This window comes from Candoia aspera, chromosome 1 (assembly GCF_035149785.1).
Source record: "Candoia aspera isolate rCanAsp1 chromosome 1, rCanAsp1.hap2, whole genome shotgun sequence".
NCBI lineage: Eukaryota > Metazoa > Chordata > Lepidosauria > Squamata > Boidae > Candoia > Candoia aspera.
Genome location: NC_086153.1, coordinates 86,324,194 through 86,612,551, shown reverse-complemented (window position 1 = coordinate 86,612,551; position 288,358 = coordinate 86,324,194). Strand labels below are relative to the sequence as shown.

Here is a 288,358-nt window from a genome sequence, read left to right as displayed (position 1 = left end):
GTATCATAATTTCTCCTTAGTGAAGGAAGTGAAGGGCTTTGGGAACAAATAATGCCGTGAGAGCGGTAGTGCCAGTCTACGTACGGCAGTGGAGATATTTTTAAACTGCAATCTTATGTAGACTTCCTTTGGATAAGCCCCATTTAAGTCCTTGTGAGAATCTTTTGCACAGCATCTGAACATAATTATTTTTCATTTACTTAGGCTGCAGTCATATCTCCTGGAATAATACCCCAGGGGAGCATTGTATTCATTGACTCAGGGAAAAATCCAATCCAGAAGAAAACAACTCTAATCTCCACTTCTGTTGACCAATTCTGGTAGTTTCCCTCCATCAGAAAAGCTGGTGTCAAAAAAGCCTGAAAGGATGCCTGATGAAGGCTGGGTAGGGACAATATATTATGTACTGAGAATCTGAAGGATCTGCAATGTCCTGAAAATACAATGAAAACTCTATTTTTCCATCTACCAAAAAGTACTATTTAGAAGTGTCTGATCTACCTAGCTGAATGCTAAGGGGTTCATCCTGATATTTTAGAGCTGTATACTGTTTAACCTCTACCCAATCTTTAAAAGATTATTTATTTATTTTTCAAATTTCTGTCACCACCCATCTCCCCCCAAAGGGGAACTCTGGGCAGTTTACAACAAAAATAAACAAATTGAAACCATAAAATATAGTTTACAATACAGACTATCATTATCAATAGATAAATATAAGATCCATTGTGGCGAAAAGCGCTCATTCAATAGCAAGAGCACTATGGTGCCAACCACCCCCAGGAAGAGCTGTTGCCCTTCCCATCCCAAGCAAGGCGGCAGAACCAGATTAGGTCCCTGCCTCACCTCTGGGGGCAGAATATTCCAAAGGGTGGGGGCCACTGCAGAGAAGGCTTGCCTCCTGGACCCCGCTAGATGGAATTCCCTCGCTGATTGGGTCCATAGCATGCCCTCTCTGTGTGACCAAGTGGGACGGGACAATGTAATGGGGATGAGATGGTCCCTCAGGTAGCCTGGCCCCATGCCATGTAGGGCTTTAAAGATGATAACCAATGTTAATGGTTTTCCTACTAACAGATTAAGGTGCTATTGTATCTAATCATTTTGGCCGGGTGCAGAGGTTGAATTCAACTGCCCCCTTTTCGAATGTTAATTATTGCACCTGGGGGAAGGAACCTGCCCGGACTTGTTTCAGTTCCTCTTTCTCTTTTGTGCCGGCATGTAGTCAGCCAGGCTTGCTCTCAATGAGAGCCAAGTCCTTTAAATATGTTTTGCTTTCGTTTTGCTTTCTGTAAATAAATTATTTTTATAGAAATGCCTGGTGTGTGACTTTTCTGATCTCTCCTGGGCCAAAGGCTTTCCCAGCAATCTGCCAACAACCAATACCTTGAATTGGACCTGGAAGCAGACCAGACCAGCACCCAATGCAGCTTGCGCAGGAGTGGTGTCACATGTGCCGATCTAGGGGCCTCAATAACTACCCATGTGGCCGCATTCTGGACCAGTTGAAGCTTCTGGATACTCTTCAAGGGTAGCCCCATGTAGAGCGCATTGTAATAGTCTATATGGGAGATGACCAGGGCATGAGTGACTGTTTGGAGGGCCTTTTGCTCCAGGAAAGGGTGTAGTTGGTGCACAACACAAAGTTGTGCAAAGGCCCTTCTGGCCATGACTGCCACCTGCTCTTTGAGCAGGAGTTGCGAGTCCAGGAGGACCCCCAGGTTCCACACCAGGTCTAAATGGGGCAGTGCAACCCCATCCACAACTAAAGATGACAATTTCCTGGATGTAGAGGAGCTGTCGACCCACAGCCACTCCGTCCTACCAGGGTTCAGCTGAAGCCTGTTGTTCCCCATCCAGGCCCCCACAGCCCCCAGGACTGAGACAGGGCAGACACTACATCGCTTACCTCACCCAGGATGGAGATATATAATTGAGTATCATCAGCATACTGATGATACCTCATCCCATGGTGACGGATGATCTCACCCAGCGGTTTCATGTAGATGTTAAATATAAGAGGAGAGAGAACCGAACCCTGCAACACCCCACACAAGTGGGGTCAAGGGTCAGATCTCTCATTCCCTATCACCACCAATTGGGACTGGCCCTGGAGGAAGGAGGTGAACCAGCGCAGAACCATGCTGCCCACCCCCAACTCCCTGAGCCATCCCCAAAGGATACCATGGTCAATGGTATCGAAAGCCACTGAGAGGTCAAGAAAAGCCAGGATGGATATACTCCCCCCATCCTGCTCCTGCCAGAGATCATCCATAAGCATGACCAATGCAGTCTCTGTCCTGTATCCTGGCCTGAAACCTGACTGGAAGGGGGTCTAGATAATCCATTTCATCCAGAATCCTCTGGAGTTGTAACACTACCACTTTCTTAACCACCTTCCCCAAAAAGGGGAAGACAGGACAAAAATTGTCCAACACAGTAGGGTCCAGTGATGGTTTCTTGAGGGGGTGTATGGGCGCTTCCTTAAAGGCAGTTGGAAACACCCCCTCCCTCAAGGATGTATTGACCATCACCTGGACCCAACCACATGTCACCTCCCAGGCTGCTTTTACCAGCCAGGAAGGGCACGGGTCTAGATGACATGTGGCATTCACAGTCCAGGGGTCCTGTCCACTTCCTTGGGCCCAACAGGATCAAACTGGTCCCAGATAATGTGGTAAGTACGCTCCCTCGGCATCTCCTCAGACTGTGCCTCATGCATAGAGTCCAACTTGGAGCAGATCTGAGCGATTTTATCCTGCAGGTGCCCAGAAAACTCCTCTGCACAGCCCTGTAGGTGGGTAACTAAATCCACCTTACCCAAAAGGAAATGAGTGATCTTAAACAGGGCCGCTGGGCAATCTGCGGAACCAATAAGAGCAGAGAAATATGGACGTTTCGCCACTCTTATCGCCACAAGGTAGGCCTTAATAGCGGCTCTAGCTTGTGTTTGGTCAGATTTGGTCTTCGTCTTCCTCCAGTGGTGCTCTAGACGTCTCTTAACCCTCTGCAGAACCCTCAACCCAGGGCCGCAACTAGGGTCTGTGTCACCCGGGGCAAACATGGATTTCGCACCCATTTTGGTGCCCCCCCCCAGCACTCATTTTGGCACCTCCCCAGCACTCATTTTGGCGCCCACCAGCGCGGCGCCCGGGACACATGCCCCAGTTGCCCTCCCCTAGTTGCGGCCCTGCCTCAACCCCTCTGTGGACCACAGGGAGTGTCAGGCTGAAATGGGGCAAGAGAGGCTGCACAGGCGCAATCCTGTCCAAGGCTCTGGCCACCTCCCTATTCCAGGCTGCGGCTAGGACCTCTGCTGGACCATGCAGTAGATCCTCAGATATAACCCCCAGCTCCCTCTGAAACCCTGCCGGGTCCATCAATCTCTGGGGGCGGACCAATCGAATGGGTCCTGCCACCCTGTGGAGTGGGGCAGCACAAGAGAATCTCAGGGCCACCAAGGTGTGGTCTGACCATGACAATGGGGACAGATCTAGCTCTCCCCTCAGATCACATTGCCACTGCTCTGAGAAGAAAACCAAGTCCGGAGTGAGGCCACTGTCTCGAGTTGGGTCTCGAATAATCTGGGACAGGCCCATGGCTGCCATGGTAGCCATGAACTCCTGAGCCACCTCCGAGGCATGCCCTAGGGATGGCAGGTTTAAGTCCCCCAGAACCATAAGCCTGGGGAACTCCACTGCCAACCCCGAGACGGCCTCCAGCAGCCCAGGCAGGGAGGTTGCTACGCAGCAGGGAGGAAGGTACAGCAGCAACACTCCTAACTCTTCTCGGGAACCCAACTTGAAGAACAGGGTCTCACAACCAGCCACTTGTGGATCAGGGCCCCTGAAAGCCACTCTTGGATGACAACTGCCACCCCCACCTCCCCTGCCCTGGTGTCTTGACTGGTGCCACACCTGAAACCTGGCTGAGTGCCACATTTCTGAGAGGGTTCCCCTTGGGGGCCCAGCCAGGTCTTGGTGATACACTCCAGGTCTGCCCCTTCCTCTGTGATCCAATCACATATGAGGGGGGCCTTGTTATTGACTGACCTGGTGTTAAGCAGCAGCAGCCAGAGACCAGGGCCCTCAAGGAACTGCTGTCCAGGGCCTGGGGCTGAATCTGGAGGGCTGGAACACTCCACCAGTAACAAACACCAGGGGCGTCTTCCCCGAAGATGGGCCAACCTCCAGATCCCGTCATACCATCCCCAGCCCATCACCACCTCAATAGGGTAACCCACCCTACAGTCCCCAGAGTTTCCCAGCCCAGTTGCCTCCATTCCCGGACTTCCGGAAACCCTGGATTGAAATAAGGGTATATTAATCCTTTTAAGATTAATCTCTCACTTCTGAGCTGCTTCTGGCATTAACTTTCCCTAAAGGAATGAGTACCTTCTGTGCCTATGAATCTTACTTAGACTTAAATCTGCTTGTGCTGTATGGCATATCAAGCAATGATTGGCCTCCAGCAATTTCAATCAGATCTTGTTGAATTGCATCCATTGTTTCAGTAGCAGTGACTTTTTTTTTACGAAGTTGTGTTGCTAGCCTGCCACCCAACCTTCCTCTTTTCTCATCCAGGCTTAGGACCAGCAATGTCTATTTGTGAGTGGCTTCTGTTTATTTTAGGCTGGTATGTTAGTTTCCAATCTAGCTGAACAGTTGCATTAAACAAGTGATAGATTTCTGTTTGGATTACTGTAATGAACTGTGCAGAAGAAAATACTGGGGCTGAACAATTTGAGTGGACTGTGATTGATTGATTGATTGATTGAGCCTTTGAGTCAGTGTTGCCTCCTGGCGACTACCTGGATGAGTCCCTGCAGTTTTCTTGGCAAGGTTTCAGAAGCGGTTTGCCATTGCCTCCTTCCTAGGGCTGAGAGAGAGGGACTGGCCCAAGGTCACCCTGCTGGCTTTGTGCCTAAGGCAGGACTAGAACTCACTGTCTCCTGGTTACTAGCCTGGTGCCTTAACCAGTACACCAAACTGGCTCAGTTTTTTATTACCATTTTAAAAAATTATCCTAATAGTTTCTGGTCCATTCATGGGTACAGTTATATTGGTGAAGTTGTATTGATATGAACTGCATATTTCAATATTATTTCTTAACTTGTTTAACATATCAGTCTCATTTGTTTTGTTCCAGTCACTGGTTTCATGTTCACTTTTACTCCAATGTATTCGGATTCTTACAGTTCACACTCTCACATTACAATAAGAGGAAAACCTTATTATATCAATGTAATCAGTGAAGAGATTAATTCCATATGGATAATTTATAACATCATAAAGTACAGTACATTTTAGCAACTACCAATCTAAGAATGGAACTGAATTTGTAGTCTTTATCTGAATTCAATTACATGTCAGTAAATATAGAGCGAGAGCCAGTTTGGTGTAATATTTAAGGTACCAGGCTAGAAACCAGAAGACCACGAGTTCTAGTCCTGCCTTAGTCATGAAGCCAAATGGGTGACCTTGGGCCAGTCACTTTCTCACAGCCCTAGGAAGAAGGCAACAGCAAAGTACTTCTTTAAAAAGTTGCCAAGAAAACTGCAGGGACTTGTCTAGGCAGTTGCCAGGAGTCAAGACTGACTTGCCCATCAAAATGGGCACTAAACAAAAGGCATTTTTTTCTGAAATAATATGTTCACACTGGAAATTGAGAGCTTATATTCTATAACTACAAAGTCCTCATGTTGAATAGTTTGTGTGATTAAACTAAAGGAATATTTCCAATTTTCTAGTATGACACTAAAATTTAAATATTATACAGTGTGGAAGATCAGTAAGGGAAAGAACTCATTACTGTTTCCCTCTAGCAAATTTTCCCCCAACAAAATACCCTCCAGATGTTTTTTCTCCTTCATCTTGAAGGTTGTGGTTATGAATGGAGTACAGACAGCAGCAGAGTACAAGATTAAATAACTGCTCAAGATTGCTAAGTCTCAAGAGTATTTTTTAGGTAAACCATATTGCAGAAATCTTCAAGATAGTTCGGCCACTTTGCAACCATAAATTTTAATTCAAAAGCCAGTGTGTTCTAGCAAATGGATTCTCGTGGACCTCACAAATTGGATTTTAATGTTGAGTGCCTGCACTATGGCAATAAAATTGCTTCCTAGTTTGCTTCAGAGCAGATAAATAAGTAGTAGATAGAAAGGTCACATATACTCACTGGGACATCAGAATAGATCAGGGAATGGCATCAATGCACCTAAGACAAACAACCAGAAGAGCAGAAGAGGAACAGGATGCCAAAAGTGGAGGGGGAGGGGATCAAAAGGTACAGAGAAGGTGTTGGAGGTCCCAGCAAATCAGCATGCCTCATTAGCATGTGGATGAGTTCACTCTAGGATGCAGATTCTCTATGTGCTTCTGGACAAAGCTGTTTGTTGTCCCTCCCACATTCCTAATTCACTTCCTTCTTCCACCATCTAGGAAGGAAGGAACCATGCGGTCTGCTCCTTCCATCATGGGCCATGCTTTGGCCTAGAGCCATGAGCTTGCCCCTTTCTGCATGCAGCTCTTAGCAGCAATGAGGGCTAAGAGTTAATTCAGTTTAGGGAAAGAAAGAAGAACAAGGATCATTTTTCTGAATGGATGTAACTGGACCAAATAAATGAGTAAGACTTTTCTTCGCTTACTTTTGAACCTACTTTGTCTAAGTGTGTAATTCTTTATGCTTGGGTGGGCTAAGTGTGTAAGATCAACAACCTATAATTCTCTAATGTGCTAATTAATGCTATTTTAGATAATATTCTTTTTCTGTGCATGCTTTTTCGCTGTATTAAGCTCTGCTCCATTCAGTGATCCTAGCTGTCCATTTATGGCTTCAGAAGGAACTGTGAAATGGCTCATTTTAGAAATACTCTAAGAAAAGTAAGATAGTAAATTAAGTACTAAGTTAGATTGTTTAGGACTATGAAACTGTTTGATTCAATGCACACCAAAGTCTCTTAAAACTAATTTTTAATGTCTGATTTTTAGCTAGTACTGTTATTTCAGTCTGATGTTCTGAGATCCCATCTTACTTTTCAGTTCCAGAGCACCATCTGGGAATGTTTTCTGTACACATGAATATGAGTTTTTAAAGTTTGCCAGTGCATGCGAAATAAATATCAGATTTACCATATGCACAAGGTACTGAAATTATGATTAATTCATTTCCCAAGATTATCACTGTATGGTAAAAATTACCTTGAGGCTTTTCTTTTAGTGTGAAAAATTAAAGATTCAGCAGTTCATATTATTCATATTGCAAATCCTATGAGTTTGAAAGAGGCTTTCATGTGTTACAGAATCTCTAAAGTTGGCAGGTTAAACATTTATTAGAACTTCCATCAATAAGAAAATTTCAGAATGCAAAGGAACTAATTTTTGCTAAATGCTGATAAGAATTATTTTTTATCAGTTAATCAATATATAAAACAAAAGTAGGTAGTATAAATTGATAGTGTGATGGTCTTTTTAAAATTCATACCATTTTCTAAATTATTTTGATACTGATTACTGAAAGATTTTGCAAGAAAGATTTAAAGGGGACAGTGGCTAACAACCTGTCCCCCAAAAGCATGGACACATGTAGGTTTCAAATGGAATCGATTTTTGCAAGATACACAGTGTCAAGTCAATGAGGCTTTTATGCAGAGGAAGACAGAGACCAAACCTTTAATACCTTTAAATAATCTGCATTAGCAACAGGAAGATCTCTTAGTAGGTAGCTGTATCCAACTAAATATTTGTATAGGCTGACTTGGGGTATATCTACCCTTACCACTTAAGCTCCTTCTGTCCTGGGCTCATGCCAACTGGACTTTAAGCTGGCATAGGAAAATCCTGCCTGGACAGAGACATTTTGGCAAGAACTTGCAAGGTATTCACTGTGCTTTTAGACTACCATATTGGATAATACTCCTTTGCTATATGCTTTCCAACCTTTCTTTTCCAGGAAATCAAGGGCCAAGAAAAGTCTGCAGAAAGGAAATTTAACTTAACACAAAACTAAATTAAATGTATATATAGAAGTTTAAAGCATCAAAATGCAGATACACAAAGAGATAACAAGCAGCTTTAAATAAAACAAAACAAAAACTGTCTCCTTTCCAGCATGCACACTAATGTTTCACCTCCAGACCCCAAATAACCCAAACAAACCCTTCTACCTCAGCTGATCAGAACAGTGATAACAGGGTAAGCCCTTGGGTTTAACCTTTTAAAAAAGCTGAGTGTGAACACTTCCTACTGAAGAAAATAAGAATTGTAATTACAGAAGAAGAAGAAGAAAACCCTTCCAACTTTCAAATTGGGAACCTTCTCTCTCCTAGCCAAAGATTTTAGACACAATGCTATTTCAGCAACACATGCAAAGAGAGGAATAGAAACATTAGAGTGCATCATTGGCTCAGTCGAAGGAGCGTTCTTTCCTCTACAAAGGAGCCCATGAACTGCTAAGGTTGGTCTGCAAAAAACGGATGTGTTTTCTCCCAAAAAAATCAATCACTTGAGGTGACATAACAGGGAAAAGTGTACTTTGGAGGTAGGACAGAAAAACGCATCCTGAGTTCACTTTGAAGTTGATTAATAGAGGTCCATTTCTGCCCTCTAGAAATGGTTGCCTGCCTGTTCTGCCAATGGGGCGGCTGGGCGGTGCAGATAAGCCTGTTATCTGTAGCAGGGGTATATTGTTAGAGGTTCTTCATCTGATTTTGCCACTGAATTTTTGAGAGTGGGAGAGTCATCTGAAGATACCTCAGATGGACTCATTCTCTGAGACTTAATTCAGCCTGGAATGCACTGTCATCACAATATCACAACAACTCTTCGTTGACTTAGTCCATTTGAGTTTAGTTGGGAGCTCATAATTCAGAAAAATCACGCAATACTTTACAAAACCTGCCAAGGGCTCAACAAGCAGTCTAACTACAGGACTGGGAGCAAAGCCATGTTTTTAAAGACTTGCAAAACCCTTGTAGGTGGGAACCATTCAAATATCTCTGGGGGTGCTAGTCCACAGGGCAGGCGCTGTGATGAGATGGCTGGCTTTTAAGTCCCACCAGGTGACATTGCTAAATTGAGGGAACTCAAAGCTCCTCTACTCTGTTTGATTATACTGAACAAGCAGAAACCACTGGAGTCAAGCAGTCCCCTGGATAACCAGTCCCTCTGCCAGGAAGATCTGTGATAATGCCCATTACTGCCTGCGCTGTTGCATTTTGGACCAGCTGTAACTTCCAGATGGTCTTGAAGGATAATCCAATGTAGAACTCATTGCAGCAGTCCAATCATGTGGTAACCAGGGCATGAGCAACCATCTGAAGTGTCTCCCATTCCAGGAATAGACGCAACTGGTACACAAGAGGAACCTATGCAAAGACCCATTTGACTCAGTGATGCCCAAATAACACCTTCCACTAAGTAAATTTTAAAATCTATTGTACTATTTATGCAGCTTCTGCTTTCTTCTGTCCACTTCTTCTGGTGGTCCCTAAAACAGCCCACTTCACCATTTTGCAGGACAGGACTGACTGCACTGAACCATTTCTAAAGTAAACACATCTCTGCAAACCTTTGCAAATACATAGCTCAGTACAGTGAAATCTCAATTTAACACAGCAGATTTTGGATGCGATGGACCAAATTTACATCAGAAGGTTCTTTTGAAATAATAGACTAATCCACTGCATATTTTGGAGGTGGAGTTAAATTTACATTAATTTTAGTCATTCTCAGTGGTTTCTGTCATTTGTCATGGTAAGCAGCCATAAAGAAAAACAGCAGTACCCCATGAATGACAAACCTTTATATTTAAGAGACATTTATCTGGTCTGTTAAATTTCACGGTATTTCACTCATTGCTGGTGAGACAGCATTGCTGTAGCATAGAAGGCCAAGGTTAAAAGACTTGGGTGTGGTACTCACCCAGTTTTTGTAATCTTTAATATAACTAAAGATGGGAAATATTAAATGAGAGACCAGAGTGATTGCATTATCTATACATAATTTAATAAATGTAAATAAAACACAGTGATTTGAAATGTAGTTTTTCTCCCGTCCCCTGTTATTTTTCAAAGTGCTACCCCTGACATATCTTTGAAAGGGCAAGTTCTGCCCTCAGGCTGGAAGACGTTTCCAGGGGTTGCCTATCTCTGCCTCTTTTTAAAAGTCAGCTGTGATATTCCACCCAGCCAGGAAACAGCTGACAAATACGTAAAATGTTATAGTAACAGGTTCACCAAACTGAAGAATGGGGAATAAGTTCTCTAATGCTTCATGGTACAGTATGCAGCCTGTGGCCACTGATAAATTAAAATTACTTATTCATGAAATGCTGTGGGCAACCCGAAATGTTTCTTGGTTCAGTCTTCAGAACATCACAGGAAATATCTACAGTCTCATTCCACGCATTCTGGCTTTTCATGTGGTGACAGCAGGGCCTATAGTTCACTTGGTAAAACAGGTGTTTAATCTCTGGCTTGTGCTTTACTGTGTGTTTTATCTTGGCATCTCCAGTTCATCATCCTCTGACTAGTCTGTTAAAGGAGTATCTGAATTCGCCTTAAATTATCTAATGCTGTGACTTCCCAGTGTTTCTATGCAGCCTAGGCTTCTCTGTCTGATCTGTTGCATGCCCTGTCTTGTTAACATTCCTCCTTATATTAGCTTTTAGATGTTTGGGATGTCACAGTTCATCCATGTAGATAAGGTTGAGCTGTATCATTAGCAAAATGAACAGATTATTTCTAATATTACAAGGGATCAAAATTAAGCCAACAGCAAGGGTGGATGGAGGCTGCATAATCTTTTCTAGTTATTATTTATTGTATTTCAGTACTAATCTTCAGTGTTATGAGGTGATTGCACTACCCCTCCCCATAAAGAACAATTGGAATATTTTTGTCAAGATACAAAATCAAATAAACAATCTTTTATAACTGAGTAACAAACCACCCTCAATTCCTTTAGGATCTTTTAGAACCATTCATAAAGTTCTCTCACTCCTGTTTTTCTATTAATTGCTTTTATAAAGGACAGTTTGAAATTACTCCTGTGTTGCCATTTATGCTTAAATTTACTTTGTGGAAATAACATTTCATTACAGGATGTACGACTGATAGCTCAAAAAAGATGGTTTGTACTGCCATTGGTCTGCATCTATTACTATTTCCTTCTATTTAAATCTTTTTTTTTCTTGCGATAGTCCTTTTTAATTCTCTAAAGTCTGTTGAAAGATGTCTGCCTTCTTTCTAGAATCATAAATCTAGTATGCTATCTACCCAGAAGAATGCAAGTATATTTTATCTTAATCCTTGAGTCTTGAAATTACTATTGCAAAACAAAAATCTATCTAATGCTAAAAATAGATGGCCATGTGTTTATGTCATCTATGATTAATTTAAACTCTTAATTATTTCATTACGGTTTTTGGATGGTGACGAATGGTGACTTTGCAATTAGGGAGATCAGGTTTGTTGTCTTGGGCAAACACACTTTCCATAAATGCAAGCTGCCTTTTGATGCACCTCCTTATTATTAAAAAATTAGTAAATTCAATGTAAATATATAGCCATACAAAATAAAAGGAGTTGATATCTTGTATTTTAATTGTTTGTATACATCTGAAAGTGAGTGACTATAATCCTTGGACACATGACTAGGACAGTTTCCTTACTGATTTTTAGAACTTAAGGCTGTGACATACAGTTTCTCCATCACTGATAGAATGCTATAGGCAAGATTTATAATTAAGACATATTGGCTAAGATGTTGCATATGGTGTTTTGCTGATCTTTTTCCTCACTCCACCCATAGTCATCTTTTCCTAACCATGATGATGCCAAAATGATGATGTGTATGTTGCTGCATCACAATGCAAGCTCTGCCCTTTTGTACTTGCGTTGTGTCATTGCACACAAATACATAAAAGTCAGGGTATGCACCAAGAAATCATGATGCATATTTCTTCATTGATCCCCTCCCTATGGATGCCCATGCCTTCACCTTATCCCACCTTATCTTCCATTCTTTGTGGGTTAAGGGAAGTGGATTAAGGAAGGGTCAATGGATCCTTTCCCCACATGTAAACAGACCTGACTATTGGGAGGAGGGTTACAATAACATCAATGTTTGTTTGTTTGTTTATATTATTTGTATGCTGCCCACTCCCCAAAGTTCTGGATTGTATTCCTGTAGGTAGTGTTGGTATCTGAAGCTACAACTTCAACAGATACTTATATTTTATATAGCCTTTCACTATGACATTCTTCTTGAGATCAAGGTCTTTTCATAGTCCATCTCATATGTTGTAGTGGTTGTCTGAGTGAGCCTGTGTAATTGTAGGGCCACCACCACGTCATTTTCTATGTCCACCTATTGTCTTTTATTGCATTTTCAAGTGGGGTAGCATCTATTTTCATCATATTTTTTGTAAAGTGACATCAAGCAAGAGTGTTAAGATTAAGTGTTGATCAGATTGATCTGTAGTGTCAGCTCTTCCAGGGAAACCAGACAGGAAACACAACTAGATGAACTAATTCTACTTTACTGTAAGTCTACATTAACAGAATCTTGCAGGTCTGAAAGAACAAATCTCCCACCTTCCCTGCTTATCACTTGAACAGTCGGGGTGGGTCTTTCCTAAGTTTCTTTTTTAGACCGTTTCCCTCTCTCAGACTCCCTTTCCGTTTATCTGGTAGTTCCCTAGGCAGCATCTCTTCCCTCTGTTCCCCAAGGTCACCCTCACATTCCATCACAGTAGTCACTGTCAGCATTGAGCCAGTGTAATGCTTCAACATTTGTAACAAATTTTGTGTCATTGCATAATGTATAATTGATCTCTGTCTTGGATGCCCAGTTAGGGGAATGTCAAATCCAGCACTTCCTTGTGCCATCTTGAAATAGGTGTTCATCACATACAATTTCTGTGATTCAGCAAAAATTACAAGGGGTTTGCCATTTTCATTGTGGCCATCATCTGAGAATTTGTCCACAAAGTTCTCTCCTGCTTGTTTGGACCTATTCAATCATTTAGGTCACCACCAAAAGTCTTTTTGTAGGCTGGTTGGTTTAACTAGTATTCAAGTTCATGATGGAAATGTTCAGTTTCCTCATCAACATAGCCACATTGGTGATAGAATGATTACATGCATAAAATTTAGTTTTATAGAAGTGAGCAGACTTCAAAATGGAACTTGAACATAGTTTCTTAAGTAAAATCAATATTAACTACAGGTGGTCCTCGTTTAGTGACTGCCTCATACAGCAACTGTTTGCAGTTACGACAGTGATGAAAAAGTAACTTTGTGACCAATCCTCACATTTACGACCTTCACAGGTGTGTAAAGGTACAGAAAGCTGAAGTAGGATCATAAGCACAGCCACGGTTTCACTTAGTGATTCATTTCACTTAACAACCAAGTTGCCGGTCCCAATTGTGGTTGCTAAATGAGGACTACCTGTATACAATTTTTGTTTTTACTGTTTTTGTTTCTATGATGTTTTGCTTAGTTATGTTTTACATAGAAGATTCTGCTTATTGGATTGGTTGCAAATTTTGTTACATGCTGAGTTTTTTTGTGTGTGTGTTGGTCTATGACCATTGCCTGCCTGCCTATCTATTAGCATTTAATGTGAACTAATGGATAATAAGGATAACAACAATGGCTAATAAGGAAAAATTAAACTTAGCTTGTAGACATTAAACAGAAAGTGCTTGTTTCAATGGTCATTTTCATACAAGAAGATTTACAGTAATTTCTTCACTGACAATAGAATCCCTCACGTAAACTAAACCGAATTCACTGAAAATTGAATGCCTTCAGTGGCAGGCCTGGGGGCCTTGGGTGCTGTCCCAGACCACAGGAGAGGTGGAAAACAATGCTCTAGCCTCAGAGGGAGAGAGCCAATCTCAGAGTCATCCCTCCCTCCCTCCCTTCAGAATGTGTCATACCCATCATCTTTCCAATTTCAGCACAGTAGCATTGGGCAAGATAAAAATGGTGAGTGACTGCAGCCAAATTCTTTATCTGTAAATGTGCCAGCCCAGAAAAAAAAAATACAAAATACAAAAATATGCAAAGGCAAACTGAGGATTGATACAGTGTATCAGTATATGGAATTCCCTGGTGGATTCCCACACATACACATACACATACACACACTCCTATGTGTTGGAACAATCTATATTCACTTTATATAATTCCTGAAATAATACAGTAAAAATTGTATTAGTACTGAACTGTTAGTGTGATGTAAACATTAATTCTCTTCTGTTCAATGTATGAGAGATAAAGAGACAGAGATTCCTAATCAGATTGTAAGCACTGCAGATTCAATCTTCGACAGGTGCTTTGCAAACATAGCACCTGTCTGCAATGATACCTCAGAACAAATACACCATTTCCCGGGATTGCGTGTGGCTACTTTAAAGTGCTGCAGACAGGTGCTGTGTCTATGCCTGGTATGCTCTGAAGCACCTTTTTGATATCTAACCTGATGTACTGTATAGTCCCAATGGACTGAAAAATCTGATCAGGCTCATATTTGGGGGGATATAACAAAAATGCTCTTGATAAGGGATCTTTCAGATAATGTGTTCCATGGACCCTATATGTGCTTCTGTAAAGGATTTGGTTTCAAATATTCAGTGTCTGTTTGACCTGATTTTCTTGGGTTATTTTGAATATACATAAAAGAAAATAGCTACATAATAATTGTCTATTATTCTGCTGCATAGCTCTCATTTCCATCAGTAAATGGAAAAACCTTCACAATAATGATTCATCTCCTGGACCCATTCATGTTCTGAATAGATGTGCTTTTCTTGGACTGTTTCAGACAGTTACATCTACTGCCACTGAAATCTCTCATTTCCAGTTTATTAGAGAGCTTCTCCATAAAAAACATGTGGCATGTCAGATATATGCCTTCCTTGTGTCTAAAATTCCATATCCCCGTTTCTCCTCAAGCCATAGGCACATGGGGATTTGGTGACTGTATGAGTATATCTTAGGATGGATAGAGACATACCTGCCATGCCACAGGGAATTTGTTCTTGGGTATTCATATTAATGGACATCTAAAGACTGGTCCTCCAACTTACAATAAATAGCTTCTCATCAATATGTAGAAGGGCTGCACAGTATAATGTTTCATTCCCTTAAGCTTTGGTAAATAAATCTGTTCTCCAAGTAGACAACAGCCCTATTAATTTTGCTATATGTAAAAGGGGAATTTTTTAAAACTATGCTGGAAATAGCATTTATTCAGCATTCAGAAAATGTTCTCAGGATTCACACTGAGGAAAGTTTTATTTAAGTAATTTCAGATTCTGGCAGAATTACTGCTTTAAAAACTGACTTGCTAAATTAATCTCAACTTGCTGAATGTCCCTTATAGACTAGTCTTCACGGTTAGGTTTGGACTGCAGTATTATCCTTGATCTAATTCTCACACTACCCAATGTGCTTCCTCTTCAGGCTTGTGATCTCCCCATAAGCACCAGGCCATTGGTGAGAACTGAACGATCTGTTTAGAACAACTGTTTGATTTGATTCAGTGAAATTGCTTTTACGTTCTTAAACCAAGCCAAATAGAGTAATCTTATACACGTCTGATCAGAAGTTGTCCCACTGAGTTTAGTAAGGCTCACTCCCAGGTGTTTCAATATTGAATTTTATTTATCCCCTACTTTTCTGTTACTTGCAGTCAAGGTAGCTAAAATCAGTTAAAATGCACACAATAAAAAATAAAAATTCAAGGATATCGTTAAACCAGTGCAAAGATTATTAACATTCACAAGACTAGTGAAAAAAATTGGCTGCTTTTCTAAGGGAGGATTGAACATAGCTCCTGAGAGAGTGCATGACACAGCATGGAAACGCTGCAGGAGAAAGCCCTCTCTCACATGTCAGTTAAACAAGCTTCTGACAGCCGGGGGCATTTTCAGGAAGGCTTCACCTGCAGAACTTAGAAGTATAAGCAGGTTCACCTAAGGCTGCAAACTTGTGCGTATTTGCCTGGGACTCACTTCTGAACAGGTCCTTTCATTCTTAAAGGCATGCCTAAAATAAGTGGACATTTTCAAAGCACTTAGTAAAGCAGAATATTCTTCATCTCAGAGTCATGTATCTACATACTTAATTTTTGTACCTTTATATTCCACAGTGAGAGAGACATCCAGTAATTGTTCTAAAACTAAGTTGATATATTTACCATCTGGTATTAGACATGTTTACTCAAATGGGGATTTATTCCCTGATGAATATGCTTATGAGGTAATGAAAGTTAAAAACAAAGTTAGGAAAATATAAACATGCACAGAAATCTCAAATATAAAAAACTACATTGCAATGCCACTCTCCATTCAGATACTTCGAAATTAGTTTCACTGACATTTATTACATTACAAAAGGATGAAAAGCCATGTTTTGAGTTTTTCTAGAAGAACAGAAGTAGCACTGAGTTTAATGTTCTGGAACTAGTATAAAAAGATTGCAAAGCAAAGTTTAAGGAAAATGTTAATTATCTTAAACTTAATTACAGCCAAATGAATGATATAAAAAGCTTGAAATGCAAACAAAGTACTTCTCAAGTGTATTACAATAATGAAATGTACAAAAAGAATTGAACAATGTCTGCGATTCCACACACCAGTGTTTTTCTATGATAAAGTGTTCCATTTATTTATTTATTGCTATGAATCTATGTAAGACTGAAATACTAAATTCACTTTCTTAGGGGGAAAAAACCCTACTGAACATATTGAAAATTACTATTGAGTAAACATTTATCGTATTACGCAGTGAAAAAATTGAAGACTTTTAGCTTTCCAGAAATCCAGAACTCCCATTCCTAGCACCTCCAGCACTTAGCAACTTCAACTCCCAGCAGTGTGACTAAGGAGGGTGGGCACTGTAGTTGAACATCTGAGGGCTACATGTTTTTATTCTGTATTATCAGCTGAGGGTCACTGTGATGAAATCCAATGAAAACTCAGCCTGGTTGCTTTGACATTTCATTTATTTATTTAATCATTCATTCAACTTATGAGGCCACCCAATCAACTAGCACTTCAACTGCCAAAATGTTGAACTACAATTCTCTTCCTTCTTTGGCCCTATTTGGAAGGCATCAGGTTGGGAAAAGCTGATGCAGCTTAAATATAAATTGGCCTGTTATATGCAGGTTGTCACTGAACCTTCCCATGGGGTTAATCTCAGTATTGGCAAGATAGCTCCTTGTTGCAGAAAGATTGACACTTATAGGAAGAATATGAAACATCAGTGATATCCACCTGCCCTCTGCATAATTAAAAGGAATGGGCTTGTCATTTTAGAAATGCAGGGAGCAGCTTTGTTCAATGTGAATTGAAGCAGAAAAAGGTAATGAGAGTTTTTGTAGCTTCCCACCCTCAAAAAATATTCTGTCAAGAAAACATGAAGAAAAAAAACCTGAACCATTTTCATTCAGAGAGATTGCATTGCCTTATAAATGCACAACCTCATTGCACTTCTTTGCTTCAAGTGTCTTTAAAATGCTATTCTTACTTCTTATATGGGAAAGAGGATTCCCAAGACTAATCCATTAATAATAAAAAAAAAATCTGTCAATTTTTTTCCAGCATCGCAATAGCAAATTGTGAAAAGAAGTATTGATGAGTAAAAGCCTACCTAGACAACGTGTTGTATCTGAATTGTTCAGATTTATTCTGAATGATGACTCTCTCATAGGGTTACAGAATTTCATGGAAAGAAACTGTTAGCCATTAAATAAAAATTGAACATATTGTAATGCCTTATTGAGTGATATGTGTGCTCTAGTTTTATGTGGTGAAGAAAAGGCATGAACCTGCCTGAGTCCAGCTCAGCTCCTGGTGACTACATAGACATAGCCATTTATTTATTGGCAGCAAAATGTAGTGTATTATTGCCTTCTTTTAGGATGTTTTTTTTTCAAATTTCCAGTTATGCCCTACAGTTCTGGAATTTCCTGGTGGTCTCCCATCCAGGTACAACAGCAGTTCTGACCCTACTCAACTTTTTGTTGATCAGCCAAGACTGAATAAATTCTGCTCCCCTAAGTGGCTAGCAAGGAAGAGAGCACTGCTATCTGGAGTGCATCTTCCGGTTTTGCTCACCATTAACCAGGCTGGCTGAAGATAGGTCACACATCCTGAGAAATAGTGAGACAGTAATATAATTAACTTTCTGAATCGTTCTTTCTATGTGGATTTATTAAGGAACTATTGATTTCTTCTTGGTGAAAAATGGTATTTTAACAGACAGAAACAAAGTGAATATTCTGAAGATTCAGGAAATTCTGTGGGTTGTGGATCCATCATAGAGAAGTTGGGCGAAGATTACTTTTCCAATCTCTCCTGTCCCTAGCAGTTTCTCATTCTTCTCTCCCAAAATCAACTCTATGGCTTTCTCTTTCTTCCCAGTACATAAAGAATACAGCAATCTTTCTGCAGGTGTCATGGCAGGAAGCCCCCACTGCCACTGCTTTAATTAGAGTATAGAACTGCTTATAGTTGCAAATCATTAAGCCATCCTTGTGTAGTTTCCATTGATCTTAAATAAACTTCAGTATAACTATGCATGGAATGGAAGCCTACGGTCTTAATTGATTCCTGAGGTCATGTCCAGAATTTAACTGTTGCTTATTAACACCAGCAGAATAAAACGACTTTGCAGTATGAAATTCAGCAGGCCCCAATGAAAGCAATTCTAATTCTCTTTACATTGTGAAGAATGCTTTTAAATTTAGCCTAGTACAAAAATGGGAACAAGGGGAACTCAGATGGCATAACCAGGTTACCAACAGAAGTCCAAATGTTCCACTGGGCCTTTACCCATTGTTTTAATTGATTCATTATATTTTAGCCAATGCAGAAAACACTGCAGCTGTGCAACATATGGTCCTGTGTTGGCTGGGCATGAGACAATAGAGATAATAGAGCTGCAGCCAGCAGATTCAAATGGGCTGAACACATGGCACAAAAAGGAAGTGGAACATGTAGAACAGAATGGAAAGGTTACAGTAGAAAAGGAGACATTTAGCACATCTAGCCCTAGGTGTGACTCAACTGCTGATTATGCTACTTTGGGGATATGTATAGATGAGGACAGCACCTAAAACGTAAGATGTCGGAACTAGTGAAATTATAAATATATTAAATTTATCTGTGTTCCCAAGAGAGTCCGTTTTAGAAATATGCACTAAACCAGTTAGAGGAACAACGTGAGTTGCAGTGTAAGCATGACCATAGGCAGTGATGACGTACCACAGTTGAAATGATACGGCTTTCTGTAGTATGGAATTTTTTTAGTAAAGTGTTCCATTTTCTATAGCATTTTGTAGGAATCATATTTATTTGCTCCTACTTTTCATAAGGATATGAAGTTATACAAATAGAACACTCTCTCCTCTCATTTCCTTAGGAGCTGTACATTCCTGAAAATGCAAATATTATACATTGTATTGTAGTTTTGCTACATCTCATTAAATTTCTGACTCAATGGTGTCTGCAGGTTATGGTCAAAAAATTCAAGATGATGGCCACAGTGGTATGATCAGAGCTCTGCCCCTTTTTAATGAGATGCACATAAAAACCAAATTAACCACATTTCTGATGTCTCAAATGTCTGATTGGCCACAATGATCTATTTCAATAGTTATGAACGGGGGGGGGGGGGTTGCGAAGGAGCCAGGAGGAAGTAAATGACAAAAGCAGCATCATATCAACCTAATGCAAACTCTGCACCTTTTGTATATGCATTGTGACACTGCTCCACTGTACGAAAGGGTGGAGCTTACAGTGAAACTCAGCTTTTGCCACTTTGATGAAAGTGCTAGATCCTGCATACACCTCTCGTTAAGAGTTTTAAATCCTACATAGTGTAACCAAATTCACAGATGTATACAAATCCTCAAGTGATCGTTCTGAAAAATGATAACTTCTCAGCCTGTGCAACCTGAGGAAGTAAATAAGGTCCTTGGAAGGGCTTCCACATGAGGATACTGAGCCAGTTTAAAAGCAGTTCAGGATCTTGGATCCCATGATATTGGCTATGCTCAAGGTAATTTATTTCTCATTTGGCTGCAGTGTATTGGAAATCCAAGTAAATCTATTCTTTACAAAGCACCACTGCTGCTTAGTATTGCTTGTGAATTTGTCAGAACTCTTACCTCTCCCTATTTTGAGGCTCTTGGCCTTAGCAACTCTTCCAAGACCCAATCCAATAGGAATTGCTGGAGTGCTTTTGCATACAACCCAACACAACATAAACTAAGGGTATGAAAATATGTGTGTGAGCAATTTATTCAATTTTCCTTTTGCATGGAGTGGGAGATATTTTTTATTGGTCCATGACCTGCAGCACCTTAAGGGACATAATTTTTGTTCCTTATTCTCATAAATTCAAGTTTGAAGTTGATCATGGGTCTTTATACTGCTTTTGAGAGATAAAGAAGTGGAAGTGATGGCAGTGTGGAAGTGATCTACAGCTAAATAAAGCAGCTAGTGTGAGTTTGGTCATGTTAATTGCATCGTTTTGTTGTTCAAGGACAGAGTCCAGAGTAAGAAGTAACAAGAAAGAATGGGTGTGAATAATTAAAGGAATATAAAACCTGCAAATAGCTGAATCTCCCTGTAGGAGCCTGGGAATACCACTGGAAAAGAGATGCCTAGACATAAAGGGATAAATAGAGCAAAGCAATGGAAGGCTTTAAGGATCCCAAGCTCTAGATGACAAGATCAGATTGGAAACCAATACATATTGTAGGTTTAAGCAAGACATTTAAGTTCTGAACTATGAAACCAGTGGATGATTTTGCTTGGGGAACTGATTGTGAACCTGCTCACCATTAGTCATATATTAGTCACCTCGTCTTTGGACTACTGCAGTGTGCCCTATGTGTGGCTGCCCTTGAAGACCAGTTGGAAGCTTCAGCTGGTCTAGAATGCAGCAGCTTGTGTAGTGAAAAGAACTTAGAGTACATGTTTTCCCATGTAACAACTCTACTGTCAGAGCTTCAGTGGTTACCAGTTTTCTTCTGGGTGCAATTCAAGGTGTTGGTTGTCACTTTTAATGACCTACATAGCTTAAGACCTGGATATCTGAGGAATCACCTGCTCCTAGTGGGCTCTTCTCACCCAGTCAGATCAGAAAGAGTGGGCTCTCTCTTCTGTTAAGGAATGTCACCTTCAGAGACCACAGGGACAAGTCTTCTTGGCTACTTCCACCCCCCCCCCCTCCAGAACAGCATTCTTCACAGAACCAATAGATAGGTTCTTACCCTATTGGTTTTTCAGGAGGGCATTAAAACGTGGCCTTTCTGGAGAACCTTGGGAATAAATTGATTATAAAATAGACCCTCCTACTATAGGTTTATATGTTGTGTTACTTGGAGCACAGTTGTTTCATTTCTGTTCCATTCATGGTGGTTTTTATTTTAATGCTTCACCACCACCACCACCCCACAACCCTCGTTACAGTCCTTTGAGCCTTATTGGATTGAGTGGCATATAAAAGTAGTCAAGTAAAATATAAAATAAATGAAATATAATTAAAATAAAATAGAAGACCAGAGAAGAACAGCCTTCTAATATTCAAGCCAACATCTGACTGTGTAATTACATTTTAGAAATACTATAATGTCATCAGTTGCCAGCATAACATGATTCTTGATAGCTTAATATTTTTAACTAATGTTTGTATTACCAGTTTTATATATTTCAAAGGAAAATCAACTGACTGGCTTTTCCAGAAAAAGAAAGTAAAAACACATTTCCAGAGTTCTTGACTTGGATAAGTCTTCCTGTACTGTAAAGTAGTTCTAGCAGTAAGCTGAAAATAAGGTGTGAAATTTTCATTCCATGTGTGACAATTAAAGTAAAACTGGAAAGAGCCCATCTGCTCAGTGACTGATATCAACTGTTGGAAAGGTGTAAATCGACATCTGAGTCTCAAACCATGGAATAATATTCTATTGTATCTAGTGAAATATAATTCTGAAATCTTGGGTGTTTAATACAGTCTGCTTTACCTGCTGCCATACTATTTTTTTAATATATTTTCATTCCTTTAATTATTGGCTTGTGCTCTTGAATTTTTTATTATGGAATTACAAACTGATAATTAGTCAGTTCAGGCTGCAATCCAATCCACATTTAATTAGAAATAAGTCTTTAATTGGGCTTACTTTTAAGGAGACGTGCGTAAGACTGTGCTGCTATTCTTTTAAATTAATAGATATAATTTTATACCACAGTTCTACTAAAGAATAGATACCCTTTAGTCAGATCATAGATTCAGAGAGTAGGCATTTCACATATTCATCTATATGTGTGTATGTGTCTATTTGTGTAGCATATATGCTGTTTTATCAGATTAATTGGTTGTTTATAAATACATGGAGACTCTCAGATAACATGAACCAATATTGTTAAAAACAATGCAAATATATAAGCTGTTTACAAATCCACAGTCTCCCTTTCCTAGCTGAAATTCAGACTGTGCAGAGCTTCTGGTTAGGTTGGGAAGAAGTGCGTTGGAGAGTATGGGAGTGCGAATGCTAGAGCTACCTAATGATTTATTAAATGAGCTGCGACTTTTTCCAGAATTGTGTAGCTGCTGCAACTTTCCACAACTCTAACAAAAAAAACCTCCATAGTAGAAAAATTTGAGAGCCAGTTTGGTGTAGTGGTTAAGGCATTGGGCTAGAAACCAGGAGACCATGAGTTCAGAGTCTTAGGCACGAAGGCAGCTGGGTGACCTTGGGCCAGTCCCTCTCTCTCAGCCCTAGGAAGAAGGCAGTGCAAACCACTTCTGAAAACGTTGCCAAGAGATTAACTTTTAGGTACTTTTATACCTGTGCTGGAAAAGATCAGAAGCCACTGGTCTGATACGCTTCTTTGCTTTATTCCTGTACCGTTTTAGCTTTTCCTGTTTCTTTTTTTAGACTTGTATTCTATCGGTCATGTTCTGCAGGATGTGCCTTAATTATATCTTGAATAATTAATTTTTTAAAAAAAGAAAAAAGAGAAGAAAAAGAAAACTGCAGGGATTTGTCCAGGCAGTTGCCAGGAATCAGCACTGACTCGAAGGCATGCACACACACACACACACATGCACATGCACATGCACACACACAGACAGACACAAGAAATCTCACTGTCCAGCTAATTCCTGCTTTTGCATTTTTAAGGGTTTTTCCTGCCAAATAAGGTATTGGTCCCTCCATGTCCTAGGCACTGATTAGGAACACATTTCACTTCCAACGTGCAGCTGTGAGAGAAAGAATGTGTGTCCTCTTATGAAACCTTCAGACTTAGGCTTCTGCCATCCTATTAAAAAGATCCCATGGCAGAAGTAGAACATTACAGATATTATGAAACTGCTGGCTTCGCAGCAGTATAGATAAGAGATAATTATCCACATATCCAATGTAGCATTTGCAAAATAAGTGTCATTTCTTTCTACCTGAGACTTGCTGGAGAGGAACATTCACTGATTTTGGATTTAACTTAGAGGCCACAGCATGTCATCTACCTGTCAATTAGACTTAGCTTGAAGTCTCTTGGCTTTTTAAAAAGTAGAGACATCAGCATTTGCATTTTAAGGAAAAAAGTTTGCTCAATTATAGATGGCCCTTGGTTATGGCTTAGGGATAAGCGATCAATTTAAGATAAACTGGTATGTCTTATTTAGACATATAGTTTGTATGTATTGTCTAATCCTTTCTTATCAGTGTGTCCAGTACAATTTGCCTCCTCCAACTGCTTTCTTTCGGTTAGAGTGGGAAAAAAAAACCCTGTATGCTATCTCTCAGATTGAGAAAACTTGGTAAAGTGACAAACACACCATAGTTATCAATTTTCTGGCAGATTTACGCTCTGCAACCAGTTTTATCCTAGTAGCAAATTCTTGGGAAGGATTCATAGCTCGGTTAGTATGTGAATATTTATTTACAGTATTCTGTTTATGTCCTGCCTTTCCATTCAATTCAGCACTCATAGCTCCAACATTTTTAAAGTATTAAGAAACACCACTTCCTGACCCTGTAGAGATCTACTGCTTAACAGTTAGAATACATAAAAGTATTCTTATAAAGAAGCCAATGTGCTGATTTACTGTGGAACTCCACTTGATAGTACACTTCAAGCTGATCTGAAGCCATTTATGAGTACTCTCTGGGTGTGGTCATTCAAGCCAACTATGAATCCAACTGTTGTATCATTTAGCCCATATTTTATCATTTGATTGATAAGGATATAATTTATTATTTGTTTGAGTTATTAACTGTCTTGATCCCAAAGGACTCTGAGAAAATTTATCAAAAGCTTTGCTGATTCTACTAATCAAAGGATGCAGCAACATGTGTTACTATGACAGAGATTTTGTGATGCTTGGCTAAGAATAAAGGAGAGAGAATCTAAAGTGATTTCATTGTAGAGTTTATTAAACCCAACTTGGATAGGCAGAAGATATAGATGAAGCCTTTCTGTATAAGATGACCAAGCTTTCAAAGAGGCCAGCAAGAATGATGGTGAGATATTTCAACTACCATGTTGTAGTATGTACATGTTGTACCATGGTGACAGCTACCATGTTATCTTGTATTGTTCATATTATAGTAGTGAATTCATTAGTAAACCAGTGATGGTTGATAAGTATAAAATATAAGGTGGATTTTTTTCTTTGTTTTCTTTTCTTTCTTAGTTTGTATTTTTAGTTTTCCAGTTTTATTTTTTTTTTCTTTTTAAGATTACAATATTTTTTTTAAAAAATCAAAAGCTTTGCTGAGGTCAAGATATACTATGTCCTTGGCATTTCCCTGATCTATCAAGCTAGTAATTTGGTAAAAAAAAGAAAAAGAAAAAAAAAGAAAAGAGTTACAAGTAGTCTTCACTTAACAACCATTTGTTCAGCAACCGTTTGAAACTATGACAGTGCTTAAAAAATGGCTTTATGACCTGTGCCCAAAATTACAACTGTTGCAGCACCCCGCAGTCATGTGATCAAAATTTGGGTGCTTGGCAGCCCACCTGCATTTGCGAGGTGGGGGTGCTTCGACTCCCCCCCCACCTATCTCCCCCCCAACCTCTGCCCTTTTGGAAGCCCTGCACCCTGCCTTGCGGGGTGGCAAGGTGCAAAGGCTCTGAGAAGATAGCGTAAGCTTCCAAAGACAGTGTTCTGAAGGGAGCCATGTGGAGGGAATATTCGCTGGAGAAGCTGGGTCTGAAAAGGCAGCCAAGTGCTTCTGCTTCGCCCACAGTGGCTGGGCAAAACAGGCAAAAGGAGAGGAGGAACTGGGAGAGGAGGCAGCTGGGTGAAGGAATGCAGGCTGGGGAGGCTGGAGCTTGCTATGGTCACTTAATGATGGCAAGGGGAATTGCTAGGATTGCTGTTGCTAAGCGATGCCATCTCACTTTACAACCGCATGGCTTAGCAACAGAAATTCTGGGCTCAATTACCAATGTTAAGTGAAGACTACCTGTATGACTTGTTTCTTGTTGCATACCTATCTAAATACTCATAAATATATCTGCTCAAAGATAGGATAGGCAAATTTCCCAAGTCGTCTTCCTTTCCTTTTTTGAAGATAGGGACAACATTTGCTCTCTTCCAGCCAGTTCTCCAGGAATTCTCAAAGGTTACATTTAGAGGTTCTACGATCATTTTCACTGGGCCTTACAGCAGCCCAGGATGTAATTCATCTGGCCCTGGATGTACTTTTCCTTCTCCTTCTCCATCTTCAGCTGCAGCTTGTTTTTTTCCCTAATAGCACAATGGCCAGCTAGGTTTCATGTCTCTTCTGAGAAGACAAATGACAAACAGAAAGTCCCCCTTTGCTCTTGTGCTTCTCCATTGTGTCCTGCATTGTTGGCCCCAGTCCTTAGCGGATATATTCAGTTCTGGGTTTCTGGCACCCTCCCCTTTTGCTCTAATTTACTCGTTACCTGGAGCAGAATTAATTGCTCAGGTCTAAGGAGAATCTTACTTCCACAGCCCTTGGATTTCCATACATTAGCCGATACGTGTGTAATAAGAGGGAATAAATGCAGAGCAAGTCAGAGTATAATGTAATCAAGCTATAGAAGTAATTCCTTTGTCTGTGCCATTCTCTTCACCATGAGCCCTGAGATAAAGAGTTGTAACACACACACACACACACACACCTGCCAGAAAGAAGAGCATGAGATAGTAGTACTCAGCTCTGATAAAGTCTCCCACTCATTTTCCTCCCTAATTGTAATAATAGATTTGAACTTGATGTTCTATGCAGATGCAGTCAGTGACTGAATTTGACCTTCAAAAGAATTATAGTTCTATGTATTCCTTTTCCCACCCACACATCATTTCTTTTCCCTAGACAGGGATGTATAGCAGCTTTCCATTGAGAAACAGGTATATAACTGTGGCTGCTACGCCAGATGTATAATTGATTGAGGAGAGCAATGCCTATAATTTCAGTTTCTTTTGTTGCTTTCATTGCCATGTTGTAGAAATGAATAGGAAAATTACTACTACTACACATTTTACCTGTAATAAAAATATTTAGAAAGGCTGTACTTCAATCAGCAGTTGTATCGCTGAAACGCATTACTATTATTTTTTAATTTTAAGAAATACATTTTGTGGCGAGGTTTTTGCAAACAAAACACAAAAAAATTAATTTCAGCAAAATGCTACTTATTAAATAGGTTCAATAAGTTTTCCCAGAAGTACTCTGATTCTTAATTGAATAAAGGCCTGCTTGCCTGAGTTGAGGGAAATATGCTTTTCTAGAAAAGAAGATATAAGTCATGACTGCAGGGATTCAACTCACTGTCATCCTATGCAAGTGCCTGTCACCCTGAACAGAATTTTTAAATTAGCATTGAAATGTCAGTGGGCTAAAGCAATAATTCCTTTGGAATAATCAGTGCTGGATGCAACTGGCGTAACACAACTGCTTTCTAAAATGAGCACATCATTTTTAGAAAATACAGGCAGCTCTTTATGTGTCATGTGAGAGGAAATGAATCAGTTTTCCTACACATGAGAATTTCCAAGGATTTCTAAATACACCACCCATTCCTTGTCTCCTATGGCTTCTGCCATGTTTCTCTTTACGGATTCCTGTAGAGATAGAAAACTGTCCATGTGAACAAATGCATTTATACACACACAAACATGCAAAACAAATGTTCACATATGCACAAGCAACAAAAAAAATGCAAATTGTCCATGGCATCTGAAGGCAAAAGTCATAAAAAGAAAAATGTGTATGAGATGAAGGTTGGGTAGATCTATTCTTTGTTATAACAGGTCATAGTGCAGGTAGTCCTCACTTAACAACCACAATTGGGACCAGAATTTCTGTTGCTAAGCAAAGTGGTCATTAAGCAAATCCAAAACAATTTTACAGCCTTTTTTGTGGCAGTCGTTAAGCAAATCACTGCAGGTGTTTGGCAAACCTCTTGGTTGTTAAATGAATCACACAGTTCCCCATTGATTTTGCTTGCCAGAAGCTGGCCGGGAAGGTCGGAAGTGGTGATCACGTGACCATGGGATACTGCAACAGTCATAAATGCGAACCAGATGCCAAGTGCCCAAATTGTGATCATGTGACTGCGGGGACGCTGTGACAGTCGTAAGTGTGAGGACTGGTTGCAAGTTGGTTTTTCCAGCACCATTGTAAGTCCAAACTGTCACTAAATAAATGGTTGTTAAGTGAGGACTATATGTAATGATTCTACATTGTTTTCTAATTAAAAAAAAAGGTTCCTACAAAGGACCTTTGAAGAAAAGTAAGCTTCTATCAACTTAAATCATCTTATACAATTGCCTATAATACAATCTTCTTCACCTGATTACCCCCAGCTTAATGGGATTTGAAGGGCTGGAGTTGATACATATAATAGTGAAACAATCTCCATGCTCAGACAGTTTAGTACTTTGTTATTTTGTTTGATCTATTCATAGTCTAAAACTCCCAGGCAGCATAGAATTTCAGTAGGAAATAGGATAATACTCAGTATAAAGTACAGATGGAGAACTAGACTTGGCCCAAAGACTGAATTCAGCTTTGACCACTCCCTGTCTGTCTGACCAGTGTTGGGCACTGATCACCATGATAGAAACACTCTTGAAGCTGTGCTGCAGCTGATCAGTCCAAAATGCTGGTCCAGCTGATTCTGCCCAGTTGTTTTAAGGAGAGGTATGCAATACTTTCAAAGTTCGGAATGGTTATCTTGAGTTTGAAATGGCTCTGATTATTCCTGGAAATATTCTGAGGTTGAAATGGCCTCAAAAAAAATATTCTGAGGTTGAAATGACTTCAAACTCACAATACTTCAGGAATCATCTAACGTTTAACATTCAGTGCTTAATCATTTCCGGTTCCTTGAGCTTATGGTCTTTGCCTCCTTGGAGAAGAGATGAAGGAGCCAGTTGCAAACCTTCTAGCCATGGGAGAATATCCTGCCTTTTCCTGTCCCACCATGACGGCTACTGTTCTTTAAACCAGGCTGCGATTAGCTATTGAACATATCAAACACTTGTATAATTTACTTATATATGAGTTTATGAAGAGGTATGCTAGTGCGTTTGCATTGTTTCATTATAGCATCAACTGAGACATGCTGATTTTGTTCTATTTGAATTTGGTTGATATGTTTTGAAATTTGTTTATTTTAAAGGATGCTATATTTTGATATTAGGTTTTATTGTCCATTGTGGGAAGAGATAGATAGATAGATAGAATCTCAAACTAAAACTGAAGTTACTTAGAATGGATGGCACAGTAGTTCATTTTTCTTACAGTAATCCTTTCTCTTAATACACTTTAGGCCTAGTCATTTCAAACCTTATGTTTACATTTGTTTACATTAAAATTAAATATACAACTCTGTTCAAATAAAACTAAGTTAAATGATTTATAGCATAAGATTCAGTAAAAACTAATAAGTATAAAACAAATCTGTGGTTCAAATGACCAAGTTCTTTCTTCCAATCATTGTACCAGTTTAAAATAAATAAATTTTCTAAAGCTAAATTTTAAAGGCAAGGACAATTTTACATGATCATGAAGTGCCAGAAATATGTCATGGCATCATTAATATTACTGATTTCTGCAATACAGTTACTGTATATGGCAAAGCTGCATAAAAAACACTGCACCGCACAATGTTTTTTATGCTGATCATACCTTGTGTACAGCAATATAATTATTTGTTGAAGTGGATAGGCAAAATGCACTTACATTAAACATTCCGTTTTAAAATTTCAGTCTGAAATGTGTTCCCCCTTAATCTTTATTTTTAAATGTGTGTTTATGTGTTTCATTTATACTGTGCCTTTCTACTCTGATGGCCTCTCAAGGCAGCTAACAATTTTATTTTTTTTAAAAAGTGCAGAAAGTTTTAAGAGGCAGTCTGACATCCTAATAAAATAAATTCTATACTCCTCTAATAAGCAAAAGCCTGGCGAAAAAGATGAATCATTATAGATTTTCTAGTCATTTGAGAGAGTAGAGACCAATGGAATTCCCAGGAACATATTCTGTAGCCTGGGAGAAATGCAGGAAAATGTGCTGGTCGTCTGGCAGTGGGGACCTCTTCAAAGGGGATCACCTGCAGATGTTAACAACTGAACAGGTTCGTAATAGGAAAGGTGGTCCCTTAAATAGTCAATCCATAAGGCTTCTATGGCTTTACAATGGGTAAATTGGGCCTGGTAAGTAATTGGCAATTAGTACAAATCTTTCAGTGCAGATACCTTTGGATCCCCCTGTACCTTGCCAATCTCACCTGTTGTCATGCTCCTCGATCAAATGTTCCCAGAGCATCTTATCGTGCTCGCATCCATTTTGGTGCAACTCGTGTCCAGCAGGGAGGGGGAACATGCTTGGAGTGTGAATCATCCTGTTTGGACTACCACCGTCCAGCGCCAAGGTCATCCACAGAAAGCCGTTACAGACAACTGCTGGCACGAGAAGGAGGGGAGCATATCTAAGGGGGCAGTGGGGGGGAATTTGAACTCACTGAGATTTTTAATTGAGGAAATGTGTGGGAAATTTCATTCGCAACTTTTCCCCTGTACTGGAAGCTTCGCATCATTAAAATAGATTTTTAAGCCAAAGCTTACGAGTCGTAATTGAATGAGTGCATGAGCATTCCAGTCATTACAAGGAGGAGGAGGAAAGATAATTTCTAAGATCTCGAATAAGAAACATTGTAATGCGTGCAACTGAGGACATACTAAGAGTGAATCCAAAGTGAATCCAAAAAGCTATAGGAGATGGATCAGAAAACTAGTTCTTTAAGAAGTAGCTGTAATTGCTGTTTAGGAAATTATGTTTAGAATGTTTGAAATATGTACCTAGATGAGCATCTAGCTGAGTATGGCTTTCTCATTGTTAATATTCTAAAGAAAAGCTGAAAGCCTCCTCTGTTTTGCTGGGTTGAAATCATGATGCTCTGACTGAAGGAGGCCAGAAGAAGCAATAGGTTGAGAATCTGTCACTCTCCAGGAAAGACTGAATGAGATGAAGCCTGTTCTCAAGAACCTTCAGTTGAAGTTGGGTAAATTGCGTGCCAAGAAAAGTCAACCAGGGAAAGACACCTCAGGGTCTACTGCCTCTTTGCAGAACACAGGTCAAAATCCTTCACTGCAGTCACTGTAAAGTTCTGGCTTGCAACCTTAGCTAATTTCAGTCATGTTCCAGAAATTTCATTCACTACTTTTTCTCTGTACTGGATGCTTTGCACCATTAGATAGATTTCTAAGCAAAAGCTTATGAGTCGTAATTGAATGTGCGCATGAGCATTCCAGTCAACACACCTGTGTACTGCCGTACACTAAGAATGATCTGCTTACTGACATTTGTGTATTACGTTGTGTTACACGTAATCCCAGTGGTTTTAGTCACCTACAGTTAGATTGGGATTTTGTAGTCCACTGCAAAATTGTCATGCTGCTTTGAATTTTTAAAGTATAAACTGCTTTCCTAATATTTACAGGTAGTCCTCGCTTAATGACAACAACTGGGACCAGAATTTTGGTTGCTAAATGAAGCGGTCATTAAGCAAACCCAACCTGATTTTATGACCTTTTTGCAGTGGTCATTAAGTGATTCACTGTGATCATTAAGTGAACCACATGGTCATTAAGCAAATCATGTGGTTCCCCATTGATTTTGGTTGCCAGAAGCTAGCCAAGAAGGTTGAAAATGGTAATCACGTGACCACAGGACACCGCGATGGTCATAAATGCAAACTGGTTGCCAAGCACCCAAATTGTGATCATGTGATTGCAGGGATTGTAAGTGCAAGGATCAGTCATAAGTTTTTTTTTTTTTCAGCACCATCATACATCTGAACCATCACTAAATGAATGGTCATTAAGCGAGGAGTACCGGTATCACTGAATTATAGCACCAGTTTCCTTAGCTTAATCTGCTGTTTAGATTCTTACTTTTCTTGGTGGATCTTAAACATTCTGCATCCTCAGATATCTATATTTTTATCCATAAATATAAGGGGAAAGCAAAATCTGTAGAAGAACAGAGAAGAGTTTTAATTGATCTCTAGAGACCCAGAGTGTCCCTTCATTGTTCTTGTTTGATTTTTCACAAATAGCTATTAGTTCAAGGCAAACACAGCATCTCATCTTTGTACAAATAATACAAATATATGCCTCCTGGACTAAAAGTTATAGTAAGGAACTATGTGAAACTATTCAGAGTAATACTCTTCCTAATTTTGCATTTTTGTCTATAGAATTAATCACTTTCAATACACTTGTAGACATCTGTTAATATTAGCAATGAAAGCAAAACTGTTCAGTTCAGATATCTGTGCACTTCCTGGAATTATAGGTTGAAATAATTACTAGACAATCAGTATGTGCCATTGAGGTCATATATATTAATTTTCCGCTAGGGTGAAAGTGTTCCAAAAGGTACCTATTATGTCTTAAGCAAACATGACTTGCCCAATCTGTCATACAATTTACAGAGGTAGTTAAATTCTGCAATTAATAAGCAGATAGGTGTTTTCTGCCTGGTTCAGTAAGGAGCTCTGATACTAATTCTTTTGCCAGGTTCAAAATGCTGGAAGCTGCTTCACTTTTTGGCAGATTGAGATGAAAATACCAAGGATGGTAGACCCTTAAAAGAATAGTAACCTGCCAGCTTTGAACTAGATGCTAGTAAGGGTTATACTGCAATATTTTTTTTAAAAAAATATGTTACTAGTGGACCTATTTTAAGGTATATATAGCTAGGCTAAGGAAAAACAACCCAACCACCTCCAAATTAATGCATGACTAACAGCCTACAAAGAAGTTGGTTCAACCAATGCAATGTCCTAATCCAATGTTAAAAATCTAATGTTTCAGAAATCATTTAAATAAAATAAGCCTTTACCATTTCTTCTGACTTTCTAGGATGCCACAGGCTTGTGCTTTGCTGCTTTGGATTCTTAGGTTTTCTAGGTTGTCAGGAAAGGTTGGCATAGCTGACTGGCAAGCATGGTCCATCCTGGAAGGATCCCTTGAGGACTGGCCTCAGTGGATTGCCAGACGGGGAAGGAAACTTTGGCCTCCTCTGAAAAGGACTCAGAAGAATAGCCAGTGACTGCCCTTGTAGAGTAGTATACTTTGCTGCTTCTGATGGCTGGGTTTCCTATGGTGCCAGGAAGGCTGGCATAATTGGTTGGCAAGTTTGGCACCCCTCAGGAAGGGCCCCCTCAATACCATCAGGAATCAGTTTTATCAGAGTTGTAGCTTGCTGACAATCCTCAGTTAATTCACAAAGGCAGCAGAAGCAAACTGGCCAGAGTGATAAGCAGACTCAGGACCCTCTCTGTATACATGCATGCACTAGGGGATATCAGAGTGACACACGTAGCACTGCAGTGTCATGCCACAAGCTATGAGTATTGTGACATTGCATGAACGTGTCAAGGAGACTGAGCTTATGGCAATGGCTGCTTTTGTCATTTTGATGAAAGCAATGAAGCCTGTGGATGCTACTGGGCAGACCAAGGAGAAAGAGAACGACACAGAAGGAGTGGCAGAGACTTGCCCCCTGCTTCTTAAAAGCAGTAAATGACCAGCACCTATCAGTATCAATTTGGGATATAGTCACTAATTGTAATGAGGAAAAACTTCAGCTTGCCTTATCATGGAGAATATAAAAGTAAAGTTTGACCCAAGAGTTCATACTATTGGACTGGTTAGCCCTAAGTCCATATTGAGAAGTGAGTTAACTCCTACTTGTTTCAGCAGACCCAACAGAGAAGCCTACCATTCCATTAACACAAGAGAACACCAAGTTAAAATTTGTGTTTGGCCACATCAAAGAACTTATTTAAGAGCTAAGAAAGTGAATGAAACCCAAAGAATTTCTACCCTTCCTGCCATCCCACTTGCAGCCTTGCTTAGCAATTCACACTTGGACAGACAACAAAAATCCTGGCCAAGGATCAATAAAATCATTAACAAGTATCATTTGCAAACACACTCAGCAATTTCCTCAGTTGGCGATAATGCACACATTCACAGCCCTAACCCCAGTAAACACTGTTCGGACTGTGTGCCTGCCCAGTCAGTTCTTGTTGATTTGAGATTTCAAGCAGCTGTAAGCCAATATGCATGACAAATCCTAGGTTGGCACCCCAGATCAGTGGCTTGTGTAGAGAGGCAGACAGCTTTGCATGGCTCCCTAGGAAGATGCAGCTGTCAGGCATGTAAATGAGAGTGCCTTTAAATCCAGAAGCTGCAATTGGTAAAAATGGAACAGCTTGCCTTTTAGCAGACAAAAGCTGTTATAATCATGTAAAACCAGTGTTGCAGATTCCGCACTGGTTACCAGTAGGCTTCTGAGTACAATTCAAATCCTGATTTTAACCTACAAAGCCCTACATTGCTCAACTCCCTGGTGTCTCCAGGATTTTCTCCCTCCTTCTTTCAGCAACCACATTTCTGGATTTCCATTTCTTGGAATTTACACATTCCAAGTAGGAATGTTGAGGGTGCTGTCTCTCCACATATATGAAGTTGGATAACTATGCTGACTGGGATGGAAACCACAAGTTCACAAACAAGTGGCTAGGTTCACTCCACATGCTAATCATTGTGTTTGTCTATTTCCTGCTTAGTTTAGCTGAAATGTAGTTCAGTTTAGCAATCTACTGTTGAGGAAAATGCCTCAGAGAAAACACAACATTAGGTTGTGTTGCATTAGAAGTAGTTCTATGTAATTAAGTTTTAGAACTGATTTCATTAACTAATAATTTTTATGAGATATTCTATCTGAGCTAAATAGCCATCTTCATTTTTACATTAATAAACATTCTGAAATAAATCTCTTCCTTTATACATGCCTTTAATAGTCCATGCACAGATTACGATTTCAATTATGGGAATAGGGACTATCTGTAAACAGTAATAATTATTTAAAGCATCACCGTCATAAAGGGCATATTTGCATTTTATGTTGGTTAGATTATCTGAACAAACAAGTGCTACAGGAACAATAGAGAGAAGGACAGGCATTACAGCATGACTGACTCTTGCCCTGCCATTCATAAACAAACGAGAAGCTATTTATTTGAAGTGACACTTCATCAGAAAAAGAGGAGGAGGACACAGAACAAATGGCATTGCCTCTACACATACAATGCTTAAACAGAAAAAACAGAGATTGAAATTTGCAAATTTAGAATTGTTTTCAGGATTTTTTAAGTAACCGCTAACTTGCTTCCATGCCTTGTCTGGGAAAAAAGAAAAACAAACAGGATACGCCTAAGCACCTCGATGCTATAGCTGTGCAAATCTTTGTTTATCCTGATATTCAAGTCAAGTGTCCCTTTGAAGCAATGTCACAAAGAAATCCCCAAAGATAGACATGTAGGTAGGGAGATATGTAAGTAAGTAGGAGGGTGAGTAGATGGATAAGTAGGAGGTTGCGGGTGATGGTGAGTGGATGGAAAGTAGGAAGGTGAGTGGATGAATAAGTAGGTAGACAGTAAGTAGGTGAATGGATAGATGGGGGGGAGGGTGACTGCAAGATTAACTTTCAGTCCTAGTCCTAGTCACACCTACTTGAGAATTACTTCTCAGGGCTTCTCAGAGCTTCAAGTGTGTCAGTAAACATGTGAGTAAGGCTAATTCAGAAACATTTATTGGTTTGTTTATTTTTATTATTTTATTTGTATCCCACCCAAAGAGGGAAAAGCCTTAACATGGTTTGTGTGATTTGGGCTTAATGTGTTTGAATCCACCCACTGTGTTTTTAAACAATATAGCTTGTCAAATAAACCATTATTCAAAATATCATGAAATAATAGAGCAAATTTTATTATGGATCACTAATGGGTTAAAGAACATGAAGAGAACTCCTCACCAACAGCTTCCCAGAAGGATTTTATTGGTGCCAGTATTTGTCTACAGCTCTGTAAATGTTTCAGAATGGGGGTGAGCAGTGAAGTTACCTTGTTTACAGATGAAACTTGTTTATTAAAATCATAAAACCAAAATTGATCCATACAAGGATTTGTATAAGAATTTTTCCCAACAATAGTCATAAGGCAAAGATACAGGTAGTCCTTGTTTAGTGACCACAATTGGGACCAGCAAGTCAATCATTAAGAGAAGTGGTTGCTAAGTGAAACTGCGACTATGCTTATGAACTTACTTCAGCTTTCCTTTGCTTTACAACCTGTGAAGGTTGTAAATATGCAGATTGGTCATAAAGTTACTTTTTCATCACCATCGTAACTGCAAACGGTCGCTAAACAAGGCAGTTGCTAAACGTGGACTACATATATGCTTGAAAAAGAAGCTAGAGAGGAGGGGCCAAATGCAACTGCCAAAGGTTTCATAGCCTGGATACAGAGCAAGAGAACCTTATCTCCTGCATGCCAGAAAGGGCTCTGTCAGTGGAACACGTTGAGTAGGATCTCTCTCTTGTGGATGTTAAAAATGAATACCTGGTTCTTCCTAATGGGAGTGGCAATCTGACCTGTAGTCAAGTCCTCAGCTGCTTAAGGCTTTAGAGGTCAGTAGTATTCCTTGACTGTCATCTTAAATAAAAAGAAAGGAAACTGGAAGTGAAAATGAAGAGGACCTAATTTTCCTGGTAATTTAAGGGCTACTGAAAACTACATCTTTACAGACTTGGGTATATATATTCCTCCATTGGGAAAGGTACTAGGAGGCCAAAAGATCATTTTGGCAGGTTAATCAGAACTGCCCAATAAAAAAGGGGTTCTTTCAACAAATGAAGAAACATATTTAAAAAATTAAAGGATTAACAAGGAGGATAAAGAAATTGCATGGAATGAACAGCTGGGAAAAGAGCACAGGCATATGTAAGGGAACCGTTTTAGGGAGAGAGTTTGAAGAGCTGAAATAAAGAGGGATTGCAGAAGACTCTAGACTTTGAGCGCACTCTGGGCAGAAAAATAGTATATTAAAATAAAATATACTAGATCCCTCAGAGTCCCTCCTTGTGGGGGGAGATGGGCAGTGTGACCCTCTTCAAGCTGTCTTAGCTATAGAAGAAGAGGGGGGAGGGCATTTTATAAATGATTCTATCTGGAGGTTAATCATTAAGAAAATGATTCTTAAATCTGGAAAGATTTAAGGGGGGGGTTATGTTATAATAGCAATGATGATAATAATGTATTAAACTGTGTAATTTAAAGTATATCATTTAAAATATATTGTGTATAATTATATACAATTATAAAAATAAAACAAATTAAATGGTATAATTTTAAAAACTTGTATATTTTTAAAAAGTGTGTGTGCGTGCATACATGCTTATTTAAAGGTAAGACAGTTGAAATCTATACTAACCAAGGCAAATCTGGCTTTATTCAAATGTTAACTGTGTTGTCCAATGCTCTGAATCAAGAACAAAGCATATCTAGTAACAGTTCTGTGAAGTAAAAGGTATTTGCCAGTTCTCTTGTTCACTTTTGGTTGGGTGTTAGAGCCAATTTTATTCCATGAGTCAGTAGCTCAAATGTAGTTTTTGAATGAATCCTTAAAATGTAAACATGATTATGTTAATTATAATAGTATTTCATATGAATAGTAACAAAGATAATAATGATAATACTAAATGCAGTGAAAATAATAATTTGATGGATCCCTTTTTGCCCTAACCTGCTTTTGTCCAGGCCATCTTCACTTTTAGAAGGGTGGGCCTTCTAAATGAATGTTGAATGCAGCAGTGACCTGAAAAAAGATGCCTGCCCACCAACACTTAAAATGAGATTACAGTGTAAGGGAAGTTAAATAAAGAGAAAGAAGTTACATGTAAATGTACATGTATATTAAATGTATATTATGATTCAATTCCACATTTTGCTTTTGTAAGTAATCATTGAGAAGCTAAGTTATTTTCACCATTAACTGAATGGTAGAACCAAATTCAGCTAACAAAGGGTATGAATTCAAAAGATTAGAATTGTATTTGCCTTTTCACCCCCAAATCCAGACAAGAAGTAGCAGAAACACAAGTTCCAAAGCAATAAACAATCTTTATAGTTTGGGACTGCATTGTGAGTGGGATGCACAGTGATTCTCAAGCATCATGCATGTTTGTTAATTCTTAATTTATATCCTTGGGTGTCTGCAGGGAGAGGACTTGCAGGGCAGGGGTGGGGAGAGGGAGTGATGAAACATCATGACACACACAAAAATTACTTAATATGTTTGCATCATAAGTTGGGATGCAAGTATGTAAGGGTGGAATCTGCATCATGCTGCCAGCTCGCAATTTGATGTCATCTCAATATGCTGTAGAGGCTTATGTATACATCTACAGTCAGCAGCACCCACAGGAGGGGTCAAGATGGCATTTGCAGTCGAAGCCCTGAGTCAACACATATGCAAAAGTGGCAATGCTGTGACCACCGTGTTGCTTATTCTAAACCCCCTGCAAATACTGCTGTTAAAGTTGAAAAAATGTCAGATTCTCTTGAGAGTAAGCACGATCTAGATTGTAAGCTCTTAAACAAGTACAGCTTGAATTAACTCTGTATTTCAACTCAGGAACAATAGGAGACAATTGAGCAATCTCTGAGCAGGCAGGAGAAATGTTACAAAATGTATACCCTTTGGGAAAGACTTTGGAAGACAGGCGAAGAGATGCTGCCTAGACTGCTGCATCAGATAAGAGACAGTGTAGCCTGCAGGTAGATAGTGGAGGAGGGGGCAAGAAGCTCAGAAAGGACCCTCCCTACAACCCTCTTGGGCTGTAAAGGAGATGGTGGTAGATTTGTACTTTAAGACTTGCAAGATTCTGTTAATGTAGCTTTACAATAAAGTAGAATTAGCTTATCTGGTCATGTTTCCTGTCTGGTCTACCTGGTAAGGCTGACACATATACACTTAAATGTGTTATGCTGTTTTTGCAGCATTATCTTCTATTGAGTGAGATGCGGGAGGGGGTTCCTCACCCACCTTGTCCCATCAGTGGAAAGCAGTTTCATGTTTACAGTCTTTGCAGTCTTGCTGTTCTCTCTGGAAAATTCCCACAAGTTAAGCTGAGATCTTTGTATCATTAATGGAGCCCTGATGTCTTTTGTGCAAATGCTCTTAACAGGCATCTTTGAAGCAATGTCACCAAATGGGGCCTTCTTTGTGGTTGCTCCTTCCTGCTGGAATGAGCTCGCATGAGGTTCAGATACCCCCAAGCCTATTGGCCCTCCATAGAGCCATAAACCACAGCTTTTCCCTGTGCATTAGACCATGGTAGATGAGCCCATTTTGTGATGAGAGTGAAGGTTATCATTACCAGCCTCACTTAAGTTGATTATATTGTTAAGGACAAATCTGAACTGACCAGATGACCAGGCCCCTTGCTTTCCTGACCTCAGAGGTTTTATTTATTTGTTGTTTTTGCCTGCTGATTCTGGTTTTGTGTCATATGTATTTCCTTTTCTTTATTTTGATATTCTTTTCTTTTTTTTATTGTTACCTGCCACTAGAGTCACAGACTGTGAGAGGGGTGGCTTTACAAATCTTGTAAATAAAAAAATAAAAAATCTTTGTGGAAAGGTTTGCCCTTAGGAAACGAAGTGTTTTGCAAACAGCACAATCATATTTTCCTAGTTTATTCTTTTTATTTTCAGCTTTTTCCTTTTTTGCATTCTTTTCAAGTACTTAAATCCTGATATTGTTAAATCCTAACAATGACGTTTATGTCAAAAACATTCATATACAGGTTCATTTTACATGTATGTAGTACATATAAATAGGTGTATATCTTATACCTTCCTCTGTTATGGCGGTGGTGTCTTTAGCTCCAATAATCCACATAATGCTGAGCTAAAAAAGAGAGAAAGTAAGTGAACAAGCACAGGTATTGGCTGTTCTTTGCTGCATGTGCAATACCTTTTAAAAAAAGTCAAATGAAAACATCTGAACATACTTTTGAAAGCCCTTGTCTACATCAGTCTGTGACCTCACACTTTCTCTTTATTCTCCAACCCATTTTTCCTGTTATCTTCTGTACAGTTTCAGCTAGCCTTGATTCTTTTCAAGTCAACCAGAAGACAAATCTTAATCAAATAAAAACTTTCTGAAAGTTCTATTTTGATATATGTAGATTTTCAAGCATTGCTTTGAATAAAGTTTCTGATCACATAATGGTTTGTCAGCCACAAAGTGTAGAGGAATTGTTAACATCCAGATGGTTTATAATGCTGATATTTTATCCAGCCAAAACTAAACTATTAAGGACTTCTACTTCATATTTATCATGTATACTAACTAGTAGCAAGGAGGCAGGCCCACCACTCTAGGAGCTAGTCTAATAGCAGGTATGTATATGTTTATGTCTATGTGTATAATAATACGGTTGTTTTCAATGTTTTAAAATTATTTATTAACATTACGGTATATATTCAATTTAATACAAATAGTATTGTATGTATTATCAAGCCACTTCTATAGCCTTAATTTAGAATCATCAGGCATATCAAACAGACCTTTAGTTGCAAGAGTTAAAAACAGAAGGAATGTTATTCCTTGCATTCACATGTTAATGGAAGAAAAATAAAAACAAATAAAATACAAAATATTACAAAATAAATGGATTCATTTGCATATTGCTATCTCTATTGCCATCAATATAAATAAAGACCCTTGAGGCATTTTGAACAGTAATACCCGTATTTTTAATTTATTTTATTCATGAACTATGTTGGAACATTGTATTTAAATTCTCCAAATCGAACTTGACTTGCAATTTCCATGCAGAGGTTTTAGCAATAATGCAGAAGTACTTTGTCTAGGACACTTGAACGTTGGGGAAGTTTCAGTGTGGAGTAGTGGTTAAGGTATTGCACTAGGACCAGGAAGATCCCAGTTCAAGTCCACCCTTAGCCATGGAAGATCACTGGTGACTGTGGGCAGTCATTCCTTCAGACCAGCCTATTTCACAGGGTTGCTGATGTTGGAATAAAATGAATCTACAGTAGATCTCAGTGTAAGCATCTCAAGCTCTAGGAGGAAACTTGGCATATAAATCTAATACATAATAAAGATTTTAATTTAGTGTGAGATGTGTAGATCAAATCATTTCATGCTAGACTTTGGGAAAAAAATCATTAAAATCTATTTTGTTAAAGGGCTAAATGCACCTTTGCAAGCGACATATAGTTTGTAATCAATATCTGAGTATTAAGAATATCAATCTGCTGCAAAAAATATTGGATGACTGGCAGGAGTTTTCTGTATCTCACTGCTGCCATCTGGTGGTCATCTGGATCTTTGCAGAGAAGATCAGATAGCCCAATCATGTACAGGAGGGGCACACAAAGACTCTTTTAGTTATCTCTAGTTGACTAGATGGTGGGCCTGGGATATCCCTTTCTTCTACTTGAGTAGATAATTCCTGCCTAGATGGAGCGGTAATCCATTCATTGCAGAATAGATTAAAGTACCCACACCATTGGATGTGACTTAGAATCCTAATAAGGTAGCAATTTTGTTGACAGTACAATAATGCCCACTCCCCCCATCTCATCCTCAAGTGAAAGAGATAAAAGCACATTAATGGGAGAGAAAGAACCAGAAAAAGTGAAAACTGACAGCAGAATCAGTTTCATTATGCAGAGGAGTGAAGGTGAAGGTGTGATGGCTATTTGAAGGACCAATTTTGCTTGTAGACGCTTGTATTCTGTATACAATTCTTACATTCGAAGCTAATGCCTGTACATCATGAAGCAATATTCACACTTGTACATAATGTAAGTGTAACAGTCTTCCAAACTGAAGCTGAAATATTTACGGTTTCATAGCAACATACTATGTAAACATAATTTGATAATCCATTAACCTTTAAAAATTGTGAAGAACAAATTTGTACTTTTTTTTTTTGCTTTGTTTATGAGCATTATATTTTCATTAAAACTTAATAAAGATTTACTGCCATCTAGTGGAACATGATAAATTCTCTGTTACCTCTGCGAAGGAAGCTGTTTGCACTCTGGTCATTTTCTCTATAACTATCTAAATGAGATGTTCATTGATGAGGCCATGTCCTAGCAAGATGAGACAACTCACATCTATAGAGTTGCTTTAATTTAGTGTTTATCCTTCTAGAATGTGAGTGGATGTAGAAAGATTGGTAAAAAATAGTATTTTTGTTCTTCTCTTTTAGAAGTAAATGTGGTTGCAGTTGGTGTTGAAAGCCACAGCCTAACCACTAATGAGTCAGAAGTGTGAAATAAATAAATAAATAAATAATTTTATATTTGTGTGTGCGGCTGTGCACATGTGCACCTCATTTCTTTGAAGTAATGCCTAACTCCCAGGAGGTAGTTTCTGAGCTAGTCTTATTCTTTGAGACCTCAGTTGTTTAAGCCCTGAATCTATAAAAGTCTGCCATCACCCTGCCCTATCTTCCAAATTACATGTAATCTCTATCCCATCATCCCCCTCAGCCAAGATTCATACCAAGAGTTCCCATCTGTTGATTCCATCTCTTGAGATAAGCTACTGAAGGCTGTGATGCTCAAAGCATAAAAGTGTGGATATATCGCATGGTACTCCATTAGTTTCTCTTCACAACCTGGCAATTGGTAGGTTGTCAATGTTTACCTACAAGAAAGATGATCCTGGATTTAATAAGAACCCTCCCCCTTTAAAAAAGAAAGGAGTAATCTTTCTAAATTGCTATGACAAATCCAAATATTTGCAGTTGAGTTTATCAATAAATTCATAATATTTGTACCCTAGTTTTATTGACCTAAAGAGGTGCATTCAGTCATTCAAAGTAATATGGATAATATGATATTATATGATAGAGAACTGAAACAGTTCTATATACAGTTCTGCTTGTCCATTAAAATCTATCATATTCGATTAATTTCCTGTCCTCACTGGCCCGGTGTATTTCAATAGTATCTTTTAAAAACACACATGTAACTGCTGCTTAACTGAACCACTCTTGATTCTGACTTCCATCTCTTAAAAGACCTAATTGGGATGAATTAAACATTCCTTAAAAACATTTTTAAACGAGTGGCAATTGCTGGTTTGCATTTCTATTTGCTATAATGCTGATGTGTTGGATCCATTGCTAACATTGCCATAATCCCAGATTTTTTCTGCCATTGGACACATGTATATCACACAGACAATATTGTTATTATACAGCTGATATATTTTTGCTACAGTGTTTATACTAATTTTGCATTTGGGAACACTATAGAATAATGTATTTTTCTTCCAGGTTTAGCTTTAACTGTAGAAGTCATGCAGAATGCAAAAAAAATCAGATTCAATAATGAGGAGATCCATAGTCAGTTTGTACCCAAATAACAAACTTCTGCTCTATGTAATGAAATACTTCCCCAGTTTTACCAAAAAGTATATGCTCTCTAAACATGACAGACATGCCAATTAACTTCATGTTTATTACAATCTGCACCCAATTTGCTAGAATGAACAAAAATGAATCTGTCAGTATCACAAATACTGATATATCTCCTTTATGTTATACAATGTGCAAAGTTATAAACAATATATGTACGTTTGCTATTGCTTTGCGGAAACATGTCCTAATTTAGGAAAAGTATTTTTTTTTCCAGCTTCAGCCTTTGGAAATCCTTCAGTAAAATATTATTGGAAGCTGGTAGCAACAATGAAAGCTTGCTACAATTTGATGGAAATTTTACGTTAGTGGCATAAATTCTTTGATCTGGATAATTGACAGTTATCAAGGTTCACATACCAGCTTCTGGGAACCCGGATGTCTTGCAAATACATAGATTTAAATTCCTAGAATTCTTAGTACTGGCTATGCTGGTTGGAAGATTTTGGGAGTTAAAATCCACACACCTGGAAGAACGTTGAAGTTGAGGAAAGCTTCCATAAATCAAGATTAGCATGCCACAATACAAATCACAAAGTACACAAAACCAGAATCAATCTGGATTATGGCTTAGTGTACAAACCCACCTTGGAGTAGTTTGGTCCACTATATAGGTTCTCGCATTCTGAGGAAGATGTTCTTTCTCAGATGAGATCAGGCAAATACTCTATGCTTTTTAAAGTATTGAATACCCTTTTTATGGAGTTACCTCAACATTTAACCACAGGTTAATATGGTTCTACTGTGTATTCAACTGCATGGAAGAGAGAAAGAAATGATGCCTCTTTAGCCCTAACTAACCTCTGCTTATGGCTTCTGTATATACAAGCTGTACATATACAGGTTCGGCATATGCTTCTTACTCGAACATGGGTCAATTCAGTCAACTGCAGGAGTCAAGATACACCAGCAGATAGGATCCCATTTTCTACTTATTAGTTCACACATTAGTTACAAAGGTAATTGTGTGAATACCTTGTAAGATTTTGTGTTTATATATCTGACACAGCTGTACTTTGACAAGGCTCTCCCATCATGCTGCTGCCCATTTTGATTTTGCAGCATAAATATCCGTTGTTCTTGATGTCCATGTTAATGCAATCTCAGTTGGTTTCTGCTGTCTTAGGCTGATAAAACAGTGCTTTAAAATATGACCTAGCAGATTAGAGATGGGCAGAGGAAAATGGCTCTTTTTTTTAAAGGTTTTTTAAAGTCATTGAAACCTATTTATACCTCCTGTCAAACAGCTTGTCTTGACTGTAAACTGCTTTCCCTTCTAGAATCGATCAAGGGCACATCTGGGCATAATTGTAATAATAAGCAGCAATAGGCAGTGAACAACTATGAAAGGAACCAGTTGAGTGGGGAATTTGAGAACAGTAGGTTGCCTAGAGATTCTGGAACATAATTTCCACCCAAATATCAATCCATGTAGTATCTATTCACAGCTGCTTGCAAGTTGAAGTCTTCCACATCTGAGAACTCTCTAGATACCTTGAGTCTCCAAGAACAGGAATTCCTGGCCAGCATGACTTCTACTGGAAATCCACTGCAAGTTCTTGTAAATTATTTTCTTTGCAAAGATGGATTATCTTATTTCCAGAGTAGTGAAACAGGCTCTAAGTATTTTTGAAAATATAACCAGAAATTAGAAAATATGCAATTCTAATCAATTGTAAAATAGGCATGAAAGCCGGCTGGGTGACCTTGGGCCAGTCTCTCTCTCTCTCAGCCAACTCACCTCACAGGGTTGCTGTTGTGGGGAAAAGAGGAGGAGGAAGGAGTGTTAGGTATGTTAGTTGCCTTGAGTTATTTATAAAAATAATAAAGGCAGGATAAAAATTAAATAAATAAAATAAATACATATTTGTGCAGCAGGTGGTGGCACTTAATTGAATTTGGCTGATTTAAAAAAAAAGCTAAAGTGAGTTGAACCTGATTAGTAATTGAATAGAAGACTATCAGGAAGTCTCAGGGCTAAAAAATCTTTAAAAATCCTTAAAAAAGGCAATTGCAAGCTCTTTTTATTGTTGTCAATCTAACTACATGGACATGTCACAAGGATTAGGTTTGACTGCCTTATCAAACCGGATCCCATTTGCAGGCATTTGTCCTCAACATGTAAGTGTGTACAATCCTCCCCAACCCCAAAGAATATCTTGGAAGATTTATCCTTTTTCAAAAGGAGTTAGATAATGATTGGTCATTCTTGGTTTTTTAAAAAAATCCAGAATTATGTGAATTAGCTTTTAACTTTCATTAACAGGAAGGTTTCCCTCTTAAAGATGGGGAGTTATTTGTATAAACAGCTAGATCCTAGAAGCTTAAAGAATCTCAGTTGGATAAGATCAAACATGCTGTCAAGTTGGCATGCCAAGTGTTCAAGGTACTTTTTGTGAGTAGATCAATAAAAAGTACTGAAGAAATGGTATATAAATATGATTTATTCCTTTGCTGTTGTTAGCTTTTTGCAAAGGCTGCAATTGAACTTCAAACTTTTCACTTACCTCACCTCATTCTCAGTAAGCATAAAAAGACTTTAGATGGATGGTCATTGTGATCTTGAAGAAACAGCCCATTTTTCTCATAAGAGAAGCTGAAGTTTAAAGGAATAATCAGGGGACATTGAGGATATTGCATCAGTAAGGATATTGTGTTTCGTTTGCATTAATAATGGCATCAGCTGCCACAGTAGTTAGTCGGCATCCCATAAAGCTTATTCTTATATAAGTGCTCACAGGTTTGTAACTTTACATGATTTTGTTTTATTTCTGTTAACAAAGGTAACAATTTCCACTGCAGAAGCAGATAACTTACAGCGAAGCAATAAAGCTTTTTATTTCTTTCAATAAATGAAGTGTTCCTGTTTAAGAGACCAATCTGAATGGTTTATTTATCTCAGCATTGCTGATGCTATGCAAAAAGCCAACACATCTTGGTTATAGAACAGAAGACAAAATATAAAATACAAACTATTGTCTGGTTGATATAAGAAAAGGAAAATACAAATTATTGGGGATTTTGCTAAATAATTGAGTTAAAGGAGATATTTGAAACTCTTTGGCCTATGTTCATCCAGTTCCGAACAATAAATAAAGCACTGGAGACATCCTGACTGCAATTGGCAAGGCCAGCGGGTTCACAATTCCTTGCAAGAAGACAATGTTGTCTGTGTTTTACAAAATGTAAAACTAAATAAAAAAGATTCAGTAGCTTGGCTGCAGAGTTCACAGAGAGAGAGAGAGAAATAAGAAAGATACATTTCCCGATGGGCTGAAATTTGGCATTTTTTTAAGCCACAGATATTAATCTAACCCTGCTTTCTAACAAACATCTGACTGTTCACAATGAATAGTTAGGCAATTAACAGCCTGATTATACACCCCTTAGTGGGCTTCAACACAAATAAAGACAAGTGTAAATTCTAGTATAATCCAGTTCCAGGAAAGTGGTCCAAAGTTCTTCAGCAATTATCTTTTTGTCTTGAAAAAAAAACCACTTAAATAGCAGCACGAAGTCTGACTAGCACTAAGGGGCTTGGAACGATGCTGCTAACAGCCTTACTTTACACCTCATCTTCTTGTCCATAATGACATTTGCTTCCTGGAAGGGAGAAAAAGTACCATCTCCCTGGATTGGTCCAAGAGGAAAATGATTCCTTTCTGTTTAGTATTTGGAGCCTGCAATTAATTCTGCCTCAGAAAGGGTGTTTAAGATCAGAACAATGCTTAAGTCAGTCACACTGATTTTAGTAATAACTCTTTCCACTGTAGGCCACATATTTTGTCTTTGTAGTGTAGAGCCTACAATTAATATATACAAAAAGTAACACTTAACTTTTTTGAAAGAGGTCTGCTTGTGTATTTTCTCTTCAAAGATTTCATTGAAATTCAAAAATGTGTCATATTCCTAATGTACACCTCCAGGCTCTGGAAATTGTTAGATGGACAATTAAAACGGATAATGAGAGCTTTCTTGATCGCAAAAGTATCAGTATTACAGGATTGCAAAGATAAAACCAAACTGTCAGTTACTCAGTTGCTCATAAGCTGTCTTTGAAAAGAATATTATGCCCGTGAAGTGCACTAAGCCCAAAATATACTTGTGTCCTCTGAGAATAACTATCAATTACATGGATTTCCAGGAATTTCTCTCTCTGAGATCTGAATCGTATATAACCACATTTTTCTTACTTTCTAAGTAGAAGGTGGTCTGGGGAGACTTCAAGCAGCAAACAAAACCAAGTTATGTGTTTTCATTTTATATTAATAGCTCGGAGTCTAGCATGTGATTATGATGGTGTACAAGATGAGAGAGAGAGAGAGAATGTGATCCGGTCTCTCTTTGCATGCTGGCTAGCTGTAAAAGAAGAACAATCAATGCAAGGGGAAGGTTTGTTTCTGATCCTGTGTAACTAAATAAAGTTACGATTAAGGAGAAAAACATGTTTTCCAGCAAGTCATGGCATGGTGTAAGGTTGGACTGAGCATATACACTAGGGAGTTTACAGGAAATAAAGAAAGAGGTATAAGTTATTCCAATACTTGCTGTAATGTATGGTGGAAATGTTCCTTAATTGTGCATGCCAGATTCAAAAGTGTGTTTGTGTGTGCATAGCATGAAAAGTTTAAATGTATGTAGTCTTGTTCATAGGGAACATTTTCATGTAAGAAATCTCTAATTGCAAAATTTGGTCTGAAGCAGTTTCCTTTCTCAAAGACACTCACTGGGAGGTTGGACTTGGCACTTATATTTATATGGAGAGGCAGAGAGTCAAAGAAAAAGGAGGGGCAGAATGACACAAGATAACTTGCACTGAGTGTTTTCAAATAGGAGTAATGCTAGGGGGATGTGTATCATTTTAATTTTTCCTTTGTGTTTTGTAAGCTTTCAATCAAATACGACATAGTTAACATTTGAATCACCAAATACAGTGCTATTACCGGGATCATTCTAAGCTCATTTGCCACTGAGCCTCTCTGTGCCAGGAAGTGCTTAGAAGGTTCTGTACATAATTTCCTTCTAGCACTAAAATGTTTCCTTTCTAAGAAGGAAAGGATAAATTGCATTCTGTCTTCATTATGGATCATTGTTCAGGGGAGGCTGTGTTTGGGAAGGAAACGGTAAGTAAAGTACATGTTGAATGAAAATGTTTTCCTTTTCCTTTACATCTAAAATTTGTGAAGCTTTAAACTTTTCAAATGAAACCCGCTATCATTTAAAACTCAAGTCTTTCTTTAAAGAACTACGTCTCTATCTTCCTGAGTATTTATGTATTTGTGTTAGAAAAAAAGTCCTCCTAGTTTCACCCAGCAAGACTGTAACCAAATTTTCCATTGGATTTGAAACATTTTTGGGGGGAAGCATGGTTACTTTAACAAAGGGTTATAACAATTCAAGAAATTGGGTTTGCACTGAAATTCAATGTGTCTCTGCATAGTAACCTGACATTTTTTACTATAAAGAAAACTTAATGAAATTGAGAAATGAAATCATTACAGAAGTTTGTTCTTGAGGAATATATTTGTTTTTCTGTATACTTGCTTCACTTTAAATGTTTGTTAAGAACCCAGTCCCGTTCCCAGAAAATGTAATTCACCATTTCTAAATGTTTCAAGCATTGTAAAAAAGAAATGTGCCCATTGTTAGTGCCACATATTGAATCCAAAGGAATATGCTTATTTTCTAAAGCGTTTCACAAAAGTTACGATTTTTACATAAATTAATATCAGAGTATATCTGACCAAAGAAAGATGCAAGCTTCAGTATTAGATATATTTTGACTTTATTCTCTGTAAAACTGAAGGAAGGAAACAGTTCATAAAATGTACTGGGGCTGGGGTGTTATAGGATGAGCAATATCCTTTCTTACTAAAACTGACTGAGCACCTTGTTGGATTTCTGTTTTAACATCAGTGTTGTTCAGGTGCTGCAACTTGCAAGATGGAGCTGCATTTTAGCAGAAAAAAAGAGATATGGGTAGGCTGTTAAGAAAAACAAACTGGATTGTCTGCAGTCATGGCTTTGACTTACAAGAGAACACTTCAACCCACAAATTATTAGGAGAAAGTGAAGCATGGGAAATCAATGCAATTTAAAGGTGTCTAATCTTGGCTAAGGATGTCTGAAATTTAATGTCATTTATTTTTTTAAATGCTATGACTAAATAAAATGGGGATAAGCTCTCAGGATGATAGGCTGTTCTAATTTCCACTGAGAAGCTACAGAGTCACTGATCACAGAAACAAATACTCAGTATCCTGGTATCTTAAAGAGTAACCATTTCATTTATCTAGTAACCATGTGTTAGCATAAAGTTATTGTTGAGGGGAGAGAAGGGGAAAGGGGATGAATAGTGGAGAGAAATAGAATTGTTTTGAAAGCTGCAGGTTGCAAGATGCACTTGCAGTAAGAATATTGAAAAAAACTTGTTTTTGAACAATTGTCCTTGTTAGAACTGTTCTGAAAAAAAGTAATTTCTTCTTTAAAGGCCAGTAAGTAGATTATCCTATGAGTTTGACTGCCTTAAAAAGATATGTTTGCACAGAGGTTTGGGAAAATGAAAAAGAGTGGCAAATGACTGCATTTTAAAATCGCTGTTAAATATGTCATAGATATTATTGCATTGCATGACTAGTTTAAATGATAATTTGGGAGAAAGCCTCTTATCTATATTCTGTCAACCTGAAATGCTTTTCAATCTTTCTAATGAATTCTAGCTCTTTGGTTTCAAATTCAGCTGGTCCTTTTCTGGAGAACTTAAATGTCCCATCGCTGGTTTGGGGACATTGTGGTTTCTGTCCTTTTAAGTAACCATTTCCAAAGTTTATGGCTAATGTTTTACTAAGATTTTTCATGTGGTCATATAAGTATCAGTTGCAGTTAGTATTGTCCCAAATCAAGTATTGTTACAACAAAACAAAAAGGGAAATGTTAGGTATGTGTGAGTCTATATTTTTTTCTGATGCAATTTCCCTCAAATAGTTTAAGAAGTGCATTATACTTGGAAAATAGGGGAGGGGGGTTAAAGCTGGACCCCTCAAAGTGCTTGAAAGAGCCCAATTCTTTCTGCTGCCTGCTATGTATTCTCCTGGGGTCAGAAAGGTAAAGAGTTTGAAAACTTAAAGATAACTACCAGTTCAGGAATGTAAGAGAACCTTGGCCTACCTCTTCCATTTACAAGGTGAAGTCTTTGCTGCTTATGTGATAGAAAAGCTGTTTTTTCAGTGGGCAGGGCCTGCCTTGACCTCATCATCCCTGATCACAAAACTGTTGTTATCAGCATCTTACTTCATGCCCTTCTAAAATAATTATTTTAATGGCAAATGGCGTAGCTCCTCTTGTCTTCCCCATTTTTTTCAACTCTGTTGATTCTGTCTCTGTGTGGTCTTTTGGATCTCTGCTTCAAAAACAGATTTCTCTTTTGTTTGGGCCTCAGGAGACAGCCAAATGAATGTTCCACTCAGTGGCCAGTTCTGAAGTTCATGTCCAGTCATAACAGAAGGCTTTATGTTATGTGCTTGCCACTTCTGGGCAGATTCTGAGTTTGGGCTAAGGTATGACATTCCTCACAGCTTGGTCAGTGAGATGATGGATTTGGGAGTGCACAATGGTATGCATTATTATCAAGGGCAAATGAATCCATTAAGCAAACCTAATCTCTTTCAAATGTGCTGGACTAGAACTCCCATAAACCAGGATATTTATGTGGATTCTTATAGGTGCCATATCAAAAATTGTTTTTAAGATTGGATTAGCTATCTGACTGTATGACTGTTGTCCCAAACAGTTTTCATTCTGCATATTTTGCAGAATCTTTGTATGCTCATATGAAGGAGAGGTCATGCTTTGGTATACGCTCCTCACAGTGGTAATTTTATACTGTGGTTCAGAAAAACATCTAATGAAACTGCATTGCAGGTAAGCATTTAGCCAAGAGAGCCAGTCTGACAGTGCTTAAAATAGTTCAAAGGGCTCTCCCCCTTTCCCTTCAATTAGCTTCAATACTAAATTATAGGCAATCATATTTTATGCATCCCTTAAGTATGTATTACAGAATTAATTTTCTACCAAGATATCTCTTGGCATTTAAGAAGAAAGATGACAGAAGAAAGAGAAAAAGCAGAAATGGTATGTTCTTCCACATTTGCTCTGTTGTTCACTCTTGATAGATACTGCAAATGTTGTGCTATAAAATATGTGATGATTTTCTTTTGGAAAAGCCAGACTACAGATGTTTCTTGAAGGCTCCTGCTCTGATAGTCAACACTTGGCACTCAGGAACTGAAGGCAGGATCTGATATCCATAGAGGAGATTGAAATTTAGGGTGGTTTGCTAAAATAGTTTAATCAAGAACATGCACTTAAAATAATTCTTTCTTGTAAAATTGCATATTTGTTTTGCTCTTCATGCATAAAGATAACCTTTTTTTCTTTTGGTAATGTTGATGTTGGCAGACAGTGCTCTGTGAATATATGGGTAGAACCCTGAAGAAAAAGAGCAAGGGAGCTTAATGGCTCCCCCACCCTCATGTCTCCCTAATGCTAGAGCTAGCCCAGTTCAATCCCACACCTGACTAATTATATAATTGGCCTAATAAAGTTCCCAGGCACAGTCCCACAAGCTTAGGCTACAAATTTTGCATCGTATATTATGCAATCAGCAATTAATCTGCAAGATGGTGCAGTAGGTGCAGAGCTTTCAGTAAGAAAGGTCCTGGAGAAAAACTTTATAAACTCCTAACCTTTGCTATCAAAAGAGGGTTCATTCAGTTTTGCTGTTTAAATATCTTCTGTTCTCTTTTGGAAACCTATTCTGTTCTCAGCCCAAACTGACTTCACAAAAATTTACTGAAAATGTTACTGCCTAGTTTAAAGACCAACACAAAGAGGCAGATGCCACTGTGTCAGCCTTACCAGGTAGACCAGACAGGAAACACGATCAGATAAGCTGATTCTACTTTACTGTAAAGCTTCATTAACAGAATCTTGCAAGTCTGAAAGTAAAATTCTCCCACTGTCTCCTTTACAGCCCAAGAAACTAGGGATGGTCTCTTCTGCGCCTCTTGCCCTGCCCACTATCCAGCTGCAGTCTATTCTGTCTCTTATCCGACTGTTCCCTAGGCAGCATCTCTTTGCCCTGCCTCCCAAGGTCTTTCGCCCATACCATTACATGCTGCCTTTTCTGCACTCTGATTATGTGATATTGTCTGAAGGTAAGCATGAACATTTACAGCACTGATACACAGTTGTAGCCATTGGCCTATGAATATTCAGTGTAAATACATGCATACTAGTCCCATGACAGGGGACTTAGCCCTCCTTTCATCATCCTGACCCATGCTCAGCTTCTCACACTTCATACCTTAAGGATAACCTCTATATATGCTGCTGTAAACAGGGCCGCAACTAGGGTCTGTGTCACCTGGGGCAAACATGGATACTGCACCCATTTTGGCGCCCCCCCAGCACTCATTTTGGCGCCCCCCCAGAGCTCATTTTGGCACCCCACCAGCGTGGCGCCCGGGGCACATGCCCCGGTTGCCCCCACTAGTTGCGGCCCTGGTTGTAAAGGCTTGATTAATGAGGACGCAAGGAAGGACCTCCTCTATGATTGTACCCTGAGGAACTCTTTGCCCTATGAGGCTTGATTCACTCCTTTTATTATGTTTCGCCAGATGTGAGAAGTAAACTTTTCTGAATTTGGCAGGATTATTTTACTCGATAGATAAATGGAAGCTTCTGTCTAATGCTTCTCCTTTATTGTTGCTTAATGGAAAGCTGCTGTATTTAATAGTTGGTTTTAATTATTGTTAACTAGGCTGAGTGGAGCATTAGCACTAAAAGAGAAAGGTATAAATCATTATGTAAAATAAATGCATCTAACCTAGGCTCTCAATATAATCCTGCACCTAGGATCCCTGGCACAGTCTTTTAATCTGGTTCCTGTTTCCCTGTTTCGTGGCTGATGTTACTTCATGATGAATTCTTACTCCAATGATGCTAAACTCTGTTTAGAATGTTTCAAGAACCTCTCTAAACCCCAGGCCTCTAATTTTAGAAGTTAATTCTTTTAGATACCTAAATACATTCCTTTCAGACAATTGGTTCACTGGGAAGCAGGCAATATTTTAAAAATTAGGTTGAAGACTGCATACTTCCCCAGAGAGAAGTCAATACAGTGATCTGTTTATCCTCTGCAATAATAATATTTGTCCATGTGAGAATATATATGGGGGCTTCTTGCCATACCATATGGTTTATTACTATTCTCAGATCCAAATAGTAACAGCTGCTGCAGTTATGTGAAATGAGTTTTCTCAAATTGGAGATATGTAAGATGGTGAATGATGGACTTGTTGTCTCTAGATTTATTCCAAGCAGCATAATTGTCAGCTGACATTTTGTCCATCATTTTTCTCTCAATTTTATAATCCATCTTCTTTGGGGCATATCTGTGTGTTAGGTTCTTGTCTGTTGGAATAAATCCTGAAAGTTGAAGGAAATAGAATTTATTTAATAATTTTGGGGAAAAAAACAACCAGAAAAAAAAGATAAGTAACTTAAGGGTTTGCATATTGGTATGTTAGAGATTTGTTCTTTTTCTCTGGACTTTTGTACAATACAGTTCCCTTTCAAGATCTAGCTTGTTTGTGTTCTAGTTGTATCCAAACTAGACTACTGCGATGTAATTTATGTCAGGCTCCCTTTGAAGACAGCTGCAAATGTGGGAGGGCCAGTGCTAGGACCACACCACATGTAATCTATGCCAAATGCACTGCCTGATGCCTGTCTGCTTTTAAACTCAGTTGAAAAGTACCAGCATTGGCCTCCAAAATTGTAAATCATCTGCGGCCAAACTATTAAAAGAATTGCCGCCAAAGCTCTGCTTGTTTTACCTACCTACCAGGAGCAGCAATGAGACAGACAGGCATGAGAGAGAATATAGTTCCCCACCATAATAAAATTTACACTTCCAGTGTAATATTATTATTTGGTATACAGTAGTTAGTGGCTAGACTGTCAGATAGGACCTGGGTAATATTTCTGCTACCATGAAGCTTATTAGGAGATTTTGGGCCCATCATATAACTTATTTCAAGGAGTTATTGGGATTATAAAATTGAGCGAAAAATCTTGTACATATTTGCATTCTGTCTGTAGGTTGAGTCATGGCAACTGGATTTCTTTCTTTTTGGTTGAAACATTTTGCTGCTTCTCCAAGCAGCTTCTTCAGTCTGGGCAAAGGTTGGTAAGGGGACCCCATATATGTCTTCCACGGTGGCTGCATTGTCCCTACACCTGAATGGCTTGTTAATTGGGCAATGGAGGTGGGGATTGTCTTTGGGATGTCTTACTCCTAAATCCCTTGCTCATCCCCAAGTGGATTGTTAAATGTGGCCTTCTTGGTGAACTTGTGAAGTGGTCTTAATCTTCCTGAGGACTAATGAAAGAGCAGTATGAAAAATGGGGGACAAGTTGTGTCTGAGGCCTCCGCCTCTATTGAGGGAAGGATTTCCCTCAACCAAAAAGAAAGAAATCCAGTTGCTAAGACTCAACCTACAGACAATTCCACCTGGGTGACTGAGAATCTTCATTGACATATTTGCATTCTGGTATCACATTTCAGTAGGGTGATTTATCATTGACACTTAGTTCCTTGAGTGTCAAAATGGTACTGGTGGGGTATTAAAGAACCTTTTTACATTCTGGGCCTTAATATCCAACTCTCTTACTGATAGTAAGCCTCTTGTCATTTCAAGTCCTCAAAGGATCTCTCCAGTGCCATTCTTCTCTAATATTTTCCATTCACACGTCTGCAGTTTCTCAGTGGATCAGATAATTGAAAGGCTATATTCCTTAGGACTTATCTCATTAAGCATTCAAAGGAAGGTGGCATTGTTGTAAGGAATATTCTCTGGAAAGAAGGGGTCATAAAAAATGCAGGTTTGTAGGCTGCGTCCTCCTCCTTTTCAACACAACTGCCTTTTGGTTCAAGTTTGGCAAAAAGTTCCTGTTGCTAATGTGAAGGAGCACCTTTTCCCCTTAAATGATCACACATGCTGGGGCAACATTGGATTTGGCTGAATCCTAATGGGGCTATTTAGGATTGAATTTAACACCCAGTACAGCAAAGCAGGATGGCTCTACCTAGAGTCAGAATGCAACAAGGACAGTTTCCCCTTTGAGCAAGGCAAGCTGAGAAATACTGAGTATGTTTGGTACTTTATTGTGCTCTGTTAAAATCAATATTACATACAGTATGTATATAACATTCTTACAATCCACTAAGAAGTTACCTGAAAAAAAGAAAAAGAAAAGAACAAAACTTGTTCTTGGCAGTTCCATGCTGACTTTTACTATTTACCACATTGTTTTCACTTTTACTATTTAGCACATTGTTTTCAGGATCCTTACAGACTGATCACTTTATGATTTCTTCTAGAATCTTTCCAGATATTGATGTCAGATTTACTGATCTGCAATTTTATGGAATACTTCTTCTATCCCTTTTTGAAGAAAGGATTTTTCCAATTAGGTGGTACACCTGTTCAACAGGATTCCTCAAAATAATACATTAAGGTTCAGCTAGTTCATCAGCTAGTTTCTTTGATACCCTAGGATGCAGTTCAGCTGTCAGTTCCTCTAACTGGTCAAAATAAAAAGAAAGTGTTTTTCCCGCAGTCTCAAGCTTCAGTCCTGTCCTTTCTCCTGTCCTTCACAATTGCTTGCCCATATCTTTTTATTGAAGATGACTGAATCAAAATATGGGTGGAGTAGTTCTGCCTTTTCTTTATCACCTGCTAGTATTTTGCAGTCTGTTGAGCAGTTGGAATGCTGATTCTTTACCTTCTGAGTTTTAACTTTCCTACACCATCTCTGGGATTCTAGATAACCTTGCTGAGCTGGCCTACTTTTTATATGTATCCTTTTTTAGTTTTCATATCTTTGTCAAATAATTTGTTCTGCCCCCTTAATTTCTTCTATTGGCCTCCACTTTTTCCCTCATTGATATTGTTTGCAGTTGTCTTTTTAATTTTTTTAAGGAACTCCTGCCCATCTTGAATGCCGTAAGTTTGTCCTGCCATAGAATCTCTGCTTATCATTTCTCTGTGTTTATTAACATCTGCTCTTTTGAAATCCAAGGTACACATTCAATTTTACTCACCTTGAAATGTTCAGTGTTCTATGGTTATTGACAGTCAGGCAGCATACAAGTTTAATTATTATTGCTGTTGTTGTTTTCACCCAGTGTTTAACTATTTATGCATCCCTAAGTCTGTAAACTAGGGACGCGGTGGCGCTGCAGGTTAAACTGCTGAGCTGCTGAGCTTGCCAATCGGAAGGTCGGTGGTTCGAATCTGCGTGATGGGGTGAGCTCCCATTGCTAGTCCCAGCTCCTGCCAACCTAGCAGTTCGAAAACATGCAAATGTGAGTAGATTAATAGGTACCGCTTCAGCGGGCAGGTAACGGCGTTCCTTCTAGTCATGCCGGCCACATGACCACAGAAGTGTCTACGGACAAACACCGGCTCTTCGGCTTTGAAACGGGGATGAGCACCGCCCCCTAGAGTCGGACATGATTGGACTTAATATCAAGGGAAACCTTTACCTTTACCTAAGTCTGTAAAAGATAACTGATCCTGTTGTGCTTTTCTCCATCTTCTGAAGATTCCTGCTCATCAATGATATTCCTAATCAATACTCCAAAGGAAACATAAGTGGTATCATGATAAAAAGATTGCTGCAGTGGTCATTCAGTGGTAACATTTGTGGCTACAAGAGCAATTCTGAGAAAAGGCATCTAGTCATTCAAGTTTTGGTCCAATACTTGGATTTGCAGTGTTTAAACTATCACTAAGATTTAGGAAAAGGCGAAGGGAAAGTCATAATAAGTTTTTCTTCAGTGGGAATGGAGAGCAACTGCCCCAGCTGAAATATAACAAAAATACAGTGTTTGCACACTTCCAGCTGAACGTAAAATTTCAACTTAAACTATTGCTAAGACTCGAAACCATAGCATATCCTGCAGCTTCAGCAGAAAACTGCACTCTGAAAAGTCTCAAATAATCTTGCTTTATCTCCTTCCCTTTTCAAATAAGTGATTTTGATGGTGTACTGTGGTGTCAGCCCTTCAGCATTTATAAAGATGTAAAAGATCTTTTCATTTAAAAATCTGTTTTACATGTGAGTTAAAGTTTCCTCAGTGGTTATATCAAAACAAAACTTGGCTTTTGGTTATAATGTTTTTGGGTTTTGAGCATATTGTGATAAATTGCTGTCAGGAAGAAAAGAGACTGAAGATAATGAATAAAAATATGTTCAAAAATAATTTAACTTTCATAAAATTGAGAAACTGATAACTGTATTATTTAAAGACAATTTACCCTTAAAAATGTAGACAGAGGATGCATTGAACTCTGGTATTCCCCAGTGCCATGATTACGGATGGCTTGGGGGTATACTGCAGCTGTCAAGCCCAACAGAATGGGGTTCCATCAAGCATACATAATTGCTGTCTAGAGCTTGTGTGATGATTTCTCAAGAGCCTTAGTGGACTGTTTGTTTCCTTTTCCGTAGCATCTAGCCCTCCAAGAAACTTCTGAACTCCCACAATTTAATGAAAGAAGCTTTGGCATATTCAACATGATTACAGTTGGCTTGTGTCCTATGATGTGGCTTCTGACACTAAACCTTTAGCAGGAGCAAGCTCAGCAATGATCTAGTGAGATTATGTGAGCCTTAGTTTCATTCCTCCTGCCTTTCTCTATTGTGTTTAGCTTATAATTGGCTTAAAAGAGAGTATGATGCTAGCAGACTTAAATTGACAAGTGCATTAAATAAGCTCTGTTATGAATCTCCCATTTGGCACTGAAAGAAGCTAGTCTATTAGCTCTTTATTCTACTACAACAACTGTCATTTCTAAATTATGACAGATTAAGATCTCACACCTCAAAGTATTTGTAATTTCACTCTACCTACCTACCTACTAGAAGATTAAACATGACTGGGACCTGTGGTGTTTTAAGGCAACGCCTGAAAGCTGTGCAAAATACTCCTAAGAGAAGATGGTACAGATTATCTCTCAATGCACGTTAAGTACCAATGAAAAGCAAAAATAGCAAATCTTTTCCACTTGGTGATGCTGCTTTCACTAGGGATTCACTATCTGGCAAACACAGAAATGGAACTCTTGATACAGGTATACTTCCAGACTATAGAATTCCTTCTCAGTGTAGTTACAGCTGGCACCAAAAGATTTCCAGGTTTGGTGCCAACTCCTCGCCCTGGCTTTGACTGACTTGCATGGCAAAGGTTTGCTTTTGCTTCTGTCATCTTTTTGCTGCTATTCTTCTTTTCAGTCTCAAGGATTTAGTTAAGAGCAGAGACATCGCCCTGACAACAAAGGCCCACATAGTTAAAGCAATGGTGTTCCCCGTAGTAACATGTGGCTGCGAGAGCTGGACCATAAGGAAGGCTGAGTGAAGGAAGATCGATGCTTTTGAACTGTGGTGTTGGAGGAAAATCCTGAGAGTGCCTTGGACTGCAAGAAGATCCAACCAGTCCATCCTCCAGGAAATAAAGCCAGACTGCTCACTTGAGGGAATGATATTAAAGGCAAAACTGAAATACTTTGGCCACATAATGAGAAGACAGAAGGTGCTGATGCTAGGGAGAGTGGAAGGCAAAAGGAAGAGGGGCCAACCAAGGGCAAGATGGATGGATGATATTCTAGAGGTGATGGACCCGTCCCTGGGGGATCTGGGGGTGTTGACGACCAACAGGAAGCTCTGGCGTGGGCTGGTCCATGAAGTCACAAAGAGTCGGAAGCGACTGAACGAATAAACAACAACAAATTTTTAGATGGCTTTGTATTTTCACCCTATTTGTACGCTGTTTGATAAAGAAAAGCAAGAAACACTTTTTTAAAAATGAATTCCAAAGTATGGATTTATTTTTTAAATACCCAATTATGGCAATATTGTAATCCTGAACAACCTGAAACGTTAAAATTTCTACCTAATATCCCAGTAGGCTTGCATACAAAGTCTTCAGGGGCAGTATTTTTAAGGAAGCAATTGCTCAAGCTTCCACTCAGTTCAGAAATCTCACTGAATTAGGAATGGAAAAGAAAAGAGGTTTTGTTTATGTCAGTGGAAATAACTTCAATCTGAACTTACAAAACTAACTCACAAAATAGAACTCAATTGTACTCCAGTTTTCACACTTTTCTTGATTTTGTAATGCAGTTCCCCAATTTAAAATTGCCTATGTAATGTATCTTTTAGGAGAAATTGCATAGGAAAGAGCATAGATACACTAAAGAGTTCCATCTGACAGGACCCAGAAGACGTGTCTTTTTGGTGGTGGCTCCTGCCCTCTGGAACATCATTCCCCCGGAGGTGAGGTTAGCCCCATCCCTGCTAACGTTCCAGAAAGTTCTTAAAACAGGCTTTTTCCAGCAAACTTGGGGATCCCATGGGATCTGTGAGATGGTTGTATTGTACCTAGATGGTTGTTATTCTCCTGCAATCTCGCTTTTTATTTATGTTTATTTGTTTTAATTGTCTTATCAATGGTTGTGATATTGTTTTAATTGTTGCTAGTTGTACATGGCCCAGAGTCATGTTCAGTGAGATGGGCGGCCATGTAAATGTGCTAAATAAATAATAGATATAAGTGAAATTGCATAGAAAGCTAGGTATAATTTTTGTGTACAGAATAACGCATGTGATTTCATGTATGAACTTCTAAAAATACATGTCAGACAAAAGCAGAAACAGGACAGAATGAACTTGTGCTTGAAAATTATTACTGTTAGAGAAAACAAAGCATGTAGATTAATCCATCCATATTCTGAATTGGCAAGGGTGGTAACTTTGAGCTATATTTCCCAAAGTGCAAGAAGGAAGAATCTTCTATATATTATATATGTCAACCTCCAGGCCATTTAGATTTGTATATGCTTCAGCCTTAAGACATAGGAGATGATGGAGAGGAAAAAAACACTTTCAAGAATACATTGCAGTTCTAAGTATTATGAGCCATTGCTATTATTGGACTGGCCTATGAGTTTTTTATGCAAAATAAAATGTTCTGAGTCAGTTCCACTAAATATGTTTAGATCAATTGCCAGTCTAAACTTCATGGAAAAAAAGCAAATGTTTTTGGTTAATCCTGCCTTTTTCAGTCACATTCTCTGTGTACTTAAGGAACACTTCTTCCTGTTAGTCATCAAAATTATATCTTAGTAATGTAATCAGGATGCAGTTATAACAACAGGTGTGGTCATTAGTTGACTGAACTTGAAGGAAAAGGCTACCGCCCATATGAGCAAGACGTCTCTCTTGAAAGTATGTGTGCACATGACTGGACCTGCAAAATAGTATTAAAAGCAGAGCATAACTCTGATTTAAGGAAAGTTTGGCAACATTCCTAAACTGTCACATTTTGCCATGATTTATACTTAGAACATTTTTCTTAGTCTGTTGACCTTTCTCTTGAGTGTATCCTGCTCCCGCTCCCCATGTGGTTTTAATAGTTTAATTGTTTTTATTGATTTTTGTGCTTATGTTTTGGTTGGTTTTGTATTGGTTTTTGGATTTTTAACTTTGTAAGCCACCCAGAGTCATGGCAATGAGATGGGCAGCTATATAAATTCAATAAATAAATAAATAAATAAACTTCTTTAAGCATTTATGCTTCATGCAGGAGTTTTCAAACTGTGGGTCATGACCCATTGGATGGTCATAGGCAAATTAGGGGGGCGAGGGAGTATTTTTAGGTGGTCTGATAGAACTCCAGCTATGCTTGATCTGCCTACCCCACACTATCTCAAACACCAGTGCGCACTCATTTGCAACCTTTTCCTCCTAAATCCTGGAGACTTTCTGTGGGAGAGAGATCATGCCAGCAGGCATTGGCCCCCATTCTTTTTCCTGGGTCTACCTTCTGCCAGCCCAGCTGAGACAAATCCCTGAGGCAGGGCAGTCATAAAAGGCATCTTGAAGACAAGGAAGGCTGCCCAACATCACTGACCATTGGCTCTGCTTATGTGCCCAGCTTCCAGGCCAGAGAAGTTCTGGCTGGGGTAGAGAAGAGAAAAAGAGAACATTTTCTGGGTTGCCATTGTACTCCTCCTACTGTTGCCAGCAACCTGGCTGAGTGGAAGAGGCAGAAGCAATGGTGGCAGTTTTCCTCTCACCACAGGAGGAGAACCAAGGTGAAGTCATTATAGGGCCCCCAGGGGTCGAGCATTACTCAAGTAGTGGGTTAGCAGCAGAGCACCCCATATAGGGCTGATACAAGTTGTCTAGATCACAAACCTCTCATTGGGTTTTCCTCTACTTCCTCTTTTGCAAAAAAAAGAGCCAGGAAGAGGAACAAAGACACCATAGAGAGAGAAAATGATGTTGTCAGAGGAAAGAGAGCAAAACAGAAAATGGAGAGTGATGTTGATGGAAAGAAAAATTTGGAAGTGGGTAAAGACAACTAAAGAGGAAATCTCCAGAACAGTGAATGGAATTAAAAATGGAAGAAATGAAATTGTTTTGGGGGTGGAACTGGGAAGTGAGGGGATGCTGAAAAAGGTATTTTAGAAATGTGTAGGGAAATAATAATAAGTCACAGAATAGAATTGAAATTAATGCTGTAAGTGTTTCAAGGAAAATAAGGAAAAGGAATCATAAATGTTGTGAGGTAAGGCTGCAGTTGTACGTAGCATAATTGGAGAAATGTTAAATATGAATGGTGTTTGCTATGAAGTGATTGTGACTTAATGTTTGTGTAAAGTCTACAGCTTGAAAATTGGAAGAATGATATTATTGTTCCCCCGTATGAAGGGAAAGATAGCAAGAGTAAATGTAAAATCCATAGGAGATTTAGTTTGTTAATAGTACATGAGAAGATGTTTGGCAGGCAGAAGTCTGATTTTGTCAACCTTTCGAGGTAGTCCAGACAAGAAACCAAAACCATGAGTTTAGTACTACCATTATTGTAAGGTTATGGTAACAGAAACTTGCAAGTCTGAAAGCTCTTCTCCCCTCCCTTGCCTTTACTCTCCAGGGAACTAGGGAGGGCCCCTTCTGAGACACTTCCCATGCCCCCATTCCTTCTGAGGGCTGAGATGTCTCTTGTCTGCCCTTTGACTTGGCTACGGCTCTTCCTCCTCCTGTCTCTCAAGGATATTCCTGCGGACCATTACAGATTTAAAGAGTACAAGAAATGACAACAAGCAAAATTTAGGAAGTGAAGTTTGGCAGGGAATGCACAGACCAGAGTTTTGCTCTTCAGTCGGTCATTAAGAAATGTATGAATATGACAAAGAAAATTTAAATTACCGTTTTATGCAAATATGGTCTTGAAGGATATCTGTATATGATGGAAATAAAGCATGCATGGGAATACATGCAATGTTTAGTGAATGGTTCAACACTGAACAGAAAGACATGGATGTTCCCTTTGGTTGGTTAACATATTTATGGATATATTTATAAGGAATGCCCTGACATTAAAGGTGGTGACATAAATGTGTGTGTATTTCTTGGATGACTGAACTGAATAATAGATATATTGAATAATACAATAAATACAGATATGAAAATTAATGTATCAAAGATCAAGGTGGTTGTGTTTGACAAGGAAAATGGACTGAATAATTGCAAGTTATGCATAAATAGTGAAAAACTAGACCAGGAAGTTGAATTTCTGTTCCTTTGACCGTTTAATAAAGATGGGAAAATTTTATGATGTGCAAATTCTGGTAGAAAGATAGTGGGTAGTTTGTGGTCTGTTACAAAAAATGAATGATTGTGGAACGATGATAAAATGGCTAAATATAAGAGCATGATTTTGTCCTCTTAATTATATGGAAGTGTTGTATATGTCAGGAAAAATAAGTTGAATGCAGTGTGATGGGTTACTTAAGGTTCCAGTGTAGTAACACAAGAGAAAAGGAGGTCAAATTCATGGGGAATGAATGAATGCAGATTAAACATATCTTTTTTATTCTTTATTTCTTAACAATTTTTACAGAAAGGAATAGAGAATTTACAGAATACAAAAAGAAAGAAATATATCAAAAGCTAAAAAACAAAACCAAAGAAAGAACAGAAAAAGAAAAAAAACAGAAAAAAGAAAACAGAAAAAAACTATTGATATATGTCTCATATTAATCAAATATCAAACGAATTTCTAAATCCATTGTAGGCCCAGACATGTCTACCTGCTCATAAACCCAGGAACAAAATACTCTATCTACTATGTATCAGTCCTAGCAATTACCACGACCTTTATGGAAATACACAAAAACTTTCCAACAGAGCCCACAAAAGTTGATGTTCTACCAGATATTCATTCAACATAGACGTAGTTGATGAAACATAAGCCCAATAGTGTGTTTGAAAATTTGGTAAATTAAAAGCTTCATCCTGAATAGGTAATCTAATTTTAGCTAATGAAATCCAAGGTGGTATGTTTTCTCATATAAATTTTCTCGATAATTCATCCAAAAAAATTATTTATTTGGGATTAACAATGGACTAACTCTTAATACATAGGTTAATCTTACAGCAATATTCATTTTAATAACATTAATTTTATCCCATCAAGTTGATGGAATTTGATCCATCTATTAATATCTAAGGCAACATTGTCTAAAACTTTTAACACATTTAATTCCACATATTTAGACATATTTTTAGGGGGACGCGGTGGCGCTGCGGGTTAAACCGCTGAGCTGTCGATCGGAAGGTTGGCGGTTCGAAACCGCGCGGCGGGGTGAGCTCTCGTTGCTAGTCCCAGCTCCTGCTCACCTAGCAGTTCGAAAACATGCAAATGTGAGTAGATCAATAGGTACCGCTTCGGCGGGAAGGTAACGGCGTTCCGAGTCGTCATGCTGGCCACATGACCCAGAAGTGTCTATGACAACGCCGGCTCCAAGGCTTAGAAACGGAGATGAGCACCGCCCCCTAGAGTCGGATTCGACTGGACTTTACATCAAGGGAAACCTTTACCTTTACCTTAGACATATTTTTAGGAATATAAAACCAAATACTTAACATGATCTGTGGCATTTACAAAACTTAAATCTTTACATTGTACTATTGAAACTTCAGAGCCTAAAGGAAGTAAAAAAGACTTATTCCAAATAATTTTATATCCTAAATACTTACCAAAATGTGGAATCACCCGTATAAAATTTGGCAGTGAATACAAAATTGAGTGACCAGTATGGAAGAAGTATATTGATGTGGTTTGATCATATAGAAGTAGTCCTTGGGTTACAACCTAATTGGGATTGGAATTTCCAACAGTAAGCAAAGCAGCTGTTAAGCAGAACATCACTTGACTGTGCCACTTAGCGAAGGCAGTCCAGATTGCAATGTTAAGCCAGGACCACGTCGTCTTTAGGCCAGGACCTCACACTTCTCCTTCCCAATGCAAACTACCTCTGCTTCGACTCCCCCCACCCACCTATTTCCCCCATCTCCTCCCTTTTGGCTGTTGCATTCCACCACCCCCAGCACCCCCAGCTGACCTTCCTCATCTTCTTCACTCCCCTTCCCTTCCCTCCCCGCCCAGCTTGGTCTGGGAGACGTGGTCTCTCCTACAGCCAAGGCCCTGCAAAGCCTCTCCTGCCCAAGTCCCAGCCAGCTCAGCTGAACTTTGCCATGGGGACCATGAACAGCATCAGCAGCGCCTTCCCCTGGGAAGACCTGGACTACTCATGCCTTTGCAAGCAGGAACATCCCAAGCAGAGTGTGCGCCAGGCCCTGGGACCAGAGCAGGAAGTGGCGGATTGCAGAGGCGAACCTGCAGTCATGGCTGCTCCAAAAGTCTCTGTATAAGCCCCAGGGCTGCCCGATTACTACTCACTTTTGCCTTGCCGCCAGGGCACAAAGGCCGGAAAGCCACCCCGAAAGCAGCAGCAAGCTCCGGCAGAGGGACTCTCATGTTGACGGCGGCTCTTTGCAGGGAGAAGCTGAACCAGAAGGGGAAGCAGAAGCTGCTGCAGGAGGTGGGTTGCACCGGGACTTTTGTACCCAGGTACTGGGCCAGGCCAGGTTGGGCTAGTGCAAACCCCTCCCCGCGGGCTAGGTGCATCAGCATGACCCCTGGCCAATAGTGGGCTGAGACTATTGAAGTAGGGCAGGCCCGCCAGGAGCCCAGCAGCTGGGAAGGCAGTGGTGGAGGCAAGCCCAGTGGAGGGGAGGCAACCAATGACAACAATGAAGGTCAGCCGGGGGCGGCAGCAGGGGGTGGCAGTGGAATACAGCAGCCTCTTTATTTCAGCCATGCTATACAGGGCAGCCAAAAGGGCAGAGATGGGGGGAGATAGGCAGGTAGGGGGAGTTGAAATGGAGGCAGTTTATGCAGGGCAGGAGAACATGAGCGTGGGATGCTATGACGGTCGTAAGTGTGGGCCAGTTGCCAAGCACCCAATTTTGATCATGTGACTGCAGGGACACTGTGACAGCTACAACTTTGAGGACTCGTCATAAGTCCATTTGTTCAGCGCCATCTTAACTTTGAATGGTTGCTGAACGAGTGGATATAACCCGAGGACTACCTGTACAGAGAATGACTAAGGACTGAATTGCAAAACAAATATATGACAGAAGGTGAATGGATCATAATGAAGGGGAAGTCCAAGATAATAATGGTTTAATAGAGCTGATCATATCCTTAAAAAGAGAGAAATGAGCAATTTAAACAACAATAGATAATATTTGAAGCAAGGTATACACATGGTGGAATCAAGGATTCATTCATTCATTTGTTTGTTTATATAAGGTTTATAGGCCACTCCAATCTGTTATGACTCTAGGTAGCTTATAGAACAAAACCATAAAATAAAACAATGAATTGTATCATCAGAAAGAGAATGTCTGGGGGGAAAAATCAATAATTTTAAAAGCCAAAACAGGTACATCACCCACTCTGACCCAGATCCAGGTCAAGGAGTCAGGGGGCCGTACAAATTTGGGGAGGGTGGGAGGATGGTGTTCTAAGATGATTACTAGCAACAGAAGTTAGGGAGAATACAGTTTTTGTAGTATTAGTGTAAACCGATTTAGCTTTACCTCTCTTTTTTCCTTATCTCCTATATTTAATGTTGTTTGTTTACTTTTTCCATATTCCTTTTCTTTATTTCTAAACTAATGAAATGTTGGAAAAAGAGGGGCTCAGGACTTTCTGTCATTCAGCATGGGACCAAATCTGGTGCAGGGGCAGAAAGTAGCAAAAGAATTATTAAAATTGAAAATGGACTAGATCAGGCCAAAGGCTGCAGAGAAAAACCAACCAACCCAAATTCTCTGAATGTATCCCTCAACTGGACAATGGCTTGGAATGTTGGTGACTGCCCCATTCTAAACCCTCCATCCCCTGTTCCCGATCAGAACCATTATGAAGGTGTTGGAAAGAATTCCAGAAGCTACTGTATGTGGTGCATGCTTTCTCTGTCTCATTTGCCCCTTGAATAACGTTCCTTGCACTGGAAGGAAATAGTCTGGTGTAAGGCTGGTTGTGTATTTTACTGGAGAAAGCATTTGACGTTTGTTCATTGCTAAATTAAGATTTTTTTAAAGTATGCCTGATTCATAATAAAAAGAGTACCATGAATGCAATTTTCAGCATTAGAAACCCTATGAAATTAACCTGTTTTAGAAAAACACAACCTGTTACAACAGAGGTATAAGACAGAAAATTGCCAGCAATCCTATTTTTGGCCTGTAGAGCTTCCCCACCCCTGTCCTGTGGGTGGGGAATAGAAATTCTGAGGGGGTTCCTTTTTGCATTTTGAGGAGTTGTTGATTTTAAAGGGCAGACTTAACCTCCCAAAACAAGATTTGGCCAATTTTTTAGTGTGTGGCTATCATTGTGCCTTACAAAGCTTTGCAAAGCCCTTGAGCCAGTAAAAATACACATCCCTGTTTACAAAATATCCTAAAAGGATTAAATGACATAGAAAGTATCAGATCTCAGGTATTTTTTTCCAATCCTATCAGACAATGTTAGAGATTAAGCTTTGGGCTCTCTGCCTGCAAAGTATGTTCTTTATCACAGAGCTACAGTTCTTCATTTAAATTGTCAAGGATTGAAACTTCTGGATCCAAGATCTTGCCTGTACCAATTTCTATCTCCTAGTAGCTATCACCACCCCAAGACCATGCTTTTTCCTAGACTAGATATAACTTTTGAAAGGGAATGAGGTTATTTGCAACAGTGTCTCAGGCAGTCTTTACAGTCTCCACTGACCAGATTATTTCTTTATCTAAAATCTAATAATGTGAAAATGTCCAGAGAAATTAAATTCACCAGAGTATGTTTCCAATTAATTCCTTTATTTAGTGCACAGATGTATTCAGGAGATTCATTTGCCAGATTATAAGTGGGTGCCCTGTGTAGAAATTCCTTTTGAGAAAACTAAGCAGCATTTTTACTCTCTTCTTGAAAGAGCATAAATTATGCCTTCTGGAGGACTCTCTTGAGGAACAAATGGGCCATTGATCCTTTGGATCATCTTTCATATTTTTAAATTATAAAATGGAAGGAAATGAGGAGATGAATTTCTACTGCAGACGTGAAGCAAAAAAGAACTCTTTCAAAGCATTATAGCATAGTAATCTTATTTTTTCTTAAATTAATAGTGCTTTTTTCTCTGAATTGGAATATCTTTTTTCATCTGATTTAATATTTAAGCATGCAAATAAGGATATATTTAATTTGCAAAATATTTTATATGTAGCCTTTTTTCCAGTTTAGTCACACATGTACTTTTGCCAACAGAGAAGAGAAATCACAATTATTTTTTTCTAGATGATCTTCTTTTCTAGATGAGAAGCAAGAACAATATGTATACAACGTGACAAGTGTGGGCAACCTGGTGCTATCCAGATATTACCAGATTATTGTGGGTTGTATATTTTGACATCATGAAAATGTGCTGAAATCCTAAACTCAATATAAGATGTTTGTTTTTTACTGCACTGTTTGAAATAATGCACCATGATTGTGTGCTTATTCCAACAGTGTAACTTTCAAGTATCTTTATAAAATATTCTGGCAGGGAGGCACACTAGATGTAATAGATCTAATCCAAAACTAAGAATAATGAGATAAATACTAAACAGATAGGAAAGTAGACAGTTGTTTATGTGGGTGTCCTACAATCTTCTGCCCAGCAACATTCAACCTACCACTGGATGGGGGGGGGGTGCATTACTGTTATTGGCATTATTATTAACCTCTGTGAGCTTATTTTCTACCAAGTAGCACATGCTAAATTGATTACGTACTGTATAATTTGAAAAGAATGCATTCACGATTGGATTTGCAGTCAGTCTAAGAACCAACTCGGCAGCTTCCATAATATATAGCAGGTTAATCCCCCATCCTTTCCCCCCGCAACTCATATTTTAATGACTCAACTGCAGCTCCACAGAACTACTAATTTCAACCTACTCGTCCAGGGGAAGGGCAAAAACATGCAATTTTACAGTAATTATAATCAGAGAAGAATGTTTAGTGGTAATGGTAGGCAGAAAAATTGACAGTTAAGAATTTAAATCAGCATTTACTACTACTTCCGTTTCATTTTCAACTAAAAATGGTTTTATGTTCTCTGTTAAATTAAGCCATTGGTAATTCAAGGTAATTCAAGATTGTTGAACAGCCTGGCTCTTAACACAGTAGATTCTATATGTATGTCTGTGGGGTGGAGTATACAGGAATATCTGTGATTGTTCATGTGCACAAACACATCATCTCCTAAATGTATTTTATATTTGTATATTGTTCTTTTAAAAATGATGGATTTAAACATCAATTGTACTTTTAATTCTACTTTAATGAACTTTTTGTATGTTTTCAGTACTTTTCATAAATAAATAATTCTGTGTATATTCTGTATGCATACACACACACACAGCTTGGTAATATGAATACCTATTGTTTTTGTTTTTTTAGTAGTTGAAATCTCACAAGGTTCTGGCATTCACACTCAAAATTTCATGTGATTTCAGCAAAAACAACATCTTGTAAAATTTGGTGAGTTTATAAGATTTTGGCCACTATTAAAAAAAAAGACATAATTTTATATTTGATAGCAAGTTCTCATGGATCCCATGTGGGAATGTTACATGCCATGGTATCCAATTTCTGGAAGATACAACTCTGGCTGCCAAGAAAATTCTCCTCCTTTCATACTAAAATATTTAAAATAGGGGAAGAGAAAGTCCCTCAAGCTTGCACTGTAATCCCTGTGATTTTCACATTTGCAGACTTTAGATTTCATCCTGGATTATCACATTTCACCACCACTATTTAAAACATGTTAAAAGAGAAAAGTTTTTCTACCAAGGATACTAAAGTACTGATTAGCTTCTGATATGAGAATCTCACAAGATACATTAAGGGTAAGAAAGTAGAGAAGAAAATGTGTGTTGATCCCATGATACTTTTCCCAAAACTACATTCTATTTTCAGTTGTAGATTCAGCTCTTAGAGTTGGTCTAGCTCTTAAGAACACAACAGTCTTAAAATTGCACCTGGAAAACTGCACCTACAACTCTTGGTTGTAAAGAACCGAGAATGGACTGTTTTTTAACAGACCTTTAATTTAATGAGAATGCTGTGTTAATGAAATGGAGGCTATAATCGCCATCTACAAAAGTGTTAACACTGCTTTTTCAAACTCTACTCCAAGTATCTTATTTGAGCTTTGGGGTTAAAGTCAAAATAAGTGCAAATCCATAAATACCATTTTCATGGCATAATTACTGATTAGCATAATTATGTTCTAAGGTAATTTCTGTAATTTATATCTTGACAGATTGGCAGAAAGTTACTTTCTTTTTGAGCTGTTTAGAATCTGCTTATTAGATGAGATTGTTGATCTACAATTAAGTCATTTTTCCCTTGTAGCATTAATATTAGGCCCATCGCTCCTAGCCTTCCGGAGGAAGTTGAAGACCTGGCTCTGCCACCGGGCTTGGGGCAGGGAGGAGAATAGTCATACTTGGGGCTGGCTAGTACCTTGAAGTGCCCCTCCTATACAATGACTAAATGAGACCATAGCCATCTGGATTTTATTATATTTGGTAGCTTTGTGAAATTGTTTTATAATGCGTTTTATATTGGAATTTTATTATATATTTATTGTTTTATATTGTAAACCACCCAGAGTTCCTCCACTAGGAGGAGATGGGCGGTGATAAATTTGATAAATAAATAAATATAAATGAAGCCGTTCATCATGGAAAGACCATCTTATTTATCTGGACTGACTTCTGGTGAGGACATGGTAAGCTAGATGTCCTGAAGGAGTGGGGATGGCATTATGGTGAAGATTGGCAGCCAGGGACGGATCCTGGCTGGTGAAATCTCTCTGGAGCAAGGAGAGACCATGGGATTGCCCACATGTACTCCAGACAGCTGCTCCTTGCGAGTAGACTGCAGGAACCAAGGTTTTTGCAGTCGGCTGGTGGTTGGAGCTGCTGGGAGTTGAGGGATTTCATCTACACCCAGAACCATAATGTAGCCTAAATGGAAACAAAGCCTGGCTGAGCCTCATTTCTTAATCACTTTTGGAATTACTTTTTTACTACTTTTCAAATATTAGGAACCTTTGGAACAGCAGGTTTGATGGCATTCACTGGGTGAGTTTCCTTCAATCCTTAACGAAAGAAATTTTAAGTGCAACTTTAAGGACTTAGCAATTTTTAGGAATAAACAGCAAAAGGGTGATGAGAGTGTTGTTTTTGAAAAGTTATAAATGGACTAACAGTCTAGATGGAATTGAAAAGGGATTTTGAATTAATTGAATGAATCCTTCCCATAGGAAAATGGCTTGTGTTTTGAATTCTGAAAACAAACATGATGGGATGGGACTTTGAAGGGTGGACACCAGAGGGAGCTAAAAGGAAGTAAAGGTTACAATTAGAGGAGAAGAAAACCTATTTGACTTGTTAATGTGGAATGGAGCAAAATACCTTTACAGTGAATGTACTGAAGGAACAATGGACTCAGAAGTTAATTTTAAGAATGTCATCATAGATAGTGTTATGGAAGAGAAACAAGTTTTACTGGATAAGACTGAAATAGAGTTGAACGTGGATTTTAAAATGACAGGCTGTTATCTGGAAAAAGATGAACTACTGGATATACAAATGAATATGGCTGGTGTTTTAATAATTAAAAAGGACATACAACCAACCTACCAGGAGAGTGACTTGGATAATTTCCCTATATTGGATTTACAAAGGAGAACTATGAAAGTTTTGGAAGACTTGGTGAGAAGGGACAAAGAAAAAAAAGAAAAGAAATCAAGTTCTAGGGCATTATTTGAAGGGATTAAAGATAGAGTGTTAAAAATAAAGGGAAAGAATACAAAGTTGGTCCATTTGATCAAGGTTAAAATAGATGTTATTTCTGGTAACTCTTAATGGATTTTTGCTCACCAGGACTGAATGACAAGGTTTTAAGAATTTGCCTACAGATAAGAGATGAGATATGGGATTAAGAGATTGTTTGTTGTATTTTAAGAGAAAGTGATAAGCTGTTAAAATTGCTTATACTTTTTGTACACAAAGGGGGAAGTTACTTCTTTATATCTTTTTTCTTTTTTGTTATATTCTTTTTTCTTTATTTTTTCTTTTCTGCACTTTTTAGTTTTTCTTTCTATTCCTTTATTATTTTTTTTGTAGCTTTGATCTGTACAGCTGTAATACTTAATAAAATTATTTGAAAAAAAAATTATTTATTTGGTAGAAGAAGGGGAGGAAGTCCAGTGGGTATTAGCTTCTCTTGCTGTTACTGTAAGAATTAGACCACTGCTTTTTTAGTTAGTGAACTAAAGTTAGCGAATCTTTAGTGAACTAAATATTTTTTAAATGTACAAGATTGGATACTGAAGGCTACCTCCCATCCCAGCCTATTTACCTCAGAACACATTTTTACCAGAATAGAGTCATAGGCACAGTGACTGCTGCCATGAAGGCTGTAGGGATATCTTTCTGACACTATTCTATAGAACCCAGTACAACTCACTGGTGTACCTACAAGATACACCAAGATAGTGTTATAGTGCTTGCATATATTGCATTTTTATTTCTGTCCAGAAACTCATCTAAAGCTAAACAGTAGGATAGATAGCATAGGACTGCCTTGTGCAAAAGAAAATGCTGTAGCCAATGCACAAGGAACTTAGTTGTTCTTACTAATCATGTGGTGCCAATACAGCAGCAGTGAATATATGGCTGGCCATTTGGAAAACATTTTTATATGTTTCAGGAAACAGACACCTATAGTGTCAAATTACACTACGTCTTTTATACTAATAACCATTTCTCATTAACTTACTCTTTTTTTATATTCTGTGAGAAAAACAGTTATTTGTTGAACATCAAATATGGAAACCAAATCCAATGAGAAACAGTTGATAAGAGTTAGGTATTAGGCTGAACAAGAACAGAAGATCAAGGGAAGACATGAGAGCTGAGCTCTCTTCAAATATCTGAACGACTTTTGTGCACAAAAATGGAACAGAATAGTTCTCCATGATAAGACTAGAATCAATAGTTGGATCATGCAGAGTTCCATTGATCATCCTCTAATATTAAGACATTTGACAGAGGTCAGAATACCTCGGGAGGTCCAGAGGGTTTCTCATTAAGGATGCTGGCATCCTTTACTGCCAGTCATCCATTAAGTCAAGGAGTGAAGAAGAAGATTTTTAAGGTACCTTCCTACTCTGTGATTCTGCCTTCGAGTTGGTGAAAGGACTAGGCATGATCATATATTGCTCTGGAAAAGAAGAAATGGAGGTATCAGATAGGCAGTGATTCACAGTCTCAGAGGGGACCTAGGGATATTTCTTTCACATTTTTTCATCCTGCATGGATCTGAATTATCCTCTGGGAATCATCTCAAGAGAAACAGCTGCCTAATATCACAGAAGAGAAATATTGGAAAATATTTTGAATGGATTTAGAATCTTTGTGATCTATGATTACTTCATTTCACCTTCACAGAGCTAAGCCTATTAACACTATCTTCTCAAAGCTATAACTTCATATCACACATTACAAACAAAATCCTCCCAATAATGTGTAGAAAAGCATTGCAAATGTGTAGAAAAGCATTCCAGATAACAACATGAGATTTAGGAACCTGCCAAAACCAGGTACTTTGTCTTTTCTGTCCCCTACGGTCACCATCTCTGAAAATAAATCAGTAGCCTTCATCCACAGTATTTTTTATGATATACTAGTCTTATCTTGAGATACTTTTATGATGGCATTTAAAATTTAATATAGATTAGCTGCACAAAGAATAATGTGAAAAAATCTTCCTATTTAATCGTATAATCTTTTGTACTGTTTAGTATGTTGATAGGTGCAAGTTGGCTAATCCATTTTAAATGCTAAAACATATATGCATTATACTGGTATCTAATTAGTAGTAATATTTTTATGTGACTTCTACAGCAGCAATTAATGTGAAACATGGCAGATGGGCTTTTTTATTATTCCATTTTACATCCTTGGGTCTTAGCCTTAATCTCATTCTTGGCACTTAATCTCATTCTTGGCACTAACATTTTAAGGAAGTTTAGGTATGCCAGGTATGCTACATCCAAGCTCATAATTTTATCCAGAACAAAAAAATAATAAGGTTAGTCTAGAGGAAGGTATGTACAGTAAATCTCTTAATACTGAACACTGATTATTAGGTTTAGAGGCATATCTTCACAGTGGGCTTTGCAACAAAGCATTTTGCTCTTTACAAGCAAAAGAGCTAATTTGCTGTATCAGTTAGGCTGCTAGACTAGAGAGTTGGGAGCATTATCCTTCTGTTGTGCACAGAAGCTGACTGGGTCACTTTGGGCCAGCCATTCTCTCTTGGGCCAACTTACCACACAGAATTGTTGTGGAGAAAATAGGACAGAGCATTATGGACACTGCCTTGTCTTGTACAAAATGAAGGCAGGATGTAAAATAAATAAATAAACAGAATATCCGTACATGTACCAGTTCTATGGAAATGATGCAAGGGAGCTTAATGGGGTACTCTATACATATTTACTCAGCTGTTAAGTCTCACTCAAAAGTAAGTCTTGCTTAGTTTAGTGGTACTTGCTGCTAGGTAATTGCATTTGCAATTGCAATCTTATGGCTCATCCTTACATCCTCCTAAGTACAGCATAAACATGCCCCAGTAACCATTTTTTATGCTATCTCCTCATGATGTTACCTTCATCTCCTCCAGTCCACAGCAGTTTAAAGTAAACTTTAAGCTGCTCCACTTAAAAAAAAAAAAAGTATTCTCCTTTTTCTCTCAACACAATTTTGGGAGATATGATGGGAATCTGAGGGTGGGCCGTTCTAGGGTCCAGTGACTAATTTCTGTCCCATCAGCCAGTCCTCAGAATTCAGCTCCAGTACTGGGCTCCAGCAGCTGCTTTCAAATGCCAGTTTGGTGTGAAATAAAACCATCCTCATCTGTGATTTGATAATGAATAAAGCAACCAACCTGGCATGTATAATCAAGACTTGGTTGGCTCTGAAGAGGATGTTCCTCTCTCAGAGATGTATCTTCCTACTTTTCAGGTTTGGCATCAGCTGCGGCCGAAGGGCTGAAGGAGTAGGGTGGCAGTGGTCATCTGGGAAGCCTTGAAGGCTTTCAGGCTGCTGTGCCAGAAAAGAAAATGGATAAGAGACTTTATGGCTGAACTTGAGCCCTAGGGAATGGCTGGGTTTGTTGCTGTGGTACCAGCTCCTTGCTGTGCAGTGACGACCCTGTCAGAACTGCCTTTTGCTGAGTTGGTGATGAAATGATAGTGCTTGAGAATTTTAATCTCCCTTAGGGTGGTGTGGTTGAAACGGTTCAGGAGTTCATGGCAATCGTGGACCTGACCCAAATAATTGAAAGTCTGATGTCTGATGTATCCTGGTGATCATACATTTCATCTGGTTTTGGTTTTGGTTTTGGTTTTGGTTTTGGTTTTGTCTTGGGTCAGCTGAAACATGATGAAAGTAGAGGATATTAACATTTGTCCTTTATTATGGTCAGATCACTCCCTGATTGTTTTTGGCTAGCTGGTGCTCCTCTCCCTTGCAGGGACATAAGACCTGACCTATTAAATTTGTGATGAACTCATACAGCTTTCAGAGAATGCTTGGGGTTTTCCCCAAAGACCTGGTGGGCAATTCATCTGAAGCCTTAGTTGCTGCCTTAAATGGGCAGGTGACAAGGACCTTGGATCAAATTGCTTCTATGTTGCCTCTCACTTCTAATAGATTCTGGGGTGCTTCCTGCTTTACTGAGGAGCTCCAAGAGATGAAGTGTCAGAAGGGATGCCTAGACCATTACTGGACAAAGATGAAGATTAAATCTGACCAGGCTCATGTAAAAGCCCATATTAGGGATTACATGGTAGTGAAAGTTAGGTACTTCTTCGCTGTTATTGCATCTACTGATAGTTGGTCGGTGGACCTATTTTGGTGTCTTATTCCTTGCTGGGAAGGAAGGAGCCCCAGGACTATCTGTTGAGCAGCTGTGAGGTATATTCTAGGCATTTGATGAAAAAAATATTTCAGATTTCTTCAGATTTGGGCTCTGACTGGGCTGGTCTAAATACAGTCTTAACTACCTGTGAAGAGTTTGAACCTGTGACTCCTGAGAAAGTAGACTGCATCCTCTGTACTATCAGTGCAGCCACCTATATCCCTGTCCCTCCTAGTTGGTTAAGGTGACAGGCAGCTTGGTCCATGTGGTGCTAGTAGCCTGTTTGAGAGAGGAGGTGATCCCACAATCCTGAAGGAGGCAATGGTGCACCCTCTTTTCAAGGGGCCTTCCCTGGACCTAATTGTGCTAGAGGACTCTCTCCTTGTCTCCGACCATCCCCTTTTGGTGGTTGAGAAGGTAGCTGAGTTACAATTATAGAGGCCACTGGAGGAAATAGATTATCTGGACCCTTTTCAGTTGAGTTTCAGACTGGGGCATAGAATGGGGGAAAACTAGATCATTGTTTTGGATGACCTGTGGCAGAGCCAGAATGAGAGAGGTGCAACCATCCTGTTTCTTCTTGATCACTCAGTGGCTTTTGATACCATTATCATGGTTTTGCCTTGAGAGTCAGAACATGCCTGATGGTTATCTTGTCCCCTGTACACAATGGTGAGACTCAAAGAGACCAGAATGCATGGTATGTGTTCTACCTTTCATCAGCCCTACAGTTTTCCTTCTATGTTATCTGAAGAAATGATTGGTGAAAGGAAACAGATTGGTGATCTTTGGATAGAGAGGATTTTGATGGATCATGCTAAAAAGCCAATGTTGATGGGGTGCAGCTGTGTGTTCTCTTTACAGGTGGGAAATGGGTGAGCAGGGGTGACCCCAGTACACCCCAGGTGTGGTAGGATTTTAAATGTTGTTTATGCTTATGGCTCCCCTGGGATGAGCAGGGAGGATGGTGTGGTGTGAATATGTATGGCAGGGGGCATATTGGCTCTCTAGGACTAAGGACACTGAATGCTGGGCAGAAACATCCTGATGAACCAGAGTAGTCCTCTGGTTAGGTAGCTGTTCTAGCAGAGTTTGAGATGGGGCCCATTGACTTGGAGAAGCATTAGCAAGATCCAGGAAGGGGGCTGGTGTGTCAGGCAATAACATGATGGTGGTGATCAGAATAACTAAGAGACAGGGGATAGGCCATTCTTGGAGAAATTGGACTTAGTGCTTTATTCCAATTCCACATTGATATAAAACACTATAAAATACCAAGCTGCCATGCCTCAGCTGCCCCTGAGCTCTACTCTAGTGCCCATCATCAGTCCCTTTGTGGCCTGAGTTTTTGACTGCTACTACTACTGAATGCTAAGTCAGCCTCTAATAACTCCTCTCTTATGCAAGACATAATAACAGATGAGAGGGCCAATCTGAGACTTGATTGGACACAGAGAGGAGTTCCTCTCATAAATATGCCAACTTATGTTTACATGTGGCACCATCTGTAATTCCAGGACAGGGTCAGTGGAATTCCTGTATTTATTTCAGAGGCTGGTAGCTTTCAGAGGTGTTGGCTGCAGATAACCAGATGTTAGACCCTGTTTGTGAAGTTGGACTATAGGATCAGATTGCTGCTACTGTATCAGCCTTCCTCCATAGCAGCTTTCCCACCTGAGTTGCTCAAAGCTGTGGTTGGGCTTGCACTAGAGTTCCCCAGATTTATATTACTGGGGCCTTTATTCTACCTTCCCTGGGTGCAGAGTTGGAGGCAGCTCAGGTGTTCATGGCCACCAGAACAATCATGACCTCACCCAGATCACTGAGGACCCAAAGCATATAAGACATATAGATTAGATCTGGGTTTTGTCTTGGGGTATTGACAATGTGATCTTGAGTTGGGGGATGGTACCATCAGTCCCTGGTCATGATCAGATCACTTTCTGTTAGCCTTGAATTTGCTGCATCTGTTCATCACCACAGGGAAGAAAGACCTCCTCAGGAAACCAGCTGGATCCAACAGTGCTGGATAATCTTCACCCCATCTCCAACCTACCTTTTTTAAGGAAGGTTCTGAGAAGGGGTTGGGTTACAGCTTCAGAGGGCCCTGGAAGAAGTGGATTGTATTTTCAGTTGAGTTTCGGACATGGATAAAGTACTGAGATGGCATTGATTGCCCTTGTTGATGATCTGTCATGGGACCAGGATGGGAGTGGTATATCTATCTCTTTAATCTCTCAGCAGCTTCCAATACCATTGATCATAGTATCCTTCTGGACTAGCTTTGGAAGTTGGGACTGGTGGATATGGTGTTGTTGTGGTTGTCCTTCTTCCAGGGATGGTTCCAGTCAGTCTGTGTGGGGAAGAGGTCGAGCCCTAGACTCCTGATTTATGCAGTACCTTCAAGCTTTAATCTCTCTCCACTCCTATTTAGCATCTACATGAAACCAGTGGGTGAGGTTATCTGTCAGCATGGGATTAAGTACCATCAGTATACTGGCATAAATCTCTGTCCCAGTCTGATCAAATGATGCTGTCAAAGTTAATTCATGTGCCTGGAGGCTGTGGGGATGAACAGGCTTCAGCTTAACTCTAGCAAGACTGAGTAGCTGTGAGTTTTAGGGTTTCCTGGATCTGGGGACCTTCCATCTTTAGTTCTAGATGGGATAGCACTCCCAACCCAGGGTTCTTTAGACCCTCAGCTCCCACTCAAACAGCAGGGGGCATCCGTCTTTTGCACAAAACTGTCTTGTATGCCAACTGTGCCTGTTCCTGGATTGGAAAGTCCTGCTCACAATCACTCATGCCTTGACCATCTCCCATTTGGACTTTTGCAGTGTGCTTTACGTGGGCTGCCCTTAAAAACCATTTACCCATTACAGATGATCCTAAATGCAGCATTTGTGGATGGTTATGGGTGCACCACAGTGTACCCATGTAACGCCACTACTAAGTGACATGTTCTGGCTCCCAGGATGCTTCCAGGTGCAATTCAAGAAAATGATTACCACCTAAAAAGTCTTTCATGGCATATCCTGAGTTATGTATGGGGCCACCTATGTCTGGTCATTTCTACCTATCCCACAAGATCCAACAGGGTGAGCATGCTTGGGTTCCCTCTGTGAAGCAATGCTATCTGATGGGACTCAAGAAGTGTGCCTGCTTGTCATGGTGCCTGTCCTATGGAACATCACCCCTCCACCCCAAGAATTGGATGGCCCTGACTCGTGGGCTTTCCATAAGGCTTTGAAAACCTGGCTCTTCCCCCAGGCATTGGGCCGAGGTATTAGATGTGTGCATTCATAAGGGGTATAATACTTATTGTGGTTGGCCTTGGAGAGAGAGAGAGAGAGAGAGAGGGAGAGGGAGAGAGAGAGAGAGAGAGAGAGAGGGAGAGAGGGAGAGGGAGAGAGGGAGAGGGAGAGGGAGAGGGAGAGGGAGAGAGGGAGAGAGAGAGAGAGAGAGAGAGAGAGAGAGAGAGATTGTTTTGATTACTTCTTGTTCAATAGTTTTTAACCTGTTGTAAACTGCCAGAGTCACAATTTGTGAGTTAGACTGCCATATAAATTGACTAAATAAATAAATATCTGGGCTGCAACAATACACATGAGCATTAGTTTTCTGTTGCTGCCATCTACTGGTCCTCCAGATTTTTGCAGCCAGATGTGACAGCCCTAATTGTGCCTGTGTGAGGATTAATATTAATAAATGTTTAATTTTTTACACATTAATATGTCCCACTTTCAACACTTGGAAATATTGTCACTCTAATTTATGCAAAAAGGTTAATTGATAGTGATAAGAATTTTAAAAGGAAAAGAGACATACTAATTATTTGAAATGCAACAGCTTTTGCTAGAAAGGAGTGATCAATGTATCTCAAAATTTCATGTATGCTAACTGTGGCTGGATAATTTTTTAGTAACTTGGCACCACATGCTTTGTTTTGACAGATGAGCATGTATTTAACTATTGGCCTCATAGATTATTCATGTATATCCCAAAGGTCTGGTGTGTGTGTGTGTGTGCGCGCGCGCACCCGCGCATGTGCACATCTATATCTTGTGTTACTTCATTTCTCTGCCTGAGAATGAAATACAGATGGTTCCGCCACCAAACTGAAAAATGCAAAAATGTTTTCAAAGGAGACCAATTCTCTTTACAAGGTGTAATTGGATCAGTTCTTGTAACTTTTTGTCTGACCCAAAAGGCAAACAAAAAGTAGTAGATGCTTTAAGATTTTTTTTAAAAAAATTATACATGTATTCTAACTGGCAGGCTGATGGTGTTCTTTTATGTAAAACATCTGAAGTTTCTGTTTTTAAAAAAAAAAAAAGGAGTGTAAAACTTAGGAATCTCAAAGAAAATAAAATTTCTCAATTCCATATTCAAAGTTTTTCAACAACTGGAGTTTTAAGGACCATGTGCCATTTTCTTTTATTATTATTATTTACAGGGTCTTTTCATTGTTCTTTAGCCCCCCCCCCAATTGTTTTTTTCATTGCTCTTTAGCTCCCATTGCAGCTTACAAATATTATGAATAAAACAGTCAGTATCTTCAGGCTTCCAGTATAAAATACATGACATCGAAGGAAGAGACTAGGGAGGAGGGAGAAAGAAAGGAGGTTCAACATCAATTCATATTGCAGTTCTCATCGTGACAACCTAGAATAAAGATATTTTCAGATATTCCCAGTATTTTTGATATCAATGTTTTGGAGTCAGTCATGTTCAGTGACTGATATCTGACATTTGATATTTGATTATATTTACCCATTGATTTGCAACAGGTTGCAGCTGAGCGTGTTGTAAACCTTGTGTTGCCCAAGACAAGCCCTTTGCCTGCATATGGTCACATGTTGCAGAGATGAATAATGATTAACAGGGGTGTCTGCAGGGTGTGGTAAAAAAAGTCAAGATGGCAGGCATGATGGTGCTATCAAAGCTCCAACCAGTTTTTGTGTGTATTGCATGTTGCCTCTTTAAAACTTCCAGTCATTGCAGTATTATCAAAAGATGCCAGATATGCTTTTCTGTAACTCTGTAATAGTAAACCTGAGGCCGATATTGCTTCAAATTTTGCCATTTAAAAAAAAGAGCTAGTAAAATTCAAAGGCTTGCAGGATTTCAAATATTTCTGCTATTGTAATTATGACTGGAATATATGTGGATGAGGCCCAGAACTTATTCACGAGTGTGTACTTAAAAGCAAGAATGATTGAAATGAGAAAAATAGCTTTCCTGTGTGAGCATCACTTTATAGATGAAGAATAAAGATAACAGAGGGGACTTTAGGCTGGCCAGGTTTCTCTGCAGATCTCACAAAACAAGATATAGATTAGAAAAAAACACCCTAGCTTAGTCCATAGAGCCTCGTGTGACGCAGAGTGGTAGGTGGCAGTATTGCAACCGAAATTCTCCCCACAACCCAAGTTCGATCCCAGCAGAAGCTGGATTCTCGGGTAGCCAGCTCAGGACAACTCAGCCTTCCATCCTTCCGAGGTCAGTAAAATGAGTACCCAGCTTGCTGAGGAAGGTGACAACTGAGGAAGGCAATGGCAAACCACCCTGCTATACTCTGCCAAGAGAACGTCACGAAAGCGGCATCCCCCCAAAGGGTCAGACATGACTCAGCAGGGGACCTTTCACTTATCACAGCTTAGTCCATATTGTTTTACTTAGCTTTGTGAGACAGCCACCTTCCTTTTGTTTCTTTCTCCTAGCTGACTATATTACTCATAGCAAGCAGGAGGCTGTGCTTAAGTTCAGTGAGCTGGAACTGCATATCAATACGCAGACTAGGGCCATGCTCAAAGAGTGGTGCACTTGGCAATAAGCAGCACCTTGGGTTCAGACAGAATGCACATCTGTGCCTTGTTCATAATGTAATACCTTTCATTATGGTTTTGGCTGAGAACACCTGTGCACTTCCCTAAGAAGTGACCCAGGGCAGCCATTTTGATTGAGGCGATCTTAACAGCTTTCATTAAAGCTGATGGCTGTAGTGGTGCTCCTTCCGTAGATGGCATCTGCTGTGTGGATATTCCTGCTATCAACCTCACTTTTTCAGAGTTCATAACCTAGCAATAAAAAGTTTGTTAAATTCTGAGGTCAAGGTGCAGTACACATACATATACTTATAAAGGCAAGAGTTGCTGCTTTTAATTGCTCTGCCTTTCATTTACTTTTTATTCTGAAACCATCACAAACTGGTAACGTCAGAGGCAAACTATGGAAAAAAATACAGCAAATCTAATGATATTGAACAAATATAATATTCTGGTGATGTATGAGTATGCAAACATTTAGCAAGTATATTATTTTCAGGCTACAATTTAATTGGCTATAGGCCTGAGGCTGGCAATTGGGTTTTCCTGTTCTTTACTTCTAGAGATGAGGTAACTAGTCTGTTACAAATCGTAGGGCTGAGTTCACTATTTAGGCATATGCATTCAGGAAGTGGATATTTTAAAACAGTTGAAGAAGCCAGGTCAAGTATATATGGCCAAGAAAGTCCACTAGCTAATTGGTCTGAAGCTAACTTGACATACAGCTTTTAACAAATTATAACAGCTCTTCTGGTCTTTGCAATAAAAGGAAGAATTAAGGAAGTTCTACCAGCTGGTTTTACCTTCTGATAAAAGGTAAGCAAATGATGCACTTCGTTTCAGAATTCTTTATAGTAAGACTACTACAAAATTCTGAGATCAAGGCCTATGATCTTTTGAGCCTCACAAATTAGAAATATTCACATTGAGGAAAGAATTGTAGAGTTGGGTCTGAATTATGACAAGGAGAATAAGGTCCATTATTAATTAGTCATTTTCAATAAACAGACATGTGAAAATGAAATATAGCCTCTGAAGGACACATAGTAATATGAATTGCATTGTTATACATATTCTTTTAAAGGCAGTCAGAGTTGTTGAGTGTCAGGAGGCACAAGTTTTTTTTTTTAATTATTATTATTATTATTATTATTATTATTATTTTAGTTATATGTAGGCTGCAGAATGCCTTCAGTGTATATGTATATGTATGTGTGTATGTATATTTTAGAAAACAGTAAGATGGATTTTTATGAAAAATTAGAAGAAAAGTCAGGAAAGGAGTTGTCCTCTTAGCCAAGAACTGTTAATTCTTCTACAGTTAATGTTTTTTCTTTAGTGTTTTTAAGTGCCTACTCTTTAGGAACTTTTCAGTGGAAATTTATTAAACTATTGGCTTTCTAAAAACAAAGCTACTGTATTTGTTTTCTTCAATGTAAATCAAATTAGCATTTTGTTTTCCTATTATGACCAACTGTCCTCTAGGAGGCAGTATAAATCTTGAATTTCCAAAATGCAGAACCTAATGTCCAGAAACACTGACCTAAAACATGCTTTTAAACATTTATTAATGACGTTTGCAGTTTTGAGGCCTATTCACGACAAAGAGAAAGAAGACAGATATGTAAGACCTCAGGGCAACTGTCATTAAATACATATTTATTTCAGATTCATATTATCATGGAAGGAACTGATTATTGTATATATTGCAGATAATTTGAAATTCCTGTTTTGTTAGCAGTTATTTGAGAATTCAGCCATTAGTTCTCTTAGCAAAGAGTATGCTGTAGTGAGTACTTTATGCATCTTCTGACTAAAGCATCAACTAGAGAGAAAGAAAAGCTTAGTATGTGTTGAAGTGGACTGCACTTAATACGTGCTGAAGGGTACTGCACTTCGATTGTAATTTCATTATATCTTAAGAAGACTGCAGTCCATGAAAGCTTATGTCATAATAACATTCTATGTCTTTAAGGTGCCACAAGGGTCTCTGTTTTTGTTGCAAAAGACTAACACTCCTTTGAAAACTATGTCATGTTTACGTATATCCGAAAGCATATTTGTCTGAAACAAAGTCCTGCTGGAATTAATGACCCTTCCTTTCATAAAAGTATTCTTATGAAATGCAGGCTTCCTGTTGAGATGGTATGAATGAGGGGTCTGCAAAAAAATATACAAACTGATTTCTTTTGTTAGTCTGGAATGTCCAGCTCTATGTTTAGAGGATAGAAATGACTTCTGTTAAACCAGTTCCGCGTAAACCTAGCCAGTGACCTCACCTCATTGGAGAAGGCCTATTGTCTGGCATGATAGTTTGATTGATTGATTAATATGGATTCTTTGGGCTAGCATCTGGAAGGCTCTGGGGGTGATATTTTGTGTGTCCACTGAACTCAGTATAAGTCATGTTAGAAGGCCACCTTTCAGAAGAATTTGTGAGGAAGTCAATAGGATTATTTGCCCAGTTATTCACATTTGTGAATGGCTGACCTCTTAACGTCTTCTGCCTTTAGACTTTTGCAATTTTATTCAACAGTGATTGATTTATGCTAATAACATTAAAAAGCAGGAATGTTTTTGAAACTGTTCACACTACAGGAGGCATCTTTTAGGGGGGGTTTTAGTTCAAATTACCATAGTGTATTGTGTGTAACTATTTGCAGTATGTTTTTGTTTCTATTGATCTCATTGTGCAGCCCAGCATTGGTCTTCTATAGTTTGAGTTCAACAGAAATAGGCTCTAAATTTCCAAAGATACGTATACAGAAAGTGCACAAAACGGGAGGGTGGTGGGGAGGGTTGATCAACATAAAAATGAAGGTTACTAATAGCTCTTTCACTGGCATGTCAAAAAACCATCATATTTATTAGATGTGAACCTAACATGCTGAAATCTAAAAATGATGTATACTATGCCTTACTGCTTTTAATAATTTGAACATCCAAATGTTCAGTTTTAAAATTGGAGGCAATTCATTGCATGAGTACTTATTTTGATAATAAGAAAGCAGAAACTGGAAAAAAACGGCATTTCCCCACCAATTTAACTGCAGTGATAATGAGGAACAAAAGTTCACACCTCTATATTATACATTTAATATGAAACCTACATTTCAGTGAAGACTGAAGGTAAATCTCCCAACAGATCTTAATAACTATAGACTGTGCTTCATGATTCTGAAAACGAGGCACAAATTATTTGCTGTGATGTGAATACTTAAGGTACCCCACGCTTGCCACTCAGATTGGCTCCAATGGCTGTTGTGTGTTACTTGAAGATAAGTCTTATTTAGAAGGGCTATACATTCTAGCCAAACTAGACTTGTATTTATATTACTAGCTTTTCAATAATATTACCCAAGTGTGAGCTTTTTCAGTAATAGCCCCTGACCTATGCTGTATCGAGAAATCTTTCCACAGAAAGATTGGCTTGCTCTCTGCCCTGTTATAATAACAGGAGTAAGGAAACACTTTCCTAAGTTGCTATTCACTTTTGCTGTGGTATTTTTTTTCTTACTGCTGCTTTAACTAACTGTTCTTTTTGTTTTTGCGTGCATGATATTTTTTATTTTCTTGTATAAAGGTATACAAGCTTTTACCCCTACGCTGAAAAACATCTCAGAAATAAGTAAAAAAAAATTGGGGAAATAAAATACTTAAAAAGTAGTTTGATTTCCACCTCGTGGGAAAATTCAGTGATTTCAGTGACTTTAAGAGCTGTGCTGGATTTCCTGGTAGGGTCATCCTTTATGGTAAGGTCAAAAGTGAGAAGTGAAGCTAAGAGTTATCCACAGTGGGGGTAAGAATAGGTAGGACTCTGCAAGCATAAGGAAAACAACCTATTTAGAAGAAGGAGCTCTACCATCAAACCTAGAAGAAGACAGTGGGAATCCACTTCAATATTGTTTGAAATTAAAAAATAAGGGCGTGACTAAAGTGTTTAGATCAGTGTTTCTCAGCCTTGGCAAATTTAAGATTTGTGGGCTTCAAATCCCAGAATTCCCCAAGTATGCTGGCTGGGGAATTCTGAGACTTGAAGTCCACATATCTTAAAGTTGCCAAGGTTGAGAAACACTGGTTTAGATTGTTTGACTATCAACTGATGCAGGCCTAAGTTTGCAAGTAATCCTCTGGTTATGAGGAAGAATGTTGAATTTTCATAATTAGATCTGAAGGTGATGCCATAGCCAGAGCAAAATTGTCTAATCACTAGTGATTTTAGTATTTAAAAAGTGTTCCTCATTTTATAAGGACACCTACAGTTACAACGTGCTGTAGACTATGAGCAGCATGTATTCAGAAAAAATTGAGATTGCCAAACCAGAAATGAAGCATACAAAGTTCTAATTTAGGAATGAATGCACTGAAGTAGATTGAAATGGGTCATTTTAAATGAGATGATAACATGATATATTATTCAGGGCATGAAACCATATGGTGGAATGGAGTAGCAATGATACTCAAAAAGGATATTGCTAAGTATGCAAGAGGTGCTAAATACAACATCAAGAATGAATATAGTGCTATGTTTTGATGACTGGAATGCAAAAGTTGGAAAAATGAAGGAACATGGAATTATAGGAACATTTGGATTGGGTGAATGCAATAATGCAAGAAATAGGTTAATAGAGCTTTGTGAAGATAATTACAATGGTGCTTAAAAGTTTGGGAATCCTTTTGAATTTTCAAAATTTCTGCATAAATATGATCTAAAATGCGATATGTTCTCCACACATGTCCTAAAAGTAGATAAAGAAAACCCAATTAAACCAATGAGTAAAAAACATACTTGTTCATTTATTCATGAAATATGAAAAAGGATGCTTGGTGAAACGATAACATGAAAAGTCTGTGTAAGAAAAAAATGTATGTTTTGGGCGCTCCACATTTTGCCCATATTACACCACTGCTATGTGAGCTGCTCTGGCTTCCAGGTTTTTTCCAGGTGCAATTCAAGGTGCTGATTATCACTTTTAAAGCCCTAAATGGCAAGGAACCAGGCTACTTGCAAGACCATCTCCCCCTGAGGGTATGTGCCCATCCCACTAGATCAGATAGGGTGGGCATCCTCCAGGTTCCTTCCCTTAAGTAGTGTCATCTAGTGGGACCTAGGAAGCACACCCTCTCCATGGCTGCTCCTGCCTTGTGGAACACCCATCCCCCAGAGATCTGGCAGGCCCCCATTCACCTTGCCTTCCAGAAAGCCTTGAAGAGCTGGGCCTTCCCACAAGGATTGGGGTAGGATGGGGCTGGAGCCCAGCAAGATGGGTGTGTGGATATATGGGAGAGTGCTCCCTCAGGCTGCTGAGTTTTTATAGAGTTTTTATAGAGTTTTATTTTATGGTTTGGGAGTTTCTCATTTTACTGTTTTGTGGGCTGCACATTTTGTTACAATATAGGCAGCTATATAAGTCTTTTAAAATACATAAATAAAGACAAGGATGTGTTATGTCTCCTAATGTATTTATAAATCAGTGTATCAGAAATGTTTGTAAATTTGTGGTTTATTGAGACAGGTTAATTATTTCATGAAATTTTTATAAAATTATTCCCTGCAAATTGATGTATCTTGAAAGTTGTATCAATCACATTTCCTGAATGAAGAATTAAATAGTTGTGAGCTGAAAATCCACTCTATAAATATATGCAGCACTGTAGCCCACGATCTTACCTGCTTCCTCATAAGATAACCGGCCATTGATTGGGATGAGTATATTAGAAATAGATAAAACTTGGCTCTCAATCCAGCTACAGGTTGTACATACACTGAAGGTACTCATCTTACTGAAGAAATGACATACTCATTACTCATTTGGAATATAATTTCCAGTTCTTAAAATGTATTGGTCTGGGATATATGTTTTCAAAAACTGTATATTTTAATTATTGTTTTTAATTGTCTAAGTTAATGATTGATTTGTATTCTTATTTTGTAACTATGTCTGTTATAAGCCACCCTGGGAAAATCAACTTTTAAAGGGAGCATACCAAAATAAATGTTCATGCTTATCTCTCTTTTCCAAAATGTCACTTTGAATAATATTACTTTGAGAAACACAGTTTTAATAAGTTGGTTGAATAAATATCCATTCACACATTTAAAAATCAGAGTAGTTCCATTTGTATGCATATCAGCTTTAATAACTATTGTCTTGGACAATAGTTATTAAATTAACTATTTTAGTTAATTTTAGTTATTAATTAACTATAAAGAGGTCATCAATCTAATTTACTCTGCAACTATAACTAAAGGACTCTGATAGTAAACTTCAGGGAAGGAGAGTGCTGAATGCTGTCCTCAAATATCTACGTAAACCCAAGCACCTTGTTTCTGGGAGGTAAGAAGATGGTGAAATAATCCCAAAGTATTCAGCACTCAGTCCAGAGATCAGAAGTTTGATGTTGAAGCATCATTAACAAACAAGTAAAACCTTACTATTTCTGGATACAAGATTCCAGCACCTTTCAATAAGATTCTCTTATTGGACGGTTTGCAATAAAATTAAAACTATTATAATAACGATTAAAATCTATAAAAACAATTACAAATATAAAATGCAATATAAATAAGTATACAATCCAAGAGGTTAAAAGAGGTTACCTGATCAGGTGGGAGGAGCTCTAAAGTGCAAGCCAACCCCATGGATGGTTGCCCACCTGCCCGTCCCATGCAAGATGGCAAAACCAGGTATTCAGGGCCCTCCTGAAGGTCAGAAGTGAAGGCACCTGCCTCACCTGAGGGCAAGATGTTCCAAAGGGCAGGGGAAACTGCAGAGAAGGCCTGCTTCCTAGACCCCGCCAGATGGAATTCTCTTATCGACAGTGTCCACAACATGCCTTCTCTGCCTGACCGGGTTGGGGGGGTCGATATTATGGGGATGAGACGGTCCCTCAGGTAACCCAGATCAGCTGAAGCTTCCGGATACTCTTCAAGGGTAGCCCCATGTAGAGTGCATTGTAGTAGTCAATATGGAAGATGACAAGGGCATGAGTTCAGAGGGCCTCTCGCTCCAGGAATGGACGTAACTGGCGCACAACCCGAAGGTGAGCAAAGGCCCTCCTGGCCACGACTGCCTCCTGCTCCACCAGCAGGAGTCGTGAGTCCAGAAGAACCCCCAGATTACGTACTGGGTTTGTCTGGGGCAGTGCCACCCCATCCAGTACTAAAGATGACGATTTCCTGGAAACTGAGGAGCCATCAACCCAGAGCCACTCCATCTTACCAAGGTTCAGCTGAAGCCTGTTGTTCCCCATCCAGGCCCCCACGGCCCCCAGGCACTGAGACAGGGCAGTCACCACATCACTTACCTCACCCGGGATGGAGATATACAATTGAGTATCATCAGCATATTGATGATACCTCATCCCATGGTGACGGATGATCTCACCCAGTGGTTTCATGTAGATGTTAAATAAGAGAAGGGAGAGAACCGAACCCTGCGGCATCCCGCAGTGGAGGGGCCGAGGGTCGGATCTCTCACTCCCAATCACCACCAACTGGGAATGGCCCTGGAGGAAGGAGGTGAACCAGCGCAAAACCACGCCGCCCACCCCCAACTCCCTGAGCCGTCCCAAAAGGATGCCATAGTCAATGGTATCAAAAGCCGCTGAAAGGTCAAGAAGATCCAGGATGGAGGCACTACCTCCATCCCACTCCCACCAGAGATCATCCATAAGTGTGACCAATGCAGTTTCTGTCCCATATCCTGGCCTGAAACCTGACTGAAAGGGGTCCAGATAATCCTTTTCATCCAGAATCCTCTGGAGTTGCAACGCCACCACCTTCTCAACCACCTTCCCTAAAAAGGAGAGGTGGGAGACAGGACGAAAATTGTCCAGCACAGCTGGGTCCAGCGATGGCTTCTTGAGGAGGGGGTGCACCAGCGCCTCCTTAAAGGCTGCCGGAAACACCCCCTCTCCCAAAGATGTGTTAACCATTGCATGGACCCAACAACATGTCACCTCCCGGGCTGCCTTCACCAGCCAGGAGGAGCATGGATCTAAATGACAGGTGGTGGCATTCACAATTCGAAAGATCCTGTCCACTTCCTTGGGTCCAACAGGATCAAACTGTTCCCAGATAACTGGGCAAGAACGTTCCCTTGGTATCTCCACAGACCCTGCTTCACGCTTGGAGTCCAACTTGGAGCTAATCTGGGCGATTTTATCCTGCAGATGCTCAGAAAACTCTTCCGCACAGCCCTGTAGGTGGGCCACTGGGCCCATCTTCCCCAGAAGGGTACGTGTGATCTTAAACAGGGCCGTGGGGCGGCATTCTGCGGATGCAATAAGAGCAGAGAAATATTGGCGTTTCGCCGCTCTTACCGCCACAAGGTAGGCCTTAACGGCGGCTTTAACCTGTGTTCCGTCGGATTTGTTTTTCTTCTGATATTTATTGCGACAGATTGAATCTGTCCCACCTAAGTGCCCTCTCTAATTAAACTTTCCTTTGATTCATCATAATTGACCTTGAAGGTTTAGGTATTTTGTGAGAAGCAGAAATGAACAGAGCATATGTTGTGAAAGTGTTAGGGCTTGGTTCTCCAAGAATTAAAATTGAACCCCTTGTGTGTGGGTGTAGGTGTGTCCAGAAAGTCACTGGCTATTTATACATCCCACCAGTATTAGACAAAAGTGTGGCCCAAATTTTTCAGGTGTGCCTTCTGTCTTTGTGATAAAGTCTAAAATGTTACTCAGTTGTTTTAACGTGATAGAAAACTAATCAGGAGCGGGAAAAATACCCTGCACAATCCTATTTACTGTCTGCTATTTTGTAATACTATACATTTTCCTCTTTTCAGGCATTGATAATCTTAAATTTAAGTGGCTTATACTTTCTGTTTGTGGACTTTTGTGTATTTGGTGGGAAAAAGCAAGGCACTGTGCTAGCTTTCTTTCATATAGGAAAAGATTGCTGCAGGAGGCTCATGCCTCTTGCTGTTTTATAGATCATAAACGTTACAAACCAGTCATAGTTCTTTGATGAATATTTTGCAAGAATTTAAATATTCCTGGATTATCTTCCCCTGAACAGTTTGCAAATGTGTCAATTGATTGGATGCTTAAAATTAAATTTATCTTTTCCCCTTAGAGGCAGAAACAAAATCTGAACAAAGATCTAAAAAGAAAGGCTTCAACATATATTCAGCTTACTTGGCCCAAGATACAGTGAGCCACTGAGAATTAGTGTTTACCACTGTGTACCCTGGCATCATTCTTCTTCCTTTGCAGCTGCTATTTACCAAGCAGTATTTGTACTGAATGTTGCTGGCAGGACACGTGGTCTACTAATGCTGAGAAGGATTGAAAAATGCTCACACTCATGCTGGCTGTTTAGATGCATTCAGTCTGGGGAAAATTATACAGTGGCATTCTACTGTAAGAAGTTCAACAGGGTTTATTTCAAGTTTCATTTTTACTGTAAAATACAAATCAGGCAGAGTGTTGCGTTTATAAAGTAGCTTGTTTGTTAGGGTTCTGTTTTCATTAGGTGCCTACTCTGAAGATCAATTTGAATAGATTTTGACATACGTCTATCAGCAAGTCTAGAGGGATTCCTCAGGAGGAGGGATGCTAGTTCCTCATCCAGGGCTGCAACTAGGGTCTGTGTCACCCGGGGCAAACAGGGATTCCACGCCCATTTTGGCACATCCCCAGTGCTCATTTTGGTGCCCCCCCCAGCACAGCTCCCGGGGCACATCTAGTTGCGACTCTGTCCTCATCTGCCTCTATCAGGATTTTCACCCTTCAAGGAAGGAGTGGAGCCATGATCTGAACTGGATCTGGAGGCAAAAAAGGTTTCCATTAAGTCCTAGCAATTTCATAGAGCTTACCATGATAGAGAAGACCTGAGCAGCCTTGAGAGCACTTTCATGAAAATGCTCACTTGTTTTAACATTTGCCCCAAGGTTGCATCTCTTGTTTTCTGGAACATAACAATTATCTATATAATTAATTTAGAAAGTGCCCAAACTCCCCACTACTTTGTTTTGTGCCATGAGCACACACACCCCATTAGTATATATTAATTGACATCCTCATGTACTGGACAGTGAATACAAAAGTAGGTCTGTTGTTCATATTAGATGGGGAAAGGGGTTTGAAGTTGGTTATTATGGGTCTTAAGAAGGGATTGATCAAATAAATACTGTTTTGCTTAATGGTAGTCTCAAAATATATCATCTGTGAAAAGCAATTATTTTGATAGATAATTTTAAGTCAGACTGCAGATTTCCAGAGCTATCCTATTTATTTCAGCATCTACGTATATATTTTGAAGATGAATGTAAATCTGCTCGGTAGAGATATACAAACTTTGGAATATAAACTTAGCAGAGGAAGTTCTTTTACTATTGCTAGTGATGTCATTTTTTAAAACAGGTATCACTGGCAACTGAAGATCTATCCATCCATCCATCCATCCATTATTGAATATAAATGCTTAAGGATAATGTACTATCTTGACAAACCCCTAGTATTTATATGGCACTGCTGTGCCCCTAAGGCAACTGATAATTGTCCTAATCCAGAAGCCTAAATAAATAGAATTCAGCTTTTGTTTCCTGAAGGAGGTTTTTCCATGTAATCCCATTTACGCAAAGGCTGAACTGGTAAAGACAGACTGTGTCTTTTTAATTGCATTAGTATTCCTTAAGAATGTGTGTTTAGCTCCTTGGTAATTTCTGATTTTCAGACTAGATCCAGCACATGAGAGATGGAGTGTTGTTCTTAATTGGGCAAAGCAGTCTCCCCAAAGAGGCTGGCCTTTATTTATCCCCCACTTTCTGTGAAACTGAGACTAAGTGCTCAGAAGGAAAGAGGAAGAGGGGGAACAAGAACAAGTAGGACATCCAAGCAGGAGAGCCAGATTATCTCTCTCCAACCATCCTCTCTGCATTTAACATGTGTTAAAACCCAAGAGCTTATTTAAGGAGGTAATAAGTAGCAGGTTTACCTAGGCTGACTGCATTGATTTTGTTTAGAATTCTTTGTGATTGATGTTTTCTCTTGTTTTCCCTATATTTCCTTTTTCCCAATAAGCTTTTTATTCCTCCAGATTTGGCATCATTAGTTTTAGAAGATAATTTCTCATTAAAACCTTCCCACATGCAAGACTGCACTGGTTACCCAGCTACCCTTTGTGCTTCAGCACTGGCACCCAATGTATTAAGTTCTGTAATTCTGAGTTTGAGGAAGGAAAACTCAAAGCATCTTCTCTTCTATTTTCCTAGAGCTACTGGGCAGAAAGAGAGACAGTTTGTTGTACTGGTTAAGGCACCGAGCTAGAAACCAGGAGACTGAGAGTTCTAGTCCCACCATTGACATGAAGCCAGCTTGGGTGACCATGGGCCAGTCACTTTCTCTCAGCCTAGGAAGCAGGCAATGGCAAACCACTTCTGAAATCTTGCCAAGAAAACTGCAGGGACTTGTCCAGGCAGTCGCCAGAAGTCAACACATGCACACACACACACATGCACGCACATACGTTACATACTTAAGATTTATCTTAGTGGAGAAAAAAATAGAACTATTTTATTTTTAATTATTTCTAATTAACTGCTGCAAATAGGATCCAATATAATAATAATAATAATAATAATAATAATAATAATAATAATGGCATGGTGGGGCAGTCATCTGCTTTTGACAAAAACATGATACAAAGGTATTTTAAAAAAAGAACATACAGTATTTGTTCCATAGCCCTTTTAGTATGGAACATTTTCTTTTAAAATATTTTCCCATTCACCATGTGGGAGATTTATACTGAATACATCTGTAGAGTTAATATGGTCCTTACTGAATCCAGCTCTTCCTCTTAGACAGATAAGAGACTTGGTACAAAGAGGTGAAAATTCCACTTTAGATTTCATTATGCTTTATTTTAGGGTTCAACCGTAAACCAGTGACCCCCAGTTCCAGGTTGTTCTGCATAGTATTGTCACCTTACCATTAGTTGTACTGTCAGAGTTTATAATAATACTGAATAAGGAAAAGTAGCAGCTGAGATGAACTGAACAAGAAAAGGACGGCTAGGATGTAGAGGATTGGCTGCAAAGAGGTAGAACGATAAAGTTAATCCTAACAACAGATAGTCCAGAGGCAGAATGAGCAAGACAGCACCAGTGTGTGCTGATTATAGAATTGGCAGGACATCTCTTGTGTCAGAGGAGTGAGAGAGAGTTGGGTTGGTGGCTGGGCCAGAGAAATCTTTGTCAGGTCAGTTAATCTTAGGAAGTTCTGCCAATCTTGTGTGTGTTTGTTTATTAGCCAGCTGCATTGGAAATGGCTCTTGAAGTACACAAAGGGGCAGGGCGGTATGAGTGGAAGGAAATGCCAGAGGCTGAGCTGTCTTCCTTTGAAGTTCAACCCAGAGGGGCCAGTCAATTCTTCACTTTCCTGGAGACCTCTCAGGTGTCTTTCACGCATTTCTCTGAATGCTAATAGTTTTGTGCCCCCCACCCCCGCCCCACAACCTGGGTGATACTGTAGATGTGAGCATTTATTGATGGCATTTATCTTGCATATGGAGTTCTTAGAACCAATTACCATTGGTTTAAGGGATATGCAAATCAGATTAGCACTGATGTGGTGACATGTAAAATCCTTTCAAACTAAGGACCCCTTTGAAAGAGAACTGCTTTTATATTGCCATGCCATGATAAGTAATGAAAGTTTTTAAATCATGACAGGATTGGGGGCTGTGTACATTTGACACTAAGATTCTTGCATGGATGCATTTTCAATTATGGCTGCAAAGTCAGTTGCTGCTGAATTTAATACTGATCATATACAAGGAAAGCAATTTCCATATTTTGTTTTTATAGGCTCTTATGCAGAATTTTGAGAGAAAATATATGGGTACTTTACATCTCAGCAACAGCTGCTACTTTTCAAGGAATTTTAAATTCTAAGATACATCATTATGTGGATTAGATTCTCAAGCAAATTAATGTTAGACATAGGTGTAAATTACCTATAATTGTGACATAATTTTACTATCTATTGCCTTTTTTTACAAACACATTTTCAGGGAAAGGTACATCAGTGAGAGTACAAGATTAAAAGAAAGTGAAAAAAAATAATTGTATCAATATTTGTATGTTTTAAATACTTTTCAAATGTATTCCATATTATTTAGTATAATTCTATACTGCTTTTTATAAAAGTTTAACAACCTGGCTTATATTGGAAGTTCTAATACATGTAGTAAAATAAAAAGTTGGAAAACAGTAAAAAAAAATAAGGCAAACAACAAATGAATAATAATTAAAGCAGCTCATTAAAATTAGTAAGAGAAATCAAGGCAAGGCCTGACCAAACAAAAATATTCTTAATTTCTGGTAAAAAGAGAAAAAACCCTCCATAATACAAACCGGACTGATCTCTTTCAAAAGTTTTTTCCACTGCAGTAAATGATGAGAATCACAAAACTGTAGAACGGTCATTCAGGTATTATGCCAGCAATGTAAAGATTGGATAAACTTGTAGAGAAGCATCTAATCTTTTAGATTACCTGCAGACCCCATTTGATAGCTCTAGGTTGTAATCTTAAGAACACTTACTTGGAAGTAAACACCAGCCAACAGTACCTTTCAAATACTGACATTAAATGTTTGGGAAGTATAAATGATTGTATTTATTTATATATGATTGTATAGCCTGATCTGATTCAAAAGAGGGCAGGATTCTTCCGCTGTAGTAATTGTGCTTGCGATGGAATTTCAGTAGGTGTAGCTTGCGTGACGTGGTACTGCTACATTCCTCTTCTTCACAGTCACTAAACAGCAAAAGTGCCTAGCCACCCTGGTATATATACACATGCTAACATGCATGAGAAAGAAGAAAAAGAGAGAGTGCAAAAGTTGTTCAGACCATTTTCCAAAAAATAAAATGGCATGGAGAAATATAGGCAGAATTCATTTCAAAGAATATGGGGAAGTGCTGTTTGTTTAAAGCCTGATGTTACAATGAACTCACTAGGACAGACTTGATTAGGGTTGCACCTGACACTGAATGATATTCAAAATTCCTTTCATTTCCTGGGACTTTAAATACTTTTATCCAGGGGTTCTCTGTGGCTTGTGACCCCCTAGAGGCCATGAACAACTTAAGAGAGGGGAGTTTGCAAATTTAAAAAAAAATGCTTAAGGTATGGTAATCAAGCTCAGATATTGGAGTGCTACTAAGTTTACAAATCAGGTTTTTTGCCTACTTCTTTTTCTTAGCAGAGGTACAAGAATTCTGTGAACCACTGCTAATATTGTATTCCTTAAATTATTATTTATATTATAGAATATTTTTATTTATCTTCTCGCAGAAATATCCTTGTGTCTCCAACATCTCCACTGGTGGGGCTGGAATATAACCATGGTTTTTGGAGTGTCTGTAGAAGTTGACCGTTAATTCAATGATTTTATCCATTACTTGATGAATTAAAAAGGAACCAGTGGTTCCTTCAATATGCTAAGCCCCATATTGTAATTTTTCCTGTTCTTCCTGGACAAGCTGGCTAGCCAACAAACCTTAAGCTGTGGCTTGGTCTATGCACACAGAGCTTGATTCCTGCCAGAAATGCTCTCTGCTTTCCTTCTCATGGTGGCTGAACAAACAAGCAAAGGGAGGTTTGGTCTTAACTTCTGTAACTTGTCAAAAACTTAGCAGGCAGCTCTCATGACTTGGACCAAATGGCTTGATGATACTGTACACTGTATAGAGGAATAATAATGGAACTCTTTCAACCATTAGCTGCAGATGCAGCCTTCACAAACAAACCACATCGTTATTTTGACATTTCTCTAGTTACACCATCTACACTTGCAGTCTTACCATTTTTCAAGATTTTGAAAGGATTACCTTTTTTTCATCAATTTTTACTTGGGCGTTAGTGTTTATAGCATTTGTTTCAGTTCACCTCCTCAACACTAGAAGTCCCATTAAAATCTCTCAGCTACTCCTTCCAACTTTCCCTCACTTCAGTTTAATTAATTTAATCTACAAGAATGTATACTTTATCCTCATAATTTGAAACAAAGTGTAGCCCTGTCCCAGAAACATAATTTTTTCTTGTCTCTCTATATGTACTTACCTACATCCAGTGTAATCCAAAAATGACAGTAAACTCAAATCCTAGAATGCCATACCAATTATATCAAAATTATTTATTATCCTTTGTTCAATATCCAGAGAAGAAATGGTGTTTCAATGTTATTTATAGGTTATTGCTGTTATTTAAATTACTATATGATTATATATTAAAATATTAAGATCCAAAGACTGCAGTAGAGCAAAGCCTTTATGAGGTTTCAATTGTTTCTCATGAAGTTATGAGCAATATTTTGAGTTTCTCAAATCTCTCTCCCAGATTTGAGGTTCTCTTTACTGCTAGGGGAATATAATGAATGTAAGGAGGACTATACATCGTGTTATAGCACAATTATGGTTACAGTGCTGCTCCTTAGATTAAACATGTGGACTGTGCTTAACTTGCCCATATTTTTAAATATCTGCTAAAAGTAGAATCTCCTTCAAATCAAGCTTGATTCCTGGTGATTTCCTAGACTCATCCATGGAGTTTTCTGGGAAATAATATGAAATTGCTTTGTCATTGCCATCTTCTGGTTTTTTTTTTTCCAGTCTAGCCTACAATTCTGGTATTATTTTGAGATTTTGTAACAGAGTATTAACAGTCCTTCTGAGCTTGGGCCATATTAACCACATGAAAATGCAGCTGGGAATGGAAGTTTTAATGAATGAAAAATGATTATTGTTGTTATTATTATGGCACTTTAAAGACCAATAATTTTATTATAGCATGAGTTTTCATGGATGACATTCCACTTCCTCACAGGCATGAATAAAAATGAGCAATAATCGGAGTAACATATTTTGCACTGATTATCCAGTTATCAAATGTAGCATAAGAAAACTTGTTATTTTTAATGGTGTTAAATGAATCCTAACACTGCTGCTTCATACTGAGAAATACGTTGAAACTAAGAATGGAGGAGGAAGAAGATATTATAATCTTAAGGTTAGAGTGCCACCCTGTTTCCTTCATGGAATACTAGGGGATGTATTCCCTGAAGTCACTGAGATCACCAGTTGTACTAAATTATAGTTGGTTTTAAGCCATTGGTTTAAAACATCTAAGCCAAAATCAACCAAACGACATTATGGGTTAGGATGATGTATGAGCCTAGTTGAAATCATCCTCCAGGTAAACCTTCTGTGTTTTCCCAATTCTTCCTCCATTTAGAATAGAATAGAATAGAATAGAATAGAATAGAATAGAATAGAATAGAATAGAATAGAATAGAATAGAATAGAATACTTTATTGGCCAACTATGATTAGACATACAAGGAATTTGACTTCGGTGCAAGAGCTCTCAATATATTTACATAACATCAAAAATAAACCATAGTAAAGTAATAATGCTATTTTTTCTCTCTCATAAAAAAATCCTTTAAGGAGAGAAAGATTCATTCTAAGCAAAGTATAGTTTGGTTAGTAATGCTATGAGACACTTATTTAAAAGAGCCCTCCGTGCTAAAGTAGATAGATGGTGATATTTTGAAATGGATGCAGGACGAAACAAGCATGAATGGCTGAACAAGATCTGATCACTTGTTACCTGTAGAATGAAAGACAAAAAGAAGACAAGAATGTTATGGCAGGATAGGATTGCTCATGGGGCCAGCAAATTGTATGCCACAATAGTTTTCTGTCAGCTCAAGGACTTAATTTTGGCTGCAAAAAGAAGCCTTTTTCTGATGTATAGCAATTTCTGAGATATTTTTGTGGTAAAGGTTCACTGGATATTTTGGTACCATAAATCTTCATCAAAGAAAACATCTAATAGATTATTGCTTCCATAATATACACTCTCATTGACAGGCTTTAGCTGTGGCACTAGCAGTACGTGTTAGCACATATCATGCTATAGCTAAACACAAGCCAAAGGTAAGATCTCTTTAAAGATGTCCATGTGTCTGAGCAATTTATATACCCTCTTCTTGTATTTGTAGAATGAAGGTCAGAAGTCCTAATAGGATTGTGCTTGGGATATAGAACAGAGTGTTTATTTTTGTGAAACTTCCTCTTTTCAACCAGATTTAAAAAAAAACAAACACTGGGAGTATGACCAGCCAGCATGAATGATTGGCAGTGTTATTACAGTATATTTTAAATATACTGCTATTTTAATATTTTTAAACTGCTGCAAAAAAGTCAGCTTATTCTCTCATAAGCTATTACAAGAAATTCATTCTGGTCAATGTTTTCAGGGGGAAACTTTCATTCTGCGCTTTAATAAATAAATTGATGGGTTTGAGCATCAGTAAGCATGGAGAGTCTCAAAATGAATCACATACAAGACTTGTTGTGCATAGGTTCATAGGTTCACTCTGCTAATTGACTAGAAAAGCCAATTGTGCCAATTAAACATGACAGATGTTCACATGAGAGAATGATAGCCTTATTTTTCTTAAGAGGCATGGGAAGTAATTATTTTCCCTGTCAATTATATTTAAATTGTTCTGCCAAATAATACAAATAAGGGTTTCAGGTTATTGGATTTCCTGTATGACTTCATGCAACATTCTATAGCAAAACACTCATGTTCTGCTAATATGAGTCATCCTTTCTCATTTATTGAAAAATTTATATACTGCTTTGTACTTGTATAAATCCCAGATTAATTTAAACCAATGCACGAAAATGTACTAAGAAATAAAGGGATCTAATAACAGAGCCAAGAGTATCAGTTATTAGCTTCAGAAAGCCCACATCAAAAATTTTCTGATAGTACCTAAAATATATCAGTATTGGAGAGAAGGTCATTCCATAGGACAGGTCCCACCAGGGAAGACCTGTCTCTATATTGTTGCCAGAAAACAATCTGTAAGCCATAACCCCAACATCAGCACTTTTCTACAGACCTAGATCCAGTTAACAGTTAGCATTGGCCATGCTAGCTAGGGCTGGTATTGGATTCAACAATGAAAGCACCCTCTTTGAAACAAAGCACTCTTCGCACGTCCATCTATGAGTGTATAAAGCCATTACATGGATGTGCAGGGATGCCTCTGCCCTCTGAATGATATCCAGTGTACCCAGATTGATATGTAAATTGCTTGAGTCTAAGAAGAGAAAAATGCATCACACATAAGCTTCACAATACAGAGACCTCAGTCCTAAATGGTTCGTATTTTTGCACTGTGTTGTAGACACTGCCTACAGGGATGCGTGCTCTTTCAAACCCAAGGCAGACAAAGCCAGTTCAGGAGCGTTGGCACCATGTGGATAATCACTGAGGGGAAGCTAGCTCTGCTTACTCTTAAAGCCCTTTATGCCCAAAGAGGGTTTTGATTACTAAACCAGATTGCAATTATTATGTCAACATCACACTCTTTGCAGGGGTGGTACTCTCACCTACACATGTAAATGATTCAGAGGGTAAGTAGCACAGTTGTTGGACAGCAGGAGTGGCATAGGAGTTTACTTAGTAGCAGCCATTTGTGAATTCTGTATTGATTTCAGATATAGCTCTTCTGATTTTCCTGCCCTTTGTACCTATGCTAGCAGGCCGCTCCCAAAAGGCTACTGTATCTAGTGTTGCAATAACAGAGCACTTTGAGAGGCAGTCGCAACAACCACATTACTCCAGTTTACTATTTGTTTAAAAGGGCTCCAACATCCAATGTAAAAAAAATATGCAGCAGTGTATTTTATATCCATTTTTCTTCTACCTCCTAACCCATGTAGACATATGCCTGTGGTGCAAATAATATAAGAAAGGGTTTTATTTATTTATTTATTTATTTAATTCATTCATTCATTCATTCAATTTTTATCACCACCCATCTTCCCCCAAAGGAGGGATTTAGCATTGCATCTGAAAGGATGCTGGAATAGATTATAGAACGAAGGCATTTGATTTCTGTGAGTGACACTAACCATCATTCTATTTTTAAAAATGTACTTTAAAGTTTTAAAAAATAGAAATAAGCATATGCATTGGAAAGTTACAGAGTTTATAACTTGGAGAGAGCCAGTTTGGTGTAGTGGTTAAGGCACCAGGCTAGAAACCAGGAGACCATAAGTTTTGGTCCTGCCTTAGGCACAAAGCCAGCAGGGTGATCTTGGGCCAGTCACTGTCTCTCAGCTGTAGGAAGGAGGTAGTGGCAAACGGCTTCTGAAACCTTGCCAAGAAAACTGCAGGAACTAGTCCAGGCAGTTGCCAGGAGTCAACAGTGACTCAAAGGTGCACATGCGCACCCACCCACCTACCCACCCACCCATCTAGAGATATAAAGCTCTTGAGAGAAATAAGACTAATATACAACATATAGGTAAATCTATCTTTGTAAAGATTCTTTAAGTTTTGTAATAATTTTGAATTTTTTGTTCAAAAATTCATTGTATCCATTTAATTGATTTACCCTCCCTAGAAATGATGCCATGTTTTCAAAATACAGTATTGTCCAAGTATACAAGATAGGAATGTTGTAATTTTTCTACAAATACTATTCTTTTAACGCTTAACTGATAGTTGAAATGTGTTAGGTACATTACTATTCCCATATCTGTATCCATATAGTCTTTCTCGTTCTTTTTTATTATCACAGTTTTCTTTTTTTAATAATTTTATTAAAGCTTTTAAACAAGATTAAAAACTAACACAAACTAATAGAAAGCAGGAAAGTGAGAAGGAAAAGGGGATAAAAAAGAAATCAAAGAAAAAGCAGAAAATGCAAGAAAAGAAAAAAAGTTAAATAGAAAAGAAAAATATATAAAGAAGTGGCTTCCAATATTCTTAACAGCAGTCATAGGTACAATATATTTAACCTCTCTCTCTAATGGTACATTATATTACTCTTCTTTCTATAATCTGTCCTGTCTAATCATCAAAACCACAAATTCATTTTTTCATTTTTATGAAAAAAAGTCCATTAGGGGCTTCCAGTCACCAATAAATGTGGATAGTGTCTTTTCTCTAATCAAAGAAGTCAATATTATCACAGTTTTCTCAGATAAGTCGTTCACTATGCCTTTTCGTTGACTATGTATTGTACTGTTGTACTGTAATTTTAGTATTACAGTAAACAGCATGTGATACAAATAGGAGATTAATAATTTCTGGAAAATCTGTTGTAAAATCATAATAAAATCTGGAGTAAAGGTTGTGTAGAAACAGAAATAGAAATCCTGTGGAAGCTAAAGAAGCAGTGGAGTTAAAACGAGTTCTTCATTCTATGGGTGTTATATCTGAATCTCCCAATTGGGTATCTAGGGCAGGTTTTTGTGTCATTCAACACAACTGTTGTCAGATCCTTGTGTAGCTAAGGTATGGAAGGTAGTCATCTTTGGCATTAGCTTGGTTTATTATTTTACAATATTTAAACATTTAGGTATTGCTTCCCATTAAACATCCTGAAACAGTTTACAGTCAAATTTGTGATGCTTAGTTGTGATGTATCCTCACATCTACATTTAACATTTAATGTATTGGCATAGAAAAAGGAGTAGTTGAATATCTTAACACATTCAAAAGTGTGTTCCCTTTCATATGGGTAACTAGCATTATTTCACCATCCCACACAGAAAACAAGGGTACATCATATTTTCTTTAATTATGGCTAATCTATGTGATCACTAAGAGTTGATACTGATTTGATGGCACATAATCAAATCAATTGTTTCTAAAAATGGTTATACAGACTCTACAAATATTGCACAAATATTATTTAGTAGTTTCAGTTAAATTCTGCAGTGCTAATATTTGAGAGTGATTGCCAGTTTTTACTTTTAACAAAATTGTGAATTTTCCTACAGGATGATGTGCCAGGGAAAAGAAACTGGCAATTGATATAAACTCCCAGGAAAGAATAGGAAGACTCAGGCCTGAGATACAGTAGAAATTTTGCACTTTAGGGCCATAAGACCATGGCATTTAGGATGTGCCAATTCCCTTTACAGAATAATAATTGCCTATGTTTGACCAAGCACATAGTCATTGTTGCCTTAACTGTTCTCATACTATCAGTATGGCAAGCAGAGCTATTTTCTGGCTTGATACAGGGAGAGATTCTATCCTTATTCTATCCTCTGGAGACAGTGCCATTTTCCAGCTGAGTTGTTTCTGAGAGTTCATAGTCTAGCTTTCACATTCCTGGAATGAATCCCTTGTAAAGGTTGCCAAATTCCTTTTATTACCTTCTGGCAATTATACTCAAATTATGTTTCAGGAAACACATGAGATACTTTAGAACTTATCACAGTTCCTCAACATGAATAACAAATTGTGAAGAAATTGTCTGAGACAGCACTCTGCTGTTGACCAAGGACTGGTGTGCTTTTCCCAATTGGCCTGACCAGTTCTGAGGCCAGTATTTGGTACAAGCCCTGAGGGTGCACCCTGGATCTTAGCAGTCCATTCTTTTTTTTTGGCAAAAGCTTTATTGAATTTAGAACAAAGATAAAAACTACAAAAAAGAAAAAAAGAAAAAAGCTACAAAAAGAAAAAGAAAAAAAGGGGTGAGAAAACAGAAAATGAAAAAAAGATTTTTTAAAGAAATTACAAGATGACTTCTGACTTTCAAAATCAAGAATATACAGCAATTTCCATAATTAGTCCTGTACTCTAAATTTAACCAAGATCACATTATTTCTATAAATCATCCCATAGGCATTATAAAAATCAGTAAAAACAATTGCTTCTCCCCCTTATATATATTAGAAAAATAAGCAAATAAACCTCCAAATCAAGTCTCCCCCCCATAGAAACCCATTTATGAAATATTTTCCTCCTACCACTATTCTAAATATTTCTGGTTGCTATCTTCTTCCTATCATTTTCCCATTATCGTGGGGTCTGCTTTTCAGATCCTGAAATGCCACTTGGCCTGATGGTCCGCATCCTCAGGGTGCAACCCCCCAATTTGCATGTCCTTATTGATGGTGTCTTGCCATCTCTGTTTTGGTTGCCCACATGGCTGCCGGCCACTGATTTTAAGATGGTAAACTATTTTGGCAACAGTGGAAGGTTCCACTCTAAGGACATGTCCATACCAACGAAGCTAGCTTTCTCTCTTCTCTGTAATTAATGACACACCTAGTTGTCGGATGGCATCATCCGACAACAACCTTTCCGACAACATTTCTGGTCGCTATATTAACAATCAAATTATAAAACATTTAAAAACATTTAAATTATCTATTTTTATGCTTAGTACTACTATAACAATCTTACCCCTATTAAACCTTAAAAAAATCAAACAAACTTTGAATCATTACAGAAAAATAGAATCATACAGCCTTGAAATCAATACACATACTTATTATTAATTTCTTATTCCACCTCAAAATAAATCAGAATATTTATTTGTCTCCATATTATACACAGGACATTTTTTATAAATAAAAGAGCCCAAGTGCCCCTGTTAGAAAGCAAAAAATTTCATGCATAACAGAGCCACCTCATTCTCAAGACAAACCCTGAGACAAACAGACCAGTCTTTATCTTGCAAGTCGAATTGTAACTCCTTCATAAGCAGCATATATTCATCAGCTGGCATTTCTTCATAGTCACAGTCAGGAAAAATGCCTCCTTCTTGGTAAGTCTCTTCCTCTCCTTTCAAAAAGTGCTCAGCCAATTTATACATTTTAAAAATAATATCCCAAACATCTTGCAAAATAGCTTGAGTAGTTTCATAGAGAATTTTCTTGAAACCAGCACAAAGCTTAGCACAGAGTTCTGAAACAGTACCCATAAGGTCATCCATAATTCAGGCAGTAAAATCTAGGTCCCTATGAAAGGCTTCCAGAAGCTATTGAATGATATTGACAAAACAAAAAGTATGCAAACCAGCAGATACAGCATCCAAAGAAAGTGAACAGAAAACTCAGAACTCAAAACATCAAAATGAACGTGTAGGAAAATGTTAAATCCTACAAATTAGATACAAAAATAGTAATAGAGAGATTATTATTTATTCTCAGTTCTCCTTAAATTTTAAATGGGAAGTAAGCCAGCAGTTAAAGAAAGGTTTTAAGAGTAATCCAGAAACAACTATATTTAACTCCAAGAGATTCGTTTCTTCTTGCTGTGGAAAGCCTCTCTTGGGGTATAAAACTTAAAAATATATAAATTGGGTGATTTAGAAATGAGAAAGGCTTGACCTAATGTCCCAAAAGGGCACATGGAAAATGGTGGTATCCCTGACTCCTTTCTCCTCTTACCGGATTAGAACCAACACTGTTGATGATCCTCAGACTATAAGGCGACATTCCAAAGTACAAATGGGGTAATTCTGTGTGTTTTCTGTCCATGAAAATGCTCTGGGGCAACAGGAAAAGCCTGCCTGCACCCCCAAAAGAATCCACGCTGCCAGGGCTGCCCACTGAGCTTGCGGGTAGGCTGTTCAGTTGGCCATCTTCTCACCGGAAGCCCTTAGCAGTCCATTCTTGACAGGCCTATAGGGAAAGGACTCCCAGGTACTAGAGAGCTTGAAAGACACTGATTTGTTGGTCTTTCTAGGGCTTCTCCTGGAAACTTAAGGGTACCTGAGAAAATTAATAAGAATTACTTCACTAAGAGGCTTTGTGGCCCAGTTACTAGCCAGAACAATTAAACGTTCTTCACTTGCCATTGCTTCAGGAGCGAGTTAGCCAAGCAAGCTATAAAATCATCCAGTTCAATAGGGCTTTAGACATTATCTTTGTTAGGTTAATACGTTATTTATTTATTTATTTATTTATTTACTTACTTACTTACTTACTATTCCACCTTTATTATTTTTATAAATAACTCAAGGCGGTGAACATACCTAATACTTCTTCCTCCTCCTATTTTCCCCATGACAACAACCCTGTGAGGTGAGTTGGGCTCACCATTTCATTATAGCAATCTCATACTGACTGGCCCAAAGTCACCAAGTAAGCTTCCATGGCTGAGGAGAAACTTGGACTTGAGTATACTAATGCTCATCACCTTTTAGCTGAAGCTACTTTATAGCTCAAGGGCAATATTTGGGAAGTAAAAAATTAAATAAGAACATCATAATCAGAGATTAGTGTAGAATTTTTTTGAGCTAACAATTATGGAAGCTATGAAGGCAGAGAATATAACCTTGCAGTAATCTAGGTTTTCTTCATGATATCACCTTGAATCCCCTAACCATGTCATTTGTTATTTAAATAGCTTTTAAATCAAAATTTTCTAGGCAAGAAAATAAATTGTGGATAAATACTTCTTGTGTCACTAGTTCATTGGGTATCTTTGTGCTCTTCACTATTCCACTCAATTTCACAGAATTTTTATTATGAGTATAAAATTAGGGGCAACCATATCTATTTCTATCTCTATACCATCTATCTATCTTTATATCTATTTTATTAAAGAAGTTTTTCCACAGAGTGAAAACAGTACAAATTTTAAGTTAAAGATAAGAGAAATAGAGAAAAGTAATAGAAAAGTGAAAAATAAAGAAAAAGAGATAGAAAAGAAGGGGAAAAAAGAAAGAAAAATAAAGAAGTGGATTCCGATCTTCTTAACAGTACTTATATGTACATTTACTGTATATTTTACCCTCTCTAAGGTTACATCAAAGTTTCCTTCTTTCCATAATCTACCCTTTCTAATAATCAAATCCATCAATTATGAGTTCATCTTTCCTTTTTTCAGCAAAAAGTCCATAAGGGGTTTCCAGTTAGTAATAAATGTAGTAATTGATCTTTGTCTAACCAAACAAGTTAATTTTGCCATCTCTGTTAGGTCCATCATCTTCACCAACCAGGGTGAAGCAAGGGTGTAAGGGAGGCGCAGCAAGGGTCAAGGAGGGTGTGCAGGGGTTAGCAAGGGTGTGAGGGAAGCTCAGCGAGGGTGAGCAGGGGTGCACAAGTGGTGGGGGAGGCACAAAAAGGCTCAGGGAGGGTGCGCGAGTGGCCAGCATGGTGCAAGCACAGAGGGATGGGGGAGGGTGCACAGGTGGGGGAGACTTATCTCAGAGACTTGTGACGTTCCCTGCCAGCTTCCCCGTTGACTTTCTGGGAAAGCTGGCAGGGAAGGTCACAAATGGTGATCACATGATCATGGGGCACTGCAACTGGTCGTGTGAGCCAGTTGCCAAGTGGCCAGATCATGATCACGTGACTGTGGAGGTGTTGGGATGGCTGGAACTCTGAGGACCAGTCATAACCACCATTCGTTCAATGCTGTCATAACTTCAAACAGTCACCGAACAAATGGTCATAAATCAAGGACTACCATATAACATAATGTGAATTTCAATGCTTTCAGCCATATGCTTCCCACTGTTCCAACAATATGGTATGTCCAAAATTCTTAGCTCATTTTATCATACACTCTTTCACTTCTTCATCCGCCATTTCAAATTTCAGCAAGAGTTTATACATTTTGGCAATTACATGTTCATCATTTGTACATAATTCAGCTTCAAATTCTGTCTTTTGTTGCTCAGTTCCAAATGTCCTGTTATCTACTTGAATATTTCTCTTAGCTGTGCATACAAACAGCACTGAAAACTAAACCCCTCTGCAGCCAATTGTTCTCTTGATTTCATCTTATATTCTCCATGTTCTTGTACTAAAAACTCTTTAATAGTTTAACAATTTCTCTTTACCTGCTGTTTCTTTCCTATAAAAGGGTTCTTGTATTGACACCCATAAAGATATTTTCAGGCATAATCTGGGTTTGTATCTATTCCATATTCTCAATATGGCACTTCTGACATAGTAATTTTAAAAATCTACATTAACCTTAACTTTATTGTACCAAAGAAAACCATGCCATCCAAACCGCAGATTGTGCTCTTCTAATTCTAAAATTCATTTCTCAGCAGTACCCACTCTTTCATCTAAACCAAATAGCTGGCTGCAAAATACAGTTTTAAATCAGGCAATCTCAATCCTCCTCATTCTCCTCAATCTTCCTTGTTCCTTTTCAGGAGAACTTAATATTTAACCCTTGGCTTTTTCCCTTGCCATACAAAGGGATATATCTTTCTGCCATTGCTTAAATGGTACATCAATTGTCAAAATAGGTATTGTTTGAAACAAAAACATCATTCTAGGCAGTACATTCATTTTTATAACAGAGATTCTCCCCAGCAGTGACAATTGTAGTTTCTCCTATCTTAACATGTCCTTCTTAATTTCATTCCATGTCTTAACATAATTATTCTGAAATAACATACAATGCATATTAATTGTGGTAATACCCAAATATTTTACTTTTTCCCCCAATTTCAAAACCAGTTTTTTTCCAACAGTTGCATTTCGTTTTCTATTTTCATATTTTTTTGTTAACATTAATTTTAAAAACAGGTAACCAAATCCAAAATCCTTTAATTTTTCCATTAATATTTCTATTCCTTCCAAAGGGTCTTCCAAAATTAGGGACAACCTTCTAAAGAAATAATAGTAAATTATTTTAAATACCAATGATATAACTTAATGCTTGTTCTAATATAGATTAAGCATTATTAATATTGAAAATCCCAAGGATCTTTAATGTCAGAACTAGAGTAGTAATTATAGGAGAACTATTCTGTTTCACTTGTAAAATTAAACTTGACATAAAAATATTCCAAAACTTTCTTTAACTGCTGTTGTGCAAAGCACTCACATAATAGTTGCTTTGTATTATAGATGTATCAAAACATGTATCAAAACATTTGCTCTTTCTTCACCCCAGGCAGGTGTCATGGGGATTTAAACAGTTGCTGAGCAGATGGGATGCCATTTTGGTACATTTATTTAATAGGACTTAACACTGGGGATGTTCCATGTTTGAAATCCTATGGGCATTGGAATTAACATAACCTTTGCAATGTGTTCTCCCTGAAAGTAATATCTTGCTAATAAGCCTGCCAGAGAGTGTGTGTGTATGTTTCTATGCTGAGTATATATTTCACTTTTTTCTTTATTTTTTTCTTGAGAATACATAGCAAAATAAAAAGCAACAACCTCTTCTAACTGTATTGTAGAATACATTTCTACAAGGATATTTACCATGAAGCATGGAGTTAAACTAAACAGTATGTCCAATCAATTAGTTAGCATTATAAAAGCCACAAGAAATGCTTATTTGTATTACTGTTGTGGAAAGGGATTTATAGTCTTTTTCAACTGTCATCCTTAATTTCTGTCACAAACTTGCTACTTTACATAGCGTATACCGAAATGAAATTTAGAAATGAAATGCAACCAAATCTCAAAAATAGATTTGAAACACCCTCCATGCAAACCTCCCTGATGAGTTTCTGCAGGGTCTGGAAACATGGCTCTTTGACAGAGCATTTGAGAGATATTAACTTTGTCCCTGGCCCTGGTTCTCTCTGTTGTATTTAATGTTATGTTTTTGTTGTATACCTTTCAGAGATAGTTGGAATGGAGTGGCATAGAAGTGCTAGAAATAAGATAAAGCTGCGGTTAGACAGGGATATGAAAATATGTTAGTGTCTAATAAACTATACTATGTAAATATTCGTTTCTGTATTTGGCAATTGTCAAGTACATTTTAATGCATAAATATGTTTAAGTTACTAAACTCCTTACTATTTCTCACAAAAGGGTATTTCATATTTACTCATATTTAAAGGAAACTTTTTCTTGATCCATTGCTTTTGCTATCCCAAATAATGAGGGAAAGGGAGAAGTTAAAAAAATGAAACACCTTGCTATGCATGTATGAACATGGCAAATGGGTGATCTAATATATCTGCCAATTTGGCATAACAGTGTGTGCATCTCAATAAATGTACTAGTTTGCAAGGTTCAGGGGGCAGCCAGAAGAATGCTAGGAGACCTACTGACTGTTCTGTGTTGCTAAATGCCCATCAGTTTGGAAGTTTTAACCTGTGACTTGTCAACAACTCCAGTCACTGAGATCAGAGACTGCATGGCATGTGAGAATACGCCTTGGCATGTTCCATCATTCTTACACTCCCAGTGGGATGAAGTTATGGCGCATATGATTACATGGTGATTTTAATGCCTTTTTGTTTCTTTTGGGAAGGAATGTGAATCATTTCAGTGCTAGATTTTTAAAAAAATTATTTAAATCACTACTAAAAGCTGTCTGCACAAGACTCAAGAGAGGAAACACCTTGCATATGCTTGTTTATAATCTGATACAGGCAAACTTGTGATTTGTTTCCTTATCAGAATGGGAAAACAGCAAACCTGAAAATGTGAACTCTTTGTGACATTTTCTAAAGCATACATTATCACTTGAAAACACCTAACTACTCGGAAATTCAGATGAAGCAATATTGGTGAGAATTAAGATTTTTTAATCTGCATGGCATAAATGGCTTAACTATTTAAGACCATATTAAAGAGCAAGAACTGGGGAGATGAATGGATGGAAACAATTTGGAAGTGACACATAGTGTGAAGACACTACACTAGGGTTTATGGAACATCTTTAGTGGTTGACACAAGGTAGCATATTCATCTTGCACTAAGAGAAGCAACTCAGGGCTTTTACCCTTGTTCTAAGTCTGAAAAAGGCTTTTTGTGTTATGAAGTGATCCTCTCTATCCAAACCAAAACTTCTGAGAGATATTAGAGTTTTGTGATATGATTGACACACACAAAAATTAACAATATTCTATAGCGAATAAATCAGTTACCTGTGCATAAGATGTTTATAAAGGTAAAACCTTTATTATTTCCTACTGGATCTTTAGTTCTGTGTGTGCACATGCATGTAGGTGCGTGCACATTTTTCATTCATCTTTTACTGTAAACCGTTACTTTTTTCTCATTGTTGGTGTTGGAGATGTAAATATAAGAGCGGTTAAATTATTTATTGAAGCTCTCCAACACATCATAGGCCCAGATTCCCAAATTAACATCTGAATAACTAGTCTTTTGAAGATATCTGCGATAGCAGTATCACAATCAGGAAGTCCTGAAAAATATCTTCTTTATTCAAAAAGATACACATATCTTTTTAAAATTCATCCTTGTTAATATTCTCATTTTAATTTCATTATTCCTGATTTGTTGCACAAATGTCTTTATATATTAATGGATACAGTGGGAATGTTTGCCAATGTTTGCATAACAAACTTATTCTAAAGTTAATTTATTGGCTATAAAGAGAATTGGAAAAAATAAATAAATTATCCTTTCCAAATTTCCCTTGAAGTTGCTGGTATTAACCTTTCTCATAGATATGCTGATACATTTTGCATATGTAACATAACAAGAAAACTTGAAAAGAAAATATTTTAAGATACGCATTTTTAATAGCATGGTAGCAGAGCACATAATTAATTCTAAGCTCCTGTGGATGTGGCATTTTAACAACCCCCACTCCCCCATAGTTTAATAGCTGCATGAAGCTACTGGAACAGGTCATCCATTGGCTTGGATGTTAAATATCATCAGTATCTCTAGCCCTGGTTGAGCAGGAGATAAGGTGAAAAACCTACTATGGCACTTGGAGGTTGTGATGGACTGGATGGGCTGGCACCCCATACAGCAAGACAGTGTTACTGTTGGTACAGAAGCTGTCTGGTTCCATGGATGTTTCATTTATTGCTCCTGACAGGATTGAACTTCCTCTGAAGAAGCAGATATATAGTCTGGGCATTCTCTTGGAGTCATGGCTGTTGCTAGAGCAGCAAGTTGCTGGAGAGCTTTTATCTAGCTTTGGGTTGTTTGCCAGTTATTACCTTTCCTGGACCAGGAAGTGCTGAAGATAGTGACTCAAGTCCTTGTCATTTCCCAGTTAGATTATTGTGATTTGCTCTCCTGGACTATTGTTGAAGATAGCATAGAAGCTGCAACTGGCGCAGAATGTTTGTAACATTGTAAGCCACCTAAAATCTGGTGAGTAGGTGGCATATATGGGACGCGGTGGCGCTGCAGGTTAAACCGCTGAGCTGCCGATCGGAAGGTCGGCGGTTCGAAACCGCGCGGCGGGGTGAGCTCCCGTTGCTAGTCCCAGCTCCTGCACACCAAGCAGTTCGAAAACATGCAAATGTGAGTAGATTAATTGGTACCGCTTCGGCGGAAAGGTAACGGCGTTCCGTGCAGTCATGCTGGCCACATGACCCGGAAGTGTCCCTAGGGACAATGCCGGCTCCAAGGCTTTGAAACGGAGATGAGCACCGCCCCCTAGAGTCGGACTCGACTGGACTTTACGTCAAGGGAAACCTTTACCTTTACCTTTAGGTGGCATATAAATTATTGTAACATTACTCCTATTGAGAAGATGACATTTAAAGTATCTTTGCAAGTTCAGAATCTGAAACATGAAACAAAAAATTCTTTCACTTTATAGAGTAACTGCAGCTAGAGAATATTGATTGAGCTGGTCAAAACAGGGCCACTGAGAAACAAAAGAAACCATGCTCAGTGGTCACACAATGCTGAGTCATCCTTAGGGTGAAAATGCTGGAATGGAGATTAAATCATTATTCAAGACTGAATCATTATCATTATCAAATGGAGATTGAATCATTATCATGAATCACAGTAGCTGATTGGTTCTTGTGCTGCACTGAAGTATTCCACACTGTTATTTTATCACAGATTCTCTTGTAGCAAATACCAAGGAGAAAGGGTATGCCATAAAGTGTCAGAAAATTAATACCTGCCTCTGTTCAACCAGTTCAGAGATACTCGGGGTTATACATCTACAAATTATATATTCCTACAAAGATAATTTCCATAAGTTTGAATTTTAAAAAAAACAGAGCACTCCCATTAATAATAATAGGCAGTTCTAAATGACAGCTTATGAAATGTTTCTCTAGTTTCACATCACTTTGTTACAAAATTATCAAATATTTACAGTTATTTTAGGAACTGCTAGCTAATTCATATGCAGGCATTTCTTTTTCATTGGTTAGACCTCACAGCCAGGAGAAATTAATTCCAGGAAAACATCCAGCTTGTAACCAGAATTTAAAGAATATAGTAATTATTGGTATTTATGTTTCCCTTTTTAGTTTACAGCCGTTTACAGCAGTCTAATTCAGTCAATTTTCTTATATTTAAAGAATTTAAATCCTTTAACTTTCCTTGAGATTAAGTTAATGATGGAGCCATGATATATGTACTTATCTGTAAGATTCCTTGAACTCAGTTGGATTTAGGATTACACAGTTATTTATTCTTATTCAATTATTGTGACATACCTTCATTCCTAAGCATACTTCCTGAAAACCCTCTCTCTATATGAAATAATGTTAATTTTATTCCTGGTAGATGGAAGGTTTTAAAAGGAAAAGTGGTAATGACTGAAATGTTCTGAACAGTTTTACTATAAAATTATTGCATGATTTCAGCATAAATATGTTAAGTTTAGAATAAATAGTCCTGTTTATGTTTTAAAGACATTTATATATGGCTTGCTGCATCAAAATGTAAATGAAGTGGCACATTCAAAGGCACTCTTCCCTGAAAGCTCTAGATGCTGTGCTGACATTTGAATGCTCTCTTTCTAAAGTATATTTAGATCTGCAGCACGTTCACTGATCCAGCAGCTGAGGTAGACATGGAATGCTTTTTATGTGCGGGGATCTCAGCTGAATTGAAGGAAGGTGCCTATGTCTTCTGTAATATCTTTGTTCCAATGATATAAACATCTTTGTGTGATAAATGTTGAATGAATATAGAGTTACATTTGAATAGAATGTCATCAAATCAGTTTCCATCAAGAATATAATTGTTACAAGGAATGCAATCTGAATTAGGCAAAACATGTGATTTTTCTTGAAATATTATTGCTCTAGTTCTTTCAATAGATGCACATTTTTTGTGCTTTTGACATATTTCTTTAAAGCAACAAATCTTCATATTTTGTTCCTGTTACATTCTGAAAAAATGCATTTCAATGCAATTGTAGCCCTGAAAAGCTATTGTATCCTCACTGATGCATTTGACTGGTCTTGGAGAGAAACATTCCTCCTGCTCATCCTCCCCCCATTAATAATAATCCTTCTGTTCACTACCTGCTTAAAATATTAATTGAGAAAATAACTGAGCTGTTATTAAGTCTGTATTCACCTGTCTTTCAATCTCTTTTTCAGTATTCCTTAAATACCTTTTGAAATGTTACGCTAATAGAAATCCACAACATGTGAAATAAAGTACTTGCTTACTTTGTGTACTTTTTTATAGAAACATTTACTTTTCAACTGAGTTCTACTTACAGGAAACAGATTTTCTAAATTGTTCTTCATTCAAAATCCTTAACCTCTTTTCATGAGAACTGTGTCATCCTAATGTCACAGTGTCATCTGTGGCAAGAACAGCAATCTTCTTTCTGTTTCCTGAAGTCTGCAAGAATGAAAAATGCTTCTTGAATTTGTAATCTGTTGCTAATTTAGGTGAGTTAGAGAACAAGCATTTGGAGTAGATCCACTGAAATTAATTGGGTTTTTATTTTATTTAAACAATTATTTAAACATCCTTTTCAAATTATTAATTCTACAGGCAATATAAAAATTAAACCTGTAGTACAGTATTAATTCTTTTTATCTATTCAATCATGTCCGATTCTCGGAGACTGCCTCGACAACTCCTTTCAGTTTTCTTTGCAAGGTTTTTCAGAGGTGGTTTGCCATTGCCTCCTTCCTAGGGCTGAGAGAAAGTGACTGGCCCAAGGTCACTCAGCTGGCTTTGTGCCTAAGGCGGGACTAGAACTCAAGGTATCCTGGTTTCTAGCCTGATGCTTTAACCACTACACCAAACTGGCGCTCACAGTATAAATACTAATACCTTAACCAGCTGTCTTTCAATTGTGTGAGCTTATGATTCCCATCATTCCCAATTGTAATTCCCAATGGCCATGCTGCTGGGAATCATAGATCAACACATTTGAAGAGCTGTTAAATAAATACTACACAACATGGCTACAGATCACACCAATCCCCAAATAAATTTTAAAAAAAAACCCTCGTGGACACCTCCAGATGAATGTAACATTGAATTGGATTTCTACACTGTATATTTTTGCCAACAAGCTCAAGCCACAATAATCAATTTAAAAAATTCCCCTTGCACAGTAATCTCAACAGGCAGAACAAGATGCCATCTAAGGCCTTAAGAACACAACGACTATCATAATTAAACCAGCTAGCAAAGGAGGAACAGTTTTCTTCATGAATAAGGAGGATTATGCCTAGGAAGCAGAGAAGCAAATCTCCAACACTATGTTCTGTCCAACTTCTATCCTCAGATTTCACAGCAACATATCAGAAAAAGCTACACAATATGATGAAAGAATTTCCTAAGGACATACATGAAGTCACCCTAGAAGCCCCAACCATGTGTCTACCTATTTCCCAAAATGCACAAACTAGGCAATCCAGGCCATCCCATTGTCTCAAGTATTGGACTCATCACAGCTAGAATATCAGGTTTCATGTACTCTGCACTCAGACCTTATGCTGTCAGCACTCCCAGCTACATAACAAACACTGTGGACTGAAGATTGAAATCCATTGGCAACTTCTCCAACCACACCATTTTAACTAACATGGATGTTGAGACACAATACACCAGCATCCCCAACAAATATGGACTTCAGGATATCAGGAACATCATCATGGATGTCAACACAGCATACCCTGCCACCAGACTTTGTGACTTTGTACTCACTCATAACTATTTTATCTTTGTCAACAACATATACCTATAGATCAGTGGGCACATGAATGTCCCTGTGATATGCCAACATCTTCATGACTAACCTAGAAAAATGCTTTCTCAGCTCTTACCCCCTAGAAACCCTTTCTTTACATTTTCATCACCAATGGAAAAAAAAATCTCTGTTCAGATTCCATCAAAATCTTAACAGCTTCTACCCCACATTTAACCTTAGTTTCAATCTATCTACAGAACACATTTACTTCCTTGATGTCACAGTAAAACAACACAATAGACACATAAACACCATGTTCTACAGAAAACTGACATTGCCATGTATACCTACTTGCTTCCAGTTTCCACCCAGAACACACCACCAAATCTACACTACAACGGCTCAATTGATGGAATTAAATCAGGCATTAGGGAAACTGAACTACCTAGCTAACAAGATCAATAGACAATCAGTAGAGCTAAATCAGTTCCTGGGAAGACAGAACACCAAAATAGACCAGCAGAACACTACTGATTGTCACCTACACCTGACAGCTCAAGCTATTCAAACACATTATTAATAAGCTACAAGCCATATCAGACAATGATACTGCAGTTTCTCAGACAGAGTGGCAGGCTCAAACCTGCATATGGATAACCATCCAACTGAAGCAGATTCTCACAAGCAACAAGACACAACAGAACAATGATGCCACTGAGTCATAATGTATACTCCAGAGAGCCACTAGATCCTAGAACATATCCAGATGTATACTTTGCCCCCACATTTACACTAACAGCACCATCACAGCTCCCAATGTCACATAGAAAATTAAAGGCATCTTCAGATACTGTTTCTCTGTGATATATGACAGCAATGATGTTAGCCCCGTCGCTCCTGGCCTTCCAGAGGAATCTGAAGACCTGGCTCTGCCACCTGGCTTGGGGCAGGGAGGGGAATAGTCATTTTTGGGGATGGCTAGTGCCCTAGAGTGCTCGTTGCACACAAGGACTGAGTTAGATCATCTGCCATTTGGATTTTATTTTTATTTATATTTATTGTCTATTTGTAATTGCATTTTATATATCGTATTTTTATATATTGTAATTATATTGTATGTTTATTGTTTTATTGATTACTTTGTTGTAAACCGCCCAGAGTCCCTCTCGTGGGAGGAGATGGGCGGTGACAAATTTGATAGATAGATAGACAGATAAATAAATAAATAAATGACCATCTGCATTCTACATACAACAAATGGAACAGACTTTGCACAAAAGAATTAATGGACTCAGGTTTGACATCAGAACGCAGAACAAGGACAAAGTAATATCAGAGCATTTTAACCTCCCAGGATGCTCCATTACAGATCTCAAAGTAGCTGTTTAGGAACAGAGAAAATTTATCAGCACAACTGAGACTGCTGAACTCACATACATCAAAAGATTCCAGGCCATCTCAGAATGGTTCAACACATAGTTTTTAACACACGAAATCGTTAACTGATACGGTACGTGTAGTCTGTCTCATATGTACCCTGCATCTGCATAAGCACCCTCAGTTTTTCCTCCTCCACCTCGTTCCATGTTAAATCCTACATCAGTTTGGCCAATCCATGCATCAGGTGAAGAGAGCTGTAGCTCATGAAAGTAACTTTTTATTATTATTATTATTATTATTCTGTAAAGGTAGTACCAGACTCCTGATTTTTGGCTACCATAAAGTAACACAGCTCTCTTGCTCTCTCTCACACACACACACGTTATGTCTCATAAAGCTTAAAATACCAGGCAGAGCAAAAAATATTTTAATAATGCATCAAAACATGAAATGAAAAGGGAATGAAGAAGGAATCACTGTAACCTGCCTAAAGAGTTTTTAATCATCAGGACACTGACCTAAAGAAAGCACTGATTTACAGGACTGCTCAAGATATGACTGAGCCCATTTCAACAAAGACAGGTTTCTATAGGTGTCCTGGTGGGGGAAGGGGTGGCGAGTGACAAAAGACATATAGCAATGCAAATGTCACTCCACATGTGCTTGTGTGAGAGGTTGTGACACGATTTTTTTCATTTTTCTTATACAGTGGATTGCGAACCCTAAATGAAGTCAGACTGAAATGGCTCATATGTCTTGTATTAGCCTGCTTTTCAGTGTATCAAGATTTATAACATTATAAGAAAAGGAAAAAAAAAAGTACTATAGTTGTAGTACTATAGTTGTAGAGGTTATGAGAAGCAACTAAAAAACTTTCGCTAAATTTGCTTCATCTATCTTTTATTTCCTTTTATCAACATATAATAATATGTGCAGTAAGTAACAATAGAGAGTGGAGATCTTAATATTAAGCAATTAGTTCAAGACCAAAACTATTATTATATAACTAATACTTTGATGTGAATTGCAGTGGTTCTATTTTTTTATGTTATACTTAACTTTGGACGAAAAGTCAAATAATCTGATGTAATAGTGACGTTCTATATTAAAATTAATACTGATAGAATTTTTACTTTTCTCTTTTCATTTTCAATACTTTAAGTTTTCCAAATAATAGAATGTTCATAATTTTAAATCATATTACAAAAATATTACTGCATTGAAATCTGCATTGAAATAATACAGTGTATCAAGATTTATAACATTATAAGAAAAGGAAAAAAAAAAGTACCCAAGAAACTCATCTGGTTGACCTAGTCTGGGCTTGGTGGCCAAACCAGTTGGGCCTGGTTAGCAGTTGGATGGGAGTCCTTCAGGGGGTACCAGGATGTCAGCTTGACTGGGAAGTCAAAGGTCGTTCCAGAGGAAGGCAGTAACAAACCACTTCCATATTTTTGCCAAGAAAATTACATGGCTGATTCCGTGAAGTCACCAGGAGTCATGCTTAATTGAAGGAGATATATCCACCTTAAAAAAATAAAAGGAGTGAGTGTTATAACAAAACTTGTATTTTGCAATTCATCGGAAACACAGTCTGCTATTTTCATTGCTACAGTAAGAAAAAGAATATTAACATAGCATTCGTTTTGAAAGAAGAAAATACACATTTTTGCTGAAGATTTCTAATGAAAATGTATGTATTTGGTCAATATTTATTGTGTAGAAGAGAGAGAGATATTTCTTCAAGATAAAGGAGTCAGGAAGAGGCACAGAATATTCAAAACAAATGCTACAGACAGCAAATTAGAAATGTTGAACTACTGTCTATAGTATATTTTGGGGGAAAATATGGCATTATGTAAGCACAAACAGCTCTACATCTTTTCTGTTTTATAAAGTGCTGCAATTACTTACTGATTAATTCTTACTGTGATTTCTACTTTTGTGTCTACTCATTCCATTTTAAATTATTGTTTTTTCTCTCCATCATATTTATTTTATGATTATAGCTATTTGTAAATATCTTCCCTACCTTCAACAAAATTAGTACAGTTAGGTCCATGGGTTTGTTATGATTAATCATTTGCTGGATATTATCCTATAAATTACATGAAAATGCACTGAGAAAAATAGAAAATAGTTTTATATTTGGTTAAGAAATAGTTTGCAAGATGTTATATTATTAGGAAGGAAGGAAGGAAGAAAATAAAGATCCATAAGTGGCAAAGACGTTACTGCTGTGGTCCTCTGAGATGATATTTAATTATGGCTCTGGATACTGGGAATAAACATTTCAAATTAGGTATTTGGTTCATAAAACTGCTGAATAATAGGAAATGTTTATAAATGCTGCTGCTGCATAATTAAGGTATTCTTGGAACTACACAGGACATGATGCCATTGCTGGGAACACTTGTGTATAGCCCAAAAGGATATGATCTTTTCCCTTTCCGTTTGATTCAGAAAAAATTAGTGCGGTGCTAGGAATCTATGCATAAAAATAGAGACCCTCCTTAAGTTGAGCTTGATTCCTGGTGCCTAATCTGTGTACATTTTAGGCAATAGTACAGACTTCTTTTTTACTTCTCAGTCTGCCCTACAGCCCTGGTATTCCATGGAGAAATCCCATCCAAATATTAACTGGGCTTGACCCTGTTCAACAGCTCAGCACAGACAAGGTCAACCAGGTGCCAACAGCTGCTGAGTCAGGAATCTAGGTTTAAAATCAGCTAAATTCAGTAAAGATGACTGTATTTTTCCTCTGTGTGCTCAGATTTGGCACAGTTAATTTTTCCTCTCTGGAAGGGGAGGTGCTAGTTTTTTCATCCATGTGAAGCAAGAAAGAGTTATTTCTTTCACTACAACTATACTAATCATTCTTGATAAACCTTTCTATTCATTGATTGCTTCTTCTAGATTTTTGGTTGGTGTTGAGGGTTTACCAAAACAGGTATATGACAGAATTATAGAAGAGGTAGCCCACCTGTGCCAATAAAGTTTATACTGATGCTCTTCATTTAAAAAAAAAAAAATCCACATAGAGCAGATCCTAGTATTGAAATTAAAATAAATAAATAAATAAATAAAAACTAAAAAAGCCACATAGAGCAGATCCTAGTATCATAATTGTTTACCAGAAGATTAGTTTAATAGTGGCCACAGAATGCTGGCTAGCTGGTATTGCCTCAAGAAGTATCCAGATGAAAATGTGCTTGGTAATATAAACCTGGAACAGTCAACAGTTATATTTGTCCCTGCTTGTCTTGATATAGTGTCGAGATGTAAGTGAAATGGGAAATGACTGAATGGATTAAGCAGATACAAATTCAGTAAATAAATAAGGGCAGCAAAATACTGTAGAAAACTATGTGTCAATCTCTGAGGAGCCTTTCAAATTGGCCAGTTGTGGATAGAGGGTAGCAGCCTGGCCCCTCTTAACCCAGCTGAATGGTAGGGCTGGGCCTGAGCACCATTGATACTTTTTCTGCATAGCTTTCTACATCAGCTACAGACCTTCTGTGTTAGTAACTGTGTTAGTAACTATTACAGCCAAAACAATTAAGAGCTTTATGGCATTTAAAAATGTAATGTGTTAATAATGGTGTAAGCTTTCATGGACTACATTCCACTTCATCAGATGCATCAAGTGCTATCTTGAGGGAGCGAGGTCAAGGGAAATGAAATGCAGAAAGAGAATGACCACAAAACTGGTTGGATGGAAGTCCTGCTATACTGCCTTGATGAGCTGATTAACTCAAGTAGTATGATAAAAAACCCTTTCTATCTAATCCACAGGATATAGAATTCATCCAATTGATTAATTCTACCTCCACTATGCCTTTGTTGTTGCTGTTTTTAATGAAATCAGCCTTTGTAATTGTTTTCCTCAAGTTTGTGCACCTTAAGCTCATTCATAAGAGTTCTCTTACTTTTGGAAGGGGTGGTATGTCAGATTTGTACCCATTTACTCTTTTGCATAGAGGCTTGTCAGCTTGTCCTATGGAAAGTAAAATGGGGCATTGCTGAACAAGGAGAGGCAGCTATATGAACTCCTCTTATGTTTCAGTGTCAGTTTTTTGACTGTATAATAAAAATAATAGTGCCCCTTAATTGCTTCCGAAATGTCACTTGGCACTATGAACTTTGTAAATAAAGGTCAGAGTGATCTTCCATCCATTTTGAAACATGTTTCAAACAGAAAAAGAGCCTGTACATGGGTTGTATTTGAAGCATTCGGAAATTACAAACTTTTCATACTGTGCTGTTTTAAATATTATAAAGCTTTTAACCTGTTTGTATGTTTAATAATATTACTTTAAAACCTTCAATTATATTATTTAATCTGTGGAATAAATAAATAAATAACTACCATTGGATACCAAATTTCTGAGTTAAATGTAATTAAAGGAGGATAAATTAAAGTTTATCATATATCTATTAACAGAAAGATGTTATTTGGGTTTAAACACGATTTCTATTGGGTTGCTTGTTCCTGACAGTAAACATTTTTATAACATGCAGATGGTACTCGCTTCCTTTTTGATTTGTAAAAATCAGTGTTTGAATGCACAAAAGATAGGTCTTATTGGAGGCACTTTCTGTTATATATTTATTTAACAGTATTTGCAGGACTCACAAATTACTAGACTGGGTGGTCTGGAGTAATAAAATATGTCTTCAAAAATCCTAACTTTAAAGTTATAGCTATCATTAACCATTAACCCTGTCACTTCCTGCATAACTCGAACACATATTTTTGTGAGCCTGTGCAATTACCATGCAAGCCTGAGAAAAGTTGCTGCTTCTTTAAAGAGCAGCTGACAGGTAGAGAAAGGTGCCCATAACAGTTCCAAGGCACCCCTGCCCACCTTGGACCCAGTTATTGTACACTTCTAATAATAACCAGCACTTGGAATTATACCTTCTGGATAATCAATGTGCCTCCTGCAAGATAACCATGAGTTTACTAAACTAGGTCTGACCTGGCAGCTGTTGGGCCACTGGATTCTGAACTAGTTGGAGTTTCTGAGAAGTCTTCAAAGACAACCTCAAAACATTACAGTAATCCAGTTGTGAGATGATGTGAGCGCGAGTGATAGTTATCAGAACATCTTGTTTTGTGTACCAGCTGCAGTCCTGGCCATGGCCTCCATCCACTCTTCTAGCACGATCTAAGTGCAGGAGAACCCCCAGATCCCAGCTCCATTGGGGGAATGCAATCCCACAAGAAGTAGAGATGGAATTATACTGGATTCAGGGGACTTGAAGGATAACCAGCCTGTGTTGTCCCATCAAGATCCTAACACCTTTAGATTGGGTTTCTTCAGGATTTTCCAGTGTGGATTTTAAAAATTCAGTATGAAAGTTAAGCCAGTGTTAGTTACAGATCAATCAATAACACAGCTAGAAAGTCTGTCCTCCTCCCCCTTTTTATTTTTAAACTCACAAATCTCCATTGCAGTTGTCACTTGATGTTTTCTTTCTGTTGCCCTATTTTGATTCATTGCAACTCTTTCAACCAGGAAGCAGCAAGTTTTTTCCAATAGGTCTGGGCTAGGTAAGAAATCTGTCTTTTAATGACTGTGTTCATGATAACTTACAGTTGTAGGGGAGTGTCTTTCTCAACTGTTACCTGGCACTCTTCTGGGCACTGTGAACACTGGAGAAGTTGGGATGTTCTTCCTTCAGTGTTAGTGTGTCTTAGCTAGGGGGCATTGCAGGAGGAGGACATGATGGGGTGAAGAGTAGAAAGTAGGGTACAGTGTGGTGCTGTGTGTCATTCACATTCTTCGGTATATGGTTGTAGAGTCTTATGTGATACTTGTCATGTAAGTTTCTGAATTTGGATGATTTGTGCACTTCGTTGAACTGGCATGGAATTTGGTCATGGTCATGACCAGATGTGCTGAATTTCAACTGGAAAAAATCAAATTGGGGAAGGCTGATTAAGATAGCACTGAAAGAATGGAGACCTCATATGACCCTATACCCTTCTGACTAGTGGTAAATCATGCTGAATATTGTGTTGTGCAGCTGCATGAGTGCATCATCCCGCCTCACCAGGTCAGAGGTAGCTTGCACTGGTGCACTGCAAAATTCTGTGAGTCATACCTAATGACAGCTTTGTAAAAGCTTGCTATCTATTCTGGCTCTGATCTCTCCTTTTCCTCCCCTACAGCTCACCCTGACAAGGCTTATGTGGTAGTAAAATGATTAGACTTTAACATGCTTCTCCCCCCACCCCCCAGAGTGTTTATTGTCTCAGTAACAGATTGTGAACTATGCCATAGTTCTAGAATATGATCGCTTAGACATGGTCCTTAGATACTTATGATTGTATCTCAGAGATATGAAGGATCAGGCTTTTATGTGTCAGCAGATGGAAATCCTTAAATAGGGATGTTGTCCTTTAGATGAAGCTATGGCTAGAATTTATACTTATGCTTGCACTTACTGAATAACTATTGTCCCATGTGGCTTACTTGCCTCTTCCCTTGTGTGTATAGCATCACTTATGAATGGCACTTCCATGAACAAATAATGATTCTTGCCTGCATGATGTATGTGGATGGCTCCCTGTAACAGGCTTTCCAAAGCAGCCTTCTTCTAATAAGATGCTTTCCAGAAGTATTGTACTTCAGATTCCATAATCCTCAGTTGACATGGCCAAAAGTATATGAAGGCCAGTACCTTGATAGGGCATGAATTTGGAAGAAGCTGGTGGAAAATACTGCATAGCCCAAAGTTTTGGTCACAAGAGAGCAATACATTCAGAAATGGCAGCAATGTATTTGCTCAGGTTTATAGAGGTTTATATCATTGCTGATGTCAGATGGATCTTGGCTGAATGTAAAGAATACCAGAGAGATGTTTACCTGTTTCATTGATTACACAAAGGTGTTTGACTGCGTGGACCATAACAAGTTATGGTTAATATTACAAAGAATGGGAATTCCAGAGCACTTAATTGTACTCATGCGGAACTTGTACACAGATCAAGAGACAGTTGTTAGAAGAGAAAACGGTGATACCGAGTGGTTCAAAATTGGAAAGGTGTGCGGCAAGGTTGTATACTTTTACCCTACTTATTCAACGTGTACACTGAACAAATAATTTGAGAAGCAGGAATGTACAAAGAAGAATGGGGTATCAGAATTGGTGGAAGGCTCATTAACAACCTGCAATATGCAGATGACACAACTTTGCTTGCTGGAAGTGAAGAAGACTTGAAGTACTTGCTGATGAAGATTGAAGATTATAGTCAGCAATATGGACTACACCTTAATGAGAAGAAATGAAGATACTCACAAATGGACCAGTAAACAATGTCACAATAAATGGAGAAGAAATTGAAGTCGTCAACAATTTCAGTCTACTCAGATCAACAATCAATGCCAAGGGAAGTAGTAATCAAGAAATCAAACGATGTATCGTGCTGGGAAAAATCTGCCATCAAAGACCTATCTAAAGTTTTCAGAAGTAAAGATGTCAGTTTAAAAACAAAGGTCCATCTGACTCATGCCATGGCCTTCTCAATTGCCACATATGTCTGTGAAAGTTGGACATTAAAAAAGGAAGATAGAAGAAGAACTGATGCATTTGAATTGTGGTGTTGACGAAGATTATTGAAAATCGTAATATTAACCATAACTTGTTATGGTCCACACAGTCAAACACCTTTGTGTAATCAATGAAACAGGTAAACATCTTTCTGGTATTCTTTACATTCAGCCAAGATCCATCTGACATCAACAATGATATAAATCTCTATAAACCTGAGCAAATACATTGCTGCCATTTCTGAATGTATTGCTCTCTTGTGATCAAAACTTTGGGCTATGCAGTATTTTCCACCAGCTTCTTCCAAATTCATGCCCTATCAAAGTACTGGCCTTCATATAGTTAAGAAATTGTTTTGGTTTTAATGGGATTTTATTGGAATTTTATCATGTATTTATTTGAGTTTTTATTGTATATTTATTCTGTGTTGTAAACTGCCCAGAGTCCTTCCGGTCGGAGGAGATGGGTGGTGACAAATTTGATAAATAAATAAATAAAATAAAATACCATGGACTGCCAGAAGAACAAACAAATCAGTTTTAGAAGAAATACAACCAGAATGTTCCTTAGAGGCGAAGATAACTAGGCTTAGACTCTCATACTTTGGGCACATCGTCAGGAAAGACTGGTCGCTTGAAAAGGACATCATGTTTGGTCAAGTCGAGGGCCAGTGGAAAAGAGGAAGACCTTCAATGTGATGGATTGATACAATTACCACAACAATGGATGCAAACATTGGAACAGTCAGGCAGGGCCGCAACTAGGGTCTGTGTCACCCGGGGCAAACATGGATTCCGTGCCCATTTTGGCGCCCCCCCCAGCGCTCATTTTGGCACCCCACCAGCGTGGCTCCTGAGGCACATGCCCCGGTTGCCCCCCCCCTAGTTTCAGCCCTGCAGTCAGGCATATGGGACAAGACTGAACAGCGTTTTGTTCTGCTATACATAGAGTCGCCATGAGTTGTAAATGACTCAACAGCAACTAACAACAGCAGCAATAGTGGTTTATAGAAGTTCATTGTACTTCTGTACAGTTGACTATATACAGTATTTGAAACAGAAAGCTTTGGATAGCACAACTTCCTGATTCAAGTATGTTTGTTTCAGGTTGTTTATTGGTGGCCTTGTAATTTAAATGTAAATGGTAGTAGTTTAAATAAACACTCAGATGTTTTGAATTGTCTTAGGTGAGATTTAAGAGGGGAAGAAGGAACTGTGTTTGCACCATTACAGTTTTCTTTTCCTAAGACATTTAAGCAAATTATAACCTCTCTTTTCTAAATAGTATGAGAAATTTTATTTTGTTAAGAAAAATAGTTTTCACAAACATTTTTCCCTATTTGCACTGTTGCCTGATATTCTTCTACTATTTTTTTTTTTTAAAAGGTTGCTACAGTGACTTTAGGCTGCAATTTTATGCCTAACCCTTGGCAGTCAAATAAACACGATTAGGACTGCAATATATAACTATTTTGATTCACTTGCGCCATTTCTAAAGGATTTTGTGTGAAGAAGCTATGTTTGGCAAAAGTATTTTTCCCCTTCCTTTGAACATTGTGCTGGTGCTTTGTTTAAAACCTTTGTCTAGGAAAACAAGGCATCTTTGAATTCTTTAGGCACAATGCCCTTGCTGATTGCGTTGGGCTGCTCACAAAAGCCCTCTGTATGTTTTCCTGACCTTCTTTGAGGTTGTGACCGTCTGTCTACCAGGACTCACTTTCTACATTCTCCGCTCCCCCAGGGAAAGCCACGGGGAAATCTGAATATAAGGATGTCAAACCAGGTAGTACATGCCATACAGGACAACTAAGATAAGGAAATCTTAGGGAGAAGTGCATGAGTGCTGTGTTATGGACCGTTTCAGAAGTCACTGTTAGATTTCTTGCACAGGGAGAATGTGGCATGGCGTGGAGAGTGGAGTCTAGACCATATTGACTGAGTCATCCCCTCAGTTTACTGAATGTTGATAAACTGAATGGTTCAAATTATGTGTCCTTGGAGAACATGTGCATGGGGTTGTGTCTTCATGTGCCAACATTCACACATGTGCTCCAGCACATAAACATCAGGTGTGCTGAGTGTGGTCATCAAGTGCCACTTGTATAAAAATATTACATACCAGTTGCATTTTAAGAGTATTAAGATATTCCAGGTGGATCCCTACATCAAGTGTGAATGCAAGAAATAAGTGGGGGTGTATTCAGAAGCAGCTGAGTTTCTTTAATACTGGAGGAAACTTGAGTTTCTCTCTGCTCAGTGCGTGACTGGGTTCTTCACAAAGCGCAGAAGGCTCCACAAACGCTCTCTCCTGAGCATGGTTGTGCGCAAGGGTCTGCTGCCGGCCGTGCTCTGTTGCTGAAACGTGAAAGAGCCCAGAGGCAGCATGTGCCAGCGCTGAAGCGATGGGAACATAGACAAAAGTGTCAAGGCTTGAAGTTTCTAGAGCTTGTTTTCGTAAGGAGAAAACAACCTAGGCAGACTTAGACAAGAGGCGTCCTGGAAAGCGAAGCGAAGGTGTGCACGTCTGAAACCTATGTGGGAGGCTGGCTTGGCTTAACCATTAACTCTCCCAGCGGCGCTGGCTAAGTAAAGATCGCGGGAATGCGATTGGAACCTTGGACAATCAGAGCCTTCAGCGGCTCTGCTCTTTCACCAGAATATTTGTTCGCCTGTCTGCGGCTCATTGCCATGCAAAGAGGCTGACATCAGAGCACCTTTTGTTGCTAAAAGCTTTCTCCGAGAGGGAGCCCGAACTAGCAGTCATGTGGAGCTGGGAGAGTCCATGTTGGGAGAAGGGCAGAAAGCGAGAGGTCTCGACAAGTTGAGCCTTAACACCTAGCCGGTTCCCAGGTTGAGCTGGGAGAATCTCGCTACGCTTTTTCTGTCCAGACGCCTTTTGTGCTCGGGGGAAGAAGGAAGGGACCCCCATCTTTCCTCCTGAACACTCGAGCAGGGCTTCCTCGACCACCCCCACAGAAAGAACGTGGTTGCGCCTCGCTTGGCTCTGCCATCCTGTTGCTTTGCCGCGGCAAGTAGGCAAAGTTTGTGCGGGGCATGGAAGATCTCTGGCGCTCGAAGGAGAGCTGAGCCCGAATCCAGCGGCGTTCCCAAAGGGCCCCACAGCCTCCCACCTTCTCTTGCGGAGCGTCCCGGCGGGGAGGGAGAGCCAGGGAAGGACGAGGCGGCATGCTGGAGGCCAGAAGGACGGGCTAGGAGGGCTGGACTGGCGGCCAGACGAGAGGATTTGAGGCTGCGGGGTCGCCCTCGGCCAGCGCCGCGCTCCTGTGCGAGGCTCGCGTGTTGAGCCCCACTCGCTGACAGAAACCGGGCGATGGAGGAGGAAGAGGAGCAAGCCTCGGGCGCGGAGTCCCAGGCGGGCGCGAGCGGCGGCGGCAGCAGCAGCAGCGTGCCCGAGAGTTTCTCCAGGCTCTGGACGGATGTCATGGGGATCTTGGTGAGTGGCTGCTCCACGGAGACGGGAAAGGTGACCGGGGTGGCGCGCTGGTGGCTTTGGCATCCTCTTCGAAAGAGGGCTCTTTGGAACAAAATGTACCAAGGGCTCCCAGCGGAGAGTCCGAAGAGTCGCCTTGCTGGCGGAGGGGGCTGGTGGGATCTGGACCGGGCGGTGAGCCCTTGTGGAAAACGTTTGACTAGAAGGCGCACCTCTTGCTTTGTATGCTGATGCTTCTCCTCGGCTACCCTGACCCTGCTTCGCTTGCGCAACCCGCCCAGGAGGGTGTCGGGCGGGGTCCTGGTGTTTGTTTTGTTTTGGTCTCTGAATCCCCGTTCTTGTTTTACAGTGGCAGGGGACGGTTTTGGGGGGTTAAATTTATGGGCTGAAAGCATTAATTAATTAATTGATTGATTTAATTAATTGATTGATTTCAGCTTTGTGCCAGCATTAAAAAGAAAAGAAAAGAAAAAAGTGTTGGGGGGGTGTCATAGAGTGATTCGTCAGGTCTTCATAAAGCACTTGATTATGGAGTACGAGGGAAGCCAAACGTGTCTAATACTGCTTTCATGTTGCCGATCTCTTCCTCCCTCCCCTGAGGTTCAATAATTCAATAGCTGCGGTGGATCTAAAATGTTCAGCTACGCTATACATGCCCCGAATTTAATTAGGTTAAGCATTAGTTGCGAAGTAGGGGCAGAGCTAGCTGTTGGAATACTTAACTCTTCAACTTCTAACCACTGACTGGCAAGCTAGGATCAGATGGGAATTGCTGAAATTCGAACACAAACGATACATTTTTATTCTAAAGTACAGTCAGGTGTTCTTTTCTAAACTGTGCCCATTGTTAGGCTAGAATTTATTCTTGTGACCCCTGCCATTCTGAATGATCAGCAGTGCTCCCTAGAGATTGGAAGGAAACCCACTATTTCCAGTTTACTTCAAAACGTTTGTAACTCTGTGCAGTCACCAGGGGTCAAGCCTGACTTGCCAGCACCTGATTTTTAAGTTTTAAAATAAATTGTTCTAAGAAACAAGTCACTTATTTTTCCATCCCCTTTCATCGCTCTTTCTGAATTTCTTTAGACAAATTAAAAGGGAAAAAAACCAGTAAAGTTTTAGTATATTAAAATCTGGTAATGTGATTGTTCTTTTAAAATATAGCGCTGTTTAATATGTTTAAATATGCCTATAGCAGGGAAGACAGCAAGAGACGATAATCGCCTACAGGCTTATCCCTTAAACTGTGTGATGTTCGTCTAGAACTTTATCAATTGATTGTGCAGTTATTAGTAGCTTTAAAGGTTATTTTCAAAAAGCAGTATGTACTAATTGTGTTCATCTCTCTCCTATGCTTAGTGTCAGTTTGTTTAACAGAACTTTTGCTAAGAGGCATACTTCCTTATCATTCACTGCTAGGAAAGTGGAAAGAAAAAGAAAGAAAGAAAACTAAAAAATATGTGTAGAGGTAGAATGGATAAAGGTAAGAGAAGGTACAAATAGGAAACAAGCCAAAAAAACCACACACCCTCCTTCATTCTCTAATATTACATCCTTCATATATTAATTAGCATAATGGGCTATGTCAACTAGGTTGGAATTTGCTTGCTTCCCCCCACTCCACCCCCACCCCTTTTTAATAGAAGTAAAGTTAGCCCAGAGCCTCCCCTGAGTGCATTTTCTGACACGTTTCAATAATGTGTTGAATGGAGGGAATGTGCAGGGTGAGTTAAACTGGGTGAGACAAACTGATTTAAACTAGGTGTATGAAGAAGGTTAATGTAGCAAAGAAAAGCCTGCCAATTTTCTAGTACAGTCGCTACAGTGAAACTGCCACCTATAGCTGGGAATTCAGCTTGAAGAATCAGTGGTGTGGATGATTCTGGCGTCATAATGAGGGAATAACTGAGCAGCCAGTCTGAAGTGTTTTTAACTTGAGAAACAAGTGGATGCAGTAGTCTTTATGAGAGCTTCTAGGCTGACAAAAATAATGCAGCAGTCCATCAGTTGCTATCCCTACTGATGTTACGGAAGGTTGTCTTCAGAGAGATGGGGGGTGGCAAACAACCATGCAGGATGAGCTACTCCAAGGGATATGGGTGGACTAGCCTGTAGGTCAGGAGCGCACAACTTTTTTTCAGATTAAGGACTGTACCAGGCATTGTATGGCATGGCAAGGGCTATCCTTCAAAAGTGGTGAAACCAGCATTCAATTTAGGGAGGAGGCGCTAAGGGATTAAACCTTCAGCCTCTGCGAGGTTTAAGGCAACCATTTCACCACTTGAAGTTTCCAAAAAATCCCCGAAAAAACAAACAAAAAATACCTTGCTCAAAGGGGTGCTACAGTCAGTCCTGACATCTGAAGTCTTATTTCATGTACCGTCAATATCTAGAAGCCAAGATTTTCCTTGTTAAATGTAAACAAGTCAATCTTTGGTGGTGGTGGGCATAACTGTGGGCATTATTTGAGCAAGTCAGTGTTTCAGATATTAGAAACAACCTTTTATTCCATGTAGGGCATAATCAGACTGGATTTTGGAAAAACAAGGATACTTTTCAATAGGTTTGTATACATCCAATTATGTCTGAAAACCTTCAGAAACCCCTGAAGCCGGGATATAGTTAGCATATAAATTATTGTAATATTATTGATAGTGTCATATTCTACTTCTGGAAGTTTTGGACTGTGGAATCTTATGTGTAGATAATACATCATAATAATAATATACAGAAGGGGAATATATAACATTTGAAAATACAATGTTGTTTTTTCCAATGGCAATTTGGCCTGTTCAGCCTCCTTGCAAGACAGAGAAGAGAAAGCAAAGTGCACATTGCCATTTATATTCTGGAGTCATTTCTGTGGAATGAGGATCTTAATTGTACAGCTTTATGAGGTCTGATAATCAGATTCTTGAAGCCCTAAATTACAAAAAGTTATCTGTACAGGAAGTTTCCGCCAGTAAACAAAAATGGCATGGAAATATTTCGGAAATCAGACTTGCAGGAAAAAAATGTTATACTATTGTTTTTTTAGGAAATGACATCATGCTTTCACTCCTATCTGAATAGTGTGTTACTGCCTTGAAATATTTATTATCAGAATAATTCACTATCCATATACATTATTCACTAGTATCCCTGGGATTTCGTAAGTATAAATTTGTCTTGTGACATGTTTCACAAGCTTTTTTATTTAAATCAAGTCCTACTAAACTGGATCGTTAATAGGTCAGATTCTGCCACAACTGGTTTTTCTTCTTTCACTAATAATTCTTTTTATTGTGTAATATCGATAATAACAATTAGCCAATTATTCTATCATGTTAATGAAAGAGAACCATATCCAACTCACATCATAGTTATGATGCCCGGAAAAATTACTCTGATGCCACTCCCACAACAACTAACAAATACTGCAGGAAGTATTTGCTGAATTGTATTTGCTGAACTGGAAATGACTATCCTGTCATGTTACTTGTTCTTTCTAATTAACCTCAGGAAATATTTCTACACTATTTACTACACTATAGTCTAAGCATGTAAGAGTGGCTTTCCTAGTTCTAGTTAGGGCAACAGTAGAATTCATTGGGTTCAAAACCCCTTTTCTCACAGTTTTACGCTAATTACAATCTGGGGTTGTGTGTGTATGTGCATGTCCATACGTGTACAATGTAGGATAGGTAGGCACTTCGTTTCATAATGCTGTAACTGTTTAGTACTAATGAAGAAAAGTTTGCTTTGTCCACAATCTCAGAAATGTAAAGATTTAAGGAGCATTTAGAAGGCCAATATTGTGTTAAATGAAGTGTTTCAAATAATGATCCCGCAAGCCTGTCCATTATATGTCATACTTAACTGTACCAAAATGATTCATTCACATACTTCAGGCTAATGTTAACATTATAACGGAGAAGATTCAAATTTCTTGCACACTTGCGATTATGCATAAATGAAACAATACATTGCAAAATATAGAAAAATAATGTCTGGTTTAATTTTAAAAAATGTTAAACATTTAATTTCTCTTTTAAAAAAACCTAGTATTTTTTTGTAATCTATTATGTAGTCTGACAGAATTCAGTAAAATATGGAGGTTCATATACTATTTTGTCACTTTTTGGTTATCTGAAAGAAAGAATTCTAGTCATTTCAGGAAGGAATAATGTATTTATCTTTCCTTTTTTATTTAACATTTTCCTGGAAAAAAATAACTTTTTATTAGACATTGGAACAGGACCAAACCATACAGAAGTGCTAGACAAAAAATCCTTTAGGTGTTAAATGTTTATAAATTTGCCTCACCTTCATTATAAAAAAAATCTTTAAAATTTAAATACTTATGTTTGAATGAGCATCTGGAAGATACATCATTTTTGTATAAGCTGTAAATTCTATGTTTTTCAGAGAAGGAGGTAGTCTTCCTCCTCTGAAAAATACAGTCCTCCAGTTGGATAAACTGTTTTATGTTGTGAATATATTAAATCAATGAAAAGTACATGTAAGTACATGTTGGTAGTTGCCAACAATATTTAACCACAATAGTTCATCACTGTAAAGATGAATAACATCAGCTTATAGTCCCATTCAAAAGTTTAGCTCCTCTAGTCAAATTGTCTATTTCGACTGACAAAAGCTCTCAGTAATAGAAAGTTAAACATTACACCTTTCTCCACATATGAATGCAGATTTAGTATTTATGTGCACTTGTCTACAGAACCAGAAACAAGTGAGTATGGCAGGTGCAAACATTTGGACACTCAGTCAACACTTTGTAATACCTCCTTTGACAGAAATAACAGCTTCCACCTGGTTCCTATAGTTGGCCAAGAGTAGTTTGATTTTGGGATTTTTCACTGTCTTCCTTGCAAACCTTTTTCACCTCTGTAGGTTTGAGTTCTCTCCACCAATTTTCAATAATATTCGTGTCTGAGGACTGTGAAGGCCATTCCAAAGTCTGTGTCTTTCTTTTCTGTAAGTTCTTCATGGCTGATTTGAAAGTACATTTCAGATTGTTGTCTTGTTCAAATAGCCATCCTCTTTTCAGCTTCAGTTTCTTCCCTGCCTGTGCATACTAGCTTGTAAGTGATGCTAGTTGAATGCATTCATCCTTCCCCCTGTACAATATTTCCTGGACGACTGGCTGCTATATAGCTCTAAAGCCCATTAGAGGAAGCCCTAGGCTTCATGGTTGGCAAGGTGTTCTTTTCTCCAAAGGTATCTTATGTGATTGTGACTAAACACGTTTTTGTTTCACCATTCCAAACATTTGGTTCCACAAGTTTAAGTTTCATCGAGGTTTTCTTTTGCATATTTTAGGCAAGTATTTTTGTGACCAAAAATCTTTATGACAACTGTTCCATGCAGTTCATGGTTGTATAAGCAATGCTTATTGTCTGCCTGTGGACAACTACTCCAGTATCACCTTCTCAGCAGGTTGTTTGTAGGGAACTGTGGTTTCTTTTGTATAGATATGAATAATCCAGGGACAGTTCTAGCAGAGATTTTTCTTGTTCTTCCAGATCTTGTTTTGACTTCAACGGTTCCATGTAACATCCATTTCTTAACAGTCTTTCTCAGAGTTGAAAGTACGAGTTGGAAATTGCTAGCTGGAAGTATTTAGAGGTTTTTTTGTTTTGTTTTTGTTGTTTTAAATAAACTTCCCTGGCTTTTTAAGAGTGAATTATCTTCATTTTCTAATGTTCAGACAGCTGCTTAGAAGAGCCAGTGGCTGTTGAAGGGCGACAGAACAACAATCACAGCCTGAGAGGTTAGACGAGTCAAAGTATTTGTTCACCTGTGGAATTGTCTCCTAGTTAATTGCAGATCTAATGAGACAGTTGGGTTTTTTTAATGCATTATTAACAACTTTGCAGTTAAAAAAAGGTAACACTGAATTCATTGGAATTAATTTTATTTTGAATTAGTAAAACACCACACTTAAATAGTAACTATACATGCAACGAGAGAGCCAGTTTGGTCTCATAGAGATCCAGTTTGGTCTAGTGGTTAAGGCAACGGGCTAGAAACCAGGAGACAGAGTTCTAGTCCCATCTGAGGCATGAAAGCCAGATGGGTGACCTTTGGCCAGTCACTCTCTCTCAGCCCAACCCACCTCACAGGGTTGTCGTTGTGGGGAAAATAGGAGGAAGGAGTATGAGGTGTGTTCAGCACCTTGAGTTATTTATAAAATAATAAAGGTGGGATATAATAAATAAATACTTTGTAGAAAGATGTACTTAACTTTGTGTCATGTCAGCTTCTGTTCTTTTTTGGATTTGAACAGGAGTGTCTACATTTTTGCAAGCTACTATACAACATGTAGGAGTTGTAAACTATTCAGCATCTGGTTAATTGGAGCAGCAGAGAAAACTAAACCAATAATTTAAGAATCTGCATACTGTACATATATACTTTTGAACCTGAAATAATAATATTGGTGCAAATAAGATGGCATGTGATACAGTATATCTACTCATACTTTTTAAGAATAAGATCGATTTTTTTTAATCCCAGAGCACCCACTTTGCTTTTTTTAAATAATGGATTGATGCCAGAATCAACTTCTGTATAGGCATGTTAATATAAGATCCAGGAAAATATTTGAGTGATGAAGCAAGCTTAGTTTTATTTTTAAAAAATCAACAGCATGACAAGATCCACAGAAGAATCAACGTTAGCGTCAATTAAGCCAACATTTCTTTAACCTTGAATCCAAGACTATCTGAGTGCCTTGGAGAAAAATTAAAGTCACAAACCATACAAGTTACAGTGGTGTACCTGAACAATAAGTAGACCACCAGGAAAGTAATCTTGTTGGAAAGAAAGCTTTAAGTTTGTGAACATCAAAGCTGCCAAGGCCAGAAGCAAAGAACCTGAGGCCAGATAAGACTATTATCAAAACATGATGCAGGTGTCCTTCCCATCCAAGGCTGAGAAATATCTAGCAAGAAGTTGGTTACCACATAAAAGTGGGAGAAAGAGTCAGAGGATTCAAACTCTGGGGCTGTTATATAAAATATAACAGTTTGCTAGATTTTCCAGTTAACTGATCTTAGTCATTATTTGGGCTACTTGTATCTGTAACAAAAACAACTTCTCTATCTGAGCCTTGTCCTTGACTCATCTGCTGCTAGCTCCTGAGTACTGATTGAATTTCTAGAAAGAGGTTTATTGCCTTACTATGTTTGAATTAAGTTTTAAATACAAAATCATATTTTTTTGAAATTAGAACCTGATAAATGGCCAGTACTATTTTTATAAATTTGGGAGAGCCTGATGCTGAAATGTTTAGCGCTAAACTTAATGACTGCTGTTAAAATATAACATGGAATTTTTTTGTTAGCTGCTTTTCAACAAAAGTGTGGTCTTTAGTAGAGAAAACTAGCATAAATGTATTGGCATCCAGAGGGTTGTGCTTGGCATTCTGCCCATACGTGGCAAGATTTTGAGTTCCCTTTTCCTTTTGAGGGCCTTTTATTCCTAATAAGTCATTCCTGGAGGTCAGGGATGAGGGCTGTGGTTGGGTTTCACCTGTTTTTCCTTCACTTCATAGCTTACTGCATCTTCACTCTTGTTTCTTAATACTGTATAAAGTGTTGCATCTACTTCTGCTCAGCCAGCTTTACATTTAGATGCTTAGTTGCTCAACTGAGGTGAACCAAAGAAGCCTTGCAGGTACATACCTTTCTGTTGCTGTGTAAACTTTTTCTCTCTTAGTTCTCCAAGTTCTGAAGCTGAATCAGAGAGAGGAGGAGAGAAGTATTTGATGCAGGGAGTGTGTGACCTCCTCTGTAACCCTTATTTTCAAGGCTCTACTAATCTCTTTATAGAGCTGGGCAGCTGAATGAGATAACTTTTGGATACAGTGGTTTCCTTTAGAGTCATATTGCATAATAAAAATGCCTTCATCAAATGTCCCTCTGTCACTTAGGCTTAACAACCTCAATCTTTGATAATGGTCTGGTTTATGTTTCCTAATGCCTTTTTCTTTAAAACAAACAAACAAAAAAAGCTTACTATAGAATAGGGTATGTACTGTACTTAAGTAGTTGCTGTTTCAATAGGTTGTTAAAAAGAATCACTGTACTGAGAACATAGTTTTATGTACGGTTTAAAATATTTTTCACACATATGAAAGACGTTAGAAAAACAAACTGGTTGCTATAAATTTTATGGAAAAAATAACCCTCTTGATATTAAATGTAAGGGTTATATTATTTGATCATTCTACAGAATTGTGAAATTCCATCAGGGAAGGCCAGAAAATTAGCTTCTTTGTGCAGCAGTGCCAACAGCAAGGGAGCACACTTGCAGGGGCACAAAACTGTTCTTCCCTTACTTGTGCAGGCTGTTCTAACATTACCCAACAGCACTGCTGAAACCTTAGTAATTTCTTTCTCTTGTTTCTATGTTCATGACCTTACCTGTGTAGAAACCTGCTGCCAGAATAATTAAGCTGCATCGCTACCCACTGTTATCACAACCAGAAGTTTTCTAGTTTCCTTTGTACTGAACAGCTTGAAAGCAGAGAGTGCCACTTGAAATTTAGCTGATATCTGGTAGCAACCGATGTCTTCTAAAAAGAATTACATAAAGTCTCTCTCTCTGCTAAGCCCTTTCCACTATATCTTCTTTCAGCTGAACACATCAAGTAATTCTTGCATACTACTGTCTATAGACATGTCTTTTACCAGTAACAGATGTTTCATATTCAGTGGCATGTACCTCTGAATATTAGGAGCTTGATATTGACCTTATGCCATATGTAGGCTTCTCCAGAAGTTACTTGGTTCTTGTGAAAACTGTGAACTACAGGAAAGAGCAAACACCAGGAAGGGTGCACAACAATTAGAGTTTTTTTTAACTCTTCATCTTATGAAGAACCATTTGGGATTGCCTGTAGTAGAAGGACTACTGGCTGCTTTAGCGTCCTTCATTATGCCATCTTTCCTCACCTCTCCCTACTGCTGTTAATTCTGCTTGAATTGGCCTAGTTGTAAATGCTTCCCAGGAAGATCAGAACCTGTGATCATTCCTAGCTCTGTTGTGGTCCTCAAGTTCCTTTGCCTATTAACTTACTTGAGAAGTAGGAAGCTAAAAACACTGAAGCCATGAAGCAAAACCTTGGTGGTTTTCCATTTTATTCTAGAATCATTCTCAGAAATGTATGGGAAAAAAATAAAACCAATGCAGCACAATACAGTACTAAGAATGTTTTTAGTTCTACTGTATGCTGCAGAGATTACTGTGCCCTGTAAGGATTGGATTTCATATCACACATAAACTTATTACTGTAAGGACATGAAAAGTATCATAATATTACTGTATACTGTTTATAAAATTTTAATTATACATGTCTTAATTTAAATTAAAACTATAAATATAGAATTAATCATAGGTATCTTAGACCAGTGTTTCTCAACCTCAGCAACTTTAAGATGTGTGAATTTCAACTCCCAGAATTCCCTAGCCAGCATTCTGGGAATTGAAGTACACACTTCAATTTACACCAGTAAACTAATTTTAGGATCTGGGTCGAGAAAGTAAAAATCTCAGCATTTATTTTTTTCCTTGGAGAAACAAGTTTTGAAAAAAAAAATCCCTATAGTAAAATTGAAGTATCTGGATTCAGATCTTCAAACTGTATAATATCTCATGAGGGTTTCAGCAAATATGAGCCAATGGGCAGGGCACTTAAGAAAAAGAGCATGCTTTACCTGTAGAATAATGTTTTTTTTTTCCTGTTGGAGAGATGGGATTAAAAAACAGAGGGAAAGAGTAAAGATACAGGAAGAGGGCACAGCTGATCCCTTCATACTAAAGAAAGGACACTAAGAATTACATGTACAGTATATATTCGTATAGGGGAAGGTGAAGTATGAGCGATTGCATGTGTGTAGGGGATGATGGAAAAGTGTCTCAATACAGTTATTGATTACATTGTTGCAAATATTAGCAAGGGTGGTGTGGAAAAAAATGACTCTAGAGATGTAATGTATTTTATAGATATGTCCTAATAAACCTACAGTAACTCTCCACTAGCCCTTCAAATATAGCCATGCATTCCTGCAGACATCAGAACAAGCTCTATAGTAACATATTGTTGCTATGCTTTGCTGATAAAGCAGTCGGAAATAGAAGATTTCTTTAGATTCTCATAGGACATAGAGCTTAATGGGAGGCGAGAGGCAGCAGATATGAAGATGGCAAAAGGGGGGAAGCATAACTTGTGAATATCAGAGAGAATTCTGGTAAGAAGCTTGGTCATGGACATGATGATGCTACCTGTATAAAAGGTGTTACTGTCCTGACTTAAGCAAAAAAACCATGCTGAGACAAGGAATTAGTCTCTAGTGTTTATTAACTGCTCTAGTAGACAAAAATCCTACCAAACTGAAGGACTGTGGGAAACCCAGACAAATAAACCCCAAATCTCAAGGCGGGTCTGCTCTGAGTTTCTTTGAAGGACAGTTCAAAGCCTCTAAACTACACATGTGTTTTCCACCCTGGATAGGGGCCCCCTCCTGCTCACGATCCGTACTCATAACAGCTACAGTGGCTAGAAGGTACTTGGTTCTTGTGGCTGTTGAACATTGCTTATTGATCTTAATCCAGAGAAAGAGTGGTTTGTGATCCCAAAATAGATTGATCAGTTTTCTGTCCTGCTGAAGCCTCCTCTATTGCCGAATAGGGTGAAGTCTATGAAGTTTTTTAGGGTAGAACCAAGAGGAAGACTCACAAAAAAGGAAAGGCATTGTTGGACCTATTGTACCAATGCAGAAGGCATGGAGGTGTGGCAAAAGATTGATGAAATAAAGAAGATCAAAGCTAGAGTGATCAGCTAGATCCAGGCCAGCACACGATTTATCTGACTGAGAGAGATGGAAAGCTTGTCACTAAATTCTTTAAACCCTTTTCTTAAATCTAGATAAGAATAGTTCTAATATTTAGCAAAAAAAGGGGGGGGAAAGTTAGGTACACATATATATATTAACTTGATTGGCTATGATATGCTCACTTAAAGTTTTTCTGAGGTTACAAGTCAGAGAGCAGAAAAAAATGCTTGTTTGGTATTATTGGATCAGGCTGTGTCAGGCTATTAGGAATGGGAACTATTCACAAAAGAATGCAGAACACTTTGTAAGGCTTGAAGCTAGTAAAGTGACACTCCTTGACAGTTCTGATAAAGGTTGGCTGAAATTGCTTCTTGTTGCCTTTTAAGTGAATAAAAAGTAAGAAAAAATCTGGAGAGCTCTGTACCTGTTTCAGATCTCATGCAAGTACCTCATCGCAACCAATCACTGTTGGAAAGAAGTGGAAGATCTGATAGGAGGGTTAATGCAGGTAAAAGTGTTCCTGAGATACATGTATCTTGATTTAATGTCAGAAAACTCCAAAATTGTTTTAATACCCTAGAAACAGCTGGTCATAAGATTTTAACAAACCAGAATGACAGAAGTGTCTGATGAAAGGAAAAGAGGATATGCTTTAAAAAAATCTTTGAGACCCTCCCAATAATGAAACAATTTTAAAAATGGCAGAACTATATTAAAACATATTTCACTTTGAACAGATTGGCTTTAAAAAGCTTGTATTTTAAAGCTAAATATTTGTAATAAGGTCAGGAGCATAAACTGTATTTCCAAAATACAATGCTTGGTCCAGATGTGAGTTTATATCTATTTTGGCTTAATTTCTTGGATTTGGAGTAGCATCTTTTCTTTTGTTCTGATTAGAATCCTTTGATTTAACAACTACTAAATGAGAATATACATAATTGTATTACTGAAAGTAAATACAATACCTAATTGTATTGTTAGAAGTGGATACATTCTCAAACGATTTATTATAATTTTATTATGGTTGAGTAAACTTGGATATTTGTGGCATGCTTTTATAGATTAAGCATTACATGTTCATTACAAGCATAGAGTAGCTTTATTAATATCTCAAAAGAAATGTTAAGAGAGGGTATCATCAGAAAATAGGGTGCTTGAATTATGTATAACTACAAAACTTGAAAGATTAAGTATGCAGAAAAGTTCTGGAAGTCATATTTATATGAATATGCTCATAGTCCAGATTCCAAACTCTTCAATGTAGTTCAAAATGCTGGATCTGAAATGTTACCCCTTTGACATAAATGTAGTTGTCCATGTCTACATTCCCAAAATGAACCTATATTTGAGATCCTTGTGATAATTTGTGATAATCTTTTCCACGGATTGAAGAATTAGCTCCATAAATAAACAATACAGATGTAATAATCATAATAAAAGAATCCACAGTAGGTCCCTCAGCTGTGCTGCAAGTATCTTTTTTGCCTGCCTTTGCAGTTTGAATGACAGATGTACATACCAGAGCATTGGACCACTGGTTCAGCTGTCAGCCTGGCCTATCTATTAAGGTTCCAAGCAGGCTTCCTACCTTTTTACAAGGTTTTTTACATTGACAATAAAATGTTTAACCATATACAGCCATCTTTCAGCTTATATTGAACAAGGATTATTATGAAATTGTACAGAATTATTTTAGAAGGTGATTGAGGAAAGAATGTTATCACTTACCAGAACCAGCTAACAAAAATTGAACACAATGAAATGCTTCCAAATCAGCATTTTCTTTTAATTTATTGAAGCAACTTCTGTATTGTCCTTTAATATTCATTTTCAGACTGGTTTGTATATAAGAAATACATTAATAAATATAATCAAAATATTAAAAGTAATTACAGGCAGCATTACAAGGAAGGGACAGAGCCCTATCATCTCAGGGCTCACTGTTTTATTTGTATGCTTGTCTATCTCTTTGTTGACCACGGCAACCATTTAAAACCTTAGGTGAGTTAGGGCCATTGTGTTGCATATTTCAAAACAGCCACTGTAACATGGCTTTCTGCTGGCAAGTAGAGTGAGATATTAAATCCTATTTACTTGAAAAAGCAGGCTGTTTTGCTTCATTAAGGGGTATTTTGGCAATGATGAAGCAATATGGGCATAAACATAGCACATCCAGTTGTGGAAAGGCTTATAAACTGGCAAGAGATAAACCTTTCGTTAGCATGCTGATACCCATAATTGACAGAAACATGAAGCTCTGTGCAGTCCCCTGTACTTAGAAGATACACATCTAAATAATATTTAAATGGGTATGCACAGTTTAAAGCCCACAGGAGAGTGATTGGACTTGGTTTAATTAAATGAGCTTGAACCCCCTGGTAACTGTATTATGGTTCAAAAGAAAATAGTTATTGTGTGCAGGCCTCTTTGCGCCTGGCTGAGACAGTAAAGAGCCAATTCCCAGCGCTATGGCGCTTACATGTGAGGAGTTTCTTCGTTCATTTGTTTTGCTATGAAAGGAATGAATGAATGAAAGAAAACTAGATTACAAAAGTGTAGAAAGGCTACAGTGTTCCCAAAATAAGCATAATGCAAGATAGTACAATTCAAAGATTGGTACTAACATAAGGCCTGGGCAAAAACGTGCAGTATTGCTTCTCTCTATTCGTGCAGCTTAACCTCCTCAGTTCACCCAGCATCTACCAAAACAGTGGAATATTTGTTTGCATGGAGGCCTTGCCTTTCATTTTTGGAATCACATGTATAACCCCATGCACACCCATACACCCACTGTATAGGTGTAATTCATGACATGGCATTTCTGCAAAGGCTTAGTTTGCAGAATTTATGTAGTGTGATGTCAGATTATGAAGGTTAAGTGTGCATGTGACTGTCATCACAGGACTTATGCCTAATGTGTCCTCACAGGGCTATATACATATCTGAACAGTTGTGGATAAATGAAAGTGTGTCAGCTTTTTACTTTCCTCCTGGAAACCCAATTTGCTTTAAGCGTACACAAGTACTATCAAGTGACTTTACTCCAATTTTAAATACAAGTGAAGGATCAGTAGCAAAAATTAAGCAGGGCCGGGCTAACAGTAAGCTTCTCAAAATGAAACTTGCCCATATATGTCACTGAAGGAATGAAATACTCTAAGCTTGGGTAGAGATTAGGCACAGGGTTTCTAACCATCAGTATCCTTTGAAGGAAAAGCCCTACCCATGTGATGCTTTTGGTTAAGTGCTGGAGTATCTGTGCTTCCTAAGGATACAACAGATCTTTCTATTCAGTAAAATGTTGATTCTCTAGACTTCCAGGTGACTTTGATAAAATGGACAGGTGTTTTTTTTTTCGCTCAGATCTCACCCCCAAGTAAAGTCCATTGTTTCTGAACAGTCCATACAATTGATATAGTTGGCATCAATTTACTGCATTTAACCAAATTACGATTTAACCGACACTTCTTCATCACCAATAGACCATTAAATTGAGGTTTAACTATATTTCTAGCTTCATTCCCTAAATTTAATCTCAATTCTGGATGTTCAGGCTGAGCTTTATCCAGATCGCTGAGCCATATTGGATGAATGCTGTCATTTCAAGACTGTTTTAAAGAGAGCCAGTTTGGTCTAGTGGTTAAGGTACTGGGCTAGAAACCAGGAAATTGTGAGTTCTAATCCTGCCTTAGGCATGAAAGCTGGCTGGGTGACCTTGGACCAGCCACTCTCTCTCAGCCCAACTCACCTCACAGGGTTGTTGTTGTGGGGAAAATAGGAAGAGGAAGGGGTATTAGGTATGTTCCCTGCCTTGAGTTATTTGTAAAAATAATAAAGGCAGGATAAAAAATAAAATTAAAAACTGATTATTGGGGAAAGTATCTGATGAAAATATTCCTCTTCATTTGTAATAAGGCTGTTACGGTTTTTTGGCCCATAAATCTTACATGTCTGATTATCTTCAGAATCCCTTGGAGACCAACTGAAGGTGGGATTTAGTAGGAAAGAAAAGCTTTAATTGATAAATTTACCAATCATAACTAATTTTTTGTAAAATAATTCATGTACTTGAGATGGGCAGCCATATAAATTTAATGAATGAAGAATGAATGAATGAATGAATAAATAAATAAATAAATAAATAAATATAATACTAGTCATATTGAAGTGCTGCCTGTCTGGAAAATGGTAATATGTTTTTTGTATCATATATAATTCCCTTTCCCATAAATACACACATGCACCTATAGAACCTGACTAGTTCCATGGGATTGTAAGGTTGCCAAGATGTGATCATAGTATGATTAAATTACTTGTTGTTGCAATGGGATCAAAGAAAAAAAAATAAAAAGGAGTAATTTATTTCTATTCCTGGTCTGATAAAAGTTCTTTTAAAAATGGTCTATTTTAAAATGTTCTTAGCGTAGTCTGTGTAGAATGTAAGAAACAACAATGTCTCATTGTCTAAGCAACTGCCAATTCATTTGCTGTGTAATGAGAACATTCATGCTTCTCTAACTGCTACCATTTTGGCCTTTTTTTTTTAAAGATAGCTTTGCTGACATTATTGACTAGGGCTCTAGCACTTGAAGGTCTTTGATGCAGTACAACCTAGAATTAAAAGAAAATACTGCTTCAGTGCTTATGGACATTGTTAAAATAATAAAATAATCACAGTACACCTAAAAGCCATACTCACTGTTGCTTAATATTATAGAGACAATTTTTCCATGTAGTTGAAGGCCAGGTTATTAGCAAAACCAGTGAACCTTGAAACTAGAAAAATCAAGAAGTGCACTGAAGTCATAAAATGAGATATCCTGTAAACATATGAGCATCTTGCACTTTCTATAATTGGATTTGTATTTTATGACTTTTTTGTTACTGTTATATGGAAATTTCACCAAAGTCATATACAATAGAATGACTATGAACTAGAACTCTAGCAGTAATGGAATAGCTAGCCCAATGGCAGCTTTGTGCATGGCTGAATCCTGCAGCAAAGTAGGTAAAGCTTTTCCCCTGAGAGTGCAGGTGGACCAGTTGTGGATCCTTCTATATAATGACATCCATGTCCTGGTAATTGCCATGCTGGAACATTACAATGCATTAACCAATGTGGTGTAGTGGTTAATACATTGGGCTGATGGTGGGGAAATCAAGATTAAACCTCTACTAGCCATAATGCTCAATAGGGACTTTTTAGTCAGTCATGATTTTTCAGTGTAAGTTACCTTACAGAATTTATATACCATTTCCTAGCTGAAGCATCTCTAACTGGTTTACAATAAAGGCAACAGTGGAATACATAATAAACAATACATTAAATCAATATAAATCAATATTAAATAAACTACAGAACATTAATTAAAAAGCAGGGGGGATATTCTTCCAGCATTTATAACAGGAAGGCCTGGGTGAAGAGGTGAGTTTTCTTAAAAACTCTTAAGGCACTTAAAATATGATGGAGTTGCTCTGAGTTGTTCTGAGGATAATCCTGGAGGGCAATATCATGTACAACATTTGAACTTTCAGAGGAAGAAAGGTAGGATGTCAGTAAAAAATAAATTATATATGGATCTGCCTTTAAATATTTCACAGATCTTCCACTAATATGTAACAAAATAAGACCTGAAGACCATCACTTTCTGTTATTTTTCCTCAGTATCTGATATTCAAAACTGGGCTGCTTTTCTACACTGATGCTCTAAATAGTTACTACTAATATGCCCTGTAGCTATTTGATAAACTTAATCATGAATGTGTCTAATCATCAAATCAGTAGGATAATTGTGAAGAAGCATTTCTCTGAAATCATTTGTTTCAGTGGCAGATGGACAAATATTTCCCTCTCTACACCATTCATAATTTTTACATTATTTCCCACTGTTTGCTTGCTTTATAACATTTCTGAAATATGATCTTGATTTCAGATTTCAGAGCTACAATTTCCAGGAAGGTCATTGAGGTTGAGGAGCAGAATTTCCTACCATTTTATATATAACAGACTATATTGTATAGAATACAATTAGAAACAAGATATTGATATGGGTATACAGTATGTATATGCCTCGTGTGGCGCAGAGTGGTAGGCGGCAGTATTGCAACCGAAAACTTTCCCCACGACCCGAGTTCGATCCCAGCGGAAGCTGGATTCTTGGGTAGCCGGCTCAGGTCGACTCAGCCTTCCATCCTTCCAAGGTTGGTAAAATGAGGTCCCCGCTTGCTGGGGAAGGTGACGACTGGGGAAGGCAATGGCAAACCACCCCGCTATTGCCTGCCAAGAAAATGTTATGAAAGCGGTGTCCCCCCAAAGGGTCAGACATGATTCGGTGCTTGCACAAGGGACCTTTCACATCACATATACTATGTATATAAGCATATACAGTATGTATATAAGCAATAATAGTGATTTTAAACCAAGAATATTTAGTATTTTGTTCTAAGCCAACTGATGTAGTATATGAATTGGCAAGCATATGGAAAAGTGCCTAGAAACAAAAAATATTTAACATTTCATTGTATTTTTCCCTTAATCTTCCTAATTCTAAATAATGCAATTTCTCCCTTTCATAAACTACTTTTTCTACTTTCTTAGAACAACAGTTCTAGGCTTGACAATGGATGAAACAAGCTGGTATAACTGAGACATTCCTGTCCCATTCTCATCTCTGTTACTGTAGTAGAATAGGGGAAGACTGGTAAAAGTCCTCATTAATGGAGTATGTGGGCACACTTTTAAACTATATTGGTTGGTGGGGGGGTTGCCTTCAAGTCTGTGCTGATTCCTGGCGACTGCCTGGACAAGTCCCTGCAGTTTTCTTGGTAATATTTCAGAAGTGGTTTGCCATTGCCTCCTTCCTGGGGCTGAGAGAGAATGAATGGCCCAAGGTCACCCAGTTGGCTTTGTGCCTAAGGTGAGACTGGAACTCATGGTCTCCCAGTTTCTAGCCTGTGCCTTAACTGCTATACCAAAGTGGCTCTACATTGTGTTTTACTTATAAATACAATGTTTTACTACATTGTATTTTATTACAAACTGTTGCATTTTTATAATGCTTATAGAATATTATAAAATGTATTACAATTGATCTGTTGTAATTCTGTGTGTGTTTGAGGAATCTGTGAGTACATTATTTTAATGAACTAAGGTAAAGGTAAAGGTTTCCCTTGACGTAAAGTCCAGTCGTGTCCGACTCTAGGGGGCGGTGCTCATCTCCGTTTCAAAGCCTTGGAGCCGGCATTGTCCATAGGACACTTCCGGGTCATGTGGCCAGCATGACTCACGGAACGCCGTTACCTTCCCGCCGAAGCGGTACCAATTAATCTACTCACATTTGCATGTTTTCGAACTGCTTGGTGTGCAGAAGCTGGGACGAGCAACGGGAGCTCACCCCGCTGCGCGGTTTCGAACCGCCGACCTTCCGATCGACAGCTCAGCGGTTTAACCCGCAGCGCCACCGCGTCCCTTTTAATGAACTAAGGAAAAATAAAACTGGGCATCTGGGGTGATCCAGAGCTGTTTTCTGTATCCGGATAGCATCATTTCTGTTGGTGGCTTGGAGCTGCCAATTGGTCCTCTCCCAGCAGTCTGTTATATTTCTAACCTTCGCCACCTCTCTGCCAATGAAGATGTAATGGTTCTGGCAGCAGAGGAAAAGACCAGTCCTTCTCTCCACTGAAAGCCATCTGTGTTTCTGTGCTAGGCATGTTGTAGGTGAACCTTCTCCTCATCTAGTATAGAAGCATGGTGGGTTAATGGAGAAAGCACTGTAAGATCCATGTGTCTATTGCTGCTCCAGTGCCTTAATCATCTGCAAAAGGTTTTACTTTTTTTTGTTCACCAGGGGGAGTGGCCAAAAAAATGACAAAATTCTCCATCCTCTACCAGGATTCCTGCTTGTCCCCACTGCATTCACCCTCAATCAGGAAGTCTTTAAGGGGCCCTGTGATTGGAGGGATGGGTGGGAGAGGCTTATATGCTGAACGTCAGACTGCCTCAGAAATATGGTGGGAAGTTGGAGGATTACTTGAATCATTGCCAAGCCCAGAGAGGACAAGTGAAATATGATCACTAAAAAAGACAGATGTTTTAAATAGGTAATTCCATCCTTTGACCATCTGGCAATCTCCAATGCCAGATGAAAACTGCTTGAATTTTCAGCCAGCCAGCAATATTGGCTGAAAAACCTGGTAACAGTAATCCCAGCATGACTGATAAATGCCAAATTGGAGAAAGCTAGACCATTATGTAACTTTAAGTATATCAGGTATGTCAGACATTATGGTTCCATTAGGACCTGTGATCGACGGAAACTGTTTCTGATGCTGGAATAATCTCTACAGATCTTCAGTAACATGAAGCTTGTGGGATAATTTTGTTGAAACACTACATAGCTTGCATCAGCGATCTCCTCCGTCCCAGCCATAACATCCAAATCAAAGATGTTACATGTGCATATACTGCATAGTTCTTCATGGCTGCCTCTTCTAATTATTTTGAAGTTCTGTAGATAAATTGCTGATGCTTGCAATGGCCTTCCACACAGTAACGCTTGTGTCTCAGGTTAGCACAAATGGTGTCTGTCTTCCTCTGTTTATTTATCTGCAAATAGCCAGAGCTGAGTATGTGAAATATTTCATACATTGAACACCCTGTCTGTATTTTCCAGGTACTCTTTGAAGGTAAGGATTAGTTTTTCCAATCTACATTTTTATTTTCTTTACCTGCTGCGATTTAGGAGGTTAATGTTTTCATTCCCTTAGTCCAAGCAATGATTGAACTAGCTAAGGAAATACTTGTAGTCAAATTGCCAGCAGATCCAAGAAATAGTGTTACCTACCAGATTGTTGGTAAGTTAGAGGAACTGAATCCTGGTTGCAAAGGTTAGGTCATGACCATTCATAAGTTCTGAATACACCCTGAATTAATTCTAGGAACATCTATTAGAATAGGAAACATTAGAGAGTGTGTTCCAAATAGGCCTGGAAAAAATAAAAACAGAAATCTGTTACACAAAGAAAAGTCAAAATTTATCTTCTCCTACAACAAAGTGCAGGATACAGGTCTTAAGTTACAGAAAGACAGGTTCCAGTAGAATATTGAAAAAACTTCCAGAGAGTAAGAGCCATTGGACAATAAAACCGATTAGCAAGGAATGTTGCAAGCTCCACTTTACTAGGTGTTTTCAAGCAAAAATTGGACAGACACCTGTCAGGAATGTTTTAATTTGGATTTCCATGCTGAACAGGTGATTGGGCTTCATAACTGGAAAGTTACTTCCAGTCAGGAGAAATATTGTTGAGTTTTACCCCTAAGTTTTTTTCCTTCAGGTTTCTTGGGCACACTTCTGTGGATATCCACAGGGATATTTGTATGCATGGAAGGCTAGTATTTCTCTCTTGTTCATTTTAGTTCAGTCATCCACAGTCAGATGCCTTCCAACTCTGTTGAAAGAATTCTATTACCATTCTGTATGTGAATTCTGGGTCCGTAGTCTCAGCACATCTGAAGCACACCAGTTTCTAAAAGGCTGCCTTAGTTCAACAAAACAGTGACACCAGAACTATAAGTGTTACTTCAGGCTGATTGTTACCAACACATGTAACAGATGCAGACTTACCTTGCCTTCACAAAAGAGGCAAGCTTCCAGCAACATGTATCAAAAAAGTTTTGCTTCCCTAAATTGATTACATATAGATGTCTCATTTGAAAGAAGAGTACTTGTTGGAATTTGTGTGTGTAATCTTACCCTTCCTTCTAATAAATACTGTTAATCAGAGTTCTTAGATTCTTATTCTTTGAATTAACTGTTTTCAGTGAACACTTCAAGGAGGAAAACTAACAACATAAAGGACATGTTAGGTCTTCTATAAAAAAAACTTTCTTATTTTATAAAGTCTGTGGTCCAGCTTTATTTTCTTTGTCCCACCCCCCTCACCCCACAAAAACCACCAGCTACCTTACAATATCAACATTATTTCTGTATATGTATTACCTGCTGCTCTCATCCTGTCAAACCACCATATTTGTTCCAGTGTAGAATTACACAGCTTTTATAAAACAGTATAAAATTCAAAGGCCAGGCTAACTTTGCGTGATGACTTACAGTTTAAAAAAAAAGTTACATAAATGAACTTAAAACTAGAAAAGTATTACCAAACAACATTTTGAGCTGAATACTTTTTTCTCATGAGGTTTATTTCATTTACTTAATTCAAAGCATTTAATGAGCTGTTGCTCTGTGTTATTATTAATATCAGTTACAAATAATGCAGCATATTCATCATGCTGATGTGCAATAACCAATAAATCTAGCTTAGTAACCAGTAGATTATTATGACTTGTCTTTGTTATTCATTTCAGTCATATGGATCATGATGGATGTTTCTGATATCCACATGTTATCAGACTAATTCTGTGGGAATTTCATACCAATTCATCATATAATGTACGTGTAATTATTTCACCAAAAAATCTGAAGCATTTATATTTATAAGAAGGGAGTGTTCCAGTGCACAAGCCAATCTCAGAAGAAAATGTTGGTCAAGTATTGACCTGAAATGTTATAGATAGTTTACTTTTATTAAATGTTCCATTCTCCCCTCTTAAAATGTTATTTTTTTTCTTTATGATTTATTTCCTCTCTTGAGCCATAATAACCATGCTGTGAAAATGTATGTAGGAGTTGATAACCTAATTTTAAAGTTTCTTTTATTAGACAGTAACTTACTTGGATCAAATGAAGGATGAACTATGCTTTCTAGAAAAGGTCTTTCCCAGTGAAATAATATTAGTGGATTTGAAAGGAAGAGTCTGTTTGCAACCATTTCGAAGTTAAGAATCTGAAAAGATGAAGAATTACAGTCTGATATTCTTTTGTGAATCCTGGTGACAGTTCCTAAGTCAAACTACAATTTAAATATTGTAGAGATTTAGTTTGCAGTCTTATGTACATGTATAAGCTACATTGTTTAATATATTGCATTTAATTCCAATTTAGATTTATCACATGGCTGAATCATGTTGGCTTAATTACAAATAAAATTTGGTACATCAATAAGGAGTGGTAACTGTGGGCTTTTTGTGTATATGAGATTAATCCAAAAAGAAATCTTACTTTCAAATGGACATTATTTGGAATGTTTGGAATTGTGTAAACCAAGTGAACAAGGCAAAAGGGTACCAATTGACAGGACAGGCAATTGACTGCCCTAAAGAGCTGTGAAGGGGAATTGAGCAAGTCTGGGAGAAGACCAAGCTACTTTAAGGTGCTGTGTTCCCGCTCCTGTATGCTCTGAAGCACCTTTTGGAGACTGAAGCTAAAGCATTGCACAGCCTCATTATCTAATGTTATCTTGATAATGTATCATTTTGAAGTTTATAGGGATTTCTTGTATCCTCACTGCTTTTTTTAGCATTATTGAGGTGCCGTCTCCATTGTGTAACTACATTAATGTCTTTAAATTTACTAAGAATGGTTTAATCATTACACTCTGTTCCTTCTGTATTTTTCTGTAGGATGGGTCATTGGGCAACATTGATGATCTGGCTCAACAGTATGCAGATTACTATAATACCTGTTTTACCGATGTGTGTGAAAGGATGGAAGAGCTGCGTAAACGAAGAGTATCCCAAGACCTTGATATGGTAAGCTGATGAGGAAGACTGCTCATTTGCAAACTAAGCACACATTTTAAGAACTCAGGAATGTCCAATCTTGTGTCTTTAAATAGGTACTCTAGGTTAGTCATGCATTTCATTTTATCTAAGAACATAGCTTTAAGTAATACTTTGATAATATTTCATGTGAGTAATCTTCTAGAAACACTGGATTTCCCCCCCTTACTGTTGTTCAGCCCTGACTAAAAGTGCAAGCAAGACTGCTAGTTTGCAGGACTCAGGAAGAGTTCCTATTATGTTGCCATTCCTGCCCTCTGGAATGATCTTCCCCCAGAGATTAATGTGGCTCCCACCCTTATTTATTCAGGAAATTATTGAAGATCTGGTTGTTCTCCTAGGCCTTGAGCATAGGATGACCATGGAGCCCTTTTTCATTTTGTTTGCTTTGCTTTGCTTTATTCTATTTTATTTTGTTTTGTCTTGTTTTTGTGTCTTGCTCTTCTGGTTTATAAATGAATGAATGAATGAATGAATGCTAAAAATATATTATACAGCAGCGGCTTTTCCACTTTCTTAAAGTCAAGGAAATTTAACATGCAAATGGCATCCTTAGTTGTATCCTTTCCCTAAGCAGAGGCAACAAATGTCTTCAGTAATCTGGATCCCAGCTAGTCACAGGTATGTACAAGGATGTTAAGTTCCTCCACCTCATTAGCCTGGAATATGATAGTAAAACCATTGAGTAAAACCCAGCATCCAAAAGACCTTCTGCCAGCTATATTTACAAACTAATGTGGCTAGCTTTGCTCAGGACTTTGACAGAGGACTACTACCAAGCATCCTCTATATACAGTTTTCAGCCCATTCCTCAGTCCTAGTACTGTGGAATAAGTCTTACATCTTCACATCAAGAGATACAGTATATAAGAGGGGCCTCTCTACTAAGGCCACTAAACATCTACCAGCATTCATCATGGGATCTCCAGCTTGTATTTCATCCACACCTGGCTCCATTCATCCACACCTGGCTCCATTCAATCACCTACACATATCCTTAGAGCACCTGAGATAGAAGGTAACATTTCTGATAGCCAAGGTAGTATCATAAATAGGCATATTCTCTTCCCAGAAGGAGTTCTGCATCATCCAGCCAGCCATCATCACCCTGCAGCTACTCTCAGCCTTCATTGCTAAGGTGAATTCAGTCTTTCATTAGGGCCAGAAAGTGATTCTCCCTCCATTCTGCCCTAGCCCCAGATCTAAGTTAAAGAAGGATTGGCATAATCTGAACATTTAGCTCTACCTGACCTAAACAGAGGATTTCACAGTTTCTAGTTTCTTTTGGCAGCTCATAGTGATTGCCAGGTAGATAAAGACTTGTTTCAAACTAGCCTTTGAAACTTGAAACAAACTTATCTACAGGGGATTGAGGGTCACTCCACTAGAAATGTAGCTACCTCAGTTTCCCACAACACTAATGTTTTCCTATAGGGCTGCCATGTGGTCCTCCATGTCCTTCTTACACCTCAGTTGGAGCATCTTTTGTCAGGAGAAGAGTTTGCAACAAAGTCTAGGGCCCTCTAGGCAAGGATCCTCCCTCAGGGACAGTTCTGAATATGTCCCACTTCAAAAGGCCCTGGCTCTGTTGTAGAAAAATAGTAGATTGAAATTTACCTGAAGGTCCTTTTTCTACAGTGGAGATAGGGCATCCAGCCCACCAAGGTATTATCAGAAAAAAGGAGATAATCATTGGGCCCCCTTCAGTATTTGCAACCCACAAACATATCTCTGCTGTCCTCCCACCTTTTCAAATGTTATATATTTGAGTGTTCTTTCTGGCTTGTCATCCTCAAAAATGGGGAAGAGTACTTTTCCCTCTCATGGGAGTCATCACCAGAATCTTTTCTATCCTGGCCTCCAAAATGACCACTTCAGAATGTTCTGCCTCTGCTGTAGAAAAAGGATTTTTGATATAAGTCCAATATACTGTCCTCTAGACCTTCTGTGGCAGAAGAATTAATCACAAATTCTGAAGCATAATTTCTAGTCCACGCTAAATTAAACTCGGGTTTGATGGTACTATTTAGTTCCAGTGGTGATTGCGAGGCAGTGAAGCAAGGAGTTTAACAGCAAGCATCACTAATCAGAGCAATAGTAGATCCAAGTTTTGTGTGTGTGTTTGTGTGTGGCGGTGTGTTTTCAATTGGTCTGTCAGGTAAAGCGTGCAGTATGACTTAACTCTCCTAAATTGAACATCTTACTTATTTTGTGTCGCTCTGAAAGAGAGTGCAGCATTATTATAAATCACTGTGTGTGTGACAGGCCTTTAATTGTTGCTTGAGTCATAGTATTCTTTCTTGTTGGCTTGCTTACACAAAAATACTTTTAGAAATTGATGCTACGTAAGATGCAAGACCTGTGCAAGCCTGGCTGGCCTTAGCAATTTTTTATTTCCTGGGCAAATAACATTCTTTGTCACCTCCCACACAGCTGGGAAATAGTGCCTGTTTTTTAAGAAAATGCATAACTGATCTACACATGGGATCTACACAGTGTCAGCACAATACAGATGTGGCTCAGATTCCTAGTGATAAAAAGAATAAAAATAATATGAAGGACTAGGCCAGAACCAGCTATTAAAACAAGAACTCTGTATACTTGCACACTAGACAAATAATCTCTGTAAGAAAGTAGCCCTGTATTACTGAAAAGTCTTTGCCATATTCAATTAATCTGAATTAGTTATGCATTTTGCGGGCTGAAAATCTCTTTCAGAGAGGCAAGCTTTATAAGCTCTCAGATTCTTTCCAGTTTGGATAAGCATTCTGGAGACAAACCACTTTCCCAACTCCCCAAACTCTCTCACCAGTCCATGGCTGCAGGCTCTGACTTCTCTTTCTGGACTTCAAAGGGAAAAGAGTTGCCTACCATGCGGACCACTTCTGTGCTGCTGTGCACCATGACAGGGCAGCAGAAGGTAAGGGGTAATGCGCCCTTATTTTTGCACTCTACCATTGCTCCTGCCAGCAGTAGCTGGTACGTGTAATGGTTGCCTATTCTACAACACCATCAGACTCATGAGTAGGAATTCAAAGATATCCGATTTATTAAAGAACAGTAAGCAGGATCACAAAGAAAGCTGAGAATGATGAAAGCGCGCCAAATTCAAACTGAAAACCCTCGGTGCAAATGAAATCCCTCCCCCTGTAGAATCTTCTCAAGTTCACAATCCCAGGTGCTCCTAACGGTTTCTGATGGTCTGCGGGAAAAGGCCTTGAACAGAGAACATAACCCAAACACATTCCATTGTACTGATTTCACATACAGAGCTTGGTACAAGGTCTCATAGCAGCTCCCTCCCAAACAGAAACACGCGTCAGCACCATGGCATGTGAAACGTTACGATGTATAAACTACATTGAGTCAGTGAACATGACAGTAAGTCTCCAAGAAGAAATGAGAGAATATTTTGAAGAAGGAAAAATCAGCTAACAATTCCAAATACCGGATTTACACAGAAAATAAATTAAGCTGTTTGATATAATTCCACACCTTTCTAAGCTGGTATGAGGGGAACAGATTATTTCTGTTTATTTGTAATGTTTCAAAATCCTCAGTGGTTTGTTATAACTTCTGTTTTGGAAAGTATCATTTGAATGGTTGATGGTCTCCTTTTGGCATGGACAGCAGGAATGCCTGTGCTGGATAACGTAGACAGCCTTCCGTAGCTCCTTGGCCTGGTTTTGGTTTGGGGGGATGGTGTCTCCTGAACATATTTTTCTTTCTAAAACTTTTTTTTTTAATTTTGCAAATCTTCAAGCTGATCCTTCTCTTCCACTGATGAATATGATGCTTCGGTTGGAAAAGTTCAGAGCATGTACCTTTTTTAAAGCTTGTAACTGAAAATGAAATGGCATAAAAGGGAAAAAGGGTAAGATGGACAAACAAAAACTAGTGCGCTGAGGTAGCAATTCCTGCTGTTATAAGAATCTTAATTCTCCCATAGCCTCAAAGGCTGATGAAACTGTTTTCTCAGGAAGACTAATGAAGGCTTTGCTTTCTTTCCATCCTATGCCTCCACTTGCTGTAATGGCTACTGGCTGACAGGGAATAAGCAACTGGCTTCTTAAGATATACCTCTGCATTTTAAAGGCCATGAGTCCTTTTTATTCGATTTTTATTCACTCTATGACGTCTGCCTCCTGCAAGTCATGAGGATTATTGGATGTAATTCTAGCATTCAAGCTAGTTGTGCTATTAATTTTTAGGTTTCTTAATTCATTTTAATTTTGAACATCATAACTATATGGTAGCTTCCTTCCAAATTTTATTGATTTTCCCAACAACAGAGATTTTCAGGCAAAGGCAGTTCGGTAGCCAGATCATTCGTTTTCTCACTGTTTTATGATTTAGATGTTGCTAGCCTGAAGTTCAGAGAATACCCCAAAATAGACTTTCTGTGGGAAACAGTACTATCACCCTGTTCTTCCTTTAACAGGGAGAAAAAAGTTGAAACCTTTGTCTGTTTTTTTTTTCTTCCCTGGAAGTAATTCATTTACTTTCTCCAATGTTGGAGAAAGTTCCATGTTCCTGTATCCTTTCTTGGTAAAACCATAATTTATACCAGAGGCCTCATTTGTTGAGTTCAATAAATAAACAAAGGGCTGACTCTTTCCTTTAAAAGAATGTGATTAAAAGCCTACTCACCGGCAGGCTGTTAATATTGCCCAAATAACTAGTTATAGCACACAGGGAGGCTCTACCACTGTTACAAAATCCACTGTATACCTCACATTAGGAGCAGCTTCCCCCAAAAAATGGCTTACGCTCAAGGGTTAATTGATACTAGTGTGCCAAGCCCTAACATGGGTAACCCCCAAGTATGCTGGGCAGCACTAACCGAATTCCTAGCCAGAGCAGCCAGTTTTGGGAGCTATGGTCCAAAGTTTTGAAGGATTCTAGTTTAGGAAAAACTGATCTAGTTCAGAGATCAAGGACCTCTTTTATGTCCAAATGGAAGATACAGCAGTTCTGTCTTAAACTCATCTGGCTAAATTGAAGGGAATTCTCTATCTGTAAAACAGTAGTAGTTTCTTTGGTGTTAATTAAGCCTGTTTTATGGATAAAGAATTCCCTTCAATTTAGCCAGATGAGTTTAATTTGGCTCACATTCAGTTCAGCTGAGCAGGATGAGGTGGGAAAAGCCCTGAGTTGGATTAGTGCACATCAAAGATATATAACAAATAGATATTTAGACCTGAACAAATGCAAGCCAGAATGATATATGGATTGAGAGCTCTTCCTTGCATGAGGAAAGAGTGATTAGAAGAAAAAGACAGCAGGTGCCGGTATATCCACAGTATGTTATGTGTCAAGTATTTCAAGCAATCATTCAACCAGATTATGATCACTACTGTGCCCAGAGCAAAATTTGCAAAACTCAAAAGTACCATCCTCACTCTATTTTTGTCAGTGTTCCTGAATTTGTTTGTCTGTGTTTGCTCTTGCACCTATTTAGCCCTAGTGAAGAAACTTTTCTTCTTCATTCCATCCATACTACTTTGAAAAGCAATGCCCCTGTTCAGGATCCCAGCCTTCTCCCTTATTCTGTATGGATGGATGGGTTTAGTAAATGTGCATGCAGCCAATTCAGTTCAGCTCTGTATAACACTTTTCTTACCTGGACTATTAAATGAACATTGTACAAGAGACCTAGTGGCAGGTATAATTCTCCAGTCTGGTCTCTGTGATTTATACCTGTGGGTTCTACACCCACACAGCATCTTGTTCATAATATCCTAAAGAAGGTCTTGGGCAGTAACTCTGTCTTCCTCCACCACATGCAACGTCTAAACATAAGGCAGTTTCCATTTTTCCCACTTCTCTTCTGGCAACGGCAGAAGTAGCATTGTTAGGCTTGTTTTGGAGATTGTCTTATTATGACATCTCAGACTTTCTTTGCTTTAGAGACTCACGTGTTTGGGTGTGATCATTCTGTATCTTGGCCCGAATGCCCCCAAGGCCATATTGAAAAACGTCAGTGCTGCATGAATACACTTCTGCCATCAGACCGCAGTCTCTGTGTTTGATTTGTTTGGAAAAGGATGCAGTAAAACTCTGCCCCCAGTGCAAATGTTTATGAAGCAAGCTTATTGTAACAGATCCACCCATTTTTTTAGCACCTCTGTGAAAGCAATTTCTCAGCTGACTTGCAGCTAATTAGTACCCAAGGTTATTTTATTGTGGTTTATTTGTAAATCCCTAGATTCCAGTCATATAGAGCCCAAGGCACTCATCCATATCCCAACTTATTTGTACCAGGAACCAAGCTAACACTAACCAAGCTAGTTAATCAGTGTCAAACTTTCAAACATATATCTTTCTAAGTGTTGTACAACAGACAGTAACAAGCAGGTATAATTTTTCCCAGTTGTTTTCCTTATCCAATACTGGGCAGAAATTGGACCGTGTAAGCACAGCAGCTAAAACCTCTTCTGAGAACGAGGATGGGTATATCAGTGTGGCATGGTGTTTAAGGTGTGGACTGGTACTATGGAGACTGGTTCTAGTCCAGTTTCAGCCACTGAGAAACTTTGGGCCAGTCATTCTCTCTCAGCTCAACCTACATTTTAGTGTTGTTCTTGTGGGAAAAAATGGAGAAAGAGTTACATATACTATTCCTGAAAAAAAAATGGGATGTGAATCAAATAAACAAATAAGTAAAAAAATATGTTTGTTTATTTATTTATCTATCTATCTATCTAATTTATCCCCGCCCATCTCCTCCCGTCAGAGGCCCCTGGGCGGTTTACAACGATCGATTAAAACCATCACAATAATACAAAAAGTAAAATACAGTAAAAAAAATACTATAAATAGAAATAAAGAATAAAGAATAATTGAATGTTGCTGCTGCTGTTGCGACTTTGTTGACTTCATGAAATGTTGTGGCTGACATCTGTGAGACTGACCTGCATAACTGCCTGCAGAGTCTAGATCTGCAAGATTCAAATGGATATACATTGTTAGACAGGGGCTTCAGTGTTAAGATAATGGTTTTATCCTTGGGCACTGAGGGTTGTATGTTGGGTTGCATGTTATGGTTTTCATGCTTTTAATCCTTATACGCTGCCCAGAGTCACCTGTATAAGATGGGTGGCCATATCAATCAAATAAATCAAGCAAGCAAGTTTGGGATCATAGAGAGTTCTGCTTTATTTTTGTGGCACTTTCTAAAGTTGCTAAAAATTAAGTAAAGTTAGCAGCAATTCAACACTATCACTGTCAGTGTAAGAGGCAGATGAGGGATGGGCAGTGGGTAACAGTTTGAGGAGTTAACCATGATGGTTCATGCTTCTCGTCCTTACCTGGGAGAGCTTTGCCACTTCCCACTCTCCCCATTGGGTGATGAAGAGATATGTATGGAATATCTGTGAAACCTACTGAGGCTGTTCTTTTAACTGCTGGTGAAATGAAACATTTCAGTACAGTGTACTTAAGACAATGTGCATCAAAGAATTTGCAGCATCAAGAGTGCAGGGAGAGGCCAGGAGTTGAAACAGAATGTCAGTACAGGGAGGAAGAAGATAACCCTCATATCCCAATTTTTCACCACTTCCTCTTGACAGCATTGACTCTTCCCTTTGTAACTCATCTTCTAGGATGCTGTGCATGGGCAGGTTCATTTTCCAAAGTGAGGGTTTGCTACTTAGAGTTGCAGTCCTCTGAATATTGACCAGCCCAACTACTAAGCAAGAAAATATTACCAGGTGGGCTACCATGGGTCTAGTAAAAAGGATATTTTTGTTGAAACTTGTTACAAAGAGTTAAGTATACTCTCTTGTTTTTTTTAACTTGTGCATTTTAGTATTTTGGCACCAGAGTTTAATTCAATTTAGACAACACCTATTTCCGACTGATTCTGGGTGATTCACAAATAAGAACATGAAAACCAATACAAACAAAAAAGAAGATGGGAATCTGGGCACAATATACAAACACAAAAACTTCAGACATCCCCAACAAGGGGTTCCATCCATCTTGCCCCAAGGCCTGGGAGAAACAACCAGGTCTTCAAGGCTTTATGGAATGTCAACAGAGTGGGAACCACATGGATTTCTGGGGGGATCTCATTCCAAATGTCAGGCACTGCAACAGAGAAAGCATGCTTCCTAGGTCCTAATGGATGATACTGTTTAATCGAAAGGACCCAGAGCTCACCAACTCTGCCAGCATGTACTGGCTATGGAGAAACCATGGAGATAGGTGGACCCTCAAATAACCTGTCATTATGCCATGCAATAACCAGGACCTTGAATTGCACCTGGAAAGCAGACTGGCAACCAGTGTAGCTCGCAGAGCAGAGGTGTCACACAGATATGCTGAGGCATGTCCATCAGTGCCTGTACTGCTGTATTCTGGACCAGCTGAAGCTTCTGAGAGGTTTTCAAGGGCATCCCCATGTAGGGTGCATTGCAGTAATTGAGCCTTGAGGTGACTAGGGCATGGGTAACTGAATCAGTCGAGGAAAGGGTACAACTGGCACACCAGGTGGACCTGAGCAAAAGCCCCTTTGGCCACAGCTGCCACCTGTTCTTTAAGCAGGAGCTGTGAGTTAAGGGGACCTCAAGATTGCACACCAAGAGTAAGGATGGAAAGTCTGCAAATCCAGGGGGCCCTTATATCCACAATCACCCAGTCTTGGTAGGATTGAGTCAGAGTTTAATCTCACGAGCACCTCTTTCCATGAGTCAGGACAGAGATCTTCTTGTAATCTGAATTCAGCATGGCTGAAGCCAGTCAAAATAACTTTCTGTGGTTGGGAAATTTACTACTTCATCCTAAAGTCTCCTGGTCAGTGGTCTTTCGTTTAAAACTGGACCCTTATTCATTCATTCACTCACTCATTCATTCATTCATTCATTCATTCCAAGCCACTTTTTATTAATTTTAATATATTTTTATTTTCAATTACAGTTTTATTGCTGACCTCTTACCTTCTATCACACACACAGAATATTTTCTTATTTTATGGCTTGATTGCATTTGTATTTTCAAATGCATTTCAGTCCTCTTTGTGGGAGTCAGAATAACACAGCTAGATGACTACTAAATAATAAGATAGTAATAGAATTAACATGTTGTGGGTTCCTGCACTACTTCTGCCCTTTTACTAAGAGCAGTTGTACTTACAAATACATAGAAATTATGAATATGTCACTTGGATGTATTGTTAATAAAAGTTAATGTGTACATCTTTTTAAAGCAAATATCTATGTGTATACAACAGCTTGTTAGACATCTTCTCTGTTGTTTTCTGCCATTTGCAATTTCATCTGTGCAGTTTGACGACAAAAAAGATTTGTACTGCTACCATTGGAGAATAAACAAGTGTGACAGATTGAGTTGTGTTTTTGTGTCTTATTCATCTGTCTGTAGATGACTAGCGTTTAGTATTTTATTGTAGCAACAGATAACATAGAACTCAGATAACAAGAACTCAACAGAGTGTAAGTTACAGAATTGTTTCAGTGTAGCAATGTAGGATATGAGATCTGCTTGTATTACCTGTGGGCCCAGGCCTACAATTTACTCACTAGCAATCATTTAATGCAGACCATAATAGTTGGTACTGGAAGATAGTATCAGAGATATCATGTTACAATGCCACTATTCCAAATGTTATCTGCTGCTTTAGTAGCAGTGATTTGTCCTTACATTATAATCATATTTAGATTTTAAATGTATGCAACCTCCAAGAAAATAACCTATCCTTAAGTAAATTGGAACGGAAATGTAAATCAAGGAAGAGCAATTTGTATGCTTCAGGGTGTGTCATTGTTAAGCGTCTTTATGAGGTGTCCAGAGGTCATAGTCTAGAAATCTCACAGGCCATCGTTATTTGAGCAAGCTTAATTTTTCTCTTAAGATTGATACGCACATCCATATTTTTTAATTCATTACCATTGCAGTCCTATAAACACTTGCCAAACTAAATTTCACCCAACTCAATAGATTTTAAGTAGATATGCAGTCTTCATATGTAACTTTTTTAGTTTGGGTCAGAGGGTTGCTGGTTCATTTTTCAGTGTTGATTTATCATTTTACTGGATGAAGACTAGCAAACGATTTGTGATTTTATTGGCTGAAGAACAGTGAAATAAATAAATGTGGCTCCTTTAAGACAGAGATCTACACATAACCATTCTGTTACACACCAGCTGTACATTTGTGGGGCGGGGGGTGGTTAGGCACAATGTCCTTAGTGAGCCTATCTTCTTACTGCTCTTGTTTCTTATTATTTGTTGTCTTCTCCATCTCTTTCTAGACTACACATTGGTCATAAGAGGTAAAATTTCCTTGGTCTTGCCACTGTTCATATAGGAGAAATAGCAGGGTCAAGGACCTGTGCAGACCATCAGTATCCACAGCTGGGGTGTGCCCCTCTGGGTTGGCCCTGGTCTTGGGAAGCATTTCAGCCTCTTCAGTTTAGTTGGTATCCAGAAGCATTTACATTTGAAACAATTCATTCATTTAGTTTCAGATTGTTCTGAAATGCTGCCTAGCCTATATCCCAGTGGATAACTGAAGTTGTTGTAATTAGAATTAAAGTTGTTGATTGCAAAAAAATACGGCTTAGATTACTCAGAACCTTATTTACATGACTGCTGTCTGTTCTCATGTGCTTGCTCGTATTTTTCTTGTTTTCTTGCGGGAAATTGCAATACTCTGGATTTGTTATCTCATTCTAAACTTCTTAACAATCTACATAAATTCAAATCTTAATACTGTGCCAGGCCACAAATGCTTAAGATGTGATATATCAGCATTGCTCTAATTTATGATGCTGCTTCTTTTGAAAGTAGGCTCATATCAGCATTGCTTTAAATTTATGAAGCCATTCTTTAAAAAAAATATGTTTAACCTTGTTTATCAATAAATTATATGTACAGTACTGCTCTTTTAAATTCCACTGAAACTGTATGCTTATGACTACTGGTCTAGAAGAGCTCCATCAATTCAATAGGCCTTTTTTCAGAATAGATAAGATTGTGCTTTCAGTGTACTGAGCCTCAAATTGTCTTCTAGAGATCAAAGGTTTTGGCTTCTTTTTCAGTGTAGTTTCACATGGACGTTACCAGATGGCACTTAAACATTTTCTATATCTTAAATCTTTGTAACTCTGCAGCCAATTTATCAATTAGTTAGCTTACTTAACTTATCTTGCAATAAGTGTGCTTCTTCCAGATGAACTGCATTTAAAATTCAAGTCCCCCCCTCCCCCAGCCTTCTTTTTCTCAGATGTTCTTTGATGGAGGGAGGAAATGAACCAAAATTGTAATTAAATATATTTTTTCCAGAAGTCAGAGTTAAAATGTGGTGAATGCCATCTACAGCTCTACTTAACATGGACAGGTCATGTTTCCAAGTGTAGCTGGGAAAGCTAGTGTCTAATTACAGAGATATTTCTGAATGACATTTCCCATTCTTTTAAAATATGGACAAAACTATAGAAATTTTTAATGTGGTTTGTGCTGTACATATTGCGATATGTATTCTAAAAAAATGTGTAACTCACAATGCTACTTCTCAGCAAAAGCAAATGGATTGCTGCATAGAATTGTGTTTGTTATGTCCTTCCTAAAAACATAGAATAAAGCACCTAGATGCATTTTTATTTCAGACTGACTTGAGCTGGGAAACTCTTTTTTAAAATGAAGTGTAAGTCATAACATAGTACATTATTAAAGGTAGTTTTTGCACAACGTGCCACAAAGGTTGTAATATGTTAAGACAAAGGTGGCACTTCCACAAGAGTACATCTACAAGCCAGGAGCAACTTCCAAAAGACCATGCAAGCCTTGCAAAAGATATGGGTGCTTTAACAGTTCAAAGAGAGGGGCTCCATCTGTGTTCTTGCAAGGTGTGAAGCTCCTTTCAATGGGATTATCTGAGCCTGGGAAAGGGTATGTCTGTTTGCAAAATACTGTAGGGTAAGAACAGATGTACATTCCTGCCATATCTGGTGAGCAGGGAACAACATCTCCCCTGCATCAAGAGACAGAGGATCAGAGAGGGCCCGCCTTAACCTATTCACTGATCAGTGGGGGCAAAAGGACACATCTCCAGTTTCCAAGATTCTGTAATGGAACTCCTTTCAGTAAATCTGACCAATGTGCAATGGTGAGAATTGCTTTGATTGCAAGCGTCTCGTAGAGGCTTGGCACATCCCTTCTGAAGGCTTTGCATAGGCCTAACATTGATCATCATAATGTGCATGATTCAAAGGACTCATTCTCTGCCAAAATGTGTAAATAATGTGGTGGTTTAAACCAGCGCTTTTCAAACTTGGCAACTTTAAGATGGGTGGACTTCAGCTCCCAGCATGCTGGCTGGGGAATTCTGGTCAAATGTTGCCAAGTTTGAAAAATACTGGTTTAGACTAATGTACTTAGTGTGTTTGATTCCATTCTTCAGCCTCTCTATTGAATATGTATAGATAGGAACTAGGAGGCAGGAGGGACTGAATGGGAAAAGGCAGTAAAGTCAGTGGAAGATCTATGGAAGTTTGTTTTCTAGTATATATCTCCTCTATATGTCTGACACAGGCATCCATACCAAACCAAAGTTGCATCAGAACAGTAGCCTGCATGCCATGACATCATGATGTAAACTCTGCCTTTGCATCCTTGGATCCTGACTTCTGGCACAAGCATATACTTCTCAGGTTTTGCATCATGATGTCATGGCACATATTTCCTCGCTGCCCCGCCCCCCACTTCGCTGTCCCCCTGTAGACATTGGTTATTTATTTATTTGTCATCTTTCTTTGCCGCCCAACTCATAACAACTGTGGGTGGTTTTTGTTGTTTATTTGTTTAGTCACTTCCGACTCTTCGTGACTTCATGGACCAGCCCACGCCAGAGCTTCCTGTCGGCTGTCAACACCCCCAGCTCACCCAGGGATGAATCCATCACCTCTAGAATATCATCCATCCACCTTGCCCTTGGTCTGCCCCTCTTCCTTTTGCCTTCCACTCTCCCTAGCATCAGCACCTTCTCCAGGGTATCCTGTCTTCTCATTATGTGGCCAAAGTATTTCAGTGTTGCCTTTAATATCGTTCCCTCAAGTGAGCAGTCTGGCTTTATTTCCTGGAGTATGGACTGGTTTGATCTTCTTGCAGTCCAAGGCACTCTCAGAATTTTCCTCCAACACCACAGTTCCAAAGTATCTATCGTCCTTCTCTCAGCCTTCCCTATGGTCCAGCTCTCGCAGCCATATGTTACTACGGGGAACACCATTGCTTTTACTATGTGGACCTTTGTTGTCAGTGTGATGTCTCTGCTCTTAACTATTTTATCGAGATTTGTCATTGCTCTTCTCCCAAGGATTAAGCGTCTTCTGATTTCCTGACTGCAGTCAGCATCTGCAGTAATCTTTTGCACCTAGAAATACAAAGAAATCTTTCACTGCTTCTACATTTTCTCCCTCTATTTGCCAGTTATCAATCAAGCTGGTTGCCATAATCTTGATTTTTTTGAGGTTTAGCTGCAAGCCAGCTTTTGCACTTTCTTCTTTCACCTTCATCATAAGGCTCCTCAGTTCCTCTTCGCTTTCAGCCATTGAAGTGGTATCATCTGCATATCTGAGATTGTTAATGTTTCTTCCAGTGATTTTAACTCCAGCCTTGGATTCCTCAAGCCCGGCTTGTCGCATGATGTGTTCTGCGTACAAGCTGAATAGGTAGGGTGAGAGTATACAGAGTATACTCCTTTCCCAATCTTAAACCAGTCCGTTGTTCCGTGGTCTGTTCTTACTGTTGCTACTTGGTCATTATACAGATTCTTCAGGAGGCATACAAGATGACTTGGTATCCCCATACCACTAAGAACTTGCCACAATTTGTTATGGTCCACACAGTCAAAGGCTTTAGAATAGTCAATAAAACAGAAATAGATGCTTTTCTGAAACTCCCTGGCTTTTTCCATTATCCAGCAGATATTGGCAATTTGGTCCCTAGTTCCTCTGCCTTTTCTAAACCCAGCTTGTACATCTGGCAATTCTCGCTCCATGAATTGCTGAAGTCTACCTTGCAGGATCTTGAGCATTACCTTACCGGCATGTGAAATGAGTGCCACTGTTCGATAGTTTGAACATTCTTTAGTGTTTCCCTTTTTTGGTATGGGGATATAAGTTGATTTTTTCCAGTCTGATGGCCATTCTTGTGTTTTCCAAATTTGCTGGCATATAGCATGCATTACCTTGACAGCAGCATCTTGCAAGATTTTGAACAGTTCAGCTGGGATGCCGTCGTCTCCTGCTGCCTTGTTATTAGCAATGCTTCTTAAGGCCCATTCAACCTCACTCTTCAGGATGTCCGGCTCTAGCTCACTGACCACGCCATCAAAGCTATCCCCAATATTGTTATCCTTCCTATACAGGTCTTCTGTATATTCTTTCCACCTTTTCTTGATCTCTTCTTCTTCTGTTAGGTCCTTGCCATCTTTGTTTTTGATCATACCCATTTTGGCCTGGAATTTACCTCCGATGTTTCTAATTTTCTGGAAGAGGTCTCTTGTCCTTCCTATTCTATTGTCTTCTTCCACTTCCGCGCATTGCTTGTTTAAAAATAATTCCTTATCTCTTCTGGCTAACCTCTGGAATTTTGCATTTAATTGGGCATATCTCCCCCTATCTCTGTTGCCTTTTGCTTTCCTTCTTTCTTGGGCTACTTCTAGTGTCTCAGCAGACAGCCATTTTGCCTTCTTGGTTTTCTCTTTCTTTGGGATGTATTTTGTTGCCGCCTCCTGAACAATGTTGCGAACTTCTGTCCAGAGTTCTTCCGGGACCCTATCTACTAAATCCAGTCCCTTAAATCTATTCTTCACCTCCACTGCATATTCCTTAGGAATATTAGTGAGCTCATATCTAGCTGATCTGTGGGTCTTCCCTAATCTCTTTAGTCTGATCCTAAATTGTGCAAGAAGAAGTTCGTGATCTGAACTACAGTCAGCTCCAGGTCTTGTTTTTACCGACTGTATGGATGTCCGCCACCTTTGGCTGCAAAGGATGTAGTCAATCTGGTTTCGGTGTTGTCCATCTGGTGAAGTCCATGTATAAAGCCGTCTCTTAGGTTGTTGGAAGAGAGTGTTTGTTATGCAGAGTGAATTGTCTTGGCAAAATTCTATCAGCCTATGTCCTGCTTTGTTTTGTTCTCCCAGGCCATGCTTACCTGTAATTCCAGGTGTCATTTGACTGCCCACCTTAGCATTCCAGTCTCCCGTGATGAAAATAACATCTCTTTTAGGTGTGTTGTCCAGTAGGTGCTGCAGATCCTCATGGAACTGCTCTACTTCAGCTTCTTCAGCATCTGTGGTTGTGGCGTATATTTGGATCACTGTGATGTTAGATGGCTTGCCCTGAATTCGAATTGAGATCATTCTATCGTTTTTTGGATTATATCCAAGCACTGCTTTAGCCACTTTATTATTAACTATGAAGGCTACTCCATTTCTTCTGTGGTCCTCTTGTCCACAGTAGTAGATCTGGTGGTCATTTGATGTGAAGTGGCTCATTCCAGTCCATTTCAGTTCACTGACGCCCAAAATGTCTATCTTTAATCTTGACATCTCACCAATAACCACGTCCAATTTGCCCTGGCTCATAGATCTTACATTCCAGGTTCCAGTGGCGTGTTGATCCTTAGAACATCGGATTCGCCGTTCACCACCAGCACCGTCGGCCGCTAGCCGTCCTTTCGGCTTTGAGCTAGCTGCGTCATCACGTCTGGGGCTAGTTGAACTCATCCTCTGTTCCTCCCCAGTAGCATTTTGACCATCTTCCAACCTGCGGGTCTCATCTTCCGATGGTATACCGACATATCTCTGGTTGTACTGATCCATTTAGTTTTCACAGCAAGAATACTGGGGTGGGTTGCCATTACCTTCCCCAGGGATCGCATTTAGTCTGACCTCTCTGTCATGACCTTGTTGCAGAATGCTGGGAAAGCCTTTAGCCCAGGAGAGATCATAAAAGTCACACACCAGGCATTTCTATAAAAATAATTTATTTACAAAAAGCAAAACAAAAGCAAAGCATATTTAAAGGACTTAGCTCTCATTGAGAGCAAGCCTGGCTTGCTACATATCGGCAGAGAGAAAAAAAGAGGAAGTAAGAAACAAGTCCAGGCAGGTTCCTCCCCCCAGGCGATTTGCATCAAGCACGTGAAAGGAGACAATCAAATACAACCTCTTCACCCGGCCAAAATGGTTAGGTACAATAGCAGTCTTAATTGTTAGTAGGAAAACATCAACGGACCTTCCCTTCACGGTTTAGCTCGTGGCATCACTGAGGTGCTCAAGCTCCAGCACCACAACAAGGTAACGATCCTTTGCTGAAGGTGGGCGGTTTACAGACAATTAAAAATAGAAGAATAAAGTGTCATTAAAATAATACAATATAAATTATTTATTTATTTATTATTCAAATTTAATTACTGCCCATCTCCCCCAAAAGAGGGACTCTGGGCGGTTTATATATAAATATATGTAAACATAAAAGTGTAAAATAAATAATATAAAATTCTAGACAGCAAATAGTGATGTTATAATTGGCCCTGTCAAGGAGCCAACCACCGGCAATATTTCTAGTTTGGAGATGGGAAGCTATGGGATACTTGCAGTTATGTCGTGTATCTCTTAGTACTATGTTGGAATATAATACCAACAAAATAGCTGTTAGGAGCTATTTTATTTTCATTCTTCACTGAAGAAAATTAGAAAGATACTTTGTTTAATTATAATTTATCTATAGGCACAAGCCAGAAAACACTACTTGTCCTTAGATAATACTAATACCAGTGCATCTTGCCTTGAAATACTATCCTATTTTGTTCCATCATTATTTAATTTCTCTATTTTTAATTTTTTGTCCTTATGTGTAAACCATTTCATTAGGAAATGAATGAATACAGATGCTTTACTTTTTAAACTTATGATAGAAGAAAATGGCTTAAGCTCATTTTTTAAAAATTCCAAATTTATTAGAAACATATTTTGCTTCTTAGAGAGTTGTTTTGACCTTTTATTTTACCGTGGTTCAGAGGGCAAAGCTGTCAAATAATCTGTTTTTGTTTTTGTTTTTGTTTTTGCGTTATTGGCAGTGTGAAAGAATGCTAGCTGGTGCAACTGGCTCAAAAGATAACTGAGCTCATGACATACAGCCTGCACTTCTTCTTACCTTGCCAGATTAGTGGAACCATTCTGAAGCTTATCTGTTGCTATGTGGTGGTGTTCTGCTGGCAGCAAGCAATAGTTTGACAGCTTCCTGCTTTATCTACAGATAATCCTGCACTTAGTTTGGGTCTTTCATAGTAAATGTTGCAGTGATATTTTTAGATAAACGGTATCCATTAGAATAGAGAATATATTATTATAACATATAACAGTGAGCCTGCATAAACCAAAAAGACTAGTAATATTATATAATTATTTCTAAATGTCCTTTTCCCCTTTTCTAATTCCTTCATGCTTTCATTTTGTTGCTATCTGATGTAACTAGTCTTTCTTTGTAGACTGAAAGGTGTCGAATATATTTCTTTATTTATTTATTTATTATCCTGCCTTTATTATTTTTATAAATACCTCAAGGCAGCGAACATACCTAATATTCCTTCCTCCTCCTATTTTGCCCACAAAAGCAACCCTGTGAGGTGAGTTGGGCTGAGAGAGAGAGACTGGCCCAAGGTCACCCAGCTGGCTTTCGTGCCTAAGGCGGGGCTAGAACTCACAGACTCCTGGTTTCTAGCCCAGCACCTTAACCACTAGACCAAACTGGCTCTAATTATCCTTTTAGAAACGAAATTTATTCTTTTGGAAACTAAATATCACATTTATTTACAATGGATTACATTAAAGCAGTCTCCTTTTAAACAGTTTCCAAATACTTTGCATTATTCTGTAGTTGTTATGGTACAGAGCTCACTGTGTGTTTGAGATGCCAATGAATCCTTAATTTACATAACTTTGTAAGGTTATCAGAACTGAAGTCAGAAGTTAAACTAAATGAATTTAGGAAAGAATATGGAACCTTGATGATGTTGTTAGAGCGGTGCCCTCCACTATAACAGTTTTGAGAAGAATAGCTCTGCCATCTTGCTGCTACAAAAACAAGGAAGAGTGAAAATATAAAACAAGATTTTGCGGACCATTGTCCATTTCTGGTAATGCATAAAATGTGCTGAGATACATGTATGTGGAAGGAAGCATGGTGAGGTCATAGCATACATGCTACACATTCAGTTCTTGAGACAGCTGAAAAAAACCCTACCGAAAACTTCAGACAGACGTTCCTTGTCTGTAGTGATAATACCAGACTCTACGGTACTGGAGCATTTGGGCTTGATGTAAGGCTCCTTCCTCTGTTCATACCTTTATGATGGGGAGACTGGAAATAATGAGGTCAATAAAGGAAATGCAAATAATATAATCATGGACAAGTACATTAGTAATATAGCTGTTCATAAAATGTTTACCAATGGCACAGATATCCTGAGATTGGTAAGTAATATGTTGTACATTTAAGGGGGGAAAGGTTACCTTGATGCAGGTCACAGAAGAAACAATTACACATCTTGGTGTAATCCTGTTTAGCAGTTTTGAATCACAGATTCTTTTTGTTAAGAACAATCCCTTTGCAACCAGCTGTGTAATGTTCTGAGCAGCTGGAATACTCTTCGTTTGGGCTATTGCCATTTCTAACTGCAGATTTGATCCATTTATTGTGTTGTACAGAAAATGGCCTGTTTGTTCTGTGACATTGCTGGTCCTGAACTTCGCTTCCTTCTCTTCCAGTGTGATTTTTGTATCTGGTTTAGAAGCAGATGGCTTCAAGATAATTTAATTTGTCTTCTTCTCAACTCTCCCCCTGCCCTGGGGATAATCAATTAACAGCCACTAAGATAGTAATTTTGAGTCCAACCTTTCACAGAGTATATCATTAAAAAACTAGCCTACAGAGTTTTGGAGTCATGGCATTTACTTTTTAATTTTTTTTCTGATTTTTGCCCAATAGATGTCAAAGTTCTAAGGCTCCTAACTTGAAAGTATGGTCAGTTTAATTAAACAGGCTTGCTTCCAAGCAGGTATGCTCTTGAATGTGTTTTTATGACTTTATTCTAAACACTTTCTCTAAAGTAGGGTAATCGTCAATGAAATTAATGGAATCTATGTCCAAATAACCTATTACTTTCTAGTAGAGGAGTTAGTTGCAAGCTTTGGAGATTTAGCTGGTTAAGAAAGTTGATTGTTAATATTAGAAAAAATATTTTTAATACTGATATAGTACTTTTCAGCACAAAAATTCCATAAGTAGTGTTTTTTTAGATCATATTAAGGAGTCTTCAACATAGTTCACAAAAAGAGTAAAAAGGAATGCATATCTGATTTTTAACTATGTACTGTGGTATGCACTGCATTGCTGGGAGAAGGACACCCTTAAGGGCCATGACAGAAGAAGCCAAAGGAGTAGAAAGCCACCGAAGAAGTGGAAGGAGAAAGGGAAGTAATCACAGTTGGGCAATAGAGAAGGAAGGAGAATGGAGAAACAATGGAGATGAGGACAAAAGGAAAGCAGAGAAGGACAGTTGAAGTGGTTCATGGGAAAGAAAAAGTGATCTGGGGACAAATAATCAAAGAGAAGAAACAGAAATAATGCCTCTTCCAATGGACCTGCTGGAACCAGAATCCAGGTTCACTGATGTCTTGGAGATAAACCTGATATATAATACTGCCTTGGTGGCAGTATTGTATGTTTTTGTGTATGTTGGTATGCATAGGGGCATAGGGGCTAGCATAACAACCTGTAGAAAATAATTCAGTGTAAAGCTAAATGTCATGTCCAAGGATTATGCATACACATATATTCAAATACACACAATCATACACAAATGGGAGACTTCCTTCATCTCTAATACCAATCATTCCCAGCCATTTTTCAAATTTAACAGTTTTTTAACTGAATTAAAATTTAATCTCTCATACCATGAATTATATTTCCAGAGCTAATGTATTCTCTGTTTTAAAATATTGCTTTATTGTATTATTATAGAACACAAGTAGTAGATTGCATTATTTAGGTACAATGGTATTTATACAGTGTTGACTAGAGATTAATGCTCTGATAATTTAGATAACTTAAACCTTTAAAGATAAAGAAAAATGGGTTTATGCCAATATTAACTGTGATTTCTAAAATGTTAATGCTGATAAGCATAAGGTTGCTTAAGTTTTACACCCAAATCTAACAAGATGATTGGCACAAGATAAAGCTGGATGGTCAGGAGAGAAATGTTTTTCTTCATTTTATTACTGATTTCTACATTAGCATTTATGAAAGCATGCTGACAGTGAGCAAGCTGGGTATATAACAAATGCTTTGTGAAAAGAAAAATGATGGGTTGATAAAGTACCACTTTGAGGGATTTCTCTCTCCCACCCTTTTACTTGCCACACTAGTGTTAATTTGCTCTGAAAATTAAAGACCCAACAAATGTATGTTTGTAACCGAAACAGAGCAGTGGGGCATCTATTATCCTTACTCAGCAAGAGACAGATAGATTGCATCTATCTAGTCTTTGCTGACTGCTGATTTTTAGAAGTTAGTATCATGTAAATATAGTGTTCCTGCTGTCATCATCACCCGATTTATTGGAATATACTGTAGCTAGTACTATCTATCAGCAGCCCATGTCTGTATTTGGGGAAATGTGAGTCTTTATTAAAAACTTAAGTCTTTAATTCAAGTGAGCCTTTTTGACCCTTTTCTTTTCATAAAGGCACCAAGTAGAATGCATTATGTTTTAAGTGATTTGGGTATAGCCTTCAGCAAACCTAATGTGAAGTTAACTGTTCACAGATGATGATGATGTGAAATCATGAAATATGAAATATGCTAATTCATCAGACCTTTCCCTCGGTCAGTTTATATTTTGTCAGTATCACTGCTTATTTGTAGCAGAAGAAAGAGGGAGGAAAAAAGGAAGGGATTGCTGCTATTGCTTTAAAAATACATCAGCCAGGGCAGATGAATATCTATGGTTAGGCATTGCTCTGTCCAGATAGAGACAGAGATAGATACATTTTCAATGCTGCTCCTCTTCTCAATGTGGTGTAGAGGTCATTTTCCAACAGTGACTCATGACTGATCACAATTGTATCATCTTGGTACATTATTTTGAAAGTAAGTAGTAAACACAAATATATACATTTTAGTTGGGACTGTATTTCATTCAGATTTTACAGTACATCAAGAATGCAAGTTTATTACCATGCTATACCTTTTGGTGGGGGAAGTCATACAAGAGGACACTGGGGGCAGCTTTGGTGACTTTTTCGGTACACACCTTCCTATGGGTTTAACAGGCAAGGTGACGCCTATCCATTCTGATGGATTTGCCCACAGCCTGCCTTCCCCCATGCAAGGGAACGATGAAGGATGGGCCCTGACTGGAGCAGTTTGTAGTGGCTTTGCAAGTCCTGTGTCCTTTTGCCACGAACAGGCCTACTTTAAAGAATTTAAGTATTGCCTCAATACATTGGGCCAAATATCTATCAGTACAGCATTTTGTCAGTCAGCAGGTAAACTAGATGTCCCCTGGCAGTTCCAAAACAAGATTTCTTCCTCATCCATTTGTTCCCAGAAAGAAAATATTGTATTGCTTCGGTATTGACTTAGTATGGAGAGAGGCTCATGTAGGATTGTGTACTACATGCCACAAATTTTGGTAGTATTACAGAAGCTAATCATATTTCTCAAATTAGCCATGAAACTTGTGCTGGCTTTTCTGTTGACTTGTTGGGGGCACAGATTTAAAACACGATGTTTTAGGACAACTTGAGACACTGCAGGTAGTCCTCACTTAATGACTATTCATTTAGTGATGGTTCAAACTCACAATGGTGCTGAAAAAAATGTCTTACAACCGGTGCTCACACTTACAACTATAGCAGCATCCCTGTGGTCACATGATCATGATTTGGGCGCTTGGCAACTAGTTCATATTTATGACCGTCACAGTATCCTGTGGTCATGTGATTGCCATTTTCGACTTTCCTGGCCAGCTTCTGGCAAGCAAAATCAATGGGGAAGCACATGATCCACTTAATGACCACATTCACTTAATGGCCATGGTGATTCACTTAATGACCACCGCAAAAAGGTCATAAAATCGGGTCGGATTTGCTTAATGACCACTTCGCTTAGCAATCAAAACTCCACTCTCAGTTGGGGTCGTTAAGTGAGGACTACCTGTATAACTAGAAAGCATTCTTGCAAGTTGGGAAGCATTAGAAACCAGCTAGTTATCTATAAGTTTAACATGGTACTTTGATTGTCATAATTCCTCAGTAGTGATCGATAATTTTTAAAATGCATTGTCAGAGTCAGAATAAATATTACACGAGTTTAAATATTTTTGCTTTTGTTTTTATAAAATCTCCCCCCACCAAAAAAAAGTACATAATGTGTTGTACTTTGGCATGTTGTATTATTCATGCTGTGAATGTTGCAGACCGGAGGGTGTTTGAGAGATTGACTTCTGTTTAAGTTCCTAACCTTGTTGAAGAACCTCAGTATCTGCTATTGGAGAACATTGAAAATGTTGAGAAAGAGACAGAATGTGAGTGGTTGGGCCCAACCTCCTTCAATATGAAGTTTTCCATGAGGTTGTGTGGCGTTTTTTAACCACACAAAGTTAACAAAGACCGGTTGCTTTTTTGCTTCCTTGAAGATGACATAAAAAGTCTTTAATATCAAATAAGTATTTGTGAATGCTTTGACTTTATCAAACAACACAGTGCTAAGCTGGATGTTGAGTTCACATTCCCTTTCACTCATCTGCTTTTATCCAGTGGCTAGCTCCATTAAGCCTTTGTTGTTTTGCCTAATACCTTCTACTGCTAATAGTGTCTTCAATAGGCTGAGAAAAAGATTGGAAAGGAGCAGGCTGTGTCTGAACTGATATCAAAGGATATGGCTTATGCTGAAATAAAGCAACTTCATTTTATATTACAGCTTTTGAATCAGTTCAGTATTTGAGATTGGAAGACAAGTAGGATTGAACACGAGATGACAGGCTTTTTTCTTTTTGCTTTGTTCTGTTTCACACTGTACAGACTGAGGAAATGAACTCAGGTAATGCCATACCAAGGATATTACCATTATTAGCTGGTTTAAAAATATAAGTGGGGCACAAATGTATATATTTATTTGGCTATGATTTAGCCCATAATGAAAGATAAAAATGCATATGATACATCTGTCATACCTTTATAATAAAGTACCATACCATATTTCTCCAACCTGCTGTTGGTTTGCAAATTGGAAATTGTCTTTAGTACAAAAATCCTTCACCCTTTGCTTCTGCCCATTTATTTATTTGCCTGCTTTGACCAAAGTTTAAAAGCACACTGATTGTAATCACTGTTTTATTGGGCTTTTTAAAAATAGGTTTTAAATTCCAATTTATTTAAAGGTATTTAAATAATGAGGGTAGATGAATGAAAGAGAGTGCAAAAGGGAAGGATAGGCATTACAATATCTCTCTCTCTTTAAAGGAGATAATGCCATTCATTGGATTGATTTTATCTTCCTCGGAAACAGTTGTATTTTGCAGGAGTCCGTTCATAAATTCTGAAAAGTGAAGTGAAATCTTTAAGATTATTTTAATCCTACTACTTCATTACTCAGTAATGTGCAAAACAGTCAAAGGGATGCTTTGCAGGGCTTGTTGACATGAGCAAAGCAACCATTTCCAAAGGGTTGAGTCAGCCAAACCTCCACAAGACCCAGCATGGCTAATTGTCTGCATGGGGCTGCCGGTGAAATGAAGGAGCTGTGTATGCCCATGCCAGCAGAGAAGGTCCTCCAAGAGGTAGTGTTAAGCTGCCAGAGAATGAGCTTGGTTCACCACCTCAAGGAGGCGCAATTTGTTTCTATATACAGGCCTTGCAAAACAGCCCTTCACGTGCTTTGTGCAGCCTTATTGACTAATTAAGGTATGAATAGCTCCTCAGCTGGTAGAGCAGCTTTCATCCAGTCCCAAATCCAGTCCCAAGCAAAGAGCCTGTGGATTACCTCCTCGTGACTGGAGACCATAAAGGGAAATAGGCATGACTGGTTCTCAGAAGGAAGGACTGGACAGTTCCCTATTGGCAAACTACAGCTTTCAAGTGACCAGGAATAAATAAATAAATATACATATAGGCATGCACATGTGTATGCACTCGCACACATACCCCAGACCTTTAAGCCTCAGAGAGTGGGGAAAATTTAACACAATACACACAGCCCGTTCCAGAACTAACTCTCTGCATTCAGGACAACTTCCTGTGAACTGTATGGATAAGCCTACAGACTGAATTTAACATGGATCTCCCCTCAACAAGGAGAGAAAGGAAGGAAACTGTAAGAAAGGAGAATGAAGAGAAGAGGCCTGGGGGAAAAAAGGAAAGCTTCTGCTTCCTTGTATTCTTACTGTTAGAATCATAACCTCAGGGCTAACCAAATACCCTAAAGCTATTAAAATAATAACTAACGCAAAAGAAACTTGTGGAAGAATTATTCCCTGAACTAAAATAGAATATTCTAAATGCCTGTATCACACTTGGGCTTTCTATTTCAATGAAAACAGAAATGTTGCACAAGTTTCCATATATATAATCTGAGATGGTAGAAGGCATTAACCAGAAAATGAAGTGTTAACCACCGCTAGTGAAACTGAAGATGTGGAAGGAAAGCAGCTCAGTTAAGTAATAAGCAGGCAAGGCCATGCAGTAGTTATTTGCAAAGCCACCAGTGAGTTTTAGAGAACGAGTGATTAACTTGAGATAATGCCACATATTTTGGTATCCAGACAACAGCCAGAGTGTCTGAATTTTGTGCAAAGACTTCAAGGATTTGTCAGATAGGCTGGTAGCAAATGAATTACAAGAGCTCATTCTCAGAAGTTATAAAACCCAGACTCTGGTGTTTTGCTACAGTGGTTTCACAATCTGGCAGCAGCTCAAGTCTGTAGAAAGAATAGAGGGGAAAGTCTAATAACAGGAAACCCGAGATATTAAGGCTTGTTAAGCAAAGACTATTTAATTTATGTGGAATGCATCTTCTGTGACTGTAACATGGTAATGATAAATGCATCGGTTCAGAATAATTTGAAATGAAATGTGAAATGAAACGTAAATTTATGGTGTGAACTTCCGGAAAGACATGGGGAAAACTGAATGTGACAGTGAGAGAACTGTTGTCCAGACTGTCCTGATTTTCTCCTGTCCAGATTTCCTTTGTGTGAGGGTCATGTCTTTTATTTTTGCTGCTACTTTTGACATTTCTAATCTGTCTTTAGTTGTTTGTCTTTCATTTTCCTACCCAATAACATAAATTGGGCTTCCGAGACCTCCAATTGATGCCAGTGTGGTATAGTAGGGATGGCATTGAACTGGCAGCAGGGAGATCCAAATTCAAGTCCATTCTCAGCATGGAAGTTCACTGAGTGACTTTGGGTCATTCTCTTTTTGCCCAACCTTCCTCTTAGGGTTGTTGCTGTGGGGAAAAATTAGAGGGGGATGTGTTACGTAAGCTGCCCTGAGCTCGAGGAGGAAAGACAAAATATAAGTAAAATTAATTAAATAATGAGCATTGTGATCATCCACAACACTAACAAGTTATTTGGATAACACTATCTAGAATCTTAGCTCCATGCAGTCCACCATTTCATCACTGACAAAGCTGTGACTTTAATGACCAAGTTGTCCACAACCATGAATAGCTTGCTTCCAGAAGATACATGTTCAGCATGAGGAAAATTTCCCACAAAGACTGTCTATGGATTCTCAGGATTTGATAGAAACTCAGTGCAAAACTCCGTTTCAGATTTCCCTTTTATTCAAACAACCAGACATAAAAGCAAACAAGTTGCTTTCAGTTTCCCAGGCACAGTCCTTAGAGCAGCGTTCTTCAACCTTGGCAACTTGAATTCTGGGAGTTGAAGTTCACACATCTTCAAGCTGCCAAGATTGAGAAACACTTCCTTATAGAGTTAGCAAGGTAATTTATGACCAGAGATGTCAAGCTTGGTCTCTCCCACCTCCTCCTTTCCATTTTTAATGTGATTCTAAACTGTAGTGAAACTGAACCTTTTCTCTCTACTTACTAATATATAGCCTAAGTGTTTGGCTTAACCCATTGCTCTGTTTCTGTACCTTATCTACTTCCTAATGTAGAGTTAAGGCTTACCTTTGAGGCAGCAGCAGTATTCCCTCTGGTAGCTGGCTTTTCTCTGGGTGATAAAAACTTTTGATTTTCCATCATCTTTGATCCCTGAGCAGGGGGATCAACTGCTCAGGGTAGATCATGTCCTGCGACACATCCACCTCTTCAGGTAGATCTTCTCTTCAGATTGTGCCCATCAACTCTCCAACAATTTTCTCCAGATTTGCCCTGGAATTAGTACACCTTCAGCTATGTAAGTACTGTCCAATCCAACTCAAGTATACTGGCCCATGTTGTTCTTCATTCAAACTGTAAATCTATGATGGGCAGAGCGGTCTAGATCCATCTTGCTTGCCAGCCATTTCCAACCTCCATTCTTCCAATTCCTCTTCCTAGAGTTTTTCTGGCAATTTAAGACTCCCATCTCCAATGCCAGCTCAGCATCTGCACCCCTGCCCTCTCTCTCCTAGGAGAAATTTTCCCTTGAGAAACTAATCTCTGCCCTAGTCCCAATTTCTCCTTATCAACAAAACCAGCACAAAGCCTTTGTTTGGGTTTCTACACAGATATTGGACAGCCAGCAGAAAGCCCTGCCTAAGTGCAGGCTTTCATCCTGTAAGGAACAGATCCCTTCTATAGCATAATTTCCTCTTTCCTTGGGGTCACGTTCATTTTTGCTTTTTTTTGACAGCATAGCACCCTAGAAGTGGGACACTGTCATTGCAGCTTAGAAAACTTATCTTACTCACTAGCATTTTGACCCTTTGCAGCTTCTCCGCGGTTACTATCTTGGCTTCAAAGGAACATTGAGGTCTTCATTGCACTAAGCACATACTTAATAGCTTTTGTCAGCAGGCAGATAATCATAAAAGCAGCACTTTTGCCATACATCAGTCTTCACACCCTTCCTTGTTTTCTACCTGCCATGACTCCTTTTGTTTATCTGAAAAGCTAAGGAACTATTATAATAAGAGCAGATATGTTGACTACACTTACCAGCTCACCTTGAGAAAGTAAACTATTCCAGTTGCATTTAGGAAACTGGGTATATATAAATCAAATCATGTGTGATATGGAAAATCAATCAATGATCATATCTCTTGATTTAAAAAAATGAAAATGCTCTGCTTTTAAGTAGCTGTAGTGGCTTTGGAAGAGGAGTTTTTAATCTCCTCCTTGTGCTACCAAACTGTTGCCCTTGATACTGGGGTGAGGGTGGGGGTAGAGAGGCAGGCAGGATAGAAATACAATCCCTTAGTCACATTTTCTTGGTGAAGACAGTGTACACTAAGTGCCTGTGGTGGAAATCAGGCATTTAAAAAAATGAGCTGATTTGATCCTTTTAAAAAACACTTTAAAAGCACTATTTACAGCATATGATCCTTTTAAAAATCATTTTAAAGCACTATTTACAGCACAGTTTTCCTCTGTTGGTGGTAACCAGAAGCATCTGCAGGAGGGGCAGATGATGACAGCAGTGCTGCACCGTCACAACACAAGCTCTGTCCCTTTTGTGTTGTATTTGTATTTTGTACTGCATGCATGTACGAAAGGGGTGGAGTTTATAGCCCAATGACATAATGTTTTTGCCAGGTTGATGAAAGAGCTGGATCTTACAGAGGTGCCTGCTGGTAACCATTTTGAAGTGTATTCTGTACCACTGTGGAGCCAGCCACAAAAGATAACACAGTCAATATGAATTCACTAGGAAGGAGCATCACCAGGTTGTATCTGTATATGGCAGCTATTCTAGGCCAGAAGGAATTCTTGGTTCCTTTCGTTATAAAACCATAGTGGGAGAAAGTCCTCTGATAGTACATTAAACAGTGATTCACATGCATACTTTATTATTATTACTACTACTACTACTATTACTATCACACTCAACATAGGGGCTTTGATCAATTAAAATCCTTTGCAAGAAGCTTTTTATTTTAACAGTAAGAGAAAGGGTACAAAAGAGACTTTGCCTTCTAAGTTTTATTATAGATTGCTTGACTCCATTATTATGCAATCTGCCACGTGAGTCAAAAAGCACATCCAAAGTTTTCCTTCAAGCCCACGTTGTAACAGTTGGGCCATATTATATTTGCAGGCATTTCTTTTGTTTTTGATGGTACAGTTTATTTTCAGAAAGAGGCCACACTCCAACAGCTGGATGGAAAGTTTATCCAGCTGTGAAAATATCTAATTGCACATTTGGAAGCATTTGTTCTTTTCATTTCTACGTGCAGGCTTGCTTATAGAAATGAGTTTGTCATTCGGGCACTGCTATTAGTGCTAAAATTTATAAGCAGTGTTTTATATCATAGTGCGTGTTGTTGCATCCTGCTTTAAGTCTGTTGATGTGAATTTATACAGTTGGGTGGTAAGTTGCTCTTTCTCTTACTTCATGTACCTGGGCAGGGTTGAGCCCAGGGTGGACAGCTCAGAAGTTTGTGCTCTCCAAAAATCTGGATGTTGCAGAGAAAAGAAGCCAATCCTTCTGCTTTATCATTTATAATTTATTACGGAATTTATTTTAGCACAGGTTCAAAGTATGAAAGAAAAAAATACACATTTATTTTTAAGAAGAGATGAAATATGTCATTACCAAAGGCAAAAGAGATCGGTATAAAAGTTATGGAATAAAAACAGTGCTGAAAGAGTAATATCGGGAATATAGCAAGGTGTGAAATAAAATGGCATAGCTCAGTCAGTTCCCATTTCTATCTTCTGTCTGGCTTGAGGAGTGTTGGAATTGTCAGATAATAAGATCAGGGTATTTTAATGCTAGAATGCAAATTTAACAAAATGTTGATATGGGAGTTAGGATTCTGTAGTCCTTAAAGTATTCCTAAATGACAACTCACTACTGCCCATGCTGGTTAAAAGTATTCCAATTTGTAGTCTAATAATCTTTGTTAACATGAAATAAATCTTCATTTAGTGTAATTGACTATGGGGTCAGATTCAACATCAGTTACTAAAGCATCATTTATATAAGACAGCATTTCCCCAGCTTATATCATTGTTAGATTCTTGTCAGCCCACAAAAGCAGCAGTGACTGCAGAATTCTGGGATCCACCTGCTGGATGTTGTTTGTTTTTGTTTCACTGTTGATGTCATGCCAGAGACAGAGTGAAGAGATTCATGTTTTGCTTGGTTTTGTAACTGAAATCTGCTGGATTTGTTAGTATTCTTTAGCTCTGTGCTTTTGATAGCAGTTTTCATTGCAAGACTGGCTTATTTCAGTATGTGCTTTTAATTGTGTGTCATAGTGAAGCATTACTTACATCACTGATTTTATTGTTTGGCATAACTTTTTTTACCTGATTCAGAAGCTCATGTTTCAATCTGTTGTTTGTCAAAAAGTTGTGTATATAATTCCAGTACCTTGTAAAGTGAGGGAATTATATAATCCCTTGACAAGTTGATGGATCATAGCTGTTTTGCATTAAGAAATATAAATAACCATCCATATGCAAAATGACTTGCATTCCCTCTACCCAAATAATAGTTTGTTTATTTTTTTCAGTTATGCAAAAATTTGTATGGGCTGTCGAAATGTTCATTTCATATTTGATTATTTCCTTGATTTCAATCCTTTACATTTTTTTTCAAACAAATCCTTCTCTCACACTACTTCAGAATACATATTAGTCACGACCAAGTCTATTAAAAGTGGGGGGGGGGGTTGTTTGTTTTTTAAATAAAGCATCTATTAGAAAAGTCAGTTTTAACATTCTCTGTAATTCTTCCTCCTTCCTCATTTTATGCTGCATTCAATACAAAATGTTTTCATTTAGATACAACATATAAACTCCAGCGCTTACATGTAAGAGTAATGAAGCAGAAAATTTCCCATGTCGTACTATGAGGGCTGAAAAGGACAGCTTGGATGAGTGCAAACAGACACTTAAAATACATGCCTTGGTAATCTAAACTACTGGAAAATCCCTGATTTTTTTTAGTAAGTTTTATAATATGGCTTCAGGTGTTTGTGTGTGTGTGTGTGTGGTGCATCTATACGCACACACATGCTTCTCATATAAGCTAATGTTCATTTTAAATAAATGGATGTATGTTGTAAGGATGATTATTCATATCTCTATATGATACTGTTTCCAAATTCTAGGTTTTTTATAACTATAATGTGTTTAATCTATTGAAAAGCCTGTCATAGTTCCAATCTAACCCTGTAAGTAGTCTAGAAGGATAGAGTGTTTCCTTTGTGGCCTTCCAACAGCGTGGAAGGCCACAAAGAGGTCTAAAAGGACCACAAGGGACACACTATTCCTGTCCAAGTCCTGGCAAAGGTCATCCATTAGAGCAATCAGTGTTGTCTCTGTCCCATGCCATAGGTTGAACCTTGACTAAAAAAGGTCCAAATAAATTGCTTCTTCCAGAGCACACCATAGCTGCATCATGACCACTGTCTCAATAAAATTTCCCAAACTTAGACTGGGCAGTAGTTGTCACAAAATAGCCAGTCCAAGGAGAGCCTCTTGAGAACATGATGCACCATTGCCTCTTTTCAAGGCTGCTGGCACTGCTTCCTTTGCAAGTAAGGCACTGACAATGACTTACTCCCAAAATGCTGTACAAAGCACAGTGACCAGTTGGGAGATCTACCTGATGCCAACTCTGGAAAAGAAGGCCACTGATGCAATAAGGTAGGAGAAGTTAGAGCGCTTTACCTCTATAATTGCAATGGTATAGGCCCAAACCGTGAGGTAATACTTGTGTTTGGCAAATTTTACCTTTTGTTTTCCTCTACTGTCTTCCCAAGTGTTGCTTTTATTTTATTTATTTATATTTAAAGAGTATGAAGATGAATTTAAAGAAGATGCTTCTTCTTCATTTCTTTAGTAAGAGCTCTTTAGTAAACCAAGGAGCCACCTGAGATCAGCACACAGAGAGAGGTTGCTCATGGGCCTACTTCACCTCCTACTGACAATGGCCAACCAGGCGTGTAACAGAACTGCCTAGCAGATTACTGAAAAACTCCTCAAATCCCTTCTGGGGTCCATCAGAATACATGAGTTGCCTGGGCTAGCCCTCCTAATAGGCCTTCTCACCACAGTCTATTTCATCAGGGCAGGGAAGTGATCTCATAATGACAAAGGGCTAAGGGAAATCACCCCTCCCCACATATAAATCACTTCCCTCAGAGATGAAAATGAAGTGAGATGGCAAGGCAGTGGTCACCTTGGAGGTCATGAACACCTGGGCTCTACCAAACATGGCTCCCAAGACATGGAGATTGAAGTCACCCAGCATCAATAGATAAGGGGTCTCAATATTAGCCCAGAGACCAGTTCCAGCAGCTCAGGAAAAGATCTTGCTGGGCAGCAGGAAGGCTAGCATGCCAGCAGGATCCCTAGCTTGTCACTATGGCCAAACCTAGAAGTCATGAAATCACGTTCCATCCTGCCTGGAGCAGAGTTCTTGGTCACAGGACAAGAATATTTCAGGACCAGTGCCCCTCACCCAAGCTGTGGAAATGCTGAAGGACCTGAAGCTGGAAAGGGCAGATCTCAGAGAAGATAGCATCCCTGCCTTTGCCCAATCAGGTTTTGTTAATACGCCCAATTCCACCTGCTCAGCCACCACAAGGTCATGGATCAATGAGGTTTTATTACAAATAGATCTGGAATTAGCATTAGCAACAATGCTAATTGCTAACATCTGTTAGCAACAAGACCAAGATCCTAAGCAATCCAGCCACCAGAATGCAGGATTGACATTACTGTCATGAGTACTGATGGTGAGCAGGAGGGGTCCTCTATCCAGGGGGGAAAACGCATTCGTAGTACTGAGGAATTAAGCAGCCATTCAAAGAGACACAGATCAGACCCGCCTTAACTTTTGGGGTTTATCTGTCTGGGTTTTTCTCACTCTTCTTCAGTTTGTTAGGATTCTGTCTTATGTAGCAGTAATAAACACTAGAGACCTACTCCTCCTCTCAGCGTGATTTCTGACTGTTAGGACAATTACATTGTTGATCTCCCTTCCCTTGGAATGGCAAATCCAGCATCTTCCATCATATCTCCCTTGATCTGTCAGAACTGAAATATACCTGCCACCATTCCCAATAATATGGTCTATGCCCCCCTCCCAAATATAGACACAAGCTACCCCATCAAACTTCCCCCCAACCACTGCAGGTGGCCAGGGTGACTCATACTGCCATACTAACCACCCTTCAACCACTCACCCTCTCTCCTACATCTCCACAAACCCAAAGGGAGGTCCTTATTGTAAAGGATGAGTTCTAAAGAACTGGGGATCCCCATTCCTTACTTGCTTTTTCCCTCCAGGGGACAGCCACTCTGACTCTCACCCAGGTGCTTCAGCAAACACCACTGGACATCCAGACTTCTTTGCAGAAACATAGCAGATAACCCACAATAGGGGATCCAAGATTACTAAGGCCCCAGTCTTTCAAGTAGCAGTTCAACACCACCACACTCCAGGCTTCCAGCTTTATTTCTCCCTTTAATCTGGGCACTATGGCCCAACAATAGGGCCAAACTCTCACTGCACACCAGTATAAGACATGTAAAACAGAAAAAAGAATGCTCATCCACATTCCCCTTAGGACTACCTGGGTAGGGATCAACAAGCTCCTCTTATAGCACCATAGATACTACTTCTTCTGATGTTGCTTCAATGCAGTCTAGCCCATGCTGCCCCTGTCCCAACATTCCAGACACTCCTCAGCCTGACCAACCTCAGGAAATAGCAGCACTGGTGGAGTTTCTCATCTGAGGAACAATTCTTCTATAAGTTTCCACACCACATCCTCCAGATGCTCAAGGCTCCACTGACCACCCTCATAAAATGGTGACTGTCATATACTTTAGCTATCTTCCTGCAGCATGATTCTGTTGACTCACGTAACTCATGCTGCTGCTCATGTAGACACTACCAGAATAACTTGCCCAGTATTGCCACTACACTAGAGAGACTATTCTACCAGAGACCAGGCCTTTGCTGCTATTTCAGTTCAGCAGTCCACCATTATGAGACCTTAAAGCATCTCTCTGCCCTCTCTCTGAATGCATTGTTCTCCACTCCACAACCTGTTCCTCAAATTTCAGTCCAACTTCATTTACCTGAAACACTCCAGTAAACCCAGTCTGAAGTCCCTCCAAATATCTACTTGACATTCATTATTTTTCTATCCATAACAACATCTTCAACTGCAGCTTACCTAACTGTATAAGAAATAGCAGACTGCAAGATGCAATCTTTAAACTAAACACATATTCAAATTTGCACAGGAAACAAAATACTCAGCAAAATGGGCTCATTTTGAAACATCTGCTTTTAAGCTTGGGAAACCTTTTTTGCAAATAACTGTTTGAGTTGGTTTTTAAAGTCTATAACATTTTTGGACTTATCAGAAAAATTACAAAAATCAAATTTAAGAAAACCCTCTGCTTTTTTTAACATAATTTTTTTAATTAAAACTTTTACAAGGCACATAAAAATGAACACAAAGTAATAAAGAGGGAAGGAAGGAAGGAAGGAAATTTCCTTTGCAACAAATATAAGTACAATTACAAAGTTATCTCTTACTCCATGATTACAAAAAAGCTCACTTCTTTCTATTATCCAGTTTTTTTTTTCCCTAAACATCAAAACCACAAAGCATTAAGTGCATTTTTCCCCATTTCATGCAAAAAGTCAATAAGGGGTTTCCAGGCAACCAAAAACCCTCTGCTTTTTGAATATAGTTGGTTAGTTAGTGAAAATAGGGAGTTAGGATTGGAAAAGGTTGATTTAAAAGTGCCAGGTGCTGAGTCAAGTATTTTGCATAAGCAGACAAGTAGATGCTGGTCTAGGCATCAGGCAACACAGTTAATTTGGGAGTGTTTCCCTTGCTAGCAAATAAAATCTATGAACTCTATATGTTAGTCAGTGCTATAGGATTGGCTCTATGGAGTATCACCACGTTCCTGGTATCAAGAAGATTGTGGATTGTGGTGTTCTGTCTTGAACAGCTTACAGTGCCTTTCTTTGACACAGGAGGTAATTTAAATGCATAAGATGGAGTTGGATACTTTTTTCTTTCTGATCCTGAACTTTATATTACTTTTCAAAGTAGTTATATTGTCTTATTTTTACAGTTGTTTTTTATATTGAGATTTCTGTAGATTTTAATATCTCATGGCGACATAAAATTGTGTTTTGAAACCTGCATTCTGTTCTTGATCCCAAAACAAGAGCCTGCTCAACAAAATATGAAGCTTCTGTTTATTTTGATGAATGAGAATTGGGGAGAAAACCTATATATTAGGTTAAGCTTTGCTCAAAGGCAAAATTGTTGTGGTTCTTATTCTAGAATGAATCTTTGCTTTTGGCAAGTCCCTGTCTCTCAGTCCTCACCAGCATTGGCTTCTGAAGAAGGGCAGAACTTGATGCACCCTGAAATCTTGATGTTCGTTTGCTGTATTTGCAGATTTCTTGTTAAGACTTGTGAGTTGATCCGGTTGCTAGATCACATGCTTCTTTGTCATATTTTCTATATGCTCAGAGCGATGCTGACTTTCTTGCTCAATAAAAACAAACAAAAGCTGCAGTTTGAAATTATTTAAAGCACGTTTAGACTCCCGGGGAAGAAACGGCAGACTGAAGACGGCTCCGTGAAAAGTGGAGTGATACCTACGGCGAAATGAAGAGCTGGTGAGTAGACCGGCTCTTCGATAATTCCTCTCCAGACAAGGAGAGGACTTGCGGTCACCCACAAGTGCTCCAGACAATTGAGGAGACTGCAAGAGAGTGGTCTCCAGCAGGCTTAGAAACTCTGGGGGATGAGGAAATAGCCATCTTGCTCAAACTGTGGTCGGCGCCTTTGAAAGGACACTAAGTTTGCATACTTCCTTTCTAATCACTTTCAGAATTGCTTGTTAACTGCTTTTCAGCTATTAGGAACCTTTGGATCGACAAGTTCTATAGCACCGGGTGAGTTTCCTTCAATCCTTGGTGAAAGAAGTTTTAAATACAAGTTTAAGGACTTAAATATATATATATTATGGAATAAACGGCAAAAGGTGATTAAAACTTTGATTTTAGAAAGTTACAAATGGACTAAGGGTCCAGATAAATTTGAAATAAGATTATGGAATTAATTATAAAGAATCCCTCCCATGGAAAAATGCTTTTGTTTTGAATTTTTTTAAAAAAATAAGATAAAACTTTAAAAAATGGACACTAGAGGGAACTAGAAGGAACTAAAGGTTACAATTAAAGGAGAACAGGTAAACTTGACTTAGAATTATAGAATGAAGCAAAATATTTTAATGTTGGACATACTGAGGAATATTTTTGAACAATGGACCCAGAATTTTATTTTAATAGTGTCTACTTGTATAGATAGTCTATGTCTAAAAGACGTTGTAGAAGAGGAACAAGTTCTACCTGACAAGATTGAGAAAGTGGATTTAAAAATGACAGGCTACAAGAATGACATGGAAGATGTTACACTGGACATACAAAGGAAACCAGCTGATGTCTTAATAATTAAAAAGGTTATTAAAACAACAAACCAAGAGAGTGACCTGGATAATTTTCCTATATTGGATTTACAAAAGAGGCTTGTTAAAGTTTTGAAGAATTTTGTGAGAAGGGATAAAGAAAAAATGAAAAAATACCAAGTTCTAGAACAATATTTGAAGGGGCTAAAGATCCGGATAGTTAGAAGTAAAAGGAAGGAATATAAAGTTGGTTGATTTGATCAAGGTTAAAATAGATATGTTGTTATTTCTGGTAGCTCTTAATGGACTTTTGCTGACATCAAGACTGAAATTATGAGGTTTTATCAATTTGTTTATAGATAAGAGATGGGATATGGGAAGAAAAGATGATTTGTTGTATTTTAAGAGAAGGTGATAAGTTACTAAAATTATTTATACATGTGATGAAGGTGGGAAGTCACTTCTTTATATATTTCTTTTCTTTTTTTTCACGATATTCTTACTTTTTCTTTCTTTTCTATTTCTATTTCTCTTTTTTCCTTTCTTTTCTGCACCTTCTACTTTTTCTTTTTATTCTTTTAGTTTTTTCAGTTTCTATTGGTTTTTACTGTTGTAATTATAATTCTTAATGAAATTACTATTAAAAAAAATTTGAAGCACATTTGACAATGGCCTAAATTTCAGTAAGGTGTCTGCTGTATTCACTGAGGCAAATTCAAAGCTAAGTAACTCTTTAACACAAGGGAAGTCAGCTTTCCACAATTTTAATGCTACTTTTATGAAGTTTAACACTGCCTAAGAGTCTACCTATGGAGCTTTGGATTTTCACTGAGAAACTACAGTTCTTTTGCCACAGGCAGAGCCATCACATGTAAAGAGGGACAAAAGCAAACATTTCTTAAACAGAATAGCATTCCTCTAGGGTATTTTTTATTATTTACCAACCAGTGTTTTTTGAATGGAATCTTAATACTTAGTTTTTGCAAAGAACACTGTGGCTTTTTAGTTACAAGGACAAGAGAAGTTGCTCACACTGTAAACAAGAGAAAGAGACAGAGTGAATCTGGATTTTGTTAGCACAGGATGCAGCTGGTCTTTCCCTAAGAGGATTTGGAAAGGAGGGAAGAATCTGTTCTACCTTCCCTTCACAATGGTATCCACTGTGCATAATAAATCTTACTTGTTTATAGCCAGCTTAGGTAATCAAATATCTCTTTAAAAAGATGAAAGGTAATGTGAATTAACATAGATCTTATCTATGGTAAAAGCACCTCTAGCACAATCCTTTTCTTTTAAGTTCTGAATAAATTCAACAAAGCCAAATATTTGCTACTCAGAAGCCAGGGAACAACATTATTTTTAGTGCTCAACAGGATCTGCTATCTCATGGTGTGCAGATTGTGCTGCAATGTCTGGTAAAATGTTCCCTCTCTTTTATTTCTTTGACACTCAGTAGAAGCCTAAATGTAGATTCTGCACAACTGCAGAGCAGTGCCCTTCCTTTTCTGGCTGTTTTATGTCATTGGAGGTGGGATGGACAGGAGACAAAAGTGTGTGGAAGAACCTTAGTAGTGTTCCTATTGCTTTTCCAGCTGGAAAGTTAGCTTGGCTTAATGAAGGAAGAGGAAGCTGCATACATCTGTTTTCTGTGGAACTTTGCTCTGGCGAGAGAATGAAGAATCTCTTACTTTATTTTTGCTAATGTTTTTGTTACGTTAATTGCTTCATACAGACTTCTTCAACTCAAAAGAAAAGAGCACCAAACTTGGTGTTCATCAGTTGCTTTGTTTTCTTCTCTCAAAATCAATGACATTAAGCTCATTACAAATTTCAGAGGAATGTGCATTTGTTTCCCTTGATGTAAGGAAAAGGCACTGCGCAAGGTAACAGGGAAATTATAAACTTCTATGACTGAACTAAGTTTGGGACTGTATGTAGGTTGAAAATTTTCTGATGCTATAGGTCATGCATAGCCATGTATTATAGCTATGCATGACCTACGCACCCTTTCTAGCATCCCTTGCACTGATCATGGTTTTGCAGCCCATTCACAGGAGCAGCAAACCAAGTCTTGGTTTTTAAAACAACTGGTTGAAAACTACTTATTTGTCTGGGCTGGTAAATGACCATAATAAAGTACTGCTACTACTTACACACATTCACATCCCCCTGTTCTGCTGTTTGTTACTAGCTCTTCATTATCAATTGATTGGGCTTTTCAGTGCAGGATGCTCATCCCTTTGTTACAACTATTGCAATACTCTGAGTTACGTTCTTTAACTCTGGTTCTCTGCCACTCTGCCTTTCTAATTTCCCTCGTGTGGTTTGTAAATAAATGGAAGGGATACCATCTGATACACAAATGGGATTGCAGCAAATTGTACTTGGAGAAACAGCAACCTTTCACCTAGGAGAAAAGCCATAAATCTCCGTTTCCTTTAGGAATCACAAGGAAGAAGTTTTGCAGAAGACAGGGTGGAAGTATGTAAGAACCTAAGAATAGCCCTGCTGGATCAAGCCAAAGCCATCTTTGTCTACCATTTTGTTTCTCAGCATGGTATTCACAAAATACCTTTGGGGTGCTCACAAGCAGGAGAAGGAAACTATCCCTCTTCTGCCATGGTTTTCCTGCATGTGATGTTCGGAGACATGCTTCCCCTGACCTGGAATTGGGTCCTCAAACTAGTAGCCCTTGAAAGACCTGTTCTCTGTCAATTTGTCCAGTTGCTTTTTAATGCCATCCAAGTTAGTGGCCATTTTCATGTCTTGTGGTAATGAATACCACCAGTTCATTATGCAGTACATGAAAAAAGGTTTTCTGTTGCCTGTTCTAAATATGTTCCATTTAGTTTCATCAGATGATGCCTGGTTCTAGAGTTTTGAGAGGAGAAAAATTATTACCTGTCCACTTTCTTTAAATCATGCACAATTTTACAGATTTTTTTAATAAGAATTTTATTAGATTTAAGACAAAGATAAAAACTACAAAAAAACAAAAAACTACAAAGAAAAAAACTTTTAAAAGTGTGAAAAACACAAGAGAAAAAGGGTTTTTTTAAGACTACAAGAAGAGGGGACTTCTGACTTCTAACAGCAAGGATATACAACAAATTTTCCATAATCAATCCATTACTCTATATTAAACCAAAATCACATTATTTCTATAAATCATTCCATTGGCACATTATAAAAATCACTAAATACAGTTGCTCCCCCTTATATTAAAAGAAAAAGAATATATATATATATATATATATATATACACATATACACACACACACACACACACGTGCGCGCGCACACCTCCTAATCAACTTCCCCCCCAAAGATAACATTTAATTATTTCCTTCCTACTACTATTCCATACATTTCTGTCTACTATAATAAACATCAAACTAAAAAGCATATAAATTATCTGCCGTTATGATTAATAATACAACTATAATAACCTTAAGCCTAAAACCAAGCATTTATTATTATACCTTATTAATCTTAATCCAAATCCAAATCATTAAAAATGAACGAAGTCAAACAAACCCTAGAAGCAATCCAGATAAATATTCTTAAACCCTTACCCCACTTCAAAATAAATCAAAGCATTTACATATCCCCATAATACAAACTGAACTTTTTTCATAGAGAAATAAAACAGCCCAGCTGCCCGCCTTAAAAACACCAACTTTCTGAACAGAAAGCCTCCCATACATAATAACCCCTTCTTTTCCATAACATTCCATCAGAAAATCAAATTCACTTAAAATTTGCAACTTGATCTGTCCCTTTAATTTCTTCAACTCGACTATCCGATCTTCATCTAGCATTTCAGCAGAAGCCCTGATCTCGCTATTAGAAGAAACATTTCTATCGTTGTTAAACTCTTCAATTTCTCCCACGACAATCCCAACCAGATGACACATTTTAAACCTCATGTTTTCCACAATGTCCTGAATGCCTTGCATAAAAACTTGACAGGAATCAAAAAGAATCTGTTTAAGGTCTTGATGGAAATCCAAGAAAGTCTGATTGAAATCCTCCATGTCTCATGCAGTAGATTATGGCACCCCCTAGGTACTTAAACAGTGAAAGTGGGAGATAATAGAAAAATTCTGAAATGTGTTTACAGAAGTGAAAGTACAATAACAGGCAGTTCCCCAGGGAAAATAGCAACAGAAAGCTGAAAGTTCAAAGCAGATTCAATGTGTAGGAAAATGCTAAAATCTTCAAATTTAGTACAAAAATAATAATGGATATGATTTACGTACTCTCAACCTTCCTTTATATTTGGATGGAAAGCAAATTCCAAGACTGAAAAAAAAATTTTTTTTAAAAGAAATTAATCACAAAAATAACAATAAGCACCAAGAGAACCCGCTTCTCCTTGCTGTAGAAAGCCTCTCTTAGGGTACATAAACTTAAAAGAAAAATAAGTTGGGTGATTTAGAAATGAGGTGGCTGGTCTTAATGTCCCTTTAAGGCTACAATGTGACTTGGAAATGATGACGCCCCAGCCTCCCAGCTGCTCTTACCAGTCGATCGTGAATGCTGTTTGTGATTTTCTGGCTGCAACCAGCCTTCCCGAGGACAGATGGGGTGATTCTGAGTGTTTTTCTTTCTCTGGAAAAATGCTCCTGAGCTTCAGGAAAAACCTGCCTGAGCTCAAAAAATTGCCATGTTGTCAGTTCTGCTCACAGAACCCACGAGCACAGCTGTTCAGACCACCATGTTCCCGCCAGAAGCCCATAATTTTATAGATCTTGATCATATCTGCATTCAGTCACATTTTTTTCTAAGATAAAGAATCCCCAATGTTGTGCCTTTCTCTCACAGAACATGTGATCAAGGCCCCAATCATTTTGGTTAGAGTTGTCAATGCTTTTTCCAGTTCTATTACTGTATATCCTTTTTCAATGTGGCAGCCAGAACTATACAGAGTTTCCCACACTGTAGAAGCAGACTTAAATTGCTACACCAAGGGGATGTTAACAGGGATGTTTATCTCTTCACTTCTGTTCATTACTTTTGTTTCCAGTTTACAACACTGTGCAGTATACTGAGCCATCTAGTGTTCCCATAATAAATTGCATAGAAAGATAATGGAAACGTTATGGCAAGAGTTGGCAATGCTTCTAAAATAACATATGACTGCTAGTGATTTCTCATCCAATGGAATGACCACTTTCTGTGATCCAGTGTAGGCTTGTGGGGTGTGGTGGCTAAGGTATTGAACCAAGACCAAGGAGATCCAGGTCCAAGTCCATTGTTAGCCATGGAAGCTTAGTAAGCAACATTGAGCCAATCCTTCTCTCTCTGCCTAGCCTATATTATAGGGTTGTTTTGGGACAAATACTGGAAGGGGTCATGCATAGCGAGCTCCTAGAGGAAAGGTGGAGTATAAATCTAATAAATAAAAGAAAGTGTGAATTTATACTTTCATGCCACACTAGTGTTTTCTAGCCAGTTCCTGGAGGTGTCTGAATCGAGACAGTTTGATGGTCTTTTCATCCCTGTCCTATTCTGTTTTTCTTTTGCTTCCTTGCTACTTTGCTTGTCAACACTGCCACACTTGTATGTTTCACTAACTTGACATCTGTTCTGTTTCAGGAGAAATCTGATGCCAGCTCCACGTCCCTACAGCTGCAATCCCAGATTGAAGTAAGCACAATGGATTCAATTCTTTATTTTTGTTCCTGAATAATCAGATAATAAAGCTTTTGGTTGTTCAGCCTCAACTCAAAGCAGTGAATCTTCTCTTCCAGGAATCCCTTGGCTTTAGCAGTATAGCATCCACACCAGAAACAGAAAGAAAGTAAGTAGATATTTATACTTCTGCTTTACATTTTGCATGAATTACTAAGTTATATCCAAGTGTTTTATTTCTGCATGACCACATCACAAAATTCAATAAGCAGCATGCTTTCCTTTCTCTGCCACCAGTGTATTTCTTCCCCTATTTACACAATTTATATTTTCTTGTCACTTTCTATTTTTATTTAAAATAAGTGTGTGTTCAAATAACAAGACTGATAGAATGAAAATTTATTGATTTTATACTACACAAAGAATAACGTAACTTCTCTGGCAGGAAAAATAGTGTAGGAAAATAGCAGCTTAGGTCCCTTAGACCTGTGTCAGAGTTTTGTAGATAAGCCCAACCTCTAAATTTCATAGGCTGTGTTTCAAAAATAGTTGTGAGAAGATGGGCACATAGAGGTATGATTTCTCCTATTGCCATAAGAAGTGCTCTCCAGGCACTTATGCAATAGCATTTGAGAAAGGCAAGTCATTCCAAAGTCACCAGAGGTTACAGGCATTTGAAGCCCAGCTGAAAGTTGAGTGGACAAAGGAGACATGATGAGATAGCTGACCTGGTTGGGCACAGAAGGGAGTGTTCCTCTCTCAGAAATATGCCCTCCAGGGTTTCAAGTGTGGCACCAGCCATGATTCCGGGGCAGGGATGGTGGGGTAGCTATTGTTATTCGGGAGTCTCCAGTGACCGTTAGCTGGGCTGTAGTATTGAGACAGCTTTGGAGGTCTTGGCTGGGATCATCCGCTGGCATGGGGTTTGGGATCATCAGTATGCTGATGTCACCCAGATATACACCTCTACCCTGTGCCGGGCAAGTGATGCTGTGCAGGTGCTGGCTCAGCACCTGGAGGCTGTAAGGGCCTGAATGGGGAGAAACCGGCTATGACTCATCCCTAGCAAGATGGAGTGGTTGTGGATTTTTGGCCCCCCAGGGTCAGGAGAGTTGACATCTCTGACTCTGGACGGGGTAACGCTCCCCTGTACAGAACTGGTGCACAATTTGGGGGTTCCTCCTGGACTCCCGGCTCCTGCTGGAAGAGCAGGTGGCAGCCATGGCCAGAGGGGCCTTTGCATAAATCTGCCTTGTGAGCCAAATGCGTCCATTCCTGGACCGGGAGGCCTTGCTCACAGTCACCCATGCCTTAGTCACCTTCTGTTTGGATTACTGCAATGCACTCTACATTGGGCTACCCTTGAAGACCATCCAGAAGCTGCAACTGCCCACAGTTCACCCAAGTAACATCACTGCTGCATGAACTGCACTAGCTTCCACTTGCTTTCCCAGTGCAATTCAAGGTGCTGGTTATCACCTTTAAAGCCCTACATGGCACAGGGCCAGGTTACTTGTGGGGCCACCTCTCCCTGAGAGTATCTGCCCATCCTGCTATGTTAGATGGGGTGGGTGCACTCCAGGTCCCCTCCCTTAAATGTTTCCATCTGATGGGACCTTGAAGGCGTGCCTTTTTGGTGGCCTACCACTGGATATCAGAGGGATCCCTACCCTTTTAGCTTTCCTGAGGGGCTGGGAAGACCTGGCTGTTCCCCCAAGCGTTGGGCTAGGATGGGGGATTGAGCTGTAAGGATGTTTGGTCTGGTGCCTTGGGGGAAGGGTATGCTTTTAACTATGTTATATGGATTGTTGTGAGCCACCTAGAATCACTGTATGAGATAGGCAGCCATACAAGTCCTCTAAATAAATAATATAGGCCTGTGCTAATCAAATCTGACAGCTTGATTGATTGCTGCTAACCTCAGTCCCCGCGACAGGCAGCAATGCCTCATCAGTTCAGCCAGTTACATGCAATAGAAGCTTGCATGATCTGCTTGCAGTAGCAACAGTTCCAGAACTCATCTTGCCTTTTTCCTTCTTACAAATTGTGCAGGATTCTTTTATACGTTTCGTCTAATATAAGTGATATTCCCTTGATCACCAGGTTCAATACCAGCTGGAGAGTTAAGTCCCCAAGAAAACAGGGTGCAGAGAGACTTTAGCTTCCAGAGTTTTGAAGCAAATAAAAGTTAAAATGGCTTGATCATAATTCTCTTACATGTCTTTGTGAAAGCAGTATCCTAATTTTCTTTAGCACTGTTTATTGCCTTATATTTCAATGCACATTCTTCAAGGGGTACTTTACTTTAATATCATCTTCAGAGATTCAGCAGTGATAACATTGGCAGGCATTAAAGAGAAGGACTTCTCAGTTGTAATTCTACCAATGAAATTTCCTCCTAAGCTCAAAAACCATTTATTTGTCAATCAGTGTTGCATACTGTTACAATCACTCAAGACCTGGCAGAATGTTCTGGTTCCATTATGTACAAGCATATTTGTTATCTCTGGTTTTCTGCTGAGATTTTAAAGTATTTGCTACTTGTATATTTGAAATTGTTCTTTATTTTAACTGACTTATTTAAAATTGTTTACATTTAAGCAATTTGATAGCAAATTGCACTGTTACCTTTAAAAGAACATAATTGCAAAGCAACTAAGAAATTTAATTAATTACCACTGAAAAAGATTAATTCAATGAACTAGGAAATGTAAGGTACCCCAAAAGAATAAAGCAAAAGGTGACCATATAACACATTTATGAGGGTAAACATGAAAATTAGGTTTATCTCTCTTTCTTCACCTCAATAGTTTTCTTGAGGTGGGTACTTTGTTGATATCTAGTGCAGTGGGTTGCATCTTGTATTTGAAATTGAATCCAAGCAGTCAGCTATTTTTCAGTGCAGGATTTCATCAGTAAAGTAGGTAAAACCACCAGCAAACACACTGTCAAAAAAGCTTTATCATAGAGAAAATTTGTAGGAGCAGCTGAATCACTTGAGAAGCACACAAATGACTCACCATGTGACACAGTCAAACTTTAGATCACGTTTCAGGTAACATCCATGCCACTCTTACTTGTATCAAGGAAATCTCAAGAGATGAAGCCCAAGTCATTAAAACTTTAGTCTTTTACTAAAGACTCAACCTCTGACTCACTCTGCTAATTCTGACTGAAGGATAAATTGTATAGTAATTAATAATTAGTACTCACACTCCTTCGTAAGACATTGTGTCACTAATTAAAACTTAAGAAAATATTGATGAGTAACTGATCTGTATGAAGAGCTCTGTGAGACATATAAGCTCATCAGGTTTAAATATCCCCTGTCACATAGGAAAAGGAAATTGTGATCTGATTTTAGCAGTTAAAGGGCACGTGATGAAGACTGGTAATGTTTCTTTGTATCCTGGTTTGTAATGGCTCTTCCAAGCATGTTTTGCCCAGCCAAAGGCATGGCCGGTATTGGTTGGTACTCAGTTGGAGGAAAAGGTGTTCAGGCAGAAAAATTGTGGAGAAGTGTGATGGGGAAAGTTTTCTTTTCTCTTTCCTTCTTTGCAGTTATGATAATTTCACCTGAAATATTTGAAGCTTTCATTCTGTGCTTGGGTCTTGTTACTTCCCATGAACCCAAGAATTTTTTAGTGATGGTCTCCTTTAGCTTGAATATTCTTAAGCCATACTGACACCTTGTCCAGAACTCTGTAACATCTTCACTTTTTGCCTTCATGTGCTGAATGGCTTCTGCTGTAACAGAGTATGTATCATAAGCACAGCAAGTATCTAAGCACTGTGTTTATAAGGCATTATAACTTGAAGCAGTACTAATCACAGAACATCAAATAATGTATAAACTATTTGTTTTTAAAAAAAGGTGATTATAGATAGATTTAAAGATGGAGTAAAACCAGTAGTCACTGACTGTTAATTATGGTCCTTACAAGAGAGACTTGCAATATATAGCAGTTTATTTTAAAATGCTTTTATTCTCATTGCATTAATAAATTATGTGAAACTTCAAAGTTGTCTGTTGCATTTTTGATAAATCACATCTGTATGATATTTTTGTTGGTAAAAAATTATGTTTCTTTTGAGATCATGTCCCATTGCAGAAAATTTTAACAGCTGTTCCACTAAATTCTTCAAGGCTAGAGTAAAGCTAATGAGAAAAATAAGATGAGTTTTCAGGCACTGGAAGGGAAAAAGCCTCTCCCAAAAGTTTGAAGCTTTCATCATGGTGCTCAAAAGCATAGCTAATTCTGGATCAGCAATACAATTTTCAGAATGTCTTTAAAACCAAGTTATCATATAGTATAGCTTATAGCAGGTTACTGTATTGGGACACTGGCAATGAATTGGATTTAGAGACTCAGGTGTATCCAGCCAAGTTCGTTTCACAGACTGTAAATATTTCAGTTGCACTGAGATGATTAAATAGGGGTTGGAATGTTGGTTATTTGAAACACATGTGCATTTGTCCATGATGGTAGCCAGAAAGAAAAAAAAAACACCTCTGGGCTTTCCTGTGCTCTGCCACTGAAAATAGATGGACTGCCATACCCTGTGGTTACAGGTAGTACATCTGTGCACCCATTTCACAATGAGGGCTCTGCCCTATTTAGGCTGGCTGACATTTGTTCAAAGCCTATGAGAATTGAGTTGGTGGTCTTGGTCCAATTTCCATTGAGCAAATACCACAACATCTACCATAACATTTGGTATTAGACTAAGGAAAATCTTAACTGCCAACTGTGAAGTGTTGCTAAATAGGCATACCAACTAAATTGCCTGGAACAGTGGAGCATTCAAAAATGGAGAAAAGTGGATCACTTGTATTGCAAGCTCCCATTCCTATAATAACTGTCCCTTCAATAACTGAAAGACACCTTCGTCTTATTTTCTGTGTGTCTTCTTTTTGAATGGATGTAACAGCTGACATGGGTAGGGTGGTTCTATGTTTTGGGCTATGGAAGAAAACTGGAGAACTCCCCCAAAGTGATGGCAGGGAAAATTAAATGGTGTTTGCACCTGCCAAGCATAAAGTCTAGGATGTCTAGGTTATCCTTTGGCTACTTTGGACTCAATGGCAGCTGTCCTGGAATTGTTTATTCAGGCCAAAAAGGGAGAGGTCTAGTAAGCATGTTTTGGCAGGAAATCAGGTCAAAGAAAATCAAGCCTCCTTCTGCATCCTGTGTTTCATCCTGTTTTTTAGCAGGACACAGAACTTCTATTTCTAGGGATATACCACTATTGAAGAGGAAGATATTGCTTATATTTTCAGAACGATTGTTTGTTTTAATCTTCCTAAAGCAAGCTAGGATCCCAGATTAAAGTTAAAAAGGCAGCTTCATGGTTGACATGGTTTTTGATGTAATCTCTCTGTGTTTTCTAAATGTGAAGATATACAGTGTACAGATCATCCTCAACCCTTTATTGATCCAATTTTTCATAAATGGAGTGAAGTTAAACTAGACCTCCCTAAAATTAAAATAAGTTGACCCTGAACCTAACCTTTTCCATCATACATAGCATTGTCCTTCTACAAAATTCCTCCCACCAAATGCATTCTAAATTGACTCACTTCATAGCACAAAATGGTAATTTTGGCTAAAGATGGCTCGTTTATCAAATGTCAATATGCAATATTTTTGAGAGGTTTTGCATTTCAGTAGTAGGACTGCTTCCTTTTCTAGCAGCTCAGAATTTTGCACAGTAAAAGGTTTGGAAGTGTAAAATCCTCCATCCAGATGTCTATGGTTGTTGCTGGTGTTATGTTATGATTAATTCAGTGACCAGTTAAATTCTTGCAGCATCTCCAAGTTGATAACAGAAGAAGTTGGTATAAACAATATAGCAGAATCAGTACACTTGCTAATTTAAATGTACTGAAAACAGGCTATATGTCAGTAACTTAGCGTTAATTTAATTTATTGTCTTAGATGTGTATGTAAATGTACGCATTAACTGTATTGTATTCTCCCTTGACCTCATCACATTCTTTTGTCTCTCTGTTATAACCTCTAAGGCACTTTTCAGTGAAGTTAGTGGACCTGCAGCTAGAAGGGAAAATCAACATCTTCACAGTCTACATGAGAGTGAATTATTTTCTGCTTGTAAGCAATATGCTGTAAGCAACTGTAGATCCCAGTCTATATTTTTATCACACTTTGGCATTAGGAAGCACTTGTGGAGATGGAAATAGACAGAGAGACAGACAGGCAGATGTATGAATCATGAAATGTGGTGAATCAGCACTCTGGGTTATATTGTTATCCCAGTAATTTAAATTATTTCAGCCAAGGATTCCTTGTCAGAGCCACCAAATTAATTCGCATTTTAACATGAGTTGATCTATAAATAGGAAAGCTTCAGTGATGAGAACTGCAAAACAGAAAACAGCAAAAATAAAGTAAGGAAGAAAGGAAACCACAGGTTGAAAACTGGCTTTTAATTAATGTGGGGAATGAATGCTTCTGCCTAGTTTTGTGAACTACTGTAAGGTATTAGGAAAGAGAGGAAGAAAAGCAAAAGCAACAGTCTCTTGCTAAGCATAAATTTTATTCCACAACAAAGTGATGATGAAAGAAGGATTGTGAGGACTGACAGATAAAAAGAGGAAGAATTCTGATGTGTGAGGCTAGATTTTTTTTGGTGGCCAAATTGTTCATGCTGCATGCAGACAATTTCCTTGATAGAAGTGGGTCAGGAAACTCCCACAATAACATTCACAGGGGAAGTGAAAAGGCAGCTAAAGAGTGCTTGTGGCATGTGACAAGCCAGACCAATGTGCCTCTGAGCAGCTGAAGGAATATTTCTTCCTGGCAATTGTTGTCAGAGAAATGAAGGCCTCCTTTCAGAAAAATGTGGAGCTTGTTGCAGCAACCTGATGCTGTTTGTTGTGACCAAAACACTTTTGTACATGGCGATGTGCTGTGAATTTCATGCCACATTCTAAGCCACATCTTTCTTCCCTGATTTTTTTATAGCCCTCTAGCCTTTCAAGTAGGTTAAAATGTTTATCAATGATTGGGTATTATTATTGTTTCAAAGAGGACAAAAAAGTCCAAGCCATGTTGGATATTCTGTCCAGTTCCAGAGAGACATAATCATAACAAATAAGGAGACTTGGCTTTCGTTGGCATTAATGTAAATATGTGAGAAGAAGTGCATGAGATTTATGGGTTATGGAGTATTAAAAGGACTGGGACCCAAGAAGAAGAGATGGGGGAGTTAGTGCAGGATGGAGTTGTCTAATTCATTGACAACTCCCCCATCCCACACTAACAAATCATTAGCAGATACTATCTCTTTTTCTGCTTTTCTCTCTGTATGGATTCCATCATGGAAGTGTATTTAATTGTATTGTAATAATGGATTAACTACTTTCTTTTCTGTACACACAAATAAACCTGTAGGTGGGATTATCACATATTACTACTTATGTGTGAATTCTCTGAGATTTATATGAGATCTGTTAGAGAAACAGTGAGAGCAAAGAGATGGTTCCTTTTCCATTTGCATTTAAAAAAAAATAGAGCTCTGATCTTCAAGCAAGTTTGGGAAGATGTGTTCTCCATTTGAGCTTGGCACATTTAGAGGAGAACAGCAGCTATGTGCGATTGCTGTTTGTTGATTTCAGCTTAGCTTTTAATACGATCATTCCTCAGCATCTGGTAGACAAACTGGGTTCTTTGGTTTTAGTACTCCTTTGTGTAACTGGCTACTTGACTTCCTCACTGATAGACCCCAGTTGGAAACAATATCTCCAGCCCTATTTCCTTGAGCATCGGTTCTCCTCAGGGCTGTGTCCTGAGCCCACTGCTGTTCACCCTGATGACCCACGACTGTTGTGCCAGGTTCACCACCAGTTCTGTTGTGAAGCGTGCGGATGATATGGCGGTGGTGGGTCTTATCAGGGATGACAGTGACTGGGCTCATAGGGAGGAGGTGAAGGGTTTGGTGGAGCGGTGTAATATAAGCAGCTTGGTTCTAAATGTTGAAAAAACCAAGGAGATTATTGTCGACTGTAGAAAGAGCCGGCCTAGCCACACTCCACTCTTTCTTAATGACATAGCTGGGGAGTCAGTTAGTAGCATCAGGTTCCTGGGGGTGCAGATAACGAACAGTCTGACTTGGTCTCTTAATACTGCATCCTTGGTAAAACGAGCACAGCAGCGCCTGTATTTCTTGTGCTGGATGAGGAAGGCACATCTTCCACCTGCCATCCTCCTTCCTTTCTATAGAGGCACTATAGAGAGTGCATTGACCAGCTGTATTTCTATCTGGTTTGGAGGCTGTAGTGCCTCAGATAGGAAGCCTGTGCAGAGGGTGGTGAGGGCAGCAGAGAAGATAACTTGGATCTCACTGCCTCTCATCCAGGACATAGTGCATACACGCTGCCTGTCCAGAGCCCAAAATATTGTCAGTGACCCCTCCCACCCTCATTACAGCTTGTTCTCTTTGTTGCCCTCTGGGAAAAGGTTCTGCTGCATCCGATGCAGAACAGCCAGATTAGGCAACAGTTTTGTCCCCTGGGCTGTTAGACTCCAGATCATTTTTCACTCCATGGGTACACATGCTGGGTGTAGGACTGATATTTATTAGTGATAAAGAGTAGAGGAGTGGAATGGGTAAAGAATGTATATTATGTATTGTAGTCATTACGGTATTCTTATTTTATTGCTTGAACCAATTGCAACGAAATTTCATTTTAATGTACACTTTGGTGTAGAGTGAAATGGAAATAAAAGTTTACCTTGCCTTACCTTACATTCCGAAACATATTTTAGAACAATAGGGACAGAAACAGAGTGACACCTTTCCCCTAGAGGAAGAGACCGTCTTCCTGCAAACTGCTGTTTTCTCCAAACTACTTTGTTGCCTGTAAGAGATGGAAGGTCATAGCTTGAGCTTGTCCAGAGTTGTAACAAAAACCAAAACAGAAAATAAGAAACATACATACAGAAAAACTTTAAAACCAACCAACAAACAAGCCAGATGGATGTTGTTTTTTCTCCCTCTTTCTCATTTCTGAGTTTTAAGTAATCTTAACCAATAAGAAAATCCAGTGTCATATTTCATGAAACCAGGCTCATCAGGTGAAGAAAATGCCAGAAAACCATCACCTGAAGAGCAGTGTTTGAACAGGGCAGGATAGGGCTTACATTAGAGCAGAGTTTCTCAACCTTGGCAACTTTAAGATGTGTGGACTTCAACTCCCAGAATTCCCCAGTCAGGCTGGCTGGGGAATTCTGGAAGTTGAAGCCCACACATCTTAAAGTTACCAGGGTTGAGAAACACTGCATTAGAACCTGAGTTCATGAAAACCAAATGCTCTTGCTTCCCTTCTGCCAGTTTTTTGTAAGAAAAGTATCATACAGAAATCTACCCTCCTAATTCTTAATATGGGCAGAGCCCCATCAAAAGACAAAAGGCTTTTTCCTCCTTCCAGTCATAAAATGCATGTCCAGCCCCAGTAGAGTTTGTACCCATGACCTAGCAGTATCTCTCTTGGTGGTAAGGAAAACTATGCCAACACCCTGGTTCTTCACTGTGGTCTGTGTCTGTGATTTCCGTGCACGGCTGATATACTTGTACAGAACCCCTTTCAGAACTGTTTAGGGTTTACAGAGCTGTGGGGGGGGGGGAGCCCTGCTTTCTGTCAGTACTGGATGACTTGGTACAGCTCCTGCCAACCCCCTTTAATATGTATTGGAATTAAAACATTCATTCTTCAGCTGACAGGCCTTCTGGGTTTTTTTTAATGTTTATCACTTTAATTCTCTTTATTCTCCACAACTCCTTAAAGGTAGTCATCAGGAAACTTTGCCTTCCTTTTGCAAGGATCCTGCCTTGCCTTATAGCCCTAAGGACCACATTTCACAGGTGGCAGCCTTGTGGGAAGAAACTGTCCCTCTGTCTTTTTTGTTTTGGTGAAGGTCACTCAATAGATACTTGTAAGCACTGCCAGCCTTTTACTGAACAGGCTTATCGCATTTATTCTTCTAAGTTGCAAACCACTCTCTGAAAGCAAGCTTGAAGGATGGCAGGCTCTAGAGCTGTTGTAGCTCCCTCATCTTCTTCAAACTTCCTTCCATGACTCCAAAATTGTCTGGCAGCTTTCTTGTCTCTTTGACAGATCAATCAAATTCTCCACTACCCAGAGAGGATTCCTTGGTTTGCAGTTATTGAGCAATAAAGGAACTATTAAAAATTCAAAGTCTTCTAAGAACCCTGCCCCATCTAATTCCAATCAGGACAGAAAGAAAATGAAAGGTAAAGGCCATGTTGCCTTCCTAGTGCCAGCTCCAGCAGCCTCACGTTCAGTTCCATAACTGCTCTGTCCAGCTCAGCTGCTTTTGGTCCCACAACCAATTCCTTCTCTAAATTGTCTAGTCCTCACCAGCTTCTCTTCAAGCATGGAAGTGTCTCAGAAGGGGACATTCAGGGCCAATCCCCACTGAGATCTACTCCAGTCTGCCCTCTTATCCATTGGGATAATCCAAACCAAGGCCTTCCCTTGGTCTGTCTTTTGATCGCTGAGATTGTAATTGGTATCCCATGCCCATTTCATTTTTGTCTTTCTCTGATTTCAGTTGCTTCAATATCACCCTGCTTGTGGATCATTATCTTGGCAGCAAGCCCTTCATGGTCCTGATCAGTGGACCTACTGTATATTCCTTCAAGTTGCCCAAAATATAATGAAGCAGACCATTACTGTATACATGTTGGCCTTTCATTCCACATTATCCTTGATTTCTGCTCCCTAAGCATGTCTTGGATTGATGACATAACAGACGGCTTCTGAAAGTGTCACTCTCATCCTTTGGATTTGTTTCTCCTTGGAGATGCTCCTTCAAAAAGGATGTTGCATCTGAATTCCATCCCATCTTACAGTGAGCAAATTGGTAGGATGGCACACTCTCGGCTTGAGGGTCAACCATCTTCTCAGATGGTGTACCAGTTAGTCCAGGATCATTGCTGAAGATACCAAGAGATTTCTGGAACAAGCAGTCTTCTGTGCCATTGACTTTTCACTATGTTATGAATCTTTATAGAGTAAAGGAAGAAAGAGGCTGTTCCTTATTCCAGCATCCATTGCCCAGTGCTATTACTGAGAAGGCCTGAGTGCTGAACACAGGAATCAACCCCACTCCTCACACATAAACAATTTAAATTGGGTTTAAATTGTAAGCCTTTTCCTTGCACTCTTTCAAATCAGTGGATTTTTTGGGTGGTGAGTAGTGGGAGGTTGAGAACCTATGGAGTGTGAACTTTGCATGGATTGGGAGTCTGAAGCCAGTCTTTTCCCAAAACTACTGGAAAATAATAATGGGAAAGCTAAAGTTACAGAAGCTCCTAAAGATTACAGGTGGTGAGGAGAGGTTCTATGCATTATATGATGGATCCTAAGCATAGGAGCTAGAAAGGGTAGGGATTAGACCCAAATTACTATACTGTAAGCTCTAATTATTCAGTTGGGTAGCTTTTGTTGCTGCAGCCTATTTCTTTCCCTTTTCTTTTTTTTACATAGCTTTATAGAATATTATATTTTATTCGTCACTTGAGTTTAAACTGAGCTTTAATTTAAGTTAGCCTCATAGCTCTTCACAGACTGTAGTTTTATAGCAATTTATAGCTTTTACCTCACCTCACCATTGTTTAACTCCATAGTCACTGTCCTTGCAGTTTCTAGACATAGACTATTTTAGGTTATAGGTGCTGATTCCACACTCTTGTATTTTTACTTTATGCTGTTGAAAGACCAAAGTAAATATACTGTACTGTACTGTACTGCATTACATTATATTATTAAATTGCAGGAGCTCTGATTATTGGTGGTGAGCAGAAAAAATACAGTGTGCTTCTGTGATGGGTCTTGAGCAAACCAGCTAGTCATTAATGGTCTCAAGATTAAAAGCAGGTTGGACAGGCTGACTGGGAAGAACATATCTGTGCTCTCTGGAGGATTCAGTGAAGTTGTCTGTGGCACCAGTATCTAATAGGGCTTTAAGTTGCATTTCCAAGGCTGTCTGGGTCTGTAGGGTAATAACTAAATAACCTGGAAGCTTGGACAGACTTGTTTGCTGGCATATCTGGAGCATTTAGAACATCTGCTTGCAAAGTGCCTTCCTTTCCTACAAATACTATATCTAATTATTACTGCAGAAGGGGATGTTCTTAGAAAGAACATTCTTCAATTATGACCAGGTTCTCCACAATATAGTTATGAGGTTTGTGTGCTTTAGTGCAACTTTTCTTGGGAGGCCACTGGAATTCTAGATGGGTTCAACTTCCAAAGTGTCCAGTGAGAGGGCACAAATGGTGAGGAGGGCAAAAAGGAAAAAGCTAGCATCTTCCTCTCCTGCCCATAGTCTGCTGCAGTTAGCAGACATAAATTAATGCAGACAAAGTACCCTGATGAGTTTGTCCCATATTTCATGCAACAGGCCCTCTTTAAACTGAAGTCTCTTTCATTCCAGCCCACCATTTGGTCGTCTTGAGACTGAATAGTTGTTAAATGTTTATAGTACTATCTCTGGCTTGGGCAATACTGGCTCTACAAGGGGATGTAGCTCGTGTTTGTAGATTTGCAGAATGCAAATTTTACACATAACTGTATATCATATACCCTGCCATCACTTCTTCCTTCAGTTTATAGTACATGGATCCATTTACTTTTTTTTTTCCATTTGGCCCTGAGAGATTTTTCTAAATGTATGGCATCTCTCACCAGATTCAGCTGCCTACAAGGTATAATTTTATTCCCTTCTTCATACTACTGGCTCCTGGTTGTGTATTCATATGCTTATCTGTCTAATTATATAGCTCTTTCTGCTCCTAAAGTGACTTGGCCTCCTGGTCCATTATGAGACATCTTCCTTTCTTTTCTTGCTGGTAATCCAATTCATGGGGGCCATGATAGATAACACCAGAGATGCTGCTTTCCTACTGTTGCCATAACTCTCTGTGGTTCAGATGCTTGTACACAAGATCTCCTCTCTGACAAGTGTCAGAGTCCATGTAGTTTTCTTGGCCATATGGTCGCTGTGGTTTCAGTGATTCTGAATTTTTGGATGTGCCTCTTTATGGGCTTGGTAGCTCAGTTCTCCTGTTCCAGACATGGGCTTACAACATGCATTAATGCAGAGGGAATGCCTCTGTGCTTTTGATTCTGTCCTTTGTCAAGAAATCCCTCCATTAGTGACTGTTTTCAGACAATATCATTTAAGGAGTTCCCTTTGCATTTCCTTCCTCCACCACATGACCTTGTCCAGATGGAGAGTATCGCTCCAATTTTTTGGTATACACAGTGCTTGATCCAGGCTGAGCATACCTCATGGTTTTGAAAGCACTTTGACCCTTTCTAGGCTGGCTGCATGACCAAACTGTTCAAGTTACATTAGACAATTCCATACAAAAACAAGATGACACAAAGCCTATCCGTCTTTTATATCATTTGGACCCATGCCCTTCACTCCATTGTCATCCTGACAGTTCATTTGCCTAAAAGTGAAAACATCTCCATTGACCAACTCAGCCACACCATAAAGGAAACTGCATCCATTAATGAACTGGGGTTGCCTCATCAAATCTCATTGAGGCAACCTCAGTTCTATCTGTTTGTATCATAGGACAACAGGCAATGCCTAACCTTCTACAGCAGAGGTAAGATAAAGGCCCAGTCTCCTGGCAATGCCTTCCTTTTTGTCTTGGAATAGAACTCTGCTTTACATGTTTCCATCCATTTCTTTGCCAAAATCAAAAGGAATTCAATCAACTGCTTTCTCACAATACCTTGGTGGCCTCAGCAGCTATGATGCACCCTGTTGCTCTATCTCATCCATTGGAAGTACTGTCACCTTCCAATCTGATCTGACCTCCGCTACAATCCGTCAGGAAAGAGTCTTCCACCCAGACTTTAATCTCCTTTGTGTTAAATCTCTGACTATCTCTTCCATCCAGATCTTAATTCTCGTCTAAGACAGGGTAGAGCAGATTATGATGGCTTCTTGGAAGCCTTCCACAAGCCTTCCTATGCAGCTAAATGAACATCCTTTGAGGACTTCTCCCAGAAATAGTAGTTTATTCCCTTAAAATCTCTTGCAATTGAAACTGTGAAGCTTGGCTGTCTCTTCAGTAAAGATGTATCTTGTAGCCATCTCCTTTTTTCCCAGACTGCAAATTAAACATTTCATCCAAGGTTTAGTGCATCTCTATTTCCCAGCATCTCTGTCACTTCCAGCCTGAGACCACTCTCTAGTTCTCTTTATGTTAATGTAAAAAACCCTTTGAGGCTATTGCTGTCATCCTACTTTACCTCCTCCCATGGTAGGTGGCCTTTCTGATAGCCAGAATATTGTTTTGGCAAACTGCATGCCTTACAAAGAGGTCCTCCCTCCCCACCCTGAGGAAGTCCTTCACCCAGATATTTCCTTTCTTCCAAACACAGTCTTGACTTTCCATTTGAATCAAGACATTGTCTATTTCTAATAAGATTTAGGCGACCACTGAGTTGAGAGAGGTGGTCTCGTAAGGCACAGTTCATTGAAGCACCATATAGTAGATGATATTCTTGTCCAGACGGTGCTTGACTTGAATGGGCCAGAGCAAAGGGATGTGGCTAACAGCTGTTCTAGGGTCCTGCAAGACACAGACATTCATGAACTGGAGAATGTTGGGACATGAAAAATCATAATTTGCATCTCACACAGCATCTTGCCATACCAGCTTCAGCTCTATGCTGTGAAAATGATCTCTTAAGTTACTTTTGTTGTTGTTGTTTGTAATTCCCAGTATGTGATGAATGAAATATGGAGATTTTATTGGTCTTTATTCTGATCAGGGCCTGAAATTTTATTTTTCATTAGTATTAGAAGCAATTGTGTGCATCCTTTCTAATGTAGTTTCTAATATTACCCTTATCTCATTTTTGGCCTATCTTGTGCTATCATTTTTTAAGCCACAATTTATTGCTCTTTTTCCATTCATTTACTGAGAGCTAATGGTTTGTGATTTTGCTTCCAGCTTTTCATATGCTGGCTTGAAGGAGATTGTTCCTTTTTCTTGGAGGAAATTACCATTCTGTTTCTGTATCCTGTTGCCTCAGTGAAGGGACTTTTCCAGTGCTTGAGTAGAACGGAAATTTAAATAAGACCCCACAATATTCCTGGAAGAATGTTGGATGCAATAAAACCTACAGAAGATAACAACTTTTAACCAATGACCAGGGATTATGAAATAATAGACATACTGTGAGGGTAGAGTTTAGAATTTCAGAATCTAACAGGTTTTTTTTTAATGAGTACTCTGAGGTCCTCCAATCAACTACATGTAAAATCTTGCTGATAGTCTGCAAGTCACACAGAGATTCTGGTCTAATTTCTGTGGGGCCCTGCTCTCAAGCAAGTGCGGTTAACATTGCCATGTCTGTATTGCCTGCAATGGGAGAAAGAAGGCAAAACAAGAGAAGTGTCATGTTTGTAACTGCTGAGAAGACGTTGACCCCAGAGCCATTGCTATGGAGACGTAATGACAAGATAGTTGAATGGAACTTCTCTGTTTTCCATCTTTCTCACATAGATGCTAGCAGAGTCATGCAAATCTCTATAGGAACCTTAAAGACCCATTTCCCTCATAATGTCTCATCTGTAAGTAAATTATCTTGTCGTCACCCAGAAGAGTATCATCACAGTAGTTTAGTTACTGGGCATTGTGTAATGTAGGCAGATAAACAAAATGCTGTCAAAGGAAGGTAGCAAAGGGCTTTTGTACTGAGGTGTTCATTGGGCCCCAGATGTAAGTTACACTGAAACAGACCAGGCTATCTGTTGCAATTGGCTTGTAAGTAGTCAATGGGATGGGAGTGCAGAGAATAATTCATGTTTAATTCTTTTTAATGGCTATTTAATTTTTAGGACTACATTAGGTACCTGTGCATTTCTCTTTGGGAAATGAGAATTGGGTATATTTTTTACCAAGTCTGCATTTATTATTTATAATGGAAAAATAAAAATTGGGATAATCTCAGTATTAGTTTCCCTTTATATTGTTGGAGAAAGTGATGGTTTTTCAGAAACTGCAATGTTGTTCTGTATTTTATATGCATTTGCAAGAATGACATACTGTTTCTAGAGGTGAACCTGTGTTATCTGTTGGAACAAAACAAGAGTCTTCTGGCACCTTAAAGCTTCATCCTTAATATATAATTTTGTATGAACTATGCAATCAATTTCTCCAGACTCATGAGTATTGTTCTATATAATAGAGTTGTCATGAATGCAATTGCCAAAAGTTTTGCATATTTTAAGTGACATTCATGTCCTACCGTAAGCAGGATTTGATAGTAAACAGATCTTCTTTTACACAATCTATATTGGCTATCTAACCCTTTTTTTCTCCTGATGTAAACTACTGTCTGTGGAGTCCTTTTACTATATACCTTGGAGTGCATTTCATTTGGAGGCTAGCTAATGAAGCTGTACATAAGAGCCCAGCAAAACCAAAGGGCCAAAGCTATGGAGTAATGGCATTTGGCTGCTTTTCAGACATGCAGCACCAGAGCTACTGCCAAGTGTGACCGCATCATTAAGTTTCAGAGCGAGTTGTCAGCCTGTGAATGGAAGAACACAAATCATGTCCCGTACACGTTCATGAAGAAGATGCAGGTTCCACACAGAACAGCTTAATTGTCAAATCAAACAAGAAGGCCATTCTCGGGGATCATACATTTTTCTTCTCATATATTTAAGAAGTCTAATTCTTCATCATTCCCATCTCAGTTCAGATTGGAAACAAGCCTGCTTTTTTCCCCTCCTCTTAGCACCAAATATATCCTAATATAATTGTCAAAGTGCTGTGAATAAAATCTCTGGTAGTTCACCAGTTAGAACATGGCTGTAGAACTATATCTGCCTTGATAATGATTCAGAATTGTTCTGGAGTTCATGAGAGCAATTCTCTGCTAGTCATTAAAGCAGGTGCTTCCAAGTGAACCTGAAAAAAGATACAGCTGCTTTAAGGAATTGGTTCATTTAAACCAACTCTTAAAGCTGCAGCATCTTTTTTCGAGCTCACTCAGAACACTGAAAAGGCATATGGCATCTTTAATTTGTAGCAGAGTGTACTGTGTATTTCAGGTTGAGAGACACACTTGGCTTTCAGCTAGCATGCCTGGAGGCTATACTTGGAAAAAAAAGCCTTTATTGAGTTTTTGAGTCCAGAAGACTTGGGATTGTCTATGAACTTTTTCAGGCCTTTTTTCCCCCCATTCTCAAAAGGCCAACTCTCTATTCTTTTATCTGTACTTATGAATAAATTTTGAGATATGTGTATTATATTTTTCACTCTTAGTAAAACAAGCAAACAAACCAACCAAGTCTGCATAATTCCTGGAAATGGTTCACATACTCTTTTTCATAATAAGAAGATATTGCTACATTTATAAATTGTGCAAATAGTCTTGTGCTATGCTTTGTGGACATGTTTTCTGTTTAGATTCTTTCTCTTGCCTGTGGCACCATTTTTATAGTTGTTTATGTAGTTATGAGTATGCCTGCATAACTAGAAAAGCTGGGCACTGTGATTTTTATGTGTTTGAAAGAGACACACTTCTTCTAAGAGAGGCAGAGCATTTGTGAGTGACTGAAGTGTATTTCTTTGTCAAGAATAAAAGGAAAAACCCCAATAGACATGCTTGCATGAAAATGCAAAATGAAGGCAGAAACCTGTTGACATGAGATAAGTTTGCGGGGAAGAATAAGAAATTAAACAGCATAAAGACCTAAAAAAATACCTCTCTAGGCTTTGTGTCACTTTATATTGTATTAAAGAGGTCCAAATCTATAGCTGGAGCTGGCAAGCTTTTCCAAGTTTAGGCACTTTAAATGAATGAATGAAGGGCTAAAATCTCTCTAGATGTGTCTGTGTATATGTATACACATACATACACACATAAATACATACATACCACTGTCCTTCATACACATACATGTGCATACACATAGATTCAAATTCAAAAGCAAAATGCTTTCACTTCAGCTACTCATACAAAGGTTCCTGCTTTAAAACAGCTGAAGAAGCTGGAAGCCAAAACATTTTGCTTTTATCTTTCTGTTTTGTTCGTCATTCTAGTAAGTATATTAAGTGATTAACTGCATTCTTCTAGGATCCTGTACAAACTTGACTGAAATACTCCTGGATGGTTTAGAAATTGTTATTAAATCTATGCTTCAGGAGAGGGAGAGGGAGAGGGAGAGGGGGAGAGAGAGAGAGATCTTCTGTATTTCTTTGAGCTCCTTTTGAAAAATCAAGGCACTTGGCTGCTAGTGCTGTGAACCCACCCAAGCTATCAATTTTCTTTTTACATGCTGTTGTCCCGAGTGTAAACTGCATCCGTCAGGAAACTAGCAATGGCCTTCTTCCAGCATGCACCTGGTGCAAACCCAGATCTGGAATTGGTTGTGTCAATTGGCTGCCCGGCTGGTGCCGATTAAATTTCTAATCAGACTAAAGAAGAAAGATGATTTGCCATGTCCAAGCACTGCAGTTACTGCCTCTGCTTGGATGAATTTACCGAATCAGAATTTAACTTCGTGCTATCGTTTTCCCTTTCATGATGTCCCTGCAAATTGATGATTATGTTTTTCATGCTTATAAACAGTTGGCCTCTAATCATTTGGATCAGTGACAGTGACTGTGACTGGTCTAAAACAAAGCACAATTTAATTTCTTCTTGGAGCTTTCCAGAGGTGATCAAAGACTATGCACTGCCCTCTACTGCTAATCTTAGAAACTGCACACCAGGGTGGTTTGCAAACTCAGACCATAGATCAAAGTGAATTTCAGCTTCAGTGTGTATTTGAAGTGAAATGTCCATCTTGTTTTCTAGAGATATGAAACAATTGTTGTCCAATCTGTTTGCTTTTAATCATAAAATACATAATGTGAAGTAATAGCAGCAAAAGCACTACTGCTTTAGAATGTAGACATGGTCCTATTGTCTTGTGTGAGATGTATTCTGTTTGATTTGTACACATAGTCTTTCTACACAGCTGATCATTACTTTTTGTAAATTGATGGAAGGCAATTTGGGAAGTTCAAGTTTATTTATGAATATAATTAGCCTAATAATGGCAGAGGATCCTTCTGGACTATTTATGTCCATCAACGTGCTTACGAATAAGTAAGAGTAAAGAGGGATATCGTGAGAGAGACTTATCAGAGTATGATACGGGAAAGGGTCCTATCTCTTTAGTACAGGCAGATTGAGCACAAAAGAGAGAGAAACTAAAACAGAAGATCTTGGTCAGACAGCTAAAACTCAACTCAGTACCTTGTGATTTATCTCTCTCATGTAACACATTCACTTTGCCCAGTGGATAGTGGAAAATGTGAATGGTCCCACAAGCTTTGTGTACTGAAATTATATCTATAAAATGGTGTTTTCATAAGAAATGTCCTCTCTCTTTCCTGTGGCAGACAGTTGAGGGAGAGGGAAGAGTTGAAGACTTCCTTTCTTTCCACTTCCCCTTTTGACCCCATAACTTTAACTCTTTTGTCCTCCATAACGTATTTTTCTGCATCAGTCACAAGAAGATTGTTTCAGAGCATTCACAGTGGAGCTGAGCTGAGCCATTGTACGAGTGTGGAGCTGGAGCTGAGATGCTATTTCTTCCTCCTGGCTTCATAGAAAAAAAGAGTGGAAGGGGATATGTTATTCCACAAATCTTAATTAATTATAAGCCATCAGCTTTCATGGAACAGAAGATGTTTGCCACAACTAGTACTATCTCTTTCTCTTTTGTGTTTTAGGTTCTCTCTTCATAAATCAAGCTCTGAAGAAAGTGCAGTTGGTCAGTATGCTTCCTCTTATTTGGAGGGCTTTGCTTTGGGAAAGCCGTAACCAGACAGATCCAAATTCATGATTCTCGAAACACATGCAATGAGTTCCTCTGTTCTGCTACTTACACTTTTCCCTCCAAAAGAACTTTTCCTCCAAAATCCTCTTTAAGCTTTTAAATAGCATTTCCTTATGTATATATCAATTATGCGGAGTCATACTAAATCCATAAGAGTGGGGTGATTTTATTTAATTGCTGAACATATTCTGCTTTTCCATAAGTTAAGGATGCCAGCCGCCCTTTTCCACACCCTCGCCTTTTTTTTTTAAAGGAAAGATCTTCACTAATTGAAACCAAGTGTTTTGGAGCCTTTTGGTTTCTTTTTAACTCTGTATTTGCTTTAATAAACACCAGAAAGTGGACCTTAATCAAATGGTGGGCATCACTAGTTTATAAATTTAAAGTTCAAAATAGTAAACTGAAAGCAAAAATACATTGTAGACTTTTAGTTTGGCTTTTAATTAGTGGTCCAAAACCATTAGAAGTTGCAAAAATAACTGCAGAGATGTAGCTTCATTTATAAAAAGCAACTGTATTTTACTTGTTTATTCCAAACATTCTAATAGCCTTCCTTATTCAAATATAATAAATATTTATGACAGCTCATTTAAAACTGACATTGTTTTTGAAGCTGAATGATGATAGTGGTTTTCTTTTTTTACTGAGTGCATATATTTTAAAATCTTTAGGTAAAGTAGATTGGAAAAAGAAGAATAAATACTTCTGGCAAAACTTCCGAAAGAATCAGAAGGGACTAATGAGACAGTCTTCAAAAGGTAAAAATTTTAATGAAGTTCTTTTTTTATTGTTAAATTGGGCAAGAAGGTTTATATAGCTACTGGGCCCTTAAGCAGGATTTATGTATTCAGTTTTAATCTTTAGTAAGGATGGTCATAATTATTTTATAATACTCTGTGTTCAATGAGTTCTAAAGTATTAGAAAACTGGGTTATCTACTGTCACATATTAACTCTGAACAAAGCTTCAGATTTTTTTTTAATCTCTTAAAATAATTATATGTTGAGTTCATCATGGCATAAAGCTATTTTCTAATGTAATTATGCCACCATTCATAAATTGGGTCTCTGGGGAGATTCACAAATTGGGTCTCTGGGAGTCCTTTAGCACCCTTCCACTGGAATCATGCTTCCCATGTAATAATTTATGTCAACTAAGTCAAGGACTGTCTGCAGCTTCGGCCCTGCCCACAAACTTCATGGTTTCCATATTTCCGTTATGCAGATACAGTCATGGGCATCCGCAGGGTGGGGCAACTGACAGAACAGGCATTGTGGCATCATAAAGCAAGTCCTAATTTATATAGTTGCATCCAAATATGAAAAGCCAGGTTTGCGTTGTCATGTCACAATGCATATTTTTTTTCATCATCTCAGTTTATACTGGCTGCAGCTTTGATAACACTGCACTGATTTTATGTATTCTGTGGTTTTAATTGACCAATAGCATCAGGCATTATGTTAGGCGAATTAATCTATGTCTGATAAATAAGATATTTTTGCAGTTTAAGAAACGTAAGATTTTATCACAAAATAAAGTAGTCCAACTTCTCTTCCATATGGCTGCCTTCAAAATTATAACCTGGGTGATCCTTGATCAATATTATTTAAACATGCTTTGGTTTAGCAGCTATGGGTTAAATTGTTTCAGTTTTACAAAATTACATATTACATACAAGGTATAAGCATTTAGATATTAGAATCTAAGATGATAAGTCTACTAGCATTGTAATGTTGATAAAATTGTCATAATATCAAGCAGCCTGGGCAAGCTTCCTTTGCATAGTTTCCATATTCAGATTGGGCAAAAATTTGCATATTGAGCAAAGTGATGCCATAACATAATATCAGAGAGCCTATACATTTTAATCCCCAATAAGTCTCTGAATGTCAGCACCATGTAAACATCATTATTATTTTCCTGTATCACTGCAAATCATATACACATCAAATGAAACATCCCATATAGAGGAGTTGTGCTTTAATTTTAAAAGTGGAGGAAAAATAGCAGTAGGTTTCCTATGTCCACTGTCATCCTCTTTTTGAAATATTAAGATCATTGCAGTTTTCAAAACTTAAATAAAGATGTTGATATGTGAATAAGTGGGAAATTTGTAGTATGATCAAATGTGGTCAGTTCACTGGGAAAATCATGCCTTGTTGTGCTTGACTTGTATTTGTTTTACTTTGAAATACCTTTATTCTTTCATTTTTCCTGTTTATCTCCAGGAGAAGATGTTGGTTATGTGGCAAGTGAAATCACAATGAGTGACGAGGAGCGGATTCAGTTAATGATGATGGTCAAGGAGAAGATGATTACTATTGAGGAAGCTCTTGCTAGGGTATATAATGCAAATACATTATGTATGCTAGGGACAAATGATAGGTCTAATTACATCAGTGAATCACAGAACCTTGTGCATAGCATCCATAATTATGGGAATCAAACAAATACAAGCAGTTTCTAAATAGGTGATTTTATGGATCGGGTAGACATTTCTGGATTCAAAATCCAGAATGAAAGCATTTCTGATGTAATGGTCTTAAAGGCTTTAAAAAAAAACCTGAAAACATTTGTTCTATTGTTTGATGTTAATCTGAACAGTAAAATAATATATATTACATTTACACAGATAATCAATTGTATTACATCTTAACAAAGGATGAAATCTTAGCTACCTCAGTGCCAAGACTATTTTCAGCTGTGCGGTAAATATACAGTGTATGGCTAAAATTTCTATTCGTGTAAAACTGATTCTCCACTGAGGATTAATTTTCCAGATGGGTGGGTGGGTGGGTGGGTGGGTATATATATACATATATACATACACCCACACCTACATACACACATGCAATTCCTACTACAATAAAGTATTTTCAGATTACAGCACTGATAATCTTAACTTCAAAATCATACATACATTTGTTTCTGGGTGTGTAATTTTTTTCTAAACAGTATAAGGAACAAAGGTATTATCACAACAATGTTTTGCATTGGTAATACTAGAGCTTTAATTCCTTCAATAATTATTTGCTTGTAAAAAAAAAGAATTAAACTGAATAAATATACTTTTAGCAAGGGAGAAAATCCATGGGTTGCTCTTTGTTATATTTTCATTTCAGCTTAAGGAATATGAAGCTCAACATCGGCAGTCAGGAAACATGGATGCATCTGAATGGTCTGATAGTCCTTACCCAACTTTTGATGTTTCTTCCAATTGCAATGTAAGTCTGTATGATGCTACTTAGAACATGGTTACTGTAGACTTATAAAGACCTACAATAGTTGAATGTTGCTAGAGGAATGGGAAATAAAGAAGAGTTATGGGTTTAGCAGCTATGGATTAAATTGCTCCTCTTCACCTTCTGTCATTTACAGTTTTTCTCATGACAAATTGAGATGTTTGATCCCTTGCTGAGCTAAAATTCAAAAACAGCAAGAGACAGGGACCCATTATCCTTATGTCTGCAGTGAGGCTGCTCTCTGTTGTTCCTATACTGTTAATTATGGGCTCAGTTTAGACAGTTCCATCTCTGGCCTTTTGGAATGTGCCAGACTGGCAACTGGATTGGATTCAGGCAGATTTATTTCAGTATCTGATAGCTGTCTGCCCAGTGCATAGTTAGGAAACTTTTCTGCAGGTTTTCTAGTGAGTGCTCTCTAAGAAGAGTTGGGATGTTTCAGGATGTAATTCAGGCTGACTTCTTATAAATACTTCGTAATACTTTGTTTGAGTTCGCACATAGTGCTAACTCATGATTAATTTAATCATGATTAGTTCAATAAACTACCATTGATTGCATTTGTACAGGTTAAGCCATAAACCATGGTTTACCAGTTATAACGATTAGGTTCACACAACATGTCAAGACAAAACAAAGCAAATTACCTTATGATTTAGCATAAAGCATGAGCCCAGTCTTGCTTTTCAAGGACATATACTGTATATGGGATCATAGAATAAGAATTAGAGGGAATTTAAAAACCCTTGAAATAATTCATCTTTAACGACCTATTGACCCACTTTACTTCCAGAAATCAATGAATGCAGTCTACTGCTCCAGAAATTAATGTTCACAACTAAAGAACAAATCGTGCATTTAAGAAAGGGTCATGAAAAACAAATTAAATGGCAGTAATTCCCCAAAACTCTCAACAGTGTGATCTGAAAGCAAAATGTTCAATTCAAAATATGTTGATTCAGAAGTAAACCCTTCAGTGACTCTCCAATACAGGGGCCAGCCAGACAGCAACAAGTACTTTAACTCTACCCAGCATCTTGTCTCTATCCTGTCAATAGCAAAGACATTAATAAACAAAAAAGCCCAAGTTCATATAAAAGTGAAAGGGATGGCACATCTCCAGCCTAAGAATCTGAAAATCTTCCTTGGAGTCCAAAGAATGTAAAGACAGGAAGTATTCCAATTTATTTCAGAGACTGTCATCCCACATCATCAGCCAAAGTGGAGCTGGTGTTCTAATTATAATTAATGATAATATAGTACTGTCAGTATGCTGTTACATGTTATGAGTAACAAGAAAACAGGTCCCTCTCTGTGGAAACTATCATCTAAAATTTGACACAGAAACATATTCAACCCAGATGAGTTGAGTGGGAGTGAGGAAGATGGAAGGGAAGGGAAGTTTTCAATAATGATGTCAATGGTTTAATAAATTGTCATTTTAGCTTTTCAGTGGTTCATTCTGCTTGTGACTTGTGAAGCTTCTAATAAGATTACAAGTTGTTAGTCAAGTAATATCTACAAATAAAAATATAAATATAATTAAATAGGCAGAGAGAACCTTTACTAAGAGGTAACACCATAAAAGAGAGCCAGTTTGGTGTAGTGGTTAAGGCATCAGGCTAGAAACCAGGAGACTGTGAGTTGTAGTCCCACCTTAGGCACAAAGCCAGCTGGGTGACCTTGGGCCAGTCACTTTCTCTCAGCCCTAGGAAGAAGGCAAGGGCAAACCACTTCTGATATTTTGCCAAGAAAACTTCAGGGCTTGTCCAGGTAGTCTCAGAGAATCAGACATGATTGAACAGATTAAAAATCTCCCTGGGTTCAGTTTATGTATAGATTTGTTTATACATAAATTTGTCTTAGTGAAATAGGTAGCCTTAAAGCAATTCACAAACTAATTCTAACATTAGCTTCGGCCTTAAAATTTGTCTTCTTTTTAATTTCACTGTCAGTGCCAAAAAGTAATGTATTATTCATCTTCTCATTACCAGCTTTTAAATATAGTTTCAATAAATTAATATAGGATTGCTCCACTCTTATCCTTAATTTCTTAGCTACATTAGTTCTTTCATTTCTCTTTCTCTCGCTCCCCATGTCCAGTGCCTACGGAAGAGTCCATGGTACCTTCTAAAATTTCTGTCTTGGCTGAGAATTCTAGGAATTGCAATCCAAAGAATATCTTCATTAGGGTAATTGAGAGTAGTATAATGGTATGGTATGATTGAGTGGCAGAGGACTATATAAAATCTAAAAAAAGAATTCAGTACATAATTCAACAAGAAATTTATTCTACTTTGCTTGGGGATGGGTGGGCGGGGGGAGAAATTCTAATTTTTTTCTCCATTCCTACACTCAAAGAGAAAGCTTGTATTTGAGTACCTTTTCCCACATCTGTGACTAAATGAATAAATATAAGAGAAGTCTTCTCCAACTGGGGCATTCCAGATGTGCTGGATTACAAATCCTATCATTTGCTCAGTTAGGGCAGCAGAGAATTAGGTTAGAGAAAGATGGATAATGATAGATACATTCTTCTCCTCATAGGGGGCTTATGAAAAGCTTTAAGATGGTTCAGAGTGCAATTCACTAGTTAGTTTGCATTAGGCAATGCAACCCGCAGAGCTCCTCATCACAGTGCAGAGTTATGGCCAATATCCAAAGCAAGCATGCAGGAACCAAATGTCCCCCTGACAGTGCATTTTGTTGTCATGCTTGGCTCTGTGCCATCAGATATAAATAGGATGATAGATCCTTGCCAATGAGATTTAAATGGAATTAGAAGTTAACAATATGTTCAAACTACATCTGTGCAGATAGAGCTTAATTGAGCTCCAGATCTAAGGACACTGGACAGAACAACAGAGCTTCATTACCACTGTTTTTCCACTGTCTTGCCCTGCAGTTCATTTCTCATTCCCTGCATGTGACAACTTTCAAATTCTCATTTTATATTTAGTGGGAAAATCGAGGCTTAACAAGTTCCCATGAAATAGCCAGCAGGGGATGCTGTAGAAGTAGTAAATTTCTTGGACTCTGCCTCATCTCACAGGCACATGCATACAAACCAAAATTAAACTCTCATCTACAAATATGTGAATTTCATTGCTCCATAGGGACAAAAAAATAGTTTTTCAATATTTCCAAAGCTGATACTCTCTGGTTGGGTTCTTCTATGCTGCCTGGAATTGATGGGAACTATAGTCCAAGCCATTGGAAGAGCATCAGGAAATTTAGAAGGGACTTACTTGGTAAATGCTTTTTAGATAAATGACAGGAGTCAACCTTTAGAAACATGCTTCAGCAATTATTCCACTATTGAGTCAGACCCTTCTGGGAAGACATTGAAATTATAATATTTTTCCATCATGAATATCTGAAAGAAACTTCCTATACATTTTATCAGGCACTTTGTTACTAGTTAATATTTAGTATGCTTCTTGCTAAGGTGGCCATTGGAGCCTGCTTGTTCATTAGTTGCCATGTAGATTACACCCAGCACAGAACTGTTGCAAATTGATTGAAGAAGCTCTATTACTCCTTGAATATGCTAGATGGATACATAATCGAACTATGTTGAAACCTCCATATTCTCAACTTTCCCGTTTCTCCAGGACCCTGGCAAGTTGATGCAATTTAACAAGATAACTGTAGTTGGATTTATTTTGCCAATTATATAATTTGAAGGGAGACTCAATACTGTAAAATTAATAAATAAATGCTATCATTTTTTGGAACATCATGGCTACTCATTGGCTTGGATATGTTGGTTTGTTGTTTTTTTAAGTGTCTTAGCAATTGTATCTAATTTAAAGGAACATGACTCAGGACCTCCCCAAAGCTGATGAATGCAAAGATGATCAATTTAGTTGTCTATACTTGCACTTGTTTCTTGAAATGTGACATAGTAGACTGCAACCCAAAAATCTAAATTCAAGTACAATCTCAGCTGTGGAAGACAACTGGATGACTTTGGCCCAGCCTGCTTCACAGGATCCTTACAAGGATTAAATTGGAGGACAAATGACACCTCCACGACCTTGAGCTCCTGGAAGGAAGGTGAGATATAAAGCTAACAAAATAAATAAACAAAAGTTAAAATTCAGTTGTCTGACATTACCACTCTGACCAGAGGATGATAAATAAGACAAACCAGGAAAGTATAGCCTTAAACAGCAATATATCCTAGTTTGGTGTTTCCCAACCTTGGCAGCTTCTAGGTGTGTGGACTTCAACTCCCAGATTTCTTATCAATGGCCATGCTGGCTGTGACATTCTGGGAGTTGAAGTCCACACACCTGGAAATTGTCATAGCTGGAATACACTGCCCTAGTCAATTATATCATGAGAACTAAGCACTTGTAAAAGCTTCCAGAGCAGGCTTGCTCTCTTATCTGTGTACTAAGAAGATGTAGCCTTTTGGCCAGATGGATGACTTGCCTTCCCCCAATTGCCTTCATCCTTGCTGCACATAGGTTCACTCTGTCATAACTATTGACCATTTGGGACGACAGCAGGTAGTTGTTAATAAATACTCCAGCTCAAACAAGGCACATGCTATAGGATGGATCAGAATGGCTATTGGTGTGCCTTGGCTATCATAACTTAGGGCAAAATGTTCGTTTCAGGATACAGGAACTATTTATTAGGTTTCTATCCTTTTCCACATATTGTAAGCCCCCTAGATGGCTCAGTGTACAAAATTCTAAAACAACTTATTATGATAATAATATATGAAAACCAGTTGAAATAACACTTTCAAATCAGCAGCAAGACAAATCTACCAGAAAAAATAAGAATGAGAAAGTCTTCAAAGACCTGAGTCCTGTAAAGAATAGCAAAGATATTAGGCAGGTCTATGGGAGAGAACAGAGAGAGTTCTGATGAAGATCTCACAGGCCTATTGGTATCCAAGAAATCCACCTTTCAAATGTCCAATGCCCAGCCATTGTAGTTTCTTAGAGTTGTTAAGCCCAACCTGTTTTGGGTTATATAGTCAAAACAAAGATCATGAAACTTAAATGCTGACAGATAGCAAGATATATATTAAAAAAAAATAGAAATACAATAAATTCACATGTTCTAAGCTGGCATTCTCCAACTTGGGTCCTTCCAGATGCTTTGGGTTCCAACAGCTCCCATCATCCCTGACCATTTATCATCATTTATCATCCTGGCAGGGGCTGATAGGAGTTGTAATTGGAAACATCTGGAAGATGTTGAAGATGTTAACAAACTGTTAGTCATTCTTTGAGTAATGCTCGGTTTTGTGGGCAGGTGTGTCCGTCTGTCTGTCTTTCTATGAGAGTATTCTATTTCTTAGCATTCCAAAGTCATTTTGCAGTGGTGCAATAGTGTTTTATGAGCTCCTCTTCCTACTTCTCTCTTTCCCCACCCATTTTTCATTCACTGAAATTCCATTGACAATTACTAAGGAACTGGGGGGCCTGACTTTGTGGCAAATAGACTTATTACAGCCAGTAACTTCCACCTCTCTTGTGGAGGTATAGAATTATATGGGCAGAAAGCAGCCAATGGATTGTGTTTTAATTCCTTTCCCCCTTCATATATGAAATGGCCATTAGTAAAACCAATGCCCTATCAGACTGTGTGGCTCCCAAATCCAGGCATGGAGGGTAAAGTCCAGTACTATTCATTTAACTGAGCAATGGATAATTTAGAGTTACACAGCTGAGAAGAGCAGCCCCCAGGGGAGAATTATTCAGAACAGAGTATTAGGCTTCTTAAATGTCAAAGCTGGTAAGTCATCAAGCCTGTCACATAATATTCAAAGGATGGATTTCCCCTGTTCCAAAGGGAAATGGAGGAAAAAAGAACAAGAAGGGCTCCTCCCTGTGGCTATGTATGTCACAGGCCAGCATGCTGAGTTTTTCTGATCCTTTCCCTTACTTGATTTCTTTTTTAAAGATATATGACTTGCCCTGTCAGCCATATCTTTACCATTTGATTAAAATTTAATTTTATAGCTGCTTTTTGTTCCCTCCCAACAAGATGTAGGGATTGTGAAGTTTTTTTCCTTAGGTGTTTTTTTCACAAACCATTTATCTAAGCCAGTGTTTCTCAACCTTGGCCACTTAAAGATTGTGAACTTCAACTCCCAGAATTTCCCAGCCAGCCTTGCTGGTTGGTTGAAGTCCACACATCTTAAAGTAGCCAAGGTTGAGAAACACTGATCTAAGCCGCTGAGAGATGGGGTTGGACAAAAAAAAATCTACTTGGGGGCAGATGAATACTACAGTTAATTAAATAAGAGAAGAGGCAGCAATGCCTCCTTAAAATGGACTAGCAAATCCTTTGACTTTTTCCAAGTTTAGCTTGGAGATCTAGAATGACTAGTGCAGAACATGTTGTATATGGCTCTGGAATTATTTTCTATTTATATCCCTCTGGAATAATTTACTTAGAGAAAGTTGCTTTTGTATAATAAACATTACTACCAGCCAAGCCCTGATCTAGATAAGTAGGTAAATAAATGATTAGACTCTCTAAATATGTTAGGTCTGCTGCTCCCATCATTTTAACCAAGCTATATGGTGGGTGAGAAACCCAGGAGCTTCAGTTCCAACACATCTAGAGGGTGTCATATCATGTTGCACAAGCATAAAATAATGCTAATTCTCTGTGAAAACATTGGACTAACTCATTTAGTTAGAAATGAGAAAGAAATGTAGAGTTTGTGAGTGCAATACCACAGATTTTTGGTTATTACAAAGCCAGCTACTTTGACATAGAATAGCCAGCTGATTGAAAAGCAGGCAGCTTTAGATTGACCATACTATGGAATTGTGGTCCATAATATGATCAATCTACACTGTCAGCTAAACTTTTCAGCAAGTTGTTTGAAGTGATCTACAGTTTCTGATCTGCTGATCTGAATAGTTTGGGACCCATCTTAGCAGAGATTGTTCTTGTTCTTCCAGGTCTTGTCTTGACTTCTGCAGTTTTGTGTAACTTCCATTTCTTAACAATGTTTGCCAGAATCAAAATTGTTATCTGGAAGTGTTTTTGTTTTTCTTTTAAATAGCCTTCTCCTGCTTTGTAAAAATTTTCAAATCCTCACACAGCTGCTTAGAAAAACCAGTGGATGTTAAAAGTAGACAGAACAACAGTCACAGCCTTAGAGCAACAAAGTATTTGTTCACCTGTAGAATTGTAGGCAGTACAAGTCAGTCACCTTTCGGAATCTGTAAACAACTGTATATAAAGAGTAGGAATACATTCACATTTGCAGAAAGATGCTGTCTTCAACTTTGTACCATGTAAAGGTTGTATAGTTTCTGTTCACTTAGGGACTGAGTGAATTATACCATTTAAGCAGAGATGCCCAACATGTGTATGAAACTGTATCTCTAGATAAATGCATAGGTAATAAAACATTGTAACAAATATGTGTTTTCTTTATTGAAATAACCACCTATTTCTTGATTGTAATCATATAGTTATGAAATGAGAAATTAGTTATGATGCAGGTAGGAAATAAAGTTAACCTACCGAAACATCCCTGAGTTAAGTAGTAATTTGATATGTTAATTAACCGTTTCTTGGATGGACTTTATTCACATATTTAGAAAGGAGGCTATGACCAAAAAAGCAATAAATACTGACAGATCAAGAAATATACATCAATTTTTAAAAATGTGAATTTCAGTAGTTTTGTTTCTTTAGACAGTAAATACATAATTCCCAAAATTATATTCATAAGCTTGACTTGAGATATAGGATCCAATGGGAGTCAGAGCATGCAGAGAAAACTGAGAGCTGTCATCTTTTACAAAGATCACTTTAGCAACTGGGCCAGTTTCCTGACTTCTAATCCCACTTTGTTAAGGAGGAAGCACAGGGGACTTCCAAAGCCACTTGGCTTCGGAGGCTTCTGACCATCTGACAAAAGTTTGTTTCAGTTTACTGTTGGAGAACTTCATAACTGCAGATGCTGTTGATCTGGTTCCCCATGTAGTTGTGGAATATATTGACCCAAGCTGGCCCACTTTTTGTTGGTATTAGAACATTGCTGATGTGTCAGAAATGCACTTGTTCCAAAAGAAGCTGAGAAAGAGAGTCCGCCTTAACATGTTTGCCAAAAGTGGGCCCCGTTGGTCTTGCACCGTTCTGCTGGCAGCTGAATAGCATGCTATCTCTTTAAAGCCAGTATAATTTTCTGAACTAGCTTGGTCAATTTGTTATGGTTTAAAACTGTGGAGCCAGCTGTCTGCAATCTGATGTAATGTTGCCATGGAAACTAGAAATGAAACACTTAAGCATTCACTACAGAATTTCTGCATCCGACATTAGCCAAAATAATTAAGACTTGAGCCATTAAGGGCTTTTGAATGAAAACCTGGAACAGGGGTGGGGGCTTGCAGTGTGGTTGAAAATCAAGCTGTTCCTGTTTACAGTATTGTAATTCCATGTGTTTTCTTCTTTGGAATATGCAAAGAGATCGCTTTATAGAATTATTGCTTTCCAGATAGAGGGTTATACATGTTGTGGGGCCCTCTATTTTGGCACAGAGTTGCTGGCTGTGTTGAAACATTTTGAAGCAGAAAGCTGCATGCCTGTAGATGCAAACCCTTACAGTTGTTGAATTGGAAGCACTCTGACCTCTGAGTGGGATGCCCAAAGTGCCACGCTGTAAAATGCTGCCTCCCACCCTTTTGTTCTTAATATGCAAATACCTTTTTGTGTAAGGAATCACATAACATAGGGAAACCTCATACTTTTCCTGTGATGCATGGGTATTCAATACAACAGCGTCTTGAAGAACATTTTTCTCTGACTTACACACACTCACACATTTCCAAGTGCAAAGAGAAAGAGGGCATCTGTAAAGAGTTTTAAAAGGTACTATCTGATTTTAGAGTCCGAGCAGGACAATATGGCTGCATTTGCATATAAATTGTTTTGCATTTGCATTTGCACATAAATTGTTTTGGTTTTAATGGGATTTTATTGGAATTTTATTGTTTATTTGAGTTTTTATTGTATATTTATTCTGTGTTGTAAACCGCCCAGAGTCCCTCCGGTCGGAGGAGATGGGTGGTGACAAATTTGATAAATAAATAAATAAAGCTAAGCCAAGTTCTGTTTGAATGATGACCCAGAGCAGAGTAGAGTGGAACAGTGACATGCAGATCACAAGAAGTAATCATTTGACCCTACCCTGCCCTGGTCAGACCCCATTAGCAGTTCTGTGTCCAGTTCTGGGCACCACAGTTCAAAAAGGACAGTGACAAAGGTGGGCTACCAAGATCACGAAAGAACTGTGGACCAGGTCCTAGGCACCGTCAGAAGGTGCAGTAGGTGACATTTGACTTGCCTTGTCCCACATAGCTAGCTCGATGCCTACGGATGTTATATACGTTGCTGTTAAATAAAGCCTATTTTGTCAGACTTAAAACATGGCTAGAAAATAATGACCAATGCCAACCTGGTAACTTAAATGACCCGAAGTTCACCAACAGGAAGTTGCTCTTGCGGTTCTGGGCTGGAGGCTGGAATTGAGATGAATTGGTCAGGGCTGTGTGTGAAAGCAAAGGCAGAGATACAGTCTTTGGAGATTTCCAGCTGGAATCTTCTCGACGCCTTGGAATGCAAGTCGGTACAGTGGCAGTTCTGTACTGTAAAAGCCAAGAGTGAGTCCCCCTCTTTCTTCCTTTCTTTCTTTCAGTCTCCCCCTTTCTACTTTCACACACAGAAATTCTAAACAGGGCCGAACAGAGGAAGTAGCATATTGAGCACTGGGTCTGGCTTGAAAATGAGAGCTCTGATTTGGTTCACAAGGAATGGATTGTTTCAGCCTGTGGTGTCACTGCTGCTGGAGAGGGAGGATTCTTTATGTCTCTGTAATGCTTGATACTTGAGGGAAAACAGCTGGAACTGAGCATACAGCATCAGATGTGAGACCAAATGGGATGCTGGGGAATATGGGCTAAACTAAGTGCCTGTAAAGGTCAAAGTTTTCCTTTGGTCAGTTCCTGAGGAATGCTCGGTCTGCATTAACAGCCAATCTTGAGAATCTTTAGAATGGGAAGCCTGGGACAGGGAAAGAGAAGATAATTCTGTGGCTCTTTATAACTAATAAAATAAGTCGGAGTGGAGTGAATGAGCTTTCCCCCTTCCTTCCCTCCCTCCCCTTCCTTCTCTCTCTCTCCCTCCCTCCCTCCTCATTTTTGCTGCTGTTGCTGTTTTTGATTTTCCTTGTTAAGTCTGGAAAAAAGGAGTCGATGATAGTGTTTCAGTTCAGCATAGAAAAGCAGTTTATAACCAGGTTTTTCAACGTTAAGTTTCGCCAGGCCAGACAAGACCATTGCCTGACCCAAACCACAGGAGCTTAACTAGCGAGGCTCAAGGAGTTCTAGGAAAGTGTCTTGCCTGGGCTGTGCAGGAAGGCAACGTGGAGACAGCTATTACTACACAATGTGCAGAGGCAGAGAGGAGGATGAGGACTGGGATGTGTTTTGGTGCATGAGACCTTACTTTGTGCTAATTTAGAAGTGAAAATGGTATGTTCCATTATGTTTAAAGTACTCTGTGTGTGTGAGAGAGAGAGAAATTGTGAATATTCAGGATGAGAGATGAACTGTTTCAAGTTTCAGGGTTTGCCTTGTTTTAGAACTCTGGAAAAAGAGATTCTTCTCTGCCTTGTGTTCAGTCAGGGACTGAGCTGGGCAACAGTTCCTCTACTAACATTTCCTTTTGCTTCCTCGCCAGTCAAGAGAGCAATCAGATGATGAATCAGAAGAATCCGTGAAGTTTAAGAGACTGCATAAGTTGGTCAACTCAACTCGCAGAGTGAGAAAGAAATTAATTCGGGTGGAAGAAATTAAAAAGCCCAGCACTGAAGGTAAGAATTAGCAGCTTTAAAGAGAAGACATGCTGGCTAGTGATCTTAATGGGGCAGTGGAAAAGTGAGGGTGGGGGTGCCATCTCTTTGGGAAAGTGTTATGAAAAACTTGCCAGAGGGGAAGAAGTAGAAACATTTGCATCAGGAGCAAAGCAGGGACTGGAACTTGGTTGCCATCTGAATTGATTCTTTTATGCAGTGTGCTCAAGTTAATCAGCTGGATCCCAATAGCTCTTTGCATTAGCAGTGTAATTTTATGGCTGGGTTTTATTGTACTCTATTTTCTAGGTACCATTCCCTGCCCTGGCTTTTTGTTGCTGGGTCTCCTCCTCCTCCTCCCCCCCCCCACAATATATTATTGCAAAATAATTCATTGGGGAGAGTCTGAAGTGAAAAGGCTATACAGAGGTTATTATTAATGGATGGCTGGACTATACCAGACAAACTTTCACCACCTTTCCCTCTCCCCTCCCGTTCTAGAAAAGCCTGCAGTCCCAAAGCAGCTTTTCTGGGAGTGCACCTGGGAGCAGAAGCTCTATCACCCAAACAGAACTCCTCCTGAAACTGGATAGGTCCAAAGGCAATCATTTTTAGCACTGTACAAAGGGAAAGGGCTCCCTGACTACCAAATTCATTAGCACTCTTAGTTCTGCATTTGAAAGCCCTTTTGGGCAGTACAGTGGCAGAATCTGCATAGCAGGTATAGGTTTTGCCAAGAAGTGACTGATGTTTCATGATGTTTCCATTATAAAATACAGTAATGAGTATCAGCTTAAGAGATTGTGGGGAGCAGAGTACCTGTAGGAGCAGAAGATGCATTGCCTTTCTGGTAAAAACCAGATTTTCTGAAGCTGCTGTCACTTTGCTTCATTCTTGCTTCTTTTCTGCAAGTTCTGAAGCCATGAAATGTGACTTGTACATGAGTTGTGTTGCTCAGGGGGACGAAAAGTGTAAGAGAAAATGCAAGCAGGGCTTCTCCCATAGGTTAGAAGGCCAGTGGGTTTCTCATGGGATGCCGAAACATCTGCCTAACTGAAACCACACCCTTTAAGTCTGGCAAATGGTTCTTTCAGCGGGAAACGATGAGTTTGTCAGAAAATAGATATGTATCACTTGAGTGGAAGTCAAAGAATGCCACAATTGATTCCATGGCAGAGAGCAACTTTAACCCTTTAAAGTAAAATATAGTGAGAGTTTCACTTTTAATAGCATTTATTTTGACTTGGTTTACAAATAAAAACTATAGCCTGACAAATGGACATTTAATATTATTTTACTGCAACAACTAATTAGGGTATATGCATTTAAATTCAGGCAAGGAAAAGAAAGGCCTGATGTAGATGTGATGTCTGGATTATAATAAACATATGTAAGGAACTCTGGCCTTTTTCCAAACTCTTGAAATCAAAGGCAAAGACAGTTTGTTCCATATTCAGTTACTCTACTGGTTTCCTATGAACTCTTACAGCACCCCCTTATTTAAAAAAAAAGTTTATACTTTTAAAATAATAAATTAAGACTATGCAGGCTTATCTATACTTGGCCTAGGAAGAAAGATCAACAGAGGATAGGAATTTAGTTTGACATAGGTAGACACACTCTCTTAGGATGACCCAGACTTGTAGTAAGGGTTGAATTCCAGAACATCCTAGAACACAGATGTCCAGATTTGACCTCTAACCCAAAGCATTTTATGTAGCTGAGACCAATGCACTTACTATATCCTCATTTGCAGTGGTGATACATAGCCTTAACTGCTTATTGTTTTGATGACTGCAGTGCAAGTCAAATGTGGGCATTTCAGTCTTCATCTGCTTCAAAATGTTGCATCTGAACTTTGACTGGAGCCAGTTGTAGGGGCCACGTAGCATTTATGTTCAACTGCACCAGCTGCCAGTTTGTCTTCAGGAACAATCCCGAGTAATCATTTTGAACAGTTTGGGACCAGATTACTGCGATACAATACTTGTCCCACAAATGCCCAATGACATGACTGTACCTAGACATGACTTCTTTTTTGGAGACATCCCCATAGGTACATCTCTGATGCCATTATGTAAAGATGTAAAGAATTGTCTTCATTTAGACAGGCTTTAGTCTGTGATATGGAGGGCCAGTTTGGTGTAGTGGCACTGGGCTAGAAACCGGGAGGCTGTGAGTTTTAGTCCTGCCTTAGGCACAAAGCCAGCTGGGTGACCTTGGGCTAGTCACTCTGTCTCAGCCCTAGGAAGGAGGCAATGGCAAGCCACTTCTGAAAAACCTTGCCAAGAAAACAGCAGGGACTTGTCCAGGCAGTCTCTGAGAATTGGACATGATTGAATGGATCTTGTCCAATGAATATGTGGCTATTGATTTTTAGTACGTTTTAATTTTCTAGTTATCTGCTCTTCTTCTAACCAACATTTGAAGAATGTGGATGTTTCTTTTTTCTCATACAATGAGTTGTAGTTCTTACAACTCTATGAATGTGTTGGCATTTCTTGCAATTCTCTGCTATGACCTTTCTAAGTACAACATTGACCTTTTTACAGTTGATGAAACCCAGTGCACACTTTCCAGGATTTTACTTGAGAGGAGAATCAAGTTAGTATACAACAGAACACTGAGTGAATGTATGGCATATTTTGGCTTTAATCAAAACATTTAAGACATTCAAGTTAAAAGTTAAATATTAAGTGTATTTCGTTGGATTCCTTCCCTGCTGTATCTTGTTCTACTGTCACTGTAGATAAATATGTCATAGTGTAGTATGGATTCTCTTCCTCTACTCATATGTAGAGGAAGGAGGAAAGGAATGTTTTAAAAATAGCTTTCCAAATTGAGTACTTCTATTCATATATGATTTTCACTATATTCAGCTTGACTGTAGGTATATAGAGAGAGGATGGGTTATGTCACCTATAATTTTCCTTAACTCCTACATGTAATCATAGACTTGCAACAAGTCTAGTTTTCTAGTTTCACCCTTTCTTACTTAAAGTGGCATGCTTTGTATGAAAACTCCCTCTAGCAGAAATTCTGTCCACTGTATTCCATGACTGTTGCATACAAACTTCATAGGCAATAAATTCACAATTGATGGCAATATTTTTAGCCCAAACTACCTACCTCTAATTTTAAATTCATTTCTTTGGCCTAATTCACAGCTGTGTGTGCTGGAAACAAAACAGGCTATATAGAGAGCTGCTGCTGCTGCCTCCTCCTGACATCCCTTTAAATATTTGAAAACTGATATCATATCATTTCCTCTTGGACAAGGAAACCACTGCATTTCCCTTCATTCATAAACTGAGTCTTCTGTATCTGCACTCCCACCACCACACCGGCTTTTCTTTGATCTTGCTATGTATTTCTCATTCTACTTAATAACTATATATATAAACAGTTGCATTTATTCTTGCACAGTGAATTCTATTTCTTTCAGTTTTTCACTATTGGATTTTTTTTTGTATTCTTAGGATTGGGATTTAATTATTTTAAGTTAGGTTAGTATATTTTCTGCAGAGATTTGTTCTCCAAAATCCATCTAATGCTGTTGAGATATACATCTGTATGCCAGTGTTGCTTCTGTTGAATCTGTTTCTTTCCTTGATTGGGCCCAGATTCTTCTGTTCTTCAATTATTAAGTTATCCCCAAACTTACTCGGATGAACAAGATTGATAAGTCTTCCCTTTGGGGTACCCTCCCTCCCTCTGTCATAACTGCTTGAGCTAGTGAGAACTAATATAGTGGCATCTTCCTTTTCAGGTGTGGACGATCACTCCCTTGATATTCCTGCAGGACCAGATGGCAGACCAGCACTTTACTCTGGAATTCACAAGAAACAACTCTTTTTGGATAACTCCTCTGAAAAACAGCCAGATGATGAAAGTGACTCACTGACCATATCTCCTTCATCCAGCAGCCTGGACACTTGGGGTACCAACAAGAAATTGCTTAAGACCTTCAGTAAATCTGATAGTCGTGGCCTTATAAAACCCCCAAAGAAGCTTGGGACATTCTTTTCCTATCCAGAAGAGGAGAAAATACCAAAAGTTTGCCGTTCTTTAACAGATGGAGAAATGAAGAACCTTGGCTCTCTCAATCATGGGGTAAGTAAAGAAAGCCTTTGCTTTTATGACAGCAGGTGCAAACATCATGTCCTGGTATCTTTGGAGGAAATCCAGAGTGTCAGGAAGCAGATCCGGCTGAAAAAGGCAGATCCTAATTATTCATGTTCTAGAGCTTTTCTCTGTCAGCGTCCTGCTAGGAAAGGTGTATCACCTTCCATCTGCGATCTGCAGCTGTTTCATCACAAATCCAAGGGGATAGGAAGAGGTGGAAGCTGTGACTTCTCAAACCGAAGGCTTCGAGGGCGCAATTCAGTCAGCGAGTTCAATATCACGTACGTGGTGGAAAGAAGCCTGTACAGTCACCTCAACCTATCGCATCTGGTGCGGCCTGTTACTGACAGAACTCTGAGCAAAAATGAAAAGCAAGAGTTGAGGCGGTGCCTACTGGAGGAGGAGGAGGCAGTGAAGAGGAAGTGGGCTGCTACAGTGGATCGCTGTACTAAAAGGGTTCTTTTGAGAATCCACCAAAAGTCTGTGAGTTTTCACCAAAGGTGGCCACAAGCTCTCATGAGGTTGCAGTCAGCATTGCTTTGTTGTTTTTTTCCATCGTAATGTTTTAAAGGTTTAACATCTCATTGGCTTTCTCTTCTCTTCCCTCAACCCCCTCCAACTTGCCAATGAGATGAAATATTGGGAGACACTCTTCTCATTCCTTATCTCTAAACTGACAACATTTTATGGGGAAACCCCTGCCTCTTCTAATCTGGATCATCTACATGCAAGAAGTACACTTTCAGACAGAAAGTGGCTTCTATGTTCCATGTATGATTTTTTTTTAAAAAAGAGAGACTTTAAGAAGCAACGTTGTTAAGAAGAAATACTGTAAATATATTTTTCCTGTGCTCACTCCCATATTCCTTCAGAGCCCTTCTGATCAGTGCAGCCCACCTTAAGCCTCTGCCAGTGTCTTTGCTCCTTAACAAATTCTGATTTCCTCAAGCCTTCCTTTAGGAAGACTTGCAGCAAGATGATTCCACTGGAGAAGCGAAGGTGGGGAGGGTCATTCCCCTTGGTTTCCTTGGCACAGCTGAAATGCCAAACAGCTCATTATGCAGCAGATGACAACATCCAGGGAAAGCCATTCCCGTGCATTGCAATCTCAGCATGACTGTGGTTTTCCCAGCTGCCACACTGGTGGCAGTGGTGAGTTGGTGGTGCGGGGGAATCATATTCCTGTGGTCCCTGCACCACTAACTCCTTTAACTGTGATTCATGCATAGCTGGAAGAAGTGGGGGGGACTCACTGGAATCTCAGCATATTCTTTATCTCTGTATGCTGACTACCTGTGGTGGGAAGGAGAAATAAGGTGTGTGTGTGTGTGTGTGTGTGTAAGAGAGAGTTGAAAGCAGTGAACTGAAGAGAAAATCAATGGATAAATGAAAAGGACACACACAAGGAAGAAGGAAGAGATACAGAGGGGAAAAAGTGATCCCACCCATTTTTTTTGGCTGAGGAGCCATTCATCATCACATTGTGTAGCTATTGACAACTTTCTCCTGAGAAAATGTTGTTCTCAGTTAAAAAGAAAAAAAAGATTGCCACCCTTAATTTACACCAGGCAAAGATCTGTACGGATTCGTCACCCTGGCAAATGTGTTTAGGATTGCGGTCCATAACTGCCCTGTAAAGTGAAATATTTAATTCCCAGCTCAGGGATAGGAAAGTGAGGAGGAGAGGATGAGGTATTTACTAAAGCCATCTGGGAAGTTCATAGCTGGATTGTATTTTTGAACCAAGTTCTCGGGTTTAGGCAATGATGATTAGAGTTCCAAGAAACTTTTTTTTAAAAAGGAGCTGATTCTGACTGACTTTTTTTTTTTGGCTAACTTGTAAGCTATGGCTGCAGTTGGCTAGTAGCCACTGTACAGCTGTTTTTTTTTTTTCTAGGAGAATTGATCCTTTTTCTCAGATGCTTTGTATGTTAGTTGATTCTACCCTGCTTTGTAATGTATTTATTACGAGGATTTCTTTGATGGATGGTACGTAGAGAATATTTCAGACGGCGATACGCTTTTCACTTGACTAGACATAATGTCCTTATATAAGAGGCCATAACATTATCTTAAAAGAACTTGAATTTTGTCCTACAAATTATTTGATTATAAGCCCAATTACTTATTCTTCCCTGTGTATTACTTACCATTTTGGTAGCAGGAGCTGAATTATTATCCTTGTATAATATCTAGGATGGGTTTGGATTGCACCATTGGAGAAAAAGCTATATCTCATTGCTTTTCTTTTTTTCATATGAAAACTTTGATTAACCACTTCCTTCTTTTCTGAAGAGCAGACACTTAATACTCTGCTTGTGAATTTTAGGCACTTTTCTGCACTCTCTTCCTCTGAGATCATAATTCATGTTTACTGCAACCTCAGGAGCTATGGCATCCCTGTCAGTAGGACTGATTACTTGTGTTGCTTTTACATATATTTTGGGCATTTAAATTTATTTTAGTGGCCAAAGCATGCCTAGACCTTTTAAAGTACGTGCATGATCATTTCATTTAATAGCCTACAGTCTTTTCATCCACAGCTTTTATTTGGCATGTTTTTTGTGAAATAATTGGAAGTAATGAACTATATGTCTAATAGCAAGCATAACAGTATGGCTCCTTGACATATATTCTAGCATATTGCCAAAGAGCAACTTTTAGCTGTGATTTTTTTCTGTTTGTATGTATGATTCCATATGTCATCCATGCCAAACTGAATTCTGGTGTCATACATGCTCACTGCCTGCATACATGTTTACATACAAACACATGAAGACCCTCAAATGTAATCCTTGTTTGATATTAAAAGATGATATAAACTTTCTTACTTAAGTTTTTAAAACTCTTATAGCATTCCTTTGCTGTTGACTTTCTTGTTAAAGGGATATTTTCAATACAATTACATGTTCACCAACAAAGGCTTGCTTGATGAGGATAAAAACATATTTCATAGAGGTTGTCTGATAGAGCTTATAATCAGCTTTTGGTAATTTATTAATTGGTAACAGGCATAATAATGAGATATTACATATATTCAGCATTTATTGGTCACAAAGCATATGATGGAGGATAATCATATCCCAATTTCTGTTGTTGTTGTTTTTCTTATAAGATAAAAATGAGGGAATAAGATTGAAGGAGAAGCGGTAAATGATCAAGACATAGAAATAAAAGGCCAATTTATTTCTAGATAAGGCAAACATTTATTTTGTAGAACTAAAAGGGAGCTAGGCAACTCTACTGAGCTTCAGAGGGCTAGTATCTTTTCAATAATGTACACTTTACAGATGAGGATCATTACTACAGCCCAGTAAGTATGATTTTACTTGGCTGTGCTTTTCAGCTTTTAAAAGAAAATTAGTGTCATTATGCTGACCTGTTTAGGCAAGCAGAACTATTATATTCAATGTCAGTGTTTCTTGCTTGAGATGCTACTCTGAGAGTAACTCATTCCTCTAATTTAATTCCACTAGATTATGCCACTGCACATATCACCTACTATACTCTCTCTCATAGTAGTATGAAAGCTGCTTTGTTCCATACAAAACTTGGGTACAGATACAGAGTTGCTGAAAAGGCAAATTGTCATTTGTTGAGAGACTGAAGATGTCATTGAGTAATTGTCCATTGAGTAGATAGTTACAATTTCACAGTTTTTGTCTGTTTCCAGTATAATGCAAGTCAAATATTTTGTTGTTGTTGTTAATACTCTGTACCAAACTGACACAAGAAACACTGATTACATAAAACTATTCCTCAGTTAGGGAATACTTTTAATACTGCTTTATGGAGGATCCTGATCTCAGTATGAAACAATAAAATAATTAGTAAAAGACCAGGGAGGGGACATGATGCATGATCATAATCCAGAACATTTTAATTTTCCAATCAAATTATGCTTGCTGTTGTTATTTGTACAATTGAGTAGTTCCTCTAGTGTCTTCTTTGTCCTAGACAGTTGATTCTGTACCGATTTTGTGGTTAAAGTGTTATAAATTTGCCTTATTTCACAGAGAACCTGCAGCTTTGGTGGCTTTGATTTGGCAAATCGTTCATTGCACATTGGAAACAGTTCAGATCAGATTGTGAGTATGACATTCAGTCACAAGATACATTCATACAGCCCAGTGATGGTGTTTGCAATGTGTCCCAAAATTAAAATGCAGTGGGATTTGCTATAAAAATAACTATAAGATCCAGGAGGATGACATCAGTTTTCAGTTACAGCAGGCTGAGCTGCTTCTTCAGACTTTTAAATTGCATTTCAAAAGACATCATTTGCCAACAACAACAAATATCTTTATGATTGATTGATTATCTGCCATCAAGTTGGTGTCGACTCATAGTGACCATATAGATGGATTTTCTCCATGACAATCTGTCCCCAACCTGGTCCTTCAGGTTTTCCAACAGTGCACCCATTACTGCTGTAAGTGAATCCATCCACCTTGCTGCCGGTCATCCTCTTCTTCTCTTTCCTTCCCCCTTTCCCAGCATTAGAATCTTCTCTAGGATGCTGGGGTTTTGCATAATGTGTCCAAAGTAGGATAATTTGAGCTTGGTCATTTGTGCCTTGAGTGAGAACTCTGGGTTGATTTGTTGATGATCCATTTGTTTGTTTTCTTGGTTGTCCACAGTATTCTCAGGAGTCTTCTCCAACTTCAGAGTTCAAAAATGAAAACTCTTTCTTCCATAGAGTGTCACAGGGAACACCATTGCTTGCATTATTCTGATCTTTGTAGGTTCTTACTTCATACTTCTTGGCATAATAATCATTAAGTGTCTGATGCTCCTGATTACATCAGCCACTTTTTGATATCAGAGAAAATTATTAGCACTAAAATGAATATCCAAAAGTGTCTCTCCAAATATTACATGCTTATTATTCTGCAGACACTAATACCAGGCAATACTCTGTGTAATACTGAGCAACATTCTGTACTTTGGAATATTTTAAATTACGCTTTTTAATTTTCTTGTATTCAAAAGGAGGATATGTAGCAGAATGTCTTAGAATTGTGAGAGTGGCAAGGACCGTACTGCTAGAAAGCAGTGTGAGGAAACACAGTCTTTGAGATTTAAAGAGGATAAAAGTTCAGCTCAGAGGAAACTTGCCATTCTGCATGGCAAGCAGGAATCTTCGTTTAAATCAGAATTAGATCACCCATTACAATCCTCCTTGTGACCACTAAAACTTCTTTCTTCTTTTTCTCAAGGTTCTCATTCACTAGATATTATTTTCTACATATGAGAATTGTAACATGAGGACAGGTGAAATGGGGTGTTTCCTAGGCAACTACAAAGCACTAGCATTTATTCCACAAGAAGGATAAGATAGCTAGTAAAAGCCAACTGTTCCAACCATGTCTACCATGCTTTTAGCTATTGGCCAGCCTGGGTACTTATCTTAACCAAGAGGATCAGATGAGTGAAAATCATCCTCCCCATCAAGTTACTCTGTCCACTGAATAAAACTATACCAAACTAAGCTGCTTAAAAGTATACTGGAGCCAAAAGAAAAGGTATTCAGGTGTAGTGTCTAAAACACATGCCTGCTAGTCCAATTTTCACATTCTGTTTATTCCACCCTTGCTATCTCCCTAATCGCTCTGAGGAGGCCTGAAGGGGATTTGTGTCCACTTGGACAGCTCTCTGCATAATCCTGGATTCAGTGAACATAGTAGGCTGTAACTCAGATGTAAGGGAAGGTCTCCTTCAGATGACTCATCAAATATACAATTCCTCTTCAAATATTCCAGCTGAACACAAAGGCGGGGAAAGGCAGGGATGAAAGGTAAAGAGAATGTAGAGAAAGTAGAAAAAGTAGCTCCATCCTGTATATATTTTTGCCCTGCTATGTCCATTTAAAAAAGCCTTGGGAAGGATATAACATTCATAAAATGTTCAGTAGTGAATTGAGTTGTTTCCAAGTTGTCTGGTGCTAATAGATAAGACTGAGCCAAGAATTCTCTTGTGAGAACTTCCAATTTAAAATGTAGGGTTCTATTCAATTGTAAGATGCTGTTGCCCTGAATCATCTTTCCAGATCGCCCTTTTCATTAGTGCTGCCTTTTTGACCATAGCCATAGTACTAGCAGTGGTACTAAGCAACTAGGATCACCATGTTTATTTCTCGAAGGACTGACACGTATGACTAGCCCTGTGTGATGAATAGGAACAGAGAAATTAAACTTTTCCTGGTCGTTTCCAGTTTCACATTATTGACTGTAAGTCTATTTCAACTTCTACAACAAACCGAAGACAATTGCAGTTCACACATAAAAATCAAAGCAACTTTTAAAAATCCATAACCATTAATTTATGTTGCAGGTATCTGAAGTTGGAAATGCTCAACCAACAATCAAATAAATAATGTGAGAAAGTAAAACTTGTATTGCAAGAGCATTATTTGCATTTCTTGTGGAATGCCATAATAGAGAATTGTATCTAAAACCTTTCTGTTTGATTTTCTGCCGTGAATTGCTTATTCAAATCAACTGTGGGTTGGGGAATGGACAGGAGTTAAACAGACAGGAAGAGCAGGAAAGAACCAAAGAAGGAATGGTATTTATATAATGTATATATGTATATAGAATGTATAGATGATCTCACCACTATGTGACAAACAGATTCACCTGTAAGGGTACAAGGGAGATGTAGATCAAGAAAAGAAAGTTGTGGGAAGCAGTGCTTTTCTGATCTGATTTGGGGATTCTCTGGGTGCCTTGAACTAAAAAAAAAAGGGGCGGGCAGCTGATCGCATCCTCTCAGTGAATCATCCCCTTGGCTCTAAGTATTGCTGCCTTTTGTGCTGGATGGCAACGCACCCATGTGGCTTTGTGGTGTTCACAGAATCATATTTTCAGAAATAGTTTCTGATGAAATAGTTTCAATCTACAATGTTAATATTCCTTTAACATTAGGCAAGACTTTCTTGTGAACTACTGTGATATGATGATGTTCTTTTGTTTGTTTTTTGAAATTAAGTCTTTTCTCCTTTCATTTTTTTCCTGCCCTTTTTTCTTCTGTATTTAGTTTGGTTTTTCCTGTTCCAGGAGCCAATTTTGTGGTTTTGCTGAGCATTTTGGGATTTGGTAGGGCAGGCAAGAGAGGACTGAAATTAAATCTGTGATTCCATTACTAAAACACATCCTTCTCCTGTCTAAGTGAATCCAAAACTTTGAGTTCCTGAATTGCCACAGAGTAATCTCTGTATATATAAGAAAGGGAAATGTCTCTGAAAACATCTGGGCTGGAACACTGGCCAGATGGAAAGTCTTTGGGGGTGGGTTGGGTGAAGCCCAGCTGCAGGAGGCTGGATCTCTAGAACACACACATACAAAGAGCTCAGGATAATAACCAGTTAGCAGGTTCTTGCCAGAGTTTGAAGCTGCCCCGCCCACTACTTAAACAAAACAAAACCCTTCTATCTATCCTTGTTTTACTATCATCTCTCTAGTTAGGAATCTTTCTCTCTCCATCCTGGAACATAAAACCATTTCATGAAGCTGTTCTGCAGTAGGTTCCAGAACTGCAAATGAAACCCTTCTTCAGGCAGTGCATTAATTTTTGAAAATCCCTGTCAATAGGCAGTGGTATGAATGGCAAATTCACTGAGGATGGGTGTTTCAGGGTGATAGGCCTTTCCATTTTCATGCCATGTGAACTTCCAAAGGCATATGAATTCTGGCAATATGGGACTTGATCTGGTTGGAACAGAGTTGGTCTGGTCTAGTTGGTAAATGATTTAGTCATTAATCTAAAATGGTTCTAGCTGCATTTCTTCCTAGTTGTTCCTAGCTTTCTTGACCATTCTCCTTTCTTCTTATTGCTTGAAGGTCCTATAATCTTAACTGGATGTTCTTTTTTCCTATTCAGTCCCCATAACTTTTCTTGGTGGGGATTTTAGCATAAAATAACCCAGAAGGAGAAATTATCTCATCCCAAGGCCAGCTTTATGCTTTACTTGGCAGCCTTTGATGTTGCAATTGAAAAACAAAACAAAAATTGAGCATCATGTGACTATATTAACACTGCCACCAGGGGAAGTATTCAAATGAATATGCTTGAGATAAGCCATGGTCAGTTAAATCTACATAGAATTTAGGCAGGCAGAACACAGTTATCCTTATAAGCAAACATTCATCTCAGCCAAAAAACAAGATTATTCTGAAAACTGATCTTCATGTGTAAGTAACAAGATATGGATGTGAGCTGCGTTTCAATTAGTTTTCCATAACTTCCAAAATATTTAAAAAGAAAGGACAAGCAAAAAGAAAGTTAGTTGAACAATATATATTGAACAATATTGATGTAAATGAGTTTCATACAAGGAGCATATGAGTTGGGTACAACTGTAATGTTTCTCTCCAGGAGTTGGCAGAGGACATACTTGGAAATTATGCCATTTGTGTTATTAAATAAAAATGCATGCATGCGGGAATGATACATTATTTAGCATTCTGCCTATGAATATGACATTAAAATCAATATACATGGCCAATTTGAATATATTGGCTATGTAGTGACATTTGTCCCAGTTTGGATGTAATGGATAATTAATGCCAGTCAGGATTGCTATACCACATGGTGATGAATAATAACTCACAATGACTTTTGAAATGATGGCTTAAGAGTTGGGAGACAAGCATCCTAGGGTAGTCAATATACTGTAACTGGCTGTCCTTTCTTCCATCATTTGCCCCACTGAGAGGAATTTCTGATAGCCATGGGAAATAGTGCAGATATTGTCTGAGGGGAAGCACAGGTTCCTGGGAAAAAGTGGCCTGGTCAGAAGAACAATATACAACCTGTCTTGGGAATGCTGTAATTTGAACAGTCTTTGTTAGATACACTTAGTCTGAGGATGGCCAGAGAAGGATGGAGGTGGGAAACTCTGCTCTTTCTTTCAACCTCCCTTCCTTTTGACAGGGCAAAGATGGTGATTTTGTCTACAAAGAAGTGATCAAATCCCCTTCGACTTCCCGCATATCCCTTGGTAAGAAGGTGAAATCGGTAAAAGAAACCATGAAGAAAAGAATGTCTAAAAAATACAGCAGCAGCAACTTGTCAGAGCAGGTATGCCAGTTTGTTTGTTCTTGTTTGTTTGAAATGAAAGCACAGTGGGCATTTTTTTTTCTTGAGCTGTCGCCTCTTTTGAGACCTCATGAAAAGGTACAACAGCCTTTCTTGAGAAACTCCCCGGGGGTATCATGTAGTAAACCAATTCCAAGGCCTCTCAAAACTAGTTACTGTGAAAAGAGCTTCAATAAAATAATAAAAGGAAGCTAAGGCCAGTAAAATTTATGATTTCATTCGATATGCAGTGGTAGTTCACATGTTATAAAGAATGACTGAGTTTATACACCCTGAGCAAGTCTCTAACGTTGTCAAAGTGCGAGCAACATTCAAATCGGGGGTCTCTAACCTTTTGGAGCCAGTGGGAACAGTTGGAAGCTTGTGAGCGTGTGGCGGGCATTTTCACAAAATGGTTGCCAAGGGGGCTGTGGCCAGTCCCAGAACGCCTGTTTACCAGAAGGCAAACACAGCACTGGACCGTGCCATGCATTATTTTATAAATCCCTTGGGCCTGCTGGAAATCTAACTTAGGTTTGAGGCTTCTGCTTCCCTCTGTAGCATATTAGTTCCCACTGCTTTTTTTTCTAATAAAAGATATAAACATAGATTATATGGTGTAAGGAACTGACAAATGCCAAGAAATGTGGCTGAGAGCACATTTGTCATCCTAAGGTACCAATTTTGGGGGAGGGGGGGTTCCAGGATCCCAATAACATAGCCCTATGCCCTTTATCACAAGCATTCCAATTAAAAAGCTTGAAAATCCTTGTAAATATAACATGCATTTACTTATGTAAATCTATTTTCTCCCTGTGACCAGAAAAAAAGTTACTTTCATTTTAATTATTTAAACACCATGTTCCTTTGTTCAAATGCATGTTACAACAAGCAGAAATATCAATAATCACTAACATATTTTATCGTTATTTAAATGGTGAGTACAATAGCAGTTTAAAACAAACCATCTACAGTAGCTAAAATATACTAGCATATAAATAGTGTTTAAAAATACCCAGCAAAAATATAAAACTAATGAATTATACAAGAAAAAATACATTCAGCCAGATATCTTGTCCATATCGAAAAATCTTGCATTGTATCCATTATATGATTCCATCACCTTTTAATTGATTTAAAGAAAATTCTGCTCTGTGATGTGAAATCTCCGTAATTGGCTGGTGCTTATTGGTTCCATTACAAATATTCATTCCATGAATTTCAGTTCATTAAAAATTAATAGTGCCTTTTACAGTTCCCAAACCTTTTAGGATAAAAAGGCAACTTGTATGGAAAATACGTGTGTGTGTGTGTGTGTGTGTGTGTGTGATAAAAATAAGAAGGTAGCCATGAACTATAGTAAGCATTCTGCCCTGTTAAGAATGATTTCTCAACATCTGACTAGAAAGATCATCTCTGCTGCTTTGACCGTCTGTGCAACATGGGGGCTTTATCATGAGGTTATGGCTGGTCAAAAGGGGAGGTCAGTGATGTACATGGACTTCAGGCTATGAATTCTGTTTTGCTAAGCAACTTTTCAAATGAGCATGGTGTGCTGTATGAAAAAATACATTTTCCCTTTACAATACACTTAATTCCCTTATTACTGAGATCTATATAGTTGATCCTTGATTCCTCTAAAGCTCCTCTTTCAATTTTCTCTGGCCAAAATCAATTTGTTTTTCCAAGCTTGTTGCATTTGGCAAGCTTCATTCAATTTAGTTTGGGAGGTTGTCAAAATACCCGACACTTTTTATTGTTATTTTTTCATCAGTCTTTCCACTTGAACTATAAGCCTAACAAGTCATTGCTGGCAAGCATTGGCATCAGCTGGGAAAACAGTTAACATTGATGAAATATCGCCCTCTAGAGGTCTATCGAATAATTCAGTTGCAACAGTGGGCCATTATATTGTGTGTTCAGAAGGCTGATCTTTGATATGTAGAGCACTGTAACATATGTTCATGTTCTCTGAGGGAGGTGTATATTGCCAAGCTAAATTCAGTCCCTCACTCTTATCTGTAATGATATGGGACTGATTTCAAGGTAGGAATGCTCCATGGAAGTACAATATCCTTTCATTGTGAATTTGGAGCTGTTAGTTGCCGCAAAGAAATAGTCTGTGGATCTACGCAGAAATGAGGCAGTCCTTACTGTCTGTCCTGAAGTCCTTTGTTATCCAGCAGACCATCTCAGCAATACCAGACTCCCAGTTGAAAACAGAGCCATTTGTTGTAATGTCGGCAGTGGCAGTACAAACGTCATGGCCTTGATAGATTCTGACATTGACTACTGTCCCATCATAGTGAAATGTTTGCAAGGAAATCCTCCTTCTGAAGTAGAAACCCCCCATTCCTGCCCCTGTTGTTAATTTTAGTCAAAGAAAAGCAAATATTGCAATCCCAAGTATTATATTTGGGATTTTTAAAAGGCTGAACTTAAAACTTAAAAAAATAAATTTACTATGTGCACATACTAAAATAGAATATCTTGTTCTATATCAAAAGCCACTCTGAAAAATGGAATGCTTTAAAAATGTTTGGGTGATTTTATTTTTAAGTGTAAGAACATTAACCCAAAGTATTGTAATCAGGGGGGATGATCTGCTCTAGGGCTGCTAGCCCAACTGTGCATAATGATAAGTTCTCAGATAGTTGGTTTGAGATGAGGATGATTGTTATGTTTAAAAGCTTCCCTCAAAACTATACAGCAAGGAAAGTGATAGTATTTCTAATAGTGTCACTTGGCTGGCAAACTGGATTTTTAATCCCCTTCTTTCAAATCCTCCCAAATCTGCAGAAAGTTGGACCTTCTGAAGCAACTTTCACAGGTTCGTGCACAGATCAAGGGTAGCCATAAGAAGGAGAAATTCTGTAGAAGGAGAAATTCATACATATATTGGATGTAGCCCATAATGTAGATAGTAAACAATGGGTTCCCTGTTCTTCCCAAAAGCTTTGCTTTTGTAGATGATCTTACAATTTTAGAATTGGGAAAGTAGCAGTACTGCATAATACCTGGTTTTATGGCTTCTGTAGGGCTCCAATGACTAATACTTTTGAATTAAGAAGGTATGGATGTGTCTGCCAAATTAATGGCAGCAAAATTATTTAAAATATAAGAAATGTAGACCTTAGGAAAAATGGAAGGCACTTCCCAACTACGAGTCTGTGGCTTTGGTTCTCTCTGGAGAATCGCTTGATTTGTGGGAGGACATTTCCTGATGACTTTGCAGTATACAAATAATAGGCTTCATCAGATGGTTTGTGATTGCATGTCAGTGGAATAGCCAGCAATTCTTGAATATCAGCAAGTTTAATTCTTTGCTGGATATATTCTCAAGTAGTCTACAACATTATTTTTCTGTATCACCTTCTATCAAAGGAGTGCCTTCTTTATGCCTTAGATGTGCATACACACCTACCCATATCCACACACTAATAGACTCCTCTAAGTGCAGATTAGTCTGGAAATTATTGTTCAAATCCTTTTGGATCTGTCATGGTATCTGACTGAAAGAATTAAGACAGAAAATGCCCATTATTTTTCATATAAAGGATTTTTGTTTTGTTTACCATTTTCAAAATCAAGCAGCAGTACTAGATTATTAGATTAATTCATTTTAGCACCATCTACACTCAGTAATAATGCTTTAGGTTATTTACTCCAAATAATAATACTTTCGTTACTTCATCAATCATTCGGTTTATATTGTATTAACCATCTTTAGCAAATTGTACATGAAAAGCCTGGTTCCAAGGTTTATAAGGCAGGACAGTTCTAGAAAACATAATGCAACAGCAAAATCACAAGTACTGTAGATACAAAGACATGGATGCTAGACTTAAGTGAGTTTAATTAATGGCATGGTTTGGTTAGAAATAAGTTAAAAATTGCTCATGCAAGTGATTTATATATTTTTGTGTACTTTATGTACATTTACTGAGAATACATGTAACACAGTAGGACCTACTTGCAAGTAAATATGCATAGCATTGCATTGTGTAAAATAAATAGTTTGTAAGAAAAGCACACTCCAACTCTTATTAGTTATGATCTTGGCATAAGAACAGAATTATAAACTAGTTCAAAATGCTATTATAAAATATTTGTTTCATACTAAAAACTCTGAGCACATTATAAAGTACATTAAATGCAATATTTTCCAAAGGGAACCAAGAGTAGTGTTGGAATAGCATAGACTTCAGATTGAAAACAAAACTCTAGGTTAAATGTTAGATCTCTGTATCTTAAAATAATAGATTAGGTAGTACATACAGTATTTGAAATGTGGGAATCTCAAGTGCAATAAAGAACACATTTCAATTACCTAGCTAAGCCTATGGTGCTGAACACATTTACCTGGGAGATTCACTTACCACAAGATACATTGTATAGATATGCAAAATTTGTGTTGCAAATTAGGAAGAGGTTTCTTTCAGCTATAGGAGAATACCTGGATTTAGTTTCTCTTCAGAACACCATTTTCTGTGTGACCCTGATCCTGGTCTTCTCATGATTCAGGAACACTATTTTCTTGTAATTTACCATTTCTTTTTAGCTTACAAGGGGTAGAGAAAAAGAAAATTATACATAATTGCTGCTTTTCATATAGTTGAGGCCAGATCCATGGCAGTCAATTCTACTAGGGTACTGACAGTTTTAAAACCACACAAACCAACAATTCCATATTTGAGTGCATGGGAAATTAAATATCAATTGTGAGGTATTTGTCTTTCAGGAACTCAATCTGGATGTAAGGGCAGAGTCTCTTCAGGCGCCACAGCCAGATACCGATTCTTTGGATAAACCAAAATTGAAAGCTGGTGGTTCAGTAGAAAGTTTGAGGAGTTCCCTAAGTGGCCAGAGCTCAATGAGTAAGTAATCTATAGAAAGTCCAGCTACGCTCAGTTTAGTTGTAAAAATCTCAGCCTAAGGAAACATGGCCTAGACCAGGTACTAATACTTCGTTCATATTCTCTGCCTTCATCCATTCTTCCTGTGCATCATGCTTGTCTGCATCTATTGTGGGGGTTGTTTTCTTAATTTTTGTTGTTGTTGTTAGAGTGTGCAAGAAAAGGTATGCAGGCACAATGTCAGTTGTCAAATAATATGTAGTTGCTTGGACTCATCCTATTTGTTCTGCAATGAAATTCAGGATTTTTTTTTTCCCCAACACGGAAAAACATTTATCTATCTATCTATCTATCTATCTATCTATCTATCTATCTATCTATCTATCTATCTATCTATATTTCAACTTTAGCTACCGCTCTTCTCACTCAAAGAGCGACCCGGGGTGGTTTACATTAAAACCAGGATAAAACCAGAATAAATAATCATTAAAATATGATACAATAAAACCATATTCTTTAACAAAAATATAATCCAAGATAGGGGTGTTAAAAAGGTCTTAATTTATGGGACCGTCTGTCTGTTACTTTTATAAAGGAACGTAAACTTAAAGCATAACAGAAATGGCAAATGCTTTAGGGCAAGTCAGTCAGTACTATTGAAAATAGTATTTCAGCCAGATTGCATGTCCAGTAATGTTCCTGAGCTACGTTCATCTTCATCTTATCAGACTCAGATGAACAGCTTTGTTTAAGTTAGAGGGATTTAGGGAAGACCCAGCTCTTTGTTGAAATCAATGGTCTGGTAATGCTTGATAATACGTGGAACCCAATGATTTACTAGCATTTTCTATGAACTTGCCTTCTTAACCGAAGAAGAACAAAAGTTGTGAAAGGTGGCAGCTAATATTAATGCATGGGCAAGTTCTAAATAAAGCAGATATTCTGTATGTCATGATCACTACCTCCTCTATCAGTTTTTCAGTTAACATTTGTAAGCATCAGAAGATGGACAGTAAACTTTATCTGGCCTTTGGATTAGAGCAATATATGGTAAATTGAGAACCAGTCTGGTGTAGTGGTTAAGGCACCAAGCTAAAATTGGGAGACTGTGAGTTGTAGTCTTGCCTTAGGCATGAAGTAAGCTAGGTGACCTTGGGCCAGTCACTCCTTCTCAGCCCCAGGAAGCAGAAAATGGCAAGCCAGTTCCAAAGCCTTGCCAAGAAAACTGCAGGGCCTAGTCCAAGCAGTCACCAGGAGCCAACACTGACTCAAAGGCATGTGCACACGCACACACACAATGGTAAATAGAGTCAGAGGAACTAGAATGTCAGAAACAAAGATTTTGAATATAAGGCCATAGTTGAATGTGAAGACACTTTGCATATATAATGTTGGGTCCATAATATATACATTTACCTAGATTGGAAGACATGTAGGATACAAAAATTGGCTATTTTTTGTCCTTTTATAAAAGGCAGATATAACAGAGTTTTTGTGAAATTTCGAAACAGCCATAGTTCCTAAGAACTCTTGTTAATTGTCCTTTTGTGTGTTTGTGCGTGCATGCCTTTGAATCAGTGTTGACTCATGACAACTGCCTGGACTAGTCCCTGCAGCTTTCTTGGAAAGGTTTTTCAGAAGTGGCTTGCCCTTGCCTCCTTCCTAGGGCTGAGAGAGAATGACTGGCCCAAGGTCACCCAGCTGGCTTCATGCCCAAGGCAGGACTAGAATTCAGTCTCCCAGTTTCTAGCCTGATGCCTTAACCCCTACACCAAACTGGCTCTCTCTTAATTGTCCTAAGTAGTGAGAAAAGCAGATGTCTTTTTAAGCTGAATCTGAGCCTTCAAATCTGAATTGAACCTATCAAAGGTAGTGGGGATTATTATTGGGGGGGGTGTTAATCTATTTTTGTGGCTCTTCATTTAGGAAGCATAGTACAGCTGTAGAGGGCTCAGCTGAAGGCTAGGATCTGCATTAACTTTTTGGGAGGCAGCAAAAGTTGTGCTAAGGCAAGAGCAGCCACACCGCATAGATCTCTAGGGAGCTAACCAAATCAGCACTGATGGTGAAAAAAATGCCATAAACAAGAGAGTCACAGGATCTGGTGTGTTTGCTGTCTAATCACACCTAGAATGGTGTTAGAATAGTATCAAAGGAATGTTCCTGACATCTTTGGGGATCATATATTGAGATCTGCTTCTTGTCTTTTGCAGTACCTTTGCTTTTGCCTTTTTCCTGCACAAACAGGTGGGCAGACAGTAAGCACGACAGACTCTTCGACCAGCAATAGAGAGAGCGTCAAGTCTGAAGATGGTGATGATGAGGAACTTGCATACAGAGGGCCTTTCTGCGGCCGTGCCAGGGTTCACACTGACTTTACCCCCAGCCCTTATGATACAGATTCCCTTAAACTCAAGGTATCTTTCCTGAATTAATTGGCAAATTTGAATTCAGGGAGATGGCTTACAAAGCTACTATTGGAAAGGAAGCCTTCTCCTATATTCCCATACTTGGACCTGAGACCTGATGGACAGGGCTACCTATCCAAACCTCTTGATAGAACAGTTCCTAATTTTTAGGAAGATGCTAAATATCTTCCTTTTTTAGAAAGACTATCACTTTTACAAATGTTGATCAATATCTTTAAAGTGATTATCTGACTATTTTGAAAATGGCTATGGAACTATTTTGTTGTATTGTACCATTTGTGTATGCATTTCTTTCTTTCTTTAAATTGTTTTATATGGCTGCCCATCTCACTAATGTGACTATGGGTGGCTACCAAAGATTTAAAAATACAATATAAATACAATATAAAAATACATATCTAGACCATCTAAAACACAAAGTGGCTGCTGAAGACACCATATACCAACAATGTGGGCTCAATTACTCTCTTGATCCCCATGCCCGGGAAAACAGCCAAGTCTTCAAGGCTTTCCAAAAGATGAGCAGAGTCGGGGCTAACCGAACCTTGGGTGGTATGGTGTTCCAGAGAACAGGCATAGCTACAGAAAATGCACACTTCGTGGGCCCCACTAGATGACAAACACTGACTGATGGGACTTAGAACATATCCCTCTCACCCAACCTAATGGTACAGGTACAAATGATGGGAGTAAGGCTGTCCCTCAAATACCCTGTTCTCATACATACATATTGTCTCCCCTGCTCCCACTTTTTTCTGGGCAATTAATTATAAGAATCTTCATACAGCTTTGTAAAAGTCAATCTAAGTATTTATTTTTATAGAAAAGGTTCTGTAAAAGGCAGGAACATGAGTGTGGATCAGAAAATGAGCCAATAGGTTGCTTTTAGCTCCACTTACACATTTGACAGAAAATATTTTCAGACATGAATTGCTAGCACCCAAATACTTAGTCATAAAGATTCATGCCTAAGAAGATTAAAAAATCTTCTATTCAGGTATCAACTTTTTAAAAAATAGAAGTATGTTTTATGTACAGTTAAAATATTACAGAATTAAGAAGTGGACTGTGGAGTCTCTTCATGTCAAGAAAAAATAATTGAGCTGTCCTTTTACTTGCTTAGAGTGTCATACTTTCTTTAATAAGAGTTCCACAAGAGATTGTATACAATAACAGTTATCTGGATTGATTTAGTACATCCCTCATATGTATTCTTTCTTTTCTCAACTACAGAAGGGTGATATTATCGATATAATTAGCAAGCCTCCCATGGGTACCTGGATGGGTCTTCTGAACAACAAAGTTGGTACTTTCAAATTCATCTATGTGGATGTGTTAAATGAAGAAGAAGAGAAACCTAAAAGGCCCACAAGGAGGCGCCGAAAAGGAAGACTACCTCAGCCCAAATCTGTTGAGGATCTCCTCGATCGCATCAATTTAAAGGTCAGTTTCTATATTCTCCTATTTGTTGGGTCCTATAAGCAAGGATGGTTTGCTATCCTTGCCTATATAAGCAAAGATGCTTATCCTTCAGTACTTATCAGCTTCAGGTAGCCAGGTCAATGACATTGTTGGAATCAAAATATCCAGAGGCCACCAGGTTACTTACTTCCTGATGTGGGCAACACAGGAGCCCATATAACAAGGAAGGAAGTTAAGGTTAAACTTAATTCTCTGCAGATCACCTGCACTTCTAAAATTCTCCTGCATTCAAAATATGAGAGAAATGAAGAAACATGATTTCACTCACAGGAAGAACAAAGTGTGAAATTGTGACATTCCCTTGTATGGAGGTTTAAGTCTAGAGTTTGTTTATGCAAATGGGGTAAAGATGTTCTTATTTGAGTTCCCTTCTCATTGCTGAATTTAATTCACAGAGGCATGTGAAAATAGATTGAAACTCTGAGATAATTGAAGTGGAATCCATTTTTATATTTATGGAGTGCTCATTTGTCTACATTTATATTTTTGGTTTTAAAAATGAAGTGTGGTCATCAGTCCATGGAGAAATTTAACAATAAATATTATTTGAGCTATTGGATTTTGAGGTAATCAGGTCCTAGACCCTTTTTCTCAGGTTGCTTCAGGTGATACACAAATATTCCTTGGCCTTAGGACTGGAAACTTTTAACATGTAACTTGAGAGAAATTATCTACTTTATATAAGACTTAATTGGTCCAGCATTCAGACACAATAATGTCGATAAATAGTATATCATAGCATATCGAAACAGTAAATTGAATCTATCTTAACTGAATGTTGAAATAAATTAAACTTTAGTTGTAAAGGCCCATTGAGTCCAACTCATGTTCCCTGAAAACTTCCTATTGAACACATCCCTTGAAGGAGAGCTGACTGCCCCTACACATAGTTGGTTCCACTGTGTAATGGGCAGAATGAATAAGGAACAGGAGGAAGAGCCGCAACCAAGACAACAGTCAGATAAAAGAAATCTAAGTCCAGGCCAGATTTGTAACCTGAGTAAGCATCTCAGACAAGACCATACCTAGTTCTCATGAAGATAAAGAGAGGGAGGGGATAAATTGTAAGACTCGGTTACTATAACCTTATAATAGAAATAGTATAGCATGTGTGACTTTGGTTTCCTAGTCTGGTCCACCTTGGTGAGCTAACACACTGTCAAATACTGTTACTGTTTTTTTTCCTAACAGAATCTGCCTTCTTGTATTTTAGATCTCAGAATCTGCTTTTCTGTAAATTAAACATATTATTCCTAAACCTTGGGGTAATAAAAACAAGTTTGACCTTCTTCTGTGTGACATCCTTTCAGGTACTTGTCCAGTGTTACTATACCCCTCCCTGCTTCCAGTATTCTCTTCTCAAGACTAAACGATCTGAGTTCATTCAATCTTTCACCACAGGACTTAACGTTTTTCTAGGCCTCTTACCATCCTCACTTGACTTCTTCGAACCTGTTCCAGTTCATCTGAATCACTTTTCAAGCATAATGCCCAAAACTGGATATTTTACTGAAAGTGATATCTGACCAATGCAATAGAACTATTAGTTCCTGATTTGGAAACTATTATTTCTGCTGATGCAGCCTAAAACTGCATTTCCCTTTTTTGCAGTCACATCATAATCCTGACTCATACCCAGTTTGCAATCAACTACTCCTGCCTATTTTGAGCTCCTTTCCATTAGCTCCCATTACATAGAATCCTACTTAAACTTGCTTCTGAGTTCTTTAAAATGTACTTGTTGGACTATAGTTTCCCTTGAAGTCTAGTAATACATGACTCCCCCTTGTGTTCCTACTATTTCCACTTTCTCAACTAAAACTTCGGTATTAGTTACTGTCAGATCAAAAACAGATGGTCCTCTTGTGCCTTCCTCTATTATTTATTTAAATTTATTGGCCGCCCAACTCCAATGGACTCTACCATCTGAAGAAAAAAAGTTCTCAGAAAAATAAGTCACAAATACCCTGGAAGGGCCATTCTTGGCACAATTTGTCTCCTAGCACTCATTAGAGAAATTAAAACCTCCCAGTACTATGACGTCATGTCTTTTTGAAAGATGAGCAGTTTGCTTTTGGAAGGCAGTATGCATATCTTCATGGTTGGGCAGGTAATAGTATTTTATTTCTACCTCAATTTATTTTAACTCAGATGCTCTCTGTAGTATTGCCAAGTTCATTCATCTCATTTTTTTGAGCCTATATGAATATTTTTAACTCATTTTCTACTGCTTTTGTTTCTTTTGAATAAACTATATTGCTATATTCCTGTCATGGAAGTCAACCCAGCCAGTCTCCATTATACCTATCGAATCTCCATTATACCTATTAAATTTGCCTTCCTGTACTGAAAGTTCAAGTCATCTTGTTTTTTTCCTGTACTCTGATCATTAATGCATAGTTTTTAATATCCCTGTTGAAGTAGCATTCCTTCTTTTTAGAGTGCAGAAAACTTGATCTGAGGCCTTACTTAAGGGTTTTCCTCAACCCCCAGTCGATTCAGTTTAAAGCTCTCCTGCTTAGGCTCAACATGTTTCAGCCAAATACATTTTTACCAGCCCTTATGAGGTACAGCCCATTTCATGCCAGCAGTTGATTGTTCAGATAATGCAGTCATGGTCCTAGAAACCATCTGAATGGCTGGTGACTCATCTCTAGTATTCTAGTATCCCAGTCCTTCTACAGAGACCAAAGGGTGGATGTCCACATTACCTACATTGAAATCATCGATTCCAGATACAGTTAGGCCTGGATTAACTATAAGGATTTTATTTAATAAACATTTTAAATTCGTTCTGCCTCATGCTTAATATCAGATGGGTCGAAAAACTTCTTTCTGCTTTAATCCTTTTTCTGCTCTGCTATTAAGGTGAAGTAGCTTTTTAAAAGCAAGCTGATTTTAGAAGATTGGATTCTCAATTTAACAGCAAGAGCAGTGTGCACAATTTAGTGGATAATACTGCCAGTGGCTAAGTCTCTACAGATGTTCTGTGGTCGCATATTGTCTTTTCTTTGTATTTAGTATACTTGTTATTTTATATTGTCAATAATTCCATTTGTTTTCTCCCCTAAATTGCCTGACAAGCTATTTGTCATGGTTTTGTTTACAGAACCAATTATCAATGCATGGTTTTTAATTTACTTTTTCTTTAAAGATTCACTGCTTTGCTTTTGTTTTTGTTTAAATCCTCTTTGATGTTAAGACTCTGAAAGAGCCAGGTATAAATTAAGCTATTCAATGAAAAATAATTCTGTCTGTGCAGCAAGTATGGATGGACTGGGCCTCAGACTTTTGATGTAATCAAGAGTGGCTCCTTGAAACATCATTAAGGTGTGATCCCACCTAAAATTTTGACTGTAATCATTAAACAAAACAACAAATCATTAAACAAAATGAAGGTTTTGAGTGAGAGCAGCAGAATTCAGGAGGTATTAAAAGTTACTGCCTTTAGGAAGGCTGCAAGGATCAAACCTCCAAGGAAATAGATGGTAGGCCTTTTGAAAAAAGAATTCCAACATCGGATGAGACAATAACCCAACTGTGGAGCAGTGAAGGAAGGGTAAACTTTTTGAGAAGCTGTTACCTGTCTCCCCAAAGCCCTCTTACATTTTTTTATTGCCAGTAAAGCTACTTGAATAGAAGAGAGCAATTGCTAACAGCTGGGCTCCTGGCAAGAAAGATGTTTTTTTTATTACAGCAGCTGTCTAAAATAAATCCATAGTCTCCATTCTGAGCTATAATATGTGCAACTATTTCACTCTGGAGGTATCTCAGCAATCTTGCCCTAACTAAAACACACTCAGGTGGAACAGGCCCCAGCTACCCTCCTTTTTCCTTCTCCTCATTACCATCTTTGAAAGGTAATTCTTCATAAAAGGTAGACACTCTTGGTATGCAACAAAGGTCTCTTCATTTCTTGTTATATAATTTATTAAGTCAAAAGTTAAAATGGAGGAAATGCAAATATTTTTATGTTTCAAGTGAATAGGAGCATACTATGCATGATGTTTAAATAAAATATACGTTATTTTTGCTTTTGGCCTGACTGGATGTGCTTTCAAACTTTTACTGGTTTAAGAAAAATCAAGACTAGCTGCAGCCATCTCTCTGCATATAATATTTATATGTGACCAAACCATGTGTACTGATGCCTGCTGCCAATGAGGAAAGAACTAATGTCCTTGACTGACTGATTGATTGATTGCTATCAAATTGATGTCATAGATATTCTCCACATAGATATTCTCCACAACAATATGTCCCCAACTTGGTCCTTCAGATCTTCCAAAAGTGTACACATCACCATTGTGATTGAGTCCATCCATCTTGCTGCTGGTGGTTGTCCTTGTCTTCTCTTTCTTTCCACCTTTCCTAACATTTTCCAGAAAGCTAGATCTTTGCATAATGTGTCCAAAGTATGATAATTTTAGCTTTCAGTGATTTATGATTCAATGATCCATTTGCTTGTTTTATTTGTTTGTTTGTTTGATTTCTATGCCAATTTCAGCAAGTGACTCTGGGTGGCTTACAACAATAAAACTATAAAACAGTTAAAACAATTACAATTAAAACAATTAAAATACAAAATAAATACAAGATAAATATACATGGCTGCCAAGTAAGCAATGTATGGATGTTAATACAGCCAAGAGGCGGGACCATCCACACACTCAAGGCCCCAGGCCCGGGCACATAGCTGGTCTTCACGTCCTTACGAAAGGCCAACAGGGTTGGGGACATCCTAATTTCTGGAGGGAGAATGTTCCAGATGGCAGGTGCCATGGAAGGGAACTTCTAGTTCCCGCCGACACTCCCTGGCTGACAGGACCCGTAGCATACCCAACCTGCCAGATCGAATTGGACAGGTAGAAACAACTGGGAGAAGATGATCCCTTAGGTAACCTGGTCCCAAGCCATGAAGGGCTTTAGAGGTGACAACCAGCATGTTGAATTGCACCTGGAAGCACATCGGCAACCAATGCAGCTCACGTGGCAGTGGTGTTACGTGTAAAGTATCCGACACCATTTACTATATGTGCAGCTGCATTCTGCACCAGTTGAAGCTTCCGAATGCTCTTCAAGGGCAGCCCCTTGTAGAGCACATTACAGTAGTCCAGATGGGAGGTCACGAGGGCATGAGTGACTGTGAGCAAAGCCTCTCGGTCTAGGAATGAGTGCAGCTGGCACACAACCCAAATGTGTGCAAAGGTCCTCCTAGCCATGGCTGCCACCTGCTCTTCAAGCACAAGCTGTGAGTCTACGAGGATCCCCAGATTGCGCACTGGGTCCATCTGGGGCAGTGCAATTCCATCTAGGACCAAAGATGGAAAAACCTTACCACTGGAAGGCCCACAAACCCAAAGCCACTCAGTCTTGCTTGGGTTGAGTCAAAGCCCATTGCACCCCATCCAGGCCCTTACAGCCTCCAGGCACTGGATCAGGACATTCACGGCATCACTCAGGCGGTGAGTTTTCTTGTTTTCTTGGCTATCCATAGTTTTCTCAGGAATCTTCTCCAACACCAAAGTTAAAAAGTGTCAATCCTGTTTCCAACTTTCATTTTTATAGTGTGTCACAGGGAAAACTATTGCCTGCACTATTCTGGTCTTTGTAGGTAGAGACACACGCCAGCATCTGCATATCTTTTGTAAGGCCTTTATTGGTACTCTATGAAATGCTAGTCTGTGACATGTTTCTTGACCGCTGGTCTTTTTACTGTTGTTAGTCGATCTTAAAAGGCGGAAGCTGTCTTCCACTTCAATATTTTCATTGTCAGTTCTAAGGCTGGTTGCTGTACCAGTTGTCATTAGTTTGGTCTTCTTTGTAGTTAATCTTAGTCCTATTTTCTCACTCTCCTCCTTGATTTTCAGTACTAGACTTTATTTGCATTTTCAGCTATCAGAGTGTCATCACTGTAACACAGGTTATTGATGTTTCTTCCTCCAATTTTAAAACCACACTCATCTTCTTGCAGTCTAGCTCCCCACAATATTCATTCAGCATATGGTTTGAATAAATAAGGAGAGACTATAATAAATATGTCATTAAGTTCTACCAATACTATTTTAATGAAAGGCTTATGGAATAGTAGGCATAGCAGGCATTTCCTGGAAAAAGTGTATGGCAACCCACAACAGTGGTTGTTAAGCAAGTTGCATTAACAGAGCATTAACTGTGATAATGGAAATATTGAGATCAACATTTTTTGGTGGGAATACTTCTGGTTAGGCTTGGGTTTAGGAAGTGAAAGTGATGCTTTAGGGAAAGGCAACATGCAAATGACAGCATGAGTCTTTTTCTTCTTGGTATGCAGCAAGTTCCCTGTAGGCATGAGAGTATATAATTTACACATTGCAAGCACCAGTGTGTGCCATGAACTGGTTATATTTCAGATAAATTTAGAGCTCAAGGGGAAGCAGGTGGACCAGGATAGAAGAGAAAAAAATAAGTAAAGAGTGAAGATGGCAAGAACATTCACATCTGGAATTCACGAATGGGGGAGGGCATAGATGGAAGAAGTATTTGTATCGGTGATATTAGCCCCCAGTCAGATTCTTCTAAGGACAGCAGCACAGAAAGCCAGTAAAGGCTCTGACTTGAGGTTATTCAGGGTGGAATCACACAGTCTCTATTATGTGTTGAATGCAGAACTCAAGGAGTTAGCATATTAACTTCTTAGTCACTTCTTCCCTTGTATATTATTCCATCTGATGGATTATCTGCCAATGTGGCACATCCGTGAGGAAAATTTCACATTGGCACTGAAGTGTGTGACAGCTGTGTTGCAGAGGAATTCGTATAGGAATACAGCATACAAAATCCACCACAGTCAAAAGAGAGTGGAAGTTTGTATTGGCTGAGGGTGACATAAAGGAAGGGTATGTTTACCTTTACTACTGCATATCCTCTTTATAGCACCTAAAATGGTATGGCTCAAAATATTCCTTGTATACTTACAAATCAATATAATTATGATAGTAATCCAGCAATCAGTATTCACTGATTAGAAACAAAAAACTTGCAAAGTATACACTGCATTGAAAGTAGCATCTCTCTTTGACACAGGAGCACATGCCGACCTTTCTTTTCAATGGCTATGAAGACTTAGACACCTTCAAGCTCCTGGAAGAAGAAGATTTGGATGAGCTCAACATTCGGGATCCAGAGCACCGAGCTGTTCTCTTGACAGCGGTGGAGCTCCTACAGGAATATGACAGTGAGATAGATCTTCTTTTCCAGTACATAGCTACGGATCTGATACCTACTTGGGAGTTTGGAGACTCTAATTGTGAACCTCATAGATGTTGAAAATCATGGCTTGCAGGGAGCTAGAGAGAATATAGAATAATCATAAATGGTTTATAAGAAATAAGTGTCACTGTGCATCGGGAGACTTCCATAGAGGGTAAGGCGGCTTGTAACTAGAGAACCTGCCAAGGCAGGGCTTGTAAAGATCACTGGAGAAGAAGCCCCTGAATAAATTCTGAGCTGGAGAAGAATTCCCAGTTTTCCCCACAGCACCTGAAAATTTAATTTACATTAATTTAATTACACAGTAGCAGCATGAGCAAAAGCATCTTGTCCATAGGAAGCACAGAGAAGGAGGGTTCTGTTTTTCCAGCCTCCTGAATGCTCTGCTCCAGGGTGGAAAGACTGAGGAACCCCACGAGGGTTCCATTTGTAGACCTTGAATTTTAAGTTCAAACATATCCAGCAGTGGCTGTGTTGCAGCAAAACTGCTTAGCAACGATAGCTGAAAATCCCTTCATCTTCTCCCTCCTTTCTCACTGTCTTCTCAAGCTGAAGTACTCCAAGCTTTTGCTTATAACATGTTCTTTTACAGGTTGCTTGGTATAAAAGGGATTGTTTTCAATCTGTATAAATGCCACTTTCTCAGTTTTGCTATTACTGTCTTGTCCTCAAGGTAACAGTGACCAGTCGGGCTCCCAGGAGAAACTCCTTGTAGATGGCCAAGACCTCAGTGGATGTTCTCCCCGGGACTCAGGCTGCTATGAAAGCAGTGAAAACCTGGAGAATGGTAATCTCAGCTGCGCTCATTTGAACGGCATGCCTAATTCATTAGCTTCTAAAGGAGCACCAGATTCTGTTTCCAGGAACAGCACTTACAGAACTCCTTTTAGTGGTGATTTTGGCAGAGTTTTCATTGTCATAATGTAACAAAACAACCGTTGCAGTCCTAATTAGTGGAGACCCACTTAGTTTATGGGGTTTGTGCACTTTTCCAAGATTCTGAGCATTTCCCTGCAGTGCATATGAAACACTTCTTTTTCAGCTTTGCTTTTCGTAGTTGCTTTTTTAATATTCATGTAGTATAAAGGGCCCCACCCTTTTCCTGCATGCAAGCAGTGGTGAATGAAGTTTGCTCTGCTGGTGCAAAAGCATAATGAGGAAGTGCTTCAAGTGAAGATTTAACTCCTCTGCTTACAACAGGTTGAGGAAATTATTCCGAGCCATTTTCTAGGGAATAAGTTATTTGCTTGAAATGCACATGGCATCCTTCTGGGCTCAAAGCGCTGGGTTGCTGAGCTCCTACTGGAGCCTTTTATGTAAACTGCAGCATGTCAACTAGAAGGAAGCACTGACAGTCAGTAAAGTGAGAACCGCCTGCTGTGCACTATCCTAGTGATCACAGCTTCTCTCAGACACATGTAAATGGAATGCATCTCTTTCTGAACAACAGGCTTCAGCACAAGAAGTGGGTGGTATAATATAGAGAAGCATATTCTGGGTTTACCTAAAGTCACGTTGGTTCCCCCAAATCAATGCATATAATATCTGCCAGGGATCTGTTTGAATCCAAATACCACACTAATGCACAGAAAGTTTACAATTTAAGATTATAAGAGCATTTCAGTAATGTGTTTTAGGATCTTTTTGCCATTTTCTCCTTTTCTGCAGTCCAAATAAATACATTTATTGCCTACATTCATTTAGCTTTAGAATGGTTAAGCAGAAGCTGTATCAAGTGCAGGAGTTTTGTTTTACTGTGTCTAATTTGCCTGTCCCTCCACATCTCCAGCTCTGGGAAATTTCCAGTTGAGCAACTGAAAATTCTCTCCTGAGATAACCCTTTCAGGTTCAGGGAAATGTCAAATGAACTGAGAGAAGGATTAAACTGGCCCTTTTCATATACTGTGGTCCTGATTGCTATTGAAAGTTTAAAACTTAGACAAACTGCAACAGTACAGTTAACATCACATTATCCTCGATGTTTTGTTTCCCTACATCTACATCAAAGATAAATAATGAAGCATGGGTATTTGGGAGGGACAAGGGCGGAGCAGATGATGATACAAGTATTGTGATGCCAGTGACAGTGCATTTGCATCAGGCGTGGTGCAGGTGCTAAGTTGAGTCCCATGCTCAGTGACTTCATCATTTTGAAATCATTGCATTTTGCTGACAGACACCGCTGAGTAAAGACTTGCTACTAATTGTGCAATATAAAGAGCTACGTCTTAAGCAAGAGATAGTAGCTTTTGTTGTTCTCCCAGAATCAAAGTGCTAGGTATTATTTCCATTCTTCCAGTTGTTGCTGTTTTTTCCTAACTCTGTAAATGATCAGTTCTTACATGTGTCACTTGCCCTGTTACACATTCAGAATGAAAATTGGATCCTCCTCTGGATGCAACATAGGAACATTTGCAAGGTACCCTAATACTGTAACAAAAGGTACCTTTCAAGGTTGATACAACCTTAAGGTATTCATTGGATGACTTGCTTCCATTGACAGTTTTTCTTTTGGGCTGATACAGAATATCCTCTCCATGGTATTTCTATCTGTGCTTTATAGATACCACTTCTAACATGATCAAGAAATGGTGTAAAATCTACAGCCATGCTTTATTTTAAAGTGAAGCAGGAATGCAGGAATTTGCTGTGGTTTCCCTAGTATGTGAAATACTATTTTCCATAACTGTTCTGTGCTGTAATTTCTAGGATTTCATTGCAAACAGAGATCAAATACATACTGATTCCTAACTTGTGATAGAAGGCAGTATCTGTGGCTTCCCTGTGGTTCCTGGGATTGTCATCTCACTGTGTGAAGAAACAGTTCTTTGAGTTCATCTTCATTTGCCTTAACACCTCTCTTATTTTCTACCATACAAAATGCTTTTAATGTTCAAATGATCTATGCACTGTGAATAAGAAAGTAAAACAGCTGTGCAACTATTGTCAGAGCTGGGGGATAATAAATATATTTCCTATTAGTAGTAACAGTAAACAGTATTACTAGACCATCCTACCTAAATGGTTCAGGGTGATTTACATTAAAATTTAAACCATTTTGTACATTAAAACAAAATAACATGGGATGAGCAACATTACATTCATATTAAAGCCATTTAAAACTCATTGTTATTAAAAGCCAAGCTTACTCTTTCAAAGGCCTGCAAAGAAAGTAGAATCCTGAAATTACCCAGGAACGCATTCCATCTGTTAGGAGTGATGATAGAGCAGGCTCAGCACCAAGTTGCCACCAGATAAGCCGGTGGCATCTAAAGGTGGAGTATTCTGTCAATACTAATGAGCTGTAAGAAAGTTTTCCTAACATTTGCCTGTTTCCTATGTAGCATTCCAAGATATATGGTTTTCTTCTACAGAAGTTGGGCTCAGAAGTATTTTAAAATGGATATTAACAGATTCTATAAATTAAATTTCCATCTGTCTCATGATGGATTTTGTTTTATGGATCATACCCTAAAACTCTGAAGAAATCTGTAATTTTCCCACTGATTTCAATAATACTTCATTTATGAAAATGAAAAAAAAAAGCCAACCCATACATAAAAGCCCACGTTTCCAGTAAGTATGATTTCTTTCAAAGATATACTTCTTTTATAAACATGTAATGTTTATTTCGTTTTGTTTCAGCTAAAATGCGACAGCCTTGTCTCCTGCCCTCAAAATTAGCCAGTGAATACAGTTTTAAGGATTTCCACCAAAACCCACTGGTGAGTTTTCCAAAACTACCCTTAACTAAATCAACAAAAGCTTTTCAACAAGAAGAGAAGACCCAGTTCAGCTGTGTGCATCAAATTTCAAAAAGCTGTCTCAAGCCCCCAGCAGCCATGGGCCTCAAGAAGAAAGGCAGAAGTTTGCCAATTGGTATCTATCGAAGCTGGGAGATTTTAGAAAGTACCCCCAGTATGCCCGTGTGGCCAAGATCCCATTCTCTTGGAGATCTTCATGGAAACATTGGCACTGATAATATAAAATCAGTGAATACCTTACCTCTGGATTCAACAAAAAAGTCAACTGATTCTGAAGATGGTGAGCAGATGATAAAACTGTTGATGGCTAATCAAAGAAAAGGGGTTGTTGATGCACTTAAGGGGAAAAAAAGGGAATTCCACTTCTCGGCAACCATGCCTTCTGCTAGAATGCTTCCTCGGTGTTTGACTCAGAACTGTGATATTCAGACACCTTCACTTTCATATGGTATGACCTGGACTCCCTTTGAAAGTTGTAAAAAAGGCACCCTTGATCTTGGAAGAGCTAATCGTTCTATCTCCAAAGAGAATATGGAAACTGATCAGAAGGACGTGGGTGAAGCAAAAATACAACCAAAAGCATCTTCACAGCCACCACCAGTCCCTGCAAAAAAAAACAGAGAGCGCATTTCTAATGGACACTGTCATCTCCCCTCAGCTCTTTCTTGTTCAGATGTACCGTCTTTGCCAGCAAAAAAACATAACCCGCCTGGCTCCTCCAGTTCCCATGAATTGACTGCATGCAGAACATTTCCTGATCAGGAACCCAAAAGTCCTTCCAGCATAAGGCCTCCTTGGCTGTCAGACCTTCCAGAAACAGCTAGTGTCCAGCAACATGTGCTAAAGCTAGATCCTTCTTCAGTAAGGAAGATATCCTGTAATAGAGGACTGGATCTTGAAATGTTGATAGAAAACAAGCTGCAGTCTGAAGATATCGATCTTACAGAGGACCCATATTCTGATAAGGTACTGGAAGGTTAAACATTTTGTAACATTCATTCTTTTGAATGCCTGTTCAATTCTTTTTGCTTTTAGAGTGTCTTTTATCATATCCCAAATGCATCCATATATTTTAGCAGTCATATGTAGGCATACACTGTTCCATGTAGTGAGCAAGCCAATTGGCAGATCTGTATAGTGTACTAATCAATTTTCACCATTCTACTGAAAGTTTTTCTTTTTGAATATCAGTAATTATCAATGTGGGAACTACTGTATACCAATAATGTTACAGAAGTTACAAATCCTAACTCTGATGTAGTTTCCATGTGATGAACATAATCTGTATGGCAGCAAAGGCTAATTTTACATACTCATGGACAATATACTGTAGATAGTGGCTACCACTAAAGGCCACTATCTATACAGGATTGCCCATGAGTATGTAAAATTAGCCTTTGCCAAAGCAACAAATCATACTCATTTTTATATTACTTGGATTGGGCTCAATCAAGCAAAATTAGGGACATCTCTTTTTTGGTGCCTTCAAGTCAGCGTTGATTCCTGATGACTGCCAGGACAAGTCCCTGCAAATCTTTTCTTGGCAAGATTTCAGAAGTGGTTTACCATTTCCTGCTTCCTAGGGCTGAGAGAGAAAGTTTCGCCCAAGGTCACCCAGCTGGCTTTGTGCCTACGGTGGGACTAGAACTCACAGTCTCCCAGTTTCTAGCTGGGTGCCTTAACCACTCCACCAATCTGGCTCTCTAGGGACATCTTAGTTCCATCAATTTTAGTGACAAAGTTTGCATATTGAACTCTGCCTTTTTAAAGAGCTTTAATTTTGGTAGGTGAGGCTCTTTACACCAATGATATCCTCAAGATCAGCCTTCCCCAATACGATGCCTTTCAGGTCTCTTGGGTTTAACACTCATAAACCCGATCTACATTGGAAATTATGGGAAATACATTTGGAGAGCAACAGATTAGGGAAGCCTGCTTAAAATATTTCATTTCAAAACCAGCACAAGGATGACATAGCAAAGTAAGTCTCCCAATAATTTTCTTAAGGCTTGTTAAGAAATAGTTTTACTACCTGATAATTCACAGAAAACCCTTATACAAACTACTGAAAAAAAAATCAAACCGTAAATATAGATGTGCATCTGAAAAGAATAGCTGCCAGTCTAAGCTTCTTACAGTTTCTTAAGGAACCATTACTTAATACCTGAAGGAACACTTTGATTAACTAGAATGTTGCTCATTTCATTATAACTTGGATCTCCATCTGAAAATCTGCAGCATGGCCGTTGTGGGATTCCTGAGCCTTTGGTGCAAAGATACGCTGAAGACTTAGATCAGCCTGAAAAGGATGTTGCTACGAACCTGGACCAAATACGGGTGAAGCAGCTGAGAAAGCAGCACCGTATGGCAGTAAGTCTGCATTAAATGCCCTGTGGCAAGTTCAAGGGCCTGTGACAAAAGCAAAGAAAAACTGAGTTTTTTTGTTATTTTGTCACTTCTAATTGCAGGTTGGAAAAAATATACCTTGAATAGGTTGCGCATTAGAAGATGATCAGCGTTATATTCTCATGTTTAAAAAACTCACATATAAAACTAGCCTTATGTTTGGTTTCTTGGCAATGGTGACAACCACCAACCTCTCCAGTGCTAGTGAAAGACTGATAGGAAAGATACTGGCAACTGTCTCACTGTCCTTGACAGATGATGGAATCTTTGATTACATGTACCTATCAATCAGTGTCCTCCACCAGCACTGAGTTAGCTGCACAGTATTTGCTCCCAATATATCTCTGGCACCCTTGCATTAAAAGACTTCTTGATAATGTTTTCTATTTTTTAATGTGCTGCTTCCACATGGGCTGTTAGAAGCTGATGCCATGAAGCAGATGACCATTTAGTGTGAAATTCCAGGTGACCGTTCACTATAAGCATACAAGAATTTGGGTGTGTACTTTTGCATTATTTACTTTAAGGAAGGCATTACTGAAGTCACCAGAAAGAACTCTGAAAAAAATTATTCAAAGAATAATTAATTTAGTGCTCTCACCATGCCAGTTCCCCAAGGGAAAAACTGAAGTATGTTCTCACATTCTCTCACATGAAGTAAATATGTATTTAACTTGAATTCAGTTAAGTCCAGCAGCTTCTTTATATTGTACATGGAACAAATTGCTGTTACTTTTTTTTCAAACTAGAGAAAAAGCCAAACAACTGGTTGAATTCTCTTTGCTTTTGCTACAGATTCCAAGTGGTGGCCTCACTGAAATTTGCCGAAAACCTGTATCCCCTGGAAACATCTCTTCCATAACCGATTGGCTGGTTTCTGTTGGCCTGCCAATGTACTCAGTCTCTCTCAGAGCTGCAGGAATCAATGACTTAAGTAAAGTGCCTTCTCTATCACAAACTTCGCTTCACGAGGCCGGCATCACTGAAGAGAGGCATATAAGCAAGCTTTTAGCAGCAGCGAGACTTTTGAACCCAGAGACAATTTAACCCATTCTGGAATATAGTATCTCTCTGTTGGAAAACCTACCATTTCTTTTAAAAGCAGTTTCATCATTAATTGCCCCAGAACCAAGCAAATCTGGTCCTTGAGAAGGCTGGAGATCTTTGAAGTTCCATCCCTGCTTTGCATAAAACTGTAGCATCGGCTCTCCACAATAGAGAAGTGGTATCATCTGATTTTTCCTCAAAGAAAAGGCACAACAAATTATTTTAGTTTGCTAAGGACTTGTAGGCTTGCTTTTGGCCATTACAAAAAAGAGCTATTCCTACATTCTTGAAAATTCAACAAGAACAACAGCAAACATCTACAGTTTTTCTCCCAGGAATGAGAGGAGGTAGTAGATAGTAGCAAATAGATTTTGTTTTTTAATCCGTTCAATTGTGTCCGATTCTCTGAGTCCCTACAGTTTTCTTGGCAAGTTTTTTCAGAAGTGGTTTGCCATTGCCTCCTTCCTGGAGCTGAGAGAAAGTGACTGGCCCAAGGTCATCCAGTGGGCTTTGTGCTTAAGCCAGGACTAGAACTCACAGTCTCCTGGTTTCTAGCCTGATGCCTTCGCCATTACACCAAACTGGCTCTAGCCTCTAGATCAGTGTTTCTCAACCTTGGCAACTTTAAGATGTGTGGCTGGGGAATTCTGGGAGTTGATGCCCACACATCTTAAAGTTGCCAAGGTTGAGAAACCCCGATCTAAATACTTTGGTTCTATTCAAAGGCTAAAGTGTAGCTAACTGACCATTAAGGATTTTTAGCCCTAAACATACATTCAAATTTATGTATCCTACTGATACATAATTACGAACAAATGTATTAAGGATTAAATCTCTAACAGAGGTTCTTTCCTCATCCTTTCCATTTCAGCTATTTATATAAAAATATATTAACAAAGCTCTACCTTCCCAGCATAGCTTCCCAGATGGCAGAACTGGAGGACAGAGCTGAGGAGCATACAGCTTTCAAGCTTCCCTACAAAGAGAAAATGAGGCATAGACCAATAGCTGATGGCCACAGATTCCCATCTGACTGTAGCTAGGCCAGAGTTCCAGAGCAGGTATAGCTTATAGCTTATCTTCATTGCAACTTACCAATTTTTTTAAAGCTCCTTCTTTGTTTAGAATAAAGTCGATTTTTTAAAGTTTTGTTTAGCAACCAGTTTTAATTTGCCTTAAAATGCTTTTGAGCAGTTTACTTACCAGCCTCCAGGTTCACAAGACCTTTCGTTGTTGCAGTTTTAATTTAGCAACAGACTTTTAGTCTAAAGATTTGCTGTATCTCGTAACATCTTTTGTAAAGTTGCTGTTTTTGAAATCACAGACTTTAGTTCTCAGGCTAACAGGATGTTTATAGCAGTTAATGTTGGTTGGCATTACTAAAAGGCTGAAAGATATTTTGCCTTTTGTATGTACATAAATATATAAATATGATTAAAAATGCTTCTCCATGTTAATTGCAATTTTGTGTACTGTGATGCATTGTTGTTCAGTTTGCTGTAGCTTTGACTTGGTATCCTGACTATATCAGTGGGACTTTGGTTTCTCCTTCTGCCCCAGAAGAAAAGGTTACTGACTGAATAAGCAAAATACCACCCATCTCCTAGAGAATCAGAAAAAGAATTCTATTTCAGTTTTTTGTTGGGGGGGGCTCAAGCTGTAATTCCTGTAAGAGTAGATAAAACACGTCTATCGCTAGGTGTTGAAATGACTTACTAGAATGGGCTGCTAGAGCAAACTGGTTTTGTTTTTTTCTTTATGGTACCATGTTCTTGTTTACTAAAACAATTAAACTATACAGTGTAAAATCTCTTTCTTGTTTCTGTGAATACAGATAAACTTTATTTTTGTACATGATTGGACATGTTGTATACCAAATAAGCTTGACACTTCGATTGTCCAGTAGTATCTACTAACTATTAACTAGCTACAATAATGAAGGTTTTTCAGGATAAGTAATGCCCCAATAGTTTGAAGATGCCATGGACTCAATCTGAGCTTGGGAAGGTGAAGCCCAATTTCACGTAGGTTCTCATCACCTCTCTGTGCCTCCCTTTGCATTACCTCTAAAAAGGAAATCGTTTTACAACTTCAAAAGTGCAATATTCAGCTTAGAGCATTTCTGCGAAGTGTAATATTGCCTTTCCAAAAACTCTTTCTCACCAGGTACCTTTCTGCTTTCTTCTTCCTTTAAGGTATCAGGTATCTGAGGAATTTTACTAAAAACAAAAACTCACCTCTCCAACCTTCACCTATTTTATTCGTTTACTCTGACAAGCACAAAAGTGATTAAAGATTTCTGCTCACTAAAGAAAAAAAGAATTAAGAAAAGGATATAAACAATGCCACTATGGATTCATGTTTACAGAATTACAGAATGAAAAAATTCAATATTTTATACATCTCAAGAAATACATTCATTAGGAAGGAAACAGTTTGTTAAACTAAGATCAGAGGTTTTTAGACACCATTCATACACAAATCCAACGCTAGTTTTGTTGATAATTGCTATATACTGTTTTAAAATAATTTTATTGTGTTTAATCTTTTGTTTCTCACACACACGCACATATATACCCAATTCTTATGTATAAGAATTACATATTATTATAGTATACAACTGACGCAACTGCTGACCATTTCCCCATTATTCATATTGATTCTGAAAAAACATTAAATAATTTAGTATTTCAGGTTGCAGAGGAATTCTAAGTAATACAAAAACCCCTAGGTTGGAAACGGTCAACATTAAGCTAGACTCTTGTATTGATCTTCTACAGACAAGTAAGGCCATTTTAATATCCATGGAGGATGGTTTTTAACCAGCAATTAATCAAAGAGTCAGCAGGACATGCTTCATGGTCCTCCTGAGTATTGTTCTAATTATAAGTTTGCCTTCCGGTGCAAGTGATAATGCTGTAAATAAAGATGCTAGAGCACAAATCCTCATTAATCTTATTTATGCAAACTGTAGTGCAGCAATAAAGGTCAGTTCACCAAGTCATAGCTGTACATATGTATTGTATTATTTTTAAGCAACATATTTTGTCCATGCTAAACCCTAACTGCTATCTCTCTTTGGGAATAAAAAAAAAATAAGCAAATTATGTAACAACTAACAAAAGTTGCACTTTCTGTATATGAATCAATATTTAAATAACTTATTTTTCTCCCATTTACTGTTCTTAAATAATGTAAGTAGATGTAATATACCAGCATCAATATGTTCTTGCAATCTGCTTCCATTGGAGAAAGTTGTATAAAAAGAAAAAAAAATCTTACGAATGTGTATAGATTACTGTGCTGTTTTACTTAGAGAAAAAGAAGCAACAAAATGACTTTTCTGTGTATGAAAACAATTCTATAATTATGTTCTGTTGTTCAAAGAAAAATAAAATTCATGTTCATATATATCTTTTTAATGTTCTTTTACACACTGCAATAAAAATTGAATTGAATTGAAACAGTAAGACAGAAAGAAGGCTAGAATTTTGCAGAAGTGATAAGTTCCAAAGAGTTGTCAATTTGCAAATAATACAATACATGGTGGAAAAATATGTATTTCTAACAGCTACCTATGATCGCACTAATTTATACACTGATCAGATTGAGTATATCAACTGCCATTTTTGCTATTATTTTGAAAATTCCTCTAGGCTGCTAATCTTATTTATAATATCTTCTAATACTTATAAATACTCAAGATGGCTTCCTATGAAAGAAGACCTCACAATAAAACCTGAATATAAGGACAAAATATAGCCAGTTGCAATGAAATACAAAAGTTCAGAGGCAGATTAAACTTCAGGAACTTTATGAGGCAAAGCCTTTATACGTAGACCTCACTTAACGACTGCCCTGTTTACTGACAGTTTGAAGTTACAACAGCATTGAAAAAGTAACTTTATGGTCAGTCCTTGCACTTATGACTGTCACGGTGTCCCTGCAGTCACGTGATTGAAATTCAGGCACTTTGCAACCAGAGCGCATTTTTGACCATTGTAGCGTCCCATGGTCACATGATTGACATTTGTGCATTTCACAGCCAGCTTCTGACAAGTAGAGTCAATGAAGAAGCTGGCAGTAAAATCGCAAGTCGTGGTCATGTGATGACTTGCTTAATGACCATGGGTGATTCACTTAACAGCCATAGTGGAACTGACATTGTAAGTCTGGTGCAGTCACGTGGTTCTCTTAGTGACCATGTCACTTGGCGATGGAGTTGCTGGCCCCAATTGTGGTCTCTAAGCAAGGATTACCCATACTAAGCGGTAGAACATAAGATGGGGACAACCACCTATCTAGTAGGGTGTCTGATAGTTGAAGAACAGACTCTTAGAAAAGTCCCACTTTCAGACAAACAAATCTCTCTTTCAGATTGAGGTAGCTGTTGGGCAGCCACTTCTCAAACTTATCAATAACAAAAATGGAAGAAATCAGCAGACATTGTGAGCATTCTTCCTTTGCAAAGTTAGATTGGCATCCATCTTCATCACTGAGTCAGCAGTTCATTCCGGCAAATGGAAAGAGGGCATTCCCTGCAGGCATTGTTATACTTAAGATACAGCCACAGGCTGCATTTAAGCTACTTTTCGGTAACAAAATAGAAATAAAAACCAGCATGACCGCAACAGTCAATTCTATATTCTTTTAACAGGAGAGAGTTATGCCTTCTGAAAGGGCTGTAGCAGGGGTGGTTTTGGAAGCTTGTCAAGATGGAGGCATTTTCTATTCCCCCTGTGACGATATGCACATGCTAAATTCTAACCAAAATCACTAATGTGGACTTTATATATCCAAAAACAAGGAGATTGCTTTCTGCAAACCATCTGCAAACCATCCCAGTCCAAAAAAACAAGACACAAGTTTAGAGTAAAAAACTAGTTGTTTTCATTTCCAAAGGACAAAAAGTTCAGGAAATTTTCAAAATACATCTTTGTATTTATTAACATGCCATGTTATAATTAGTTTGTCAAACATTAGTAATTATGAATATTCTGTTTCTGTGTTCCAGGCTAACAGAACTAACTATCTTAATGAGCTTGGTTCCTTTCCAGCAACTTTGATATAATCCAGATGACCACCACCACCACCACCACCATTTTTTAATATGTAGAATCTACTCAATAGTTGGCTAACCAGAAATTGCTATGAAAAAATATAAGTTCAGAATTTCAGCAAAGTGTTATTACTGTAGGCTTCATGACTCCAGACTGTCCAGTTTCCAGTCTATTCCAAATAGTTAAAACATAATCCAACGGGTGAATAGTGGTCCAAGATGTGACAAAGTTGAATGAAATGTGGGTCTTGTTTGGAAGAGAATATCCTGAATCCCAAGGGAATGTCTCATAGCACAGCCCTCTTTCAGGCATTTTTTTTAAAATACTACCCTTAATAAGGCAAATCTTTTTCTGTGAAAGTTCTAAAATTGCAATGGATTAAACAATATGAAAAGAAGTAAGTCAGCCATGGGCAGAATCATTATATGAGATAGGTGGCCATATAAGTCTTGTAAATTTTAAAAAAAAATGTCTTGTGCGAGCTAAAGTCCTCACAGATGTTGGCACTGACCAGATTTGTTTTAAACATTTAAACATTCTATTAATTGAAAAGAAATTAAAATGAGAAACTGGACTGCTGCAGTGATCTTTATTTTCAAAAATACCTCTAAGCCCCATATGTGCCTCATTGGGTATTCTTAAAAAATAAAATAAAAAATGAGGGAGCATAAAAATAACTGTGTATGAATAAATAAACAAATAAATAAAATGACAAGTGGCTGGAGCCTAGCCTCAGAAAACCTGCTCATACACATAGAGGAAATAAGACAAAAGATGGGGCATTGAGGACAGTCTTGAAGGCCAGAGGGAATGGTGAGGTGCAACATTTTCAGGCCGCTCTTTACTGTTTTGTGAATACAGTACCATTCTATTCCTAGACCTCTTATACAAGTTAATTTCAGTACCAAGAGAATGCCTATTGTTTTTCTTTATTAGTCAGCAAAAGCAACTTATCTACCCCTTCATTTCTGGATCCAGGCTTACCAAACATGGCATATAATATCCAGACAGGTTGGAGCAATGCCAATATGATTTTTTTTTTCTATTTAAGTTCTGTGTTAAGCATTGCCTTAGCTGAAAATTATGAAAAAGTATCTGCTGATGTGTTTTCAACCAATGGGAAGATCTCTTAGATAACATTTAGCTGGACTTAGTGAACATAAAGGACAAATGAAATAACTGCACTAAGAGCCAATAAATAATTAAATCTAAATGCACTACAAATTAGCTAAGAGCTGGTTTGGAACAAAAATAGAATCTATTTAATTCTTGTAGGAATTAAAATGTGACACCAGGAAGAATCGGTGACATTGCATATATATATACACACATACATACACCTATATTGTTTTAGATTAGACTTTCAAAAAACAGTAGTGATTCTTTTCAATTCTGAGTACTTACTTAAAGGCAAACTCTGCCACAGCAATTCTGGCAGACAAGGCTTCAGTTCATTTTGACCTATAAGTCCATTTGCAGTATGATTCACACTTGCTTGTATTTTTCTGCCTCTAACTTTGAGACTTCTCAAATCATCCTGTGGGGTTTATTTTATTTTATTTACTTATGAAGAACCTTTCATGAAATGGGTAACACTAGCATTTAAAAATGTATTTAAATGCATTTCAATTTATTTGGCTCCAGACTGAAAACCTCTGTCCTGAGATGGTGAGAAATGGAGTTTTCTGGCTTTAATAAGCTTGCATTGTGCTGGAGCCAGTATCTTGGCTTTACCAATTTATTTATTTGATTTCAGAGTTTAATTTTACACACACCTTTGTAACGAGGGGGAGCCCAAGTTATTTTAAGTTAATATTTAAGGGGAAAAGGTGTTAAATTAAACAAATAGACCAAGAACATTTGGCCTCTTCTTTAGGATAAGTGATAAGTTCTAGTGTCATTCAGCTTTGCAACTTCAAGAGCCAATGAAAAATGTAATGACATAAGAAAGGAAATATTAAGTAAATATAAATAATACTGCTTACTTTATATGCATGGAAGTATCTTCTAATGGTAACTTAAGAGTTGGTAACTTCCAACTGTTTCAATTAACTATTTTAGCCATAACTCAAATGACTCTGTAGCGCACATATCAAAGATAGCTAGATATGCACCAGAAGAACTGCAAAATACTTCAGCTTTAAATTGGCAACATTCTCTGTGTGCACTTTTTAAAATTAACTAAACTACCATTCACTGGGAATGTCAGTGGTGCACGCTCCACTGAAGTGAATGATGTGAGCTCTGCAAAGCCTTTCAATGGGACTTTTGTGCATGGTAATTTTCTGGTTGCTTATGCCTTTGCACTTAAACTTCTTCGCTGGTTCTCTTGTGCTAGTCTCATGCTAATCCTCAAGCCTCAGCTGATGGCAGCACTTGATTGATCTGCTCTGGATTCAGAAGTTAAGCAGGGTCAAACATGTTAGCATTTGGATGGAGACCATTAGGGAATCTCAAGGCTGTAGACTAGACTGAGAAAGCAATGGCAGAACCATTTCCATTCTGTTGCAGAGGAAACAGCATGGCTGTTGCTGGGCAGTCACCAAGACTCATGTTAAATTGAGGGCATCTTTGCCATTTTACTCTACTTTTCTAAACTGCCTTAAAGTTGTTAGTATGTCTTCTCCTGCAAAACTGTCACTTTAGTAAGGTTATAACTTTGTTCTCTTTGGTGCCAGACATATAATACTTTTATTCTCCCAGGTCTCAGAATGTTAACTTTTAATGATGCTGTTTAATTAAACTTGTTTCTGCTGTTTTATGGCTGTTTTAAATATTTTAATTAGTTTTTGTTTTATTATGTTATGTTGCAGCTTTTAATTTAGTTTATCGTGGTTCTAAGCCACCCTGAAAAAATATTTGTTTCAGAGAGCAGCGTATAGATTGTGAAAATAAAAAATTCAGCATCCTACTCCAAGTAGCTTTCCAAATTACAGAAGTTAAGATAGGAAACAGGACCTGCAGGCATCCTCTTTACTAGGCAAAAAATCAGGAGTCTGGTAACATCTTTTCCAACTAACACATTGTATTTAAAGGCATACAAGTAATCCTGGAGTTATGACGGCAGTTGGGACCAGGATTGCTGTAGCTAAGTGATGTGGTTGTAAAGCATGACATCATGTGACTGCATCGCTTACTGACAGCAATCCCAGCAGTTCCAGTTGCCGTCGTAACCCCAGGACACACAGGAAGAGGCGGGAGTCCCAGTTAAGAAGTGGGGGATGGGGATATGCAGGTGCTGCAGGGTATGTGTGCCACAGGTGGGCGCTAGGGAGCATGGGGGGATTGGTGGGGGCCATGGGTGGGTCGGTGGAGGCTGCAGGTGGGCTGCGCTACAGAGTGTGGGTGGGCAGAGGGTGCTACAGAGTACAGGATCCCTGGGATCTCATACTTCATAGTGGGCTCCTCACTAGGGGAAAAAGCAGTGAGAGCGATTTACTAGGATGACTTGCGACCTTCCCTCCCAGCTTCCTCATTGACTTTGCTTGTGGGAAGCCCACAGGGAGGTGATCACGTGATGGAGCTCCCTGCAACATTATAATCGCGAGCCAGTTACTTAAGCGCCCAGATTGCGATCACATGACTGTGGGGGCGCTGTGATGGCTGGAACTTCGAGGACCGGTTGTAAATCCATTGTGAATGGTTGCTGAACAAGCAGACATATGCCAAGGACTACCTGTAAGTTTTTGTGAGCTGCCTTTGACAAAATGAGCTGCAGCTCACAAAAGCTTATCCCTTTTAATAAAATTCATTAGTTGGAAAAGGTGCTACCAGACTCTTGCTGTTTTGCCACCAAAGATAAACATGGCTCTCCTCGCACCTCTGTGCAAAGGCTACCAAAATCCAGATGACCACTAGTTAAGTTTTCATACCTCTTTGCTGCCAGCTGAGCTCCATACCATCTCAGGTATGCTAGCTACACTTCATAGAATGCTATACCCAGAAATATTTCCAGGGCCCCTTTCTCTTTCTGATACTAGAGAAGAACTATAGTCTTCTCCCAATATTTTCATGTTACACAACTCCTATAGCTTTACTGAAATAAAATGTATTTGGCCAAAAAAAGTTGCTCAGCAGGACTTTGCCTGCCTGCTAAAAAGTTTGTCACTGAAAATATGCTTCTTGATCCTATTTGCTCAAAACTAATATAATTAAATTTTAACTACCCATCAATAATATCCTTCCAAAGATTCAACACAAGCCTCTGTTTAATTTAGAATGTATAGAAGATAGAATGGATCATCTTATCATAGCCTTATGATAGGGCTTCCATAACTGGCCTACAGAAATCCAGACAACCACCAGAAATTGCAAATAGATTCAGAAAACCCCTACTCTCTGCTGCTATCTGGTGGCCATCTGGAGTTGTGAGGCCCCAGATACTGTCGCCCAACTTGTGCCTTGTTGCAAGCTCTCCAGACGGAACCTCACAAGCAGTAGTACACAACTTTCCAACTTACCAATGGCTTTTGCCATATAGACTTGTGCTGTATGAGAACAAATTTACTTCTTCAGTAGGTAAAAGTGCTTGGGAAGCTCTGAAAAATAGCATCAGACAGACGAGAAGGCAAGTCGTGCCTAATACATGCTATTACTACCACTTTCCACTCTTTTTGTAATAGATAATTTCTCTGTTTATCATTGACATTTTAAGTAAATCCAGACAGCTCAAAGCACTTCACAAATATTATTTTTACCATCCTTTCAGTAGGTCTTTTAAGATAGGCCAGTTTTGACTAAAGTCCCATTTCTCCCATTACAACTACCTCAAAACTGACTCAGACTGCTAAAAGGCTGGTGTCAAAATTGTGTCGTGTTTTGTTCCCTATTCTCTGAAAATTGCTTAGCGCTATTTTGCAATGTGAGAGTCTAATTCTTAGGAACTCATATGAAGTTATGATTGGTTGCTTCAAAGCCACAAACCAACACTTTAACTTTCTATCCATTTATACTTCTCTGTTCATAACTTTAGAAATTCTATTATGTTCATTTACCATAAGACCGACAAGAGCCAGTCTGGTGTAGTGGTGAAGGCACCAGGCTAGAAACTGGGAGACCGTGAGTTCTAGTCCCACCTTAGGCACAAAGCCAGATGGGTGACCTTGGGCCAGTCACTCTCTTTCAGCTCTAGGAAGGAGGCAATGGCAAACTATTTCTGAAAAAACCTTGCCAAGAAAATTGCAGGGACCTGTCCAGGCAATCTCTGAGAATCGGGCATGACTGAACAGGGTGGGGTGGAGAAACACCTTAAGACCTATAGGAGGACTATTTTGGGTAGCAAAGCTGGGGAATTTACACCTATGTAACAACTATCAGAAAAGTTTATGATCTTTAAATCAGAACATCTGCTAATGCTCCATCCTAAGTTGAACACAATACTAAACAGACTGAAGGGTTGTAAAAATAAATGCTGACACATACTCCAAGTCTTACACCAACCATTGAGAGTTTTCTTAAATGAATTGTATAAAATGATAATTCACTTAAAGTGAAATTCAAGGAGGCCCCTGAGTCCAGTTTTTGTCTTGCTGGGTGAAAGCAAACAAGTGCAGGGAGAAAAAGGATTTTCAAGTTGCCACGGTAAGCTCCTATCCAAGTGTGTACTGCCATCTACTGATCAGAGGAATGAAGTGCACTAAATAATAACAATATATTTTGCCTTGAACCTAAGGTACCTTGAAAGCCCAAAGGTATGATAATACCTTCATTAAAGTAATTAAAAGTGAGTTTTTGAGTTCATCTAAATATTTATAATCAGGCTGGACATCAAGCTTTCTGGGAAATGAAGGAGCAGGGAGAATATATGATAAAGAAGAAAAAACTGCAGATTACTCTTGCAATTGGAGATAGATTAGACAAAATGATGTTTAATTATATTATCAAAATGTTTCAAGATATATAAAAAATAGCACAAAAATTAGTTCATGCCATTAGTAACTATAACATTATTTAGCTCTATCTCCAGCATTACACAAGCAGAAGTAAAGAAAATACATTTGGTTTTGTAACAGCAAAGGCAAAGATTAATTTTAAGATATTTAATAAGAATGGTATTAAGGAAAAGGAACCAGGGTCCAAGGCCTAGTGGTAGCAAAATCCCTTGCTCATTTTCCTCTGTGCCACTACAATCTATTTCAAGAGAACCTTTTTGAGACACTACACTGGCATTTGTTTTCCAAAAGGCAATTGCTACTCATGGCAACACAGTGCAATATCCACTCTGCTTCAAATGTGAGCATCAGGCACGTGTCTTATAACTACCTTAGCAGAGATTGCTAGAAAAGATTGCCATATGCGACTGATAACCAGTAGCATTGTCCTCTGGAGCTACTGTATGTACCATTTGTTTGGAAACCAACACAACAGTTACAAAATGGTATATGGTACAGGGCTGAAAGGAAACATATTTTCTGTCAATTATACAATAGTCTGATAGGTTTACTTTTTATTTATTTATTTATTTATTTATTTTATCCCACCTTTATTATTTTTACAAATAACTCAAGGCGGTTTTCCTTTCTATATTTGAACAAGCATTTCAGGGAAATCATTTGAAGGGCACTTAGAAATTTGGATTGCTATGCTTAATTTCTTTTCTTTCTTTCCATCTCAATGCTAAATTAAATTATTTAATCGCATCATATTACATGAACATGTCTTTAGGAGGTAGTAGCACCTAGCTGACCTTGGCTGTTTTTGGAAAAGCTAAACAAGATTGATCCTGATTAATACTTGGATGGGATAGCAGCATGAAATCCCCGGGTTGTGGCTCTGCCAGGAACTTGAAAAACATCCTGGTAGAAGGAACTGGCAAATAACCTCTCACTGCCAAGAAACTAAATGGATATCACCATGAAATCACCAGGAATGGAGCTTGACTCAAGGGACATTTTACCTTTACACGAACACAGAAGTAGGGCTGATATTTTTGCTTAATAAATAAAAGAAGTAGGCTTTGTGGGTTTGGGAGAGGGCTGGTTTGTTTCTCCCCTTTTTGCTATAATAAAAATAAAAATAAAATATGCACACACAAATACACATACCCCAATAGCACTACAGTTGTGAGCTGTAATTCAGCCTTCTTGCAACTCATGACCTCCAGATGTATAGACCAACTCCTAGAATGGCCATTGCTGAAATTCTGGAATTGAAATCCATTCATCTGGAGGGCCCTTAGGATAAAGAAAACTGTTTTAGTTAACACTATTTTTCAGTGCAACTTTCTATCTGTGAAATTGCACAGATTTTTTGCTCTTCTGCATTTAATGCACATTCTAAAATACCTATCAATCTTTTTGAATTCTCCAGTCTCCCAAGGAGAACATAAATTGGAGTACCCCCTTCCCTCTGTATATTGCTCTCTAGACAATTTCACAATTGATATTATTAGGGAACAGGGTCTTAATCTCCTCAAGCAGTTTCACAAAACCTATATTAAATACTCTTGAGCCTCCCTCCTTATAAAAGTAACTTGCAGTGGCATTTCCTCCTAGCAATATCCAACAAGTAAAACTGACAATACATTGTACCTAGCACCTCACAGAAGACTTGCCCCCCCCCACAAAAAAAATTACTAGCCATGTTTAATACAAATTGCTAGCAATACCACTTGAGACTGCCTCTAATTCTATATGCTCACTTGCCTCTTGCTCAATCATTTCTCTCACAGATTACCAGACATTACTAACATTTACATTTTGATGTCCTGGTTTTAGGATTTGCCACATTGTAAAGTTTGAAAGCACAGTCCACAGAAGCTTTGCAGATAGGGTTATTTTTCTTAGTTTGCAGTCCCTGTAACCAAGGAACTCAAATCCTGATGATTTCACAGATTCATTCATGTCATTTCTTGGCCACAATAGAGAAGTGGTTTGCATTGCTCTCTTCCAGATTATTTTGCTTCAACTTCCCAGTCTTGGCTACAGCTCTGATATTCCCTGGTTGTTTCCTATCTGAGCTTGCTTTAGCTTTGAATCCCAGGTAATATAGGTCAGGCACTGCCACCTGCTGAGCTGCATTGGACTATCTGATGGTAGCACCTTTTCTGACTAAACATTTTATTAAAAGGCATAAGCTTGAAGTGAGCTGCATCCCACTTCACGTTTATGCCTTTTAATAAAAATTGTTAGTTGGAAAAAATGCTGCCAGAATCCTGATTTTTGTTGTAAGTATAGACCAAGTGTTCCTCAACCTCAGCAACTTTAAGATCTGTGGACTTCAACTCCCAGAATCCATGCTGGCTGGGGAATTCTGAGAGTTGAAGTCCATACATCTCAAAAATGCCAAGACTGAGAAACACTAACATGAACGTGCTGGTTATAGAGTATCTTGTGAGTAGAGGTATGGAAATAGAAAATAAGAGATTGCCTTGACATCCTCATTTCAAGATTTCTGAAGCAATGAGATTAATGAACTTTCCATTATTGAACTATGGGTCCTGAAAAATGTGTGTTAAGAGTTTCATCTCAAGCTACTCTGGCTTGACATCCCTTAAATGTACAACTTCTAAGGAGGATAGAAAAGAGTCTTAAAACAAATGCATATGCCTTTTAAGTAGTCCTGCTCCCACATGTTGCAACATTTTTTTTTGGTTCCTGTAATGATTGCCTAACCTAATTGAACCAGACTCACAAGTGTAACTTTATGAAATCTGATTTATTGAAGGATTAGTATGCAAATTCAGAGAAAGCTGAGAATGAACAAAAGCGCGCGAATTACAAACTAAAAACCCTCCGTGCGAACGAAACCCCTCCCTTCACCCAACCGGTTCAAACTCCCTTATCCCCAGGTGCTGGCAACGGACAGTGCCAATCGCCTGGGAAGAAAACCTTGAAACCAAAGCGTAGCCCAAACACATTCCAAACCTAGAAAGCAGATAAGCAGTCCAGCGCAACAATGCCTAACTGCACCCCCAACCCCGCGTCAGTGAAAGGCATGTGAAACGTTACGATGTAAAGCACTCATCGTAATGGGGAACATGACATACCGCCCCCCCCCCAAAAAAAATTAAGGAGCCGGCTTTGAAGGATAAGCCGAGCGAAAACGGGTTACCAGAATTGGAGCAGAAACATCACAAGCAGCCACCCACTCCGGGTGGGGAAAATGCCTCCATTTGACAAGGTATTGAAGAGTCCCCCAGGCTCTGCGGGAGTCAAGGACGTCCTTCACCTCAAAGTGTTGTTGTCCATCAATCATGATGGGAGGAGGGGGAGGAGGCTGGTTATGCCACTTGTCAGAATGGGTGACAGGTTTGAGCAATGAACAGTGAAAGATAGGATGTAAACGTTTGAGGTTATGAGGCAAATCCAATTTGAAGGTGACAGGATTCACAATCCCCACAATAGGAAAGGGACCAATGAATTTAGGAGCCAACTTCTTGGAAGGTTGAGGGGACTTAATGAACTTAGTGGATAGATAGACTTTGTCCCCAATTTTAAAATCAGGTTGGAGAGATCTGTGCCTGTCTGCATAGAGCTTGTACGTAGCTTGAGCATCAACCAAAGCCTCTTTGATCATGGGCCAAGCATCAGCAAGTCGCGCAGCCCAATCAGAGGGGGAGCAGGTCTGCGGAGCAGGCTGAGGCAACTCTGGGATGGGAACAAAGTCCCGTCCGAACACAATGCGAAATGGGGTGTGCCCAGTGCTTTGATGCACAGCATTATTGTAAGCAACTTCAGCAAAAGGGAGCAAATCCACCCAATTGTCTTGTTGGTAGTTAACAAAGGAACGCAAAAACTGTTCCAGGGTTGAGTTAACAATCTCCGTAGAGCCGTCAGTGGATGGATGCGAAGACGTGGACAAAGCTTGGGTCGTGCCAATCAATTTTAAAAATGACTTCCAGAATTGCGAAGTAAATTGTGTGCCTCTGTCAGTCACCAAACGGGAGGGGGTCCCGTGCAACCGGTAGATGTGGATCAAAAAAAGGTGCTCCAGCTGTTGAGCTGAGGGAATGGAGGCACATGGAATGAAATGGGCCTGCTTAGAAAAATAGTCTTTTACAACCCAAATCACTGTTTTCATCTGACTGGGAGGCAAGTCTACAATAAAATCCATGGAAATATCCTCCCACGGGCGGGAGGGACTCGCAACTGGCTGCAGGAGCCCTCGGGGCTTCCCCCCCCCCTTCCGTTTAGACATTGCACAAACAGGGCAGGAAGCCACATAATCCTTAACATCCCCTCTAAGGTGGGCCACCAAAATTGGCGCCTTACCAGGTGCAGAGTTTAAACAAAACCAAAGTGCCCAGCCACCTTATCATCATGAGAACGAGTGAGGATTTCAGCCCTTAACGTTTCAGGAACATAAAGTCTATTTTGTTTCCAAGGCAAACCATCAGTAAAAGAAACATTGTCTTTATTACATTGCAACCAAGTATCTGTTGACAGCTCTTGTATGAACTGCTGCTGCAATTGAGAGGAAACTGGCAATCTCCTCCCCCCCGACGAAGGCTGAGCCGGAGGCTGCTGCGCTCTGGTGTGACTGCGCGTGACAGCCTGAAATCCTAATTGTGGCTCAGTCCAAACAGTACCTACTATAGCCGGCGCAGGACCAGCGTCCTGGGGCAAGCGGGATAGAGCATCAGCCAAGAAGTTCTTTTTGCCTGGAATGAACTTCAGCTGGAAATTAAATCGGCTGAAAAATTGAGCCCAGCGAACTTGCTTAGGACTGAGGCGGTGGGGAGTGCTGAGCGCCTCCAGATTCTTATGGTCCGTCCAAACCTCAAAAGGACATGTAGCCCCCTCTAAAAGGTGGCGCCAAGCCTCCAAGGCAGCTTTTACTGCAAAAGCCTCCTTTTCCCAAACATGCCATCTACGTTCAGTTTCAGAAAACTTGTGGGACAAATAGGCGCACGGTTTTAGGTGATCAGATGCATCCTTTTGTAACAAGAGCACCCCAATGGAGAAATCAGAAGCATCCACTTGAACCACAAAGGGTCTAGTGGGATCAGGATGTTGTAAAATTGGCTCAGCAGTGAACAGGCTCTTAAGCTTGTCAAAAGCTGCTTGGCACTGGGGCGTCCAATTCAGAAGTGCGCCTGGGTTTTTCACCTTACGGGTGTCACCCACCCCTTTGGTTTTTAAGAGATCAGTGAGGGGTAAAGCTATCTCAGCGAACCCCTTTACAAATTGGTGGTAAAAATTGGAAAATCCCAAAAAAGATTGTAATTGCCTTCTGGTGCGTGGGCGCTCCCACCCCATGATAGCTTGGATCTTGCCAGGGTCCATCTCAATGCCTTTAGCTGAGATTCTGTATCCTAAATAATCAAGTTGCGACTTATGAAATTCACATTTGGAAAGTTTGGCAAACAATTCTGCATCTCTGAGTTTGCTTAGAACCTTTTTCACTAAAGATTCATGCTCCTGTTCAGTTTCAGTGTAAATCAAAACATCATCTAAGTAGACAAGTACCCCCTTAAACAAATGTTCATGTAACACTTCATTGATCAATTGCATAAAAACACCTGGTGCCCCTGCCAACCCAAACAGCAAAACCTTGTACTGAAATGAACCCAATGGACAGTTAAAAGCAGTTTTCCATTCATCCCCCTCCTGGATGCATATGCGAAAATAGGCTTCACATAAATCCAATTTAGAAAAGACCTTCCCCTTGGACAGATGTGCTAACATATCCTTTATTAAGGGGGTTGGATATTTATTCGATATGGAAGCGGCATTTAATCCACGATAATCTGTGCATAATCTCAATGTACCATCTTTTTTCTCACAGAAAAGGACAGGGGCGCCAACCAGCGAGTTTGCCGGCTCGATGAAACCCCTGGCCAAGTTCTTATCCACGAAGTCTCGTAGCACCTCCAGTTCCTTCTGGGTCATTGCGTAGATTTTTGGCTTGGGTAATGTGGCGTTGGGGACCAGCTCTATGGCACAATCAGTTTTACGATGGGGCAGGAGCTGATCCGCTTCCTTTTCCCCAAAGACATCAGCAAAGTCCCGGTATCTGTCTGGCAAGCCCTCCAATGGAGGCACGTTGAACTGTGGAGCCATTGCCCCAGCCCTCCCCACTGCAGCCAACATTAACTGTTCCGCAGCTGGAGCCTTGTAAAAGCCATCTGGAAAAGTCAGAGTTCTATGCTCCCAATTGATATGGGGATTATGCTGGACCAACCAAGGAATCCCCAGAATGACAAGGGGGATCCCCACAGGGGCTACCACAAATTGCAACCCCTCTTGGTGGGTGCCCAATTGCAGAGCCACCATGCCTGTGAAATGAGTCACCAGTTTCCCTCCCGCCATAGAACCATCCAGCTGGGTGAAAATCATGGGCTTTTGTAATGGAAAAGTAGGCAAGTCCAAAGCAGCCACTAGATCAGGGTGCATTAAACACTTCGAGCACCCTGAATCGATCAACCCCCACAACTCTACGGTTTTCGTGCTGGATCCTAACTTCAACTTTACGTTTAAAGTGGGGCAATTGCCACTCACCAACACATCCTCGCGCCCATCATCCACCACCTGCCCAGAGGCACTTCTTAAAGCCAGGTGGCGGGTGTTTCCCGCCGGTTCTTTGGGGTCTTGTTCCTCCTTGTTCTCCTCTAGTAAGGAGTCTCCTCGACTTCGGTCTTACCCTGGGCTGCTCTCATCTTCCTGGGCAGTCTGGGCGACTTTCCAGGTGACTTTCCCTGCCGAACTTCTGGCCGGGGTTTCGGGCATGCAGCTGCTCTGTGCCCTTCTTTTCCACACCGCAGGCACTGACCTTTTGCAAAGCGGCTCTCCTTCTCCTCCTGCCATACCGTTCGCCCCGTTCTGCCTGTGGTGCCCGTGGACTTGGCAGCTCTTATCATGGCCATTTGCTTGGGACCCTTCCTGCTTTGTGCAAACTTAGCATGGGCTTGCTCAACGTTCCCTGCCAGCTGGATCCAGTCATATAGGGTAATAGGATCTTCTCTTCCCAACGACCATCTCAGCAACTCGGGCCTCAAACCATCCTTAAACATTTCTATTAAAGTCGTTTGCAACCAATCATCCACCTTTGCAGCTAAAGCTTGGAATTCTAGGGCATAGTCTGCAACGGACTTTGATCCTTGAATCAGTTCCCTCAGAGCCACCTTGGCTTTCTCTTTAGCTAATGGGTCAGCAAAATGCAACTTGAGCGCCCACAGGAATTCCTCGAACTCGTCTAATTCCAGGGCATCCATCTCAGTTAATTGGACAAACCAATCAGCTGCCCTCCCCTTCAGTTTGGTGGCAACAGCATTTATCTTAGCCCTTTCAGAAGGAAACAGCCTCCCAAACTCCTCCATATAGCTTTTAGCATTGGTCAGGAAAAATGACAGCTTAGTGGGATCCCCATCAAACTTGACAGTGAAATCCCTGTATCTCACACCCTGCGGGCTCCTCTTCCTCTCCTTCTGCCCAGCCCTTCTCTTGGACACAGGGGATCTTCCCAATCGGGGGGTGGGGGAATTCGAAATCCTGACTTTGGGATTTCTCTTCTCATCCTTATTTTCCCTCCTTCCTCTGTCTTCCAAACGCCGTGGGGGCGATGGGGACGAACGTCTGGGACTGCTAGATGGTGATTCCACCCAATGCCTTCTCCGATCCTTCTTCCTCACACCCGAGGGTGGGGGGAGAGATGGGGACGACTGTCTGGAATGATGTTCCCTTCTCCCTCTGTCCGGGCCCCACAAAGCCAATGATATTTTCATCATCATTTCTTCTAGGGACTGCATCCTGGCTTCCCACCCTTGTAACCTCACAGGGGTCTCAGAATCCTCCGACCCTCTCTTATCGGCCCTGGCTACATTCGGGGACAGCGGGTACCTCTGCTTCCAAGACGTCTTCGACATCCCTGGTAGGGTTCCCTGCTCCTCATCCCACATCACCTGTTCAGTCGGCGATTCTTCTGCTTTCTTAACCACTTTAGATTTCACAGTTTTCCCTTTCGCTGGACTGGAACTCGAAGTCTCCTGTAGGTCCTCCGACTCCAGAGTGGGGGCCTTTTCCCTTCTCTTTACCGTGGAATCCGGCTCCCCCACACTCGAATATTCACTTTCTCCCGAGTAAGGAGTAGGCTCAGTCATCGCTAACTTTATTTCCTCACAGATTACTCTGGAAGGATGTTAACAGTAAAGTTTTATGATTCTCAGCTTTATGTAATGATTGCCTAACCTAATGGAACCAGACTCACAAGTGTAACTTTATGAAATCTGATTTATTGAAGGATTAGTATGCAAATTCAGAGAAAGCTGAGAATGAACAAAAGCGCGCGAATTACAAACTAAAAACCCTCCGTGCGAACGAAACCCCTCCCTTCACCCAACCGGTTCAAACTCCCTTATCCCCAGGTGCTGGCAATGGACAGTGCCAATCGCCTGGGAAGAAAACCTTGAAACCAAAGCGTAGCCCAAACACATTCCAAACCTAGAAAGCAGATAAGCAGTCCAGCGCAACAATGCCTAACTGCACCCCCCAACCCCGCGTCAGTGAAAGGCATGTGAAACGTTACGATGTAAAGCACTCATCGTAACGGGGAACATGACAGTTCCAAATTCTAGCCAGCTACGCCTTCTCAGGATGCTCCACTCTATAGTACTGTACCTTCCCTCTAGTTTTATGTCTCCTCCTTCTGCGCCTGTTGTGCATGCTTGACCCTATCTGGGCTGCTTTTGTTGGGGGAAGTAAGATTCTTTTTAAATGTATTTTTTCACATTTCTCCAAAGAGGAAATTATACAAGATTGCAGTGGCAATCTATGATTGCACACAAATCACGCAATGAAGGAGTTGGAATAGGCCATTCAGCCGTAGACTACAACCTCCTGTTCAGTGCAGGAATTGGAATTAAACCATCCTAAACAGATACCTCTTTAGCCTCCAATGACGTGGATATCCAAGGAAGTGGAGCCAATCAATTCCACTGTCAAACTGCTCTCACTCTTAGGAATGTTTTCTGCTCTCCTTAAGTTAGAGTAAAATGCATTCCTTTGGCTATATAAGAAGTGGCATGTGGCTACCAAATTAGTAGTTCATAAGGAAGATGCTTCTTTTGGCTACATAAGAATTGGCACATGGAAAACTAAGTATTAGTATCATTATTAGTATACACCAATCTACTAGTATTCCTGTGCTTGACTTGATTAGACGATAATTGTTAAAGTCAAAATTCAGTGCAGAAGGGGGTAGACTCATATGTTTTGCATTTAATGTTACTTTTCAGTGATTATAAAAGCCTTAAAGGAAGAATATATATAAAGAATAAGAAGGAAGAAGATATAGTAAAATATCTTTTTTTTTTTTTTAAAGATGGTGCCGAGTCAGCATGTGTATGTAGAGCGGGTACAATTTGTGGGAGGATTTTAGTATGTTGCGGAGAGCTAGAGAACTGGATTTTTGGTTAGTCTGGTGGAGGAGTCTCTTGGGTTTGTTCTTCAATCGGATTGAATTGGACTGGTTTTCCATCTGGCCCATGCAGCTTTTAATTCTTGCTGGGCTGTTTGGCGGCTTGAAACAGGATTGCGTGTGGCCTCCTGGAATTGCGGCGGGAGCGCGGCTTGCAAAGCTAGCCTTGGGGGCCTGGAGCCGGCAGAGGTGACTGGATTGCAGAGCCGCGAGGAATGTGGATTGGCAGCCTCGCACGGGAAGTGCTTCAGGCCTTTTATATCAATTGGCAGCGTGGCAGAGGGAAAGAAGCCAGCACCGAAGACAGAAGAAGCCCCTATTGCCCTGCAGGAGGGACTGTGCCAAGTTGTGAGGAGTTGAGGAGGATGAAGCTGCTGGAGTGTGCAGCTGCATGAAGGTGAGGGATTGCTGTGGTGGAAGCAGAGCCAGGCCAGGCCGGTTGCAATGGCTCTGCGGCTACAAGGCACCCCCGCCCCGCGGGCAGGCAGCCATTTCACCTCCTCCCTGGCTGGAGAGTTGCTGAGAGTTATCTGCATGAACTGTTTCTAAGTGACAGTCATTATAACCCAAGACGACCGATTGAAGAACGGATCAAAGGACTGCAATCAGAAGGGTTAGGCTTATGCCCTGGATTTTGTCCCCTGTCTCTGGGTGATTGCCGGGGAGGGCTTTGAATCACAGGGGTTGTATAATTGGGCCCTGAGCAGTCTGGTGAGAGGAGACTGGCTTATGGCAAGGAATGGTTGGTGTGGCTGGTGGATGGGGTTTAAGGAGGTGACCATTAATTAACTTAGGTGCTGAGTGCTAACACTGCAGAAGCACCTTAGGTATGAAGGAGTTTTGTTGGATTGTAAGTTGTTGTGAGGTGGGGGGTGCAGGCCTGGGCATGGAATTTGATAGATGGGAGGGGGAAGGGTTCTGAAGGGATGAGGGCAGGCTATAGTATCCCAGTAGTGACGGGCAGAGGGAGAAATGGCGGAAGACGAGGGGCAAGATTTGTATGTGGAAGGGGTCACAGGTATATTGTTCCTGTGGCACGTTCCAGCCCCTCGAACTCACTCCCAGGTCCTGGTTGGCAGACTTCCAAGGCCCTGGGCTGTCGGCTGCTGCTACTGAATGCCAGGTCAGTTTGTAATAAGGCCACCCTTGTCCATGATTTGATCGTGGATGAGAAAGCTGACCTGGCTTGTATTATGGAGACCTGGCTGGGAGAGGAAGGGGGAGTCCCCCTTTCTGAAATGTGCCCAGCTGGTTACCAGGTGTGGCACCAGCTGAGACTCCAGGGTAGGGGCGGTGGGGTGGCGGTGGTCATCCAAGACATTTGGGAGGCACCTAGGGGCGCTGCTTCTCAGATTGCTGGGTGCGAGACCCTGTTTGTCAAGTTGGGCTCTAGGGATCAGCTGGGACTGTTGCTATCGTACCAGCCTCCCTGCTGCGTAGCAACTTCCCTGCCCGAGCTCCTTGACTCCATAGCTGGGTTGGCGGTGGAGTTCCCCAGGCTTATGGTCTTGGGAGATTTCAACCTGCCTTCCTTGGGGGTGGGGTTGGAGGTAGCTCGGGAGTTCATGGTTACCATGACAGCCATGGGCCTGTCCCAAGTAATCCAGGGCCCGACGCATAATGGTGGTCATTTGCCTGACCTGGTTTTTCTGTCGGAGCAGTGGCAGAGTGCTCTGAAATTGGGGGAGGTCTCGGTTTCTCCCCTGTCATGGTCAGATCACTGCCTGGTGAGCCTCCAGTTCTCTGGCACCACCCCCCTCCGCAGGGAGGCTGGGCCTATTAGATTGGCCCGCCCCAGGCAACTGATGGACCCAACTGGGTTTCAGAGGGAGCTTGGGGCTGTTCCAGGAAGTCTGCTGCACGGTCTGACTGAGGCCTTGGTGCCGCGTGCAATGAGGGAGCAGCCGGGACCTTGGATCGGATCGCGCCTGAGCGGCCTCTCCGTGCCCATGGCTCCTGCAGCTACTCGTGGTTCATGGAGGAGCTGAGGAGGCTTAAGAGAGCTAAGAGATACCTGGAGCGCTGCTGCCGAAAGATGGGGAGCGAAGATGACTGAACACGAGCTAGAGCTGCTATTAGAGCCTACCTCGTGGCAGTAAGGATGGTGAACGTGATTATTTCTCCACCCTTATTGCATCTGCAGATAGCCATCCGGCGGCCCTATTTCGGATGACTCGGTCCCACCTTGGAGGAATAAAACCGAGTCTCACCTGCAGGGTCGCTGTGAGGAATATGCTGCACATCTAGCAGATAAAGTTGCTCGCACTCGCTCTACGTTGGACTCCAGCTTTAAGGCAGGGCCAGTGGAGGATACGGGGGCGAAGTCTGGCATGGTTATCTGGGGGGAGTTTGATCCGGTTGCACCTGAGGAAGTGGACAGGGCCCTCGCAGCTACTAGTTCGGCCACTTCTGTATTAGATCCATGCCCTTCCTGGTTGGTCAAGGCTGCCCAGGAGGAGGCACATGATTGGGTCTGGGCGGTGGTTAATTCCTCCTTGAGAGAGGGGGTGCTCCTGCTGGCTCTTAAGGAGGTGGTGGTGCGTCCTCTCCTCAAGGGGCCATCGCTTGACCCAACCAGCCTGGACAGTTTTCGTCCAGTCTCCAACCTCCCCTTTTTGGGGAAGGTTGTGGAGAGAGTGGTCGCATGGCAGCTGCAGAGGACCCTGGATGAAGCAGATTATCTGGACCCTTTTCAGTCAGGGTTCAGGCCGGGTTACAGGACTGAGACATTGATCGCACTCTTAGATGACCTCTGGCGGGAGCGGGATGGGGGCAGTGTGACCATCCTTGCTCTTCTTGACCTCTCAGCAGCCTTCGATACCATCAATCATAGTATCCTTCTGGACCGGTTTCAGGAGTTAGGGGTGGGCGGCACAGTATTGTGCTGGTTCTCCTCCTTCCTCCGGGATCAGTTCCAGTCGGTGTTGATAGGGAGGGAAAGGTCCAGCCTACGCCCCTTACTTTGTGGGGTGCCTCAGGGCTCGGTTCTCTCCCCTCTCCTATTTAACATCTACATGACACCGTTGGGGGAGGTGATCTGATGGTTTGGGGTAAGATACCATCAATATGCTGATGATACTCAGCTTTATATCTCTACCCCAGACTGCCTGAGTGATGCCGTGGATGTCCTGACCCAGTGCCTGGAGGCTGTAAGGGCCTGGATGGGGTGCAATGGGCTTTAACTCAACCCAAGCAAGATTGAGTGGCTTTGGGTTTGTGGGCCTTCTGGTGCTCAGGTTTTTCCACCTCTGGTCTTGGATGGGGTTGCACTGCCCCAGATGGACCCGGTGTGCAATCTGGGGGTCCTCATAGACTCACGGCTCCTGCTCAAAGAGCAGGTGGCAGCCATGGCTAGGAGGGCCTTTGCACACCTTCGGGTTGTGCGCCAGCTGCGCCCATTCCTAGACTGAGAGACTTTGCTCACAGTTACTCATGCCCTCGTGACCTCCTGTCTGGACTACTGTCATGTGCTCTACATGGGGCTGCCCTTGAAGAGCATTCGGAAGCTTCAACTGGTGCAGAGTGCAGCTGCACGGATAGTAAATAGTGTTGGCTCCTCGGCACATGTAACACCACTGCTACGTGAGCTGCGCTGGTTGCCAGTGTGCTTCCAGGTGCAATTCAAGGTGCTGGTTGTCACCTTTAAAGCCCTTCATGGCTTGGGGCCGGGTTACCTAAGGGACCACCTTCTCCCAGTTGTTTCTGCCCATCCAATTCGACCTAGTAGGTTGGGTATGCTGCGGGTCCCATCAGCCAGGGAATGTCGGCTGGCAGGAGCTATAAGGCGTGCCTTCTCCTCCGTAGCGCCTGCCCTCTGGAACATCCTCCCTCCAGAAATTAGGATGTCCCCAAACCTGTTGGCCTTCCATAAGGCCATAAAGACCTGGCTTTGTGCCCGGGCCTGGGGCCTCGAGCATGTGGATGGTCCCGTTTCTTGGCTGTATTAATATCTATGCATTGCTCACTTGGCAGCCATGTATATTTATTTTATATTTTAACTGTTTTAATTATAATTGTTTTATGGTTTTATTGTTGTAAGCCACCCAGAGTCACTTGCTGAGATGCTATAGAAATCAAATAAATAAATAAATGTCCAATCTGGATCAGGTTTGACCAACAAAAGGCAATAGAAGGGCAACAGTAAACATTCTTTTTCAGAATATACAGAGTTGAAGTCCTAAATATGCCAAATAATAGAGGAAAGTAAAATCAGCAATCTGGAAGTAGAAACCAAAACAAATCTTACTTTTTGCCTTTGATGAGCAGTGAGGTTTAAAGCTTAGTCCACTGATGGGAAAATAGCGAGGATATATCTTTCCGGCACGGCGGTACTTCTAATGCATAAAACCTTTAAGCCCACAGATTCCAAGCTTTGAATTGCACAGCTTGGCAGATAACACTAGAATTTATTTCCTCTGCCTGTGAAAGCTGCCAATAGTTCACTTCTTCATTTTTTGACAGGAAGTGTGATATAAATCACAGATACAAAATAAATCATCACTATATTAAATTTCTATTCCATGTTTTCCATAATCTATTATTTTGGTTCCAGAAATGATAAGTTATGATTATCTCCTTCAGCCAACAATAGTATAGTTCTTTTGACATGATTGCACAACTATACCATTGTCTCAAATAACTTAGTTTTTACTAAATATGTCCCAATACTTGGCCTTTCAGCCAAGATGATGGAGCCACATCTAGCATAAAGTACAACTGATTCCTATCATTTTCATCTTTATGTCACGGAAGCCAAAGATTTGGGACAATTAACCATGCTGTTGACATGGAAAACCCATTGGAAAAAACAGGGATAATTATTTATAAAGGTAATCAAAGGTAAGTTGATGTTCCATAAAATATAAAGCTTTCATAGATGTTAACTGAAATTATCAACATGTTTAATAATTTAAATGACAGGACAAAAATATGGGACATGATTTGCATAATTTAATATTATGAAAAATACTGTATATGTACAATATTCTTTTTAAATTATACATGGTATAACCTGAAGTACAAATGCATATTTTCTTCCTACATGTTGTATTTCAAAAGAAAACAAAGGAAATGCAAACATGCACTGATGTTTTTCATTATGCAGTTTCAATATTAAATAATTTAAAAACAAAATGGAGGGCATAATTATGAAATTGTGAACATTGATCAAATGAGATGCTTTTGTTGAATAAACATTTGGTTAAAGCATATTTACATTCACTCTTTTCCTCCCTACAAATATTGTATGAAAGGTGAAAGGTCCCCTGTGCAAGCACCGAGTCATTGGGGGGATGCTGCTTTCACGACGTTTTCTTGGCAGACTATAGTGGGGTGGTTTGCCATTGCCTTCCCCAGTTGTCACCTTCCCCAGCAAGCTGGGTACTCACTTTACCGACCTTGGAAGGATGGAAGGCTGAGTCGACCTGAGCTGGCTACCCGAGAATCCAGCTTCCACTGGGATCGAACTCGGGTCGTGGGGAGAGTTTCAGTTGCAATACTGCCGCCTACCACTCTGCACCACACAAGGCTCACAAATATTGTACTTTATGTAATTAATGCACTTTACATATAACTGAAAACCATGCTTGCATCTGGTTATAATAGATTACCATTTTTCCCACATTTCCTACCATTTTTTTCCTACTGTATTAAACAATATTTTTTATTTTTGTTTTACAGTTTTCCTGATATGAGTTTGAAGACATTAGTGTTTATGAAAAACATCTGCTTTTATCTGGAATCCTATAATGCCCAGGGTGGTCCAGACATATTATAAGCAGAATTAAATCAGCAGAAAAGCAAAATAACAGAAGCATGGAATGAAATTATTTAATTTTTGAGAATCAACATTTCCTGTTTTGCATAGGTTAGTAGAATCTACTCTTTATACACATTTTTAAAAAAATGTGCCTTACCATCATAAGCTACCCTTGCATGTGCTACTGTATGTTGTTTATCCATATTTTGAAGAATCCCAAACCAATTTACAGTCCAGTGAATTCGAATTTTGTAACTTAGAATATTTAATGGTCTTCAACAGTTTTCTCCTGAAAAAAAGAATTAAATATAATATGTTAGATTCTATGTACAGTAGCTTTCTGTGAATAACATCTGCAACAAATAACTGCACGTATAAGAATTACTGCCAGGGATTGAGCAATCTATTGGCAGATATTTTTAACACTCTAGGATCTTCTTTTGTGATGGATAACAAGGAGCCAAAACTTTTTCTGTTTAAGTATTAGTCATCAAACAATTTTCACATAAATTTCAGAATCTTTGAACAGTGTTGGCCCCATATGATCTTAGTTGCTTTAATCTAATAGTTGGGGCCCTTTCATCCATGTTCCTGATGTATGTGAAGAACTTGTAAAAAGTTATCGTGAAGCTAACAATGAATATAGTGAATGGAAGTGG

At 39.0% G+C, this 288,358-nt stretch overlaps 1 protein-coding gene and 1 long non-coding RNA gene across 4 annotated transcripts; one reads left to right on the top strand and one right to left on the bottom strand.

The window, feature by feature from the left end:
• The first annotated feature begins 127,002 nt into the window (after nt 1–127,002).
• SASH1 (SAM and SH3 domain containing 1) lies at nt 127,003–264,936 on the top strand. 3 transcript variants are annotated; one of them, XM_063308788.1, is made up of 20 exons: nt 127,003–127,256; nt 149,616–149,744; nt 191,050–191,100; nt 191,205–191,254; nt 210,898–210,938; nt 211,676–211,762; nt 213,233–213,345; nt 214,127–214,228; nt 224,978–225,110; nt 228,859–229,202; nt 233,231–233,302; nt 238,149–238,295; nt 243,034–243,169; nt 245,396–245,565; nt 246,811–247,020; nt 254,125–254,275; nt 254,984–255,097; nt 257,956–259,040; nt 260,313–260,444; nt 261,276–264,936. In XM_063308788.1, exons 1-20 carry the CDS (start codon nt 127,134–127,136, stop codon nt 261,525–261,527), a joined length of 3,642 nt encoding a protein of 1,213 aa, XP_063164858.1. In that variant the 5' UTR covers nt 127,003–127,133; the 3' UTR covers nt 261,528–264,936. The 3 variants fall into 3 exon arrangements, with proteins under 3 accessions (XP_063164858.1, XP_063164866.1, XP_063164874.1); XM_063308796.1 differs by lacking the exon at nt 233,231–233,302; XM_063308804.1 differs by lacking the exons at nt 127,003–127,256; nt 149,616–149,744; nt 191,050–191,100; ... (3 more) ...; nt 213,233–213,345; nt 214,127–214,228 and adding an exon at nt 224,463–224,769.
• On the bottom strand, nt 258,862–261,655 carry LOC134501239 (uncharacterized). The gene is made up of 3 exons (XR_010068328.1): nt 261,568–261,655; nt 260,239–260,483; nt 258,862–258,949 (listed from the first exon to the last, which is right to left on the bottom strand). It is a non-coding gene; the product is annotated as an uncharacterized LOC134501239 (long non-coding RNA).
• Nucleotides 264,937–288,358: the final 23,422 nt, after the last annotated feature.

What these genes read in the sequence shown, in the direction of transcription:
- SASH1 (XM_063308788.1), top strand. Translation starts at nt 127,134, where the DNA reads ATGGAGGAGGAAGAGGAGCAAGCCTCGGGCGCGGAGTCCCAGGCGGGC. An exon ending in ATGTTTCTTCCAATTGCAAT is followed by an intron (nt 214,229 to 224,977) that starts GTAAGTCTGTAT and finishes CTTCCTCGCCAG; the next exon opens with TCAAGAGAGCAATCAGATGA. An exon ending in AGGACCCATATTCTGATAAG is followed by an intron (nt 259,041 to 260,312) that starts GTACTGGAAGGT and finishes GAAAATCTGCAG; the next exon opens with CATGGCCGTTGTGGGATTCC.